Source organism: Ascaphus truei, chromosome 2 (genome assembly GCF_040206685.1).
Source record: "Ascaphus truei isolate aAscTru1 chromosome 2, aAscTru1.hap1, whole genome shotgun sequence".
Taxonomy (NCBI): Eukaryota; Metazoa; Chordata; class Amphibia; order Anura; family Ascaphidae; genus Ascaphus; species Ascaphus truei.
Genome location: NC_134484.1, coordinates 113992033 through 114269532, shown reverse-complemented (window position 1 = coordinate 114269532; position 277500 = coordinate 113992033). Strand labels below are relative to the sequence as shown.

At 43.4% G+C, this 277500-nt stretch overlaps 4 protein-coding genes and 1 long non-coding RNA gene across 12 annotated transcripts in view; 2 read left to right on the top strand and 3 right to left on the bottom strand.

Moving 5' to 3' along the window:
* Positions 1-14403, bottom strand: part of ATP6V1H (ATPase H+ transporting V1 subunit H) — a 106907-nt gene extending 92504 nt beyond the window's left edge. For 2 of the 5 annotated variants that reach the window (XM_075584362.1, XM_075584383.1), the window contains exons 1-3: positions 14250-14403; positions 11482-11579; positions 8558-8674 (exon numbers count right to left, since the gene is read on the bottom strand). In XM_075584362.1, coding sequence (XP_075440477.1) covers positions 8558-8661 — 104 coding nt within the window. In that variant the 5' untranslated portion in view covers positions 8662-8674; positions 11482-11579; positions 14250-14403. Of the gene's footprint in view, positions 1-8557; positions 8675-11481; positions 11580-13990; positions 14190-14249 lie in introns of those variants that run through there. The other 3 variants (XM_075584370.1, XM_075584375.1, XM_075584379.1) reach the window with 3 other exon arrangements.
* Positions 14404-62001: 47598 nt separating this feature from the next.
* RGS20 (regulator of G protein signaling 20) lies at positions 62002-227581 on the top strand. 3 transcript variants are annotated; one of them, XM_075584347.1, is made up of 6 exons: positions 138039-138117; positions 142217-142253; positions 188734-188882; positions 211970-212056; positions 219383-219617; positions 226622-227580. In XM_075584347.1, the coding sequence occupies exons 3-6, from the start codon at positions 188737-188739 to the stop codon at positions 226808-226810; spliced, it is 657 nt and encodes a 218-aa protein (XP_075440462.1). In that variant the 5' UTR covers positions 138039-138117; positions 142217-142253; positions 188734-188736; the 3' UTR covers positions 226811-227580. The 3 variants fall into 3 exon arrangements, with proteins under 3 accessions (XP_075440445.1, XP_075440452.1, XP_075440462.1); XM_075584330.1 differs by lacking the exons at positions 138039-138117; positions 142217-142253 and adding an exon at positions 62002-62356 and having other exon boundaries at positions 226622-227579; XM_075584337.1 differs by lacking the exon at positions 142217-142253 and having other exon boundaries at positions 137658-138117; positions 226622-227581.
* Positions 116596-138067, bottom strand: LOC142485308 (uncharacterized). The gene is made up of 3 exons (XR_012798372.1): positions 137800-138067; positions 125140-125257; positions 116596-120811 (listed from the first exon to the last, which is right to left on the bottom strand). It is a non-coding gene; the product is annotated as an uncharacterized LOC142485308 (long non-coding RNA).
* Positions 227582-241435: 13854 nt separating the features above from the next.
* Positions 241436-259857, bottom strand: TCEA1 (transcription elongation factor A1). 2 transcript variants are annotated; one of them, XM_075584320.1, is made up of 10 exons: positions 259536-259857; positions 258914-258976; positions 254187-254292; positions 253542-253629; positions 252326-252477; positions 247684-247740; positions 246689-246843; positions 243474-243620; positions 243035-243106; positions 241436-241698 (listed from the first exon to the last, which is right to left on the bottom strand). In XM_075584320.1, exons 1-10 carry the CDS (start codon positions 259602-259604, stop codon positions 241690-241692), a joined length of 918 nt encoding a protein of 305 aa, XP_075440435.1. In that variant the 5' UTR covers positions 259605-259857; the 3' UTR covers positions 241436-241689. The 2 variants fall into 2 exon arrangements, with proteins under 2 accessions (XP_075440435.1, XP_075440436.1); XM_075584321.1 differs by having other exon boundaries at positions 252326-252474.
* Positions 259858-270115: 10258 nt separating this feature from the next.
* Positions 270116-274203, top strand: LOC142485236 (uncharacterized). The gene is made up of 2 exons (XM_075584319.1): positions 270116-273258; positions 274173-274203. Exon 1 carries the CDS (start codon positions 270620-270622, stop codon positions 272552-272554), a length of 1935 nt encoding a protein of 644 aa, XP_075440434.1. The 5' UTR covers positions 270116-270619; the 3' UTR covers positions 272555-273258; positions 274173-274203.
* Positions 274204-277500: the final 3297 nt, after the last annotated feature.

The window sequence follows — 277500 nt, the reverse complement described above, 5'->3', positions numbered from 1 at the left end:
CGCACACACACACACACACACTGACTGCTGCACACACACCCACTGACTGCTGCACACACACACACTGACTGCTGCACACACACACACACACACACACACACACACACACACACACTGACACACACACACACACACACTGACACACACACACACACACACTGACACAAACAAACACACACACACACTGACTGACGCACGCGCGCACACCCCCACACCCACGCGCGCACACACACAGACTGACGCGCGCGCGCACACACACACAATGAATGGTACACACACACACATACACTGACACACACACACACTGACACTGACACACACACACACACACACACACACTGACACACACACACACTGACACACACACACTGACTGACACACACTGACTGACACACACACACACACTGACTGACACACACACACTTACTGACGCGCGCGCGCGCACACCCCCACACCCACACACTGACTGAATGACTGACTGACTGCCGCACGCACACACTGACTGACTGAGGCACACACACACGCACACACTGACTGTGTGTGTGTGTGCGTCAGTCAGTCTGTGTGTGTGTTTGTGTTTCTGCGTCAGACTCACTGACGCGCGCGCACACACACTGACTGACTGACGCACACACAATGACTGACGCACACACACTGCATGAAGCTGTAAAGGAGGGAGGGGGGGAACTGGATTGATGTGAATGGGGGACAAACAGAGAGAGGGGGAGGGGTGAGGAGAGAGAGAGGAGCGGGAACATTACATCCCGGGCAACGCCGGGTCTCTCAGCTAGTATAAAATAAACGTAAAGAGAGGGTGCATACCATTCAATGATGGATACAAAAAAAGGAACAACAGGACAGTCACTCTTATACTCCCAGAAAGTGAATATATATATCATTTACGTGAATCACTATCCGTATTTGAAGTGTGTGTGTATATAAATATATATATACATACAAATGAGCATACAGTAACATTTCCATTTGCTATTTGCCTTGCTATGGAGGGTTTTTGTCACTTTTTTACTCACATAACTTCACATATACATACATATATAATATATATAATATATATATATATATATATATAATATATATATATATATATATATATATATATATATATATATATATATATATATATATATATATATATATATATATATATATGCAGTGGAAGTGTATTGTGTGTATTTACCTACACACTCACTCCACATTTCAGTAACATACATATACATCTAAATAATATTCACATATACACGTTTGCTATAAATGGAATTATTACAATTTTACATTATATACACGTGCAATGAATGGAATAAACACTGTAATAAGTTTGAAATCGCCTATCCGAGCTGCTATGCATGGCTGATCCCTTTTCTCCAGCTTCCTTGAATGTACTACTGTATGAGGAAGATCATGTGACCAGATGCTAGTGCACGTTTAGAGAGAGGGAGGGCAGTGCTGACAAAGGGGTGTGCCTGGGTTTGTGACAGGCCATGAAGGGGCAGTGCCTTAGCAAATGCTTGTTAAAATAGAATACAAGAAAATTGGTCTTTCAAAGTTGTTTTTTTTAAAACCGAAAATGCTAAAAGTATTTTTTCTTACTACAGAACTGATTTATTAAAAAAAACACACATGCAGGATATAGACTGAACTGCAGCTTTAAAGTTTTCTTTAACACATATGTTTCTCAAAATAGAGTGGAGGTACTTTCTGAATAAATTTGTCCTGTATTTAATATGTGCATAGGAGTACAGCGAAGGAGTGGCTGACAATAACATTAAAATATGCAGCAAGCACTACATACATAACGAGACCTCAGTTGAAGTGGCAATGCACATGCGGCACCCCCAAAACAAAAGAAAATGTTTTCCACTGAGCGCGCGCAACGCGTTCAAGCGCACGATTTTTTAACAGACTTTGGAAATTGTTTTTGCCGCGCGACGGCCACATCACGTGAGCGGTTCCGCAAATGAGTGTGAACCGCTCACGTGACGTCACGACAACGCCTCCCTGTCGCCTCTCGGTGCCTGCAGTGCAGGTTTCGGGCACAACACGCGAGTGACGTCACGCGGTTGTGCGCGCGCACTGACGCTGCAACTATAAATGAGTACACAAAAAGTTGGAAGGCAAGAGCATATTAGTGCCTCCGTCTACCAACTAGAAGCTCATTATTCAAACGCACTCCTGGGCACCACTTCATAACTATAGTGAGCTGTATACTTTGTTTGTATTTAACTATAAATGAGGCCCAACACTCACAAGGATAAGAACCGTGTGTCACATAATACATTATTGCAGAATCTAGTCAATCAGCACTACTACTACATATATAAGCAAAAAAAGTGGTGCACGCAGGTATAAGGGTCTCCCTAAACCCTAGACAGATACCAAAATAAACGAGTACCTGCAGCACTCAAAAACAGCTGTGACACTAATAGAGGTCAAACACAAAGCAATTTAATGCAAAGAGAGCAAACAAGTCTCATAAATAGATCATATTACACAGGGCACTGTCAAGATGCAACTACCCAAAGAGGGGTAAACCCAGGATGAAGGGGGACAAGGAAGACAAACACTCTGATTTACACACTACAAATATCACAGTAAAGTGCAAAAAAAAGGGGCTACACACTGCCAAAAAGTCAACAATACAAAAGGGAAAAAAAGGAACACACCATTCAAAGATCAAGGGGGGGGGGCTACATCTTGGGCACTTCTTGGCTCATTCCCACAAAAGGCCTGGGACATAGTAGATAGGGCTGTGCTGAGCTTTAGCAGCTGCTTCCGCACGCGTGCGGAGGCTGAGAAATTCTGAGCAGACAGGCAAATTTAAAATTTACCGCTCAGGGAAGCGGAGGAGCGGTCACGTGACCGCTCACATCCAATGGGAGCGAGGGACTAGCCCCGCCTCGCCTCGGCTTTGCCCCGCCCCCAAAGCGTGCTCACTGCTTTGCCTGCCAGGACACAAAAAAGCTCCAGTTTGAGCAGGCGAGGCAGAGCAGGAGCGCGGATCAGCGCGGCCCGAGGCCTAAGAGTGGTACTTCCCTTCAGGAGGAAAAAAGGAGCCCCATAGCTGCAATGCAACCTGCGAATACTTCGCTTGTGGGAAGGTGATGTATGAAATATGTAAAGATCATCTTATCCACTGCTCTGCAATTCATCAATCTACCATCCAGCAAGCATGTTACATTCAAGGGACTCCTTTTTTTTACGCATTACTGTTTTATGTCTTGTTACAGAATTCGATCCGGGATTTCCTCTAGAGCTGAACACCAATATTTCTTGCTCCGGAGACTCCCGGGTTCCTGACCCAAATACAAGTATAGTTGCCAATGTTCCCACCTGCAGTTTTAAAGACGGCACCAGCAGTCATCCAATAGGCAGCAAATTTTGATTTCTTGTATCAGAGCTAAAACACCAGTAAGTATCTCGGGAACCGGGAAGATCAGTGGAGCTAGAAATAGCACCGTTCAGCTACAGAGGAGTGTATTGACACCAGTACATTAGTATAGTTCTATTTGTGCATGGTACTTGTGTCCTCCTGACAAACTCTTTGCATTATGATCGGTCATGTTTTATTGTTCCATTTCATTTCTACTTATTCTTCCTTTCCCCCTGCCCCCATCTCCTCCCCATTCCTCCTTTACCCTCCCATGCTCCCCCTCCCTCCCCCTCACTTTTCCATCCCTATTACACATGTACGTTTTTATTATGTTTAAGGGACCATATGTTGATCAATATCCTAGTTTCCTCTTCAAATTGTGCATTTTTATGGTACTAGATTAGTAATAATATTATCATGTTGCGGTTTTGCACGATTTAAAGTTATGTTGTTAATATGAAATCAGAGCCATATGCACTTATTTATGTATTTGTTTATATTTTAAGGTACAAGGATTGTTTCTGTTGTGCAGGGTTAGTTAGATTTGTCCCTTCACGTTTATTGCCAATAGAATCTTGCCACCGCTGTTCATTTAGGTAAATTAGATCACATGTAGTGTTTTTGCATTTGCTTTGCTCAATATAGGGTTGCACAACATCAGTAATCAGATACAGCTGATTTAGGGAGCTGACAAAGGCTTTAAAAGGTTTCAGGCTAGTCCGTTACCTTTTCCCCTGAAGAAGTCACGTGGAGTGATGAAACGCGTAGGGACCCGTATGCTGTGATGTTGCACGTCTTTCTGTAACCACCAGCAGGCTGTGTATCGAGCGACCTGCCTGCATCTATCCCTAATTGTGGTCAAACAGGTTACTTTATTACAGCAATAGTTGCGATCTCATTAGAATTGTTTTACTGGCATCCTGGAGGCTCATACATTTTATACATACATAGAATAGATCCGCTGGGGACTACAACCCCCAGCAGCCCCAGGGGCTACAGTCACGTGCTGCGCAATAGGTCTTTAGGATTTCCCTGCTGAGCAAAGGATACATTTGGCGCGCTCTGAGAGCACCGCCAGTCGGAGCTGGGACAAGGAAGAGGTAGGTTGTGTGTGCAGGTGTCTCTGGCACCTGCACTAGGCCAGAAACCCCTTGTTAGGCCCCGACTCCCCTTTCAGCTTGTGGTTGCTGCAGGGACAAGCTCAGTAGATAGAGACACTGTCCCTGTAGCACCAGTGATGGGGACCAAGCCAGGACGCGGCTGCATCCTGGACTCAAGTGGTCTGGGACCAGACACCTGCTACTACAGAGACGATTAAAAAGGTGCTACAATCCATGTGGGACCCACCCATCGAAGAGGCAGAGGCGTTGCGGTTCACCACTCTGGATCCGTGGATCCCATCCTACAGCGCGGCCGGGTGTGGAACCACCCGGCAGGTACCTCAACACAACAAGTGCACCAACGTACACCTCTGTTCTAGTGGGCAAGGCTGACCTACAAATTTTGTGTGGGACTACTTATTCGGGGACACCCGGGTGGGTGGTTGCCGAGGGCCCCTTAGGTGTGGGACTATGCATTGGGTGTGAGACATACGGTCGTGCGTGACCGGGTGGATATGTATGTATATAATAAGGCTGTGCATTAAAACTGTTATACTTTATAAAGTGTGTTTTGCTGCATGGAGTTCCTGTAACAGGGTCATTCCACATGGTAGAATCCCGCTACAGGTGGAGGCGCTACTGAACATCGACTCAGGTATACACCAGGTTCCCAGCAGCGGAGACTCATCTCCTGTGCGCCACAGGTATTGCACCACACATACACTGTAGTCACACATCTCCCAGGGGATGGGAGAAAGTGCGCTACATTAATATCAGGTCAAACGGGTTAAAAGGACTTTAGAAGACAGTGCGAGCGCAGAAACCTCATTAATGACTTTTGTGCAACAACACATGTTGCAAACTCTGCAAACATATGTCTAGATCCTATAGCCAGTCACAACCATGGAACACTCAATGTTAAAGGATCATACTTCTGCACATCCAGGAATGTGGTGTATATGATTCAATACAACAAATACATTGGGGAAACCAGCCAAAAACTTCAAAGCAGAATGAATATGCACAGACACTCTATACTTCACCACGAAGAAGGAAGATACTGCTCACCTATGGGACATTATTTCTCACTACCAGATAATTCCATAAATGATTTAAAAATCAAAATCCTCAATGGAATGTTTAAATGCACCCAAGAACGGAAAACATTTGAACTCAGAATGATAAGACCGACACCAAAACAAGAGGACTTAATGCGGATATGGGGTTTCTCACACACTATCACAATTGTTTGTAATTACCTACAGTACATCTGTTTTTTTCCCTGCTCTCCCAAACACTGTTTTAGCCATAAATTCCTTTGTTAATCAGTTTTGCTGACCTGAGGAAGAGAGAACTCTCGAAAGCTTGTCATATGACATAAATTGTTAGTCCAAATAAAAAAGGTATCACCTAATACTGAAGAACTCATTTATTGTGCACATTCACAAATATACACATACACGCAAGTGTATTGTGTGTGTGTGTGTGTGTGTGTGTGTGTGTGTGTGTGTGTGTGTGTGTGTGTGTGTGTGTGTGACGCCGGCTCATCGGAGAAGCGTGTGAGGTGGCAAGTCAGAGCGCTTAGGGAGACTGTGTCCGTGGTCAACACAGCACTCTGACATAGAATGTGTAATACTTTACCATAAGCAGTTTACATCTAGTAGTAGATAGATAATATATCAGATACAGTACTAGCAATTCAGAGTCAAGTATCTAGTACTATATATAGGGGTGCCTCTCCGCTTCATTATTATATTACCTCCATTGATGAGGCTTTAAAGTAGGATTTCATCAAAGAACCTACTGATGAGACACCTCTACTTAACCAAACAAATAATCAGCATACCTGTTTGCTGGTGGGAGGTTCAACTACTAAGAACCTACCCACTTCTGTGGTGTAATAAAGTTATATAGGAATTGGCACTAGCCAATTCAAACTCTGCCTCCTAACTCTGGTGGCTAATATGCAACTCCTGCAACCGATTTGGTGAGGGTCAAAATATCTGCTTCAGTAATACACACATCTCCACCACGAGACGCCTTTCTTCACTATGTGCAGATCCACTTGTAATTATTCTGATCCTTATTAAAGTATATATAAATAATATACATTACCTGTGGTGCACAATATATGTGTAAGCGTCCCACTCGCACACACTAACTCCATTTTTAATTGTTTTAATACAGTTAATTTTTTCTGCGTCGTCACTTTCAAGTTCCAAACATTAATATTTTCTTCATTAACCATTAAAGTATCATTTTTACTCTGCAAAGGGTGTTTCTCAGTGCAGCATAAAGGGACTATCTTTCCTCAGTTAACACGTGTGTGTATATGTGCGCACGCGCATATGTATGTGTGCGTATGTGTCTGAATATGTATGTACGCGTGCGCATATGTGCGAATATATATGTGCGAGTTTCAGACCTGAATATCGCTATTTCAGTTACTATTTGTGATCTGCTGTGTGAGAGTTTACACTGCATCATATGCTTTGTTGTTGCTTGATTGGATGGAAGACCCCTCTGCACTGGATCCATCCAGTTATATATTGGAGTCATTGCACTTTTGTATGTCTTATGCTCACATAAAGAAAACTAGAAACATGTATCAAGATCAAAATAACAGTGTTCTAAATAGACATTTTTGTTCTGTGATAGTACATTTAGACACCACTCGACTTTTGCTTTATCACAAATTACTGTAGAATATAATTAGATTTCTTTGACATCAGATACGAGAAAGTATCTAAAAAGTAATCTACTGTGTGGGGAGGGGGGGGGCAGGATCATTGTACTTGGTTTACATACAAATGGTTGAAAATTAATCAATTTTTTTTTTTTAATAAAACATGCACTATGATCTGCATGAATGTTAGAACACTAAGGTAAAAAAAAAAAAAAGCTAACTGCTAACACCTTTTTTTGCCGCCATTTGTCTGCGAAAATCGAGTGTCTCGACCTTTTTAGTAGTGCAACCAGAAAAAACGAGTACAGGCTCGAGGGGGACAAACGACCACAGAATTGTAAAAAAAGATACGCAGTATAATAACCAGAGCAAAAGCCGGGTTGGGAGGCTAGTTGGTGCAGCTTTAAAATATGCAAAAATAATTAAGAGCAGGAGGAGACATATAAAAGGGTTAAATTGATTAAGTACAAATGGAGTATATCACCTGAAGTGGACTAGTGAATGCCACACGTACAGCAAGTAAAACTCATAGACTAAAACCCTAAGTCCCCGGTGTGGACTAACCACTACTCACAAAAAAATCACCGTCCTGCATCTCCTGCTGCCGCTGTGAATATGAAGCGCAGCTAACTGCACAGATCCTCCAATGGTCCCCCAAAAAGATGTCTCTTCAAATCGATCAGGTAGAAAATGCAAAAATAATTTGAGGTGACTGCCGCTCCAAACCCAAAAAAATGGAGAAACTCATAAGCCAAAAAGGATTAAAAACTATTTATTAAACTACATTAAAAAAAATGTACAAAACACAGGAAACACTCCTTTGTTTGTACATGTTTTTTATGTAGTTTAATAAATTGTTTTTAATCCTTTTTGGCTGGTGAGTTTCCCCATTTTTTTGGTTTGGAGCGGCAGTCACCTCAACCTATTTTTCTCAACCTTTAAAGTTAGGGAACACACTGAATTTCAATAATTGGGGTGTTATAGTACATATTTTCACTGCTGTGTGTTCTTTTGTGTCTATCAGAATGCAGAGAACATTCAAACACTGTGGCGAATGTATTGCTGATAACTACATGTAATAGAACCATTTTCCCAACAGTAAGCATGTACTGTACAGTATATTAGAGCATGCGGAGTATTGAACATCAATGCTCTCTTAGCAATTAGCATGTGTCAAAGACCAAGTGCTGCCACAATGGTGTTTCCCAACACAACGAAACAAGAATAAACAAAACTCCCACCTATATCTCTGCTTAATACGGTCTTTTTCTGACAGAAGAAAGCTGCACAAAACATACTTGTCTGGAAAAAGTATATTTAAAGTACACGAGCAGATAAACCAAACCACGTGGAAATGACCCAGCAGGCACAATGTACACTTACTGCAGATATGACTGCCAGTTGACTTTGTTTGCACGCACTTCTGCAGCCTTGGCCGCAATGATGTTTGTTGGGACAGCAGCATCGACAGCACCTCGGATGTCCATCTTTTCTCCTCTGCTAAACAAAGCCATGAACAGCAAATGAGATCTACAGTTTTGCTGTAACATGTATCATTTGTTCACAGCGCATATAACGAAAACTGTCAAAGTGAAAAACAAAGCTGCAGCGTCAACTCGGATAGCGATTTTTGTTTTTTTATTACTTAAACTTTTATGGATCATTTTTCAAGAATAAGGGGAAAATTGGTACATATAATCTGGAAGTATCACATTTGGGGAGGGATTAGGAAAGAGGGGAGGGGAATAGCATTTGTACATATATAATATAGTGAGCATCAATTTAGATACCACATAAATCACAGCGTTCATAGTATTTTAGTCTAGATATGGGGATATACCTGCATGTCGGAACCAAGGGGCCCAAGGCTCTGAGAATTGCAAGGTGGCGCCATCCAGATAAGATGAAAGTTTTCCCATATAAACTATATGCCAGAGTTTATTATTTATTTGATTTAAAGATGGGGGGTAGATTGTTTCCAGTTCTTATCGATTGTGCACCTAGTGGCATTTAAAATTTGCGAGATAACTTTGGCTTTCTTTTTGTTTTGGTTGATATCATTGGTTTTCCCAGCAAAATAAATAAATACATTTTTTATTTGTTTAAATAAATGTTTGTTTGTCCGGCCATAGAAAACCACAGGTTTAACCCTAGAGCCACCAAACTTGGCATGCTATCTAATAGGATCAAAACCCCTAAAAATCAGGTTATGTACATGCACGGTGCGGTACCAAGCATTTTCATGTAGCAATTTGATTATTACTGGGTGTAGTGAAGCTCAAGCTGTCTCTCCCCACTGATTACCTAGCTACTGCAGTGCTAGCTGCCCAGACGTACATGTATGATTAGATAGATAGATAGATAGATAGATAGATAGATAGATAGATAGATAGATAGATAGGACACACGGAATTGCCCCCCAGGGGGGAGGGGGTGTCCAAAATAGGGAAAGTTCAAAATATTTTTTTTGCAATTTCTAACATCCCCATCAACTGTGTAACCCCTACATCTTTCCCATCCATGCCCTCCAAACCTGTCTGGACCCTGCTCATGGCCTCACGCTCCCACCCAAAAAAGCCACTCGCCCACCCCCCAAAAAAAAATCGTCCCTCTCTAATCCCCTTCATTTACCCGCTGGCGAGACTTACCAGTGGCGTGGTGCGGTGAAGTGGTGCAGCGTCTCCTGGCATTCTCCTTTTCCCCCCTTCAACTCCCGGCATTCTCCTGCAGCTTCCGTGAAAATGGGCGCGAGGCGTCAAATGACACCGCATTGCCATGATAACAGGTCGCTACGTGGTGTCACGACATCACGCGGGCGTCACGTGGCATCCCGTTATCATGACGCCACGCGCCCCTTTTCACATAAGCTGCAGGAGAATGCCAAGAGTTGCAGAGGGAGAAGAAAGAGAATGCCAGGAGACACAGCACCATGCTGCCGGTAAGTCTCAACAGTGAGTAAAATGCACTCGTCCCAGGCGAGGGGGTCAGTGCATTTGTAGAGCCCTGGATAAATATAATAATTCCACAAGTTTGTTTGTCCGGCCATAGAAAACCACACGTTTAATCCTAGAGCCACTAAACTTGGCGTGCAAACTAATAGTATCAAAAGGAAGAGTGTGGGGAGCGGAGTCACACACACACCAATGCCCACACCTACGCTCTTCCTTTTGATCCCATTAGATAGCATGCCAAGTTTGGTGGCTCTAGGCGTGTGGATTTGTATGGCCGAACAACTTTCTGAAAGGGAAAAAAAATAAATAATAATATATACAGTATATATATTTTTTTAATAATTTATTATATATATATATATATATATATATATATATATATATATATATATATATATATATATATATATATATACAGTGTTCGACAAACCTATACATTTGCTCGCCCCGGGCGAGTGGATTTAACATCGTGGCGAGCGCCTATTGGCCCAAGCAGCACACGTGTGGTACTAGGTGGTACTAGGTGGCGAGTAGATTTTTTTGTGTGGAGAGTAGATTTTTTGGTGATTTGTCGACCACTGTGTGTGTATGTGTATGTGTATGTATGTATATATATGTATATGTATATGTATATGTATATATATATATATATGTATGTATATATATATATATATATGTATATATATATATATATATATATATATATATTATATATATATATATATATATATATATATATATATATATATATATATATATATATATATATATATATATAATATCTTTCTAGCCACACACACGTGGATTTGTATAGCTGGACAAACAAACTGATAGATAGAATTTATGTTTTTTTTGTATTATTATTGATTAGCAGCAGAATGGTTAAATATTGATGGCCTAAGGCCGCGCTTATAGTCCTTGCTACGGCGACGCTAACGTCCACTGCGGTCGCTGAAAAATCAAATGTAATTGACTTCCAGCGATCAAGCCGTCGCTGCTTCGCGCCGCTCCTACTATAAGCGCACACGAATAATTCAATACATTTGTTGTGACGCAGCGTCGCCGCGACTTTAAGCACACGTTCTCATGGTATAGAAATACTTACTATTCCAGATGATCTAACAAGCATTTAAAAATCTGCTTCAAAATATGTCTCAGTCTGTGTGAATAAATTAGCATGACCTACAAAAACCTGCTTCCGGTTTCTTGTGTGTCCTTCACAAAGTCTTGTGGCCTGATCTGGAGCAACCTCTGATGACAAAACAACCCGTTTTTGTTTTCCCCTAAGCAGCCGATTGAAGGGTGGAGCCAGATTTAGCTACACACTGCCCAGTTCTCTCCAGCCCTCAGACTCACCTTGAACAGGTAGCAAGCAGGATCCTCTGGATTGTGTGAGGACAATGAAGGCAGGGGAAGAACTAGCAGCACAAATCAGAAGTAGAGAGAAGTCTACCCTGAAAGACATGACAAACAATAACATTCAGACAAAGGCACACACAGGGATGGGAGTGCTGGACCTTGTATTGTAGCATCAATAGAAATCCACATGGTTTGTTTGAATTTATTCCAGAGCCTTGGATACTATACTGCAGGAGTGGCCAACTCCAGTCCTCAAGGGCCACCAACAGGTCAGGTTTTCAGGATATCCCTGCTTCAGTACAGGTGGCTCCTGTGCTGAAGCAGGGATATCCTGAAAACATGACCTGCTGGTGGCCCTTGAGGACTGGAGTTGCCCCCCCCCCCCCCCACCGCTATACTGTAACAGTGCTCCACATATGGATTTAACCCCTTATAAATGTGACTAGTTGCATCTAGCAGATACTAAAGGGACAAGTGGCAAAACATTGAAGTGGCAGATAAATCATCCATGTTTGGCATGTTTAAAATGTGTTATGTTGAAGCAACATATATTGAATCTGTATTTATGCATATTAAACCTTACATTTTTAAAGTTAGTTTCATGATTCAGCATTTATTTAACAACTTTTAACATTTAGGCCCAAAACCTAAAAACCATTAAACCTTATAGCTGCTTTTATATGACGTACCTGGTACAGGCCTTTGTGCCGTATTAGCCTGCAGCCAAGTAAGGGTGACGGCGCGAGCGCCGAAATCAAAATACCAGAAGGCAATGCGCACGGCAGTAGTGCACGTTTGCAGGAGCGCGACGGCACAACCCATTTTTCACGAGACAAAATCCTTTGATTTTGTCCGCGACAGTCGGGTCACGTGCGCGGTTCAGCCAAAGAGGGCGAACCGCTTACGTGACGTCATGGACACGCCCCCAAACATTCAATTGAAACTGCTGTTGGTCGCGTCTCCTCCTCCAGACCACACAGATAGCCTATGCTGCAGGCACATGACGTCACGCGCGCCGTCGCCCACTGTGTACAAGCCCTTAGGTACATCATTGTTTAAATGCTGTCTAGGGGATGTTCGGGTTGGAGCTGGGAGGTCGATTAAAATCGAAGTGGAACCCCTTCTATTTTTGTCTTTTCGGGGTGGGGGGCGGCTGCAATTCTAATCGTTTTGGTAATGATCACACGGACGCGATCCCGATCGTCCAATGGATTTCGGGTGCTACCTCACTTCTAGCACCCTAAAGGCTTTTAACCTGTACAGTTTTTTTTTGAGCTGTCAAATCTCTTGTTTTGAAAATCTATTAAACATATGACTGCAATTTGTTCCTATCTGGGACTGCAGCATAAACTGCCACACACTCAGTTCTTCTGTGTGCAACTCTTGATCAGCAGATAGTAAGCAATCAAACCACACATCATACACTCATCATGCCTCTGGAAAAGGGAAGAAAGAGAAGGATATGAAATACGTTTGTACTGCCTGGCCAATTAGCACAGACAGGAGAAGGGCCATTACAAGAGATGTACAGAGCTACTTCCTAAGACACCTTCCGATGCGACCCCATTCAAGTGATTGGGCCATATTTACTAAGCAGTGTTACTCCATACGACACCTTACAGCCCAATCACTTGAATTTGAGGGGCCCTATTTACTAAGCCATACTGTAAGGCTGCGCTTATAGTGCCAGTGACAGCGACGTCGCGTCAAAACAAATGTATTGTGCTTACAGTAGGCGCGACGACTTGGTTGCGATCGCTGGAAGTCACTTCAATTTGATTTTTCCAGCAACCGCAGGGTGACGTCAGCGTCCCCCGGCACTATAAGCGCAGCCCAAGAGGTCTTGTAGCATAGCACTGCTTTATGGATATGGCCCATCATTGAGCTCTTATGACCTTGGGCCGATCCAGATTGATTTTTTACATAAGAAACGTACACAGAAGTTAGCCACCATCGGGTAATATCGCAGCTGTTAAACTCCAATATCACTTATACGTACTTTTTGAAAACTTGGTTAAAAAAATATATTTGGATGGAAACGTTCTGACTTAAAAATCCCTTTATTGAAATCTATGGGGTCTGTATCACGGCAATGCACTGAAACACAGCATTTTTATTTATTTGTAGCTGACCTTGCAGCTACATTAAAATGTTTTTTTTTTTTTTAATCTTGTTACGATTTGGGGAAAGACAAACATGCAGAATTATCCTAGTAGCTAAACTTCTTCCAAACGCCTCCTACTAACACTGGTCAAATCGCGGCGCAAAAGTACCTCAATACATAAGCACGGAGAAAAACAATTTGAGGTACCTCACAATGTTAATTTAACACCAAAATGATTTTGACAAACAGACCCCAATGATGCTAAAAAATAAAACAGACAGCGATCAAGTTCATTGAAATTAACCCATCACTAACAAGCAACATTTGCTAGCCCTGTCTCAGAGATGTAAACCCTTCAAAAACATCTCAGTGAGATTTGGGGGCAGAGCACAAAGAACATACCCGGTACATTTCAATGGGAAAGCACGGACTCTCACTAACGCTAATGCGTGTGGAAGATGACAGGTGTGCTGTAAACACCAGCACCACCGTTGGAATGCTGCCTGCAGGTCAGCGCTGTGCGTCTTCTACCCCCCATGTTCTGTAATACTCAGCAGGGCTGATCCACGAGCGCAAGAAGGCCAGAGCTCCGCACAAGAGGCCACCGTGTCATAGTGCGGCACCAACCGCGTTCCAAAGGGACAATGGGAGTGGAACTCACCGACGTCACTGTGTGATTCCCGGCACCAGGGACGGCTGGCTCACCCCGTGCTCCCGCTATAGCTTCCTATCGCCTCTCTCTCTCTGCGGCTGGCGGACAGCTGACAAGGGAGGCAGAGGCCAGAGTCATGTGACAAGGGAGCCTAGTCACGTGATTCAAAACCCCGGAAGTAGGCTGACAGTGGGAAGGAGAGCGGTGTGCACACACATACTGTACAGGCTGCACAGGGCTGTTTATATCGGTGCGTGGAACTGCTAAATGTATACATAATACGTTACTAGGCGTACGTTGTTGGGGTGTATGGACAGATGTTGAACTATTTGTATCTGTTTGTTTGTGCGCTTTACTTACGTTTACTAGTTTCCACGGAATTTATATTACTCCCGGCAGCTATACATTCATTTTTATGAATTCAAGCTTTGAGTTTACCAGTTGGACATTTGATTTAGTAACTATCAGTTTCTGATGCTTGGGATTATAAATCTAAAAGGAGGTTGGTAAGGCCACTTCACCCTCAGTACCTTTGAGGACAAGATCCACGTGCTATGCCGGCCACACAATCGTAGGTTTCAAGGATCAGTTGTAAAGATCAGGACTGTGATGCTGATGTATGTATAAGGACACAAGCTCACTACTACAAATCCTTTTACCCAGTGGTATTTTTGTAGTCAAAAATGTGCCACAGTCCTATGCAAAAGAAAAATAATTTATGCCTCAAGTACAATCAATAATTAAGCTTTAAATAAAGTAATGCAAAAGAAAATGCATTTATTCCTTCGCTTCACAGTATTTAATATCTACTTCTAATAATTTCATCACTGATAACTGGGCATTACCTTGCTTTTTACTGTATTGAACAGTGGCCTAGAAGCTATATTAACACAGCCAGCCACATGGATATACACATTTTAATTCTTAATTGAAAAAAAAATACTGTTAACACGTGTCCCTAATTATTTAATGTTTTCTATGGATAATGAATTAAGGGATCATAATGACCCATACAAGGGATAAAAAGTTCTCTTAGCTGTGGACGCTTTCGTGACACGCAAGGATACTTCCGGCTGGGAAATATTCGATTGTAAGCTCCTCGGAGCAGGGACTCCTCTTCCTTAATGTTACTTTTATGTCTGAAGCACTTATTCCCATGATCTGTTATTTATATTATCTGTTATTTATTTGATTACCACGTGTATTACTACTGTGAAGCGCTATGTACATTAATCTCGCTATATAAATAAAGACATACAATACAATCTGAGATGAGAAAACTTGCTGGTTTGTATTATACACCCTCTGCTGTGCCATTCTGTACAAATGCTGCACAAATTACTCATGTGATTTTGTCTAATTGGTATGCTAAATCCCATGCCTGTTTTTAATATCAATTTGGGGGCGCATGTGTGGCATGCACCTAAAATGGCCACTTGAGTGAGGAGCTCCTCCAATCCTGGTCACAGCACAGGCAAATAAAGGGCCGCGGAATAGAGCATAATCACTGCCACACACAGCCGGAACATCCAGCAGCATGAAGTCGAAGCAGGGGGGGAAAGTTCAGCCCAGGAGGTCTCGCAGTTCTTCCATCAACACGACCACAGGAGCAGGCAGAGCAAGAACATGGTGCTCCACAAGGCCTTTGTCAGATTCAGAGGATCGCTGTCAGGACACACGCTCTGCAGCCAACAACAACACGTCTCACACAGCCTATAAGAAGCCACATGTCTCTATTCAGGGCTTCACAACAGCTTTCCTGGCTGGAGTAGGTTGCTTTGCTCTCTTGCTGCATTACCGACTATTTATGCTACTCTTGGATATCCTGGTTCCTAATCTGGGCTTACTTCTACCTGCTTTTGCCCTGACCCTGGTCTGTCTGACATGTCCTGTGTTTGCCATCTACCCTGACCCCAGGGATTCGCCTGCTTGCTACTTGTCCTGTTTGGATCCCTGTCTTCAGATCTCTAGACTTCTTCCTGCCTGCTATCCTCTGGACTCTACAGACCTTCACTCTACAGATCTGGATTCCTGCTCCAGCATTCTGCTATAACCCCGGGATATTCTGCCCTTCTGACTCTCCCCATAGATTTCTCACACTGAGCCTGATAATCGCTCACTACAGTACCTACAACTAAAGGCGACTTACTGTAATATCAGGATGTATGGAACCGTCAGAGATAACATCTCACATTCAAAACGTATCTAAAACCTGTTGCTTTTTCCTACGCAATATTACAATGATACGCCCTTTCCTCTGTTGCTCGACTGCTAAAACTCTGACAGGCCCTTATTCTCTCCCGTCTCGATTACTGTAATCTGCTGGCCTCCCTGCCTCTCGCCTGTCTCCCTACAATCTATCCTAAACGCTGCTGCCAGAATCACTCTACTCTTTCCTAAATCTGTCTCAGCGTCTCCCCTGCTAAAATCCCTCTCCTGGCTTCCGATCAAATCCCGTATCACACACTCAATTCTCCTCCTCACTTTTAAAGCTTTACACTCTTTTGCTCCTCCTTACATCTCGGCCCTAATTTCTCGCTATGCTCCATCTCGACTCTTGCGTTCTGCTCAAGGATGTCTTCTCTCTACCCCCTTTGTATCTAAAGCCCTCTCCGCCTTAAACCTTTCTCACTGACTGCCACACACCTCTGGAATGCCCTTCCCCTCAATATCCAACTAGCACCCTCTCTATCCACCTTTAAGACCCACCTTTAAACACACATTCTTAACAAAGCATATGAGTAGCTCCATGGCTGATATTATACACGTCATACATAAACCTTGGCCCCTTGCAGACGCACTTACTAGAACACCCTCCTACTGTCTCGTTCTTCCTACCTACCAATTAGATTGAAAGCTCTTCGGAGCAGGGACTCCTTTTCTTAAATGTTACTTTTATGTCTGAAGCACTTCTTCCCTGTATGTGTTATCTGTATTATTTGTTATTTATGATTGTCACATGTATTACTGCTGTGAAGCACTGTGCATTAATGGCGCTATATACATACATACAGTGACAAACTGCTTATTCAGGGGGCTCCGTCGTCTGTCCGGATCTACACGTAAAGAAAAAAACAGCAACAGCTTGAGTATTTAATGAACCACGGTGAGGTGCTGACTGGATGGGGACGTAATTGTATACAGGAGAAAAGGAACCCAGTCTTCAAGCACTCTGTCACGACTAGATGTATAATTGTAATTGTAATGTTAAAATACTTTATTAGTTAACAATGAATACAAAAACACACTTTGGCATAATATGATAGGTTTGACTTACCGCATAGTATGCCAAAGTGTGTTTACGCACACACTACATAAAGTTTATCAATAAAGCGCGTTATACTACACGCCCTGATACATCTATATTAAGACATAACCTCTTCCGAGTGGGTTCACCATGGCTCCTTTCCTATATCTCTAGGTAGCTATATACATAGCACTAGATCCCGAATATCTATTAGGGATCTCCCTATTACTATCTACCCACCTAGCCATAGCTGGGTTACCAAAGATACAGTCACGTGCTGTTGAATCATACTATTTAATTTTATTTTAACCCCCTTTTTTTTATTCATTGTTAACTGATAAAGTATTTTAACATTACAATTATACATCTAGTCATGACAGAGTGCTTGAAGACTGGGTTCCTTTTCTCCTGTATACAGTCTGTCTGGATCCACAAGAACACAGTCTTTTAGGGTCTGTGTTGGTAAGTGTGTGTGTTGGTGTGTGTATGTGTAATGCATATGTGTGTTTCATGCATTATGTGCATGTTTATGTTGTATATTTAGTGAGTTTTTTTATATGTTAAATATAAATGTGTATTTGTATATGGTATGTGTGTGTTACACTAATGTTGCACGTTTGGTACAGTATGTGTGTATATGGTGTAGTGTTTGTGTGTGTGTGTATATATGGGAGTGGAGGGAGGAGAGAGGATGAGGAGGGGAGAAATGAGGAAGAGGAGGGGAAGAGATGAGGGGTATAGATGGGGAGAGGATGATGATGATGACGACGATGAGGGATAGGAAGATATGTGGGATGATGAGAGAGCAGGGGAGCGCAATAATTTTCTCCTGCTGTCCCCCTTTCCGCCCCACCCCCTCCTTACCTTGGTTCCGGCGTTCTGGGCGTCATGATGTCATGTTGCTATAGCGATGTGACGTCACATTGCCATGGCAACACGTCTCCAGAAGCCGTCTGAATCAAAGTAAGTGCAGCTTACAGAGGCCTTCGCTGCTTCCCTGGCATTTAATTTAAATGCTTTCGGGAAGCATGCAGGGCCTCTGTAAACCCCGTGCTCCCGGCAGATAATCTTGTGCACCCCCCAGTTTGCACACCCCTGAGATAGAGGATGGGAGGGAAGGAGAAAATATTCTAGTCAGTATTAATATTAATGGGGCCCTGAATTTTGTTTTGCCCGGGGGCCCGCGAATGTCTAGCTACGCCACAGGCCACACTGCTGCTCTGTGAACAAAAGGTTGATGAGCAACTAAAAGCAGACTGACTGGGGTTTATAACCACTAAGCCAGGATGGCTGCAGGCATCATGGGAGATTCTAGTTGCTACCTGCCCAGGATCTAAACTTGACTCCTCTGTGCACACCTACAGTGAAACCTGGAGATCAAGTTGTGGGCATGAACCCGAGTGATCGGTTCCCATGACCTTTCCTCTAGCCCGTAACCAGCCCAATCCACCAAATAATTGTATTTCCCCCTCCGATGCTTGGAATCCAGGATGTTCTGAACAACATACTCCAGACTAGAGTCTGAGACCTCCGGTTTAGGGGGGTTTATCTTTGGTTCTCTGTGGTTATCAACACGATTATTCAAATTCAATCTGCTTTCGCCTTGCTCTTCTAATTGAATATAATGTTCATTAGCATCAGAATCATTGTGCTTCGAAAACCGGCACTACCTTTGGAACAGCACAAGCCTTTTCCCAGCCACTATGACCTTGCCTAACTTGCCAAGGTCAGAGATTGACATTTTGCAAAACATCTACTGCATGGGGAAAAAAATATATTTTATTCAGACTCAGCTGGGCCAAAATATGTTTTCTTTCTGAATTACGTTCACCGTGAACAATAGATTAGTAAAAGTTAATCTTCGCTGTCTGAGCAGGAGCTCTTAGATCATCATCTGAAGCATCACTATTTTCATCCTCTGCATCTGCATCAATTTCGTCTTCTGAAATCAAAAGGTCCTAAAGTACTAAGCTTCCCAAGGTATTTCTCTTTCATATCGCTCTTTCGACTTTTGCCCTTCAATGTGACTCATACCACCTTCTGTGCATAAATTCTGGTGCAAGGGATATTAGCGCCGAGTTCTACAGCAATGTGGCAAGGAAGGGGCTGGGATTTGGCTCTCATTTGATTGAAAACGCCTATAAAAACTCGATATACATGTAGCCATATGCCCCTGGATATATATTCCTGGCCCTAGTATTATAAGTCCTGGTCAGAGCAGGCAGTGCTGGAGTTATGGAAACAAAAGAAAACAGCGCACAACGCCAAATAGTGAAGCAAATTCAACAATATATTATAGAATTAAAAAGGGGGTAATATATCTGCGTACATGAAAAAAGTTGGTAAAAGGCATGTAGTGTGTATCACACTGTTTACCACTCGGCAGCTGTTAACTGTAGAAACGGGTGCTTGCTTCCCTCTGCTGATGCAGCTCAGTTGATTCTGGGGCAGGACGTCAGTCTTTCACTCCCAAGGGGATTTCCCTTCATGCAGCCAGGTTCAGCAGCTGGTACTGGGGCTCGGAGTTAAACTCCTCTCACATGGGCCAGCATGTGAGAATCATTACTGGAATGTTATTTTGTTGCGGGTTCCAGGTGCTAGTCTGGAAAAATTTGGAGCATGTGCCAGGGGGGATGGGCTCACTCCAGTGGTATTGCCCAGTTACCAGGGCTTAAGAGTGGGACACACCCCTGGTATTAAAGATGGCTCCCTTTCAAATTTCGGAGTTCTCTCCCAGTGCAAAAGTCGAAAAAGACTCATTATTTTCTTACATCAGATCATTTGCCTTTGCAAACATATATACATGCCCATAATGTTCTAAATGTATCTCCATCGTGTTCTATTGAATAGTTTTCAGTGGCAGACATATGAGACAAGTATTGTAATGAGTATTTTCGGTTAATGTTTTCTGTTTGAATTAACTCAAAATAACTTTTTTTTCTTCTGTAATTTGATAACAATTAATATCATGTGGTTATCCATTACAAATGTCTGTATTTTGGTTCAGTTTAAATACAATAATGTTTTGTCAACGAGCTACAATATGTGCAGTTGAGGTAGCTGCAGTACGTTTTCTACGGCTGGCAACTATGTCAATTACCATTGATACTAAGTGAATACATAATTCCATATTTTAAAGTTATACTGTTGAATGAGAAATATGATAATTGTTTTCTATTAGTCTGACTCATTTAAGACCTTCAAGTCTATCCAATTACAACGGAACACACATATGGGTATATTCAGTTACTTTCAGCATTGAATTAACTATGTGATGCTTATGAAAATTGTATGGTTTATTCACCTTATATTTCTATACAATTATGTACACATAATAAGATATATAATTTGATTGTATCATATTAATTGACTACATTGCTGGCAATGAGATGCACGCATTACTGATTGATGCTACTATATGTTTAATCTACCTAAGTACTTTTAGGTGTGCTTGAGTTCTAAGGAGGGGCTATTTAAACCATCTATAATCCTGCCCCCACTATAGTCTTTGAGAAAGGGCTGCATAGCCTGAAACGCGTGGGAGATTTTTCCTGTCCTGTCTTTAGTGTTTTTTGTTTTTTTAACATGTAGTTTAATAAACATTTTTTATTTTTGTACTTACCTGGTGAGTTGATTGGTGCTTTCAACTGGAATTTGCTGTTTCAACCACTTCTTTTTCGACTTATACTTTCCGACGCATTGGAGTGACGCACAGCTGCAGCGCAGATTCATCATTCGGTATCCCTGCACAGCATCACCGGAGAACGCCAACATACTACGAGCACCTCCACGTGTAGCAGAGAGACCGGAGCAACCAACAGAGTGTTCCCGGACAAACTGAAGCCTCTTGGGCATCCTATCTAGCTTGGGCACTCGGGATCTCTACAGCTCCACAACAGAGGAGAAAGGCATTTTTTTTAAGTGCCTCCGATAGCATTGGGATACGTAAACGACGGACCGAGAACAACACTGTGGGTCAGGAATACAGAGGTAACTGTTTATTCTCTGCCATACATTCCCCTACCAGTTCTCTCCATAGTGTCCAACCTCCCTCACCCTGCTACTTAACATCTTATTACTTATGTGGATCCAGCATATTATAATTTCCTTTACCTGCCACAATACTGCAACTGATTGATCCAGATATTAGGATTCATGGACATTATACATGGGATTTCGTGAAATTTTCCTTGCTCCCATATGTGCTATTTTTTTGTAGCTATCAGTAGTTCAATTTTCTCTCCCAGTGTAGCCTGCTCCTTAGGGAGTAGGTGGTGTGTCTACCTTGTCCCATCAGGGTGTTAGGGAGTAAAGACTAGCCAGAGGCCTCAAGCTCCTGGGGGCCTAGTCAAGGGAAAATGGTCCAGCGAGCCTAGCTCTGACCACTGGAAGGCCTGCAAGTTGTGAGGAGCAAGAACTTGGATTGCTAAGGATTCAGGGAAGTACCCCTCTCTTGCAAGGGATGGATATTGTCAGGGTCTCCTAGACATCTTGCTGCCAGTCACAGTTCTGGCTCTGTCCACCGGGTGTGCTGCTGTTTTCTGTCTGCTCTGGGGTTCCTCTATCTGTCTACTCTTGTTGCTCCTGTCCTTATATTTTCCTGTTTCTGCCGTGCCTTTGTTTTGTGATCCTGACTCCTTCTGTTACTGAGACAGAAACACAAGGGGAGCACAGATCAGAATATGATAGTAATTATTTAAAAAATAAATAATAAAAGTGAATACAAAAGGCAGACTGGTTAGTATTTTAGCCAGACTTACCTGACTCTTTGAGGGGGTACAAGGGTACAATAAGACCTCAGTCAATGCACTCTTTTCAGTGTATTCTACGTAAATGCGGGATAGTGTAATAGGTATATTCAATATCTTCTCAGAGGTTTCTTGTCTTTTATCCTCCCAGAGAATGGTGTTACCCTTCTTCCACTCTCTATAAAGTCTTCTTGTCTTTCTTCTTAGAATTCTCCCCCGGTCTCGTTGAAATGCTGGGGGCAATTGAATGTAGGGGATGAGAGAATAAAACAATACAATCACAAAAGGAAAACTGGTTAGCAATGTAGCCAGACTTACCTTACACCATAAAAATGCACAAGGGTACAAATACCACAGTCAATGCACTCCTAGGTGTATACAGAGTTAAAAAGCTATAACAAACAAGCGTCAATTTGTAGAATTTTGTAAAAGGGGTAGAATTTTTTTTAAAGCAATTATAAGATAGAAGATATGCAAATATCAAAAGAAAAAGCAGAACTCTTCAATAAAAATGAGATTTTAAAATATCAAAGGATAAATGCCAGTTGATCAAAAATCTGAAAATGTTATGCAAAAAATTGTATTTGCCAGAGCACCTATTTTTAAGAGTAAATTAACACCGACCACAATAGAAATGGAAGGGAGCAAAAGAATGGTTGGGAGAAAAATTAGAGGGATTTTTTAGCTGTACTAAATGTAAAACATGGTATATAATATTAAACGTTTTATTTATTGCCACACTGATTTTACAGTATATTTATTGAATTGTCCCTGTAATATGGAATATATTGGTAGAACATCGGGGCCCATGCTTACTAGAATTTTAGAACACTTAGGTAATATTAGGATAGGCCTAGAAAGCAAGTCCCCCTACATTTTAAGTTAAAACATCATTCAGTCCCCTCTGCTCTGAGCTATACAGGGATAGAACACGTTAGACAAAATTGGAGTGAAGGGAATCGATTACAAATTTTATCACAGAGACATTTTGGATTTTTAAATTAGGGGCTCCCCAACCAATCAACTTAACGTTGAGAAAGACCTCAACTCCTTTATTAGATAGTTTGTTTTCCAGCTCTTTTATTGTCTCATGCTCAATAGAATTTTACACCTCCAATTTGGAGTTTCACTCTTGACTGAAGATAGGAAAGATTTCAAATTCTGAACAAGAGAGACGCCATATTGTCTGTATATACGATAACTGAGTAAGCTAGATGCTAGAACCTAAATAGTTAACAGAATTAGCAAAGAAATGCAGTTTTCTAGTTATCTAGAAGTAGCAAGGTGATTAATACAAATGGACCTTAGAGAAATACGGAGACAGTGAGAGAATTTAGGGAGTAGAAAGATTGAGGTATGTGTCCTTGGTATGTTTAAGGATGCAGAAAGGTGGTAGAGAACCCATGTAAGGGAATGGGACTAATGAGGTGTATTTGCTGTGAAATATAATGTATTTGAAATGACAGTTGCAATTGGGAAAAACAAGTACATAAATGGACTTGTCCGGATTTCCTGAAATCTGGTATAAGTGTGTGAGCCTGTGTGTATTGAATTCAGAATTACTTGGGACTTGGACTAATTCTCCATTCTTAACTTGTATATGTCTGTAAATTATGATTATGAGATGCTGTGATGCTGTGCTGTATATCTGTCTCTGAATAAATATTGGAACCAAAGCATTTGATCCATAGACTAAGATGACATCTTATCTTCAAGATAGGTCTTTCTCTATCTTCATTGACTATTATATTACAATGTTTTTTTAGTTTTGAAAATAATTTATATTTCTGCCATTTATGACTACTAACTGATATATATATATATATATATATATATATATATATATATATATATATATATATATATATATGTAGCCTGGAGCTCCCGCAGCTCCTTGAGACCCCCCTCCCCTTGGTGCGCTCGATCGCGGGTGCCGAAAGACCCGACGGCTGCTTCCAAGGGTGGGGGCTGGAGCAGGGAGCAGCGCGGCTTCCCCTGCCTGCGGCCGGTTGCCGGGGACGCGATCGGGCCGTTGCTAAGGCCGCGATCGCGTTTCTAAGGTCCCGGCGGCCGCAGAGCAGGGCGCCGCCATTGAGGACCGTCTCGCGCATGCGCAGTGGACGCGTAGGCGCAGGGAAAGCCCCAGAGCTAGGGATAGCTCGCGCGAGCATAGGGACAGCTCAGGGAGAAGAGAGAAAGCCCGGGAAAGATTGCACACGCGCAGTGGAGGGTAAGGAAAGCCCGCGAACCCTTAGCCTACCAGGGAAGGCTCTGAGCTGGGACTGCAAATCCCATGAGCCTCTGTATGCCCCATGTGACACCAGGGAGCCAATAGGGCTTAGGAAGGCCAGGCAGGCAAAGAGATACATTGTTTGCGCTGCAGCACGTTTTGTCAGTTGGAGCTGGGGAGCTGTGAGGGAAGGAAGGGTGCAGAGAGCATATGCAGCTCCTGCATCGAGTAAGGTCCCCACATCCCAAGTAAGGCCCCAACTCCCCACCAGGTTAGTGGGTAAGTGCTGAGGGACGGCCCAGATAGGGACGCTGCCCTTAGTGCGTGTCTGTGTGCTGTCTTGTCAGGATCACGGCTGGCAGTGCTGTGAGGCCTGACAAGAAGGCATAGTGCTAGTGTGCAGCAAGTTGCTGTACGCGTTCCAGAAGTTTGCAGTGCGTAGCTGTTAGTGTTAGTGTTAGGGTTCCAGGTTGCTGTGTGGAGTGTTGCATGTGACGCTGCCTGTACTGAGTGCAGTGTGTGTGCAGCGTGTGTTACTGTCTGCCGGCTGACTGAGAGCTGTGTGTCGGCTGCAGGCGCGTTAGGATAAGTGAGTTAGGAGCTAGTTGTTCAGTGTGTGTATATCACCAGTGCCAGTTGCACGTGGTGAGCTGCCAGAGTCTGGGATCCGACAGAAGTTACAGGGAGAGTTATTCTGCATGCAGGGACTAGGGTAGAGGTATACCCCAGGGCCCAGTTAGTCCCCTATGACACCAGAGGAAGCTGTATGATATAGGGTTGGCCTTAGGACAGGGACTCCTTCACCATATTTAGAGCAGCAAGAGGGATGCTGTCTGACGGCCTCTGACTGTCTGACAGCGTGTTCAGAGACTGTGTTAAAGGAGCATTCCGGCTGGAGATTCCTTTCCTGTGGATGCAGCGTGTGCACCCATTCCTGCAGAGAGCAGCGCAGCACGCCGTGGGATCACTGTGCGGTGCTGCTGAGTTCCAAGGATTTTCCTGACCAGGACTGGTCAGGGAGGTAGTATATATTAAGTGCACCACCGGGCCCCAACACAGGGAAGCGCTATCCCTCACACTCACACTGGTCTTTATTGTTGGGGACACTCAAGAGACTGCGGGGAATGTGATGATGGACATGTGGGTGGGGGGATGGTATGCATTCAGAGTGATGCACTGTTATTGATAGATTGTTTTGATGTTATGCAAAGAGGTGTTATTGGAGTTACAGTTTATGCTCAGTAAATACTGTTTATTCACACAGTGTGTATTTACTGTATGTGGGTTCTGGTGAGGGCACACTCTCACCCCGTTGGGATCCCTCATCAGTGGAGGCGCTGCACCGAGTGTAAGTACATACCCCAGGTTCCCCGTGGCGGAAGCTCAGCTCTCCTGGTTGCCAAACAGGTATAGCACCACACTGATAAGTAGTCAGACACACCTACCCACCTCAATCTCACTTAAGGGGGGGGAAAGAGGGCTACATTTGGAGGCGCTGCTGAGATCCAGACCTGGGGTGCTCTGTTCCATTTTTTTTCCCAATTGTCCCATTCCTATTTTTGTCGCCATGTTTGTGAAGTCCGAACACGAGGTCCTTGCCTGGGCTTTGAGGCAGTATATGGAGCCTGGCCAGGTAGTGGTAGTAGGAGGCCTTCCCGCAACTATGCCCGCGGTTGAGGTTCAGTCCTATATGCGTGAAATTCCAGGGTGGCCGCACGCATGTTTCTTAGAAGAAGAACACGATCCCACGGCCCTATGGAAAATGATACTTTTTGTGGCCATCCCCACTGCGGATATATGCCTGGCAGAGGCACCGTCCGCCCTGTGTATGCCCGGGGGCCCGTCTGAGGGGTACCCCCTAGTCTACGCAGACCCAGTAAAATGGCGTCTCCCGCCAAAGCAGGAGAACGCACGTGCTGCTGGCTGCAAGCCTGCACTAGATTGTGTTGAGGAAAACTGTCCGGGATTGGCGGGAAAACCAGAAGGCTACCCCCCTATCTATACAGAAGAGAGCCCTAGTGTAATTGCAGAGACTGTGATTAAAATGGAGTCTCTCTCTAGCAAAGAGTCACACCTAAGATGGCGGCTCCCGCCAAGTCGGGAGAGCACCAGGACTGTGCAAGAAATTGTTGCAGAGTATTGTCCGGGTTGGGCGCGAAAACCTGAACCCCGCCCCTGCACTGTGAGTGACTCAGCACAGAGCCAGAACCACTCCCTTGTAGAAAGTGCCCCTCCTTCAGAGTCCACCAGGGGGAGCAAGCACTGTGACTTTCAACCAAACGTGGATGAGACAGACTGTTCTAGGGAGGAGGAGCCTGACCTCTATATCACTCTGAGTTGTGCTGAAGTTAAGTCTGTCTTCAGGGAGAAATTACTTAGGGATTCCCGCTACCAACAACCGGTTGTGGAGGGCCCGTGTGCCCGAGTGAACATTTCAGATCCGGTTCCTGAGCGGGACGAGGTTGAAGTCCCATCGGTGGCGATGCGCCTACCGGCGAACCACCTCAGCGATTATACAGAGGAATCACAGGGTAAGGCGTATATACCCCCACCTTCTAGTGAATCCAGCGACCAGTCACTTGTGGTGATGCGCCTGCCGGCGGACCACTTTAGTGACAGCAATGAACACCCTATCTTGGCGGATGCAGAGCCTGCTGTGGGCCCGTGTGCCCTAGAGGAGGTGTATCCCGATGTTGCGGACCCTGCTGTGGGCCCGTGCGCCCTACAATGGTCAGTCCGACCTACTACCGAGGTACCATCGGTCCTAGAATGGGGACCAGTACCAAACGACGATGAGGGTGAGTCGACTGCCCCAGGGGTGTCGGGGGTGAGCCTCCAGGTGACCGCGGAGCACGATGGCTCCTTAAGTCTGGTTACCCGGGCGAAGGGCTCCCCTCTACATCGCGTCCTGGCGGAGTTGTCCTCCTTGGGAGAATCCATCCCAAGTCAGTGGAGTGGTAAGGAACTCCCTAACTCCCCACAATCTCCGATGGAGCTGGCCGTGAAGAAGGCCAGAGTTGCGGCTTCTGAACAGAGTATGAGCCCGTGCGCTCCGACACAAGTGGTCCCAGGACTGGGATCCAACGCTCCCGAGTTTTCAGCGCGTAAGTGGACTGCCCCAGAAGTACCGGGGACAGGTCCCAAGACGGCCGAGGTGGGAACTGACAGCATCCCCGAGGACCTGTTGGCCACCGTGAATCACCGCAGTGGTCGGGTGTCTACTCTTTACCCCCGGTCAGGTGAAACAGAGACATTGTCCAGTGCTCGCTTTTCAGTGAAAGCCTCGCAAGTCCGTAGGGACAAGGACTGTGTAAAGGAAGATCCAGGGAGACTGGCCTCCTGTAAGCCCAAAAAGGAGTGTGCCATTCGCCAAGTCGTGGACCGCGGAAAAGGTCCTGGCCTCCTGGTCTGCCGCATCCCTGCCGCGGATGACCGGGTAAGGGTCTGCTTCAGAGACACTGTGCTACTCCTTCCACCAGGGGGAGGAAGTAGCGAAGAGCCAGTAACTGTCGCTTTAGAGTGTGCTCTCCAAGAAATTTTTCTAGGGGAGGCTCACGGACGCAAAAGTGAGGTACCCCCACATGTTCAATTAGGGGCTCCCCACAAATGGTCTCAGCACGCTTCGGTTAATTGGTGGGAAGTGCAATGTAACCTGAAGGGTAAATTCGACACGTGTTGTATGTTCTGTGCCATGCATTTTAATTGTATAAACCTTATGTCAGGGTATGGCGTTCTCCAAGCGAGGACGTTGGATTTTCCACCAGGGGGAGAGTGTAGCCTGGAGCTCCCGCAGCTCCTTGAGACCCCCCTCCCCTTGGTGCGCTCGATCGCGGGTGCCGAAAGACCCGACGGCTGCTTCCAAGGGTGGGGGCTGGAGCAGGGAGCAGCGCGGCTTCCCCTGCCTGCGGCCGGTTGCCGGGGACGCGATCGGGCCGTTGCTAAGGCCGCGATCGCGTTTCTAAGGTCCCGGCGGCCGCAGAGCAGGGCGCCGCCATTGAGGACCGTCTCGCGCATGCGCAGTGGACGCGTAGGCGCAGGGAAAGCCCCAGAGCTAGGGATAGCTCGCGCGAGCATAGGGACAGCTCAGGGAGAAGAGAGAAAGCCCGGGAAAGATTGCACACGCGCAGTGGAGGGTAAGGAAAGCCCGCGAACCCTTAGCCTACCAGGGAAGGCTCTGAGCTGGGACTGCAAATCCCATGAGCCTCTGTATGCCCCATGTGACACCAGGGAGCCAATAGGGCTTAGGAAGGCCAGGCAGGCAAAGAGATACATTGTTTGCGCTGCAGCACGTTTTGTCAGTTGGAGCTGGGGAGCTGTGAGGGAAGGAAGGGTGCAGAGAGCATATGCAGCTCCTGCATCGAGTAAGGTCCCCACATCCCAAGTAAGGCCCCAACTCCCCACCAGGTTAGTGGGTAAGTGCTGAGGGACGGCCCAGATAGGGACGCTGCCCTTAGTGCGTGTCTGTGTGCTGTCTTGTCAGGATCACGGCTGGCAGTGCTGTGAGGCCTGACAAGAAGGCATAGTGCTAGTGTGCAGCAAGTTGCTGTACGCGTTCCAGAAGTTTGCAGTGCGTAGCTGTTAGTGTTAGTGTTAGGGTTCCAGGTTGCTGTGTGGAGTGTTGCATGTGACGCTGCCTGTACTGAGTGCAGTGTGTGTGCAGCGTGTGTTACTGTCTGCCGGCTGACTGAGAGCTGTGTGTCGGCTGCAGGCGCGTTAGGATAAGTGAGTTAGGAGCTAGTTGTTCAGTGTGTGTATATCACCAGTGCCAGTTGCACGTGGTGAGCTGCCAGAGTCTGGGATCCGACAGAAGTTACAGGGAGAGTTATTCTGCATGCAGGGACTAGGGTAGAGGTATACCCCAGGGCCCAGTTAGTCCCCTATGACACCAGAGGAAGCTGTATGATATAGGGTTGGCCTTAGGACAGGGACTCCTTCACCATATTTAGAGCAGCAAGAGGGATGCTGTCTGACGGCCTCTGACTGTCTGACAGCGTGTTCAGAGACTGTGTTAAAGGAGCATTCCGGCTGGAGATTCCTTTCCTGTGGATGCAGCGTGTGCACCCATTCCTGCAGAGAGCAGCGCAGCACGCCGTGGGATCACTGTGCGGTGCTGCTGAGTTCCAAGGATTTTCCTGACCAGGACTGGTCAGGGAGGTAGTATATATTAAGTGCACCACCGGGCCCCAACACAGGGAAGCGCTATCCCTCACACTCACACTGGTCTTTATTGTTGGGGACACTCAAGAGACTGCGGGGAATGTGATGATGGACATGTGGGTGGGGGGATGGTATGCATTCAGAGTGATGCACTGTTATTGATAGATTGTTTTGATGTTATGCAAAGAGGTGTTATTGGAGTTACAGTTTATGCTCAGTAAATACTGTTTATTCACACAGTGTATATTTACTGTATGTGGGTTCTGGTGAGGGCACACTCTCACCCCGTTGGGATCCCTCATCAGTGGAGGCGCTGCACCGAGTGTAAGTACATACCCCAGGTTCCCCGTGGCGGAAGCTCAGCTCTCCTGGTTGCCAAACAGGTATAGCACCACACTGATAAGTAGTCAGACACACCTACCCACCTCAATCTCACTTAAGGGGGGGGAAAGAGGGCTACATATATATATAAAATTACCCCTCCCCTACCCCCTCTTTTTTTTAAAACACTTCTAAAATATTTAAACACAGAAGTTAGGACCCAACTTCAACAATCACCACCTGGCTGGGCTTCCTCGATCGTTGCCGCCTCACCCGCTCTTCAGGTAGAGTCGCGGATGGAAGCCCATGGGGATCTAGTTCCTCCACTGAGTGGGAGTATTTACAGAAATACATTGTACCAATATTGGTCCACTTATAATAAAACAGCATGAATGACAACTTTTCAATTAAAATGTTTGCTGTGCACAGCTGGTTTAAAACACCCCCTGACTGAAGAATAACCTCAGTTTAATTAGCTGGACTGTGTCTGGAAATAAACATAGCCATATAAAAAAATAAAAAAAATACATCCAAATAATTATGCTAGAAAGACTGGAAATGGATGTGATTCTTGTCTAAATCAATGAATGTTAATTCATAACTCTGTCATGCTGAAAAGGAAAGATAACACAACAAGCACCAGATGCAACTTCAAGAAAAACATGTCACCAGACACTAATGTGTAAGTATTGTATAAGCTATAGCAGATGGGATCCTTAAAACGTCCATGGATGCACTTTGATTTGAGAATAACCAGCAAGATTTCACTGGTGTCATCCCTAGTGTGTCATTTGCAAGTTAATACCCCAAATCATTGTCTGCAACTTAACTACTTATGACGTGATGAGAATGGGGTTGAATGGAGCAGTTTTGGGGCCTGTGGAAGACATAGCTATGAGCTTTCGATTTTTACTATTCCTATGCATTTTTAGTAATTTTATTCTATTAGATGGCACAGAAAACATTTAACACATTTTCTGCATCTTCTGATTTGCCTTTCTTTTGATGGTTGGTAATAGGATTATTATAATTCTTCCCTAGAACCCAAGGAAAATGCTCAGGGGGGACTTTTATAGCTCCAATATCTTACCAACATGTAATAACTTTTTTTTTTCATATAGTGCATTTCTCCCAATAGGACTCAATGTACTTCACAGTTACAATATAGTGCGTGTTAGTATGCATCGTTATATATATAGCTTAACAGACACATTCTCTGCCCAGATGCACTTACATTCTATGCTTTGTCCGAGGCACAGGAAGATAAAGGGACTTGCCCAAGGTCACAAGGAGATGACACCAGGATTTGAACCAGGTTTCCCTGCTTCAAAATCAGTGTCTTTGTTTTCAGAGTTAGTGCCTTTACTCACGTATCTCCTCCTCCAGCCCAAAGTTGACCAGTCATTATGTGGGGCCTCTATATCAAGGGAACAGTATGGAAACAGATATATTTGTAGTCGGCAATGAGGAGGCACAATAAAGCACATTTTTGTTTTTATAAATGTTTATAAATGTTCCTGGCGCCCATCTTTTCCCTATCTGCTTATTCATGCCCAGGGTGCACCTACCCAGCACCCTACAAAGGCCTGAGAGACAGAGCATTGCCAATATGTATAGTTAATCTCATGTGACCTCCTTTTAGAACTGGGTAAGAAGGGTTATAAATGTATTTTCTGTGGAGATGCGTGTGATGTGTTTCCTATAAAAATGTGTGTGGTATTGTGTTTTCTATACAGATGTGCATGCCAATGGCAATGTGATATCGGTGCCACGTCACCAAGCCCTGCAGTTACAGCGGCCCCGCACTCCTCCCCACAACAATGACAGTGATTGCTGGGGGAGAGCGTTGGGCCTCTGTAAGGCCTCGGTCCCGCTGCGCTCGGCGGCGCGGGCGGCCACACGCGAGTTCCCCACCAGCAGGGTAATCCTGCGGAGCCGGTCCCGGTCCCCCCTGGCTGCACAGCTTACTACACGCTGTGGCGCGTCAGCCGCTATGGGATACAAGAGAATGGTGTTCCCTAGCGTTGACGCGTCACGTGGTGTGGCTGTGAGCCAATGGGGAGGGGAGGCTTCGGGAGCGGGGAGGAGTGTGGGGGGAAAGCAGCGTGCGTGCCTGTCTGTGTGTGTGTGTATGTGTGTGCCTGAGTGCGTGTGTGTGTGTGTGCCTGCCTATGTCAGTGTGTGTGTGTGTGTGTGTGTGTTGCTTTACTTACCCGAGCCGTGGAGGGAGGGGGGGAGAGTAGTGGTCTGTGTATGTCAGCGCCCCGCCTGTCTGCAGTGCGGGCGCGCTGACTCTGGGAGCGGGGCCTTAGCCTATCTCTCTTACCTTCTCCTTGGTGATGTCTTCCTGCAGAGTCCCTCAACATGGTGTCACGATGTCACATGGCATGACAACAGGGTGTCATGTTATGACAACGGGACGCCCTGTGGCACGGCGTTGCCGTGACAACGGGAATGCCGCACGATGCCACGTGATGTCCCATTGTCATGGCAACCCAACACCATTTGACATTGTGGTGCCATGATGAAGGACACTGCAGGAAGACACCGAGCCCCGCAATATTACCAGCTGGCCCTCTTGCATCGTATTGTGTGTTCTATACAGATGTGCGTGGTATTGTGTGTTCTATACAGATGTGCGTGGTATTGTGTGTTCTATACAGATGTGCGTGGTATTGTGTGTTCTATACAGATGTGCGTGGTATTGTGTGTTCTATACAGATTTGCTTGGTATTGTGTGTTCTATACAGATGTGCGTGGTATTGTGTGTTCTATACAGATGTGCGTGGTATTGTGTGTTCTATACATAGTTATATAGTTACATAGTAGATCAAGTTGAAAAAAGACGTACGTCCATCAAGTTCAACCTATGCTAAATTTAGACAACAGATACTTTATCCTATATCTATACTTACTTATTGATCCAGAGGAAGGCAAACAAAAAACCCCAGTGACATCATTGGATGATATGTCTCATAAGGAGAAAAATCAATTCCTTCCTGACTCCAAGAATTGGCAATCGGATTAATCCCTGGATCAACGTCCTTCTCATGTTTATTTTTTTGGTATATCCCGGTGTAGCACCTTTTCCCCCACCCTAAGTGAGATTATGTAGCTACCGGTGTATTCTGGTGCTGATACATACTTGTGAGGTAGAACAGAAGGCCTGAGATCTCCGCGGTGGTATAGGGAGACATCGGGACAGGCTATCAAGGATAGTTCGTCGGTCAGCGCAGCGCCTCCTGCCCAGGAGGATCCTGGGTCAGCCAGGATGAACCTCATAGGCAACTCTTCTTAGTGTTCACACTCCAGACATCACACCAGAGAGGGTATTATTGGGATTTATTGTGCACATCATAGATATTACAGGTTCCATTCCCTGAAGACAGTACCCCCGGCTTGAGGCCCAGAGCACCCCTCCTCAGCATACCTTACCCCCTAACAGGGCAAGGCCTCAGCCCACTCCTATCCAGGAGAGACTCACTGCTGTGTCCTCATAGCAGGGAGGTGAGCACAGAACTCACTCCCAGAGCCCATACTCTAACCTCTAGAGGGAAACCCCCTCCTTCCCAGGGGAGTAGCTTGTAAACCGGCCTCCTATCAGTCATAGACCCCCCTTGTAATACCAGGCTACTCCTAAACTTTATTAGGTAACACACATATGTAACGGGTATTCTCTGTGAATACAGACGCTACTACTGCTGTGTATACCTGTGTGTGGCTCTCAGGAGCCTAAGCCTCCGCTCGGGGAGCCTGGGGTACATACATATAATAACAATCTCGTGGTGCAATGCCTCCACCTGGGAAGGATCCCAACGGAGTGGGAGGAGGCCCTCACAGGAAACAATCACGATAAGCGAATGGTTGTAAAACAGGACAGGCTTTACTGCATATATGAGCGTAACGTATACCAATCACATTCAAGGTTAGCACTGCATTAGGATATAACGTAATCCCCACACCCACCACCGTGTACCCCCACACCGTGTCCACAATATAACCCCCCTTGTCCCGTGGTCAGCGCTGCCACTATATGAGAGTACTTGTGTGTGCACGTGCGTAACGTTAGCTGCCCAGTGCGACGGCACCTGGGCGTTAAAGATTCTTCGCAAAGGATCAGACGAGCTTTCTGGCGATGTCCGGTCCCTCCGGTGAGAAGATCTGTGAGGGCGGTCCACCTTTGTTACAGTTCCGCTCTCTCTGCAGAGCAGGCTTGATCCCAAGCCTCTGGATGGGGAGCGCAGCGTCCGCTGTGTCCCTAACTAGCACATGACAGTAAGGGGCAGGGTCCCTAACCTGGGGCCTGTCCCTGAAGCAACATAAACTATTAGATGGCTCAGGGATAACTGGGGCCTAGGGGGCTGCTGGCCTAATGCAGGGAGTCACTGACTCCTGCACCCTCACCTCCTTCCCCTAGCCTCTCCTGGCGCTGACTAACGTCCTTCTAAACCCCACGAAATGTATCTATCCCTCTGCAGGGAGATTCTACAGCCCTATTGGCTCCCTGGCGTCACGTGGGGTCCCCTAAGGCTCATGGGACTTGTAGTCCCTGCTTAGAGCCCTTGTCTCATTGGTGGCGTTCTCGCGCGCTTGTACTGCGCATGCGCGAGCTTCAGGGGCCTCCCTTCGCCTCGGTTCTTACTGCGCATGCGCAAAGCAATGAACAATGGCGGCGCCCTGCAACGGGAGCCTCGCAACGCGACTGCGGCCCTAGCAACCAGACGCATGCGTGTTCACATCCGCCCCCACTCCTGCAACCGGCCGACGGGTCCGCCATGGGGATCGGCGGCACCTGCGATCGCCAGCAAGGTGAGGGGGGCGACAGGCAGAGGGGGACCTGGCTACACATATAACAATACAACCAGGCCCTGCAGGATTTGCTCATAACACTGCCCACTCTTTACTGGGACTTACAGTGCTAGAGGGGCCAGAGAATTAGTAGCCCAGGGCTACTTGGCTACACCTGTATACCTTTCCTTTCTAAAAAGATGTCCAACCTTTTTTTAACAAATCTATTGTTATCTGCCATCACAGTCTCCATGGGTAATGAATTCCACAGATGTGCATGGTATTGTGTTTTCCATATAGATGTGCGTGGTATTGTGTTTTTATACAGATGTGCGTGGTATTGTGTTTTTATACAGATGTTCGTGATGTTTTGCCTCCCGATTTTGCAAGGAAACTGACTGCTCTTCTGTTTCATCAATCAACAATAATTTTATATTAATACTCTATATTGTAATCTGCCACAAGCAGGGACCTCATTATCTTTTGTATCGGTTTGTACTTGTTTTTCTTATTTGTTTATATAATTTATATCACTCAGTTCCCCCACGCTGCAGAATATGTTAACACAATACCAGGCACATCCGCATTGACAACACTATTCCACAAACATCTGTATAAAAAACACAACAGCAAACACATTATGTATAGAAAAAACATCACACACATCATGTATAGAACAAACACACGGAACAAATGTATAGAAAACACAGTATCACACACATCTGCAGGTATCACAAGATGAACTTCTCATGGTGTCTCTCTTACACCCAATTCATTCAGTTTAATAAAACAGGACCTCTTGGCCCAAATTCTTTCACAAAATGGCACAACAATCCTTTTTACTTTAGAATATAGTATTACTAGCATCATGATTCTTCTCCGTTTTATTTTAAATTGAATGGTGTAAATAATTGTATCACGAATGATGAAACTGATCAGTCTCATCTTTCTGCCTGGCTTTTTTCCAATATTCTGCTCACTTCTGCCACCTTGTGTCCTAATGTATATTTTCTGAAAACTCTAGTTTACAATGTCAGGAAGGATTGTAAGAATAATATATTTATTTCTATATTTACCTCCAAGAGTAGCGTACTACACAATGCTTCGCTGGCCCCACAGGCATCAAAGGAAAGACACATTGAGAAAGGTATTTTGTTTTCAAGTATGTCCTGAGAACCCTAGACACACACTTCTTTTTTTTTTTTTTTTTGTATTTCTATCTTAGTGCTGTAATAAAAGAAGTACCTGGTTCTCTAGTCACACTATATTGTACAGTATAATGCAATTGTAAATTAACAAAATGTTTAAATAAACCGGAAAAAATATTTAGAGGATGGGGTATTTTAAGAAATAGAAGGTGTGTTAAGAACTTGGGATGTTGAATATTTCATTGTGTAATGTTTTCTACTAAAAGTTGTGTAGCACTGTTTCCCCCACCCAATGGGAAATGTGGTGGCTACTGAGTGTGTGGTGCTTTACCTGTGGCTCACAGGAGGCCTGAACCTCTGCTGCTGGGAGCCCGGGGTGTACTTAATCCGTCTGGTGACAGCACATCCAGATGTGAGGGATCCTGAATGCGCCGGATAACCCCTTCACAGGACCCAATGCAATAAGATCCCACACTTGTATTTACTAACAGTTTACTGAACACAGGTACAACAAGATATATCATTAACCCACATACAATATAGGCCTCGCACGGCCATAGCCCCACCGTGCCCTCCAACCGTACTGTCCACCCCTGATGTGATTTCCCCAAAGTACTGAGGGGCCCCATCGCACCCAAACTCCCTGGTGTTCACAAGAGCCAATGTGTGAAACAGCACTGCCCACAGTAACTGAAAGTGTTATAGTTGGTGCACGTTGTGTGGTACCTGCCCAGGCAAGGTTAGGTTAGATTAGCCCCTGAGGAAGACTTTACAGTGGAAACACGTGTTGGGTGATATCAGTGACCACTAAAGGAGCCCTTGTTGATGACATCTGGAGTGGAGGACAACTTTAATCAGCCCAGTACCTGCTGTGACGGCCGTGGAGCGGATGCTGTTTGCTGTGAATATTTTGTCTGACCCTGTGACCCAGTGTGGTCTGAATGATCTCAAACAAAGGCACTTATGTAAGTGGAATACTTTGTGTTTTTAACATTAAAAACAGTACTATACTATTTTGCTTTTCCCCTCTTTTTGTATATGGAATTTCCCCCTCTCTATGTGGATCTGGAGTACCTGTCTGGAGACATAAGTTGGTAACTTTGAATAACCACAACGCTCTGATTTCACGTTAAACACATGAGTGCAAATTTTATAGAACTTCCAGCATTGAAGCTAATTTGCTGAAGTAGACAATATTGCACTATTTGGTGTTTTTACTCTCTCTTACATGTCCTGATGTGATTTGCGCACCTGTTTCTCCTTCGTTTGCTGTTTGAATTTGGTTTGAATTCTACGTCAGGAGCTGCATTCATTAAGGATAGTATATCATCTGTGTTACCTTTGATCTTTTGTGATATTATTTGCGCTTGATTTTTCCTTGCACAAGTAGATAATTACACAAGAATTCAATAGGTCACGAAAAACCTCGTTCATAAAGTCTTGGAAGACTGCAGGGGCAGTGCACAACCCAAACAACATCACCAGGTACTCATAATGACCACTGCGTGTGTTGAACGCGGTCTTCCATTCATCTCCTCTGCGGATGCGAATCAGGTTGTATGCTCCTCTTAGGTCAAGTTTGGAGAAAATGGTCGCGCCTTGCAGTCTATCGAAGAGCTCCGGAATAAGAGGCAAAGGATAACAAAGGATAACGATTTTTTATGGTTATCTTGTTCAAGCCAGGGAAATCGATGCAGGGGCGAAGCGTCCCATCCTTCTTCTTTACAAAAAAGAATCCTGCTCTAGATTTCCGAATGAAGCCCTTAGAAAGGTTTTCTGAGATATACAGGGACATGGCTTCAGTCTCAGGCAAAGATAACGGATAAGACCTGGCTTTGGGAAATGGAGCACCTGGAATTAAGTCTATCGGACAGTCGAAAGGGCGATGAGGGGGAAGCTCCTCGAATTTGGCCTTACTGAAGACATCAAGAAACTCCGAATAGACGTCCGGAAGGGAGACATCTTGTGGGGACGTGGTCTCCAGGACGGCCAATACCGCTGCGGATGGAGCAGACACTCCTACTTGAGAGGATCTCCATAGAACCGGAACCTCGGCCGTCCAATTGATGATGGGATTGTGTAATTGCAGCCAAGGCAAGCCCAGGATGATATTAACCGAAGGAGAGTGAATGACATCAAAAGAGATCATTTCCGAATGTCCATCATCCATAGAGAGTTCAAGAGGAAGTGTCTCCAAGGTAATAAAGGCTGGCTGCAGGGGTCGACCATCAATCGCCTCTAATCTGACCGGAAAGGCCTTCTCCCGGAGAGGAATGTCATGCTGAGTAGCAAACGGCTGGTTTATGAATTTTCCTCCGGAACCGGAATCAGGGAAGGCCTTAGCAGGGGTCTGGATATTCGTGTGCTTAAGGAGCACCGACAATAGGAGACGTTTAGGGAGATGCTGTGAGGGAAGAGAAGAAGCAGAGATGGTACCCAGTGAGACTCCCCCATACCTCACTGGGCGTTGGCATTTCCCGGCTTCGAAGGACAGCGTGGTAGGATATGCCCAGGAGAACCACAATAGAAGCACAGCCATTCATTTCTCCGACGTAATCGCTCCGTAGAAGGGAGGTGAAGTGTGCCCAGTTGCATGGGTTCCGGGGCTTCCAGTGCGGGTAGTGCAGGAAGAGGAGATCTGGAATTAAAGGACAGAGAAGTAGCAGTACGAGAACGTTGGCATTCAGCCCGCCTCTCCAGAAGTCTTTGATCCACCCGAACGCAGAGAGCGATCAGGGCCTCTAGGGAGGATGGCCTCTCACGAGCCACCAATTCATCCTTTAGGGTCTCCGAAAGCCCTTTCCAGAAGGCAGTGGAGAGAGCCGCATCGTTCCAGTCCGTCTCTGCTGCAATAGTCCGGAACTCCAGAGCGTAACGTGCCACTGAACTCCGACCCTGCGAAATATGGAACAAAGAAGATGCCGCCATATCACTGCGTCCAGGAGTGTCAAACACTAATCGGAATTCCCTTTTGAATAATTGTAAGTGAGTTCGGGTTTCAGTTCCCAGATAGGTGAGGCCCAGGCTAGGGCATCTATGGTGAGGAGGGAGTACACGTAGGCTACCTTAGTAAGATCCGTGGGGAAGCGAGAAGGTGACAGCTCAAATTGTATTCCGCACTGGTTCAAGAAACCGCTACATGCAAGCGGATCTCCCGCGTATTTACTGGGGGTAGGTATCCGCAAGTCAGAGGGACCTGATCCTTCACGGAATACACTGGTGGAAGACGTGGGGACACTATCCTGGGGAATCTGAAGAGATAGGGTATTAACTTGCTGGTTAAGAGTGGAGACTTGATTGTCCAAAAAATTAGTGTTTGGAAATGGTGGTTAAAGTATCTTCCACCTCAGGGGTGTCTGGGTCTGTTGGGCTCTGCATAATGTAACGCTCGGCCTGCCCACAAGCCAGACGAGACCCCGGGACTAAGGTGGAAAGGGTAAAACCACACACCTAGCATCAAACGGGGGCACGGCCGGAGTGTGGTAGTAGCGTAGGTGGTCCGGGTAACAAGAATGTAAATGATACCGTGCTATACAGCTCCGGCGTAGAAGGGTTAAGTTCGTATGCCAAGGGTCGTGGATTGGAGAGGGCAGCGTAATTGATTGTCCGTAAGCCTGGATCATGGAGTGGAGAGAGCAGCGTAGTAGATTGTCCGTGTGCCGTGTCCAAGGGTTGTAGAGGTCTGCAGCGTAGAAGTCCAAAGCAAGGTCCAAAGGGTTCCAGAGAGCAGCGTAGTAGAGTTGAAAGCAAGGGTCAAATCCAGGGAGGTCAGCAAGGATTCCAGGGACAGGAGCAGCACTGAAAAGACAAGAGAGGCCAGGCAACAGCAGACAGCACCAAGGTACAGAAGCTGTGCAGAGCAAAGAGGAAATGGAGAAGAGGGATTATATAGGAGGCTGGGACCAATCAGAGAAAGGGGAGTGACAGAGGAGCAGCCCGAAGAGGAACCTAATAGGAGAGCAGAGTGAGGAAGTTTGAAACCAATGGGAGTGAGGGGAGGAACGGAGGGACGGACAAGGGAAGGACAGAAAGGGAAGGAGGACCTGAGAGGCAAGGCAGATGGGGAAGGGGCGTGCCGGGCATGTGCGTGACTTCCGAGGAGGCAGAGCATGGGGTAGTCTCTATTTCAAGATCGTCACCCCCCACTTGCAGAATAGGCAAGAAATGCTTTCAGTGCAAGACCTTTACCCGGCCATCCGTGTCTCTTATATGGTAGACTGGAAGGCCCGGCATCTGCGATTCTACTTCAAATACTCCGTCTCGCAAACTGTCTGCCAGCTTGTGTTTGCCAGAGATCGCAATGTTGCGGAGGAGAACGGCATCTCCAGGACAAATCTCCTGCTGGCGGACCTTATGGTCGGAGCGCCGTTTGTTACAGGCGTTCAGATGAGCCAATAACTTCTCTGCTAGTTGCTAGGCTCGTTGCAGGCTTTCTTGGAGCCGCTTTGTGTTCTTAAAGTGTGTCCTGTTGGGTGCCCCATCGGTAGATACCCTCAGACATATATCTACTGGAAGCCGTGCTTCTCGCCCGGAAGTTAGAAAGTAGGGAGTGTATCCCTTAGACTCGTGGCGGGTGCAGTTATAGGCATGCACCAAGGACACCACGTGCTTACTTCATTCATTTTTCGGTGAACCTTTTAGGGTGCCGAGCATGTCGAGGAAGGTCCGATTGAACCTCTCCAGCAGAGCATCTCCCTCGGGATGTTAAGGGGTCGTTCGGGATTTAGTGATATTTTGCAATTTCAGCAACTCCCGGATGAGCTTACTTTCAAAGTCCCGGCCTTGATCTGAATGTAGGTGATTGGGTAGGCCGTGATGTATAAAGTACCGCTCCCACAGAATCTTTGCCATCGTGATGGCCTTCTTGTCTTTGGTGGGGAAGGCTTGGGCATAGCGAGTGCAATGATCTGTGATCACTAGTACGTTGCCGAAGCCGCGGGCATCTGGCTTGGTACATAGAAAGTTCATGCATACGAGGTCCAGGGGACCCGAGCTCTTCAGATGAGCCATTGAAGCGGCTCTGGTAGGGAATGTCTTGTGTTGGATGCACCGTATCGGCGGCAATGGTGTTCTACCGACTCTCTCATCCGAGGCCAGAAGAACCAGTCGCGTATTAAGCCAAAGGTCTTGTCCACTCCAAGATGTCCATGGTGATTGGTAAGCGATCGAAGAACCATTTGCTGTAGGTTCCTAGGTTCAACCAGTTGCCTTCTATCTGGGTGGTTATGGTATTGAACTGATAGAGTAAACCCTTGTCGATTTCGCATTTGTCCATTTCCCTCATTAGTATGGCAACTGTGTTGCTGGGAGCACGTTTCAACAGGGAGGGCTTGTTTTGCTGGATGGCCTGGCGGATAGCTCCAGCCATGGGATCCCGTATCTGGTACTGCACCAGATCTTTCAAGGTGATGATTTTGTCTGGGGTGATATTCATTCCCTCTGGGTGTCAATACGCGGCAGGGATAGCCTTGGATTGACATCCCAATGAATCTGCGACCCTCAGTTCTGAGAAGGCCACTTTATCTTCCACAATTGCTGCGCTCGAGCACATAACCCACATCCCTGGTCTTGGGATTTATTCCCAGATGTCATCATCTGGGGTGGTACTCGGTCCCGATCTTCTGGATAGAGCATTGGCTCCGATGTTCAGAGGCCCGGTAGTTCGAGAGAGCCGCCAGCCATCTGTGACTGGTTGTGTCCAATTTGGCGGACGTCAATATGTACGGCAACGGATCGTTTTCCATACGCACTGCGAAGGTGACTCCATACAGATAGCCATGTAGTTTGTCCACAATTGCCCAATTTAGAGCGAGGAATTCCAACTTGTGGACGGGATAATTCTGCTCGCTGGGTGTCAAGCTGCGATTGACATAAGCTATGGGCCGGAGGCCCGCAGGGTTCTTTTGGTGCAAGACCGCACCTAGGCCGCTGAAGCTCGCATCTACATAAAGAATGTAGGGAAGCTCGGGATCGGCACAAGCGAGAACAGGTGCCTCCGTTAAGCTTTTCTTTAGGCCGATGAATGCCTTTTCACAGGTGGCCATCCACTTGTTGTTGAACGGCAGTCGCACAGAGGTGGCTTTCCGCCCTGTATCCTCGGGGTAGAAGGTTGTTGAGGACCTTTGCTTTGCTCGAATATCCCTCCACAAAGCCGCAATTGTAACTGTAGAATCCTAAGGGGTGGAGCTCCATTAGGTTTTTGGATCTGTGCCAGTTCACCACACATTCAACTTTGGCGGGGTCGGTAGCTATCCCATTTGTGGACACTGTGTGTTCCACGTAGGTCACTGATGTGTGGCAGAACCGGGATTTATCCAAGAACAGCTTCAAGCCTTCCTTGCCCAGACAATCTATTACCTTCAGCAGCCGTTTTTCGTGTTCCTCCAGAGTTTTGCCGAACACGAGATGTCGTCCAGGTAGGCTAAGCACTCCCGTGGGTTCATGTCATCGATGGTCTTCTCCATCAAACGCTGGAACGTTGCCGGTGCACCACAAATGCCTTGAGGCATGCGGGTTAACTAGTAGAAGCCCATGGGACATACAAATGCTGTATTCTCTTGGTCTTCTGCGCTCATTGGTTCCTCTCAGGTCCAGTACACTGAAACACTGGCTTCCCAACAGCGGATTGAGAATTTCTTCAATCCTCGGAAGAGTGTACTGGCGAGGCATGGTGCGATTGTTCAGGGTCCGATAGTCGACACACAATCGGACCGACCCATTCTTCTGCACTACCCCGATCTGCGACGCGTATGGACTTCGGGATTCTGTCACAATGCCCGCTGTCTCCATTTCTTGTAAGACGTCTCTCACATCCTCCACATCTCTGGGAGCGATGTGACGGGAACGCTCCCGGAAGGGCATGGTATCACTTAGCTGGATGGTGTGCTGGGCGTTTGTGCTACACCCCACATCTATTTAGCTGGTGGAGAACACATCCCGGCGTTCTTCCAACTTGGCCATTAGCCGATCCCTCCACTTGGCGGACAGGGTTAATTCCCCGAAGTCGAATGCCAGCCCATCTGGTTGATCTTGCACTGCAGCAGTGTTCACTTGAGTGACCATCGTCTCGACAGGGATAACTGGATATATCCTACCCAACCGTTGTCCTTGGTCAATGGGCAAGGTGCAAGGAGAGATGTTTTGAATAAACATCTTGATCTTCCAAGGTAGCGAGGACTTCCATTCTCGTACTTCGGGAACAAGCTTATAGCCGCGGTTGGCATCTTCCTCTGCCGTACTCTCTAGAGAGAATATATAATCGGCCTCATTTCGTCCCGTATAGCAGCACACTGCGTACATGATCCTCACTCCCCCTGGTGGAATCTCGGTCAATCCTTGGGTGTGATTGAACAGGTCCCCATATCCATCTTGTGCCGATATTTTGCAGCACTCTTCCCTTAGTGCCAGATGAATTTGTAGGGCAGACAGGGGTAGTTCGCCAGGCTTTTGCAGGTACGCTTGGATCACCAACCGCACCATATCGGCATTGGTTCCCAATATGATCGGGGAGCTTTGGTGTTCTCAGGGCTCGGGGCATATCAGAGCCTCCTCATCCATGGTGTGTGTCTTGCCAGTGTTCAGCTGTGATATTTCCAGCCGAACCTTCACCACGCCGTCGATGGAGTAGTCCTCATTGCTGAGTCCCCACAACTTCATCTTGGCCGCCGACTGCAAGGGCAGGTGTTTAAGATGTTTGTCGTAGAAAGGGCGGTACACAATGGTCACTTAAAACCCAGTAAACAGCAAAACCAATGAATATATGCCGTCCACGAGGACATGTAGGATGGCTGCCGGCCCCACGCGACTGTAAGTGTCCGATGGAGGTGTTTCATTGGTTCCTGGCGCTGGTGTGCTCTCTGAGGACGTGGAAGATGTTGCTGCGGGTTGCACTGTGTAGGTCAGGCCTGCACAACACGCGGCCCGCGGGCCGCATGCGACCCGCCTGCACTCATTGTGCGGCCCGCGGTGGCTTTCCCCATCGTCCTCCCTCCCGAGCCTGCTTTCCCCGTCCTCCCTCCAGAGCCCGCTTTCCCCCCCACGAGCCCACTTTCCCCCCTACAAGCCCGCTTTCACCCCCACGAGCCCACTTTCACCGCGCCCGGGAACCCGCTCTCCCCCCCTCCTCCCCCCCGAGCCTGCTCCTGCTCCCCCTTGAGCCTGCTCCTCCTCTCAGGACTGCACGCTCTATGCGTGTGGCACTTCCTGTGCCCACGAGCGTGCTGTCCTGCCTGCTCTGCCGCCGCAAGTTGAGGTGGGGGGGAGGTGAGGTGCTGGGGAGGGGGGGTGAGGTGCTGGGGAGGGGGGGGGGCTAAGGTGCTGGGGAGGGGGGGAGGTGAGGTGCTGGGGAGGGGGGGAGGTGAGGTGCTGGGGAGGGGGGAGGTGAGGTGCTGGCGAGGGGGAGGTGAGGTGCTGGGGAGGGGGGGGAGGTGAGGGGGAAGGGGGGGAAAGTGTGGGGGATGGGGGGAGGTGAGGTGCTGGGAAGGGGGGGAAGTGAGGGGGAGGTGAGGGGGAAGGGGGAGGTGCTGAGGAGGGGGGAGGTGAGGTGCTGGGGAGGGTGAGGTGCTGGGGAGGGGGGGAGGTGAGGTGCTGGGGAGGGGGGAGGTGAGGTGCTGGGGAGGGGGGAGGTGAGGTTCTGGGGAGGGGGGGAGGTGAGGTGCTGGGGGGGAGGTGAGGTTCTGGGGAGGGGGGGAGGTGAGGTGCTGGGGAGGGGGGGAGGTGAGGTGCTGGGGGGGGAGGTGAGGTGCAGGGGAGGGGGGGAGGTGAGGTGCTGGGGAGGGGAGGGAGGAGAGGGGGGGAGGTAAGGTGCAGGGGGGTCATTGGATGTGCAGGGGGGATCATTGGAGGTGCAAGGGGGGGTCATTGGAGGTGCAAGGGGTGTCATTGGAGGTGCAGGGGCGGGTCATTGGATGTGCATGGGGGTCATTGGAGGTGCAAGGAGGGTCATTGGAGGTGCAAGGAGGGTCATTGGAGGTGCAGGGGAGGGTCATTGGATGTGCAGGGGGGTCATTGGAGGTGCAAGGGGGGTCATTGGAGGTGCAAGGAGGGTCATTGGAGGTGCAGGGGAGGGTCATTGGAGGTGCAGGGGGGTCATTGGAGGTGCAAGGGGGGTCATTGGATGTGCAGGGGATCATTGGAGGTGCAAGGGGGTCATTAGAGGTGCAGAGGAGGGTCATTGGTGGTGCAGGGGAGGGTCATTGGAGGTGCAGCGGAGGGTCATTAGAGGTGCAGCGGAGGGTCATTGGAGGTGCAGGGGAGGGTCATTGGAGGTGCAACGGGGTGATTTGAGGTGCATGGGGGTGATTTGAGGTGCAGGGGGAGAGTGATTTGAGGTGCAGGGGGGAGAGTGATGTGAGGTGCAGGGGGGAGAGATGTGAGGTGCAGGGGGGAGAGTGATTTGAGGTGCAGGCGGGAAAGTGATGTGAGGTGCAAGGGGGGTGATTTGAGGTGCATGGGGGTGATTTGAGGTGCAGGGGGAGATTGATTTGAGGTGCAGGGGGGAGAGTGATGTGATGTGCAGGGGGGGAGAGATGTGAGGTGCAAGGGGGTGATTTGAGGTGCATGGGGGGAGAGTGATGTGAGGTGCAGGGGGGGAGAATTATGTGAGGTGCAGGGGGAGAGGGATGGGAGGTGCAGGGGGGGTGGGATGTGTGTGGTGTGCAGGGAGTTATTGTGTGTTTGATGTGGATGGGGAGTATTATGTGTGTGGGTGAGGGGGAGAGATGGGGGTATGAGAGATAGATGGGGAGTATCGCAAAGGTTGATAGTGAGGGGTTCTGGGGGAGATAGGAGGATAATGATGGAGGGTGCTGGTGGAGATATGAGGATGAGGATGTGAGATGCTGGGGGAGATATATGAAGAGGAGGAGGATGATGATGATGATGATGATTTTACCTGTGCGGCCCAATTTTTTTCTCCTTGGAGCAGTTCGGCCCTTCTCACTTTACGAGTTGTGTAGGTCATGGATTGGATGTCCGGGCTTTTCTGGGCTCTGTACAGTTCCAAGAGAAGTGACCCTTCTGGCCACAGTTGTAGCAGACGACATTGTTCTTGCTCACTTCGGTTCTGTAGGTAGGCAATACTCTCTTGGGTGTCCTGGACGCGGCGTCATGTGCTTTGAGAGGCGGGTTGTCTTCGGCGCCTTCAACCTCCTTGGGCTTTGGGGCAGACGCCCCTTTTGACTCTTCCTTGTGGTGGTCTTTAGACTTCTTAGGAGAGTGCAGTGAGCATGCGCCTTGTGTACCTTCACTTGGTAGGCTATAGGGTGGTTCGGGCTTGACCCTCGCAGAAACTGCCTACAGCGGAATTCATCCACACCGGAGGCGGGGATGAGTTTGTGGGTGAGTAGCGGCCACAACACCAATTGTATATGGTGAAGGTACGCTGACGGCTCCTCACTATCTTTCTTGCGAAGGGCATAGTATTTGGCCCAGAGCTCACTCTCATCTTCCTCCAGACCATAGACCTCTGTTATGAAATCCACTAGCTTCATGGCTGTTTCGTCACCATTCTGTTCCCTATGCATGCCCACCATCGTAGAGGCTGGCGGTCTCAGGCATTCCATGACCCGCTGTCTCTTCACCACTTCGGTGCATATCCATTCCTCCACTACCTGGCGAGCATGTTCCTTCCATATTACGATTCCCTCTTCTCCAACGGGAGTGGGTGATATCCTGGAAAAGGCCTTCAAATGCTGTAGGGTTGTAACGGAGCCAACAGACCTATTTTCTCCGTCAGTTGTTTCAGAGCTTCCACGAATAGCTGAGCTTCCCCTGACCCGTGGGCACTATGTTGACTGAGTCTGGATCGTCAGCTGCCAGCTTCGATCCGGTTTGGGCTCCCTGGGGAAGAGATAGCTGCGACTGCCTGACACTCCTCTACGCTTGAAGCAGCTCTAGCGGCTTCTGTTCTGGTGCTCAGTCTAGGGTAGATAACTGGACTTCCACCAGGTGGGGCTTCAGGAAGCTGCAGGAACTGTGGGGCATTGTCCACTGGAATATTACAGCGACAATCAATCAGGAGAATACTCCACTGGAAATCTGTGTCCCATTAGCGTCCACAATACGTGCTTTTGTGAATCCTGGTATCTGTCTCAGTGGGGTTTGCAAACTGGGCAGGAACAAGGATACTGGGACTTGACTAATGGCGACCACGTGGTGGGGCGATGCATGGTGTCGTAGGGCCCACTCATGGATGCTCTGGCGGAACAGCAGACATGGTCTCTAATTTGGTCTAACTGCTTTTGAACTTAGATTGGACAACCCAGGTTTGAGATCTCAGCAGCGCCTCCAAATGTAGCACTGTTGCAGCTACTGAGTGTGTGGTGCTTTACCTGTGGGTCACAGGAGGCCTGAATCTCCGCTGCTGGGAGCCTGGGGTGTACCTGATCTGTCTGGTGACAGCGCCTCCACCTGTGAGGGATCCTGACAGCGCCGGGTAACCCCTTTACAGGTCTCAATGCAATAAGATCCCACACTTGTATTTAATAACAGTTTACTGGACACCGGTACAACTAGATATATCATTAACCCACATACAACATAGGCCTCGCATGACAGTAGCCCCACCGTGCCCTCCAACCGTAATATCCACCCCTAATGGGATTTCCCCAAAGTACTGAGGGGCCCCTTGGCACCCAACCTCCTTGGTGTCCACAAGAGCCAACCCACCCAATGTGTGAGACAGCGCTGCCCACAGTAACTGAAAGTGTTATAGTTGGTGCATGTTGTGAGGTACCTGCCCAGGTGCTCCAGCACCCGGGTATGGCCGAAAAGCAAAAGGGATCCACTGATCCAGCAACGTCGATGTCAGCGAAGCCTCCGCCTCTGCATGAGATGAACTCCGGTTGGAGGGTCTCACCTTTGATAGTCTATGACAGTGCGGTGGTTCTCTTGCCACAGACCACAGTCCTCAAATCGCTGTGCGGCATCTTGAAATGGCACTATACACTAACTGTATACAGCTACAGGGGAAATGTCCCTAGCTACGGGTTTCCCTGTAGCAGCCACAATCTGATTAGGTGAGTGGGGTCTATCATGGATCTAAAGGGTTAATCTGGCCTAGTCTGGATGCCACTGACACCCAGACCCTACCTTCCCTTTCTCTGTCCTGGCTCCAACTATCAGTCCCTCTAACTGCCAGAACCCCAACTGTCAGAATTCTAACTGCCATGCATCTCTCAGCCCTTTTGGTTGCCTGGCAACATGTGGTCTGCAGCCCCTGAGGCTGCTGGAACTTGTAGTTGTCCTGCTGTGCTATGCTCCTAATGGCCGCCGCTTGCACTTGCTACTGCGCATCCTCCCCGCACTCTCCCCAGCCTCCGCTGCCTATGAAAAGGTAAGGGGACAAAAAGGGGACCAGGGGGATCAAGGCTATACTTGTTTTTCTGCTGATAGTTCAATAGAGTATATCAGTGGTTTCCAACCTTTTTTTTTTTATGGAACTGTAGACGGACGTTCACAGAGGTACACAATTTGGAGACGTTTATAATGTGAAATTATAATAAGGCTTTATTGTGCCTTTTCCTTTTCATCAGGAAATCCATCCAAATACAGGGGGGGGGGGAACAAAGCTTCTATGCACTTGGGAGTATTTCTAGTGAAACACTATGCAATAATTCACATCTCCATTAGTCAAGCATTTTTCGCAGCCCCAAAACATATAGCATGAAATAAGCAGATATAAGCAGTCTCTTAAGAATAAAAGTCTTATCTGTTTCTTGGATGGAAAATCTTCTCACTTCCTGGTTCAGCTTCAGGTGTAGTAGTTTTCCCTGTGTCTTGAAATCAGCTCTGCTGTGCAGAGCTCAAGACTGGTCAGCTCCAAAGGTCAGCTCTCAGTCAGAGCTAAGGAGTCACTTCCTGTCTGAACAGACAGGTTTTTGTAAACAATTTAATCAGGCAGGTGGTGTTTAGTAATTAACTACCACACTGCTAGATTAAAGGCACATTACTGAACAGGGATAAGTCCCCTGTTACATACCTCCCCTGTTTGTGGGAAGCTCGGGCTTACTACGGACAAAGCTCATCCTTCCACTCTCATTCTAGATATCTCTGTGACTTGAATGAGAGTGGATGGAGGAAGAGAACCCTCTGTCCCGCTGGGATTGGAGCCCTTTCTCCAGTTTTTTTTGTCTCCTCCCGAAGATGCTTGAGATCAGCACTCAGTCGCTCGAGGAGGACTTTTTCCACGTAAAGTCTTTTTATCGCGTGCGCGGTCTTGAGATTTCTGTTGCGTCGGGCACTCCTCTTTTTGTAGACAAAGTGTATGGCAACAGTTGTAGAGCAGTTAGGACTAGCCCTTAGAGTTTTCTGCTCTTGAAGTGGTCTTTCTGCAGCTTCTCCACACCACGGAGTCGCCAGTTCAGCTTCTTCAGCTAAGGATTCTTCTGGCTTTGATTCTGCACTCCTACCTCTGTTTGTTGCCTGTTGGGCAGCTGTAGGTTTGGCTAGTGCTTTCTTTGGTGGCTCAAACTTCGTAATTTTGTTTTGAAGTTGCGTGGAGTCCCCAACTCTCACTGTACCCTTGTCCTTACGGGCATTAGTTAATGTCGGATACTGGTGCTTGGGCAGAGCCAATACCTTTTTCCGTATTGGAGGAATCTGTATGAGAGTCTCCTTCATATTCTGGAGCTCTGTAATTTTTGTCGTCAAGGTTGCCGCTGCGTCTGTTTTCTCCTTGGTGTACTGACTCAAGGGAATGGAACAGTCTCTCTGTCTCTCCAGCTCTTGCTCCAGTTTCTGAGCCTTCTCACGCTCCCTCTCATACAGAGTCACCTGGTATCGAAGCTCCGCTTCCAACGATGCTCTGAAGACCTGCAGCGTGGCCTTTAGCTCCTCATACTGCTCTGTGGGGACATACTGGGTATTCAGACGTTCCTGCAGCACTTGAATTTCTTTAGCAGCCTGCAGCTTTTCTTCCTGCAGCATTTGCTGCTTCTCCTCAGCATACTGGAGGTGTGTACGCAGACCTTGCAGTTGGTTCAGCAGTCGGTGCTCTGCTTCAAACTTTTCCTTGACTTCTTCTGTCAACTGAAAATTTTCTTCTTTCAGTTTTAAGTTTTCTCTTAATCTTGAATTTTCTCTTTTTTCAGTCTCTGTATTCTTCAGGGCTTCTTTGCAGTCCTCCTTCCATTTACGCACATCTGCTTTGAGAATGACAATCTCTTGGCGTGAGACTTCCTTCTCTAGGTTGAGGGTATAAAGCTCCTTCTGAGAGTCTTTGAGATCTGTATCAAGATTGACAGTAGTTTCTTTAGCAATGTCCAGCTCCTCAGTGAGACTGTGTAGTTCCTTTCTGGAAACTTCCAGGTCTGTGCGGCAGCTGTTGGTCTCATGATGTGAGGCATCAAGCTCTATATGAAGAGTGTGAACCTCTTGCTGGAAGACTGTCATCTGCTTCAGTGCCTTCTCATACTTCCGCTTTAGCGTAGCCACCATTTTATCCGATTGGCTCTGCTTTTCATCTATGGTGGAAATAGTAGCCTTTGCAGTATCTAGCTCAGTCTTGAGATCCTCCAATTCGGTCTTGGCCGCAGAGTAAATTGGAGCACAGTCTTCTGTAGCTCAGCATTATTTTTTCTCTCTCTTCCTAATTCTTCACAGAGCAGATCACAGTCATGCCTTGCAATTTTCAGGGCGTCTTCAGGGCTGGTCAAGGGATCGTCACTCACTGGTTCCGGCTCCGCTTCCCTGGGATGACTGGTTGAGGGTTCCTCACTGTTGGCACCGGACAGACACTTCTTTGGGGTACACGACTTCTGCCTTGGGCCCTCTGGATATTCGGTTAACCGAGGGACGAATTCTCCATTTTCTCTAGGCTGCAGGGCAACTCGGTCCCCCTTTTCCTCCTCAGGATCTGCGGACGTGTCTGTTCCTTCCACGGTAAGTGAAGAACTGCTTTTCTTTTTCTGCCTTTTTGATTTGGATGACACCGTCCCTTCAGGGATATTGGGGTCTCCATCTTCATTTGAAATTTTAGCAGCTTCATTATATACGCCAGGCTTTTCTTGCAGTTGCTTTAGCTGACAGAAATATTGGGTGATCTGCTGCTCCCGCTCTGTCTCCTGTTGATCATATTCGTCATCAAAGGGATCGGTCTTTTCTGTTCGTGCCGAGTTCAGGCACCCCCACCATTCTTGGGGTGTTTTGTGGGTGTGACTCGGTTCGGGTTCCCCGTAAGAGATGTCTTCCTCTTTATTGGACTGGAGGGGCCACTCTACCGTGGGGTAGGGTTCATTACAGGAACGCTGCATCTTATCCTCCATTTTTAGGCTATCAGGTTTAATTTTCTTCCTGACCTCAGGAGGCACTATTGCAGCTGTTGCCACTGTATTTGCTAGAACCCCAAATTGTGGTAGTCCAACAGATGGGCATATTTTGCTTGTAGAGGTCGTAGCTCTCACAGGCATCTCTGTAGACTTTTTCTTTCTTGGATAAGTTTTACAATATCAGCAGTACTGTGCATGCATTTTCTCTCATCAGGTATACAAGTTGTGCAGTTGCTAGGTAAAAAAGTCTATTTGCTTTACACCATTTTCTTGCAGGGTGCAATCTCCCCGCTTCAGCAACAGAATTTGGTTTTCTGCCTGAGTTCAGTAATTTTCAGTCTCATCTTTGGGTATTATGGCATTCACACTTCACACTTTGGGTGTCTGTTTTTGCTCCCAAGATATATATATGCATATTTTTTTACTTGCAGAAAAAAAACATTCTTTGCAGTGGACTATTTCTTTCATTCCCGGCACGGTGACTCAACATTCAGCAATTGGTTTTGAAAAACTTTTTACACAGTTCAGAAATCACTTTTTCCCCCTATAGGGCAATTTTACACTCAGCATTTGTTTGCTAAAAATTCCCTTGCTTCAGCACAGTCTTGTATCAATTTTCACACTTTTCTGCATATACTCCATTCACAGCTGGTAGTCCTATGCGGTGTGGCAACCTTTATTTTCAAAATCAGTACCACTCGTGGGTCACCATCTGTATTCACTGCTTCAGCGAAACTTTTGAAAACAACAAACACCTATCCCTTTTTAAGGGTTGACTCACTTCTTGAACCCTGACTATGGCTGAAAGGCAAAACCCCTATTTCAATGACCATATTACACTTTGTGATAGGCAAATTAAGGTTTAGCTACTTCAGCAGTCTCTTCTGGGTTTTTGTAAGTTTCAGTGCAGTGTGGTTTCAGTGGTGTGTATCCCTTTAATTTCGATCTCTGCTGCATGAGGTTTTTGTTTTTTTTTTCCTCAGACTGTTTGTAGGCAAAAAGCATAAAAAAAAATTTCACATAAAAATCTCCGGTCCTTTTTAACTACAAAGACACCTCTTGTCCCACCTCGGACACCATATGTAGACGGACGTTCACAGAGGTACACAATTTGGAGACGTTTATAATGTGAAATTATAATAAGGCTTTATTGTGCCTTTTCCTTTTCATCAGGAAATCCATCCAAACACAGGGGGGGGAACAAAGCTTCTATTCACTTGGGAGTATTTCTAGTGAAATACTATGCAATAATTCACATCTCCATTAGTCAAGCATTTCTCGCAGCCCCAAAACATATAGCATGAAATAAGCAGATATAAGCAGTCTCTTAAGAATAAAAGTCTTATCTGTTTCTTGGAGGGAAAATCTTCTCACTTCCTGGTTCAGCTTCAGGTGTAGTAGTTTTCCCTGTGTCTGGAAATCAGCTCTGCTGTGCAGAGCTCAAGACTGGTCAGCTCCAAAGGTCAGCTCTCAGTCAGAGCTAAGGAGTCACTTCCTGTCTGAACAGACAGGTTTTTGTAAACAATCTAATCTGGTGTTTAGTAATTAACTATCACACTGCTAGATTAAAGGCACATTACTGAACAGGGATAAGTCCCCTGTTACAGGAACCCTGGGTGAAATTTTAAGTAACTCAGCCCCTCTCTAATAGCATGTCTGAGATCAGATGCATTGTAAGGAACACCAACCCTCTCTAATAGTTTTATCTGAGATTTGATGCATTGTAAATTATTCTGTACAATTTTTAAATTACCTGAAAATTGCTGGGAACCCTTTACGGATGCCTCGGGGACCCAAGTGTTCCTAGGAACCCTGTTTGATAAACACTGGAGTATATTATCAAACTTACCCACATGAATATGGTTTAGAATGAAAACGCATGCTGAATAGGTATGTTCCAAAAATGAAAAATCGCCAAACAATTACCAAAAACAAATATCAAACTAAATTGACACACTAAAGCCACCTATAACATCTTTGTTATAAGACATCATCTTATGGTATAGAATACCAAAATTTAAATGTATTAGGTGCAATGGTAAGGGATGCACGTAGAAAAACAACGATTAATAAAGCAGTGTGTTTTAAACCCGTATTGGCCAGGATGGAAACACGATCTGCCGCTCAACGGTCCAGGTCAGCCAGGTAGTCAATGGATAGCCGCGGATGTCCACTCTGTACGGAGGTAGCTGTCCATGGTAGCCATGCAGCTATCCTTCTCAATGCTCAGTCCTCTATGGGGGTTGCTCGCACATTCTCCAAGGAGAATTTATTGCTCGCTCACACCCCGAGCGATGTAGCTGCTTTCCTGGGCAGGGTGAACCTCTAAGTCGTCGACGCGCCTCCTGTGACATCAGCGCCTCTGGACCAGCAAATTCAACAGTGCAAAATTCACAACGGTGGAGGAGACTAAAGCAAGCCTATTGCTGCACTGCACAAAGTCTCAAACCGCATCCAAACATCCAATGCATTTCGTGGCTTCATGCCCACTTCATCAGGGAATAAAAACTTAGTAGTTCTGTTGTGTTTAATATACGTCTTCATAGTCTCTCATTGGCTCAAGGCCAACTCATATATCAAATTGATTTAAAGTGACAGTGGCAGACTACATTAATGGGGATGGCAAAAACACATAGGACATAATAAAATACTTTATAAATATAGCCATGACTGGTCAAGACTATCTTTCTGTCTTCCTGTCACGTAAGTTCTGATATCAACAGACAGTGACAGGCTACCCTGTAGGGGGTTACCCCCTCCCTAACCCCCCACCCCCTTTCATGCAGCCTCCCTGAGTGGCAGGAGTGGACGTGCACTGGGTCTGTGTGCAGCCAATCATGGTGCAGACCTTGTGCCCTCCCCTTTCTGCATTAGGGAGGAAGCACTCTAAATTGTAGAGAGAGTCTTTCCCAGCCGGGGAAGAGAGAGGAATTCAGCTCTGCCCCTCCTGGGGTAGAGATAATACTACTATCCCTCCTGGGGCTGTTTGCAGCCAAAGATCTTAATAGAGCTTCAGGCCTCAAGATTATCAGAAGGCCAGTACCCTCCAGAGATCTGAGATCCATACTAAACTACAAGGCTTATGCTGTAATTACATCCTGCAGTGGCTGCCTGAATAAAGATCCCTTTTTATATACTCCTGCCTAAGTAACAATCTATTGGGTAGGAGTATGAGAGATATCTGTCATGGTGGGGACTGTCTCCAGGAACCCTGGATGCCTACTGCGACTGGAGGTGCTGATGACACCAAACTGAGACTCTGAGGATCACCAAAAGCCTGTCCGGCACTACAAAAAAAAATAAGACATCATTATACAAATATCTGTAAAAAGAGGGAGGGAATAATTGAAAGGCAGAACAATTACATATATGTCATTATGAGTTGCTTATATGAGGTGCTTAAAGATTAACATCTAGTGTTCATGAACATCTAAAACCAAAAGAACCTTGTATATCCATATTGGGATTCGTGCAAGTTTCAGAGAAGGGCATTGCAAATCATTGTAAAATTAGTAAAAAATCACTGGGTTTTCTTTAAACAACTTTTAACATCATCCTCTTTTAATATCACTAATTCATGTGGGATCAACACCCTTTTTAGAGTTCCTCTTCTGCGTGCCACAATTATCTATAAACAAAATAACTCGGACACAGCATAAAACCATTAACTTTGAGGGAAAACTTCTAGTTATCATTTAGTAAGTGTGGAGACTTTGCAGGAGCTTTGAATAGCAGCAGCACACACTGTCAGTTTGTATCCAACACAAGGAAACACGTTTCCAAACCATGTTAATGGCAGGTAACTTTAGATCAGGGTGCGATATACTGCATCGGTGCTTAGTAAATCAAGGTCATTCAGTGGAGAATGCAAAGGTCTTTAATTTACCAGGTAATTTCTTTTTGAGTTTGACGTGTGTGCTTGTGTGCTTAGTGTCTTATTAACCAAGCAATAAAGCAATCAGATATACAGTAAATGTGTGCATTTTATTGAACCAACATTTAAACAAAGTACAGGCATGCTATTGGTGGTACTAATTAAAGACATCTTGCTCGGTGGAATCTGTTGCGTTGATACCGTTGGACTTTATAGCATAACACTACTAATAGTTGTGGTTGCAGTGTCAGGGTTTTCTCCTTCTGTATGCAGTAGTTGATGAAGCATCCCATGTGTTCTCATAGAGGGCCTCAGATGACGCTATGTTCCTGTAGGGTCTATAGAAACATCACTGAAATCTGCTATAATGGTATTTTTGAACCCCAGCCAACTCCGATTTTAAGAATTATCAATTACTTAATTTTGCTGAGACTGCAGTCACTTTACAGATTATTTGGGGTTGGTTGGCTATCTTTGGCTAAAAAAAACTGTAAAACAGAGCAACGGCATGCTGGTACTTCTTTTTCTGTAGGAAGGAATAAAGAACATTTGGGAGATTTTATATTTTGTTTTTTTTGGGGTCGCTTCAGGCCGGTGCAAGAGTATTAGGTACCCTAGGTGAGCCTTCAGCCTTGCTTTCAAACCCCCCCCCCCCCCCCTCAATTCACTTAAAAAAAATAATATTGTGTATTAAATTACAGATGTGTTTTACATGTTGTAATATGATATTGATTGTACATTCTCATCGTACTGGAGGGTTGTGGGGTATAGTTATGTGCCCTGGGGTTGGTAGCTATGTGCCCTGGGGGTGGGAATGGTAGTTATGTGCCCTGGGCAGGGGGTAGCTATGTGCCTGGGTGGGGAAAGGAGGAGAATGAAATCTGGACATGGGGTAAATTCATGGGTCTGGGGGCGAGGAAGTCCATGACAGATGGAGGGGGAGCAGGGTAGTGCTTACTTGCAGCCTTGGAAGATGGAGCTAGCCTGCTAGAGCCCTGCCAGAGGGGGCCCAAACTGCAGAGGAGCCTCTCAGTGGGCCTGTCAGAGGGGCCTACCAGAGGGGTGTCCACAGATGTGCCTGTCAGAGGGTGTTCCACTGGCCTCCAGCAGGCCACTTCTGAGAGGTACCCTTGCAGAACTGGCACATTAGGGTCACCGGCAGTGTAACCGGGCCCACTGACTCACCAGCAGAGTAGCCGCAGCTGTCCCTCCCTTTCGGTGGCCCCTGCTGCTACGTGCAATCCTCAGTTTTTGGCCGTTGCAAAAAGTTTGCTGCTCTAGACAACTGCCTAGTTTGCTTAGTGGTTAAACTGGTCTTAGGTTGCTTTAGGACTTCTGTGATGTAAATTATTGAATTCACTGAACTAATTCTGTTTCTATTACCTTTGGGTCATATATAAAATAAAAAAAATTAAGAAAGCACAACTGTCTTTTCTTCTATAGAGAAACAATATCGCTACATAATTAACTTTTTTTTTTAAAAGAGTAATTGAGTAGATACAGGTAACAGGCATTTATTAAAAAAATATCATGTTTTGAAGTGAAACTTCTATGCTGGCACCTACCAAATGAAAATTTCCCTTGGAGTAAATGGCCTTGATGGTAATAGAAGTGCAGTCCCGGAAGTGACGTCCCTGCTGTCAGAAGAGGACGTTAAGGCAGCTGGCACGTATGCGCAGTAGGCGCTGGATGGGTGCGCCTGCGCAGTAGGCACCAGATGGGGGTGCTTGCACAGTAGGCACCGGCTGGACGTGCCTGCACAGTAGGCGCTGGCTGGGCATGCCTGCACATGCTTTCGCAGTAGGCACCGGGGCTGCGCGCACGCTCAGATGCAGATCAGCCACACACCCACAGAAAACACACACAGAAACACAGACACACACACACACACAGATGCACACACACAGAGAGACACACACACAGAGACTGTGAAGGTTGGAGGCAGCTGGCCTTCCTTAATAAAGGTGAAGCCCAGCCAGCTGCCTCTAGATGTGGGTAATGGGCCAAGAGGGTTAGCTCTTGGTTCCAGTAAGGTAAATCATGTATTTTCTGTAACTCTGTTCCCCTTATACTGTCCTCCATAGGGTTATAACCTAGGAAATGTGTGTGTGGGTTAACTATATACGCCAGGGGCCAGGTATCATTGCATGTAAAAGTTAAAGTGACCCCTGCCTTTTCACTTTCATGATCCCTTTGTCCCAGAGTCCTGAAACTTCAGGAGTGTAAGTTTTAGGTGGGAAATTTGGACGAAAATGTATTTGTTTTGTTTGCAAGGGTTCGGGGAACACAGTTACTGGAGGTCCAGTAGTTCTCCCCAATGTACAGGCATGATTTGTGGATACGCGAGAAGAATTACACTGGGGTTATACAGTGTCCCCCAGACTCCAAGTTTTCAAGCCCAGGTATCCCTTATGCAGGTCCCACATATATGTAAGGTTCCCCAAGGTATATACTGTATTAAGGTATGGTTTATTGGGTTTTATACATTATGTATTCATGTCCATACAGCCAGATGTGGATTCGCATTTCAATGGGATTCCCTGTGTTAATTGAAAAGACATGCAGGTTTGTGGCACATGGTGAGGGGGAAGGGCTGTGGACTTGCTATCTTCATATAAAGTCTTTGGTCCAGCTAGACATTGAAGAACCTACCCAGCAGGAGGTATGGGGCTAGACAGGAAAATGGTTGCTGGGTTTCAAACCCATAGGCACAATTTTCCTTGGCAAGTTTTTGAATTTTCCTCTCATTGAATGCACAACCACAATCCATGCTCTAATTGGCTGCCAGCCCTTCCAATGTTAGAGTTAGGCAGCAAGCTCTATATAAGGGAGTGCAGTGTAGCAGATAGTTCTCTTTTTTGATTTGAAGAGACAAGGAGCTGCTGGCGGTCTTCTCAAAGTTGCTTCTGGGTGAAAGAGCTATACACACCAGCTGAGAAGCATGGAGAAGCCCAGCCAGCAGGCTGGAACCATCCCGAGTGGACAGGGTAACACCTTTTGCTGAAGCAGGCATCTGGCAACTAGGAAAGTCTAGTTTTCAACCCCCAGACCCTTGTAAGTGTGTATATTTTCTGTATTTTGGTTTGTGTGTTTCCGAGGTCTACATCCGAATAAACCTCATTTTATTTCATTGCCTTGTTTTGCCTATTGACTGGTCCCTTAAATATAAATGTGTTAAAAGGCCTTGTCTACCATGACAGAGACACACACAGACACACACACAGACACACACATAACAAATACGAACCAGTGCCTTTAAAATGTCCAGTGAATTTCCAAATGAACCAGTGGATAATATTAAGAACCTTGTATGAAAATTAATCAAACAGAGAAAAATCATAGTGTATACTGTTAACATCCATAAACAAACAAAGACACAAACATATAACACTGACAACAGTACAAACAAAGATGAACAGCACACAAATAACAAAAAAACAATAAAAAGCGACTGAATAATGGTTAAGCTAATTGATTTATTTAAAAAGTATATTATAAAAAATATGTTAAAAGGACAATAAAGTTCCACAAAAGAGTAATGTGATGCTGCTTGTCTGGTGGTAAAATTAAAATCCTACTAGCACCAATACAGATATAATCAGGCAAGTCCAACTGTGGCTAACACTGCTGCTCACTCCTCCAAGGCAAGGGAATGTCTGCAGGAACGATCCGATGCTGCCAGCACACTCCGCGATCACGCTTAGATGCACTCGTGGATGCCAGGGGAGTCACCTGCTCCGTTGTTACAAATATACGCAATGCCTGAAACACTCTGCTCACATCTCCTTTGATTAGCCTTGACCTCTAACCCTACGCGTTTCGTGTGCGTCACTTCAACAGAGACACACAGAGACACACACAGAGACACACGCGCACACGAGGAATTCACAGTTACTATACATATAGAAGTGCCAATAGGTAAAACGAGTGTGTGTCTCTGTGTAAGTCAAACTTCTTTGTGTTTTGGCACTAAAATTGTGTTTTCATTTTTTAATTAAAAACATCACCATCACAAATACAATTTCTGTGAAAAAACAGTGACAAACACAAAGAACTTTCACTTAAAATGCGCGTGTTCGGCACACACACACTTTTTTTTTTAGATGTGACACTGCCATGAATATCCAGACCACTGACAGAGAGAATTTCCTTTTGAGGAAGATCTCATACAATTCACTGACCAAGAGGTTAATGCAGAATTTACTACCTTGGCAAAGCCTAGTTGAATTGTTGGGTTAAAACTAGTTCTTGGACAGGGAGGGAGGTTCCTATAGTACATATTCTTTACATTGGGAGTCTATTGTTATCCAATCCAACATAGCTTGTTTATCTAGATTATGTTTAGGTTGGTTACTAGTCAATTCTGATTGCTCACAGTGGCACATTTTCAGAAAAAGCAATATAAATCATTATCCACTGATTTCCACACATCAAACACAAGCATATGATTAATGTATCACACAAGAATGGATATAAACATATCAATGTAAATATCCAGCACTGTATGTGGCATATTCGTTGGCCACAAATTGAATAATGTAGCTGCATTTTCCTGGAAGGGATGATTATCGATAATTCTGTTTTGAGCATCCATGCATTAACAGTGATAAATAATGAATTTATAGTAATCCCCACCACCACTTTGTATAGATATGCGCTGCATGTCCCGTCAGACTGTCTGTGGGGTTTAACATAATGATTCCATTGAGTTTTTAAAAATGCTCACAACAATAGGGATTTTTAATGGGGAAATGGGTATAACAGGGGATAAAAGCTCTACTATAGGCGCAGGTAACATCTACATCATCATACTCGACTGCATGAATATTATTAACCAAGTAGCCAAGAAAGCTCTGAATAGGAAATGTGCTTTTTAAAATGCCAGTAATCCCAGTGACTAATGCCTTTGTCTGCTAATTCATTCAAGTGGGCTTTTCTTTCAGAGATACTCCTCTCTGTTTTCCTGCTTTTCAATTAACTGTATTCGTATGTACTTTCTAGAGCTATATGTATGTACAAAATGTACAATAAATGCACAGAACACTCCAATCCAAGTGTTATACAATTTTGTTGTACTACTGTAATTAAGAAACTGCCTCCGCAGCTACTGGCTAAAGTGGCCTGAATTACTGTCATTTCTCACTTATTCCCGTTTTTGTACCTATTTAGTTCCTATAGAAGTTGGTGCCAAATGGTGAAAGGCTGTCTCAGGTTAAAGGATGTGGTTTCATTTCCCACCCAGCAAATCACCTTATTGGCCATATTTACTAAACGGTGCTATGCCATAACATACCACCTGGCGCCAGACGACAACTAACTGCACTTAATGCCAACAGATCCTAAACCTTTTTCTAACTGAAAGAAAACGTTGATAATGTTAACACCACTTCCATTTTTGTGTTTTATTGTCTCATTGGTCAGACAGATTCATTCATTTTAAATATTTTCTTTGCATAGTCAGGAGAATTTTAGCAAGAAATCAGATACATTTATTCTAAATAATAGGGACTCTAAAGCTTTGCTTTAGGGATGGGAAGTAAACCTTCGCATTCCCTTCCTGTGTTCCCAGGCTCTTCCATATTTAGCAATTTGTCGGGAAGGATTATATTAAAACAACACACTCAAAAATTGTAATCCACCTATACTCATTTGGATAATTCTCCAGTGCAACTGGGAGGGGGGGGCTAAAAGGTTTTACATGCTTTCAAATAATCTCTCCATCAGTGCTGGTTGTGTGACATGAAATCTAAAACGAATGATCAGTGAATAGTTATTCATAAAGTGTTCACAGTTTGGAAATTAAACTTTTCTAGCACCACGATATGTGGCCATAGCCTGTACTGTATTTCTGTAATGGGAGCAGCTAGCGGTGGCACCCCCCATGTGAGACAACATTAACAGGTTGAAAGCAGGTGATTATGCCTTTTTTTTTTTTAAAGTACTTTACACTACAACCTGAAGTTGAGGGTGTGTTCTGCTGTTCTGTCTTGTATACTACCTGTATATTTTGTAATTTGACATGCAGGGTGTGTGCATACATCTGATTTGTTCTATTATCTTGGGTGGAGCAAAATCACCGTATTTAGGACCCCTATGTGGGACACCACATTTAATATGAAGCTCCAGCTGTCAAAAACATAAACAAAATAAATGTACTTTTGTAAAACATCATTTAGTAGAACAATTTGTATGTTCCTGCTGAGAAATATTGCAGAAATAACTCAAGTAAAAAAGTATGCAGTATGATGTTTATCTTTTGTATTTTTTATTCATAAATACAAAAATTATTTTTATATTCCTGTTGTAAAGACTCTTTGTCATTACTAACCACAGCATGACAGCTATCATGTAGCAAAACAAAATGCAATCCACAGTATAGTCTTATGACTCACATGAAAGACTCTCTGATGAATAGGTGTTTTATTCATCATACCCCTTTTCAATGAACATAAATAGAAATGTTACGATCTCAATATATCGTTGCAAACTAAACATTGGGGATAGGGATAAATATTTTGTGCTAGTGTGATAGGACACTACATTATAAACAATGCTTTTTTAAGTGTACATCATGTTCATCTGAAGTTTTATTTGCTGACTAACCCTGAGCTAATTCAACGAAAATCTTATTTTCATTGAGGCTAAAAGGATTACAATGTAGAATGGGCCATCTGTCTAAGTGGGAAACACATTATTGAGAAATTATGTTTGGTTAAGAGTGACAATCCCCTCCTCACTTTAGAAAGCAGTATGACTTTTATTTTAGAAAGTTCTTGTAAAACCTTTTCCCTATGACCAAGACAATTGTTTTGCACATGACAGTATGGGAAAATTGTATGTGTGGCCTATAATGTCCTTTTTTGAAGGACTCTTACTATGCAGTCTTTCCTTTGTCGCCAGCCTCAGTAGACCAAAGCATTCAATGTAATAGCTTTAATCTGTAAGCCGGAACATGTACTAATGCTCCCAGGGTAAGTAAGGCACTGGTACATAGACGAAAAGATAATCCCTCATGCATTCATCATGACTGTAAAGACAGCTACAAAAGAGCTGGCAAAATGTGAGCATCCCTTTTAACAACGATGCATTAGTAGAAGATTACCCACCGCAAGGGTTCTTGATGTTTGATTTTGACTTCAGCACTCGCACTAAAGAAGAAATATACAACATTTCTATTCGTTACTGAAGAAGGGCCTAGTGTTTACCAAGCCATATTACAAATGTGGAGGCTTCTGTTTCCACTTCGAGCACGGAGATATGCTGGTGGGTTCCGTGGGGCCAAAAATCAGAAGTGTGGCAATGAAGAAGAAAAACGGGAGGTTCTCCTTCTTTTCAAGGTAAAACATGTGATGATACTTCTCCAAAGTCTTGATGCATGTACTCTTTTTAAATGAACTGAAAAACAACAGAGATGAGTTTATCACTCTAGCTCATAAACAAATGTCTCCATTATATCATATGTATGTATAGTATCATATTATTTTAGGAATCTGTCTTTCTTTATTAAGAGGAGAAGAGGTAGAAAGATAGATTTTATCACATTCGAGGGGCATGAGGTTTGTTGATTCTTTGTTATTAAATATAGCTGTCCAGTCTATAAAAAGAATGTATTGATGATACTGCATAAAATATTAGGCTACTTTGTTTCTTCATAGACACGTACAGTACCTTAACCATAAATTAGTTTTTTTTTTTATAGAAAATAATGAAATATTTACCAGGGATCAATTAACTATTCATTTGGAATATGTTGCATAAATACACATCCTGATGAGAAGCAAGATAAACACAGTGTTACAAATGTTTTATTTATTTTTCCAATGTAATATTTTCAGTGCGGGTAGCTTGCAATTTATTTCTACATAACATTGTATGTTACATGTTTATCTGCTATTGAAAGGATAAAATAGACCATTTATTATTTATTCTGTTCACTTTCAAATTCTCCAGATGAAGTGCACAGTATTTCACATTCAGTAAGTAGGGTGCATTTCAGAACTGCCAAAAATGTAGTTTTGTATTAATTCCACTGATATTGATGTCCTTTTAATGGCTTACAAATTGTCAAACAAATGATCAAATCATACTAGTAACTTATAAACGTATCCCTTGTCCATAAAGCTTACAGCCTAGCGTAGTGATATATTGCATTAATGATTTAAGTCCGGATTTTGTGTATTTTGCACCTCTTTTTGTTCAAATGAAACATATTAAGAAGGCTACTGTAGCGCACTTTCAACCACCCCCTGGGAGATATGGCGGCTACTGTGTGTGTGCATTACCTGTGGCTCACAGGAGGCCTGAACCTCTGCTGCTGGGAGCCTGGGGTGTACCAGATCCATCTGGTGACAGCTCCTCCACCTGCGTGGGATCCTGTGAGGAATCCACTCCTGGCTTTTCTCGTAGCCTTGCAGGGTGCTGTTGTTCTCACTAAATTCCCTCTTTGCAATCAACAGCAGTTGTGCGGGCTATCACTGCAACCTAGCCTTGTACTCAGTCATTGGAGCAGTGCCCTCACACCCTCCTCCTGAGATTGGCCCGCTGGCCTTTAAGTACTGCATTCCCACAATCCCTCTCTGCTGAGTATAATCCTTCTCTGGACGTTAATGTCTCTGCCACAAGCCGTCTGGGTTGTCTCCTTGTGTACTAACCTCTCTACTCTCGTTAGTAGTTCCTGAGTTCCTGAGGCCTGCTGCTACTTTCCATGCAGAGGCCTGAGTATCCTGTGGCCTGCTGCTATCTCCATGCAAAGGCCTGAATATCCTGAGGTCTGCTGCTAATCTCCATGCAGAGGCCTGTGTTTCCTGAGTATCCTGAGGTCTGCTGCTACTCTCCACACAGAGGCCTGATACTGACTCCTATGCTGAAGCGTTATTTAGCCAGCACTGGTTCCTGGTACCTGCTGCATTCTCCCCTAGCAGAGGTTACCCTTCGTTTCCTGAGGTCTGCTGCTATTTTCCACGCAGAGGCCTGCTTTGGACTTCTGTGCTGAAGTTGCTTTTCCCCGACGCTGCCCCGCAGTGTTCTTCGGCCAGCCTGCTGTCTCCCCCTGCTGAGACAGGCGTCATGGGCTGAGCCCGCTCCTCGCGCAGAGGCCACTCCCGCGCTCACGCTCCTAAGCTGAAGCGGGGAACTTCTGACTACCTGTTGCCGAACTCCTGCTTGAATAACGATGATGCTGCCTTCTCCAATCCTGACCCTGCTATGTACGACTATGAACTGCGCACTCCGGATCAGTCTGCGCAGACTAAGGTTGGTGATTATATAACCCCACCTCAGCCCCGCGGTCCGGTCTCGGTTTGTGGCGAGCACAAGCGTAACAGATCCTAACAGTGTTGGATAACCCCGTTATGCATTATTGTGTAATTAATACACACTGGTCTGGTATAACAAGTTTACTGAACGCATAAGAAGAGTAATAACAGAACTACTCAGGGCTCACAGGGCCGTACCCCCACACCGTGCACCCCAACACCGTGTTCACACTCTGGTGGGATTACCCCAAAGTACTGAGGTGCCCCTGGGCATCCAACAACCCTGGTGTCCACAGAGTCAACCCACCCAAAGTGTGTGTGGCAGCGCTGCCCACACCCACGTGTTACTGTTGGTGCACTTGTAGATGGGGATACCTGCCAGGTGCTCCGGCAACCGGTAACACTGACAGAAGAGAACCATCAGTCCCACAGCATCATTGTCAGCTAAGGCGTCAGCCTCCACGTGGGGTGGTATCCGGCCGGAGTGTCCTGTGAAGATAGTCTCTGTGCCTTGCGGTGGTGGTCGGGTCCCAGACCACAGGTGCAACTGCTTTGCGGCATTCTGCTGTGTCCCTTACACTAATGATGCTAAGCAGGGCAGTGTCCCTGTCTAAGGGGCCTGTCTCCATAGCAGCCACAAGCTATGTGGGAGTCAGGGCCTATCTGGGGCCTAACATGGGGTCTCTGGCCTAGAGCAGGGGCCTACTGACACCCTGCACCTACATCCTTACCCTCTGACGTCCCAGCTCCGACTGGCGTGGTCTCCAGCGCGTAAATTGTATCCTTTCTGGAGCAGGGGGATCCTCGCAACCCTATTGGCCTATCTGTGGCACCTGATCCCCTGCCCCTGTGCATTATGGAGGTTGTAGTCCCCGCGGAGCCCTCTCTAGTTAATGGCTGCCCTGCCTCTGCTCTTTGCACATGCGCGACTGCACTGCGCATGCGCGGCTGCGTGCAAGATGGCGCGCCCTGCAATGGGAGCCGCCGGGAAGCTCCACGATGTTGTTGCTGCTCCACACTTCCCTGCAATGCCTGCAAGTTCCCCCGCGGTAGCGGAGGTAAGCAGGACCTAGGGGGGACCCAGCTATACTCTCCCCCTGGTGAAAAACCCAACATCCCCGCTTGGGCACAGTGTAACACATAACAATATAACCAGACAGAGCGTTAAATAATAAAAAATGCAGTGGTACAACTTAACACATGAATTGGCTTTACATCAAGTTGTACATCTCGGTAAACATAACTACTTGATCTTACTGCGAGACCACTGCTGAGCCTCATAGTGGGGTGCCCCAATTGTATCGTAGGTTACTCAGTTTGGAGGGTACCTAGCATGCTGTCTTCTGTGAAGCCCTTCTTCAACTCCCTCTGGGGAGTAATTTCCATATTCCTGAGGCTCAGCCTCTCCCATTGGGGGTACTAGTGTCTCTGTAAAGTCTCTTTGGGGTATGAAGCAAGGTTTTCTGGGGTTCAGAAGGGGGCTCATTGGAGCCACCAGAGTAGGTGGTTGGCTGGGCCCATTACCCGTAGCTCCTTAAGGAGGTGTACCTTGACTTCTGGGTACCCTTTGAGAGGGTCCCTCCATAGGATCCTCTACGGTTTCGTTGACTGTTTCTTCAACTTCTTCCGCACCTTCCTACCATCCAGTTGTGTGCCTTCTATTTCTGGCTCTTTCATCCCCCACTTGTGGGATACAGTAGGTAGGAGATAATTCCAGTGCAAGACCCTTACCCTTATCCGTGTTTTTTATATGGCAGACCGGGAGGCCCGGCCTCTACGACGCAACCTCGAACACTCCGTCTCGCCAATGGTCGGCCAATTTGTGTTTCCCGGGGATTCCGAGGTTACGGAGGAGCACGGTGTCTCCAGGATGAATCTCCAGATATCTGAACTTATGGTCATAGCGCCTTTTGTTGTTGGCATTCAGCTGGGAAGAATACTTTTCTGCCAGTTGATAGGCATGCTGCAAGGGTTTCTTGGAGCCATTGCACATATCAGAAGTGCGTTGTATTGTATACCCCATCGGTTGATACCCTCAGAGGCACGTCAACTGGCTTTTCGACCGAACATGAGGAAGTATGGAGAGAACCCTGTGGATTCATTGCGGATACAATTATATGCATGTACTAACTTTTCCAGATGCTTGCTCCATTCACTTTTCTGAGCACCTTTCAGAGTACCGAGCATATCAAGGAGGGTTCTGTTAAACCTCTCTGGCACAGCGTCTCCCTCTGGATGGCACGGGTCATTCGGGAGCTTGAGTAATTCCCTGATGAGTTTATACTCAAAGCCCCACCCTTGATCTGAATGTAAGCGGTTAGATAGGCCATAGTGCACAAAATATCACTCCCACAGGATCTTCGCCACTGTGATGGCCTTCTAGTGTTTGGTGGGGAAGGCTTGGGCATAGCGTTTGTAATGATTCGTGATGACTAGCACATTACCGATGCCTCGATTTCAATGCACAGGAAATCCATGCACACCAGGTCCATGGGACCCGAGCTCTTCAGATGAGCCATTGGTGCGGCTTTGGTGAGGAAGGTTTCGTGCTGGATGCACCGTGAGCACTGGTGGCAGTGTCGTTCTACTGATTCTCGCATCCGTGGCCAGAAGAACCAGTCTCGTATCAACCCAAAGGTCTTAGCTATGCCGAGATGGCCATGGTCATCATGCAGTGATCTCAGGACCATTTGTAGCAAGTTCCTGGGCAGGACCAGTTGACTTCTATCCGAGTGGTTATGGTACTGCACCACCCGATAGAGTAGACTATTTTAAATTTCAAATTTGTCCACTTCTCGCATGAGTTTTGTATCCATGTCGCTGGGGGCACGTTTCAGAATTTCAGGCTTGTTTTGCTGGATGGCTTGGCGGATGATACCAGCCACAGGATCCCGTATTTGATATTGCACCATATCCTTCCATGCGATGATCTTATCTGGGGTGATGTTCACCCCTCTGGGTCAGAGTAGGCGGCGGGGATAGCCTTGGATTGGCATCCTAAGGGATCCGTGACCCTTAGTTCTGAGAAGGCCACTTTATCTTCTACGATAGCCGCCGTGTTGCACATAGCTCACATCCCTGGTCCAGGGATCTCCTCCCAGAGGTCATCGTCCAGGGTGGTACTCAGTCCCGGTCTTCTGGATAGAGCATCAGCTCCAATGTTCAGGGGCCCGGATTGTGCTTCAGAGAGAAACAGTAGTTTGACAGGGCCGCCAGCCATCTGTGGCCGGTGGCGTCCAGTTTGGCCAATGTCAGTATGTACGTCAACGGGTTGTTATCCCTCCGCACTTCGAAGGCAACACCGTATAGGTAATCATGGAGTTTGTCCACGATTGCCCACTTGAGAGCGAGGAACTCCAACTTGTGGACAGGATAATTCTGTTTGCTGGGAGTCAAACTGTGGCTGACGTAGGCTACCATTGAAGCTTGCATCTATATGAAGAATGTAGGGCTGCTCGGGGTCGACATACGCCAGAACGGGCGCCTCCTTTAAGCTCCTTTTCAGGCCGTTGAATGCTGTTTCACAGGCGGCAATCCATTTACCGCCAAACGGTGTCCGCGCAGAGGTGGCTTTTCTCCGGGTATCCTTGGGTTATATTTTGAGGAGGTTGTTAAGGACCATTGCTCGGCTGGAATACCCTTCCACAAAGCGGCGATAGTAGCCGCAGAAGCCTAGGAATGAGTGTAGTTGCACAACATTCTCTGGTCTGCGCCAGTTCCCTACAGCTTCTTTTTTGGCGGCACAGGTGGCGATTCCATCCGCGGATACTATGTGTCCCACATAGGTCCTGGACATGCAACAGAATTGGCATTTATCTAAGGACAGCTTCAGGCCTTCCTGGCCCAGCTGATCCAGTACCTTCAGCAGGCATTCCTCATGCTCCTCCAGGGTCTTTCCGAAGACAATGATATCGTCCAGGTAGACCAAACATTCCTGTGGATTCATGTCCCCAAACGTTGCTGGAGCTCTACAAATTTTGGGGGCATACGGGTAAATTAGTAGAAGCCAAGAGGACACACAAACGCTGTCTTCTCCTGGTATTCTGCACTCATTGGTACCTGGTAGTACCCAGATCTTAGGTCCAGTACATTGGCTCCCCGACAGCGTGTTAAGAAGTTTTCAATCCTTGGAAGAGTATATTGGTCAGGTACGGTGCGATTATTCAGTGTTCGATAATCCACACACAGGCAGACCAACCCGTTCTTTTTTTCTCACCACCTCGATTGGTGACACGTATGGTCTGCGGGACTCTGTCACAATCCCCGCTGTCTCCTATGGCGGCAACATTTGGGGGCAGCAAAAATGTCCGCCCCATATACATTTGCCATGCTCTCAGGCTTATCGGTCCTGAGGGGAAGGCACTTAGCTGCATTACTCGGCAGCGTGACACCATGCGATGTCACGTTGGTGACGTCCACGGCGTCATTTGATGCTGCGGTTCAGAAGGAGCAGGAAGGAGGTAGCAAGGAGGCGGCCGCCACAGCTAAGTGACTAGCGGTGGCTGATTTTCAAATCCCCTGACATCTAAGTTGTAGTCTGCAGGATCTCACCGCCATGATGCCCCGACACCTACACAAGCTCCTTAGGTTTGACGCCGCTTTTATTTTCCAGGGTAATTACAATTGAAAATCAATTGTCATAAAAAATGTATTCGATGGTTGTTATTAATTGAACTGCAAGTGTTTGCCTAGCAAAATCACCCAAAAACAGAATACAATTTGCATGCACATGTATTCTGTCTCTGCAGAAATATTGCTACAAGAAATATATCTCATTTGTATGTACTTTTTGCATAAAATCTGTCCTATTTGATGTGATATGTCTTTAACATTCCACAGAGAGACAGAGAGGCGGTGTCTTTATCTCTCTGAGAGAATGAGAGACTGCTTCTATGTCTCTCTAAGGCCTCGGCCACAGTGGAGTGCACGCGCGTTGGCGTGGCACACGCTCGCCTGCAGCAGGAGAGATTTCCTGTCCTGCAGACAGAGGCGACAGGGAGGCTTGTCGAGGGCACGTCGGGAGGCACGGCCGTGATGTCACAGAGCTGGTTCGCCCTCATTGTGCGAACCGCTCTCGTGACCCGACCGTCACGCGGGGAATTCAAACTTGACCCATCGCGCTTGTGCATGCACTCGCACAATACACAAACACATTGGCGTCCTGGTGTTTGTTTTCGGTGCTCGCACAGTCGCTCAGGCCGTCTCCTGCACTATGAACGCAGCCTAAGAGACAGAGATTGCAAAAATGTAAAAAGCTCAAATCTGGAAAGCATCATTCAAAATGAAATGAAAAAAAATATTATGACAATCTGTGTCATGTTGCAAACAACGCACACGAATAACAATATTCAGCTAGCTTGCCTAACTTTGAATGATAACAAATGATAACAATAATACGTACAGTAATGTGGAGTTCAGACAGTTACAAAAATATGCCCTTGGGAATTGACACATAGGGGCCGATGCAGTAACTTGCGAGAAGGCTGAATTTGGCTGTTTTATTGCGAGATTGGCATGTAGTATGCAGTTGATGGCGGTATGTGTGCGAGTTAACTGAAAAACGGCATATGCAATTGTTACCGGATATCAAGCGCCGGCGGGGTGGCGAGAATGGCTATTTCGCCATATTAAGCAGCACGCAGAATGCAGTAGATGCCGAGTAAGATCTCGGGGCTGCGCGGGAGAAACTCCTTGCGAGAAAAGCGCCAAAAAGCTGCGGCACCAACAAGCAGGCGAGAGCCGAACATTTCTGCTGCTAGTGACATTGTTGTGTCATTGTACTGTTGCTGCTGGCAGCGCAGCTTCAATTGTGTTACATGTCATTCAGAACCTGTTACATGTGTTGTTTATAATAAAATACATTATTAATGTTAGCCAAAGGTGTCTGTCTTGTGAATGACAAGAAGCAGGTATGTTCCTAAAACTATCTATTGAGGGACAGCGCTGTGAAAGCCTTGCTAATGTCACTAGCAGCAAGAAACACACTGCTGTGAGTAACAGAATGTAAGGTCAAACTATCCTGAGGTGATTTTTTCATGTTCAAAAGTTGCCGCCAAATTCTCCTTCAATACAGATACATGAAGTGATTCCCCACTTGCTGCATGCACGGGTTACAGTACACACAGCAACTCACTGACATGTACTGTAAGCTTTGCAACAGAGTCCAACACACAGACACAAATGTACATGAAATGTCACAAGTCACATGCACACATGTATCACCTCTTCACGTGTCAAAGAACAGAAGACACAACTGTAGCACTGCACCAGCTATGTTTCCAAAAGTATCTAATGAGGGACAGCAGTAAAAGGTTTGCTAATGTCAGTAACAGCAAGACCGTCACTACCGTGAGTAACTGAAAGCTATAAGCAAGAAGGAGGTTTTTTTTTATTTATGTGCAGAGGTTGACGCCACATTCAAGTGAAATACGGATACATGCAGTCATCCGCCACTGACTGCAGGAACTCGCAACATGTGCAACTCACCATTGTATCTCACAATCGCTATTTACTGCATTTAGCGGCAAATTCCCGCCAAACACAGGAGATTTAAGCGCGCTGCCGACACACACATATCGCAAGTTACTGCATCGGCCCCATAAGTTCTTCCTTGTCCTATATTAAATTTAAAAAAAGTGTGTACTGTAATATAGTTTTTAAGATAATACTGAATCATTCAGGGAGAATATGCAAAAAGTATTTAACTAATCCAATACAATGAGGGCTACGTTTTGAAAACTGATGACGATAAAATAATGAAATGTAAAGAATCAGTTCTTAAATCCAATGTTTCACCCCTTAAGAATTGAAAGGGCATTTTAATATTGCAGTCGTCAACTTACATTTCAGATGCATCATGTCACCACTAGACAAATACATTTATTCATCTTAAAAGTTTGTCCAATGCTTTACTATGTGGTACTATGCCACAGGGCACCTTGTGTCACTTGAAGACTCCTTACAGCACATTCACTTTTCTTGTGGCATAGCACCGCTTACTAAATATGAGCTTATATCTAAGAGAAGGAAAAAGAAAACAGGACTCCTAGGAGAACCTAACCAGTTTCTGTACAATTAGTATTAAAGCTGCAGTTCAGTCTTTTTTTTTTTTTTTTTAATTCAATAGTTTCATGGGTGCAATCTCTAATTACCTAAAGAACTGTATAGCTGCCAGTCAATTCGTTCTCCATGTATTGATCAGCGAAATTTGGCAACATCTTTAGATATGGGATATGTTTTTCCTCTACTTCTGTCACTCAGTGGAAGCTCATGAATATTCAGGAGCACTCCTGCACTGACATGTGTAAGAGGGAGGGCAGGGCTGACAAAGGGGTGTGCCAGGGCTTGTGACAGGACATGAAGGGGCAGTGCCTTTGTAAATGGTTGTTAAAATAGAATACAAGAAAATTGGTCTTTCAAAGTTGTTTTATTAAAAACAGAAAATGCTAAAAGTATTTTTTCTTACTACAGAACTGATTTATTAAAAAAAAAAACACATGCAGGATATTGACTAAACTGCAGCTTTAAGGGAAATAAGAAAAAAAATATTTGAAAAATATATTACCTAAACCTAACAGTTCATATCCCTGTTTCCCTAAAATCACTTAAGGAAACACATTCTCATTGAAGCCAATATGATTTTCTTGATTGATAAATTTGATGTAGAGTTTTTCTGCCAATTACTGTATGTCCTGGTTTTGAAACCTGGAGACGTTGATCATTAATCCCCAAAGTATCAACACCTGCTATATACAAAATGAGTTGCATAGTTACATAGTAGGCGAGGTTGAAAAAAGGCATACGTCCATCAAGTTCAACCTATGCTAAATTTAGACAACAGATACTTTATCACATACATGACACTGGGTCATCTTTTAAAATTAGAGGAAAGGAGATTTCACCAGCAACAAAGGAAAGGGTTCTTTACAGTAAGGGTCATTAAAATGTGGAATTCATAACTCGTGGAAACTGTGATGGCAGATACAAGAGATATATCTTTTTAGAAAGGAAAGGTACACAGGGATATACCAACTATGTAAACATGGGTAGGATGTTGATCCAGGGAGTAATCTGATTATGGTTATTGGAGTCAGGAAAGAATTTATTTTCCTATTATGAGACATAATTGGATAATGTTTCGCTGGAATGTTTTTTGTTTGCCTGCCTCTGGATCAATGTACTGTAAATACAAATATAGGATAAGTATCTGTAGTGTAAATTTAACATTGGTTGCACTCGGTGGACAGGTCTTTTTAAAACTTCATCTACTAGGAAACAGATGTAGGGTGATTTGTACGGTCCAATGCAATTGACTAATGGTGTTTCCATACCGTTTAACCTCTAAATTGGAAATATGTGGGGCTTACGCAGTTTTTTCTAATATGTTATTCAGAATTTACATTAGTGAGATTCTGACAGACATTTTCCTTAGTGCTTAATGGAGCAATCCATGCTGGTGATTTTTTGTGTTTTTTTTTAGAGAGAGAATTGAAGCAGGGGGTCTCCGGGGCTGAACCCCATTACTTTCAGCTCCAGTGACCCCTTGCTTTTGGAGATACTTTCCTCCAAGGTAGGTGCTGGTATCTGCACTGGCTGATCAAGAAGGGTTTTAAAGTTTAAAGCTTCCACGTTATATGGGACAATAGGAAGCGACGTTGATGATGTTTCGGCTTTCTATGGGTCTGCAGCACATTACATCTTTGAGCAGCGGCCATATTGTACACCCTGATAGTCGAGGAGAGCGGCTAGCGGAACCTACTTCAGAGGCAAGTATCTCCCGATATAACTATTTAAAATAATAAAGTATCCTGGAAGTAAAAATGAAGCTCTCCCCAGAGCCCATTGCAGTATAAAGGTTACCTAACCTCAGGTGATAGAGATCAAGAAAATCATGTTTTTTTAGCAATGGAATTTATTTATTTATTTTGAAGAGTAGGATATGCTCAGGGGGGCAAAATACTAACATGATATGAGTTAAACTGTCGGGTTTGCTTCTGTACCACACACACACACATACAACATCAAACATACAGTAGGAGTCATTAAGTAGCAAAAACTATTTTTACAATGTAGTCAATTCATTATATATTTAAAATGCACAAATAAGTGCCAAGAATTCCAAGGCTGTGGTCAGATGATTTCCTCCCAGTGGCTCCTGCAGGAGAATGGGGGGGGGGGGGGGGGGGGGAACTCTCCTGCTTCTTTTCTCACATCAGAGTCTTCCAAGCACATGGTAATGAGATCAGCTGTTCCCGGCTGGTTGCCTTTTCTGCAGCCCTTATAAGGATACTTCATAAGGCAGAGCATTCTTTCAGGCAACACCACACTTTCACACTAACATTTTTCCTATCGCCACGTTTAATACCACGCCACCAACCTGCTAGCACCACATTTTTTTAATGGTTTTTTTGTTGTTGGTAATCTGCTGCTGTTTATTTGCAGTAGCCTTGCCTACATTTTACTCCAAGAGTCTGTGGTAAATAACTCCCATAGATATTTGTTTCTTTTGATGCTGACCGGACATTAAAGCAGCAGTCCTAGCAGATCGCTACTTTTACCATTTTATTTACAAAGAGCTCTGTTCTTTTCCAACACTGTTTTTATTTATTTATTTTTAATCTGTGGCTTTGCTTGGGAGAGAGATGTGTTCTATATTAAGTGTCTGGGAGGTTAATGGGAACATCTCCCCAGTGCCCATTGCCATCAAAATGTTACCCTGGTAACTTCAGGAGCTAGAATTTATGTTTTTTTTAACACTAGAAAAGCATTTTAGAAGAAGAGCAAGACATGCTCATGTGCAAGATACTAACATTATATAAATTCAACTCATACAGGCTTCTGGGGGCGTGACTGCTTTAATGTAAAGTAGCAGATTACATTTTATAGCAAACCAACTCTATCTTCAATATGTTGGATACCTGCCTAAGCCTGTGAGATATGTGTTGGATTTATGTATTCCTGACATTTGGTCAGACATTGTTAATAAAAGAAACATGTTGGAACACTATTTCTGCAGGAGAACTTAGCAGGTCTGGAGAATTAAATTTACCAGTAGTGGTACTGTAGGTTTAAGCTGATTACCTGTCAACAGTTTGTTGCTTATCTACTAACTAGTAGATAAATATAGAGACAGGATAAAACTTTCCTAGAATGTCAGCTATTATTCCCTATATAGCCCAGTGTAATTCCTTCACAGTGAAATCTTATTGGGGAAAATAAGGTATTTTTATGTAAGCAAAACTGGGTTAGAACGACTGCCACAGAAAATCATAACACATGCTCATATTAAATATGCACATTGAAAGTCATTCTTTTGTTTACTGGTGTATAATCATGTCAAGAGTGTGCTTTATATTTGAAAGAGCAACATTTTTCATTTTCAGCCTGGGTTACAATCATTTTTATCCTGCAACAAATGTATTTTTTTGTGATAATGTATTCAAGTGTTGGCTCAAATAGCACAACATTGTCATATACATGCCCAGCGTGTGCACATTACAAGTGATAAAAGGTCTTTCTTTCTAGAATGTGGAGGACATAAGCATATTTGGAAGATATGGAGCTAAAGGTACATACTCACATAGCCAGTCCAAAACTCGACTTATAAATGTCATTGGTCTCATTAAAAACAATCAACCGCCCTTAAAGGAACTGTTATACTTATTTGCAGCCTGTTGCAAATGAAATGAATATCCCATACAAGCACATCAGTTCCTTATGTTTATCTGTTGAACTAACGAGGCTTCAAAATTACTACACAAACAATGGACAAAACCAAAATAACAATTTGTTTCTAGTTATGAAAACTGACAAACAGTATTATCACCAAAAGGCATTATATACAGATTGTAAACCCTCTAACCCCTTCGTTTTCCATAAACAGTTAAGTTTAAGGAAATATTAAAAAAATACTTCTACTTGTCAGATTTTCTATTTTTTTTAATGTATCAATCAGTTTAATTGAACCTAATAAACAAAGCATCTAATAAAACAAACCACTATCCTTCGTTCGCTGTCACAATATCTTGTTAATTTTCTTGGTAGATGGTAAATTATATCACGGCTCTCTTTGACATGTTACTGAAATTGAGTGGAAACTAATTTCCACCTTTTGGGGGGAAATAGGTTTGTAATTTACTTGAAGGGAAACCTTCCAGATTTCCAGTACTGAATATTGCCTCTCACAATTTCCATGGAAATCAGTTAAAAACTCACTCTAAATTGTTCCTCAAACCTTTTTCCATTTCACATAGAAACTAATGTACAACAACGTTTAGGTAGTAGACTGACTTCTTGAGTGCCCATGGGGTCTAAATGTTAAAATAACTGTTGATGCCACTGAAGGTGCAAATGTTATGGATCTACTGCAGTGTTTTTCAACAAGGGTTCTCCGGGCATCCGTAAAGGGTCACCGCAATTGTCAGGTTATTTGAAAATTGCACCAAAAAACAGATCTGATCTCAGACGCGCTATTAGAGAGGGTTGGGGTCCCTTACAATGCATCTGATCTCAGACATGCTATTAGAGAGGGTTGGGGTTCCTTACAATGCATCTGATCTCAGGCACGCTATTAGAGAGGTTTGGGGTTCCTTAGAATGCATCTGATCTCAGACACGCTATTAGAGAGGGTTGGGGTTCCTTACAATGCATCTGATCTCAGACGCACTATTAGAGAGGGTTGAAGTTCCTTACAATGCATCTGATCTCAGGCGCGCTATTAGAGAGGGTTGGGGTTCCTTACAATGCATCTGATCTCAGGCACGCTATTAGAGAGGGTTGGGGTTCCTTAGAATGCATCTGATCTCAGACACGCTATTAGAGAGGGTTGAGGTCCCTTACAATGCATCTGATCTCAGACGCGCTATTAGAGAGGGTTGGGGTTCCTTACAATGCATCTGATCTCAGACGTGCTATTAGAGAGGGTTGGGGTTCCTTACAATGCATCTGATCTCAGGCACGCTATTAGAGAGGGTTGGGGTTTCTTAGAATGCATCTGATCTCAGACACGCTATTAGAGAAGGTTGGGGTCCCTCACAATACATCTGATCTCAGACGCGCTATTTGAGAGGGTTGGGGTCCCTTACAATGCATCTGATCTCAGACGCGCTATTAGAGAGGGTTGGGGTTCCTTACAATGCATCTGATCTCAGGCACGCTATTAGAGAGGGTTGGGGTTCCTTATAATGCATCTGATCTCAGATGTGCAAATTAGAGAGGGTTGGGGTTCTTTACAATGCATCTGATATAAGAGAGGGTTGGGGTTCCACACAATTTCACAATATAATTATAGGGTTCCATAACCACAAAAAGGTTTAAAACCACTGATCTACTAATATGGCAGCTAAGTGGGAGTTTCTAGCCAGGCTGAAAACTTCAGTAATCTAGTTTAGCAGCAGGAGAAGCAAGAAGTGTTAGTATAGGCTGTAACAGTTGTTTAAGTTTAGAAGGAGCGTGTTTTATTGCTAAGGTGAAGAATGTTGATTTTTTTTTTGACTGTCCCAAATCTGTAATGACTCCTATTAATGATGACTCAGTAAGGGCCGATTGTGTAAACTAAATAAGATATAAATCATTTCAGAAACTACGTTTTAAAATGCACTGAAATATATACATTACATATACATTTTTTTCAGCGTGGTTTGCATTATCAATATTATCCCCCAGAGTAATTTCCCCTGTCAGTCATTGACAATGAAAAGGTCATCATTGATTCCTTTATGTCAATAACTGTCAGGGAGAGAAGGCTGTGTACTGAGTAATAATGCTTAAACATACATCTTGTGAAATTGGCTACTTGAGAAATGAAGTAATGGATAACTAAACACTTTGAATAGAAATGAACTACCGTATTTCCTCGATTGTAAGACGCCATTGATTCTAAGACGCACCCTAGATTTAATAAAAAAAAATTGGGGGGAAAAACCCCCACTATATTAAATGTGCAGAATTTTTTTTTTAACTAGCAGACAATAGCATACATTTATCTACACTACACTACTCTACACGAGACTGCACTACAACTTTATGCTGTGGCCATGCTGCCGCTGAGCGCACTTGGCGAGAACACTTCAGTGATTCCCAATAAGTACGGTCACGCTCACATGGCGCTCGCTCGTGCACGTATGCTCTCAGCGCTTGAAGAGACATGGAAATTTGATTTTCAAACGCTCAGCAGGGTCACATGACCCTTCAATAACCACTGGAGAGAGAGAGACAGACAGCATGGGGAGACAGAGATAGACACAGAATGGGGAGAGAGGGACAGACACAGAATGGGGAGACAGAGATTGACACAGAATGGGGAGAGAGGGACAGACACAGAATGGGGAGAGAGTGACTGGAGGGTTAAGATTTCTAAAAGGTATGATAAATATTGAATGTATGTAATTGTATTTTTTCAGGTTTTTTCATTATATTTATTTATTTTTATATTTGTGATTGCCCATTGACTGATAATGTATTAATCTGTGCCCCATTCTATTTCTGTTTATTGTTTAGATTAAATTGTTTTGAATTTGGATGGCTTGTTTTTAGTACATTTTAGGATTGGTTAGCGTTTTAAATTAATTATTTGTTTTGTTGGCTAGTGGTTTTATTTCTTTAATTGGTTGGCTAGTGGTTTTATTTTTTTAATTGATTGGTTGGATAGGTGTTTATTTATTTGTATTCTTATGTTTTGGAATAACATAATTTTAATTATGTTGCTGTTTTACTGATAGATTAATGTAATTGATGTGTAGTTGAGGCTTTTTAGTTCTTTTATTGTTGGGGTGTTTAGGTGCTTGTGTATTTCTTTTATTATTGTGTATTTTTAGCCTTACTTATTTTTATTAGGTTGACCTTTGACTGCTATAGTGGCTTATCATGCTCATATTATATGGGTATGATATACCACTGTGCCAATCAATGGGAAGAGGGTGGGTATAGTGGTCCCAGGGTAGGGGTTTAGGCCTCGCTGGTGGGTAGCAGGGGACGGTGGGTTAACCCCTTAATTACTATAGCAGTTATTAACCGCTAAGGTGATTAAAGGGTTAGAGATCATTTGATTGTATTTTTTCATGTACTCTTGCTGGCAACGGAGGATATGGACCTGAGTACGCTGAGGAGGATGCCCTTCATGATGGCAGGGGTAAGTTGAAAGTTTTATTGACTTTATTAATGCTGGCTGGCTAATGTTGGATTTTATAATGGGCAAATGCACTATAATCCATATGTGGATAATAGTAATTTTGCCCATTACTGTACTGTATGTATTGTGGGGGGTTGTTGGAGATAGAGGATGTGGGTAGTAGGGCTGTTGTGTGTATTTTTGTTTACTGTGGGTAGAGGGATTGTGTAAAGGGTGAAGGGTGAAAGGGGTAGTAGCCCCAAGGATGGATGTTTAGGCCTACCGGATGGTAGCGGAAGGGGTTAACACCTTCATTACCTTAGCGGTATTAACCGCTAAGGTAATGAAGGAGTTAACTCGACCCGCAACCCCCCCATGCAAGGCCTAAACACCCACCAAGGGCCAAATACCACCTTCACTCACCCCCACTACCCACAATAAACATGGCACTGGTAGTTAACCCCATCATTGCCTTATCGGTCAGCCTCTAAGGTAATGAAGTTGCCTGTAAATGCATTTTTATTGCATGGGATTCATGCTAGGGGTCTCTGGTGCCTATATTGATGGGTATCAGCTCGAGAGACTCCAGGCATCAATCTGATGCAAGAAAAATGCATTTTTTTTACTAAGTCCTCTCTCGCCGCCTTCTCAGCAGGTTCTCCCCAGTTTCACGCCAACTTTTCCTGGCGTGAGAATTTTGAGTAGCGATTAGCCTCGATACACTAATCAAGGCTACTAGAATTGCACGAGTTTCAGAACCTGACGAAAAGTGGCTTATCGCCGCTCACCCTGCGATCTGTTTTGGACGGATGAAAAAATGGGCGATTTATGCCTTTATCGCCAACTTATCGAGGCTTACACAATAGCAGTAGGCATTTTGGGTCAAAAGGCCTCGATAAGTGGGTTATGAATGAGGCCTCGATAAGTGGGTTATGACGGCTTATAGAATAGGCCCCTAAGTCATTTAAATATATATTGTTTTGGAGAACAATATAATCAGAAATAAAAGTCACAAATTAACAAATTCTATGTGAATATACTTACATTCACAAATATATATATACATATTATGATGCAATGTACCATATACTTGTATGCATTTTCTCAAAGGGGCTATTTAAGAACAATACTGAAAGAGAAGTCTGTGCAGGAGATCACATGCCAACCAAAAGAGTGTTGCGTTATACAGTAGGTGCGCACCTAAAGAAATTATAACATAACTTTTAATGAGTAAAATGAGTATATTAAAATGAGATGGCAAAAAATTGACGCAGTGTTTTAAATGTGCAAATAACAGTGCAAGTGGTCAAAAAAGTTAAAAAAACAGGAAGGGAGCGAATGTTTGTATAGTTGCCTGTTAAGGCTATGAGGAGGCTTGTAGAGCTCTAGTAATTAGTAGCACACGGGTTAATAACCCTAATATTGCTAAATAGTAGTTTAACAGGGACACAGCCAACAGTGGGACACACTCTTTTTGGACATCAACTGTAGTATTTCAGATAATTAACAGAGATCAATAGCATTGGAGATTGTCCCTGGTGTCTGTGTGACGAACGGAGATGTGTGATTTGTGTGCCGTGATGAAGATTTGCACTCCTTGTCTCATGATGAGAAATGTGTGGTTCGTAGACCCAAAATGGAGGAGTTTATATGATGCCGGGACATCAGTTGAGATCACCAACGTAGCCCCATTGTGTGATCTTGGTTTGTAAACTTGTCAATTCACTGACCACAGAGTAATAGGAGTTAAGGTGTGATCCTCATACAGTATGTTTATTAACAAACAGACATCAAGAACACTAATAGTCCCATTTTGGTATCTATGTTATTATCGTAATCATGAGATCTATGAATAGTTACGAAGGAACATAATCTCTGTCCTAGTATTATATATATATATACATCACATTTATATGCTATTTAATAGTACCACTGGTAATAAATGCTAATGTTTGGGATGGTTTAATTAAATTGCTGAATCAGCTAATTTATTATTATACCTGCTTTGGTTCATCTGAGTTTTATCAGCAGTTGTAACCTGCAGTGATGTTTATTATTTCATTGTATGCCGTAGTAGAAGTGCTATTGGTCATCTCGAACCCTGTGACCATAACTATGACAACCAGATGCTATTTAAAGCACACTCCCCTTGTTATATAGTAGGCGCTAGTGCTTGCGTGGGCGTGTGCGTTTAGTTGGTAGGCTGCAAGCGGTGACGAGCACGGTTAGGTGGCGTGACTCTTATGTCACAGCGTTAGGCCGTGCTGTGATTGGTTCGCGGTGTGGCAGCAGCGCAAAAAAACAATGTGATTGCATTTTCCCTGGTTTGCCGCGCCCCACTCACGGCGCGTCCCTAGTATAGAAATGTCTGGCTAACACAGCCAATTCTAATTGACGTGCACGCGCACGTAGCGCACGCGCGCACTATATTACACCCAATCTGTTGCTCTGTCCCTGATGAAGCTCTGTTAGTGAGCGAAATGCGTAGGGCGTGATGACGTCATAACCAGGAAGTTCTGCACAGTCTAGGCAGAGGCAGCAAAATATTGCTGTAATTACTGATCTACAGATTAGCAACTAAGTAACTCTACTTCCATTATAATGTTGCTGTGCTGAGTGGCAAGAGCAACCATTTGAGGCACTGTTATTAGAGATAAAATGATACATAGATTCCACTGGGACTGTGTTAGCTTGTTAAATGAGCCTTACTCTATACAGTGCCTTACTCTATCTACAGGCTATCCACTCTTATTTGGCTATTGCTATAGGGTGCTCATTTTACCCATTCTCTCATACCTAGCCTAGATGTTATATACACAGTTTTAAGATCCAAGTCCTTCTCTGTTTACTAATGTGCAGGATGAAGGTAACCTGTGTAGTTCGATATCCCATTAGGGTGTGTCCCTGTTAAGCTACCATTTGGCAATATGGGGGTTATTAACCTGTGGGCTACTAATTACTAGAGCTCTACAAGCCTCCTCATACTCTTAACAGGTCCCTATACGAACATCCTGTTCCTTCCTATTTTTTTTTACTTTTTTGTCCACTTGCACAGTTATTTGCACATTTATACACTGTGCCGATTGTTCTTTGCCATCTAATTTTAATATACTCATTAAAAGCTATGTTATAATTTCTTTATGGGTGCACCAACAACCCAACTCTTTTGGTTGGTGTGTGATCTCTTGCACAGAACTCCCTTTCAGTATTGCTATTACTTTTCCTAACATTATTCTGTCAATCAATTAGGCAACATATATATCTTATGATAAGAAACAATACTGCACTGAGCAGTGCAGCCTCTTTTTGTGTGGGCTATTTAAGAAAGTGAAAATTGAATTTAATCCTTGAAAGCTCACGCAAAATCCCAGATTAATTTGTGTGTCTGCCGGTTGTAATTTTTCAAGATTAACCTAATGTCTTGGCTTTGCATGCTTTGTGTCACAACATCAACATCAAGCTATTTAGTTTTTTTTTAAAAGGGGTGTGTGTTTAGGGGCGTGTGTACAGTCTTACCCATCCGCAACAATAACAAACCTCACTTAGTAAGGGGTTACATACTTTATTAATGTTCACACCTATTATTTGCTGGTGTTTTCCACCGCCACCTCTGAGATGGTGGCAATGTCTCATTATTCTCATAGGAATGGGATTAGCCCTTGTTATATTTAAATACCTGTATTTTCAAGCAGTGAATATTCATTTTAGAAGCAGCTTCAAATGAACGGTCTTAGTTCAATATCAATAAAGATAATAGAGTAATTTTTACCAACAAAATACACACATATACAGTAGTAAAAATTACTCTGAAATATTTTTTGACATTGAACTAAGACTTTCATCTGAAGCTGCTCCTAAAATGAATAGTTACTGAAAATACAGGATTTTTTTATAAAGTTATGGTGAGTAAAAAAAAGTGACAAAAACCCTCCACAGCAAAGCATATAGCAAATGGAAATAAAACTGTATGCTCATTTGCATGTCTTAGGCAGGTCTACAACCCCGCCTTTCACCATTATCACCCAGCACACAGCACTTCCACTGCAGCAAGGGATTCTGGGAAATGACATGCAAATGAGCACTCAGTGCCACTTTTTGCTTCAAAAACCATTTTTAACATGGTTCGCTATAGCAAAAAGTGGCAATGTGTGCTCATTTGCATGTTGTATTTCCATTTGCTATATATATATATATAATGTTTTATAGTAATATATCGTAATAGTCTTCAATATAACTATTACTATTCCCTTACCATTTGTGGTATTATTACTAAATGAGTAAGTTATATACATGCTTATATAATATATAAAATGTTAATATATACATATGTACATATATACATTCTTTTTGAGTTGTTAACATTCACAACACAGCCTACTTAATAATATGCCTTGTGCACTCACTACATTTACTAGTCTATTTGTAAATGTGATACAAGCGCAGGCATTGACCTATCCACTACAAACCCCGCCTCAGGATGTAGGTGCTACCGCTTATCACCCTCTAAGTAAAAAGCCCCCCAAAGCATTTAGAAGATAATTAATAATATTGGTAATTATGCAATAAATATTCATTTGTGATGTCGTTTGCCCTTTTCTAAGCAAATAATTATAGTGCTACTGATCACAATTAGGGAGAGGAAGACTACAATATCTCCCCCCCCTAGAATGATAGTAAACATAATGATTCTTATTCAGGGGAGCTCAGCTCCAGTCCTCAAGACCGTCCCAACAGGTTACATTTTAAGGATATCCCTGCTTCAGCACAGGTGGCTCAATCAGTGGGTCAGTCTTTGACTAAGCCACTGATTGAGCCACCTGTGCTGAAGCAGGGATATCCTTGAAGCCTGACCTGTTAGGGGGTCTTGAGGACTGGAGTTCAGCACCTCTGGTATCCACTATACAGTGCTGTGCATAGCACATTTCAAGCTCAGCGAGTCTGTACTCCGAAGAGCGGATATTCTAACTTTTGCTGCCCGAGAGAGATAAAGTGAGACTCGTCTAAAGTGTCAGAGGCTATTGCATATCAGCTCCACTTGCAGTAGTGTTTCTACTAAGCTATTACTACATGAATGAATGTTCCTAATTCTGACTTAGACCTTCTAGCAATGGTGGAAAGAAACTGTTCACATTATTTCAGTAAAGCATAGTTAAAGTAATGAAAACATAAGTCATGAGTTACTTTAATAATCATTTACTATCAAGCAGGGCCAGAAGCAAACACAACATTGGGTCCTACGCTATAAGCCCCAATTAAAAAAAAAGTGTGTGTGTGCCGAGCACGCACATTTTAAGTTAGACTTCTTTGTCTTTTGTCACTGTTTTGTCACATAAATTGTATTTGTAATGGTTAATTAAAAATAAAAACACAATGAAATTTGACTTAGAACATGTGTTTTAGCTATTTGCACTTCTATATTTATAATAACTGTGAATTCCTTTTGTGTGTGTGTGTCAGTATGTGTGTGTGTGTCAGTGTCAGTCAGTCAGTGTGTGTGTGTTAGTGTGTGTCTGTCAGTTACTCAGTGTGTGTGTCAGTGTGTGTGTTTCAGTTAGTGTGTGCATGTGTCAGTGTGTGTGTCTGTCAGTCAGTCAGTTTGTGTCAGTGTGTGCGTGCGTGTCAGTGTGTGTCAGTCAGTCAGTCAGCGTGTGTGTCAGAGTGTGTCTGTCAGTCAGTCAGTGTGTGTGTGTGTCTGTGTGTCTGTGTGGTGTGTGTGTGTTATTCTTAGGGCCCTGCCCCCCCCTCTCTTCTTACTCTCTTCACTCCTCCCCCACCCCCGCAGAGCTGCAGACATGGCCATGTGTGCTGGTGCCATCTGCCGGAGCAGCCCCCCCCAGCCCACCCCCTCCCCCCCTCTCCCCCACGGTGGAGGTACGGAGACATGGGGTGGGGGTTGTCTGAGTGCCCCGGAGCAGCCCCCACTCTCTCCCATGGTGGAGCGGTTAGCTGCTCGGCGGAGGTACAGGGACACAGGGATGATCAGCGGCTGACTGGGCGGGTTGCTCGGTGGTGCACTGGGGTGGCTGCGGTGACTTGGTGCTGCGGGGGATGCGGAGCTGTGGGGGAAGCGGGGCTGTGGGGGACGTGGGGCTGCAGGGGATGCGGCGTGCTCAACCCACATCCCTCCCCATTATCGTACCGGACCAGCCCCCTCCCTCTCTACTCCCCCCGGCAGAGCAACCGTGCCCGGATCTCGTGGAGAGGTGTGTGTGTGCGTCTGCGTGTCCGTCCAGTGGTGACTCCTCCTGGTGGAATCTGGCAACACCGACGGCATCTTCTGCCAGGAGTGATGTCACTTCTGTCACCACTTCCACCTCGATCAATTGCATTCACGCCGCTAAAGAAGTTTCACTTCAAAAATTTGCTGTCCCGTGTACACCGCCAGTTTTGACAGCATTATTATCACGGTATTCAGAGAGCCCCGAATACCTGTGATGGCAAAATGTGCAAAACTGGCGAGTAGCCGGCGATGTGAAGATCGCCTCTCAGAAAAGGCCTTACCCGGCGATTCTTTCAGCTGCAGAGAGAGACGCCCCTCCCTGCACAAATCTCACCAGCGATCAAAACTTTTTAATATACATTTTAATACTAGTGTAGATGAGCAGGGGGTCTCCGGAGAAGAACCTTGGTGATTTGATGTCCGGGGACCCGTGATACAGGCCCCGTTATGGGGTGCCGGTATCTCCTATGGATTTAAATCACACGGTCACGTAACGCGAGAAATTTAAATGCATAGGAGATACCGGCACCCCATAACGGGCCCTGTATCTCGGGAAGCAGGGAGTCCCCGGACCTCAAATCAACAAGGTTCTGCTCCGGAGACTCCCTGCTACATTACAGTAGTATTAACATTAAAATAACAAAAACAACTTCTTACCGTAGAGGCTATCCACTATGGTAATGAAGCTGCTTTAATTAAATTTTTACTAATAATGTTCAGGAGCAGGGGGTCTCCTGAGATGAACCGCATTGATTTCAGCCTCAGGGACCCCCTGCTTCCCGAGTTTCAGGCCCTGGTATTTAAATCCCCTGGTCATGTGACGTGGACGATTTAAAAATGGGGACCAGATGCCCCACACCAGGGCCTGTAACACGGGACACAGGGGGTCCCTGAGGTTCAAATCAAAGTGGTTCAGCTCAGGAGACCCCCTGCTCCCGCACACTATTACTTAAAATTACACAAAAGCAATCCGCTAAGGCAATGAAGGGGTTAAGGCACAATAACAGCTTTATTGTGGGCAGAGGGAGTGAGTGAAGGGGATACATGGCCCAGGGTGGGTTATTAGGACTACCGAGAAGGTTGCGGGAGGAGTTAACCCCTTCATTACCATTGTGAAAACCGCTATGGTACTGAAGGAGTTAACCCCCATGCAAACCAGCCGATAGGCCTAATAACCCATCCTGGGCCAAGTACCACCTTCACCCAATACCTCTATCCCCGATAAACATTACAATACCTGCCAAAACACATCCCACCCACCCCCTGCACCCCCACATAAAAGCATTTTTTATGCACAGGATTGATACCAGAGGCCGGTGGGGCTTCCAGAGTGATCCCATGGGTGTCTGGGGGTCCTTGGGTAGTCCCTGCTGTTGTCTGGGGGCCCTCCAGGTGGTCCCCGTGGGTGTCTGGGGGTCCCCGCTGGCTTGCCGTACAAATCCTGTGCATAAAAAAATTAAAAAAAAAAAAATTCAGGTTTTTTTATTGTATTTTTTTTCTTTTTATGTTTTTACTTGCCCATTGAGTTATAATGTATTAATCTGTACCCATTTAGGGTACAGATAAATACAGTGACAGCCAATGCATTTTTTGGCAAATGCTTTTTTTTCTATTGATTGTTGTTTTTTCTTTTTCTGTTTATTGTTTGGCTTAAATTGTTTGTAATTTGGATGGCTTGTTTTTATTTCATTTTCTGAGTGCTTAGCGTTTTGAATTAGTTATTTCTTTTGTTGGCTATTGGTTTTAATTGATGTGTTGGCAAGTGGTTTAAATTAATTAATTGATTTATTGGCTAGTGCTTTAATGTATTGAATTGCTTGTTTGGCTAGTGGTTTTATTTCTTGAAGAGTTACCCTGGCTAGGTGTTTATTGAATTGTATTCTTATGTTTTGGAATAACAAATTTTTTGTGATGTTTTGGAGATAGATAAATATTATTGAGGTGGCTTACTATTAGGCTTTTTAGTTATTTTATTGTTGGGGTGTTTAGGTGCTTGTGTATATATTTTATTATTATCTATATTATTGTCTACTGATATAGTGGCTTATGCCTATATTATATGGGCATGATATTCCATTCAATGGGTACAGAGTGGGTGGTTAGATCTCCCTGGTGGGTATTGGGAGAGGGTGGGTTAACCCCTTAATTAATTAAGCGGTTAATAACTGCTAAGTTGGTTAAGAGGTTAGGGGCCATTAGATTGTATTTTTTATTGTATTGTTTCTGGCAACGAAGGACATGGATGGTGATGAGGACGCCCTTCATGCTGGCAGGGGTAAGGGCAAGTTTTATTTACTTTATGCTGTTGGTTGATGTTTTATTTTAAATGGGCAAATGCACTATTATCCATATGTGGATAATGTAATGCTGTCCATGACTGTACTGTATGCATGGGGGGGAGGTTATTTATATCCATGTATTGTACTTTTCATTTTTTAGGGACAGGATTGGTAGCACAGACTAGACACCCACGGGGACCACCCGCGGGGACCACCCGCGGACCAACAGACACCCACGCGGACCACCCGGGGACAGCCGTGGGGCCCCCAGACACCGAGACCACCTGGAGGCCCACGGACACTCACGGGGACCACCCGAGAACCCCCATATACCCGTGGGGACCACCCAAGGACCCGCGCCGGCCTCTGGTATCAATTCTGTGCATAAAAATTATCAAATGCTTTTATGTGGGGGTACAGGGAGTGGTTGGGTATTGGTGGTTAGTACATATTGTAATGTTTATTGGGGGCAGAGATAGTGAGTGAAGGGCCAAGTACCCCCTTCACTCACCCCTCTGCCCACAATAAACCTGCTGTTGTTCCTTAACCCCTTCATTGCCTTAGTGGTTAACCGCTAAGGTAATGAAGTTGCCTGTAAATGATATTTTTTGCATCTGATTCCTTTCGGGGGCCTCCGGTGCTGGTATTAATGTGTATCCGCTCCGGAGAATCCCCGCATAAATCCGAAGCAGGAAAAAAGCATTTTTTTTTTCTAAGTCCTCTCTCGCCGCTTCTCGGCAGCTTCTCACCACCCTCATGCCAACTTTTCCTGGCGGGAGGATTTTTAGAGGAAATCGCCATTCTAGAGTCGTGATTAGCCTCAATAAGCTAATCATGGCTACTAGAATTGCACAGATTTGAAAACCGGCCGATAAGTTAAATAACTCATGACACGGTGTAATATGTCATGTGCTGTTGTTCATCTGAAGTTGTATTTAGCTAATTTTTAGACTTGCTAAGGAACAAATGATTGTTATTATGTCTGATTTGTAAAACCATAGAATTCAAAGAGGGTGTACTTTCTTTTTCACACGACAGTATATACAGTAATCCATTTCTTCATCTGTATTAATAATACTTATTTGCAGAAATTAACCTACTGCCACATGACTGACTGCAGATGAATTACCATTAAAATAAGTTAGATGAGAAAGTACTTTATAAATTGCTGGCTAAACCTTCTTTCATTTAATGTGGTCACGCGATTATGGTGGTCGTGGCAGTGGAGGAATAACACTGCAGGGAATCCCATTAGGAAGCATGGAACCCCCACAGCACAATCACAGCAGACCATGTCACTGGTACAGCAGACTTGTGCTTCTTCAACTGTGGCACCCGAGACAGTGAGTTTTGCTACATCTGTATTACCCCAATTGGTCATCCTAATGTCTTCTTGGCAACCCATTTTCTGACACAAATATTACAGGTAAGTGAAAACCTTAAAAGAAGGTTATAAAATCATTAGAGTTTGGATATGTCACCAAAGTCATAACATACAATCTCCTGCTTATTGTTGTATGTTTTATTAGGGATCTTTCAAGACAAAATAAAAGCAAGAGAAATAGAAGCTGATATTATTTGTATGTATTTATTTATAAAATGTTTTGCCAGGAAATAATACATTGAGAGTTACTTCTCGTTTGCAAGTATATCCTTGGCACAGAGTTATAATGACAATACATCATTACATTAAATGAACAGAGGTTATACATTCAATTTACAGACATTTCATGCACAGTTAGTATATGATACAGTAAATGATTCTGGGCTTATGTAACAGTTCCTGACAAGATTAAAATGTGAGACAGCTGAAGTCAAGAAATGACATAAACTGGTGACGGTTTTGAGAGTCTCTGGTAGGTTGTGCCATTTGTGGTGTGCATGGTAACAGAAGGATGAGTGGCTGGATTCCTTGTTTAACCTATATATAACTTGGGTTTAATGGGGTGACAAACAAATTGAAAAGTGCAACATTGATTTAAATAAATAGAACGTAAAAATTGTAAACCTATGGATGAAATATATTACAAGATTGGTGTTAGTTTGTTTCTTTGGTTGCATTATGTGCAACATCAATCTCTCTGTTTTTTTCTGTTTCGGAATGAACAACTGCTTTGTTGATTACCCACAGAGTTGGTACATCTGCATCATGAGTGGGATGTTGGGTCCAAAAGCCCTTTTTGGCATAAAACCGCCACTTATAAAAAAGATTAATGTAAAGCAACCAATTTGTTACCTCTGTTGCAATATGGTGATTGGTAGAAATGATGGATGAGTTACATGATGTACATGTTACATTTGAATGTTGCAAATTCTGCATCTGTGTTTGTTTCCTTTTTTTATTTTTGTGGTTGTCATACAATCTCTTCCAAGTCTGACTTGGCATAAACTACACTGCTGTAGGCCATTTGAATTTTACATTTGGTACCTTTGGGGGCAGGGAGGGACATTCTGTTAATACAAAGCAGAATTACAGACTTGTATCCTATTTAATCTGAAAAGCTTTGTGACTGTAGACATTTTACACTGAAAATTCTAAATTGAAAGTCATTAAAGTGAAGACAGGCCTCTTGAATAGGTTATAAAGTGTGCTTTTTCTTCTTCTATTGAATACAGAAAAGAGAATATTCATAATATTAAAAAATACTGATGACCTGTTCTTTTAATCTTTGATAGTGGATTTGTCTGGGTTTTGATTTAAGCTATATCACAGCTGGTTGTGATCTTACTGTACATAGTACTAAGACCCTAAGTCTAGAGACAATTCAATGTATAAGAAGCCTAGTGGCAGACAGATTACATCCTGTTACATTCCGTTATTTCTCTAAACAAAAATAAATTTGGATCACAAATGGATTTGTCTCTGTTGAGTGCATGTAAGCCACTTTATTTTTACTTATCTTACAGTTTGTAACATGACTATAAACTAGGGAACAATAACAAAGATTTATAATGTATTGCAATCTCCAAAACACAAGCAGTACTGTATGGCATGAAAACCTAATGAGACAGTTCAAGGTGGCAATATCAAATGCATAGAACAATTTGTGTGTGCAGCGTCTCTTCCGTTTTGTTATATTCATTATATTGATAGGCTAAGTGGTATGACTATCTGGATACAGTAGTACCTTTACGAACTCTATACATGTATATATTTAATATTTTCTGAACCCTCCTTTTATTATATTAATTTGTTGTAACTGCGTGCATTATTAATACATTTACCTACCCTTTATAAAATCACTTTTACAATACAGTACAACACAATTACAATTTGATATGAAATCAATGTGACAAGTAGGTAGAGGTTTAATTAAAAAAAATTAATACCATCTGGGGATTTATTATTTTCCAGCCCAGAAGAGATACACAAAGAACATGTAAATTGCACTGAACCTTTGCACAGCAAAATACTGTAAATGAATATTATTAGATTTCTGAATAAACATGAGATCATGTAGATTTGTCATAATCTCTGATACATTTGAATTGACCAACATGAGAGTTACTCACAAAATAAAATATAGCGTACAGAGCTTTTAAACCTTAGGTGTCTTCCATTAACCTTAACCTTAGGTGTCTTCCATTCTGGTGCTGTCGAAAAGCATGATCCCTTCCTCACATGGACTATAAAGGAGATTAAGCAAATAGTTTATCTTGATGACAGTTGTTGACAATACTAGAAGAAACATAAATATCCAGAGTATTTTAAACTTTTACAATTACAATCATTACTGCTCATTAACACTTAAATCCCTTCCCCTCTCTCTCTCTCTTGTCCCCCTCTCCTCACCCCCTGTACTTGTATTTATGCTATAACCATGGACAGGGAGATGTGTTTTCTAAAAAGATTCACTTTTTTATACAAGGAAAGTAAAACTATGGGGTATATTCTATAAACTCTGAGATCGCCAATTCGTGCAATCTGACACGAATACCCCATTGACTTCAATGGGGTCTCCGAGCCAGACGACAAATAGAACCTCACCGTTAGTGTGTTAATAAAATAGCAGTGGTACAGTGAGTCTATAAATAAGAAAGTGGTGGTACTCTTTAACCCCTTGTGCCATCACACTTCAAACAGTATTAATAACCCAAAAAGACATTGTAAAATCTGTGGCAACAAGTATATTCCCTGACACTTAACACAATTTGTCAAATTCAGCATGGTTCATAATCCAGTGGTGGATTCACACATACCTTGCATGCTGCATATTCTATGCAGTATTAGATGAAATGACTAACTCCTGTTTAACTATTGACCTGTCTCCCTCCTGCCTTTTGCTTCTAAACTCCTTGAACGTCTTGTCTTCTCTCGCTTGCTCTACTTTCTCAACACCTATTCTCTCCTAGACCCTCTACAATCTGTCTTCCGCACTGATCACTCAAATGAAACAGCCCTCACTAAAATAACTAGTGACCTCCATGCTGCCAAAGATAGAGGTCATTACACACTGCTGATATTACTTGACTTCTCTGCAGTATTTGACACCGTGGACCACCCTCTTCTCTTTGACAATCTCCATACTCTTGGTATTCGTAACAAAGCTCTACCCTGGATCTCCTCTTACCTCTTCCATCATACTTTCAGTGGCTCTTTTTCTAACACCTCCTCCTCTATTGATCTCTCTGTGGGGGTACCCCAGGGCTCTATCCTGGGATCTCATCTCTTTTCTCTGTACACACTTTCTCTAGGTGACCTAATCACATCTCTTGGGTTTAAATATCACCTCTATGCTGACGACACACAAATTTAGTCTTCAAACCCTGACCTTACACCAGCTGTACAGACTACATTTTCGGAATGTCTCTCTACGATATCATCCTGGATGGCCCTCCGCCAACTTAAACTTAACATGGCAAAAACAGAGCTCCTCATACTTCCTCCCAAACCTAGCTCTACTACCTCCATCCACATTACTGTTGGAAGTACTATCATTCACCCAGTGGCCCAAGCACGCTGCCTATTGGTCACACTCGACTCCTCTCACATTCTCCTCTCACATTCAAAACGTATCTAAAAGCTGTCACTTTTTTCCTCTGCAATATAACAAAGATATGCCCTTTCCTCTGTTGCTCGACTGCTAAAACTCTGACTCAGGCCCTCATTCTCTCCCGTCTCGATTACTGTAACCTCCTGCTGTCCGGCCATCCTTCCTCTCACCTGTCTCCCCTACAATCTTTCCTAAATGCTGCTGCCAGAATCACTCTACTCTTTCCTAAATCTGTCTCAGCGTCTCCCCTGCTGAAATCCCTCTCCTGGCTTCCTATGAAATCCCACATCTTGCACTCAATTCTCCTCCTCACTTTTAAAGCTTCACAGTCTTCTGCCCCTCCTTACATCTCAGCCCTAATTTCTCGCTATGCACCATCCCGACTCTTGCGTTCTGCTCAAGGATGTCTTCTCTCTACCCTCTTTATATCTAAAGCTTTCTCCCACCATAAACATTTCTCACTGACTGCCCCACACCTCTGGAATGCCCTTCCCCACAATACGCGACTAGCACCCTCTCTAGCCACCTATAAGACCCACCTTAAGACACACTTGCTTAAAGAAGCATATGGGTAGGACTGTGGCTAATACTATACACATGTAACGGGTCTTCCCCCACCCAATCTCACATTGGCCCGTGTGGTCTAACCAGTCTCCATTACATGTTCGTGTCTGGTGGTGCACCTGTAGGCAACAGGGCTCCTGAGTCTCCCGCTTGATGTATTAGGGGATGTCATCCAGACAGGCAGCTGAGGTAGTGTGTGCGAGTCCAACTTACATCATGTGCAGCGCCTCCACCTCATCAGGATCTATGCTTCCACAGGGAGATGGTCCTGGTGAGGAACTCCTTCTCGGTGGTGACTGCCACTGCTGAGTAATCTCACACTCACACAGTGGGGTTTTCATTAACAAGGTCATCTTTATTGTAGATTGGGATGTAGCAGACTGCCCCATGCAGCTGCCGGCTCTAGCCACACATCTCTTCGTGCTGTCCCTTTGCCAGGTACGCCCTCCCGTATTGAAGTGGGATTCCCTCATCTCTTTGAGAGATCACCCCTGAGCCAGGTCCCTGGACACAGAGTGGGTTAGACAGACTTGATTGGTCAACCTGGACCGCTAGTTACGGCACTAGGGTCACAAAAGTGTTCCTACAATCCCTTATGCAGGAGCATACACTCTACCAACTACTTCTCACTAACTAACTGACAGTGTTGTGCCTTATATACTTCAGGAGGCAGGCGCATCTCTGATGTCACTGTCCAGGGACTCAGATCATACAGCCACTCCCCTCCATACATAGGGCACCTCACCAGGGTGTGAGGGAAAACCTCCATAACTACTGCTGGCATACCTGTACTTATCAGGACTTACTGCCAACAGAGAGGAAAGTAGTATACCATTATTATGCATGGCTATATACTCCCCCTGGTGAATCCCCACCGTCCCGGCTGGGGCCTAAATTTGGTGTACCTTGCGCCAGGAAACACTGCAAAAGTACACACAAATAACATGTCCAACATTATCACAGTTTCATAATGCAAAAACATTTCACTCACTGACCAGCAGGGAGCGCTAAAGAAAAGGCAGACCACTCTATGTCGGGACCTAATAGTAGTGTCGAGGGTCTGGTTTCTTCACCTCCCGTCCCGCTGCATCGGTGACTGTCACACTATACTCCCGAGGCAGACCTCGTTCACTACAGTACACCACTTTGTGCATGTAAATACTGCGCCCGATTTTCCAAACCCTCATCAGTTGGGAAACCCTTTGCTCAGCCTGAATTCCCTTAATGGCCCCTCCCTTATTGACAATGTAGTACTCTATGTCAGTACGGAGCCACCTCTCTCGATTATCCTCTATCTCTCTCATCAGAGGTTCGGGGACATAAGGGTACTCAAGCCCGTGAGACCGCTTATACTTCGCTGTAATGGCTCGCTCAGCGCGACAGGCCCGGGTCAATTTAGTTTGCCCCGCCCTCCCCGGCAACACCCATGACAGGGGCTCATCTACCTCCACTGGGTCCTCTAATCCTTCAGAACCTTTGGGTCTAATAAACCCCCCTTTAATTCGGTTCCACCTCACTCTCAACTCTTGGAGGTACGCCTCATCACTGAACTCCCCGGGAGCCCACCAATGGTCAACTATCCCATCCCTTTCTAAAATGAAACGGGTGCGATCTATCCATGTGACATATCCCTCGTATAGGGGCGCCCACCATCTAGTTTCCCGTATCTCCTCTGAGTTGGATTCTAGTGGCTCTTCCTCTTCAGGCACACCCGATGATACCCCCGAAGTACCCTCAGATGGCGTAACCTTTCCCCGATGCTGTAATCTATTCCCACCTGTAATGCTTAACATACTAGGACAATCACTGGGTACCGACCCCTGTCAAGAAATCCTCCCTCCACCCTCCGATCCATCATCCGAAGTTCCCCAGTCCAGGCTTTCAGTCCGATCCTCGGCCGGGCCCCGGGAATCCAGTGACATCCCCAGACTAGAAGTGGACCCGAATGAACAAGTGACAGGGACAGGGGATTTAACTAGGGCCTTGGGACTAACTCTGGGAGTGGACGGGGTTGGTGGACGGGGCCGGACTGTAGGCATTGGCAGGGTTACGACCTGCTCCCCGGCAATACCTGACTCGATTCCGCCACAAAGTCCCTTCGTTTCTCCGGTAGCTGGGCTTCTCGCTCTCCGGCTCGAGCGCCCATTCCGTCTGACAGTAGGGGATCGACTTCCGCTGCTCGACCGCAAAGGCACGATCATCTCCCACTCGATGCCGCTCTGGTCGTCCGGAACTTCCTCTGGGCACGGACGTGTTTCGACGCCATCTTGGGTTGGGTCCCCAATCGAGACCTCTTCCTCCACGAGGACATCTGGCAACGCCCGTCTGCTACGCGGTCCAGTCTGGCCCTAGACCCGCTCTTCTTTCACCTCCAACCCCTGGGTCTGCGACGAGCACTGTGCTGGCCTACTACTTCGCAGTGTCGGGGTGGATCGACCTCCTTCCGACCCGCAAGTCACCACGGCAGTGGGACTCCCGCGATCGGGTTGTCGCGGTACTGGAGACACTCGAATCCGTGTCTCCACCCCACGGGGAATAGCATCTTGCCAAGGGGTACCAATTGTATGGTGCCCTGACAATAAGTCTTGCGCATCAGAAAATCTTGCACACTCCTCGTCCGAGGACTCCAACTTACAGTTCGGGCGGGGCATTCCAGTAGGGGACCGCCGATGGGCTCCTTTTCGGTCACACCTCCGATGGCTGGTTTTCTCCGTTTGGAGAACCAGACCCGATTCCTGCTCCGCGGGACCTGCACTCTCACTCCATAGTGCACCCGGAAGCTCCGCTGCGGCCATCGGGACATTTCCTTTCGCTCCCACAGCTTGTACTGGCACAAACGTCGTCATGGGCCACATATACTGCAGTCCACAGTGAGGGCATCGAGCCTCGCTGCCCACGGCTCCGCCCGGCAGTCTGCACTGCAGGCAAAGACATACCACTGTTTCCACACCCTCTACACGGATAATCAGGAAGCCTCCTGGAGCCGAATAGGGATGTGTAGAGATCAAGGGATTTTGTTCCACTTTCTCAGAACTTTCAGCCATAGTCACCAACGGAGGCACTCGTCTTAGAGGTCTGTATCGATCAATGGCTCTTCGCAACTGAAAGGCAGGGGCTGGTTGGGCAACCCCTCCTCCTACTTTCTCCATCGGCATCCGGCGGAACTGCAAACCACTCCCCCTGGTTGAAACTAGGGGGATGTATCGTAGACTTGTAGGCTGATCCAGCACAGGTGCAGAGTGAGTCATAGTCCATGAGGGCGCGGCTCCAGCTTTCGCGCCACTCTCCCCAACAGGGTGGGGTTTTCTCGTTGGTGCCAATCCTGGCCAACAATTAGCAAACTGCAAAGTTGCAAGACTTTCTGCAGCTGGCCCACGCGGTGTCCCGGGGACACGGGAACCGCCACCTTGGTTTTGGTTTGTATTGTCTTTCTTCATATTTGAGGTAGCGTCTGGCTGTTTGTTTATTGGTGTATAACAGAGTCCATTTCGTTCCTCCCATCTAGCAACACTGTCGTCCTCACTAGTCTCGAGGGTACTTTCCCGAGAACATACACAGGACAAACACGGCGCAGCCACGGCTTTCACGCCATTCCACAACAAGCTCACAAAAGTCTCTTCTGTAGCTTGTTCTTCTTCCATGCACAGATCATATGCGTGTCCTTCCTCGGTCCGCCATCCTGGACCCTCTGGTCTTTGCAGATCCTCCATTCTGACGGTTGTTTCTCGATCACTGTATACTGAATTATTGTACATGGAGCTCCGCTCTGCGGGGAAGCTACCACATCAGTACAATAAACATGCCTTGTGCACCACCTCGTGTACCTAATGTAGATCTGACTCGTGTTTGCACTACCTCAGGCTAGGCTCACTCTTTCTGTGTCTACTGTAACTCCTTCCTCCCAGTCTGTGCTCCCTTCGGTAAGTGATCTGGAATGGACTAGAGTACTCTGTTCTTTGCATGCAGTACTTGGGCGTCTACCTACTGTTGGCTAGCCTAGTGCAGATCCTCTCCAGAATTCCTGACCTCGTTAACAGGCTATCCCTTCAGGCATCCTACCCCTAGCACTACCTCAAGGTGACTCAGACAGCTATAGCCCCTCTCCAGACCCACTAACCCCTAGCAGGATCCCAAGGCGTCTGTGCGGCCTGCAGCTCCAGCAGCTCCCCGACTACCCCTGGTTCCGTCCCACGTAGCACAAAGTGGCAGCAGACACTCTCCCTGTTTCCTAGCGTGTGCCTAGCCTGTCCTGTTAACAGGTCTATCTCAGCAGCGCCTCCAATTGTAACGGGTCTTCCCCCACCCAATTTCACATTGGCCCGTGTGGTCTAACCAGTCCCCATTACATGTTCGTGTCTGGTGGTGCACCTGTAGACAACAGGGCTCCTGAGTCTCCCGCTTGATGTATTAGGGGATGTCATCCAGACAGGCAGCTGAGGTAGTGTGTGCGAGTCCAACTTACATCATGTGCAGCGCCTCCACCTCATCAGGATCTATGCTTCCGCAGGGAGATGGTCCTGGTGAGGAACTCCTTCTCGGTGGTGACTGCCACTGCTGAGTAATCTCACACTCACACAGTGGGGTTTTCATTAACAAGGTCATCTTTTATTGTAGATTGGGATGTAGCAGACTGCCCCATGCAGCCTGCCGGCTCTAGCCGCACATCTCTTCGTGCTGTCCCTTTGCCAGGTACGCCCTCCCGTATTGAAGTGGGATTCCCTCTTCGCTTTGAGAGATCACCCCTGTGCCAGGTCCCAGGACACAGAGTGGCTTAGACAGACTTGATTGGTCAACCTGGACCGCTAGTTACGGCACTAGGGTCACAAAAGTGTTCCTACAATCCCTTATGCAGGAGCATACACTCTACCAACTACTTCTCACTAACTAACTGACAGTGTTGTGCCTTATATACTTCAGTAGGCAGTCGCATCTCTGATGTCACTGTCCAGGGACTCAGATCATACAGCCACTCCCCTCCATACATAGGGCACATCACCAGGGTGTGAGGGAAAACCTCCATAACTACTGCTGGCATACCTGTACTTATCAGGACTTACTGCCAACAGAGAGGAAAGTAGTATACCATTATTATGCATGGCTATACACATGATATATAAAACTTGGCCCCCTGCAGACGTACTTACCAGAATGCCCTCCTACTGTCTCTGTATGTTCCTCCTACGTACCAATAAAATTGTATTCTTTTCGGAGCAGGGACTCCTCTTCCGAAAATTTACTTTTATGTCTGAAGCACTTATTCCCATGATCTGTTATTTGTTATTTATATGATTGTCACATGTATTACTTCCGTGAAGCGCTATGTACATTAATGGTGCTATATAAATAAAAACATACATACATACAAATACATATTAAAGAATTTATAAACTGCAATACAATTTATGTCATTTATCTTTTGAGTTGCTCATATGGTTTACAATACATCGATCGCACCAAAAGGAGCCTGAAGGAATGCTTTATTGAACATAGGAGAAATATCATTAAAGGTTTTTTAGGCCATTGTGTACCTAGGCACTTTTTTAATGCCCACAACAAAAACCATAATGATCTCTCTATAGTAGGTATTGAACATATGAAAATAGATGATAGAAGAGGTGACATATTGTTGAGGCTAAGAAAACAAGAAACACACTGGATCTTTAGATTACAAACATTGCAACCAGGGGTCCTTAATGAAGATTTAGATGTTTTAGCTTTTCAATAAATTTTACCAGATTGTTTATTTTACTATTAATTGGTTTTCTTTTTACTCATTTAAGAATGACCTGATTTATAATATTTGGATGTTTTTTCTTAATTGACAGTTATCATTTTCTGTTTTATATGTATATTAATTATTTGTTATTCAAACTCTTTGAACTCCAGGTGTTCTCTTTATTAATTTAATTGAGGGGAAAATAAAATGCAAAATGTATTATTTATTATTTATTCATTTATTGTATAATTTTTGCTACTAATTGTCTTGCATCATTTTTAATGTTTTTAAAATTTCTGTCTGAAGTTCTTAATTAATATATATTAATCTATAATGTATATTCATTTATTGTATATTTAATGGTTTTCCAGTTTATGTAACATGAACCAAGTACTGGGTGTGGATCCCAGGGTGTTTACACTTTAATTTAAGTAATTTAAGTTAATTACTATTTTAATGACTTTATTATTAATTTTCAATTAATAAAATAGGGTATAAATCTCCTTGAGTATCCACCTCCAGTATCCCTGACAAAGCCATTGTCATTGGCGAAACGCGTAGAAGGAAGAGTTTCCAGTGGGTTACGTTTGATTTGGGAGAATATGCACTAATCTTGTGTGCCCCCTGAAATGTAGCAGCCTGACTACAAGCTTGAATTACTAGGACGCATGCCGGATCCTGTTGTCTTCATCCTTGTGCAGTATCATGCTCCAGCGTCATACCGGTTGAGACGCAGGAGACCGGTAGCCTGACGTCATTTCCCGTGAGCCCTGAGAGGAGACACCCAGCACCAGCCAGCCACAGGAGCAACCAGAGTGCAAGCAAGGGAGCAAGCCGACTGAGGCATACACCCCAGGAGACGCTCCCCGGCCAAGAATCAGTAGCGACCCGGCATCCATTCGGCAAGCTGAGATCCATCTCCTTTCCTCTTTAAGATCACAGGCTCACTCGGAAGACTTTTTCAGACTACACTACTACACCTGGCACATCGGCAAGAGTCCTTCACTAAGCAGGCAAAACGTTCGATGTTTATTACAGTTCACCCATCCATACATTGTTTTATTTGTACTGTGTTATTTTTATTTTTCCTTTTTTTGCAATACCATATAAATAACTATTCTTTTGCATAACCATTGCGCCTTTTTCCCCCCTTTTTTTTTCTATTTTGATACATACAAATAACAAGTGCTACACTTTATCATAATAAAATCAAAAGGCCTGTTGTGAACAAACATTGCAATCTATTGGAACAATACTATTGCTTCCAGCCTTGTGTAACTTGCAATAACTGCAATGGTAATAGCTTCATTTTATCATTCACGGGCAAAATACAGTTCTTCTTATTTGCCCATTTGTTTATACTGATTGACACTTTACTGATCTAGAGGTTTCTTTGTTTGTGTGTTTGACATCAATTTTTCTCAAAATCTGTTTTGTAGGCACTCTCAAAAATGGCTGCAATTCTAAGATATTGCCGTATAACTTTTCACTCATCATTGTAACTTTGTATTCCTAATTTAAGTAACCCTATCTACTGTATCACCTATCTAGCAGAAGCACTATGTATGGCATTGTTGCAGGAACAACGCTACGGCACGTGGGTGTTCTGAGTATAGGCTTTTTATTTCACCCAAAAAGGGGACGCAAAACAGAGCTTATCTTCAGCATATAATGGGTTAACAAAAACATAAGTCCTTGATAAGGGCTCCACCCTTTTCCCCGCAAGGGTTTCTCAAGTCCATGATACAGAACTGCAAGAGCACCAACATAAACAGACCTTATTGCAGTCTTTCTCCCTTCAGCGCTTCCGCATGTCTCTCTCTGGTTCAGTCAGGAAGAGCATGTTAGGGATGCTTAGGCTCTGGTCTCATTAAGAGACACAGACATATATATATGCTGTTCTCAGGGGAAATGCCTCAATGCATAGTCAACTATCACCAGAATAAACTTGTGTCCCTACGCAGAGGGCTCTAGAGGTCCTACCAAGTCTACCCCAATCCCCTCAAAGGGAACTTAAACCAAGGGTAGAGGAACCAAAGTGACTAGTTTTTGCTTCTTCTGACTGGTTAGCTGGCATTCAGGACATGCCGCACATAATTTTGCAACATCATGCATCCCTGGCCAATAAAAACGGGATGAAATTTGGTCCATGGTTTTATCTCTACCGAGGTGACCACCCCACAGGTTAGTATTGGCTAGGGTGAAGACAGCTTTAATAAACACCTTAGGGACCAAGATTTGTCTGGTGACCTCCCCTGTTTGTGTATGCTTGACCCGATACAGAATATCATTTGACAATTCAAAATGAGGGAACACCATTACCCTTGTTCATTCAATACATTGTCATCAATTTTTACCACATTCTCATACTGTCTGGCAAGGACAATGTCCTCCCTCTGCCGAAAATCAGGAAGAGACAGAGCCTGGAGCCATCCCCAGTCATTACCTGTGATTTAGGTATCTTTGTCTTGTCCCATTTAGTCCCAGATTTTTGTAACCAGTCCTGTTTATCACAGCGTCTTTGCTTCCGAGATTTCAGAACCCTATGTCTACTGGGGAATAGATCAGAAGAGATGGGGAACAGTTGTCCGGGCTTTTCTTGTATCAGAGAAGGAGCATCCTCCTGGGAGGGAACCAGTAAAGTAGAGAAAAAGGACCAGTCCCGGCTGAGCAAAACGGTGGCAGGGAACCAACCAAGGAACGACTCCTACTTCTAGCCTTGCCTCCCGACCCTTTACCTGTAGCAGGACGTTGGCCGTTGGGTCCCATTTGATATCACTATGCATACATTCTATGCTCCATGGGGAGTCATAGGAAAGCACTTCAGATTGTAAAAGTTCCTTGAAAACAAGGGTTTTCCCAGAGCCCGAATCCACAAAGGCCTGGGCGGATTTACCCCCAATCAGGACTGGAAGTAGCCAAGGTTCGCAGATTTCTCTGGGGAAGGTTGAGGTAACAGTCCTGATAAAGTTACAATCCATCTGTGGGCCCTCCATATGCCGGTGATCCTGTTCTCTGCTGGCAGAACACAGAGAGGGCTCTCTCTCAGGGGGTTGACGTGGATACTTCTCAGGTGACATGGATAGTGGAGACCAGGAGTTGGGTAGGTCCTGTGTGCAATCTCCTCTGAAGTTTTCCTCTTCTGGCAATTATCCGCCATCAGACAGAAGATGAGGCTCTTGGCGGAGGCCGGCATCCAGACTTCCACATCATTGGAAAGGCTGATCCATTCATGAGGCTTGGCAGTCACAGATAGATGGGTTGTAGTTTATCCACTGGACCAGCCTCCCTCTTCGGGTATCAGCCGGAGCTGGTGGAGCCTGTGCTGGTGTTCCCAGGACCCTCTCCTGGTCCTCGGGCCCAAGAAAGTTTTCCACGAGTTGAACAGCCACAGTTAAGGTTTTGGTAGCATGGCGATTTACCCAGGAGCATGCAGGAGGGGTTATCACCTATAGGAATTGCTCCAAAACAAATTGTTCAAGAATCGCCTCCTTAGTGCGCTGCTTGGGCTGTATCCACCGAGTACACAAGTCGAGTAAGTGCTGAGATATGACCCATGGTCTCACCTTAGAGGTAAATTTCAAGTTACGGAACTGCTGCTGGTAGGCCTCTGGGGTCAGGCCTTAGCGATCCTGTATGGAGGCTTTTACCTGCTTATAGTCCATAGCCTGATCTGCAGGTAGACCCTGACATAAGGCCTGGGCTTCTCCTATGAGAAGTGGGGCCAAATCAGCAATCTATGGACCAGCCCTGGGTCTCTGCAAGCCTTTCAAAGCTTAACAGGAAAGTTTCTGGGTCCTCAGCTGGACTCATTTCTTCAGGTGAACCGAGGGGGTTGTTCGGACATTCTGATCAAGCAGCAGAAGGGGACCGAACCAATAGTTCGGCCTCTTCGCAAAGAAACTCTTTTTTGTGTGTGGCCCTTCAATTGCAGGGGCTGCTCAGCATCCCACTTCAAACACCATATATTGCAGGGACAATGCAACGACATGTGGGTGTTCTGAGAATAGGCTTTTTATTTCACCCAAAAAGGGGACACAAAACAGATCTTATCTTCAGCATATAGAGGGTTAACAGAAATATAAGTCCTTGATAAGGGCTTCGCCCTTTCCCCCGCAAGGATTTCTCAAGTCCGTGAAACAGAAGAGCAAGAGTTCCAATATAAACAGACCTTATTGCAGTCTTTCTCCCTTCAAAGCTTCAGCATGTCTCTGTCAGGTTCAGTCAAGAAGATCTTGTGTAGTTTTCCAATTGGGAGGAGCGCTGTGAAGTTGTTTTTGCATATCCTTAGCTTTGAGGATAGCCATTAAATTGAGGAAAACTAAAGGACGTTATGTAACGTCACGCTAGTATGCAAAATGTAACGGAGCTTTGAGTATCTACCCTTTAGTTTGGGAGCTTCTTCTTGCAGTCCTCACTGCTAAGCAAACTCATTCCAAAGAGAAATGGTAAAGATGCAATCCTACTTCACCGAATATAAGAGACAACAAACTGAAACCTCTCTGCTATGTGACACCTCTGTCCTCACATTCAAATTCGATCATTTTAACATTTCAGTCTTAACTGAAAAATATCATTTGAAACATCATCAAATATGCCGGTGACAGGGTGAATACATTATGCCTGGGAGATCTATATATAGGTCTGCAGTCCAGCAGTGAGCCGGTTAAACACAGCTTTGAAAAGACTGGGTTAATTAACCAGGACCCAGCTTCGTCGTTAAAGGGTTTGAAAAACATAGACACTTGACTTGTTCCATGCTCTTCTTGACTGAAACACACAAAGTGAAAACCGGGCGCTTCTAAACTACAATATTAAAGTAAAATAGTATATGCAATATAAGTGATAAAGATATATCGTGCAAATAATATCACAATGTGATAGGTGACCTTCACCAACAAAACGTGAAATATATAATATAATGTGAAATACACTTGAATAAAATAAAGCAGCTCTACACCCTTTATGAGGACTGTCCAGGTCCAAATAGATCTTGCGTAGTTTTCCAATTGGGAGGAGCGCTGTGATACTCGTGAGAATATGAAAAAAAGAAACAATATAATAGTGCAGATGGTAATAAAAAAATAAGTGATCAAAAAACAGTCTCTGCAATGGTTGTAACTGATGAGTTGAAGGCTACTCGCAGCTCAAAACAGAGTTTACAGAAAGGAATATGAAAATAAATAATCAGTGGGACTGCTGAGGTAAGCCGCGAGGGAATTCCAAAGCGTGGGTGTGGAAGGAATGGAAGTAGATGGGGGAGACGCTGTAAGCTGCGTGTGTGTAGGAGGAGTCCCAATGGGAAACGCTACCTGAGATCCTGGGATGTAGAAGGCCTGGGTCAGTGCCCCTACGGATCCCTCGTGTAGCCCTTCTCCAACGCAGTCTTCTCCGCAGAGGGGACGCCGCCGTCCTAGATGTCCTCTGTGCAGTCTCCCTTCTGTGGCGTGAAGATCCCGAGTGCCGGAAACACGTGATAGTGCATCCGGTCCGTCCGGGAAAATCTTCCTCTCCTAGTGGACACGTGATGACACGGAGGAGAATAGACCGCCGCCAGCACCCACGCTACCTCCGATCCTCAGCGCGTCACTCCAATCGGGCAGTGGCAGGAAGCAAAGTAGGTTCTGGTCCAACCAGAGATTTGGTGCGAACCTAGTCTCCTGGAAGCGGTTCATAGATGATATCCTGTTCATATGGAGAGGCAGTATAGAAGAGCTTGAGGCTTTTTTCACATATATGGGAGATAATACTCTTAATCTTAGATTTACAACAAACTGGAGCAAGGAAGAACTAGAGTTCCTGGATCTATCGATTTATGTTGAAAATAATGTAGTAAAAACCAAAACCTTCTTTAAGAAGGTAGATAGCAACAATTTCATAATGGAAAGTAGCTGCCACAATCCAGAATGGATTCGAAACATCCCATATGGACAGTTAAGACGATTCAAAAGAAATTGCACAGATGAACAGGTATACTGTGAACAATCAGAAGTCCTTTTAAATAAATTTAAAGAAAGAAAATATAACCCGACCACTATTAATAAAGCTGTTAAGAGAGCTGATGATGTACTGTAGACCGAAAAGACATACTAAGTATAAAGGATAGAAATGTAAAACAAAACATTAATTTTAATATGGCTTTCCTCACACAATATAACAGAGAAGCATCACAAATTAAAAATATAATAGGAAAACACTGGCATATTTTACAAAATGACATAGTTTTAAAAGAACATTTACCAAATAAACCTGTTGTTATTTTTAGAAAAGCGCCCAATCTCAAAAGTAGGCTGGCACCAACCACGTTTTTTAAGAAGAAATCTGAAGATACCACTACATGGCTGGACAAACCTAAAGGTTTTTTTGGTTGCTATAGATGCAAAGCATGTATACAAAAAGATTAAGAGAAATTCAGTTTTAAATCCAATACAACTGGTGAAATTTTTAAAATAGAGGGGTATATTAATTGTACGACAGAATTTGTCATCTATGTTTTGGAGTGCCCCTGTGGTCTCCAATACATAGGACGTACCTCTAGGCCTTTAAAAGTACGGATTTTAGAGCATCTTTTAAACATTAGAAAGGGTATTTTAACGCACAATGTCTCTAAGCATTTTAGTATATGTCATCATTCTGATCCTAAGTCTCTAACCTTCAAAGGTATAGAACATGTCCCGGTACATTGGAGGGGGGGCAATAGATTAAATAATTTAGCTAGAAGGGAGACTTTTTGGATCCACAAAATGCAGACCCTCACTCCAAAGGGTCTTGATGTTGATATAGACATTGGTGCTTTTTTAACATAGTTTTTAACACAGTTTGAAGTACATATGTATTTAGATGTATTCATGTATGTATCTAATTATGTCTATCTTCCTCATCCCTTTAGAAATCTACCTCTTTTTTGCGTCGTTTTTTGCGTCGTTATTTACGTTTTTATTTATGTTATTTTTATATATATTTTTTTTTTATTAATAAATTGTATTTAGATTAGGGCAATTAAATTGTTTTATTATTAGCACATATAGCTTGTATCTGTTTATTCTTGTAAAGAGTATCATTACTTGTATAACATCTCCTTTGCGATTGCCATATAAGCTGCATATTGATTGGTATTTGCCGTGTTAGGCCCCCGATTGGTCATTTGTATTTATACATGGACTATATATAAGGGAGGCCTTTGGGGTTCAGTATTCCGATCCTGAAGAAGCCACAGCGAAACGCGTTGAATCGAATCAGCTGTTGGAGGTGACAGAGCTGGGGAGAATGCCGGAGGAAGGTGTTGACAAACCACGGAGACTGACACGCAAGGCAGCCTCTTCCGCCCTTACCTGAGACGTCACTGGATGTGACGCGGGCACACGTGACGCATGTGGAAGTAATCCGTCGTCTGGAGACACCAGCACCATCCGTTTGACTACAGCTGTCCTCTCCCACGAATATATCTGTTGTGTAAAATGTGAGTGCAATATCCATAATATTACTGTTGTGCAATACAATTTTAGATCGTACTCTACTATTGTGCGTTCTCTCTTTTCTCTCTCTATATTCCTTGGGAGATACTCTAAGTATCTATACAATCTACATACATCACAAGCTTCCAGAACTACAACTATTACATTTTCCTAAGAGGGCATCTACTAAAGGGCTCTTATCAGGGGGAGATGGGTCTCTGATACGTCTATCTTATCTTACCATTTGTGAGTAGAACAATTGCAGAGACTGTTTTTTGATCATTTATTTTTTTATTACCATCTGCCCTATTATATTGTTTTTTTTTTTCATATTCTCACGAGTATCCCAGCGCTCCTCCCAATTGGAAAACTACGCAAGATCTATTTGGACCTGGACAGTCCTCATAAAGGGTGTAGAGCTGCTTTATTTTATTCAAGTGTATATCACATTTTATTATATATTTCACATTTTGTTGGTGAAGGTCACCTATCACATTGTGATATTATTTGCACTATATATCTTTATCACTTATATTGCATATACTATTTTACTTTAATATTGTAGTTTAGAAGCGCCCGGTTTTCACTTTGTGTGTTTCAGTCAAGAAGAGCATGGAACAAGTCAAGTGTCTATGTTTTTCAAACCCTTTAACGACGAAGCTGGGTCCTTGTTAATTTACCCAGTCTTTTCAAAGCTGTGTTTAACCGGCTCACTGCTGGACTGCAGACCTATACATAGGTCTCCCAGGCATACTGTATTCACCCTGTCACCGGCATATTTGATGATGTTTCAAATGATATTTTTCAGTTAAGACTGAAATGTTAAAATGATCGAATTTGAATTTGAGGACAGAGGTGTCACATAGCAGAGAGGTTTCAGTTTGTTGTCTCTTATATTTGGTGAAGTATGATTGCATCTTTACCATTTCTCTTTGGAATGAGTTTGCTTAGCAGTGAGGACTGCAAGAAGAAGCTCCCAAACTAAAGGGTAGATACTCAAAGCTCCGTTACATTTTGCATACTAGCGTGACGTTACATAACGTCCTTTAGTTTTCCTCAATTTAATGGCTATCCTCAAAGCTAAGGATATGCAAAAACAACTTCTGGTCGCCAAACTAGCATCGTTACGTTAGCTGTATGAATGGGGATTATCATTATGCTGTGATCCGTTAAACAATACACTGCTCATGTGTATTTGGAAAAATATAACGTGCATTCCAAATAATGCACATGCGCGCCACTGTTTGTTATCTAACATAATGCCCATGAGCACGTTGCAAATTCAAATAAATACACATTATATACTGGATTACTCAGCCATATCAGCTAGACAGTTGAACTGTTGACAGGGCTGAGCAGTTATCCACCTCTGCTGCTGGGACTGGTGCTCCAGCTTCTGATGCCTTTAGATTACAAAGTCTCAATTTCACTGAGAAAGATCTTGAGATTCTCATTAATTAAGTGGTGGACAACCACACAAAATTGTCTGTTGCTTTGTGCTTACATACTTGCACTGCCAAAAAAACAGAGGATTTGGGGCTGGATCCTCAACAGTATCAATGTCCTTAAAAACCCAGTCTTAAAAGCACAGTGAAATGTGGTGCCCCGAGGAAAGGATATTTTAAATATCTCCAACTGAGTCCCTTTGCCCACTCCGGTTTCTCCCGGTTCATGCTATTCTATTACCTACTACAAGTTTATATTAAAATCTTTCCCTTTCAGTGGAAGACTGATATATATTTTGTATCAATGTATTACACCATATAACGCTGAACCAAAATTGCTCTTATTGGGCAATGGGGAAACAGACAATGGGGAAAGTTTGGGGGTTGGTGAGTGGGACAAGATCTGGGAGGAAATAGATACATTCTCGATCAATTATTTTGGTAAATGAAAATAGGTACAAGGTACCTTGACCTAACCTGACTAAATAAAAAATATAAAAATTCTTATTTGCTATGTTTTAGAGGTTGCAGCATATCTGCCACTATATACCACACTTGATGGGAATACTAGAGGGTGTCCTCAATATGGAGGCAAACTTTCAATCTCATATATAAAATTATTTGTCTCTCCCGCTCCCCAAATCCCTCAATAGACTGCCAGGAAGCAGACCCTAGAAATTTCATAAGGTCATTAAGCATATAAGCTTGGCTACTAGATCTTATATCTCTGGGAATTAGAGATAAAGGACCCTAACAATCTTTAAGGTAGAAAGCTGTATCTATCGCACTTTATTCATGGAAAAACTTACCGCCTTTTTAAATGACAAGGTGTCAGAGTTTAGATGGATTTGGGAGCCTTGGTGGGAGAAAATAGGTCAATCGATTCTAGATGCAACCTTGCAGGGTCGCCATCAGCTTCCCTGAGGCAACGGAGTTTAGTCTCTATGGGGCCCAGGGTTATTGAACTGGGGGATGTGTTCACTCCTTCCCTGTAATGGCCCTGCGAGTCCCCCCTCTCTCACACACTCACTTTCTATACTGTATATTTTTCACACACTGCTGCCCCATCTCTCTCCCTTTCACTCACTTCCCTTCCTCTCCCCTGTTTCTGTTTCCCCCACCTCTCACTTTAACTCCTCTCTCACTTTCCCAGAATCTTTCTCACCCTCTCATTCCCTCACCCCCTTTCTCATTCACTCCGTCTCTTCGCCCACTCTCACTATCTGCCTCTCTCACTCTCCTCTTCTTGCACTCCTCTCTTCTATCACCCTTCCTCACTCTCTCTCCTTCTCCCCCACCTCTCTCTCTCCCCACCTCTCCCACTCTCTCCCCACCTCTCTCACTCTCTCCCCCTCTCTCTCACTCTCTCCCCCCTCTTTCTCACTCTCTCCCCCCTCTCTCTCACTCTCTGCCCCCTCTCTTTCACTCTCTCACCCCTCTCTCACTTCCCTCCCCCCCCAATCAGGTCTTACCTATGGAGCGAGTATGTGGGGCCTATCCAAGCCCTACCGTCCCGGCGGCTGAAAACAGAACTTTGGCCTAACTTCCAGGTTTGGACTGCCAGGGTGGGACCCGCTCTGCCTCTGAGCCCGTTAAAAATGTTTAAAACCAGAGACAGAACATGAAACACAGACAGAGCCCAGTACTACATCCAATGACACAAATACACGGTACAGTGCCTAAATATATATATATATCTTTTGAATATTGAATATTTGGGGGTTCAATATGAGCTTACAGGGGTCCTGTAGGTTTCCCGGTAGAAATGTCCCTGCACTCCATCCTATCTCCGGGCCTGCAACCTCACTTACTAGCTCATAACATGGGTTAAAAATAACAGAGATAAAAGATAACACATCACTAATTTTCTATTGACTCAGTTATTTCCAAAACGTGGAATTGCTCCAGGATAAAGGTGTCCTAGAACTACGCCCTCCCTACCCCTCCCTTTGTTTTTGTTTAGACGGTATTCCTGAATGTGGTATTTGTTTTCATCTGACTTGTACACAAACCCCATTCCGTTTTCTTCTTTCTGTGTTCCTGAAATGAAAAAGAAATAAAAGTTAAAAACAATTACATTTGGAAAACATTGTGCTATGCTAAAATTGGCCTCTGGGTGGCAATATTTTGCAGTCATCAATTTTGGAGGCTAGCTCAGGAACTGAGCTTTAGGTAATACTTGTTTAACCAGGAGTGGCCAACTTCAATCCTCTAGGGCAGGGGTCGTCAAAATACGGCCCGGGGCCACATCAGGCCCCCCACAAGATTTTATCTGTCCCGCAGCAACTTGAAATATATATATTTTTGCTCATTATATATCATTTCCCAGTATAAGCCCGGCATCCTTTCTTTGTAATTGTCACATTTCTCTTTTGTTCTGAATCCTATCATGCTGATTATCCCAAAAATATCAAAATAAAACTTATTCATTCATTTATAAAATATATAAATATATAAAAAGATTTTTTTTTCTTTGGCCCGCGAAAATGTGTAGAATATACGATGTGTCCCTCATACTGAAAAGTTTGGGGACGACTGCTCTAGGGCAACCAGCAGGTCAGGTTTTTAGGATATCCCTGCTTCAGCACAGGTGGCTCAATCACTTCTTGAACCCTGACTATGGCTGGAAGGCAAAGCCCCTTTTTCAACAACCATATTACACATTATTGTGATAGCAAATAAGGTTTACCTGCTTCAGCAGTCTCTCTCTCTCTCCTCTTGGGATTGGGGAAAAGAGTCCATCTGTGGTTTTGTGGCTTTCTTCAGTGCATTGTAGATTTCCTGCCTGGATGTGTTTCCCTTTAATTCTGGTCTCTGCTGCATGTGATTCTTTGCTTTGTTGCTCAGGCTGTTTGCAGGAACTATGCAGGCAAAAGCACAAAAAAAATCACAGGCAATCTCCGGGGCCCTTTTGAACTTCAAGGGCCACCTCTCATCCCACTTCGAACACCATATGTAAGAGACGTGTGCAGAGTCATTTGAGGAGCATGCACGACGGCCTCAGAGATGGCAGCATAGTCTGAAAGCTCCACTAAACCCCGGTGCAATTTGTACAATAAACGCACTATAATACCCACGATTTCACTGCAAAAGCACACGCTCAGACAGCAGAAGTGGCGGAGATGCCAACAACGCGTGCAGTTTCTCAAAAATCAAAGAGGAAATCAATTGATTTGCGCTCTTACTTCTGGAGCTCTGATCCGGCAAAGAGCAGAGAGGAGGCTGCAATGTCGCCAGGTGGGAGCTCAGATACAGACTCCACACAGGATAGAGGGGAGCAGGCAGAAGATGCTGAACTACAGCCTGTGCTAAGGAAGGACATGAAACAATTTCGAATAGATATTAAAGAATTCTTCCGCACTGAGATGGAGGGGCTGAGAAAAGACCTCCAAAATATTGGGGAACGTACACACGAGTTGGAGCAACGCATGGATGCATCAGTGGAATGTCACAAACACACGGAGCAGGAAATCATACAAATTAAAAAATGATTGACTGAACTGGAGGATAAACAAGAAGATGGGGAGAATAGAGACAGGAGAAATAACCTGCGTATAAGGGGCATACCTGAGGAGGTCCTGGATGTGGAGGATTTCGTGGGCAGATGGATGGAATCCCTGCTTCCAGATAAAACACCTGCGGAGCTCCAACTAGATCGCTGCCATCGTGCCCTGCGGTCCAAGCCTCTGCCAAACAATCCCCCGAGAGATGTGGTCTTGCGGATGCATTATTTCAAAATTAAAGAGGAACTCTGTAAAATCACGCGGGCTTCCCCCACTGTTCAGTTTGACGGCATCCGCATGTCAGTGTTTCAAGACATTTCCCCCACCACACTGAATAACAGAAGATCCCTCCATCCTCTGACTAAAATACTGCGGGACAAAGGCATAAAATATCGCTGGATCTTCCCGTTTGGTCTCCTGGTAGTTAGGGAGGGAAGGGCTCACACACTGAGACACATGGATGAAGGAGCTGAGTTCCTGAGGAAATTGGGAGTAAAAGAAACTCTGGCTTACCAGGCGGAGAAGCGTCCAGCCCTGGAAATTAACTGGAAGAAAGCGACCAGCGCAGCTGAAAGAGAAAAGACAAATGTGTCAGCTGCTCTCCGGGAGAGGTAACGTAGGGAGGAGAGGTGGAGCAACGAGGAGGGAGGAGGGCGGAGGGGAGCCAGCCTACCCACATCTCTGCCGGAGGAAAGTGACATCACACAGGCGACCAGGCGCCGGATGATGACGCGACCGGAAGGACAGCGGCAAAACCGGAAGTGCGGGTCTGTAGGCAGCAGGGAAGCTTGGCGGGGGTACGCAAACTCCGCCGCCGAGAGCCCTGATGAACTGAGGAGGGAGAGGAAGGAGGGAGGGAGACAGAACTGGCACGCCGCAGAAGGAGGCGGACATTGTGGGATGGAAGGGGGGGTAGGGGTGGGTTGGAAGGGGGGGGTTAGGGGTGGGTTGGAAGGGGGGGTAGGGGTGTGTTGGAAGGGGGGGGGTAGGGGTGTGTTGGAAGGGGGGGTAGGGGTGTGATGGAAGGAGAGTAGGGGTGGGAGGAGGTAAGGGGGTAGATAGAAGATGGGGTAAGGAGAGGTAGAAGTGGGAAGGGTTAGCTCAGAAGGCAAGAGGTCCAGAATTGGGGTAGAGGGATAGATTAAGACAAATATTTCTCTGCACACTTACACAGGGCAGTATCAGCAGACTTTGAGGCAAGGGAATGGGATGGGGGGTGTTAACGAAGTTAGATAGTTATTACAAAGAGATAAGTGGGTGTTACACAAAAAGATGAATGTTATAAAGTACAAGTTTTACATTGCAGTTAGGACAATAGAAGCTAGCACCGGAGGTTAGGTAGCGGTCACGCCACCCTGGCAGTAGGCATGTTCCTTGGCCCCACAAGGGTAGTTACATCAGGGCCAGTGGGGGAAGTCCCAGGGGAGAAGAGACTCCAGAAGAGTCGACACCTTCAGGCCAGAGTGGGAGGATGCGGGGAGGAGGTTTGCTGCCCCTGGGCACAAGAGCATGGGTCCAACAGGATCAGTTATTGCTCACAGCAGAGATTTTTGCATTTGTTCGGTATGTTGTATATTGTCTTGTGTCCCCTGTTTGTCCCTGTGAGTGTCCCCCTTCCCGTCTCCCCGAACCCCCTCCTCTACTACGCCCGGGACCGTTATGGCAAGAATAGGTTTGCGGAAAGCCGGCTGCAGTCCCTTGAAGTACTCCTGACAAGACATCAGATTTGGGTAAGCACCTTCGCACACGTAACACTATGGCTGTAACTTGGGTATCACATAATGTTAAAGGCTTGAATAGTCCCCAGAAAAGGATAATCGCATTCAAAGAATATAAAAGGACAAAAACAGACGTGTTATTTTTACAGGAGACCCACTTTAATGCTAGGAATAACCCTCGGTTTCTGGATGCCAACTTCCGCCAGTTCTATCTAGCATCCGCTCTTGGGGAAAAAAAAGGAGTGGCGATACTGTTTCACAATAGTTTTCCATTTAAGGTGGATAAGGTTAAAAGGGACACAGAAGGAAGATACCTTATTTTGACGGGGACAGTACATAACAGTCGCTTAACTCTGGCTTCAGTTTACGCCCCCTGTGAAAATGACCCACAGTTCTTTAGGGCGTTTTTTGCACTACTGGATAGGGTGGCGGAGAGGAATCTAGTGATTGCAGGAGACTTTTATAAAAGATTAGACCCGACGTTAGATAGAGCACAACAGAGGACCAAGGACAGAACTGCAGGGGTGACGGCACTTCGACAGGGTCTCAGGGACAAACAGTTAGTCGACATTTGGAGAGAGCAGCACCCTAGTGACAGAGGCTTCATATTCTACTCGCACCCGCATGACAGCTACAGCAGAATCGATTACTTCTTCATATCAAATAGACTGGTTCCGCAGATCTCCTACTCAGGAATCCATGATATTTCATGGTCAGATCATGCACCGATTGAGCTGAGGTGCTCTCAAATTAAATTGGCCAGCCCAGGAGCAAATTGGAAAATAAATGAATCTTTAATTAAGATCCCCGAAGTAGCACAAAACATAAAGGACGAGATTTCGCAATTCTTTAAGACAAACATAGGCAGTGTGGAGTCCCATGTCACCTTATGTGAGGCTCAAAAAGCCACAATGACAGGGGTCCTGATTAATATAGCATCAGGAAGGAAAAAAGCAAGGGAGGCCAAAATGACTTGGCTGCGAGAGAAGCTCCATGAACTCTCTATACTGCATAACCGAACGGGTAGAGAGGAGACATTAAAGGAGTTGAAGGATGTAAGATTAGAACTTAACCTACTCCTTACTTCCCAGGCTGAAAAGTCACTGAGTTGGACAAAGAGGAAATTTTTCGAAAAATCGAACAAGCCAGATACCATGCTAGCTAGGAAAATTGGCAACAAACCACAAAACTACACCATCCACTCAATTAAAACTAGAACGGGAGACTTAACTTCTAATCCCAAACACATAGTTGAGGAGTTTAGAGCATATTATGAAAGATTATACGACGGGCAAAAGGTGAGGCATAACGATAAAACGAGGAAAGCTTTGGAAAAATTCTTAGCGGACTCGGGTTTGCCGAAAATAACAAGGTTGGAGCGAGAGTTTCTAGGAAAGGAGTTCACCACGGAGGAACTGTTAGAAGTAGTTACAAACCTTAAACCTGCAAAAGCTCCGGGCCCAGACGGTGTTTCGTATCTATATTATAAAAAATATATAGGGATTCTGTCCCCGCACTTATTACGGATGTTTAACCATATCCTAGCAGGGGGGTCCTTTTCAGACATGATGCTGCAGGCGTCCATCTCGGTGATTCATAAACAGGGCAAAGATCCCACCAATTGTCCAAGCTACATGCCGATCTCATTAATTAACTCAGATATCAAAATTTATTCCAAATGAATGGCCAATAGATTGAGTTCAATTCTTCCTAGGCTGATTCACCCAGATCAAGTTGGTTTTATCACAGGTAGGCAAGCGGCCGATAACACCAGAAGAATAGTAGATACCATTGACTATATTAATGCCAATAAAATCCCGGGCATCATATTAAGCCTTCATGCTGAAAAAGCCTTTGATAGAATTGACTGGCCCTACCTGGATGCCACACTTGCAGCGTTTGGAATGGGGGACACGGTATCTTGGGCAATCAAAGCGCTATACACGAACCTGACAGCGCAGGTAATCCATCAGGGGTTCCCATCAGGCGCGCTGAAAATTAAAAGTGGTACGAGACAGGGTTGCCCACTCTCGCCCTTGTTGTTCGCCCTATGCATGGAACCACTTGCAGCTCACATTCGGAGTAATAAAGATATCACAGAAATCCAAATCCACTCTCAGGAGTACAAGACCGCATTATATGCGGATGATGTTATATTGACACTCTCTAGGCCCCTGGTCTCTCTACCCAACCTCTTTGACCTCCTGGAAAAGTTTAATACGATCTCAGGGTTTAAAATCAACCAAACAAAATCGGAAGCGCTAAACCTAAACCTCCCAAAAGACACAGAAAAACTAATAGAGATTAACTTCAATTTGAATTGGCAACCCAAAATGATCAAATACCTACTGTAGGAGTTAATCTCACAAAGGAGGTTAAGTTGTTATATAAGGTAAACAACCCTAAACTCTTGCAATCTTTGAGAAAGGAGCTGAAGGAATGGGTGACGTATGGTATCTCCTGGATTGGAAGAATTTATAGCGTAAAGATGAACCTTCTCCCCAGACTATTATATCTTTTTCAGACACTCCCCATACCTTTAGAGAGGGCAGACTTCAAGAACATGCAGGCCCAGATTTTTAAGTTTATCTGGAAAAATAAAAAAGCTAGGATACCAGCAAAAACATTAGTGAGGCCCAAAACCGCAGGCGGACTGGCGGTACCTTGCTTTTTCTCATACTACAGAGCGGCACAATTGACCCAAATTATTTACTGGCACACGGACCCGAAACTACGTAGGTGGGTGGAGCTGGAGAGGGATATCTGTGCCCCACTAGAAATTCAGAATCTGATTTGGTACCCAAAACTTAGATTAAAGCAGATCTCGAGACCGCTGTCCTCAATGATCAACCCATTTGCAGTCTGGGAAGCCACCAAATTTAAATGCGCCCTGACCACGAGGAGCTCACTGATGACCCCATTATTTGGAAACCCGGACTTTGCTCCAGGGATGGACGAGGGACACTTTTTACTCTGGAAACAGAGTGGGTACGGGAGGCTGAAGGATCTGGAGGGCAGAATCACTATTCAGACATTTACACAGATTCAGTCAGATAAGGGCATTCCTAACACAGAATTCTTCAGATACCTCCAGATCCGGGCATTTTATACCAAACACACTAACCGTCCTAAAGTGACTAATTTTGAAACGCTCTGTGCACGTGGGCACGCATCACGGGGACTTATCTCTAGATTGTATAAGGAAGTGATCGATCCGGGAGAGGGCAGCAGACAGAGACTTGACTACATGACACAATGGGAGAGGGATCTGGGAGATACATTAGAGGATGAGGACTGGTTAAACATTTTTGAAGCGGCAGCAAGAACCTCGATCTGCACGACATTGAAGGAGAACTCATATAAAGTTCTAATGAGGTGGTTCCTCACCCCAGTTAGGTTATCTAAATTTGTACCAGGTTACTCCCCCTTGTGCCCTAGACTATGTGGAGAGCCTGGGGACTTGTTGCACATGCTGTGGTCTTGCCGTCGATTACGCCTGATCTGGGAGCAAATACAGGATTGGCTAAAGAGGATTTTGGGCCTCGAAATTCCTCTGGATCCCTGGTTATTGCTATTAAATAAACCACTGGAGGGCCTGTCGAGAGCAGGAAATAAACTAGTCGCCCATTTTGCGACAGCAATGAGGTGCAAGACCGCGGCATTGTGGAAACAAAACACGACTCCATCGATAGATAAGATTCGGAACAGAATTTGGTTCATCTGCCAGATGGAGAAATTGACAAGTTTGGTCAATGACACTGACTCAAATTTTCTAAAAGTCTGGTTTCCGTGGCTGGCGCAAACCGACATCACGGGGGTGAGCAATGCCACCATTTGGCTGTGATAGCGCGAGGTGAGTCTCCTTCAACGCATGGCAGTAGTCGCACCAAAAGGACGGACATGACTGTTAGAGACAATTGCAGCCTCAGCCTAAGTGGTTAGCTGGGAAGTGCGAGGTGTTAGAGAGGTCTGGAAAAACGGCGGCTCACGGCAGAACCGGTGGCGGTGGCAGCGGGGGTCCCCATTTCCCCATCTCCCCCCTTCCCCATCCCCCCCTCCCCTGGTGTGTCCCCCCCCCTCCCCTGGTGTGTCCCCCCCCCTCCCCTGAGTCTTTGTGTAAGTGTGTTTATGTGTGAATAGAAGTGGTAGTAAACACAGCAAAGAAGTTGACACATGTTACACTATGCTTTATAACTGCTGTATCTGAAAACGGAATAAAACATAAAGTTGAAGAAAAAAAAAGAGACGTGTGCAGAGGTACACACTAGAGACTGGTTTTAAGGTGAAATTAAATAAGGCATTTATTGCGCCTGCTTCTTTAACACAAGAAAATCATCAAACGTATGCAAATAAGGGGTCAAACAAAGCTTCTGTTCCACTTGGGAGTATTTCTAGTTAAACATATGCCGTCCACAACTCCCTTTAGATAGCATGTTTCCCAGCCCCAAACATATATTTTGATATGTGCAGATATACAACAGTCTAAGAAAGTAAAGTCTTATCTGTCTCTCTGGTAGCTGTAGAGGGGAATCCTTCTCTGCTCTCCTGGTGTAGCCTTTTTATCCTAAGGCACTTTCAGCTTTCAGGTTTTAGAAGTGTTACTCCCCTTGTTGTCTTGTTGTCTGGCTGTCAGTATACAGCTGCTCAAGACCTCTCTGTCCCTTCCTGTTTCAGCCCACATGTGAGCTCAGGAGTCTCCCCTTCCTGTCTCAGGAGGAGCCTTTTCTCTAACAAACCTCCAATCAGCCAGGTGCTGGTCAATTAACCAGCACACTGCTGGATTAGAGGCAAGTTTTCTGAACAGGGATAAGTCCCCTGTTACAGAGCATTAAACCTATTCCTGACATAGCACAGCGATAAAAAGCACCTTATCATTGCTTTATCACTGGGCTTATGGTTTTCGTGAATAGAGCCATAAATAAAATTGCCAATTTCTCGGCGTTTAGAGAATCTAGTCCAAAGAAAGCCAGGTATTGCAGAGAGCTCCAGTAAGGCGAGCGCAAACAAAAAAGAAACAAAAAACAAAATCAGTAAACCAATAAACTTAAATGGTGTGTGGAAATTGTGTGGGTGGAAGGGAAAATGGGCGAATGTAGATAGCAAAATCATAAAATCACTCACACGGCCACGTGTGAGTGTGATCACATCACATAGTAGGCTTTAGCCTGGAACTTGCTTCATAAATCGCTAATCCAGGAGATGATCTCAGAAGGAATGAAGGGGAAACAACAATAGGTGTGTGTCACTAATAAGTAACAATGCTATGAAGAAATATATAAAAAAAAACACTCACATGGCCATATGTGAGTGTGGACACTCAGAGAAAATCCAAGCCTCGCTTGTTGAACTCAATCCTCCTTGGTCACTCATACATAAAATGTAACATGGATGTAAAACCAGATACTTTTAATCAAAAAACAAGTTAAAATGTCCAAAAATAGAAAGTGATTACTGTCCAAGAACTCACAGCAGCTCTCCTGTATAGCACGATCGACGTCCGTGTCCGGAAGGTCTGGCGGCGAACGGCTGTTCAGGTCTGCCTCCGGTGGCTCGTGATGTCCAAAATCCTCCTCAGAACAACGCGTTTCGCTTGTAAGCTTTGTCAAGTTCTGAAGGAGGAGTCTCTGTGTCTTATTTACATAGTGGCTTGATTATGAAGATGTACTACAGCTGTGATAGCACAGAGTACTTGCGCAATAGCTATGACTCTGAAATGGCTGCCCAGATACATGTCTGTCTGAATTATATATTACTTGGCATCTGAATAGCTGGTGATTGTTAAAAAGGATTCCATATGGACAAATAGACTAATACAAAGTGGTACAGGTATCTACTAATAAACAATAAGTACTAATAAAACATAACAGTGGTGAATAATGTGCAATTGTTATGACGCTAAAATAGCTGTCCAAATACATGCCTATCCAAATGGTAAATTGCTTGGCACCTACATGAATCCATATGGACAAATAAACTAGTACAGAGTGGTACAAGTGACTGCTAATAGACAGTTAGTACTAACATAACAGTGATAGATGATGCAAATTGCACAAACCTAATACCTATTCTATGAATATAAATAATTTACACAGATACAATCCAATATGGTATAGCAGTTAATACAGCACATGCTAACTTTGACTCCATAAATATCTAATTGGGACAAGTAATAAACAGAAATATACATAATAATTGCGTCGATCGGGGAAAGTTGGAACTAGAGATCAAATGAGAAAATTGATGAAAAGAAATGTAAGTAAATAATACATGTGAAGACATAAATATAATAACAACATGAAGGCACATCTTTTGAAAAGTTAAATAAAAGCTCCCAGATCTATGTCAATGTTAAGACCTTGAGGGGCTAGGGTTTTCATCCTGTGTATCCATTTTGTTTCTTTACGAGCTAATGCTTGCACATGGTCCCCTCCCCGCCAATTTATTTGGACATGTTCTAGGCCTCTATAGATAAGGCCACCTGGATTACTGTTGTATTTCAATAAAAAGTGCTTTGATACACTATGTGTGACCAGACCCCTAGAGATGTTACCGATCTGTTCTAATATCCGTACGCTTAAAGGCCTGCTCGTGCGGCCCACATACTGCAGGCCGCATGGGCACTGAAGTAAATACACTACGTAAGTAGTTCTACAGTTTATAAAAGTATCAGTCTTGAATTGTTCTCCTGTTACTGTTGACTTAAAAGTGACTTTCTCTCCGTCTCCATTTTTACAAGCTTTGCAGCTTGAACATTTATAAAAACCATGGTTCTGTGTTAACCAATTACTCTGTTTCAATACATTTTTTGTTCTAAAAGTACTTGGAGCTAACCTAGTTTTAAGATTGTTGGCCTTTTTAAAAATGATTCTCGGATTTTCAGGTAAAACACCTTTAAAAATAGGATCTTGGTGCAGAAGATGCCAGTGGTTTTTAATCACTCCGGTAATCCTTCTATGATCCCTATTGAACTGGGTGATGAAAGGTACCTCAAATTCACCAAATGGTCTTTTTTCTTTAGGTTTTAAAAGTTCAGTTCTGTCTAATTGCCCGATATTTGTGATTGCCTTATCCAATTCTGTTTCATCGTATTTCCGTTCAAAACAGTGATTTTTTTAAATGGTTGCCTGTTCATTAAATATGGTTTCTTCTGTACAGTTACATCATATGCATCTAAACTGACCTGGGGGGATGTTATCCAGCCATTTATTGTGGTGGCAGCTGTTTCTCATTAAAAAATTGTTACTATCTACTTTTTTTTAAAATGTCTTTGTTTTGAGTACATTGTTCTCAATATAAATGGTTAAATCTAAAAAGTCCAATGACGAACTACTAATTTGTGACGTAAATGCTAAATTGAGATTATTGTCGTTAATGTGTAATAAAAATTTCTCCAAGTCAATTGTACTGCCTCGCCAAATGAAAAGGATATCATCTATGTAACGGTGCCAGAGGACTAGGTTTGCGCCAAATGGTTTGTTGGTCCAGATCCTATCTAGTTCCCACATACCCATAAAAATGTTCGCGTAACTTGGCGCAAACCTAGTCCCCATAGCAGTGCCGCACCGCTGTAGAAAATATTGTCCGTTAAAATTAAAAACATTGTGTTTGAGAATGAATAAAATGCTGTCTAATATAAAAGTCTTCTGCTCATCTATTAAATCATCATCGGTATCTAAAACTCTTCCCACTGCCTCATGGCCCTGTGTATGGTCAATGCTCGTATAAAGTGACGTAACGTCACTGGTTACCATAATAAAGTCCTTCTTCCACTCTACCTTTGACAGAACCTCCAGCACCTCCATAGTATCTCTGAGATAGGATCTCCTCCCCTGTGCATACTGCTGGAGAAAAAAATCTATATATTCTGATAAATTAGAGGTTACAGATCCTATCCCAGAGATTATAGGTCTTCCGGGAGGCGCTGTGAGGTTCTTATGGATATTCGGCAGAAAATAAAACACAGCCTTCATTGGATCTTTAGTATTCAGATAATCGAACTCTTTATCACTAAGGATCCCTCATTCCTTCCCCTTCATTAGTAATTGTAATAATTCATCCTTGAATATATTAGTGGGGTCTGTTTTTAAACAATCATAGGTAGTTGTGTCTGTTAAAATTCTACTAGCTTCCGCTAGATAGTAGGTTCTGTCCATAAGGACAATTCCTCCCCCCTTATCTGCCTGTTTGCAAATGATATCGTTGTCATCCATTACATTTCTTAAAGCACTTCTCTCTTGTTTACTTAGATTGTCTCTATATTTTGTATTTTTTTTTTGTAATTTCCTCTAAATCTTCCAGTATTGCTTGACTAAACACTTCTAGATGGTTTCCCTTGTGACCACTGAGATAGAATTTCGATCTATTTTTAAGTGTTGAGTGTTTATAGAGATCTTCTTGGAGAGCAGGTAATACAGGATGTTCAGCGCTCGTGCTACAGTTGATTGGTAATAGAAAATCCCTTTGCTGCACGTGTGTGGAGCGTCTCCCTAAGCAGCTCCCACCTCAAGGTTGTCCCCCTTAAAAAGGGGGGAAGACACCCTGAAAAACAAAAAAAGAGAATGCACACAATGCGCACCAGGGATTAAGTAATTGCCATTTAATAATAAAAATACACAAATAATACTGAGGGGATCCAACCCCACCTCAGTAACAGTTGTTACACAGCTAGGTTACAGTGACCATACATATGAACCCTGAGATACCTATGTCCCTAAACAGTGTAACACGTAAAATACAATAAAAAGCAAAAGTAATCAGTTAATATAAAACAATAATCCAAGATGGTTTAGGGAAAAACCGCCATAGAGGACTATCAATAGCTGACAGGGGGAGACGGTAACTCACACTGAACCAGAAATGCGGGTCCACGGTGACCGTATGAAGATCACGGCACCGCAGAGATGGAAACACTGCATGTGCTTCTTGCAGGCACCGTCTCAGCCCGTCAGCAAACACGCGCAAGATGACCTGTCGTGACCTCTACGCGTTTCGCACTACGTGCTTCGTCAGGTGGTGCCTGTTTCTGTGTGGTGGTGGTGGTGTATATCTCCTAGCTCTATTATCCTCATTGTCATATGATCTAAAGTTGCTGTGAAAATCTGATGTGGGTTTATTTGTTGTCCAGTCTCTGTTCTGATGTTGATCGTCCTTATGTGGATATGAGTGATGATACTCTCTAGGGGGACTTATCTCCTTTCTACATGTATCAGTTTGAAACTGTACGGTCTTGGTCTCTTGTGCAGAGTCTTTATTCTTTATTCTTCAGACTATCATCACGTATAAAATTCGGTCTATATGTAGAATTCACATTCCCTGATGTTGCTTTGTCAAATTTCTTGAATTTGTGATTCCTAGGTGTCTCCACTGTGGTTGGCACTAATTTCTTCCATTTAATGTTGGTACCCTCTAGATAATCCTCTTCATCTCTTTTAAATTTAATGTTTTTCTGCTCTACCACCTTATTCTCTAAAGTATCAATTTCTGTAACTAGTGTCTTGTTCCTTCTTATATAAACTTCATGTTTTGTGAATGGAATGAGTTTCTTTTTGATTATGTCAACTTCATTATCAATATCTGTTAACGTTTGTTTATGATGCTTAATAATTAAATTAATTAAAGCATAAGAACATTCATCTAGTGTATTCTCCCAGGCCACATTGTATTCAATATCAGCCAGGTCAAAAGAAGCTTTTTTAGACAAACGTAGACCCCTCGGTATACGTTTGACATCTAGATATTTTTCAAAAAATAGTAAATCTAGCCATTTCTTGGTATCACGTCTAAGTAATTTATCCAGTTTATCAAACTCATTGTTAATCAAATCTGCTTCACTTTTTCATCAGGGTAGAGAGAACTCTCTCACCCTCCCAACCCCCCCTCCCTTCTCTCTACCCTGATGAAAAAGTGTGTAAAACTTTGAGCTGTCTTTTTTCACTGTGGCCCTTCTCTCTCTCCTTTGCCTTGCATATAATACACGCCGTGGAGCCGCAAGCAGAGTGACGCGCCCGAGGACATTTCACCCTTTTTTCTACTTAAATCCACACAGAGGTTGGTGAATAACCTCTGAAAGACTCAGGCAGCGAAATCACTCTGTGGAAAGGACTGGAACCACAAATTGAACAGTAGGCAAAATTCTTTTATTGGCGCAAACTTTCCCCCTTTTTTCCCTAAAATCTGCTTCACAAATTGCCGCGTCATCGGCTCTTTTTATTCTGAGATCTAAATCATTACTTCTTTTGAGGCGTCTTGAAAAGATATCCTCAATGACCTCAATAGTTTCTTCTTGTACTTCAATAGTGTCTTCAATAGTTTCAATATTCTCCATTATAGTAAAAGTATGCTGCCACCAGTGAATAGGGAAAGATACACTAATAAATAGGAAACTGGGGCACTCCTACCAATTAATTACAATAATACCCAAAGCCTTTTGGGAATCTAAAATCACACATGGCCGTGTGAGTGATTTTATGATTTTGCTATCTACATTCACCCATTTTCCCTTCCACCCACACAATTTCCACACACCATTTAAGTTTATTGGTTTACTGATTTTGTTTTTTGTTTCTTTTTTGGTTCTGCTCGCCTTACTGTGTTTTCCTACTGTGTGAGGATCCTGGGAGATCCGTTGCCGGTTGAGAAGCAGCAAAGACTTGTGGCCAGTATTGCACTATTATTTTATATTGTGTATTATCGCCGCCTACAGACGTCTATTTTAGATTCCCACAAGGCTTTGGGTATTATTGTAATTAATTGGTAGGAGCGCCCCAGTTTTCCTATTTATCAATGCAGAGAGCTCCAATAGACAAATAAACTGATTAGAGATATTTTTTACGTAAATTAGCGAACCAGTCGAAATTTACTGGGGTTTTTTACATAAAATTTAGCAAACGCAGCAAACTTCACAAAACATTCACTAAGGTATAAAAGACAATGTAAATTGCAAATTCCAACGCAGAAGTAAATGCCATAATGTCACATGGAACTTTATATGCTGCCATTTTGCAGTAATCTGAAGAAAATATCACATTTCACCAGATTTGTGCGCATTCCCAAATAATGTGAACTTTTGCAAAAATGTTGAGACTAATGTAAAATGAAGGTGAAAAGCATGAAAAATGTTGCACAGCAAATTTCAAGGCATTCACATCACTGTAAAACTGAATGTAGGGCAGTGTATGGTAAATTACTTATAGAAATGATGCATCAAAATACCATACAGTGCTCATTAAATGAAACCTACACCTCAATCCCTACAAACTGAATATGGATGTCGTATTACAACTTACTTTACACCTAAGTAGAGTCTCAACAAATGTATTAACGTCAAACTAAAGAATGGTAGAATTCATTATTAGATGTACTGTTCATCTGAGCCAATATGACAGGTATACTCCTACAAATGAACATATATACCCCTAAATGTAAAGAGCAGTACATCTTTATTGATCTTGGTTGTTTAACTTGATGAAGAATTTTATAGCCAAGTAACCCATTATCTGAAATCAATTTTAAGTAAAATTTGTATTACTAGCATCTTAGTAAATCACTATACAGTATGTATTAACAGAAAAAAAACGACAAGGGAGAATAGAGAATATAATTGACCTACTATTGATTTCAGAAAAGTTGGCATCAGTTTTTAGTATAGAAAATTAAAAGCAGAATGATGCTACCGTGAGAATATTTTTATTACTATTCTGCTAAATATATTCAATGATCAATATAGTAACATTTTGCTTCCACAAAGGGATGCTGGCAGACTGAAAACAGTGACATTTACATTACAGGTAAGTCGCAGGAAATACATTTTAGAACATTTATGTTTTCAAGAACTACATTATATAGATGGATCCCTTTTTCCAGCTTGTGTTTAACTGTGGATCTTGCACATATTTATTCATATCTGATAGATGCCTGCAATGCTTGAGTGTATTTGTGAGTTTGTACAGTATGTTTGGCCAACACTGATTATTTGAATACCATTAGTGTACTGCCCCCTAAAATGTACTACTTCCACTTATTTTTCTAATCTTTTTCATTAATCCAATTATACTGATGAGTGGTAAAAAAAACAGCTACTGTACTCTTAAAAGGGAGGAACAGTGACTGTGTTTTACATCTTCAATTCTGTCTCTTAACTAGAGTTGGGCGAATCTCTTTAAATTTGCACATTTTGCATTATGGTGACATTTTCATGAAAATGCATATTGCTCAGGAATGGAAAATAGATCTGGGTGCTACCTTTGTGATAGTTCACTGGGAAATGTTGCAGCTTTCACTAGAATTTCGCGAAAATGGTATGCGCAGTAAAAAGGCCATGTGACCTGATGGCATTTGCTTTTGTCTTGATTATTTTTTTTAATTTTTAAGGACTGGTGGAATTATTTGCCTGATTCACGAAATTCTGCGAAACAATCTCACATCTGTACTCCTAATAGCAGACATACTTTCATACAGGGTCCTCATTTGCTGGAACACACAGCACTGTTTTGCCCAATCCCAGGCTCCTCTTAAATACATTTATACCAAACAAAATGCCATAATCATTTGCTCTCCAAACTGTCCAAGATTTGCAGTTTAATTACCCTAGAATCTATGTGTGTAGAGTAGCCCCAATTACTCTCACTTAACTTTTAAGATATTGGTTGGTTCTATTAAGGTATAAACCAATTTTTGAAAAAATCAATCTATTTTAAATACAAATAAATTGGGCAGTTACATAGTTACATAGTAGTTACATAGTAGTTACATAGTTACATAGTAGTTTCATGGTTACATAGTAGATGAAGTTGAAAAAGACACACGTCCATCAAGTTCAACCTATGCTAAATGTAGACGAATATACTTTATCCTATATTTGTACTTACTGTTTATTGATCCAGAGGAAGACAAACAAAGAACCCCAGTGACAATCATCCAATAATATATTATAAGGGGAAAAATAAATTCCTTCCTGGCTCCAAATAATGGCAAACACGTTTCTCCCTGTGATGTTAAAGAACAAAAATAGCATTGCTTTATTTATTTAGTCCATATCTTTTGTACTACTTTTTGAACCAATGTTATAGTTAGCAGATCTTGATAAACAGCACCTAATATTTTCTAACGAATCCATACACATCTTTGAATAATGAATAGTGTAAAAATGTCTACCTTCAAGTAACTGAACTAATTGTTTTTTTTTATTAATATCATATTATTGCTGATACATTTGTATCACACATCTTCATATGATAAGTAGTTTTTCATTAAAAAAAATATCAGAAAATTGTGATCAAAGTGAATGGGTGTTGATTAATAAAACATATTGCACTATTCTTTCTAAATTAATTTAACTGGTAGGATGACAGTGGCATCTGCCTGACAACTGCAGTACTACACCGGTGAAAGTCCAGTTATATGTTTTAGCTGGACCGCTTATATAAAAGGACTTAAATTATTGTTCACAAGTTCTACAACGTACTAGTCATATTTTAAAAACATGAATCCAAATTGAAACATGTCACACTGTAACTTTTTTATTTTAAAAGCAGAATGTCATTTATGTGGTGTGTTTTACTGTATAATCCATCCTGTGGGATATCTCAGTGTGTTCAACCTTACATTGGACCCTAAGGTCATAATTTGAACCTTTTGGCTCACACAGAAAATGATAAACATATGATAAATGATGACAACTTGGGCTTTAGAAATGATTTTTTTTTGTAACAATATATTTCAAGGTTTTATGGGTGAGGGAGAAATAATACAAAATGAAGAATGTCCATGGGAGAACAAACTCAGACTCTCGCTCAGCCAGAATCAGAAGTGTAGGTGCTAACAGGGGTAATATACCAAACTGAGCAGGGGAGAGAGGAAAGAAAACCCTGTAAATGATACGCACTAATAAGCAATAGAGAAAACATAGTATGGACAATGTGCAGATACTTAAAAAGTAAACTTTAATAACAATGCTTAATAAAAGAGGGCGGTATAACACATGTACACATACTGTATAACATAGACATAGTGTGCTGTAACAATATCAAATGTGAAGAGATATAATAGTCTTAATGAAACATAATTAGTGAGATCCCATTTAGCAGGGACAGCCTTGATAAATATTACAGAAGCTAATATGGTTAAAAGAAACAACTGATTAAAAAATAAACAGAATAACAAAACTAATGTTTAGGGTGCACCCAGTCTGGCTGACTTCTAGCTTTGTGCTGCAGTTTGTGAAATGCTGCAGCTAGTATGTAACATTATATAATAGACAGTCTGCTGTTTGGAACAAAGCAACAGATCTGTTTGTGATACTTTGTTGCCAAAGGGCAGAGCTCAAAAAGGTGTGTCAGAGTATTCTTCAAAAGAGAAAGTGGATATGACTTTCTAAACGTTTGCTGTAGCAACCAAAGGATGCTCCGCACATTTTTTTTTTTTAAATCATTAAAAATGGTATTGGGAGTTTTGAAAAAAATGCAGACTATTATCTAATATTACAAAACTGATTTATGTAAAAAACCACATGTACATTAGGATTGTTCACGTTTTGCTGCTTTAAATCCATCGGAACACTTTGAATACACACTTTGAATAATTCTTTGAACTCAAACCTTTAAAGTAATTTTAATGTTTCGGATTAGATTACAATAGTTTAATATAGGTTAAACTTTATGGACATATGTCTTTTTTTAATCTCGTCAACTATGTACAGTAACTACGGTATGTAACACATTTACGAGCTACGAAGGAAAAGCTCCTATTTCTCATTTAAAGAACATGCATGTAGCACATTGTATCTGATACCTGTGGACATAATACAGTGACATCAATTTACATTGTACTTCTTATATAGTGTTAATCTACATAACAGACCTACAATTGTGCAAATGTTCATGGGGATTGAGTGACAAATATATGATAGGATAAAAAGCGAAAGGGGTCTCTTTGGCATAACTAGGTGTTTTTGCACCCGGAGAAAGTTCCTTTAACTGTGCCCCCACATAGCAAAGTGACAGACACTTACACACAGCACACTGACAGACACTGACACACAGCACAGCACACTGACAAACAGCATACTTACACACATTGACATACAGCAGCACACTGACATAAAGAAAGGCACAGTACACTGACACACAGCAGCACAGAGCACACTTACAGCATTCTTACACACACTGACAAGCAGTGCACTTACACACACTGCCATTCAACATACTTATACACTGCAGCACACAGCACACAATACTTATTTTATGAAGTGCCGTAGTTGCAATCTGAAGACTTTGTATTTACAAAATAGCTTTTATTTATTAGTATACAGCATACTTATACAAATCAGCACACAGTACACAGCACACAGACACTCCTCGCCCCTCCCCATGACACTGAAGTCATGGAGAACAAGGGAGTCCTACAGCTTTCCGACTTTCTCCTGTTCCCAGCCTCTGCTGCCCGCTCTCTTCTCCTCCACTCCCTAACCGGCGCTGCACTGACATGCATGTTAGTCAGCGCTGCAGCCAGTCACAGCTCTTGATCCTGATGGATGTCACAGTAGGGAAGCAGAATCTGGTGGTGGGATTTTCTGCAGCACTGATTCACAGGTGTAGGCTGGATCCATGGTGACCGTGCGCATGACATCACCCGCTTTTAGCTGCAGGGATTTGTGGCCAGGGTAGACACGACGGGGAGGCATGTCGGGGGCGTGTCGGGGGGCGTGGCCGTGACATCACAGAGATGGTTCACCCTCATTGGGTGGACCGCTCACATGACCTGGCCATTGCGACGTGGAATAAAATTTAACTGATTCCTCATGCACCCTTGCACTGTCACACGCACCGTCTATAGCAGCGATCATTGGCTTAAGGCATTGTGATTGCGCCGTGTGCGCAAGCCTCCGCACCGTCTCCCCAACCATGGCAGCGGCCTAAGTCACCAACCAACACAGGCACCAGGGGGGATTTCTGTGCCCCCTACCAGGCTGCGACCGGGGCAGTTGCCTCACTTATGTTCCACCCCCGTTCCATATCTGTATAGACATATATATATATAGATATATAAAGTGTCAGTGCCACCCCCTCCCCCCACCGTCAGCGGCCTTGCAAGCCCTCCCCTTCCACACCTGTATTTGTCTCCCCCCTCTGTTTCTTATGCATCCCCCATCTCTTCCTCACACTCTCCCCCCTCCCTCTCTTATACCCCCTCTTTCCTCTCACTGCCCCCCCCCTCCACTATAACTCAATTACCCCCTCTCACTCTATCCCCCCTTCCTCACTCATTTCCCACTCCTCCCCTGGCAACACACACGATCCCCCCCAATACCCATAAAAACCCTGCTGCACACACAATAATTACCCCTACACAATAATTACCCCCACAATACAAAACATCCCTACCCCCCAGATTCATGCACCACTACGCACCCCCATATGCAAACACCACTACTCCCTCAGATACAAACACCACTACTCCCCCCAGATAAAATTACCACTACTCCTCAAATATAATTGCCACCCCCACCCCAAAATACAATTACCACCACGACCACAAATACAATTACCACAACCCGCACTCAGATACAAATAGCCCCCCCCAAATACAATTATCACCACCAACACAAATATAATGACTCCTACCACCCCTCAAATATAATTACCCACCCCCATATACAATTCCCCCAAATACAATGACCACCTCCCCAAAATACAATTACCCCCAATACAATTAACACCACACCTCCAATACAATTACCCCCCCCAAATACAATTACCACCAGCCCCCAAATACAATTACCCGCCCAAATACAATTACCCCCAATATGAAATTACCACTTACCTCTGGCCACAACTGCCACCGCCGGGCTCCAGCTCTCCCGAGCTGCACTGCCTGTCTCTTCCCACATTGTTCTCTCTCTCCCGCCGGTGCATACCACTGAAAGAGAGAGGCCGGCTGGGCAGCCAGAGCAGCTGAGAAGAGAGAAGGGAGCGGGGGCCCGGCAGTGGCAACAAGAGGTCCCCCACAGCCTCTGGGCCCGGGACACTTGTCCTGGCTCTCTCCCCCTGTTGGCGGCCCTATCACCAGGCATGCACCCCAGAGCCAGTTTTATGGTAGATCGATAGGCACAGTCCTTCAGCGTGCCCCAAATTGATTGGTGCCCTGATCGACCACGCCTATAGTTCTATCCTAAGGCTGAGGTTCCTCTGGAGGCTGCTGCACGCATGTCTGGTGTTCTGGCAGCACGTGCACAGCTGACAACCGCAATCTGCGGTCTGTTAGCAGCGATGGAGGCACGGGACGTGGCCTAAACGGGGCGGGTGGGCACAGCCATGAACTTGCTAGGCTGCCATTGATTCTAGGATTTGTAGGCAAAGATTATTTATTATTCCACCGTGGCAAAGCTAATTTCACTTTTTGTACTATTAAATGAGAGGAATTAAGAATTCAAACTATATATTAAATAAACAGGATACAGTGAAGAGCTTTCTTATGTTGAACTATCTGCTACTCTGAAAGGGGGTGACCCTGACAGGATGTGGAGCTGATCTGAATGGGTCTACCGAGGGTGGATTTATAGTGGTTGAGACAAAGCACATTCACCCACATGTATTTAAGTACAGTATGCAGTAGCAGCGCACGGACAGGGGGCTCATAGTGTAATTAAGCCCTTCACTGTCCGAGGGGAGAGGAAATAGTTAACAAGAGGAAAGCAACCAGGTCTATTTCAGCAACAGAAGAGCCGCTTGAAGTAAAAATGAATGTAATGAAAATATAGCATAGAGAAAGGGATTTGGCTCTGGCAATCTCCCATCTTGATTGGCTCACAGCGCACCATGTGACACGTTGCCACATGGGAACACAATCTTGTTGTATCCCCTGCTGGCTGACGCGCCACAGTGCGAAGAGGGACGACAAGCAAGGAGACACCGGGGCCAGGTAGATAGGAGGTGAGGGGCGCGCACACCACCGTGCGCACCGCCGTCAGCAGCAGGGACCTAGCCTTAAGCATCACACCTGGCTTCATACATATGATGCATAATTTGATGTTTGAAATTAATTATGACACATGACATCATGTCAAATACCTTATTAATACAATTGAAAAAAAAAAAACAGAATGATGTGTATTTTTATATTTTAGTAAATATAAATGATCAGTGTAATGTTATTTATAATAGCCATACGCTGAAATAATACATTATGTTAACCTATATAATGAAATATCTACTGTAGTAACTTATTCTATACAAACGCTATTAAAAGACTTTTTAGGGTGCAAGCCAAGTTTCAAATTTTTTGCCACACAGTTTATTATTTTTTAGTACATACCATTAATATCTGTACCACTAGCTCAGTCCATTTTTATTGGTCAAAATAATGCAACAACTCCTTTTTGTCACATATTGAGAAAGTTTAGGTTAGTACATTTAAATGCAAACCATGCACAATTTAAAGTGGGATTTCTGTGCACCAATTTTGCACAAAAAAGCAATTTCTGACATTTAGTACATAGGCCCCTACATATATTTAAACCCTGAACCAAAAACAACAGTGAATATGTCCACTTTTAGTTTCAACTTTCCCCTAGGCTCCCTTAACAAGGGTTTCTCTAGGTGTTGTGTTAGTATTTCACAGTAATAATCTGGTCTGTTATATTGTTACTTTATCATTCACTGATAATACAATGGTGCAGAACATGCTGGTAACTTATAAATGGTGATGATGGTAATGACGATAATAATACCATTATTGTAGTTCCATTAGTGGCCAGCAGGAGGGACCATGAAATATACTGAGGATGTGATGAAAAAGAATGAATTCAATCTTCCTCCATCGTTCTTTTTGCACCAGTTTTTCACCAGGGAATCTTTGTTAAATGTCTCTATAAGTGACTATCAACATTAAAATTTTCACTGCGACTACTTAGCTGAGCACTTAAAGAGAGCCTGAAACTGGACCCCAGAGCTGAAGAGATGCCTATGCCCTTATACAAAAGTAGTGCAAAATTGAGTAAAAAGAACAGCATTACTTTTCCTTGTGGCAAAAGTCATGCAAAATGTTTTTTTCCTTCATAAATCTGGTGGTGGTGGTGGGTGTTGTTGCCCCTATACGTCACAAGGGAGACCTTAAAGCAGCAATACTACTTCCCCTTTGTTTTGTTTTCTTTTTCTTATTTTTATATGTGAAGCATGTGTCAACATATAATTCTAAATGCTTACCTAAACTGGCAATCGTTTGGTGCTTCTGTTATAAATCTGTAAATATCCTGATTCTGTGCCTAACATAATGGCCGCCTTTCAGTTTCAATTAATCCTCCAGTCAGTGTAACACAGCAGTAACCATGCATCCTTATACTACTAAGGTAACATTATCTATTGTTACAGTTTACACTGGGAACATTGGCAACAAATTATCAATCATTAATGGTGACCAACCGCTCAACCTAATACTCCAAGGCCACGTACATCGTGAGCGCGTCTGCGCTTGCGACGGTGTGGGCGGCACAATCAAAATGGTGTGCCTATATGAGGTCGACCATAAAGCACGGGACTGCGCGCATGATGTAGAGCGCCAGCGCTCGCAATGCGCGAAGGAAACAAATAAATTTGTTTCTGTCGCGCAACAGCCGGCTCACATGAGAGGTTCGCCCAATGAGGGCGAAACAGCTCGGTGACGTCATGGCTACGCCCCTGACATGCCCCCGACACACCCCCTCATTGCATCCACCTAGAGGGCACAAATCGCTCCAGCTAGGGGTGGCGTGAAGCCATGCGCACGGTTGCGCACGCACCCACCATGGACGCGGCCTAACAGTAGAAAGATACATGTATTGGTACTCTAATCAGGGTGCAAGTAGGAAAATAAGTCCATATATACAAATAAGACCCCAGAAGGTTTCAGAAAAGGTCCTACTAATAGCACTCACTGTGGAAAAATACCATATGAGTCAAAGAGATATCAATATCTCTACCACAAATAGTGGATATACACTGGCGACACACTTTATTCGAGCTCGGCTAGTCCCACGAATTCGGGTATACCCGGGTGTATTGAGGTTTGTGACTGTTTTCTGCCCGAGTGCATTGAGTTATTTTCCAGGCAGGGATTGAAGCATTTTATTCCCGCTGGCTGCAATACTGCACAGTATATATATATATACTGCATTACAATTCATGAATTTATGCCATCTGGTAGACACGCGAAGCATTGCAGCCTATTAAATCCTAATCATTATCATTTAACAGATCAGCCGCCCATCAGCCAGGCATGAACCCAGGCTGGGAAGGCAAATGCAACGGGGCTTGTCAGAGGTGAGGAGCGGCGCATTCCAGGTATCTGCCAGGTACATACCGGGTATTTGCTCGAATAAAGTGTGTCGGTGCAGTAGCCTGGAATAAATTACTGACTTAAGAAACCTCCTAAAATGGGTGCCATCTTTGGATCTCCACTATATGGCCAATATCGCGGTTTACATGGGCATTCAGAGCCCACTTACTGTACATATCAATATGTCTATATTTAGTCTGTGTTTTGCTATTATACAGGGAGATTTTCAGGCTGAGATACTATAAGAGCATTTATGGTTCGCTTATATTACCATTGCTGCACGCTACTAATGATATGGCATCTGTCTATTGTAACGGATACAGGCAACATTCTTATGTAAGTGTGTATGTATGTGATCAGTTACAATGAGATATAGCGCTTCATTGCTATCTTAGTACTTAGGAAGGTATTTTCAGGAACCCTACATAGAGAGACTGTTCCCTTATTTATACCTATAGATATCATGTGATTATAGACCATCCATCAGAAAAACAAATATAGGCATCTCGATATAGCATATTCCTCTAAACAGTGAGTTGGTTCCATATACGGAAAATACATTTCTATCATAGGACTACCTATCCTGTATATAGATTATACACCCACCTGTCTCATATTTTGCAACTAGCACATCTGATCCAACACACAGCTCTGGGCTGCCCCCCCTCCCCCCCCACCCCCCAATGGTAGATTTTTTTATATCACTTTCACTGTGTATAGTTCACTTGCATTGTTATTTTTTTTTTGATGTGATCAAAATGTTATTGTATTCATTTTATGGTCCGCAGTTGATCTTCTTAGGAGGTTTCTTGAGACAGTAATTTAATCCAGACTGTATCCACGATTTAGTGGCAGAGATATCAATGTCTGGACTCACATGGTATTTTTCCAGATTTTCCAAAGCGAGCTCAATTATTAGAACCTTTTCTGACCCTTCTGGGGTCTTATTTGTATATATCAACAAATTGTCACAAAGGAAAGTGTTGCAAATATCTTGCACTGCTTGGAGGTGGGCTAAAACCTGCTATAGAAATCAACAGATGCTTTAAAACTAATTAAACATATCATTAAGAGTTGAATACAAATGTAAAAAAAACATTTTTTTTCAAACAGTCACTATTATCTAATACTACTAAATGTATTATTATTATAATTGTTAAAACATAAGTTTTGACATGTGTTGCTGCTTTCGTATTTCAAGGTGCTCCCAATGCTGAACCTTGCAAAGTAGTGCTTCAATAGGGATCCTCTTTGAAAAATCTACTACTATCTCTTTTGCTTGTATTACTTCAGCATACTTCCATAACACCCAACATGTTTTGGGGATTATTATTCATCTCCGCATTAATGGGCAGTTACGTTATTTAACGCTTTGGCTGCCAGAGAGGCTAGCAACGCGTTGCAGAGCCTTTCTTGCAGCCAAGAGGTTTAGCAGGTCTACAGAACATACTAAAGATCCTTCCCCCATTTCTTCTGTGAATTAAAACGATCCTACTGTAGCTAGATACTGCTCTAAATAAAACTGCACCGAATGTATTCACTTATGGAAGGCAAACGGTTAATGTACAAAGGAAGAATGAGCTTTCAGTTATGTAGGTGCAAGTTGTTTATCATTTATTCATGCCATCTAATTGACTCTTTCGCATGGAGTGTCCAATGAGCCCCTTCGAACAGATCCTTGGTAATTATCTGTTCAGGTTATTGGCCAACAACCACAAGGCACTTCGGAAAATGTGGACATTCACATACTGTAGTTCTAGAGAGAAAAAAGGAAAATATTCAAGTAATCAGGGCAAACGATGCACATGGGAAACGTGAGTGGTTTGAGGCATGATCTGCAATTTGTTTTCAGATCCATTAGTGGAGAGGTACCTAAATATAACAACCTACAGCTCTTGTGTTGTATAGACAGTCATAGAAGCTGAGATGTATGTACAATGTTTAGCGTATTTACTGCCAGAGGTTCCAGTAACGCATTCTATCTGTAGCTGTATCTGCAATGCGTTGCTGGAGCCTATAGCAGTGAAAGGGTTTAACTGTGTTGTACAGCGTAGGTACTGCAAAGTCCCACATTACTGTTAATTCCCAAATGTGTTTAATGATATGGGAGTATTTTTTAAATCCCACCAAACTGTTACAGAATTCCTAGTTTCTACATCTAAAAAAATATCTTAAAATCCTACAAATCACCTTTGCTACAGAAGGAGTAACGTTAAACTGAGCCTGTGTTGTTTATTTTCTGATAAGAAGGGTGGCAGCTGATGCCTACAAATGAGTAACCCTGTGTACAGTAGAAAATGTGTTGGTATAGAACAAAAAGAGAAAGAGGCTCTTCTGCAGATACACCCCCGGGCAAATGATAAGTACTGTAAGTTTCTTACAAGCTGTGTCACATTGCAAGTCAGTTTTTAATTCTGCTAAACTTTCCCCAATCATTTGGCATAAACTAGAGAAAGGAAAGTTAAAAAGCTTTGCTGCTAAGCAACAACCCGGTTACTGTTCACACTTACCTATCATTCCTTAAATCAAACCTATAATTACAATACAGTACGTCTATGACGGTCAATAAATAACTACTAAGTGACCAAACAGTTAAGTATTTTAAAATCATTGTGAATTCAGTGTTTCCTTCTATACAAAGGCATGCATAGAGTCTATAATGTAATATTGTATTTTTTTAACTGTCAACGTTGTATATTCATTGTAACACATGCAGTACTAACATATTAACTAATCACTTCTAGGTTACTCATTTTATTATTTTTTTCAGTAACTGTTCCTACATTCCGCAAAAAAAAGATCTGGGAATTTATCAAGAGGCCATACTGTATGTCATGCTTAAGGTGTAGCTCAAGTCAGGACACATGTACAGTACCTTGTATTTCAAGGACACATTCAGTGTTAATAGTGCTGTAAACTGACCATGCAGACAGATGTTGTTATTGTAGTAAGTTTGAAACAAATACATACACGGAAGTTGAAAGCCTATCCTGTAATCACAAGAGCGAATGATAATGATTGTGTGCAAAGCACTTAATAAAACACAGTTTTAGTCCAACCCGAATTGTGCTGTGTTGTGACCTCAGATGGACCATGACTATGTGCCTCTGTATTACTGTGCATCATTCAGGACCAGCCAAAACGTTCCTGCGCTCTCCATGGTGCTGAACTTCAGCCTGAATAGAGAACTCACATTGACTTGCACATTGTACTTTGATAAAGCACACTAATAGAGTTACTTATGTAATAATTATGAACTGTAGTCATGTTATCTTAACATTTCTGCTATAGACAGAGTATCAATGATCAGACAACACCAAAACAGAGATTAATTTTAATTATGAGTACATTATACATCCAGCTTTTCCTTTATCTTGTGCAAAAAAAAATGAGGCATTCCAAAATACCCACCCAGATTAAAAAAAGGAAAGGAGCTCTTTATTTAGTTATGCAGTGGAAGACAAAAAAACAAAAAGACGGACACTAATAATAATAATATTAATAATAATAATAATAATAATAATAATAATAATAATGGCACATGTTTTATATGTGTGTGCTTGTCTTTGTATCATTCCCCTACTATGACCTACAGCTTCACGGACTAAAAACGAAAGACACAATTCTCCTATGCTTCTTTTTGACTATACTCCAGGAACATGGGACACTATTGCAAAATTAAACAGCTATGTTTAAACAGTATGTTGTGGATCATATCTAAATAAAAGGGAAACTACACACACTGTATATGGGATACTTTTCATTGCGAAATCAAGAAACACTTTCTTAAATCAAGTCAGATTGTTTTCCATGACCCTTAAATGTGACTGGCTGCAGAATGATCGTAATATGTTTAGAAAATACGTCCAAAATGTAAGAGAAGAACAGCTGAGAAAAGAGGGATATCTTCAGTCAGTTGTTCACTATATCTAAGTGGATCTTGTTTATAACCTAGTGGAAACGTAGGTATATACTATTTATGAAGCTGCAGCTATCCAGAGTACAATGAAGGTAATATTTGTACAAATTAGAACCATGCAAAAAAAAACACATTCAATTAGATTTATTTTCTCTTATTAATCTGGTGCTTGCAGTGGGGTTTTTTTTTTATATAGCTGGAAGACTATAATAAAGAAAATCCTCTGCTTCCTCTCCTTCCTCTGCATGTATTGGTCTCTTTAGGTTGTATGAGAAGTGACATCTAATGGCTCATTTAGTACTAGTGGGGTCTGAAAACATTAAGGGCCCTTGCTTTGCATGCCTCCTGTTAACAGAAAGGGTTAACTGGACCATGTTCCTGTTTTGCTTTATCTCAGTAACCAGGGAACCCTGCTTCCAGCTCCGGTGAGAATGAAGGAAGTGACGTGATTGTTATTTATGTATCAGGTCGTTTTTTGCTGCTGTGAAATCCTCGTCATGGTCTCCTCCTTTTGTCTGCAGATAGCTGGAGGAAACACAGCTATCTGCAGACTCAGTCCCCAAAGTGCGCTTGTGGACCATGTGTGAAAGTGCAAATGACTGATACCTGCACAGATGGTCCCAGCGGAAATCACAACACATGTATTTGTTAAATCTGTCACACATTTGCTTAACCTGGGAAACTCGAAATTGTCAACTATGGTGCTCTGAGGTTAACCCATGCAGTGCTAGTGAGCAGTCACCGACTTACAAATGTACAGTATTGTTGTATTGTATATGGCTAGTATTATTAATCTGTATCCCCCTGAATGTCTAAGGCACACAGTCTCTTTATCAATGTATTTTAAATACATTCACTGCATGGTGCACCCTTTTTTGTTGGGTTGCAACTCCTGGGAAATATAAAACATGAATTCCAATATGGTACCTAAGTTTTACCTTTATGTATAACCTAGTGGCATCAATTAGACAGGTCAAAGGGGGCATTTGGTTTAAGAAAGAAAAATGAGCCTCTTTTCCTCTTTCTCCAATAAGCCTCTGGTTTTTAAGCTTTTTAACAAGTATTAGGTGCATATGCATTGTTTAACTCAGTATGAATGAGACACACACACACACACACACACACACACACACAATGTACACCTTGCCAGGATACACAGACTGCTGTGAGCTGAGGGTAATGTCAAGGGATTCACTGTGAAAGGAAAGCTGTTGCCTGCATCTCTCCGAGAGGAGCCTTTTAATCGGTCTCTCTGGCATTCACGGTTCATTTCTCATTTTACTCCAATATAATCACTTACGTCCCTGTCCTGGGCTCCTTGCAACCACACTGCTCGGCGTCCTCCAAACCAACCATCTTTTACAGAAGTCTTCCAAGTGAGCAGGAATCAAACATGTGCAATCACACCATTTAGGGGATATGGCTTTGCAAGGCAGCTGAGATACCGTGGAATACTAATAATTATTGTTATCGTCCTCCTCATAATAATACTAATAAAACAAGCCCCCGACGCATGCGCATGGATGATGAGCAGCCGGCCCTGGGTGAGGGACCCAGCTTTAACGGATGTGATCAAGGCAAAGATTTACAGCTATCTCCCGGAATTGATGGTGAAATTGTAAGTATTCACAGCACTGACACAACGCGCTGATTGCGCGCTGATTGCAGGCGAATGAACCTGTTGTGTCCAGTCTGGTTATGAAGGCTGTGGGTCTTTGTTACATTTCCCTTGCAGAAGGTGTGCGCTATGTGTGTGTGTGAGTCTTTACTGTACCAGCTTCTTGCCTTGTAAATCACACATTGCCAGTGAAGCATTTCCCACCCATCAGTGGGATCGGATTCCATTTTTATGGTTTGCTTTTTTGGGGGGGTTGTTTCTGTTTCTGGCCACACAGACGATGTAATCTTTTTTTCTCTCACAATCATGTTTGATGTCACAATCGTTTCCCATTTACGTTGGGAAATGATAACCAGGTATATACAGTATGCCAAAGAGGGTCGTGTTAGACCGCTCATGTTTTCCCCTCCAACTGAATGTGCAGGAGGAGTGTGTGGGATTCCGAGAGCACCTTTCATGTTTTTCCCTCACCAGCGTTGCATTGGCTGCAGATTTGCTGCATGTCACGTTTCACTACAGGTTGCACAATTTCTCATTGGAAAAAAAATCCCAAACCAATAAATGCTTGGAGAAATAGGGTTATATTTACTGGCTAACATGGCATTGTGGATGCATGATTTTGCTAGCTCTCGCTTGGCTTCTTTAAGCATGTCTGATACAAGTATCCAGTGCTCTTAGATTCATAGGTCTCCATCTGAGCAAGTAGGGTGGGCAATGTATGTTCCTTCTTCAGGTATGCTGGCTACAAGCATTCAGGAGCTCTGATTCCCTTCTACAAGTATGCCAAACACAAGCATCCAGAGCTCTTCTATCCATTCCTCAGAGATGCCTATACAGTAAGCATCCTAGAACGGTCCTGTCCCACGTCTTCAGGTATACCTGACATGAGCATTCAGGAGCTTACAGGTCCTTTCTTCAGTTTGTTATTCAGGACCCTAGCTCCCTTCCTCGGATCCTGCAAGCATTAAAACCCCTGCAAACTTGCACATTCAGATATCAGATACCCAATACTGGTGTTCGCTATTCACAAATAGGTTTCTGAATTTCTTCTTTCCTATCCAACTTTTACAAGGCTAGAGAGAAAATGTGTGTTTTATCATCTGTTGCAAAGGAATTGCTGTTGTGCGCTGTGTATAGTTACCTCTTTGCTGTAGAACCACAGGAATAATGTTATACTAACGATTCATCACACCCCAGTATATAGCTAGATTTAGTAGATTGTGCTGTACTGTAAAGAAAAGTAATCATATTCACTGCCAAGGTATCGCATTTGAACCTTTGATTGTAATGTTGTGTTTTGAATTTAGCACCGAGTGAAAAAAGGGTCGGAATGTGAATTTAAAAAATGCAATATATCATATTGTTTATTAGTAATATACAAAGAGTCCACAGCTTCGTACCAATTGGTCCTGTGCAGTAATGTACGTGTTCCTCTTTGTGATTCCGTTTGTGCCGATGTATTTCTGGAAGTTGCTGTTACTACTTTATAAAGGGAAACCTTTGGATGTAGATTTAACTCTTACAACCTCAGATTGGAGTTGCAAGGCCTATCTAGAACTGACTCGTTTTTGTCATTGTAATGTTGTTGAATAATAATCTATTTGATCAAATTTCCCAAATAGAAATGTGTTATTTCTGACATACAGTTAGAAACGCAACCTAAAATAATACAGTGATACAGTAATGATTAGAAGTAGATCAATAACAAAATATTTGTAATCAGGACATTCTTAAATATACTTTCCATCCTTAACAATAAGAATCTTCGAAACTGTAAAACAGCGTAGAAATAAGAAGTGGCGATGATTGTAACTTTAGAGCAAATATACCTACAGTAAAACGAGACATTTAACATCGATTGGATACACTTGAATGGCTGGATAAGGTTTGTGTTCTCGATGATAAACCTACTACAAGCATCATCCCAATTACTTCCTACAATACTGTATGCATGCTGTCTCACTGTAACTGTAATACCTATGAAACTATGAGGAGACATTCAAACGTGTTGCTACTGGCTAGTGATTGATCTGAGCCACACAATAATCCCAGGGAACCCTAGTGACACGCTGTTACTGTTACAGTAAGTGACCCATACAGTACTCTATGTCTGTTCCTATATTCCAGAGCAGGGAATGAATTATATCCCACTCCTCTTCCATCCAGCATCTCCAGCTCACCATTCAGTCCGTTTAATTAGCAGAAATATAGAGACACATGCAATATCTATCGTTTGTCATATCAAACAAAGATACAACTAAAAGACATGCAAGTTGGGGGCATTTAATGCTAAATATGTTGAGATGAGATTTATAATTTGGAGTATTAGTGATGGTATTTGTTATGATGCAGAAACTCATTCTGCCATACCCGCATTTTACATGAGACTGCCTTTAACTGTACATTATACCAAGAAGTTAAATATGTTTAATGGAGCCAAACAGTATGGCCACAAGTCAACACTGTCATTTTACATGGTTCAGAATGTGTTTACAATTAGTTTAATCTTTTTGCATGTTATAATACTAAAGGTTGCAAAAATATAATCGCTCATTTAGGAATCCAGGAAGAATTTAGTGATCAATATACAGCACATATTGGAATTGCAATTAAATTAACTCTTTCGTTCACCCTACTCATTTTCTGTAGAATTTTTAAAGATTACATTATAATTTGGAGAACAGTTAGTTTTACAAATACAAGCCCATAGCTGCATATAGTACAGTAGAAGATGGAGGAAATAAAATACATGCTACTTTTTTTACAGGCCAGTAGCATGCTCATATTTTACAAATGGTGGGATACAGCAAAGGCAAAAGTTGCAGCGATCACATCTGAGTTCTCAATCAGTTTTTTTTTCTTTTTTAGAAAATCAAGGGGAAAAAAGTTATGAAAAATACATGTAGAACGTTTTACAAAATACCGTAGAAAAATAATGGAGAGTTGCTAAAGGAGTTGCTCATTTGTTATCTGACTGCCTTTGAAGTGAGTGCAAGTGTTTCAAATCCAAGTGGTAGCTCTCCTTGTGACCTTGAACAAGTCACTCAATCTCCCTCTGCCACAAACTTTAAAATTAGATTGTAAACTCAACAGGACAAGGGCTCATTGTGCCTGCAAAATTGGTATGCTGCTATGTACACAGTCAGCGATACATACAATCAATAGTATTATAGACTTTAGTGCTATATTCAGTAGGGGTTAATTAAAGTATGCAAAGTAAACAAATAATTAGGCCCCCAATGCAATGATCTTGGTTATTGTGTTTGTATTCAATGAAGTGAAAACACAACCCTATTTTTATTATTCCATCCACTGATGGATTGCAGAATATTGGATTGCTTGCTCATCAGCTACTGAAGAGGTTATTCAATGGCTCTACTGTGCATTTCTGGTACTTTTAAAGGAGCAATCCATGCAATACCGTGTGTGTGTGTGTGTGTGTGTGTGTGTGTGTGTGTGTGTGTGTGTGTGTGTGTGTGTGTGTGTGTGTGTGTGTGTGTGTGTGTGTGTGTGTGTGTGTGTGTGTTTTTAATAAATCAGTTCTGTAGTATTAGATATACTTACTACTTTTTTTAAATTTAACTCTTAATACCACTTTTAATGAGTTTTAATATAATGTGTATCATTTGATTTCAATAGCGGGTTTTAACACACTTCCACAGCAGTGCAAGATTTTTGCAACAATTTCCTGTTTGTGATTATTTGTTGCCAATATTCCCAGCAGTTTGAGCAGAAAACTGTAACAATAGATAATGTTACCTTAGGAATATAAGAATACATTTTAGCTGCTGAGTTACACTGACTGAACGATTGATTGAAACTGAAAGGCAGCCATTTAGTGAACCCTGGGAAGCAGGATCTTTGCTGGTCGATGACAGGAGAACGAGATAATCGGCTGCTTAAGTAATTAGTTTTCAATAAAGGTAATCAAAGGTTGCATATATTAAAACAAAAAAAAGTTTTGTTTTTTTTAATGTGCCGTGCGGACTGCACCTATAAATAGCCACAAAAAATGAAAAATACTTGTTTCATTGCATCGCTATATTTTGTTTACACAATTTTACTGACATCCTCTTTATTTATATTTTGTTTATTTTAGACTGCTACTCAAGAGAAAATTAAGAAATCGTGTATAAGTAGGTACAAAATTGTGTTCACGTGACACATTTTAAAAAAATGTTTTTGAATCCTGGTTAAATGTTAAGCACATCTGCACCACATTGAAGAGGTATGTGGTCCATTTTGCCACATATGTCACCCTAATTTAAAACAAGAATGACACAAGGCACTTCGGATTTTCTAATGCTGAATTTAATAAGCCAAAAAGACGACGTTTCTTGGTCTTTTTCAAGTGATAAATGTAGCCATTTATCACTTGAAAAAGACCATTTTAGGTCGAAACATCGTCTTTTTGGCTCATTAAATTCAGCATTAGATAATCCGAAGTGCCTTGTGTCATTCTTGTTTTCAGATACTCTTTGGGTCTCCAGCAGTCTACCCCTCAGTACAAGAGCACCAGTAATTATGCAAGTCTTTTGACCATATGGTGTGCAGCAGTTAAACCCTTTCTTTTCACCCTACTTTAAAAAAAAACCAGTTCTTTTAAATATGGCTCAACACAAAAGTAGCTTGTAAATACCAACAAATGAAACATAGAAACAGAAACCGCCCTATTTATTGAGTTCCAGGATCCAGGAAAAGATGCAATCTTTTGCATTTAGGTGGCTACGGATCAAGTCTGATTTTGCCATAAAACTACAGCTTCCATGGAAATTTGGAACATAGCCTCCAGGCATCAAGCTATTTGCTCCTAGCTCCAGACCACAGATCGTGGTGAAGTGCCGTGCATGCGCCACCAGGATGCAAGGCGGGGGGGCGCAGGCGTGTGCAGTGGGGCTTTAGCCTTAGGAGTGTGAGATATTCATTGGGGTTTATGGAGCAACACGAGGTGTTTGGGAGGTGTTAGAGGACACATGCAATACAATGAGATATATCATATTCCTTGTCTACATCTCATGTACTCCTCCCTTTCTCTTGTGGCAAAAACTCTGCAAAGCCTGAGGTGACATAAACCTTTGTGGTTAACAATCTGCATCACATGTAATAATAACTTAATTAGCTGATGAAATTTGACATAGTTGCAAGTAACAAAAATATGCAGATTGGTGGCTGTTTAGAAGCATTTTTCAGGAGCTTTATTCATAACCCACTCAAGATTCTATTATATACAATAGCCTAGTAAAAGGTATCAATCTCGTAACAACCTGAAGCTAGGCCAAATATGTTTTTCAGCTACGTAAATGAATAAAAAAGGCATATGTGGGAAAATTGTATGTCCTCAGTATTATTATAGTGAAATTACAGTAAAAGACACCTGGCGGGAGTCATGAAGGCGTGATGCGGGACATCGTGCCCGGTCTGAAGGTAACTGCCACACCCGGCTTATGAGCAGTAAAATGAAAGCTTGTGTCATACTAGTCCTTTGACTAGTACTATACATCCCATATGCACTTATATGACCCCTTGTATACTCACCTACTAGAACACCCTCCTACTGTCTCTGTACATTCTCCCTACTTACCACTTAGATTGTAAGCTCTTCAGGGATGTAAACTCCTCTTCCTGATGTCTACTTTTATGTCTGTATCGCTGATTTCCATTATGCATAGTTACATAGTAGATGAGGTTGAAAAAAGGCATACAGTACGTCCATCAAGTTCAACCTATGCTAAATTTAGATGACAGATACTTATCCTATATATCCGTACTTACAGTATATTGATCCAGAGGAAGGCAAAAAAAGAACCCCAGTGAAATATAATCTAAGGACATCTCAAAAGGGGAAATATAAATTCCTTCCTGACACCAAGAATTGGCAATCAGATTACTCCCTGGATCAACATCCTTCCCATGTTTACTTATTTGGTATATCCCTGTATAGGTGCGTGGTATGTGGTGTATGTCGACTTTGATGATGTCACCATAGCGTGACCTCTGTACATAGCTCGGACCATGAAACGAGTTTCCTCCTGAAGCCAATATATATTATTAATTAGATATTAATCTAACAAATATATTATAGCAGGGATATCTATTGAAGATCCCTAGGGAGATTGAGCTACACTGTAACTATGCACTACATTGTGCAGAATCGTTCTGAGCATGCATTGTAGCTATGCTCTGCTGGATGCCATACAGAAATAATAGGCGACAGTAAGAATAATAACTACGGTCACATAAAGCTTTGTTGCTTGTAAGCATCAACCACAAAGGTTTTTTCCAACATTGGAACTACCATTTGGGGTGTCATCATTACACAAAGAACTCCTAAACCTTTATCCAGGGAAACGAGACTGCAGCATTTAAAACCCACAGTGCTTTGTTTTACTCACTAAAACCAAAACTGTGGCTATGCATAACAGCCCTTCCTATACCTCCTGATACAATAAGGGGTTAAAAGGGATGAAATATTCTATCCTGGAATTACTCCAATATTAGGAGTAGCTGTCAGTGTTCTCTACCCACTCCAATATTAGGAGAAGTGTCATTACGGCCATTATGCCATATACAATTCAATTTTAATATAGGGATGATTAACCTATTCTGCTACACAGTACTAAGTCTTAGTTTGCAACTATCCATCAGCATATTATTCATAGCTAGCAGGCGGGTCTGTCAATATAGGGTATAGAGCTTTTTCCACTATCCTCCCATCCTGCCTGTTAAAGTGGAGCGTTAGCAAACCCCTTATACTATTATGCTAGTACCAATATACACTATCACTTATTCACTGGTTCAGTAATTCATGCTCTGAAACAGGTGTAAGGTGGCAGATACGGTCTGCATCTATCTAATAGCAGACTGCCTGATACTAAAATGTAGGTTTACTAATATAGGCAATGCATTTTTGCCAGGTATAATCTGACCTTACCCATTATAGGTTAAATCCAACAACCAATATCCTATATATAGGTCTCAACACAGTGGTTGCTGGTTTTCCCTATTATTAATTGTGTTTGTTCGCTCTGTAACTACATGTCTGTATGTTTAGTTTTGTCCCATTTATTTTAACTATATACCCTTAAAGGTTACATTTTAATTCAGCCACGATCCTATGAATAGAGTGCTAGTTTAAGAGGGTTCTCTTCTTGTATCGGCAAGATTTTGTTTGCTAAAAAGATGTCCAACCTTTTTAAAAAAAAAAAAGATATCTATTGTATCTGTCATCACAGTCTCCATGGGTAATGAATTCCACATTGTAACTGCCCTTACTGTAAAGAACCCTTTCCTTTGTTGCTGGTGAAATCTTCTTTCCTCCAACTTTAAGGGATGACCCTGTCTCCTTTGTACTGCACTTGGGATGAATAGTTCATTTAAAAGCTCCTTGTATTGTCCCCGAATATATTTGTATATAGTTATCATATTCCTTCTCAGAGACCTCTTTTCTAATGTAAACAAATCTAATGTAGCTAGCCTCTCCTCATAAATCAGATTATCAATCCCCAGTTTTAATTTGGTGGCTCTTCTCTGCACTCTCTCTAGTTCCATAATGTCTTTTTTATGGAGTGGTGCCCAAAACTGTACTCTATATTCAAGGTGTGGTCTTACTAATGCTTTATAGAGGGGCATAATTATGTTTACTTCCCTTCCATCCATTCCCAGTTTAATGCAAGATAAGATCTTGTTTTCCTTTGCAGCTACTGCATGACTTTGGGCTTATTGCTAAACCTGCTGTCTACAAGCACTCCTAGATACGTCTCCATCACGGATTCCCCTAATTTATCCGCATTTAATTTGTAAATTGCCTGTTTATTCTTGTTTCCCAAATGCATAACCATACATGTATCTGTATTAAACCTCATCTGCCATTTACCTGTACACGTTTCCAGTCTATCCATATCTCTCTGGACAGAAATTACATCCTGCTCTGATTCTACACTACACAATTTAGTGTCATCAGCAAAGATGGAGACTTTGCTCTCTATGCCAACCTCAAGGTCATTAATAAACAAGTTAAAATGCAGGGGTTCCAGTACTGACCCCTGAGGTACTCGACTCACAACTTTAGCCCAACCTCCAAAAAATTTCAATTTACAACAACTCTCTGTCTATCCTTCAACCATATTTCAATCCAGGTACACATATTTTTACCTAGTCCAATTTGCTTTATTTTGTACACCAACCTCTTGTGTGGAACCATACAGTTTGAAAGGCCTTTACAAAATCTAAGTAGACCACATCAACTGCATTAACCTGGTCTAAATTCCTATTTACCTCTTCAACGAAACTAATAAGGTTAGTCTGGCAAGACCTATCCTTCATAAATCCATGGGGAATATTACTTCTAATTTTGTTTTCCATGATGTATTCCGGAATATTATCCCATACTAAGCATTCAAGTAGCAACTCCCCACTATTGATGTTGGGCTTACAGGTCTGTAATTCCCACAGTTGTGACCTAGCTCCCTTTATAAATATAGGCACCATGTCTGCTTTACGCCAATCGTCTGGTACTGAATCTGTGGAAATGGAGTCCTTGAATATTAAATGTAATGGTTTGGCTATTACTGATCTTAGCTCCTTAAGAACTATTGGATGTATGCCATCGGGGCCAAGTGCCTTATTTCCTTTAATTTTATCAAGTCGCTTGTGAAATTTTTCCTCCCTTAACTAATTGTTTGTTAATATGGAGGTTATAGCTTCTTCCTTCTGCACTATTGTTGCAATTGATTCTTCCCTGGTAAATACAGAGGCAAAGATTTTGTTTAATACCTCTACTTTTTCTTATCTCCAAGAATTTGCCTGCCCATCTCACACTATAAGGGACCTATATTTTCTTTTTTTGTTATTAAGGTACTTAAAGTACTTTTTAGGGTTGATCTTACTTTATATTGCAATCCTTTTTTCATTTTCAATTTTTGCTTATTTAATTGCACTTTTACCATTTGTGTTGCATTCCTTATAATTTGAGATATGATGCCTCCGTCCCTTCGGACTGCCTGCCTCTTCTTTTCCATTTCCTCTCCTGCCTGTTTACTTAGCCATGTTGGTTTAGACTTGTTTTTTTTATATATTTATTACCCAAGGGTATACACTGATAAGTGTGCTTTTCTAACAATGTTTTAAAGACTGTCCATTTATCTTCCACATTTTCCCTGCAAAATCATCATCCCAATTTATTCTTGTAGATTATTCCTCAGTTTATTAAAATCTGCCTTTCTAAAATGTAAAGTTTTTGTTGAGCCCATGTAATATGGTTTATGATAATTTATTTAAAATTAGACCATGTTATGATCACTGTTTCCCAAATGTTCTTGGACTTGAATATTTGTTATTACTTCTATGTTGTTTGACATTACCATATTAGGTCATGTAATGGTCTTTAAGCACCAACAAAAACCTGCTTCCTTTCGTTGTAATGCACAATATGCAAAGATAACCTAGTTTTGTTTTAATGCCTTCTCCGTTTGCAAAAGTATTTTGGCTTTCTCTATCTCACAGATATTTGGTGGTTTATAGCATATCCCACAAACATTTTCTTTATACTTTTACCTCCACTGATAATTTCTATCCACAAAGTCTCTACATTTTCATAATTCCCTTTATAAACACCTTCCCTTATAATAGGGTTTAGATCCAATTTAACATATAAACATACTCCACCTCCTCTTCTACTGTATTTGCTTGATGCGTCCGTAAAAGGGAATAACCCTCTAAATTAATTGCCCAGTCATGAGTTTCATCCTACCATGTTTCAGTAATGCCTATGATATCATACTGTGCCCTGGAAGCTATTAATTCAAGCTCCCCATTTTATCTGTCAGGCTTCTTGCATTACCAAGGATGCTTTTAATGATTTTTCCAGTCTGTACTATTATCTTATCTGCTCTTGCCTTTCTACTCCAATTTGATTTAGTCTTTAGAAGTTTTCTAGTATTATCTGCATTTAATATGCGTGTCTCTCTGCTTGCCAAACACCCACTTGCCCCCATTGTCCCTCCATGACCCTTTGCTATTTCCCCATCCCCATCTATTCTATTTATTTCATTATCTGCTGCCTGTCCCTTATGTCTCCTATTATTTTGAAAATGTGTATTACTAATGTGAAACGTTATGTACAAGGATGAAGTTAGCATGTGCATTTAAAAGCATATTTCCCCACTCCTCACTGCACCATTATTTAGACACCTCTCTCCCAACAACTTCTTTACCCCTCAATAAAAAGCACCCACACAAATCCTCTATTCACACCCTTTATCTACTCCTTCCTGCTGCTGGGGATCTACCCTAAGCCTGAACCCAGACATACACACCTGAACTCACCCATACAGCCTGCCATCACTTCCCCTGTAAATGGTGTTAACCTTCTGATTTAATACTGACTAAACTTAAAACTCACCCCACAAGTTAAGCATCCCAACAGCCTGTACTCATGGTTACTGTCCCACACTCAGCCACTCCTACCACCTATTGTGGCCAAGCACTGCCATTGACAGCACTTATTCCCTCACCTGCTGTCTCTGTAAGTCTCCCATCATACCTCTTAGATTGTAAGCTCTTCGGGGCAGGGATTTCCTATTGTCTGTTTTTGCTGCACTTATTGTATAATTTTTATTCCCTGTACTGTACTTTTTGTGAAGCATTGAGAACACTTTTGGCGCTAAATAAATAAAGACATACAATACAATCTTTTGCACAATGCATTACAAGGATGGTAAATAAACTGCAGTAAAACGCAACACAAATACTGATATTTCTGTAAGCACTTTTTATAATTAGTCACTTCATTTTACATTCTGCTCCCTAAATACACGATACATGATCAAATTAAGACACCCTTTATTAATGCTGATGTGTTCTGCAAATGCCAAAGAATGTACAGTACAGTAGTTTGTAAGAAAACGGTGCATTCAGAAGGTGCCTCTGTGAGTCAGTTCCTGCTACATTAGCAGTTGAGTCAGTCCCTGTGATGCAAAACTGTTTTAACATCACTACAATGTCAGTTAGAGTTTCATAAATGTAATATGAATCAGAGCAGAATTTTAGGAAGTTACTATGAAGTAAAATTATTGCATGAGTCATTACCAATGTAGCACTCTGTGACTCAGTATCCAATATTCAAAACATTGTGCTCCTCAAACTTACAGTCAATACAGCATGAGTCAGATTCTAGTACAGTAGTACTGGCTTTTAGTCCATTCATAAAAAAGATAGAATGACAAATTCGAATGGTATTATGGGACTCCTAAAGCAAGATTATTTCCTGGAGTTTGTGCTGGGTTTTGTACAATGTATTCCATCCATGTTATAGTAATGTTACAATGCAAGTGATCTGTGTCCTTTTGTATGGATAAGGAAAAATTATCAGGGACAGATTTACGTTACCCCCTTTGGGACTACTATTTCACTTAATGAGTTAACTGTGTGGGCTCACTCAGGTTTCTTCCATCCTCATCAGGTGATGCAGGATGACTATGCAGAAGGGATTACCACTTCTGTGTGTGTGTCTTGTGACCAGTGATGTCACTATGGGGAGATAGAAGGGTGTATATATACTGTAGCTCCCCCCAATGTTCTAGAAACAGGTTCTTTTGAGCTCAGATGGGGGTCCACACAGTGAGTCCTGTAAATAGATGTGTATAGCTAAGTATATTAAGATGGGTCCTGCCTCCGTTAGTTCTTTTGTTAGGAATGTGCCCTTTAACTAGGCGCCAGTAGTAAGGATCCAAGATTGTTCTCACCATTGAAAAGGAGGAAGCATGCTTTTGATAGGAGTTTTCAGCATAGTAACTCCGGAGTATGTTTGGATTGGCCCAACCGGAAGGTCCCTAGTGCAATCCTGGTCACATAGCTAAGAAGCCCATTCGATATGGGGCATTACCGACTTAATGCAAGATACTGCCAATTGATCCCTTATAAGAGTAACATTTATAATTACTTCCCCATGGTTGCAGTGAGAGCTACCAGGGGGGTGAAGTCCAGAGTATTATGTTTTGCCCCGAGTTGCCAAGTGAAATGTATGTCAATACCTGTGGAGCCATATTGAAGGATGTCAAATAAAGCACCTTTTATGTTTTACAAAAGTTCCTAGTGCCCATCCTTTTTTCATCTGCTTATTCACACCCAGCCTGCACCTACCCAGCACTCTGAAAAGATATGAGAGACTGAGAATTGCCACTGTATATGGTAGAAATGGTGCGACCTTTCCTTTGGAGTCTGGTAAGGAGGGCTACACATGCCCGGGCCCGCTGACAAATTTCCTGGTGCCCAGGACAGCTGCTCTTGTGGGCGCCTACGTACTAACCTTTTTTCAATTTACCTTAAGGGTCAAAATATTTTTTTGTTAAATATATTGGTGCAAACAAAAGGGATGCGCATGTTGTACAGATGTAAACAATATGTGCTCCAATTTGTACTAAAAAATAATTGTTGTATCTGAGTTAAAAACATTGAATTTTGTAAAAACCCTACGAAGTCTGTTTTTATTGTAGGTTCAGAAATAGAAGTGCTTTAAGTTGCTTTATATCACAAAAAAATGTTTGAAATGCAGCACGGATGTTTCATCATATTCATCTGTTTTAATTTAAATTGTATTAGTCAGGTATGCAACACGACGCAATGCGTCAAAAGTCATTTTAGCCAACGAAATATGGGGTAGATGTATTGACATAAAGACATATCAATGGCATTTTTAAACAATATAGAATAAGGCCCTAAGTGTCCGAGAGGTCAAAATGGATGTCTCCCTAGAGCCCATGGTAATGTAAAACGCTAGAGATTAAGGAAACAATTATTTTTACCACTAAAAAAAGACTAGGACATGCTTGGGGGGAAGATGCTGGCATTATAAGAGTTAAACACATATAGGCTTCTGAGGGGGGTTGCTACTTTAAGGTCTTAAACTCTAAATGCATTGCAAAACCTGTACAATGAAATGGTAAATTATATAGATATAATGTATATATTATATTGCTAATATTTTTTAATAACATTTACTAATAATAATAGTAATCATAATTAGATTTCTATTCTCAGTCAGGACTAATACAATACTTAACACTGGAATACTGCAGACATAAATAAATGTAACTTGTGAGAGAAAACTCTCCCCAGGGCTGCTTAAAATCCAAGTGGCAATGAATGACGAATGTTTGGGATATACAGTAGACACAGGGAAGCTACATGGGAGAAACAGAAGTAGTGATTAATGGACTTAGACTTGGTAGAGGCTATAATTTTGTAGTAATATGCACACCAGGAATTGTGAGTAATTATCTTATTGCTACAGGGTTAGCCCCCAATGAGATAGATGGTGGGGGCTTTCATTTGCTTCCCACTACCTGTCTTCAGGGGGCGTTTACCCATAATTGTTGTAATATGCTTTATTATTCACACATTTATTAATTCTATGTTATTTTCCTCGGATGGTGTTTTTTGGTCTTATTGAACTTTATACCTGACATTTGACTGCTCTTGAACTCTTACCTATCTATGATTTTGTAGTATGGAAAGTGGGCAGACTAGGTGGGGCAAATGATGATACTTAGCTTCATATTACGGGGTGTACATGGGGAAGAAGCCATAGAATTATGACAAAGTGGCTATCATTAGGGATATTGAAAGTCCTCTTTGAGTACAAAGTAAACACCACAGAAAACACACAAAGAAGGCTCATGCATATGAGCTCTTTCCTGGAGGCACGTAAACCCGATGGAGAGTCCTTTCTTGTGTCAATTACTGGAATTTCAGGCATCTGCCTTGGTAAGAATGACTATCCAGGTCTATACCAGATGTATTTGTAAATCGTTGGAAGTATGGTATTTAACTTGTTTTCCATTAAATCGCTTTCTCAAACAGTGTATCAGTATCCCACTAGCCCACTATGTTTTGAAATAGCATTGGCTATTGATATTAAACAGGTAAATCCTGCCGTACACGAAATCTGTATTTGTAAATATTTAATAAAAAATAAAATGCCTAATCCCACCCCCAAATGATTTTACATATAATGATGCAGCAGAGGAAAGTTGGCCATGGTTAGTCCAATACTGTGGGTCCATCAGTAATGGAGGGAACTAATTTATATGACATAAATCATGCTAACCCAGATACTCGAACTATGAGCTTCAGATAACGTGACTGGATAGGGTAGGAAGATCAGTAAGACCAAATTACTTTAAACCATCCCTTGTTTCAGATTGTCCATAGCACTGACTAGCTTGAGTCTCAATCTATTTTGAGTCATCCAAAACCCCAACTGGTAAAAACAAGTTAACCCTTAACTTCTCATTTAAGAAACTTTATGTAGAGCAAATTTTTATGGAGATCTCTCTTATGGCACAGGGAAAGATGTCACACCCTGAAAAATGACTTTGTAAGATATAAGCCAAGTTTTGTAGTAACTCTTAATCAGGAAGTGAAGACGTTGGTATTGATGTAAGAGAGCCTTGACATTCTACATAGTCAAATGCACAACAGCAGATAACCAGCTGTTTCAAGTGAAACTGAATGATGCAACATGGTTTTACACAAAGCCCTGGGGAGTAAACATCCGTGTTACAAAAAGAACCTTTACTACAGCTTGCACCAAGCAATTATATATAATTAACACATGAGAAATGGAAATATCCAGCTCTCTACAAACAAAATCATACATGCAAGATCGGCTACAGACAGTTCAATTTTTAACACCAAGTGCAGTGTGATTGACATCTGTCTATATTCCGAATACAGTATGGGCTGAAACCAGGACAACTAAACCATGATTTCCAAAATCTACTGGCTTACTAGTGGAAGACAAAGATTTATTTCTAAACAGCAATCAGTCAGGCATAAACCCAATAATATAAGCAGGGGATCATGTTGATACTTTGAGCACAAATGAGCTAGATTAAAAATGAAAACTTGAGTAACTACAATAAATATAATTATGCTCAGAGTGCACATATTCATTGGTTTTCTATATGGTCATGTCTATTTCCATAAAAATGGGGCCACACATCTTAATATTTATAATATATATTACTTCATGAAACTGTGTGATAAGAATGTTAAAGGTCTTTCGCTATCAGAACAAAAGTTTGAAAATTAAGATTTGTGTTCCGATCAGTTTGCTACAAAGTTCTTGGTGCACAAATGATCCCCATTAATGTTAAAGATGCATAATTTACCAGCATTGTAACTTCCTACATAGAGCATAATTTAAGAAGGCCACTAAAAACTTATTGTAAAACTCTAATGCACAGACTTGATTTTCAGGTTATATTTCTCAAAAATGGTTACATTGCACATAGCAACATGTTTTTGGTAATTACATTTTATGTCTGTGGAATATATCTATAAATTGTAAATGATCTTCTTTGGTGTAAATAAGTGCCTGTTATATCTTACATGTAGAGAAATGATTGCCTCCCAACAGACAGTTGCAGGAGTATGCTGCTACTGATTGTAGAATAATCATAGTAATTACTATAATGTCTGTTCCATGTATATAGTCTAGTTGTATCAGCAGGATTTTGCTTCAGAAGATTGCAATCCTGTTGAAACGGATTTCATGCACACTGTACCTTTTTCTTTTATTTTGTGTGGGTGATATGAATTTGTTCATTTTTGCTTTGAAATGTAAAACATGTATTTTAATCTTTATGGATTAGTAGAGCTATTCATTGCTACTCACGCTGAGTTAGATGGAAAACTATAAAACCTATCCGTCACCAATGCACATTCTTTTAAGCTCTTCCATTTTAACACATACAAGATTTGGAATAGAAATGATCATGTTATGTAATGTATCATGTTTTCTGTTCCGTCCAAGGTGAAACAGATGTCCATATCCCTTTCAATAAACTTGCACGTTAGCTATCCCCAGCATTAAACTTATACGTGTTAAATTACCGCTTTCTTTCAAATTAAACAATGTTTCCACAATTCTAGGTGTAGATATCAAGAGATCCCAATCAATTAGCAAACTCTGATATGTACAGAACTATAGATATGTATTGTGAAACAATATATAACCCATGAGTCTACTGGGAAAAAATGATTTTATTTAGGAATAACATTATTAGCTTGAAGGGGAGTCAGAATGGTTTTTTTACTGGCCTACCAGAACACAGGGGAAATACAAATAATCCCTGGAAATTGAGCTCCTAACATTATAAATACACATGACCCGGTAATGCATTTTCAATTGTGTCTCTAACTAATTTCTTCTGACTTTCAATAACACAGTGTGTGACGTTTCTGTAGTGTTAGTACTATGATAGTTTTACATGTTAATTACACCAAATTATATATACTGTAGCTGCCTCATGACACTTGAACAATGAGAAATAAATGTAATTAAAAAAGGTTTCCAAGGAGGAGTAAATCATTGAGAGTAAATCATTTGTCAAGGAAACACCTGTGATAAAATAGTACCTACATTTGACTAAAAAACAATTATATTTTATTTTTCTTTGCATTGTAAACTCTGTTTTTTACTTTCCTAATCTGTCTCACATCTTCTTGTCCTCCTGTGTTTAAAGTTAATTGGATGGTCGAGCTATATATTTTCCTCTCAATGAACAACTAGAAACCTTTGTTATAATTTTAACCTCTTCAGTACAGGCTAAATTACTTCTTAGCATCTTACTGTCTCATAAAGTCCTTGTTATAGATTACTACTCATTGATTGACATGCTCCAATAAAGTAGATCAACTTCTGTTCATCTGTCATTGTGTACTAGTTTAATATTTCAAATGAGTTTTGTAGTATGAAAATTCAACAGTGCAGTAACACCATGTGAGGTAAATAATGCAAGCAATGGCAAAATAAAATGTTTATGTGCACCTTCAAGGCAAACCTGAGAACTGACCTCTTAAATAAACCACCCCAATAGCCTGGACTCATGGCTATTGTCCCACAGTCACTCCTGCCAAGCACTGCCATCTACTGCACTTATTAACTCACCTGCTGTCTCTGTAAATTTCCCAACATACCACGGAAATTGTAAGCTTTCCGAGAGAGGGATTTCCTTTCCTATTGTCTGACTTTGCTGCACTTATTGTATTATAATTCCCTGTCTTTGTAAAGCACTGAGAACACTATGGATGATATATAAATAAATACATACATACGTACATTCCTAAAGTTTGTACTAGCCACTAAATATTTTTATGATTGTGTTAAGGAATTCACCTGAATATGCTTGAGTTAAGCAGTGGGTCTTTCCTTCATGCTGATTAGTACTTTTCAAAAAAGACGGTCCGTTTAGTACAGGAGGGGGGAAAAGGTACTGTAGGTACGTTATATGCTTGTAAGCTTTCACAAGCAAGGCCCTCGTTACGTTTTATATCTGTTTGTGCTCGTCTATTCTTCTTTGGTATGTCATTGTGTTTATGTCATTTATGTCATTCTGTTCCCTCATTGGACCACCCTGCAGAATATGATGGCCCTTTATAAATAGGAGATAAGAATAATGAGAAAGGCAGAATGAGGAGTAGTTATTAAGACAAAAGATTGAAGAGGAGGGTCATGGTTGGGTACATTCGAAGTAGGGGGCGGGGGCCACTGGATTTCCTCAAGGATCAATACTGGGATTGGTGATTTCTTACATCAGTATTAGTGACGTTAGAGATGGCTTGTTAGGTAGGCAAAGTATGCCTTTTTGCAGATGCCACAAAGATCTACAACAGGGTTAACTTTCCAGAAGAAAATAGTGCATGGTTTACATCTTAAAACTTATCAGGAAAGACAAAAGGACATCAACATGTACAGCTTGGAGGAGGGAAGAAAGAGGGGGGTATGACTGAAGCTTTCAAATATATAAAGGGTTTCAACAGGCTACAGGAGGGAAGCATATTTTAGAGCAGGGGTGCTCAACTCCAGTATTGAAGGCCCCCCCCCCCCCCCCCAACAGGTCAGGTTTTCGGGATAGCTCTGCTTCAGCACAGGTGGCTCAATCAGTCCCTACTACAGCACAGGTGGCTGAACAGACATGGCTCAGTCGAAGACTGTGCCTCTGATTGAGCCCCCTGTGCTGAAGCTGGGATATCCAGAAAACCTGACCTGATAGGGGGGGGTGGGGGCTGGAGGACTGGAGTTGATCACCCTTGTTTTAGAGAATGAGAAGTATGAGAACAAACGGTCATGCTCTAAAGCTGGAGGGTGGCAGGTTTAGGGAAAATTTGAGGATGAACCACTTCACAAGGGTGTTGGATTTGTTGAATAGCCTCACATAAGAGGTGGAAAAGGCTAATGAAGTAAGTGAATTAAAAAAAGCTAGAGATAGACATAAAGCTTCTATAAATATGAAAGAAAAACAAGAATCAAATAGGCTTGAAGTTCTACAACAGAAAGAATATAGGAAGACTAGGGGGGCCAAATGGTTCTTATCGGCCAGACAAAATATATAGGTTTCTATGTTTCTAGGAGACATTATTTGTACATGTTGGAATGCACAAATAAGCTAAATACACAACATGTGAAATGTGTGAAAATGTAAATGGGTGTGATGCTTTTTCCCTTAAACACATCTGCTTATTGACTACTTCTTGTCTGCTAACTTATCATTGAAAACTTGAGTTAAACCTTTTTTTTAAAGTATAACTATTTTAAAAAAGTGCAAGAAACATACCAAGCCCCGACGTCCAGATTGGATGACAGTGTGTGTTTGTGTCTATTCAATTGTAAACTCAAATCTTTCTTTCAACAATTATTGCCATTGATCAGTAACATCCCTTTGACTTCCATGGCCAAGTTCTTCCCACCAGAGTTGGGCAAATTTAGACGAGATTCACATTAACTATGAATTGGCCAGTTCCTTTCAGCTGTGGATTTTCACGGATCAGTCTCAAAAAGGCACATTTGCTTGGTACTGTCTGTGTCTATTGTCTACTATATTATAGCAGTATATTAATAGTAATAATAATAACAACGACAATAATACTGCATCCATTCATTTCAAGGAGGGTTAAACTTATACACATTTAGTTTCTGCATCCAGTGTGCCAGTGCCAGCCAGGCCACTGTGGCCAGCCACTGCCAGAGTATCTTGCAGTGCATCTGTGACCCCTGCACTAGGCCAGAGACCCCCTTTAGGCCCTGACACCCCTCAGTTTGTGGTTGCTGCAAGGACCGGACCATCAGTCAGGGACATGGCCCCTGTAGGGCCAGAGAGAGGGACACAGCCAGGACGCGGCGGCAAATTGGCGATCCTGTGGTCTGGGATCAGACCACCATACAGAGAAACTATCAAGGTGGGACACTCCTGATGGACACAACCCAACGTGGAGGCGGACTCGTCGCTGACGATGATGGCGTGGGACCGGACGGCTCGTTATCTACTGTCGGTGCTACCGGGTGCTGGAGTACCGGCAGGTATCATCAAGTGCACCAACTTACACACGTTAGTTGTGGGCAACGCTGTCTCACACACTTGGGTGTGTGGCTACTTGTGGACACTAGGGTGGTTGGGTGCCCAAGAGCCCCTCAGTACTTGAGGGGGATATTCCATCCAGGGTGGACATTGTGTTGGGGGAAACTGTGAGGGTATGGCCGTGCATGGCCTAGTTGGTGTGGACTAGTTATCATTGTTATTCTTATGCATGCAGTAAAACTGTTTCTCTTACAAGTGTGTGTATTAGTGCATGGGGTCCTGTAACGGGGTTATCCCACATAGTAGGATCCCATACAGGTGGAGGCGCTGTCACCCGACAGATCAGGCACACCCCAGGCTCCCAGCAGCGGAGGCCCGGGCCTCCTGTGAGCTGCAGGTAACGCACCACATACACAGTAGCTATCATAACTCCCAGGGGTAGGGGAAAGTGCACTACATATATACAGATGCAGCCACCAGTATTAGAACACTTACCTGGGAAATTCTGGGAGATTCTGGGGCAGTCTCACAGTAAATACCTCAACATTACCTCAACATTTCTGTGAGATTCTTAAAAGCCCATCGTATTAACACAGCAGGGGTCCCTGCCGTCCCATTCAAACTGAATGTGACTGCAGGGACCCCTGCTGTGTTAATCCGATGGGCCATTAAGAATCTCACAGCAATGTTGCAGCAATGTTGAGGCATTAACTGTGAGACTGCCCCAGAATTTCCCAGACAAGAGTTCTAATACTCGTGGCTGCATCTGTATATATATAGCAGCTATATTGGTATATACACGTAAGTTACTATATAGATAGAGACTGAGTATGAGATTTTCTGACTGTGATATACCACAGTTTACTAGTAACTATAGTTTGCTATTGTCAATACTGTTAAATAACTGTCTGTTACAAATACACCACCGTACAGTGTCCAGTTCACACACACACCAGTTCGCCACCCCACCAGTTAATATTATCACAGTAGTGTATATAACTACTACTACTAACTATACCACAGCAGCAGTAGTATAATTTATAATAAAATTAAGTGAATAACATTAACAAGTTGTATTGTGTAACTGTTGTTCATTTAATTACTACTTTACACCATCTACATTAGATTACTACTTTAATAATAATAACAATTTTATTTCATATAGCGCTTTTCTCCCAATGGGACTCAAAGTGCTTCACAATTACAGTATAGAGCGCGGTGCACAGTACATAGGCTTTTTACAGACACAGTCCCTGCCCAGATGAGCTTACAATCTATGTTTTTGGTGCCTGAGGAAAAGGAGGTAAAGTGATTTGCCCAAGGTCACAAGGAGCTGACACCAGGATCGGAACCAGGTTCAACGTCATTGAACCAGTGTCATTATTTACAGTCAGTCTTGTTACTCACAAAGCCAGTGTCTTTACTCACTGAGCCACTCCTTCTACTAGTAGTATATATAGTACATCTGATACTAATGAATGCAGTGGTTGGTAGCAGTGGTGGGCAGCGGCTGGGGGAGGTGCTACTAGAGGTCTAAAGTCTGTACTGGTGTCTGTGCTGAGCTGACAGAGTGGAGTGGTTTGATCTGTATGTCTGTAGCAAATGTATCTGATCTGAGTCTAATCATTTGTGTCTGTCCAATGTCCACATTGAGTTACCGACCTTCTACCTGTGTGCGTCTCTGCTCTGGGGCCCGGCCTGGCTGTCACATCAGCAGCTGCCGGGCTCTACTGTGTACTGTCTATGTTGTCTACTATATTTATGCAGCATATTATAATAACAACACAGTCAATTCAGTTCCAGAGCCAGGGGGGGAGGGGTTAAACATTTATATTATATAGTTTTTGCTCCCAATATACCAGTTCCACTAGTATATGCAACAGCACACCCAGAAAGTCAGGAGGACACTGTGCAAAAGCAAAACAGCCAGAGTGACATATATAATTCACCTCACTTTTCTCTCTCACTCGAGTCTCTGTCTCCCATATCTTGTCACGCTCCGTCTCTATCCCTCTTTCTCTCTCCCCACCTCTCTCTCTCTCCCACTCTCTCTCTCCCCCTTCACTCTTTTCAGCAAACCACAAACTGAATCCATCTAGATTGTAGTCACTGGCGGATTTGAATGGATCCTCTCGTATTTTTAAGTATGCAATCCGCATGCGGATTTCAGTGTGCGGAACGGATTTTGTCACATTGATCTGCGGGAACTCCGGGAAACAGATTCTGACAGTTTCGCCTGTGACGGGCAAGGGTAACCAGGCTATACAATAAAGGTTAAGCCCTCTGGTTGCCCTTGGGTCCCATGCTATCTGGTAGCTACCTATCACTATAAGCCAGGGGCCAGGTATATGTACATGTGAAGTTAAAGTGACCCCTGCTTTTCCACTTTCCATGTTCCCTTTACCCCAGACTCATGAAACTTTCTGTGTGTACGTTTTAGGTGGGATATTTGGGTAATAATGCAATTGTTTCGTTTGCAGGAGTTCAGGGACCGGAGCTACCGGTAGTACCTTAATTCTACCCAGCGAGCAGGCATGATATGCCGGTACGCAAGTGGAATTACACCGGGGCTCTCCTGTGTCCCCCAGATTCCTGGTTTTCGAGCCCCGATATCTCAGTCCTATATACGGAAAAGTCATGAGTCTCCCCAAGGTCCCCCATGTATTAAAATATGTTTTGTTTACTTTATACATTTATTAAAAGGCTCTATGCAGTCCACCACGGCATCTGCTTAAGGCCAGACCAGCAAGTCTGCATAGAGTCCATAGTTCAAAGAGGAGATGGGATGTTGAGAGGTGTCGGGGTGGTAAGTGGATGGAGCAGGTGGGAGTACTGAGTCCAGAGAACAGAGTCCCTCTGCGGGGAGGACCCTCTGGTCTGCCAGACTTAGGGGAGCCTGCCCAGTGGGTGGCAATGGGTTGGCCATGGGAAGCAGCAGAATGTTGGCACGTTTCCCAATGGTCAATTCATATGTCCTGCCCACGGGGCATTCCGAATCGGCTTGACACATCCCCTCCTCTGGCGACTGCCAAGAGATGGGCCTCTGTTTCTATTGGCTAGTGGGATAATTTTCCCATGCTTTGATTGGTCGCTCCTCCTACCTCCATGCTAAGGATAGCTTAGCGGAGTGTGTGTAAGGAGATTGGCCAAGGCCCTGTATGTAAGGAGAGAAACAGACCATCCAGATCATCTAGTGACTTGTGTCGATGAAGCTAAGGCGGGCTTTTCAAAGTTGCTCTGTTCGAAATAGCAGAGCAACCAGCTTCGTTTTGAAGCTAGGAAAGTCTGCCTCACAGAGACAAAGTCAGACACGAGGACCAAGTTCTCAGAATTGAACATAGCGGTCGCGGCTGGGAACTGAAGTCGAAAAGAGGACCAGGAGAACCGGGTGTATATCCCAGTCAGGGTCAGCTCATCCATGCGCGATGTTTCCCCCAGACCCCTAGTAACTTTATTTTTAACTGTTTCTTGTGTAATTCTTCTTGTTGTACGTGGGTTTACCAAAATAAACACAATTCATTTTTACTACCTTGTTTTGCCTAATGTATGATCCCGGTGATATATAAATGGTGTTAAAAGTACCTGGTCTCCCATGACATCGCCCATCCCTAATAATAGGGACTGTTGTTCTATCTGAACGAGCTCCTCACCCCAACCACATGCCGCACTTATCATCTGAGATCTGACTCCAAAAGACTGTTCATGGTCCCAAGGTTCAACAAAGTATCCGGCCGTTCCTCCTTCTCTTACCGTGCACCCCAAAACTGGAACAACCTACCGGAGACTCTCACATCCACCACCAGTTTAAGTTCTTTCAAAACTAAAGCTGTCTCACATTTTAATCTGGTATGTAACTGTTACATACGCCTATAACATATATTATCTCTAACTGTGCATGCAATGTCTTGTGTATAATGTATAACCATGCTCACTTAATGTAACTATGTATTTGTCACCATAACTCTGTGTCAAGGGCTTGAAAAAGAGAGGTAACTCTCAATGTATTAATTCCTTGTAAAACATTTGTATAAATAAGGTATGCCATTAGAGAGAGCACTGGACACAGATGAACGTCATGCAGGTTTATTCACTATAACATGGCTGCCTGAGCCCACTCCCAGCAAATTATGAAATGCTCAAAGAGCATTGTTTATTTGTATTTACCAGAAGTCTGGGTCAAGCATGTTTCACATACAGAAGTATCAAAAATGGAGAAAAAGACTCTTCCTGGAATGCACTCAGGCCACATGACACATCAAATTTAAAAAACAAATAGCCTTTAATATTATTTAGGGATATAATGAAACATTAACTCAAAGGGAAGACTGCTTTAGAATGCTTTAGCAATACAATCAGTGAAAAGTTTGAATCACAAGCTCAGTAATAAGGACTAAATATGCAATCTAATTAATTGCAACAGTTGCTCTTTATAAATATGCACTTCTAAGTTGATGTAGCAATTGTCTGGCAATGTGCAAAGTAGCCGTACTGTAATAGTAGCCATGTAATTTACACAGAGCTAATTGCCATGTTGTAGCAGCAATCACAGCTTCTGCTAAGGCAGGGGAGCGCAATCTTTTTTCCCTGTGCACCCCTGCCGGCTGTTCCCCTCTCTGCGCGCCCCTCCCCCGCCTCTTACCTAGCCTCCGGCATTGGCATCATGACATCCGTTGCCATGGCAACGCGACGTCACATGACCTTGCGGCGCGTCTACAGCAGCAAGGTAAGTGCAGTTTACAGAGGCCTTCGCGGCTTCCCCGGCACTTAATTTAAGTGGCTTCGGGAAGCGCGCGGGGCCTCTGTAAACCTTGCGCCCCCTGCAGTTTGCGCACCGCTGTGCTAAGGCGTGATCCCAATGTAAAGGTGATAATATGAACTCTGTTCTAAGCAGAAGGAGCGATAGATGGAAGAAGAGGTAAGTATTGAAAGTGACTTGCCCTCTGTTAATTATTGATAATTGACACTAGGAGTTGAGATTTAAAAAAAAAACATCTTAAGCAGTTGAAGTTCATGTAGTACAACATCTAAGATTATTTTAATTTTTCCCCAATAAATAAGTATTACAACCTATAAAGAATCTTGTTAATTAAATTGCCTTAAATAATGTAAACTTTCCAATTCGTATATTAAGAATGTTTGTCTTTTCGTTTTTTTTGTTCCCCCAGATGAAAAGAAATGTACTGTGCAGGGATTAATAACTACCATAAATGTTATAACTGATTAAATCAAACAGCAGTAAGCTGCTTTTAACCAGGAAAATAACTTGTATCCCTGATCTTTTCTCTCTATAAATTTAAAGATAGAATTCCATAATCTGCATGTTATAAAGATTGAGACCAAGGTAATTCTTTAGCATTACATTCAGGGTACAGATTAGATATATTGTAGACATTCTGTCCAGTACTCTTCGTGTGCTTGTGAAATAATATATGCACTCAGAATATACACTTCTATTGCAACTGAATTGTGTAATAATATCTCAGCCTGTGAAGTACTGAAATTTGCATTAAGACTGCCCAAATTTTCCTTTAAATTGGGATTAGATTGGGACGGTTGTTAATCTCTTGGTCTCATAATTACTTCACAAACTAATAACAGAGGAGTGAACTGAAACTTGGTGCTTGGTGCTCGGCGTGGTCAGCTCGATCAATTTAAATCTGTCCGGCCATGCTCACGTGGCGCGCTTGCCCGTGAGCATGCACACACACACGTGTGGGCGCTTGCCGAGACAGATTAAATTGACTTCAAGGTGCGCTGAGGGGGTCACATGACTTCCTCAGTCAATCAGCACCAGTCACTGTTTAGGCCACGCCCCCCGCTCACGCTTACCGGAAAAGTTGCAGGACAGTCCAACGCTCATGCTTGGAGAGTTGGTGACGTCACCACTCGCAAGCATGAGCGTGGTCCGCGGCACGGGGGACGCAGCCTAAGAGGCCTATTTTTGATATTGTGAGATTATCTATGCAAATTTGGCCACAAATGGAAGACGTAATTTTATGTACTAATAAAAATTGATAGTTATCCCCCTATTCAAGAAGAATTATATATGCAAAAACATTGCAACTAAAAAACGTGTTTGCTTGCACTTTTTGCAAATAAAAATACCACTTGTGAGCACATTCACATGTATCAGACAGGTCTGCAACCCTGCTTTTCCCCATTATCCCCTAGCATGCAATGCTTCAACTGGAGCTAGTAGGGATTCTGGGAAATGGCATACACTATTTGTAACAAAGGTGGTGTTACTGACGTGATTTGTCTTTGTTCTGGGATTCACCACAAGTAGAATAGGTAAGACAGTGTTATAAAAGTAACCGAGATTGTTGTTATTTTGCACTCTCCTCCCCGCTTCTGTCTTTCTTCAACAGCACTGACTAACCTATTGTGCTTGAGCATATCTCTATTTATCCCCATAGAGTCTGTGAGTTATCAGTCTTGCCAGCTGGGTGTAGGGGGGGTGGAGAAATCACTTGTCAATCTCTCTCGCACTTTATTGAGCAGGATGTAAATACTTAATTCGGTGAGATTTTCTCATTTGTATACCAAATTCACACAGGATGCCAAAGACTAAAATCACTATCCGAATTACACTTTTCTCCGGGTTTTCACTTGCGAGTACTCTTTAATGATATGTGGCAAGGTTACTTTTCTGGTGATTATTAGCATTTACCACCGGAAAAGTAAATTCTCACACTCTAATGACTAGTTCTGTAAAACTAACCATTCTTATCATGAAAGAGAGTAGGTAAAGATTGTAAACATATTCCAAAGCATTTAGTGACTATGGAATCTGAAATGTTTTAACAATTATTATAGGTTAAAGCTGGTAAATTCAGGGCATTATTGAAATCCCTGCTCTCTGATTGGTTAAAATTCCAGGCATTATCCAAACAGTAATGGCCTGGAAGTTTTGGCAGCTTGCCAAGTTTTTTAGCCAATCAGCTTTCAGCTCTCATTCACAAAGAGTGAATTTTGCTCTTAGACAGGGCAGGTGATTGAACAGAAGGCAGCAGCCAGGCACTGACTCCTCCCCCACCCTGCCTACAGAGAGCTCTGCACAGGAGAGTGAGGGGAAAGGTTTGTTTGTGTGTCTGTGTGTGTTATGTGGGTGTAAAGGGGCCAGCAGAGTGTTCTATTAGTGTGTGTCTTATGTTGGTGGGTGTAGAGGGGGCAGCAGAGTCTTGTTGGTGTGTGTCTGCTGTGTGTGTTTTGTTGGTGTAGAGGGGGAGCTGCAGTGTGTGTGTCTTCAGTGTGTGTTTTGTGGGTGGAGGAGGGGTGCAGAGTGTTTTGTTTGTGTGTGTGTCTGCAGTGTGTGGGTTTACAGGGGGCTGCAGTGGGTGTAGGGAGGGGGCTGCTGGTGTGTGTTTTGTGGATGTAGAGGTGGCAGTCTGTTTTGTTGATTTGTTTGTGTCTCTGCAGTGTGTTTTTTGTAGGTGCAGAGGTGGGGGGCTGCAGTGTGTGTTTTGTGGGTGGAGGAGGGGTGCAGAGTGTTGTGTGTGTGTGTGTGTGTGTGCAGTTTGTGGGTTTACATGGGGGCAGCAGTGGGTGTAGAGGGTGACTGCTGGTGTGTGTTTTATGGATGTAAAGGGGACAGCAGTTTGTTTTGTTGGTGTGTGTGTTTTGTGGGTGTAGAGGGGGGCTGCAGTGTGTGTGTGTGTGTGTGTGTGTGTGTGTGTGTGTGTGTGTGTGTGTGTGTGTGTGTGTGTGTGTGTGTGTCAGTGGGTGTAGATGGTGGAGGAGGGCTGCAGAGTGTGTCTGTGTTTTGTGTGTTTGTGGGTGTAGAGGGTGGAGGAAGGCTGCAGTGTGTTTTGTGTGTGTAGAGGGGGGGCTGCTGTGTGTGTTTTGTGAGTGTAGAGAGTGGAGGAAGGCTGCAATGTGTTTTGTGGGTGTAGAGGAGGGGGCTGCACAGTGTGTAGGGGTGACTGCAGAGTGTGTTTGTGTATATAGAGGGGGGTTGCAGAGTGTGTGTGTGTGTGTGTGTGTGTGTGTGTGTGTGTGTGTGTGTGTGTGTGTATAGAGGGGCTGTGTGTATGTACAATTTCCTTTTAATAAACTTGCAGTAAAAGCATAAGAATGTAGACAATCTTGCTGATAAAAAACAATATGACTACAAAAATGTATCTTTTTAATGAAAAATAATTAAAAATAAAAATAAGCCTATATTTAGCCTATAATAGTAATAATCCCTGAAGAACAGGGCATTACTGGCCAATAATGCCCTGGCTGGGTTAAAGTTCCTCGGCTTCGCCTCGGGCCTTCAACTCTTCCAGCCAGGGCATTATTGGCCAGTAATGCCCTGTTCCTCTGGGAATATTACTTAATTACAATATACTTATACTTGTGTGTCACCTACATTTAACCTACTAAACATTACACTGCCTTTAATTCTTTGTATTTTGTAAATGTATTTATATAAAAGGAATTTATGTTTTGTTATGAAACAATACTATTTCTGTACTCCGTAATAACTACAACAAAGGGCCCAGCAGGCAAAAAATGTTGGATCAAAAGATAGAGGGGTTCTAGAAAGATGTTTGTGACAACCTCACCTCTTCACACAGAAATACAGAAGTATCAAATTGGTTAACTAATAATGTCATTGTAAAAGATATGTGTACTTATTGAGCTCTTTTGCTAACATTTCAATGCCATGATGGCGTCTCCAATGAATGTTTATGACAGAAAGCCACAACAAGCACAAAGTTATCTTTGCCATAATATTAGGAATCAATCCTTATTTTTTTTTTAAATACAATAGTGTACCTCGAGCTGCTGTATTTCCCTGCGGAAATACAAACTATAGCTGTGCAGTGGGGGAAAAAAAACAATGCTCCCTAGGGAATATGATCAAAACAAGACAGGATCCTGGTAGCCTCTGAGGGTGCAATTTTCCAATGGGCTTCTCGTATTCTGCCTTTAATAAATAGTGCTCTGTAAACAAATGCTAACGAGATGCAGGAGCTCATTACAAAAATCATCAGAAAACCCACTGGACAATGATTCTAATAATATCGGCATGCTGCAGCAGATAGAGCCGTTAGTAATTGAAACAGGTGTGGAACAATAATACCTTGTGTCGTTTTTCTTCCACGTACTCAATAAAATATTTGATTAAAAAAATGAACAAATGTTACATAAAGCGTTGAGATGTAGGGCTATTTAAAATGCTCGTTATTGTTTTTTTGTTGTTTTTTTATCGGTGATGTTTTTCTCCTTCCCTATAATATTTATATACCTATCCCCAATTAAATAAACTCGGTGTGGCTTATTCACAGATCTTTAGATCTCAGCAACACTGGTGCTATCAATAAATAACCTCAGATTCCTTGTAGAATACTTTTTATATAAATCTAAAGCTTTATCACGTTAAGTTTCTTATTGACACTGATTTTTTTTTCTACACACCACTATTCTCCTGTTAATGTGATTACTCTTCACATACACTAAAAATAAGCGATTCTTCACTTACTTGGCTGGTTGAGAGCGCCAAGAGTTAAATGAACCCTTTCTGTGCTCTTATGAAGTATCTGGTACATTACACAGGCACAGGCACTGGCACAGACTGGTTGGTCCCATTGAAATGCAAATGCAGTCTCTTCCATTTTAGTTTCCATCAGCCGGAGGATAGTAGTGGTCATGTGATCGCTGCCGAAGTGAACATGTCATGATAACATCATGACGTATTACGTTTTCTAACCAATATGGCACAGAGGTTAAAAATGGTTACAAATGGTCTAAAAAATACATTAACTGTTTTATTGCAGGACAAACCGCTGTCCATACGTAGTTTTATGTGCTGATCTGAGGATAAAGGATATCTGGTTTTGCAAGTGGGGGGGGGGGAGATTGAAATATGGATGTCCCAACACTAGAATAATCTGCCCCCTTTTAAATGTACCATGAAAGAGATTCCTGAAGGGGATCTGCAAATACCAGAGGGTGGGGCTAAGAAGGTATTCCAAAAAGTGAACATTTATTAAATGGGGAAAATCCTGGGCCTCACAGCATCTCACAGAAATAACAAATAGATATTTGTCACCATTGTGATTACATGAATCAAATGATACCAACAAAATAGGGTTTTGTATGTATAATCTAAGACATCTGTTTCTCATACAATAATAGACGTTATATAGTCATATTTGATATCCAGGTGTGTATGTTGAATGCACAAACGCAACAGTTCAGAAGACGTGTGTCTATGTCTTATAGAAACAAAGTTATGAAGTCTTTTATAGATTGAGGCAAACTACAAACGTCAAAAGAACAGTTTTTTCTCTCTTTTAAGTCATAAACATGTAAAGATTGATGGAAGGGATAGGTTGAGAACACAGAAAGGTGGGCTTATGTTGTTCTCAATTAAGGGAATTTAGAATATAAAGCTACTTTTTAATTATGAGTTTGCTTTCAACTAAAGGAGTGTGTCCATGCTGGAATGTAAATTTCCACTCAAGACCCTTTCGGAAAAGATCTAATCAATGTTAGACAATAACGTAAGTTAGATTCTTTGTTTATCCTTATTGTTTTTATTAAATTGCCTGCATTTATTATAACTGTATGTTCTTGTAATAATCTTTTTTTCTGTAACCTAAGCACTGTATTTTTGTATATTAAAGAGTAAATGAGTACTTCAGCATTAGGTGATACCTTTTTTCTTTGGACTAACAATTGATACTATAAGACAAGCTTTCAAGGGTTCTCCTCTCTTCCTCAGGTCAGCAATACTGATTTACAACGTTTCCATGAGTTTTACACAGATGTAAAAAGATAGCCATCTAAGGCAGATGATGCAGAGAAGAAATAAAGAGACAGGGCAATACATGGATGAAAGGGACAGTAAGACACAGGACCACACATCCATCAGAAGTGTGCAGGGGAGTGGGGATGCAGAGGGGTGATAAGGGGATTCATTGTAGAATTAACAGAGAGGCAGGGAGAAACATTACAGAAAATTATGGTATTGGGTTAAAAACCCCAAATCAGCTGATATGGAGTTTTTAACCCACTATGATAATTTTTTGTAATGTTTCTACCTGCCTCTAAGTGTTACTTCTACAATCAATCCCTCTCCCCCCTGCACACTGCTACTTAATTCATGTTTATTAAAGCTAACGTTTAATAAGTAATACTTATTGAACTGTTGAATGCTTTTAGAGAGTAATTAAAAATTTTGGACACAGTTTGCTACAACAGATTTTTGTGCATAGTTTTTCTTTAGTAAACAGGAACCCTGGCAAATAAAGCAAAACTTTTTATTTGGTGGTGACAGCGAGATAAATGAAACATTGCCCTCCGTCATCCCTACAGATTACTTGTGCTTTCCGTTGTTTTATACTATCCAGTGTGTTTCTTTCCTCCCTTCCCCACCCCATACCTCTCACTGCCAACCATTGTGTCATTTTGTATATACACATTGTCTAGTGTTGTTTGCAATGCACAAGCTGTGAGGCATCTCTCTCTTTTTGATATACAATATATTTCTTTATTCTTTGGCATAAACCCGTTGTTGTACTGTCGTTTATTTTGAGTGCTGGGAATCTCCCCCCCCCCCCCCCCTTTCCTAGATTATTGTGTAGGAGGGTTAGGATCCCTCCATTATTTCCTCGCACAAATAGAACGTTTGACGAGTCATATCTTGCTTTTGAGTGCTGCCTATACAGCATACTTTTTGTTCATTTAAAGGTCCATTCCTGGAGAAAGATGAATCAGCTAGATAGCTGTGTGTATTAACGCTTGTCCCATATACAGGTCACGTGCTTACAGGTGTGCCATATGTAACAGATCACATGGCCGCAAATGTTGGAGGTCCGGTGGCACTCCGGCACTGAAAACATTTTTAAGAATTCCCAAAGGGCTTCTACCCTTGCATGTCTTAAACTTTGTATTATATCGTAACTCTGCAAGTCGAAGGGTATTGGTGGCATTGGTCACTTTACAGTGGTACTTAGCAGGTGGCCTTCATATAGCAGGTTGTTGATGTAATTTCTCAGGGGATAATGGTAAAGTAACTACAGGTTTTTGGGCAGGGGGCGAGTGGAGGCGAATGAAAATGTGTCTGTTTCTACTAATTAGGGACTTGGCGTATTTTTTACTATGGGATGTAAGCTACTCCCTTTCCTTTGCTAAGCTAGCTAGAGGGAGATGCAAGAATGAATAGCTTAACCCCTAAGTATCCTTAGTACTCAATATAGGGGGTTAAGTTACATACAGTACTGTATGCCTATATGCAGACATATGAATAAATAATTAGCGAACAAAGGGCTGACTCAATTAATTAGGGACAAACAGGGCTGACTCAACAAACACTTTTAAGTATTCAATCCCTTAGTCTGACAAAGCTGTCAGTGTGTATGGCATGTCCTGTATGAGAATGATTGCTAACAAACTACAAATAAAAGGGACCAGTAAACATTTTGAAAGTCCAGTGCGTTTTTGACAAACAATTATACACACACAGGAGCTGAAGGAGCGGCTAAGAATTGAATGTGGGAAAACACCATTGAAATCCTAGTGCCTGCTAGATTGTAAGCTATTTGGGTCACAGGCTCATTTTGGAGAGAGAGAAATATGCAAGAAATCTGTGGACCAAAGGAACGGGTGGATCCAAATGCACAAACATTTTTTGCCCATCTCTACTCCCAGATAAAGCACACAATCACTAAATGCAGCAGACACGTATGGCTTTTTGGCCAATAAATTGACTCTAGAGTCAAAGTGACAATGGTCTCCCAGAATGTCTCAAGCTATGTGAGGGAGCACATTACCAAGAGAGGGTAGAATCTACAACTAACATTGCAAGCTGGACTAGAAATTTTGGATTTGTAACATTCCATAACCCACTCTCTGAAATAGATTGGATTAAATGCATTTTGGTTTTAGAAATTACTTTAACTATATAACTAAATTCTCCACAGCTACTTGTCAACAGAAATATAGATAGAGGAGCATTCACGATACTGTCAGAAACCACCCTTGGTGCTTGGTAAGCCAAGTGTCTGGTACTATTTACGTCAGATATAGTTTACAACTTGGCATTCACATTTGGTCTTTTTCGTGAAGGGAGGTCCAGACTCTGACAACCTGGTCAGGAACTACAACTCTGCCTTATCCTCCTCTCTTGATCTACATGCCACACTTTCTCTCTGCCATCCTCGCCCTTCTAACCACAGACTCTGGCTAAATTCCGACACGCGCATGCTGCGTTCCTCCACTCGTTCCTCTGAACGCCTCTGGAGGAAATCTCACACTCTCGCAGACTTCCTTCACTACAAGTTTATCCTATCCTGTTTCAACTCTGCACTCTCTCAGGCTAAGCAAACCTACTTTTCTTCACTAATCAACATGCACAAATCTAACCAATGCCGACTCTTCTCTGCCTTTGACTCTCTACTCAGACAACCCTCAGCTGCCTCTTCTCCTTCCTCCATCTCACCTCAGGACTTTGCTGACTATTTTAGGTAAAAGGTGGAATCCATACGTCAGACCATCACCTCTGTTTCCTCCTCCCATCCTACACTGCTTCCTAACTCTCCTCCTGCCTTCATTGTCTCTTTTTCCGCTGTCCCAGAGGATGTCACTACTGATCTCCTCTTCTCCCTCTACCACTTGCTCTCTTGACCCAATTCCCTCCCATCTCCTAAAACCTCTTGCTCCTACTATAATCCCTACGCTCACACACATTTTTAACTCCTCCCTCTACTCTGGTACCGTTCCCTCCTCCAAACATGCAACAGTTATACCATTACTCAAAAACAGCAAGTTTGACCCTACCTATCTTTCTAACTATCGGCCTGTCTCCCTCCTGCCTTTTGCCTCTAAACTCATTGGATGTCTTGTCTTCTCTCGCTTGCTGCACCTTTCTCAACTCCTATTTTCTCCTAGACCTCCTGCCTTCGTTGTCTTTTTACCCGCTGTCTCCGAGGATGTCACTACTGATCTCCTCTTCTCCCTCTACCACTTGCTCTCTTGACCCCATTCCCTCCCATCTCCTAAAACCTCTTGCTCCTACTATAATCCCTACGCTCACACACATTTTTAACTCCTCCCTCTACTCTGGTACCGTTCCCTCCTCCAAACATGCAACAGTTATACCATTACTCAAAAACAGCAAGTTTGACCCTACCTATCTTTCTAACTATCGACCTGTCTCCCTCCTGCCTTTTGCCTCTAAACTCCTTGGACGTCTTGTCTTCACTCGCTTGCTGCACTTTCTCAACACCTATTTTCTCACTTGACTGAAACAGCCCTCACTAAAATAACTAATGACCTCCATGCTGCCAAAGACAGAGGCCATTCCACTCTGCTCATACTACTCAACCTCTTGGCAGCATTTGACACCGTGGACCACCCTTTTCTCTTTCACATTCTCCATACTCTTGGTATTCGTAACAAAGCTCTATCCTGGATCTCCTCTTACCTCTCCCATCGTACTTTCAGTATCTCTTCTGTTAACGCCTCCTCCTCTATCGATCTCTCTGTAGGGGTACCCCAGGGCTCTGTCCTGGGACCTCTTCTCTTTTCTCTGTACACACTTTCTCTGGTGACCTAATCACATCTCTTGGATTTAAATATCACCTCTATGCTGATGACACACAAATTTACTTTTCAACCCCTGATCTTACACCTGCTGTACAGACCAAAGTTTCAGAATGTCTCTCTGCGATATCATCATGGATGGCCCTCCGCCGACTTAAACTTAACATGGCAAAAACAGAGCTCCTCATACTTCCTCCCAAACTTGGCCCTACTACCTCCCTCCACATTACTGTTGGAAGTACTATCATTCACCTAGTAGCCCAAGCACACTGCCTAGGGGGTCACACTCGACTTATCTCTCACTTTCTTCTCTAACATTCAAAACGTTTTTAAATCTGTCGCTTTTTCCTCCACAATATTACAAAGATATGCCCTATTCTCTGTTGCTCGACTGCTAAAACTCTGATTCAGGCCCTCATTTTTCCCGTCTCGATTACTGCAACCTCCTGCTGTCCAGCCTTCCTGCCTCTCACCTGTCCCGACTACAATCTACAGTATCCTAAACGCTGCTGCCAGAATCCCTCTACTCTTTCCTAAATCTGTATCAGTGTCTCCCCTGCTGAAATCATTCTCTTGGCTTCCTATCAAATCCCGCATCTCACACTCAATTCTCCTCCTCACCTTTAAAGCTTTATACTCTTCTGCCCCTCCTTACATCTCAGCCCTAATTTCTCGCTATGCACCATCCCGACTCTTGCATTCTGCTCAAGGATGTCTTCTCTCTACCCCCTTTGTATCTAAAGCCTTCTCCCGCCTTAAACCTTTCTCACAGACTGCCCCACACCTCTGGAATGCCCTTCCCCTCAATACCCGACTAGCACGTTCTCTATCCACCTTTAAAACACACCTTAAGACACACTTACTTAAAGAAGCATATGAGTAGCACCGTGGTTAATACTATTCACATGATACATAAAGCTTGGCCCCCTGCAAATGCACTTAGCCGAATGCCCTCCTACTGTCTCTGTACGTTCTTCCTACCTACCAATTAGATTGTATGCTCTTCGGAGCAGGGACTCCTCTTCCGAAGTGTTACTTTTACGTCTGAAGCACTTATTCCCATGACCTGTTATTTGTATTATTTGTTATTTATATGACTGTCACATGTATTACTACTGTGAAGCGCTATGTATATTAATGGCGCTATATAAAGAATGGTAGATGCTGCATTCCAAAAAAGAGAGTCAATATTGTATAATTACCGGTGCTCCTGCGTCTGGATAGAAGCCTGCAGCAGATCCAACAGTGCAAGAAGAGAGAATATGCAAAGCACAACGGATTTGAGAATATCTAATTTATTGAGCAAAAAAGAAACACAACGTTTCGACCTAATGGTCTTTTTCAAGTGAGGTATAATGGCATAGTGAAAAAGTCAATAGTGATTCCTTAAATACCCTGCACCAACCCACAACACCCTGCGTTCATAATCCTAGATGTAAAACAGCTGTGCTGGGGCGTTCCCTCTGTTGCTTCATCAAGATGTGTGTCCTCCAATCCTCCTGTCCTCACGTAATTTACATACTCAAGTGCAAGGTGGAGAGAGGGGGCGGGGACGCCTGGGAGGAGGTGTGTCCTGGTTGTCCAATCCGATCTTCTGTTTAGCCCACGAGTCACCTAGCGATGGAGCCTAATTCTTGCTGCCTTGTCATCCAATGTAAGGAGGTCTTTACGAATTGATCGTGTGTTTTTTTACGTTTCCTGTATGAGTCATCGCAGACTCATACTAAGTGGTGGTGAGGCTGTGTCCTCGCTCCGTCATCAACAACTGGGTACCAGTCAGTGTAGACCAAGACGGAAATACTCCTGTCACATCTGTGACTCCTCCCACATCTCTGTCACGGACTGGTATGTCTATGAAGCTCCTCTCACATCTCCGTCACAGACTGGTTTGTCTCTGAGGCAACTCCCACATCTCCGTCACAGACTGATTGTCCTCAAACCAGTATCTCCCAAGGTACATGAGGGCAACAAAGAATAGAGCCAGATCAGCATATAGGATAATGACAGTCCCAATTGTGAACAAACAACTTAACTGTTAAATGTGAAATTTAAATAAACAATGGTAACTATCTGAGAAAGGAATGAGCATACTAATGTCATGAAATTCCACATAAAGTGAGGTAAACTGAGCTAGAAACCAACCTTAGAAATTGAAAATTGTAGGCAGTGGCAGCAACCTAGGAAAACTACAAGATGCAACAAATTAACGTTCTTCTAGAAAACAGTTTAAGGATAAAAAAATAAAAATTTCATCTGTTAAAATGCACAGTGTCCAAGGTGTGGATCCAATAGCACTCTCTTTGGAGAAGTTAAAGATCTTTATCCACTCCTGGTGTGGAAGAGCGTAAATGCTCAATTCCCATAAGTTTTAAGGGTGACACTGCATGATTGAATTCGGAACAATGTTTAATAAGTACTGTCTCTTCATCAGCCACAGCAATGAAGAGACAGTACTTATTAAACATTGTTCCAAATTTAATAGATTGCAAAGGAGTAAGTTGTGACGCAGGAAGACCTGTTGGCATTATGTTGCAATAATCCAGATGGGAGAGCATAAGGGCATACATTAGAATTTTATGAGTAGATTGACTGAGGAAAGGCTGGCTCTTGACAATATTATGGAGAAAGAAGAGACACATTTTTAGCCATACTGTGATTGAAGATGAAAGGGAGGAGTCAAATGTCATTCCGAGGCAATGTGCTTTAGTGACAGGATAGATGGAAAAAAGAGATATAATACTGGGTTTATGGGCAAATATGACGAACTCAGTTTTAGACATGTAGCCCCCTTTCCCTACAACTAAGGGAACTACGTGGACAACTACGCATGCTGCTGTACCTATTTGCTCACAGGAGACCTAAGCCTCCGCCTCTTGGAGCCTGGGGTGAGCTCTTTCTTATTGCAGTGCAGCGCCTCCACCTATTAGGGATCCCAGCTTTGGCGGGATAACCCCTCACAGGAACCGATATACAGTATTAAGTAGCACACCACACCATGTATATAACTAAGGTTTATGGTACACACATACTAACACAGATAACATACAATAACTGTACCCACAGTATACAACCAGTGACCGATAACATGGTGGTTCCCCCAAAGTACTGAGGGTGCCGTGGTCACAATACCCCTGTTGTCCTGTCCCAGCAATTCCCACCCAAATGTGATGTAGCGCTACCCCCTGTAGATGTAGGTGCACGTTGGGTACCTGCCTGGGTACTCCAGTACCCAGGTGCTGCTTGGCGTAGTGAGTTGGAGCGGGTTTCACTTAGCGGGGCCTCCAACACAAATCCCCTCTCTCCTAAAGGGTCCTGATCCTCCTCGCAGTGTGAGCTCCAGTCGGAGGGTCTCACACAATGTCTCTGAATCCTGTGACCAGGTCCCAGGCCGCAGTGTAACGTGTGGCTGTCTGGTCACCGGTGCAGGAATAACAATAAGGGGAAGTGTCCCTATCTGGGGCCTTCCCTACAACACTCCTCTACTAGGGCTCAGGGCCTAACTGGGGCCTGGGGTAAGATCTAGGCCTAGGCCAGGAAGCACTCCCTGGAACTACCTTCTTCTTTGCCTCCTCCGTCCGGACTGCCTCACAGGCTTTCCGCGCAGGGAGAATATCCTGTTCCTCGCAGTGCTCGCATCCCATTGGCTGGTACAGTCCCATGTGCTGCAGTCCCTCCCTCTAAGGATTCTGGGACTTGTAGTCCCACGGCTGCATCTGCAGAGCTGTCCTAAGATGACTGCCGCACTCCTCACACTGCGCATGAATGCCTCGCCACATTGCGCATGCGCGATTACCAAAATGGCCGTCCCCACACTCCCGATCGCGCAGGGAGCTCCAGCCAACTACTTGACAGCTCCCTCGCGCTGGAGGCAGGGTAGGGGGACTCGGCTACAGACATATTAAGTTTAGGGCGGTGGAGCACCATCCACGAGGGTATAGCCAGGAAGCAATCAGAGACTTGGGACTGGATTGCAGGTATGAGGGTAGGGGTAAATAGATATATCTGGGTATCATCTGCATAGAGATGATACTCAAGATCAGGGGTCTGCAACCTCTTCAGGAAGATGAGACATCTTATAAAATAATGTCTTTCTCCAAAATATTCTGCGAGCTGCAAAACATGCATGAATATTACACCCCCACAAACACATACATATACTGTACACACACTAATAGGTATATACTGTATAAGCATTAACATACAACAAAGGAGAGGAAGAGTGGGAAGGAGAGAAAGAGGGGGGAAGGAGAGAGAGAGGGGGGAAGGAGAGAGAGAGAGGGGGGAAGGAGAGAGGTAAGAGGGGGAAGGAGAGAAAGAGGTGGGGAGGAGAGAGAGAGGGAAGAAGAGAGAGAGGGGGGAAGGAGAGAGAGGGGGGAAAGGAGAGAGGGGGAGGGAGAGAGAGGGGGGAAGGAAAGGGTGGAAGGAAAGAGGGGGGAAGGAAAGGGGGGGGAAGGAAAGAGAGGGGGAAGGAGAGAGAGATGGGAAGGAGAGAGTGGGGTGTCATGCCTGTATGCCCGCAGACCTGGCAAGACCCCAGTACTGAGGTGGGAAGGGTATTACCACACACCCACAGTAGTGGGAGCGAGCCCGGAGTATGGTATGGCGTTGCTGGGCTTGTTGAAAGATAGTTAGTGATACTTGCAATGCTTTGGTGGTATAACGTAAGAATAGTGGTGTCCATGCGCCAGAGTCCAGGGATCAAGAAGTCAGAGTAGTCGAGTTCGTAAGCCAAGTCCAGGGGTTACAGAGGTCAGCAAGGTAGAGTTCATAAGCAAGGTTCAAGGGCAACAGAGAGCAGGGTAGTCCAGGACCAGCAGAGGTCAAACCAGGGAAATCCAGAGATAAACAGGAGCAGGAACAAGCTGGAACACAGAGAGAGCAAAGCATAGGACTGCACACACAGGGATAACAGGAACTATGCAGAGCAATGATAGAGAGGACAGACAGGGGTTATAAAGGAGGGAACACCAATAGGAGAGAGAGGAGGAGCTGAGGGTGAAGTGGGAGACAGCAGGGATAGGTGAGGAGGAGAAGAGGAGGAGACAGGGGAACCAGTAAGAGAGATCGCCTGCAGGGCATGGGAGGAGGAGTCAGGAGACTGGAAACCCCTAGAAGAGGAGCGTGTGCGTGCGCCCTCTGTAATCTGAGAGTGCGCGCGCACAGGCTGCGTCACGAGGCATGCGGAGCACCGCGCCGTGGGGGCACCTGCAGAGGGAAATGGAGGAACGGAAGGAATGGCCACCGGAGGTAAGGACATGGGAACAGATACCGAGGGGGCCAGAGAGTGGGGAGCACCGCAGCAGGGGCTCGGGGACCGCACGGGTGCGCGAGTCTTGTGGGGCGCGCGCCGTGGTAATGGAACTGCGTCAGAGGCTGCCGGAGAGGGACAGATGTGGGTAAAAGAAGGGAGGCTGGCAGAGGAAGGGACAGAGAGGAAAGGTGAGCGTGTGACATCAGGGGCACATGAAGGGGAAGGAATCCCCTGAACCGTCACATGGGGGAAGGAAAGAGAGGGGAAAGGAGAGAGAGCTGGAAGGAAAGAGAGAGGGAAAAGAAAAGGGAGATGGGGAAGAAAAGAGAGAGGGGAAGAAAAGAGAGGAGGAAGAAAAGAGAGGGGAAGGAAAGAGTGAAAGCGAAGGAAAGAGAGAGGGGGAAGGAAAGAGAGAGGGGGAAGGAAAGAGAGGGGGAAAGAAAGAGAGAGGGGTGCAAAGAGAGGGGGAAGAGAGAGGGGGGAGGAGAGAGAGGGGGAAGGAGAAAGAGAGGGGGAAAGGAGAAGGAAGGGGGAAGGAGAGAGGGGGAAGGAAAGAAAGGTGGACAGAGAGAGAGATGGGAAGGAGAGAGAGAGGGGGAAGGAGAGAGAGAGCTGGAAGGTAAGAGAGAAGGAGAAGAAAAGGGAGAGGGGGAGAAAAGATAGGGGGAAGAAAAGAGAGAGGGGTGGAAAGCGAGAGGGGGAAAGAGAGGGAATGAGAGAAAGAGGGGAGAGAAAGGGGGAAGCTGAGAAAGAGGGGGGAGGAGAGAGGGAGAAGTAGAAGGTGAGAGAGGTGAAATGGAGAGAGAGGGGGGAAGGAGGAAGGGGGAAGAAAAGAGGGGGAAGGAAAGAGAGAGGGGGAAGTAGGTAGAGAGAGATAGAGAGAGAGGGAGAGAGAGAGAGAGAGACAAAGAGACAGAGAGACAGAGATATTGGAAGAGAGGAGAGGATCTGAGTGTGCTGTCCCTACCGGCTGCCATGGAGGATTGAGGGGGCCTGTCAGAGGCCTGTGGAGGGGCCCTGCCGAGCTGATTGTTGAAAGGTGGCTACGGAGGTTCATGTCAGGGTAACCTCCCTTCTAAAACATACAGGACACCTACAAGCTCATATTGAACACTCTGTCTGTGTTTCATGTTCTGTCTCTGGTTTTAAATAACCTCCCTTCTACCAGTTTACAGCAAGATGCCTGGACAGGCAACCCCATGGACACCTTCCTGCAGGGCACCTCTGCGGATCAGGGCGATTAGGTTTTCCAGAAGGATAGTGAGGGAGAGAGGCAGCAGCTGGGGGTCGGCAACCTGCAGAGAGCTGCAAGTAGCAGCGGAAAGAGCCGCATGCGGCTCGGGAGCTGAAGGTTGCCAACCCCAGCCCAAGACAAAAAGAGTTGATGAGGTCCCCAAGTGATAGTGTGTAGGGAAAGGAAAGGAGAGGTCCCAAAACAGAGCCCTGAGGTACACCAGCAGACAGATCAACAGAGAACGAAGACATGTTAGCAACAGAGACTGAACATGTGTGATGTACCACTTTCAATATAGTTTCTAAATGAAAAATGTCTGTGTGAATGTTATATATTTTACCTAACCAAGATCCCCATACACCCTGCATCAAAAAGACATACAGCAAAAACTTCCCCTGATCCATGAAAGAGAAATATTTTTGCTGCGACTCAGGGAAGTCATTGCTGTAAGGTAAAAAAATAAAACAGGCTGAGAAAACAGAAGAGCGCTCAAAAGACGTCAATATCAATAATACAAATGAAAATTCATTTATTAATTAATTCTTAAATAACAAAAATTCAAGGTTGCATCTCCAGACAAAAGCCTTTCCATCAAGTGATTGTTGTCAGACATCTACACAAACAATACAAATATAAACTGCATGTTTGAAAATAACAAACATATATATATATATATATATACAGTGGTCGACAAATCACCAAAAAATCTACTCGCCGAACAAAAAAATCTACTCGCCGAACAAAAAAATCTACTCGCCACCTAGTACCACACGTGTGCTGCTTGGGCCAATAGGAGCTCGCCACGATGTTAAATCCACTCGCCCGGGGCGTGCAAATGTATAGGTTTGTCGAACACTGTATATATATATGTATATATATATATATATATATATATATATATATATATACTGTAAATATTACTGTATGCTCATTTGCATGTCTTAGACATGTCTGCAACCCTGTCTTTCCCCATTATCACCCAGCACACAGTGTTTCCACTGCAGCAAGGGATTCTGGGAAATAACATGCAAATGAGCACACAGTGCCACCTTTTGTCTCAAGCTCGTGTTACACAAGCAAATCCTCAAGCCAATGCATACTGTTTTAAACACAGCTTTTAGACAGAGGCTGAGATGAGATGCAAAGCTAGTAAACCCACTCACAGACATATTTCAACCTTGATGGGTATCATCAGTGTGAGGTTGGTTGTGCTGGCTAAGCTGGTTTGAGACTAGACTAGGTATTCACCACAATTATTAAGGTTATGGTGGGTAAAAAAAAGTGACAAAAACCCTCCACAGTAAAGCATATAGCAACTGTAAATATTACTGTATGCTCATTTGCATGTCTTAGACATGTCTGCAACCCTGTCTTTAATAAATTTATTTATATAGCGCCATAAATATACATTGCGCTTCACAGTAGTAATAGATGTTGTAATCATATAAATAACAACTAATATATATAACAGGACATGGGAATAAGTGCTTCAGAAATAAGAGTAACATTAAGGAAGAGGAGTTCCTGCTCCGAGGAGCTTACAATCTAATTGGTAGGTAGGAGAACGTATAGAGACAGTAGGAGGGAATTCTAGTATGTGCGTCTGCAGGGGCCCAAGCTTTATGTATCATGTGTCCAGGATTATCCACAGTGCTATTCATATGCTTCTTTAAGCAAATGTGTCTTAAGGTGGGTCTTAAAGGGGGATAGAGAGGGTGCTAGTCGGATATTGAGGGGAAGGGCATTCCAGAGGTGTGCGGTAGTCAGTGAGAAAGGTTTAAGGTGGGAGAAGGCTTTAGATACAAAGGGGGTAGAAAGAAGACATCCTTGAGAAGACCGCAAGAGTCGGCATGGTGCATAGCGAGAAATTAAGGCTGAGATGTAAGGAGGGGCAGAGGAGTGTAAAGCTTTAAAAGTGAGGAGGAGAATTGAGTGTGAGATGCGGGATTTGATAGGAAGCCAGGAGAGGGATTTCAGGAGGGGAGACGTGGAGACAGATTTAGGAAAGAGTAGAGTGATTCCGGCAGCAGCGTTTAGTATAGATTGTAGGGGGGACAGGTGAGAGGCAGGAACGCTGGACAGCAGGAGGTTGCAGTAATCGAGACGGGAGAGAATGAGGGCCTGAGTCAGAGTTTTAGCAGACGAGTAACAGAGGAAAGGGCGTATCTTTGTGATATTGCGGAGGAAAAAGCAACAAGTTTTAGAAACGTTTGAATGTGAGAGGAGAATGTGAGAGAGGAGTCGAGTGTGACCCCTAGGCAGCGTGCTTGGGCTACTGGGTGAATGATCGTATTTCCAACAGTAATGTGGAAGGAGGTAGTAGGGCCAGGTTTGGAAGGAAGTATAAGCAGCTCTGTTGGATGTTATCCATTGCAAAGTACTCCACATATTCTGTCTTGTTACATCCACATCATGGCACCTTTTAGAAGATACACTGTGTCTGTTTGGCCTCTTAGAGCTGAGTGATCTCCCGAGTTGAGGTTGCTTTCACTGTTAGTTTCTCACTGCAGACAGCTTACTTGCTTCCATGGGAGTATTGCATAGATACTTGCATCAAAACGAGGCTTTCCCAGACAAACGGGTTCCATATGGAGTGGGCCTCTGTTTTTCTTCTTTGTAATTGACGCCACACATGCACTGAAGTTTTCAATAATTCACTTTCATAGTTGTACTTGCTGCTTACACGGATATCAGACTTCCACTGAGATTACTCAGAAAGTCTTGTGTGTCACAAAACACCAATGCACGTTTCATCGCCACTGCCCATAGGATGCAGGGCTTCTTCCGGGTAATAAATTGTAGGCATCATATCCTGTTTTTATAGTGCTCAGTGTACCGGAACCGAGTCAGTGCAAACTTCCTAATGCGCATTTACAATACAAGCATAATCTGCATGTATACATTAAAGATATTGACAGATCTATTACACAAACATTAAAATCTATTATAACCTATAAATCTTAAATCATGAGTTATGAATCTTGGTTCCTGTGGCCTCTCGATAGATCCTAGAAACATACCCTTATTATAGAAAACAACCATATTAAGGGCCTCATGCAGAGAGCAGCGCTATTTGAAATTGGAGAGGGGAATAAAAAGTCACTGTAATGGAGAGTTTTTTTCTCCATATGCAGAAAGGGCATAAAACTTCATTTAGAAGCCTTTCTGCATATGGAGAGTTTCAACCAGCGCTATGAGCGCTGTTGAAACTAGTGGGGAAAAAATCGGGGTTTTTTTTTTTTCTCTCCCACCGGCCGCGGAGCGCCAGCTTCTTGCTGGCGAAGGAAAATGTTGAAAATCGCGCCATTTTTTTTGCCGCGAACAGCCACTAGATGGCGTTCGCTGCTCTCTGCATACGGCCGTTTTCAACACTGGAGAGATTTCTGTTCTCTCCAGCCGCGCGTCGAGTTTCAGAGAAAAAAAAAATGGCGCTTTTTTTAAAACTCGCCATTATCTGCCTTTCTAAAGGCACATTTCGCCAATACATGCCGCTTTCCCTGTTAGCGCTGCTCTCTGCATGAGGCCCTTAATCTCTTCATTCATACCCCACGGTGCAACTGTTAAGGGTATCAATCCAATGAGCTTCTTTTTGTTGGTGGATCCTATCTAGGCCTCCGCCACAAAATCTCAGATGGACCCTCTCAACAACAAAAACCTGAAAACCGGCAATTAACCCACCATGTACTGAATTAAAGTGTCTAACTACACTGTTTGTTATCGTGTTTTTTAAAATATGTTTTTGTTTTCATGAACTCACCTTCAAAGTTCTCAGATCGTTTTCCCTACATAGATTAGTGGACCTGAACATTTCATGATATAAATCATCCCTTTACTTCTATATTTCAAAGACTGCTTTTTTTCATATTCAGGTTTTTCTGGAATGGGACCTCATTTTTTTACCTCCATAAACCTATAGGCTTGACAGTTGCCATATTTCTAACTTCCAGTAAATTCCAGAAATTTTATTCAACCACGTTGATGGATCACCTTTTCCCTCATAAAAGATATTCACCAAATTGTCTTTCAAATTCTGTAAATGTTTCGCTGCCATTTGTGGATGATCTCCTATGACCTTTTTGAGGTAATTATCCTGTGTTAATATATGCCAGTATTCTTTGAGTGAATGTGTTAATAATTTCCAATGCGATCCATATTGACTAATGAATATTATAATTCTTTGGCTGTTCCATTTTGGTTTACCATAGAGGTAATCTCTATCCATATGTTTGGCTCTGAAGTAACCTTTTCTAATGCATTCTGTAGAGTAACCTCTTTCAAGGAATCTAGCAAACAGATTCTTTGCTTGAAGTTCAACAATGTCCAGGGTGGAGCAGTTCTTTTGTAGACTATGTTATACTGATGATATTCGTATACAAAGGAACTGCCCCACCGGGATGCCCCTCTTGAGGACTGGAATACTGTATGTTATCTACCTGCTTTTAATAAGCTGTAAGTAGCTACAGGGCTGTTTTAAGACCTTCGTAGGCCCTAGGCACTTTTATTTCTAGAGGCCTGTGTGTCCGATATTTTTACTCATTTTTATGCTAATTTCCTCGTTTGCTTGTTTCTTTCGATACTAGCAATATTTGGCATCAATACTTTTGTTTCGCTATTTAAAGGTATCGATACTTCGAAGGCATTTTAAATTAACATTTGCTGTTTTCTCTTATTTTGTGATTTTTTTTTATTTAGGTATTTTTTCAAGTGAAATATTGTAGGCCCTAAAAGGTTCGTAGGCCCTGGGCACTGTGCCTAGTCGGCCTAATGTATAAAGCGGCCCTGAGTAGCTACAGTTTTACGAAAGTCACAATCACATTGTCACATATCTTGATGGAAAGATCCCAAAAGACTATCTTTTCCTTACAGGTGTTACAAGTACTTTTTAAAGCAAGATTAATCTTGTTGGAAAGACTTACAAAAGAAGTCAACTCATCGGTAGTCCCTCACAGCATTTATAGAGAGCAGTTTGCCAGGGAAGGTGGACCGCAGTAAATGGCGTTCATTTGCACCGCTTATGCTCTGATCAAGGATGGCTGCTGTCCACCCCTCTTATGCCTAGATCTCTCACTCGCCTAAAACCTCTCAGTTACTGCCTCACACCTCTGCAATCCCCTTCCCCTCAATATCCACCAACTCATTCTACGTCCACCTTCAAGGCCAATCTCACAATGTATATATTTAATGAAGCGTTTCAGTAACTCCAAATTAGTTGCAGACATACTTACCATAACACCCTCCTACTGTCTCAGTATGTTCTCCCCACTTACCATAACACCCTCCTACTGTCTCAGTATGTTCTCCCCACTTACCACTTGGCATGTACGCACATTGGCGCATGAACTCCTTTTCCTAATGTTACCACTTAGCATGTACGCACATTGGCGCATGAACTCCTTTTCCTAATGTTACCACTTAGCATGTACGCACATTGGCGCATGAACTCCTTTTCCTAATGTTTGCTTTTTATATTATTATTTATATATTATTATATTATTTTTTGCTTTAATAGGTACAGGACATAAAAAAACAGGTACATTAACTGCTAAATAGGTACAGTTGTGTGTATACCAGAGCATCTCAATAAACGTGTCTCTAATTATAATATATATATATATATATATATATATATATATATATATATATATATATATATATATATATATATATATATATATATATATATATATATATATATATATATATATTGTACATACAATGCAAATCAGGCTAAATCTGTACATAATGACTGAGAACATGACGTCCTGATGTTAAGTGCTTGAAAAAATAACAAATGTATCACAGAAAGAGTAATTCTTTTCACATTTTTCCTGACTTGTTTTGTACAAGTGTTTCATCAGTTTTGCACCAAGTCATGGTACAGGATTGCCAATATAACTTAAATTACTCCAGCACTAACAAGGGCAGCAAAAGCAGCTTGAAGGAAGACCTAGAGCTATTTTCTAAACATGTCCTATGCCCTTGTCTGATTTAGATCCAGAATGATCTGTTGCTGTTTGTAATCTCCAGAAGGGCATTTACTGTAACTCAGTCATCTACGGTATATCTCTCTAACAGTTTCTGATGTGTTGTGTGGCTTGGGCTTTGAGCTTAAAAGCACTGCACGTGGGTTTCTGCAATGATCTAGTAAAAACTGGCTACAGTATGGATTGGTTCCATTATGCTGCAGTGTGTTTCCTAGGGTAGAAAAGGTGTGGGTGAAATCCTATGTGAACTTTTTAACTGAAAGAAAGTCAACAAGATCCCAGAAATAGAGTAAGTGGTGGCTGTTCTTTATAGTCCTCCCCCTGTTGCGTTGTCAATTTATTTTAAAAAAAAATTAAACCTCACTAAATGTCACTATGTTATTAGAATAACTAAATTGCTATATCTCAGTGCATCTGTGGCATTATAAGCACACAGTAAGCAAATATTTGACTGAAGAGATAATCAGAGAAATCAAGTTTTGGAAAAAATTATTCCAATTAATTTTTTGTCATTGCTGTTGTGAGGAAATTATTATCTTTATTTAAAAATATTACGTTTTGGTTGAAATGTACTGTAAATGTATAAATTCCAGTAATTTGTGAGGTTATATAAATATATATTAATGTTAACCATGATAATGCCAGATACATGGGATGTCAGCCGCACACCATTTCCAAGTGTTTTAAGGTATGAATAACCATGCTTTAGTATTATGTTATATTTTTATTTACTGTGGATATTTATAGACTTAAGGGACTTGTGTCTCAGAGGTCTGTATTAACTTTGGCTATATTCAGAGTGTGCACCTGGTTGCACATGTAGCCAAGTCCCCCTACCCTGCCTCCGGTGTGGGGGAGCTGTCAAGTAGTTGGCCAGAGCTCCGTGCAATCGGGAGTGTGGGGTTGGCCATTTTGGTAATCGCGCATGTGCAGTGAGGCGAGGTGCACATGCGCAGTGTGTAGAGTGCGGCGGCCATCTTAGGACGGCTCTGCAGATGCTGCTGCGGGACTACAAGTCCCAGAATCCTCAGGTGGGAGGGAAATACCCCATGGGACTGTCCCAGCCAATGGGACTGTGGCAGAGGAGGAACAGGATATCCTCCGCGGGCGGAGAGCCCACAAAGTCAGTCTAGCAGGAGAACGGATGCGTCCAGGGTGCCAGTAGCACCTGGACTAGGCCATAACTCTGCCCCTAGGCCCCAGTTAGGCCCTGAGACACCCGAAGAGCTGTATTGTAGAGAAGGCCCCAGATAGGGACTCTTTCCCTTATTAGTATTGTTGCGCCAGTGGCGGACAGCCACACGGCGACCTGCGGCCTGGGACCAGGCAACAGGACCCTTTGACATTCAGGTGTGACACTCGAGCTGGAGCTCACCCCACGAGGTGGATCAGGACCCTTAGGAGAGAGGGGATTTGTGTTGGAGGTCCCGCTACTTGGGACACGCTCCAACTCATCACGACAAGCAGCACCTGGGTATTGGAGTACCCAGGCAGGTACCCAATGTGCACCTATATCCACGGGGGTAGTGCTGTCTCACACTTGGGTGTGGACTTGCTGGAACAGGACACCAGGGGTATGGCACCCTCAGTACTTTGGGGGAACCGCCAAGTGTTGGGTCATTGGGGATATCTGTGGGTACAGTTATTGTGTGGCATATGTGTGTAGTATTATACATAGTAAAGCTTAGTTATATACTTGGTGTGGTGTATTACTATTTCTGTGTGTTGCTTCCTGTGAGGGGATATCCCGCCAATGCTAGGATCCCTCATAGGTGGAGGCACTGCACGTAAAGAGAAAGAGCTCACCCCAGGCTCCCAGCGGTGGAGGCTTAGGCCCCCTGTGAGCAAACTTGTATAGCAGCACACGTAGTTTCCTTTAGGCATAGGGAAAGGGGGCTACACAAGTATAGAAATAATTTTGGCTTATGGATAAACAATTGTGTAAAGCAGCGTGTCAATAACGGTTCCATTTCCTAACACTGTTGTTATTCAATCGTATTATAATTTTTTTTGCAAACAAAGTATATTCTGTGGGTTTGGGAGAAGCTCTGACACACACAAAAATAAAGCAAAAGAAAAAGCATTTGCTTAAATGTGTGGTTCGGTTTATGAAGATTTGTATTTATTTATTTATTTATCAAATGTTTTACCAGGAAGTAATACATTGGGAGTTACCTCTCGTTTTCAAGTATATCCTGGGCATAGAGTTAAGACAAATAATACATGGTTACAAATACAGTTACATAAATGAACAGGGTATACATTATATACAAGACATTGCATGCACAGTTAAAGAAAATATATATTATGGGCGTATGAAACAGTTACAGACCAGATTAAAATGTGAGACAGCCTTAGTTTTGAAAGAACTTAAACTGGTGGTGGATGTGAGAGTAGGTTGTTCCAGTTTTGGAGTGCACGGTAAGAGAAGGAGGAACGGCCGGATACTTTGTTGAGCCTTGGGACCATGAACAGTCTTTTGGAGTCTGATCTCAGATGATAAGTGCTGCATGTGGTAGGGGTGAGGAGCTCGTTCAGGTAGATAGGTAGCTTGCCCAGAAAGTATTTGAAGGCAAGGCAGGAAAAGTGAACTTTGCGCCTAGACTCGAGTGATGACCAAGTTAGTTCTTTGAGCATTTCGCAGTGATGTGTGTTGTAGTTGCATTGGAGAACAAAATGACAAATTGAATTGTAGAGGGTGTCAAGTTTGCTAAGGTGGGTTTGGGGTGCTGAGCCATATACTATGTCTCCATAGTCGAAAATTGGCATTAGCATCTGCTGTGCGATACGCTTTCTGACCATTCCTGTAAAATACACCTAGTTTGGCATAGGTCTTGGCTGTCAGGGTATAAATGTGCATCCCGAATGCCGAAGATTTCTCCTGAACTGTTGAAAGGCTACAGTATTTCTGTTTCAATATTCTTTGGTTCATTTCAGGGAGGGTTTTAATGCCTTTAGTGTGGGAGAGGCCAATAACACAATGCATACCGTAACTGGAAGGGTTGAGTTTCTCAGTCTAATGTATATTGATTTTTAGTTTATTGCTGCAGCTGAACTCAACATAACTAGATTACGTACTCATCGGTGATGCCTCCTTTGAAAGTAATCTCACCTATTTAGACCAGAATTTTTTTTTGTTTTATTTAAAAACCGCTCTTCTTTCATCTTAAATACTTAACTTAGCGCAAACACACAGGAATAACCAAAATCACTCAAATGTGGTTGAGGTTTTGTGCTCGCATTGAATTTTGATTATGGCACTTTGATAAAAGGTTGGTGGCCTGTATGCCTCTTGGTCCTTAACTCTGGATCATACATGGTGCTACAAAGACCTGCTACATAATATACAATGTTATGAATAAAGTGCGTTGGCCCTTTTCTCCCACTAACTCGTTTTGTCTGCTTTAAAATGAGAGACATGGCACTATGGCAGCAACGGAAATCCTTACATTAAAGAGTGTGGCAGTGATATGGAATAATAAAGTTAGTGTGTTAAATAGTCAGAAATAATTGTAGTAATAGAACTGGAATAATAATGGTTACAGCAATTTTATTCAGATTGAAATCTCTTTATTTTGAAAGTACATACCCCAAATAACACAATTTTTGCTTTAATACAATAGTTGCAATTTTATGCTATTATAGATCCCGCGGAGTTACCTTGTGCCCAGGAGCAGAAAGCAAGTGTAAAAAAATTGGCAACAGCTACAGCACATTTTAGATTTCATAAGAAAAAGCCTTTGCAAACTTAAAAACATCCAGGCTATGGCTTTTATGGCACTTTTTATATTTTTGTATATTTTTTACTTGATACAAGCAATTCAATTTTTTCTTGTCCATATTTTGCACTCCCACAAAAAATGTAATAAATTGCACATTACACATTCTTCCGAATAACCTTTAATTGTTTCAAAAGTCTGCTGAGGGTTTAGTGCGTTAATCATTTTGTAGTACAGGTAAAGTCATGTTTATAGAAAGACAACAGTGCATACAGTACAAGCAGCTATTTCACAAGTCAAAAGACGGTGGTTTCTTCACTGTTCATGTACGAAAAATGATGTGTTCCCAGCAAAACAGAAGCCCAGTGGGTGGTTTGTCCTTTCATGTTAGTTGTTGTAATGCATTGCAGGGTTTGGGAACGTTTAGTGGTTAACTGCACTTTGTGCAATGACATTTTTGTTTTAAGAATGTATCTGGTTGAAACTGATTTTCCTCTGTTCATTTCTCTTATGCAATTCTTCTTTTTGGTTTCAGCCCATGGGATCAGAGCGGATGGAGATGCGCAAGCGGCAGATGTCAGTGCATCAGGAGACCGTGATCTCGACCCAGGCACAGCAGGGGGTTGGGAATAGAGGATCCAATGCCTGTTGCTTCTGTTGGTGCTGCTGCTGTAGCTGCTCATGGTATGCCAAAGTGCAGGGCTAATGCTTTGATCCCTGTAAATTGTCAGCATGTTTTAGCATTTGCCATTAGTACCATACCCACTAGCTTCCCAGGCAATAGAGCACCCAGGTGTTGGACTATCATTTTTAACATCATCGTCAGTGTTTTGTAACAGAGGCTCAAACAATCTATATATTGCTATAGTATCAACAATATAATAGTAACAGAGTGCAAAACGTGGACAAAACCCAAATAAATTCTTTAAAAATTGTTTTATAATTACCCTTCATTCTAAAATGTATATAAAATATTGGCATGTGGAACTCCTACTTTAACATTAGAGAATTTATTTCTGTATGCACCATCTACTTTATATATTTTTAAATACATTTCTTATTGTTGTGGAGCAACCCCCAAAACCCTCAGTGTTTACAACCTACCTTAACCACGAACAAGCAGTTAATGAAGCTGTTAATTTCCTGTGCAGCTATGAGCACACAGAAATACTTCCATGATAAACTAGAGTGAGCAGAGCTGCTAATTAGAGATGGGGTTAGGAGGGAAATAAAGAAACAGCAAAACATGTGTAGTCCCCCTACCCTGCCTCCGGTGTGGCGGAGCTTCCCGGCTATTGCCTTGATCTCCGCGCGATTGGGAGTGTGGGGGCGGCCATTTTGCGAGTCGCACATGCGCAGTAGAGGAGACAGCAGCCATCTTAGAATGGCTCCGCATAGAGAATAGAGGAACTACATGTCCCAAAATTCCTAGAGGGAGGGACTGCCCACGTGGGTCCATCCCAGCCAATTGGATTCGGCAGGCAGGCGGAAGAGGATACCCTCCGCGAGGCACTCCTGATAGAGGAGGCAAAGGAGAAGGTAGTGTACAGGGAGCAGTGCTTCCTGGGCTAGGCCTAGATCTTGCCCCTAGGCCCCAGTTAGGCCTTGAGCCATGTAGTGGAGTGTTGTAGGAAGGCCCCAGATAGGGATTTTTCCCCTTATTGTTATTTCTGCGCCAGTGACCGGAAGGTCACGCGGCGCCCTGCTGCCTCGGACCAGGTCACAGGATCCACAGACATTGTGTGAGACCCTCCGGCTGGAGCTCACCCGAGGCTCCCAGAGGCGGAGGCTTAGGCTTCCTGTGAGCAAACAGGTACAGCAGCACACGTAGTTGCCCGCGTAGTTCCCTTAGGCACAGGGAAAGGGGGCTACACATGTTTTACCGATTAGCACAGGACACAAAAAGATCTATGGATTAACACAAAGAAAGGTGTGTTTTGACATTATTTATAATGTCTTCAGGCTGTAAAACCAGGGCAAAATCAATCAAAAAAGTGTTTTGCTTGGGCTGGAAGAGAGAGTAGGCGGGACATTGTTTGGGCCAGGTGGGGGAGTGGGAGAGGCATGTTGATTGGTAGGAAGGGAGAGTGGGAGGGATGTTGTTTGGGCCGGGATGGAGAGTAGGTGGGACATTGTTTGGGCCAGGAGTGGGAGTGGGCGGAACATTGGTTGGGCCGGGAGGGAGAGTGGGAGAGGGATGTTGATTGGCTGGAAGGGAGAGTATGAGGGAGGTTGTTTGGGCCAAGAGGGAGAGTAGGCAGGACATTGTTGGGGCCGGGATGGAGAGAAGGCGGGACATTGCTTGGAAACAAAAGAAAACAGCGCCACGATGCCGCTCCGTCACTGTCTACACAGCAGTGGTGGATTCAATAGGGAAGTTTGAACAGTCTTACAAAGTCTCTCACAAGTGTCCAAAACAGCACACAGGATGAAATAAAAACAGGACAGGCCAATACATAGACAAAGGCCAATGTGAGCAGATATAAGGCAATAGAATGTTACATCCAACTAGTTTCGTAGAATTAACTACTTCTTCGGGGAAAGTGGCATCATGGCACGCTGAGGGCACCCCAGCAAGCTGCGTTTTAACCTCTGTGCAGAGGTTACACCTGCCGAGGTACAGGAGCAGCTTCATATCGGCCAGGAAACAGGAGCGATTTCACCGAGCCCCAGTACCAGCTGCTGAACCTGGCTGCATGAAGGGAAATCCCCTTGGGAGTGAAAAGACTGACGTCCTGCCCCAGAATCAACTGAGCTGCAGCAGCAGAGGGAAGCAAGCACCAGAATCTACAGCTAACAGCTGCCGAGTGGTAAACAGTGTGATACACACTACATGCCTTTTACCAACTTTTTTCATGTACGCAGATATATTACCCCCTTTTTAATTCTATAATATATTGTTGAATTTGCTTCACTATTTGGCGTTGTGCGCTGTTTTCTTTTGTTTCCATTCTCTTAGTGTGTGTGGGGTGCTGAGCCACCCCTGCGTTTACAGCTGCAGACGCTATTATCCCCAACACGGTTATGTGGCACTTATTATTTAATGTATAATTATCTCACTGTGGGAGTTGTGGTTTAATTTTTTATTAATTTTTTATCACTAAATTGATGGTATAGTCACTGCACTGTATATATTTATACATTTAAACTTTATAGGTAGTTAGGTAGTAGCGCACAGTTTTGTTTTTTGTGGGACATTGCTTGGGCTGGGAGGGATATTAGACGGGACATTGTTTGGACCACACAGGATGTTGTATATGGGCGGGCAGCGGCAGTCAGCCTTTGCACAGGGCAGCAAAATGTGTCATGCAAGTCCTGCTGGTAACTCCTCTAACTCCATCTCCTATCGCAAGCACGTATGGTAAAGTTGGAGCAAAGTACCTTGATAAATTGGCTTCATAGCATATTGAGTATGGGCCATATACAATAGAATATGGGTCTTAAGAAAAGACAAAAAGGTCATTAAAGAGTCCTGTTCATCAATTTATAATAGTCATGGTCTTCCAGTCCATTAGTTTTACACTGTCGTCAAGTCATTTAAGGTCAAAGATTTCTAAGTAAGGAGAAGCAAAAATAATCAAAGTTAATGGTAAAATAGTATAAACTACTTATATCACATGGGGAATTTTCTTCTCATTAGATCATTAACCAGTTTTACACTAAGAAACTATTTTCTCATTACTTAATGAGTATCTAATATGCTCGTACCATAATCATCTTTGAGTAGACAATTTGCACTCTTTACCAACATCAGTAGCATTCAGCATGCAACATACTAATTGTGAATGTCAAATATTTTCATCATTCTAATTGATTTTTTTTCATTGTTACACAATTGATCACGGAAATCCCATGTATAGTAAAAGTTCACTTGAGCAACGTATGTTGGAGTCACAATAAAGTGAAAGCACTGAGCTGTGTAACTCCATTTCAAACATATGTAGCACCTTCCCCCCCCCCCCCTCCCCTAAGTGAGATCATATAGCTACCAGTGTATTCTGGTGCTGGTGCATACCTGTTAGGTAGAACAGAAGGCCTGAGATCTACACGATGGTATAGGGAGGCACCAGGACAGGCTATCAAGGATGGTTCGTTTGTCAGCGCAGCACCTACTGCCCAGGAGGATCCTGGTGCAGCCAGGATGAACCTCATAGGCAACTCTTCTTAGTGTTCACGCTCCAGACATCACACCTGAGAGGGTATAACTGGAGTTTATTAGGTTCAGTACATCATTGCAGGTTCCATTCCCTCCTGAAGGCAGTACTCCAGACTTGTGGACCTGAGCACCCCTCCTCAGCATACCTTACCCCCTAACAGGGCTAGGGCTCAGCCCACTCCTGTCCAGGAGAGACTTACTGCTGTGTCCTCATAGCAGGGAGGTGAGCACAGAACCAACTCCCAGAACCCTTGTCCTAACCTCTAGAGGGAAACCCCCTCCTTCCCAGGGGAGTGGCTTGTAAGCCGGCCTCCTATCAGTCAGAGGCCCCCATTGTAATACCAGGCTACTCCTAAACTTTATTAGGTAACACACATATAACAATACAACCAGGCCCTGCAGGATTTGTTCCCAACACTGCCCACTCTTTACTGGGACTTTCAGTGCTAGAGGGGTCATAGAATTATTAGCCCAAGGGGACTTGGCTACATCCTCCCTCTGGTTTTGAAATCCCTCATGACTTCGCATGAGCACATAACATCCCACCACATTTTTATATAATAAAAACACAACATGGTAATAACATTATAACAAAACTGATTCCACCCTGGTAATGTGTCCACCCCTTCAGATATTTTACATTTGGGGTAACCGTCACACGGGAAGTGGCCACAGTCATTGCCGGGGACACAGGTTGAGGGGACCAGGGCCTGTATCTGGTGTCACAGTCAGATCCTCGGGAACTAGGTTCAGGACTGTGGGAATGGTTGGAACGGGGCGATGGGGCAGAACAGGGCAAGTCCAGCACTTCAAAGTCTCGTTCCGCGGGGTATTTAGAGTTCCGTACCCCAACATGAGCGGCACCTGGAGAGGTCGTCCATATTATGGCCTGCAACTGTCCGCACCCAGAAGTTGGAACAACTGCAGCCGGAGGCTTAGCAAGGCTTCCCATGCCCAGGATAGCAGAGGGGCTACTTTGCTTGTCCTGCCCCTGCTTCCGAGCCCTGCACTGCTGCAAGAAAATGTACTCCATAGAGGTACTCACCAACGCAGCAGAGGCAGTAGCAGGATCTGAAAGAGAAGCAGTACCGGCCGATAACGCTAGCGGAGATCCCTCCGCGCTGATCACCTCGTCCTGGCGCTCAGTGTAGGCAGCAGCCACATAGGCCATGGCTCAATTCTGGGCCTCGTAGATGGCTTTACAGTCCAACCGGAGCTGAGACATTCCTCCAGGGACATCGGTCCAGCGATGATCGAAATCCTGGATCGACACCCCCTGGTAGAAGTTGGGGCTCGAGATGGACAAAGGAGTCATTACCTTGGGAGCGTTGGATGCCTCATCCGACACCTCATCGATGGACGCACCCTCACTTTCCTACCGGAAGCTTGCAGATCCAGTGGTGGATGGTTCCTCCTGTGTGGAGCAGGGCACCAAGGGCGTGGTGGTCTCGCTCGGCCTTGCCTGTCCAGGCACCAGCTCGCCTCCTCTAAGGCGCAGATCGTAGCGGGAACTGACTGGATTGCAGAAAGGGACTCACGCTGTCGCACACCGGCCGCTGGTAAGATTTCTTCCGCAGGGCTGGAGAGACTGCTGATGTCAGTTCCCATGGCTCCCAGCGAGCCTGCTCCAGAGTCCATACTTTGTGAACTGGAGTCTTCATACCGGATTTTGGAACCGACCAGGTGCTGAAGCAATGTTCAGAAATCGGTTTGATGGGTCTTGGATGGCTGTCCAGCCATATCCATCACTCCTTGGAGAAACCCGTTGATATCGGGAAATTCCCTAGTGTGCAGCAGGGTCTTGGAAGTCTCCACTCCAGGGCCTTCGAGGCGGAGGTACGGTGCGTGGCATTCAGAGCACCGGGAAGCGGATCCCAGTGTAGGTCCCGCCTGTTCGCACAACGGGCAGACAAAACAGAGCGAGTTCTCCCCATCATGGGGAAGTAATAGCAGACCTCCTAGTTATTTTTTTCTGTGAGATTTAATTGAAGAGTATGAGACACTGATGTTACAAATCATTGAGAAAGACTCCAGATCAGAGAGACTCACAGAAGATTAGTGGGAGGTCACATATCTGAAATACTCTGATTGCATCTTTCTTTGTTCTGTCTTATTTCCATCATCAATCATTTCTGGTCTTGTTGCTGTACATTCATATAAATAAATGTAACCCCTGTTTATGTCCTTAGATATATTAATATGTGTATACTAGGGCGGGGGCCTGGGTCATCCTCCCCTGTACCTGAGAGATTATATTCGTCTGGTGGGTAACCAGGCAGGGGTCAGACAACGCAACGAGACATGCATCTTATAAGTAACAGTGCATTATAAGTAGAGAACACAGAAATCACACACAGTGTGCTTCAGAAATGGAGGCCCATGAACAATACTTATGGCAATAACACAGAAAGAGTATTAATAGCAAGTGTGGTAACTAATGGGACAGTGTTGATTGTGGCACAGCGTTGAAGCTCTTGTAAAGGTGTATGTGTGTTAATACTTCCCAAAGAATGACAGTAGAAATGTACGTTGAAAAGGATACTGATAGGTTGTAGGGGTGATCCCTTGGATGTGTTTCCACGTGATTTTCTCACAGCTTCGGAAACCCTGGTCTCCTCCTGAACCATATCAATTATCTCCGGTACATGCTGCCCTGCCAGACTAGCCAGGCTCTGCCACCAAACTGCATCACTCACCAGGGTCCTCAGGACAGGTCCTCTCTCTCTCTGCGGGTCTCTTCCTGCTCAAGTTCTCCTCTCTACCTATATCTCTCTTCACTTCTTCTTCCATGATGTCATCCTTCTTGATATCCTATGATCTCAGTCCTTTCCTTAGTTCACTGCCTTTGGCCGGAAGGCACGTCCATCAATATACTTATGCATGTTCATAGGGGTGTTATATAAATAAGGCAAGTAAAGAGAGCACAAAAGAATAGAGATTAAATTTATTGATGGTAAAGTGAAAACCTGCTTTGTCACTGAGGGTAATTTAAAAAATAAAAACAAATCTATTCTGCACTGTGTCTTATGTTGAACACAAATATATGTATTACCAAAAACAGAAAGGTCTAGCGCAACATACAAAGTGACACAACATATAGTACAATACTTCAGTGCTAATCTGCTCATGGGAAAGGGTCATTTAGTTAAACCCTTTGGCCAAAGCGTTAAGCCTGCAGCCAACATCAAGGTATGACCAATCTGCAGGTCCTAACACTACCTGGTAAAATTCTCATGTACCTCTTTTCTTTGCTGGAGGGAGATAGACCATACCGGGTCTGTCATACACAGGAACATGATAAAAACAGCTAATTGGAAAGTGGGGCGGGTTGAGCTTAAACCCTGGGTGGAGGGGGCACACCTCCAAACAACAACATTTGCAATAACCCAGCAAGCTCAAGAACCCTAAAACCCACCCTCACATCATATATACAGCATATAAATGTGTGTCTAAAAGCAGTGCTACTGAGCGTGGCCAAATGTACAAACAAAAACAGAAATGCCCAGCGCAACAGCCAAAGTGACACAACATATAGTACAAAATATGTATTATTCAATGTGCTAATTTGCATGCCATTGCCCAGAATCCCTGGCTGCAATGGAGGCAGAGGTAGCATTGTATGCTAAGAGATAGAGGCAAGTTTGCAGAACTATCTAAGACATGTAATTGTGCTCATAAATGTTATTTGTATTTGTTCTTCCCTTTAAAACACATCAACTCATCCCAGAAATGCAGTGCTGATAACTCTGGCAGGGAGGGGGTGAAGTGTCTGTAATTTGCACACTTGTACATGTAATAGCTGCTGTTAAATGGGCGGTCGCTCCCACTTCATTGCTGCTCTAAGTCTACAAATTGACCTAAATTCACTAAACTTCATTAAACTAGTGTTAGCATGTCAGCAGTATCACTGTATTCACTAAGAATTATTCATTTATATATGTGTAGCCATGGCTGGGCCAGCTACCTTCCTGCCTTCTCTGTCACGTAAGTTCTAGTCAGATTCAGACAGTGACAGGCTATCCTGTGGGGTTTGCCCAAATCCTGCACCACCTTGACAAAGGTCTCTCTGGCGGACCGAAACGTTGGTTCTGTGTCTTTGTTTCACAATATACTCTTTTTTGACCTTACAACTGAGTGCTGCCCGTGTGATTTCGTCTCAACAACAGTATCGTATTTCATTCATATATATATATATATATATATATATATATATATATATATATATATATATATATATATATTGTGACAGAAACCAGGGGATGGTAATAAATTCCGTATATAGGGCTCCCAGGATACTAGACAGTTTCTATCCTGTTTGGCCTGGGAGTGCAGCCTTATAATACATACACTCCATCCCACAGTTTGGCAAGCGCTGGAACTGAGGGATGAGAGATCCAGACCAGAGTTTGTCTGCTGCCTGATTTCTGTCACCTGTCATGCTAATTAGGAATCAGGTATGAAAGACTGATTTCCTGTTTGCTCTGGTCTCCCCACAAGAGCCAGGAGGCTGGAAGGCTGCTGAACTACAGAGGGGAGAAGCCTCTTCCCCAAACAGGTTCAATCTTTCTGTTCATTTGTGTAAGACTGCAAAAGTACCGTGTTTTGATGTTGGAAGTGGAAAAGCCACTTCCAACCCTGAGTCAGGGATATCTAAGTTAAGTTATCGCTCAGGTGAGCAGCTTTTGTTTTGATCTGTTTTCTGTTGTATGCACTGTGGCAGTCTCAGTGCCTGGGACTGAATAAACCAGGCATAGCCTGTTTAAAGGAACAGTACGTGACGCCTCATCATTTAACCTACCCTAAAAGACCGTGTTCTAAACAGTCCCGGACAAACGACGGAGCCCCGGAGTAAGCCGTTTGTCACATATGGTGGAGAATGCGGGCAGAGCACTAGGGGGTCTGCGGGTTGAAGAACTTTGAAAAAAAAAAAAAATAAAAAAAAAAAGTTTTTTCATCCTCTGCAAACAAGATGGAAGACGTGGTGGGTGCGCTGGTACGCAATGTCGCTGCCCAGAAAGACGCGAATGAAACCCAGCAACAGCTGTTAATAGCCCAGCAAGAAACTAATGCAAACCAGCAGCAGACGAATGCAGCCCAGCAACAGCTGCTAATAGCCCAGCAAGAGATTAATGCCAACCAGCAACAGGCGAATGCCAACCAGCAACAGGCGAATGCAAACCAGCAACAGAAGAATGAAGCCCTGCAAAACGCGAATGCAAACCAGCAAGAGACAAACCGCTTGCTGAGAGAGGAGCAACAGCGGTTCGCTCAGGGCTTACAGCAGGAACTCGAGATCCTGAGGGGGACTATCAGTAACCTTCCACTGGCAGCGGCAGCCCCAGTTCCGAAAATGACCAGGGCAAGCCACTACCTTCAGAAGATGGGACCCTCGGATGATGTGGAAGCCTATCTTCTCACGTTTGAACGCACGGCACAGAGAGAGGGATGGCCATAAGCTGAGTGGGCTGGTCTAATCGCACCCTTCCTAAGCGGCGAACCCCAGAAGGCTTACTTTGATCTAGAGCCAGCTGAAGCTAACGTCTATGCAAAATTGAAGTTCGAGATCCTCGCCCGCCTCGGCGTAACCACGGCTGTTCGCGCCCAAAGGTTTCACGCATGGTCCTTCACGATGGATAAAGCCACCCGAAGCCAGATGTATGACCTCATCCACCTCGCCCGGAAGTGGCTACAACCCGAGATCAACTCAGCCAGCCACATCGTGGAACGGTTGGTCATGGACCAGTTCTTGAGGAAACTTCCCTCTGCCTTACGCCGTTGGGTCAGTCGGAGTGACCCCCACAATGCGGATGAGCTTGTGGCCCTCGTAGAAAGGTACAATGCAGCAGAAGAGCACCCGCAACCCACAGTCGTGGAGCAACCCCACTACCCGAGGTTCCAGGACTCTTCCAGAGACGGTAAAAGGGTACCGGGGTTAAGGGGCGCTGAAGAGCGGCGACCACCTTCACGCAGCACCAGCAACAGTGGTTCGCACACTAAGGGCAATAGCCAACATGGGGAGCCGGGAAAAGGCTCTAAGTGGGACACAGACTATGTACCTAAATGTGTAAATTGTCATGAGAGGGGCCACACAGCAAAAATCTGCCCACTAAATGATGAGCCCATGCAATGCAACAGCGTGGAACCTTATTCGCTGTTGTCCCAATGTATGGGCCCTAGCCCAGAGGACCCCTTGAATAACCATCTGTGGGCATTTGTAAAGGTTAATGGTAAGAGGGTTCGGGCACTTCTTGACTCTGGGAGCATGGTCACACTAGTGTCCGAATACCTCTTGCCCATTAAGAAGAAACAGGGAAACAGTTCACAAAGAGTGGCAATTTGTTGTATACATGGGGATAATCATGAATATTCCACTGTTGATGTTTTTTTTGAAACAGAGTTTGGTTCTTTAGATTTCAAGGTGGGTATTGTACCCAAACTGGCACATAATGTGTTAATAGGGACCGACTTTCCCCATTTTCTAAAAATGTGGTCCCCCGCTCAGAATAGCGCCCAGAGTTCAATAGCGGACCATAACGAAGTATTAGAAGAAACAAATCCTTTCCCTTTTTCAGAAATGGAGGTTGACGAGGGCCCAAATAAGAAGGGGGAAAAGGAGGAGTGCTGTAAAATTCCCTTCCCCATCACTACTTTGGTAGGGAATACCCCAAATCAAGATGTTGAGCAGACACTTACCACCCCAGAACCGAAAAAGACCCTCGCTGACCTAGAGGTCAGTCCTGGGAGTTTTAAGAAGGCCCAGTGGGAGGACCCCACATTAGCGGTAGCAAGGGGAAATATACGGGACCAGAATAGTGCTCCTGGCCAACCAGATAGGTCACTTGCTTACCCCTACTTCGAGGTAGAGAACGACCTAGTATATCGGGTTGATAAAAGGAAATCAGTTACAACTAAACAATTGTTGGTACCACGGACATTCCGTAACGTAGTATTACACCTCGCACATAGTCATCCATTGGGGGGACACCTAGGGGTGGAAAAGACAAAAGAAAAGGTTCTCTGAAGCTTCTATTGGCCTGGGGTTCTGGCAGAAATTACGAATTATTGTTCCTCATGCCCAGAATGTCAGATCACCGCCCCGTTCAAGGCATACCGCAGCCCATTGGTACCCCTTCCCATAATAGAGGTACCATTTGACCGGATTGCTATGGATCTAGTAGGACCCCTAATAAAGTCTGCTAGGGGACATCAGCATATATTGGTAATATTAGATTATGCCACCCGATATCCGGAGGCAGTTCCCCTACGTAGCACCTCAGCTAAAACATAGCAAAAGAGTTAGTAGTTCTGTTTTCCCGGGTCGGGATTCCTAAAGAGATTCTATCTGACCAGGGAACACCATTTATGTCCCAAGTAACGAAAGAGCTATGTAAACTCCTAAAAATCAAGCATCTCAGAACCTCAGTCTATCATCCACAAACAGATGGTTTAGTGGAAAGGTTCAATAAAACCTTAAAGAGCATGTTACGGCGGGCGGTTGATAAAGATGGGAAAAACTGGGATTGTTTGTTACCGTACCTGTTATTTGCCATTAGGGAAGTTCCCCAATCATCCACAGGCTTCACCCCGTTTGAACTATTGTATGGCCGACACCCAAGGGGCTTACTGGATATAGCCAAAGAGACTTGGGAACACGAGGTTACCCCTTACAGAAGTGTAATAGAGCATGTTGCCCAGATGCAGGACCGCATTGCTGCAGTCCTACCCATAGTGAGGGAACACATGGAGAAAGCTCAAGAAGCACAGAGGAATACATATAATAAGGGTGCTAGGGTCAGAATTTTTTCTCCAGGTGATAGGGTACTAGTTCTGGTTCCCACCGTGGAGAGTAAATTCCTTGCTAAATGGCATGGGCCATATGAGGTCTTGGAAAGAGTGGGAGAAGTAAATTATAAGGTAAGACAGCCAGGTAGGAGGAAACCTGAGCAAATTTACCATATAAACCTACTCAAGCCCTGGAAAGATAGAGAAGTCTTGTTAACCCTAGTACCCCCAGGTCCGTCAGAGAATCAAGAAACTGACCCAGAGGTTAGCATAGCTGAAACCCTGTCTGTTCATCAGAAACGAGAGGTTCAGAATTTAGTGAAAAGAAACAAAGAAATCTTCTCTATACGGCCAGGTAGAACTAGCGTAATTGAACATGACTTAGTCTCTGAACCGGGGGTCCGAGTTAACCTTAAACCGTACCAAATCCCAGAGGCCAAAAGAAAGGCTATAAGTTTAGAGGTTACAAAAATGCTAAAACTAGGTGTAATTGAGGAATCCCAAAGTGGGTGGAACAGCCCTATAGTCTTAGTCCCAAAGCCAGATGGTACAACAAGGTTTTGTAATGACTACCGGAAACTAAACGCGGTGTCAAAATTTGATACTTATCCTATGCCCAGGGTAGATGAACTTGTAGAGAGACTGGGCAAAGCCCGATATCTCACAACCCTAGACCTAACAAAAGGGTACTGGCAGGTTCCCCTCACAGAAAGGGCAAAAGAAAAGACAGCCTTCTCAACCCCAGACGGCCTCTTTCAGTATAAGGTGTTGCCTTTTGGCTTACATGGAGCTCCCGCCACATTCCAAAGAATGATGGATAAAATTTTAAAACCACATGCTCGGTATGCTGCCGCCTACCTGGATGATGTGGTAATCCATAGTGAAGATTGGCAATCCCACCTTCCAAAGGTCCAAGCTGTGCTTGACGCAGTCCGGTCTGCTGGACTAACTGCTAACCCCGCTAAATGCACTGTTGGTCTGGAGGAGGCCAAGTATCTGGGATATTCTATTGGCAGAGGTTTACTCAAACCCCAAACACTCAAAGTGGAGGCGATACAAAATTGGCCAAGGCCAGTTACAAAAAAACAAGTAAGGACCTTTTTGGGCTTAATTGGGTACTATAGAAGGTTTATTCCCAATTTTGCAACTAAGGCAACCCCACTAACTGACCTCACAAAAGCAAGAGGACCGCTAATGGTAAAGTGGTCCCCCGAAACCGAACAGGCCTTTAGAAGCCTGAAAGAAGCTCTCTGTGCCCAACCAGTGTTGGTCACACCTGACTTCTCCAAAGAGTTCGTAGTCCAAACCGACGCATCTGAGGTAGGGCTGGGGGCGGTACTCTCCCAGGAGTCTCAAGGTGAGGAGCACCCCATCCTTTATTTAAGTAGGAAACTAAATCCCCAGGAGAAAAATTACTCCATAGTAGAGAAAGAGTGTCTCGCAATAAAGTGGGCTGTAGAGACGCTCAAATACTACCTGTTGGGGAGAAAATTCCGGTTGGTCACAGATCATGCACCCCTTACCTGGATGTGTCAAAACAGGGAAAAGAATGCTAGAGTGACCAGGTGGTTCCTAAGCCTACAACCCTTTAAATTTTCTGTGGAACACAGGTCAGGGCACAAACATGGCAATGCTGACGGGTTGTCAAGGATGCACTCCCTAATATCCATGGTCGCTCATCCCTCGAGGTCTGAGCTGGGGGGGAGGATATGTGACAGAAACCAGGGGATGGTAATAAATTCCGTATATAGGGCTCCCAGGATACTAGACAGTTTCTATCCTGTTTGGCCTGGGAGTGCAGCCTTATAATACATACACTCCATCCCACAGTTTGGCAAGCGCTGGAACTGAGGGATGAGAGATCCAGACCAGAGTTTGTCTGCTGCCTGATTTCTGTCACCTGTCATGCTAATTAGGAATCAGGTATGAAAGACTGATTTCCTGTTTGTTTTGGTCTCCCCACAAGAGCCAGGAGGCTGGAAGGCTGCTGAACTACAGAGGGGAGAAGCCTCTTCCCCAAACAGGTTCAATCTTTCTGTTCATTTGTGTAAGACTGCAAAAGTACCGTGTTTTGATGTTGGAAGTGGAAAAGCCACATCTGTTTTCAGTTGTATGCACTGTGGCAGTCTCAGTGCCTGGGACTGAATAAACCAGGCATAGCCTGTTTAAAGGAACAGTACGTGACGCCTCATCATTTAACCTACCCTAAAAGACCGTGTTCTAAACAGTCCCGGACAAACGACGGAGCCCCGGAGTAAGCCGTTTGTCACAATATATATATATATATATATATCAAATGGAAATATTACTGTTTGCTCATTTGAATGTCTTAGGCAGGTCTGCAACCCCACCTTTCACCATTATCACCCAGCACTTCCACTGCAGCAAGGGATTCTGGGAAATGACATGCAAATAAGCACACAGTGTCACCTTTTGCTTCAAAACCATTTTTAACATGGTTCCCTATAGGCTTAAGCTTGCTGCATGGTTACAGCTTTGAGCGCAGCCAGGGTTAAGATGCATAGCCAGTAAACCCACCCACAGACAGCCGTTTCGACCTTAATGGGTCTCATCAGTGTGGGGTTGGTTATACTGGCTATGCAAAAATGAAGCAATGGTAGATTATGGCTATGCGACTGCTTGGTGTAGTGCTGGTTACCTGCGTGGTACAGGAGAGATGAGTTTCCCGCGATGGTGCGGGGGTACAGGGAAGACCTTTAGGGATCCCTCTGGTTCTTTCCTTCTTGGTGACAGCGCCTCCAGAGATAGGGGGCTTCAGCAAGGCTGAAGGGGGTCCCCGCTATGACAGTCCTTACTCTCATTTACCTCCCTCCATAAAGACTGCAGCGGAGCCAGAAGTATAAATGAGGATGATCTTTATTTACAGCAGCCACTGCTGGTGTTGTTGCAGCGTATGCTCCAATTGATAGGGTAGATCCCTGGCTTCTGGATGGTACAGGCCTGCGGGTAATGATGAGGCCTCACTGGATTAGTTGATACGTTCAGCCCATGAGGGGCTGAGCACATCTCCAACACATCCTACCTACCCCATGCAGGGGCAGGCTGGAACCCACTCCAAACACTAACTAATTCAAAACTGAAGGACTCACCCCTAAGGGGCTAAACTTCAATCTATAATTTAGCAACTTCCTTCCTGAGCTCAAAGAGGGAGGGCCCAGTATCTATACCACCATTGGCTATCACAGATCCCTGGGTCAACTCCACTCCTGCCACTCAGGAATTCTGCGTGAGGAGGGGGAAACCCCCATAGGATAGCCAGTCACCATCTACATCTTATTAGAACTTACATGACAAGGGAAGGTAGAGAGATAACTGGACCAGCCACCACTATATGAAGTCCAAAATGCACACATATGTCCGAAGTTTGGGTCCCCCTGGGGATCGAAACGTCGGGCATATGTGTGCGTTTTGGACCCAATGAACCACTTGTATGTGATTATCTCTTGTGCTGTGCCGGTATATTGGATCTCTAAGGATCCTCACAGACTTAACTATTTACCCTTTACCATGCACCACACTTGCCTCCGTTGAGGCTTTTTTTCAGTGTGTGCTACCGCTACTATCTCTCTCCCTCCTCCCCTTCCTCCCCCTCCTCCCGCTCCTCCCCCTATTCTCTCTCTCCCCCAGCCTGGGGTTGGTGATACAAATTGGAATCAATGTTGGCCAATAGCCAGATAGCTACAGATATCAGAATTTAGTGAATAGCATCTTAGTGCTCCTAATAATCAATTAGCCATTAAATCCTCATTCGCCTGCTCTTTGTATTAATAGCACAGCCAAAATAGTGCTGCAGTAAAATGAACGTTATTACTGCTTTACCTCATGCAATATGGCTTTATTGAACAGCCCAATAGAAAAAAAAAAACACTAGTGCCAATTTTTCCATTTATCAGAGCTTAGTAAATGTAGGTCAGTGTACTAGGGAGGACACGTGCTTTACTCTTCCCACTGCCGGAGGCCGTCTGATAGCGAATGCTAAAATGCAGACAAGTGCATCATTTTGTACAAAATTCATTTTTCTTTATCTTTCCAGCATGGTAACAAAATTGTCCTTATTGTTAATGTCCATCCAATACAATTGTAACACCTCTACCCCCGGCCAATAGAAGAGGGGCCCCACCAAAGTGTGTCACTGTCTCCTAAAGGGATATTGCGGATGTGTAGGTGATGCTCAGCAGTCTTTTACCTTGTCTCTCAGGGTGCTGGACTTTGTGCAGGGCTGGCATGGTGAGCAATAATAGGACAGGGTGCCAGGAACTTTTCTGTAACTTTATTATAACAGGAACACATATACATTTCTTGCTTAGGGAGGCTCAAGTAACAGTCCCCAAAGAGGCACGGTCTTCCACTTTGTGTTGCACAGAAGCAGTGTCTTTAAGTACAGCAATTCCTTCCTCACTGGAATCTTCACAAAGGGTACACTCTACATAAGGCTGAGTCCCCGCTGGCGCTGAGCACACTCATGCTTGGAGAGCACTCCAAGCATGAGCGCTGGGTGTCCTGCATATACACACGCGTGCACGGGAGCAGGGGGGCATTGCGGGTAGTTGAGCGCACGTGAAAGTATAGGTTTTTTGTTTACTTAAGCGCCGAGCACGGGTGAGCGGGCACTTACATATAGCTATATATGTAAGTAACTGCCGCAAGCGCCGCAAGCACCGCCCGCTCAGCGCTAGCGGGACGCAGCCTAAGGGCTTTCACCCCATCACCCGTGACAGAACCAAGGAGTCTTTTACCCCCTAGTAATGCTAAGGTAATACTCCCAGGCCCTAGCTTACATAACCTTCTCAGGAGTACCTGTCCATTCCCTTTTGTGGCTGGAACTTGCCCAGAGCCATATAGAGGGGCCCTATTGTTAAGAGTACACTTCCCTAGCTAGAAAACAACAAAGTGATCCTAACACTAACACATGGAGTTACAGACTACCATGGCATACTTTATATTTACAAGTGAGATCCCCTCTGGTTCCTCCTGGGATCTGAAGGTGGTGCCCAAGTCCCTTTATATTTATAGATTTCCCCCCTACCCCTGTAGCTGGGCAGAATAAAGCAAAGCTCAAGCTATGCTGAATCACCCTCCATCAGGTTTGCCCTTCCCGCACTTTCTGGAAACCAGGGACTGGCCGATCACCTGTCTATGTGACTTGCAACATGAAATTAGTTACATGAAACCTGCAACATTATACTAGGGCCTGTAAAAGGATTTAACCCCTTAACTCCCTGTAGGAACCAGGAACCCACTAAGATCATTTAGAATACCCCAAAAGTGCTACATTCTCCCCTCAGTGGAAATCCTCATCATCTCCGTACAAGGTAGACATGTAATAATTTACAAAATACATACAATATATGAACCTAGCACATATACAGTACATGCTAAATGAACAAGGTCCAAGTACTACTCTGTGTCTGTATATGTATTATATTGCTTTCCTAGACAGTGTGAATTAACTAAAACCCCACCCCTTAGGAATGTAATGAGTGTAAGGAGTGCAATGGCTGGTCCAGCTATCTCTCTACCTTCCCTGTCATGTAAGTTCTAGTAAGATATAGACAGTGACAGGCTATCCTATGGGGTTTTCCCCATCCTCATGCTGACTTCCTGAGTGACAGGAGTGGAGATGACACAGGGATCTGTGATAGCCAATGGTGGTACAAATACTGGGCCCTCCCTCTTTGAGATTCAGGAAGGAAGTGCCTAAATTATAGAATGAAGTTCAGCCCCTTGAGGGTGAGTCCTTCAGTAGTGAGTTGGATTCCAGTCTATCCCTTCATGGGGTAGGAGCTTTTCTCGTCTCCTCCCGGCTGGGAGTGAGACATGTGCTCAGCCCCTCATGAGCTGAGTGCATAATCTAATCCACCGAGGCCTCACCATTGCCCGCAGGACAGTACCATCCAGAAGCCAGGGATCTACCTTATAAACTGGAGCATTCGCTGCAACAACACCAGCAGTGGCTGCTGTAATAAAGATCATCCTCATTTATATTTCTGGCTCCGCTGCAATCTGTATGGAGAGAGGTATTGAGAGTAAGGACTGTCATAGCGGGGACCCCTTCAGCCTTACTGAAGCCCCTTATGTCTGGAGGCGCTGTCACCAAGAAGGAAAGAACCAGAGGAATCCTCAAAAGTCTGCCCTGTACCCCCATACCATCGCGGGCATCTCATCTCTCCTGTACATCACAGGTAATCAGCACTACAACTAGCAGGAGCATAGCCATGATCTCCCAGAGGGGGGTGGGGGGACATGCGCTACAATTGTAATACAGTAATAGCAGCATACCCACTACATACAATCTAGAATTATACTAACAGTATACCCATACATGTGGATAATTATTTCCTGTGAATAGTAACACAGAAAATTAACACTTATACATATCCTATTGTATGTGTGTAATTACACAGAATTATATGCAATAACAAACTTTAATACGCACAGAATAATGAACATCAGTTAAAAAGGGACTTATGTCCCATGGCTCAGGAACCAGAAGGTTGTCCTTATACCTTTTGAAGCTTGTGAGCGGTGACCTGACCATGGGGAGACAGGCTAAGGCCCCAGTGTCGGCTGCGGCACGCAGGCTAGCGGCGCGTGCATCTGTGATCTCCGGTCTGTGGCTGAGCTGCAGGAGATAGCGACGGGGGGAGGTCATGGTGGGGGCGTGGCCATGACATCACCCAGCTGGTTCACCCTCATTGGCTGAACCGATGGGGGCGTGGCCAGCGCTCCATCGCCAGCTCTGAAGACAATTTTCTTGTCTTCAGAAAAATCTTCTCGAGCAATGCGGCGGGGCGGCCAAGGCAGCTAGTGGGCCGGCCCCATTGAGGGGCGGCTCTTGCTCTTGCAGCTCACGTCATAGCGCGTGCTGCAGCATGTACCGGGGACCTAGCCTAATTGTCCCCCGCAGCAGGGTCTCGGACAACAATCCTCTCATTCCTCACAAATTACACTGCAGCACTGTATACATGGATCCTGCTTTGAAGCTCCCAGAATGCAGTCACAGTAGGTTTGAGACTGGTCCCAGTCTCAATCTTTCCTCCTGTGAGCACTTCACAGTTTTGGGTGCGGTGGTAGCTTCCTTTGCCCACATGTGACAGTTGACTAAAACTCTCAGCTCCTACCCTCAGGGAAACTGATAAGGCCAATACAGTCCAGGAGAAGGTAGGACCACAGCTTCCATTCCACAATAACAGTAATTCTGCAAACTTCTGTGCATTGCATGCTTGCTCCAACCCCGGTTTTGGCAGGAATTGTCCGCAGCATATACAGTCTCTGCAGCAGCACAATTACAAAGTAAATCGAACCCACAGTCCAGCAATACTACAGTGTTTCCACAGTGGGAATCTGACACCGCCATGCATATTCTCAGACCTGAAGACCTCCATTTTTACAGTCCATAGAATTGAACTTTGCCAAAACATATTTTGTGCTCCAAAAGTTCCAAACACGAAGCAGATACATAACATTTTCTCTGCTCGCCCAGCTCCACATTGGGCACCAAATGTCACACATCTACGCCAAGCCAATAAAAGAGGGGCCACACCAAAGTGTATCACTGTCTCTTTAAGTAATATTGTTTGTGTGTAGGTGATGCTCAGTGGGCTTTTGTTACCTTAGTTCTCAGGGTCTGGACTTTGTGCAGGACTGGTATGGTGAGCAATAACCAAATAGAGGGTGACAGGAACTTTTCTTAAGTTTATTTGAACAGTCCAATAATCCAGCTTCTTCTTTAGGGGTGCTCATGCAGCATTCCCCAAAGAGGCACAATTCTTTCCCTTGTTGTCACTTTAAGCCAATGCACTTGCCTTTGTGAATGTGGCCGCGCTCAACCCATTGAGGGACCCGTTGGCAGGGTGCCTCATGGTTGAGGAAGCACACCCTGTCCCCCTGACATAGCTTCTGATCCCCTCTTTTGAGGACAGCTGGGAACCTATCCCTTCTGGCAGCTATGGGGTGATACTCTAAGGATCCTATCACTGGGGAACCTATGATGGAGTACCATCCCTTCTTGTGGGTAGGACACACCTAAGGGCCCTATTGGAGGACCCTGTAATTGATAGTAATTGATTCCCTTATTGGAAAATAACAAAGGGGTTCTTTCCTAGTTACCTACTATAAATATATTTAAAGGTGAGATCCGCTCCTCTGGTTCTCCTGGCATCTGAACATGGAGAACCAAGTCCCGTCTATTTATAGATTTTCCCCCATACCCCTGTAGCTGAGCAGAATAAGGGAAGGGCTTAGCCCAGCCGCGTCATCCTCTATAGGGTAACCCTTCCAGCACATTCTGGAAACTAGGGAGTGGCCAATCCCCGGTCTATGTGACTTGCGGCATGAAATAAGTTAAATGAAACATTCAACATTATACTAGGGCTCTAAACGCATGTAAACCCTTAACTCCCTGAAGGAACCAGGAACCCAGTAAGATAACTTAGCATACCTCAAGGGTGCCACACAATGAAGCAACAAAAAGTTAAAAATCAGCAATATCCTAATGTTCATTCCAAGAAATAGAGCCTATAGTTTCAAATGTCTTACAGCACAGCATCTGACCTAAAAACCACATATCACTCAACGATGAATAAATCAATTGTTTCAAAATGCGGCATTAATCCCAAAGCGCTTAAGGTCTGTATCTGTGAGAACATGTGGAAGGAGAGTATGCCCCTGCGGTGGTATGTTCATATAGATTAGGGATAAATGCTATCACAGCAGAAAGTCACTTTGCAAACTAAATACTGAACATAGTTTATTTGTAATTCATTTTTTTTTTTTTTTTTTTTTAAAGGATCATTCCAGGTTGCATGTTTTAAAATATATACAGCATTTGATTACCTTTAAGGAAAAGTAATTACCTAAGCTGCTAATCGATCCCTTCTCCTGTGATCGATCAGAAAACATCCTGGTTCCTGGGTTCACATTATGGCTGACTATGAATCTATCCTGCAGTCAGTGTAACGCAACAACTACAATATAACCTTATATTACTAAGGGCAACAAATAGTGGCTGCGCTGAAAGCTGTAACAATAGACAGATCTCCTGCTAGGAACACTGCAGAGATCTGTTAGTAATCATTGGTTGCCAAAGCTCTTGTCCTGCTGAGGAGAGGGCAGGGCTCAAAAAGAGGTGTGCCAGAGCCTGCTAAGGAAACCAAAGGATGCTCAGTACATGACAGCTAATTAAAAATGGCATTTAGAGTTGGAAAACGATTTCTTTTTAAACAACCACTGGAGTTCTGACAAAGATCTCTGCGGTGCCGCAGACTTTAGCGTGTTGGTCCACTGCACCGATTACAGTCAGTCTTACTACATCTGTACATCTTGCTTTCCGTGGAGGAGAGTGGCGCGGCGAGGTACTGTGGGCGGAGAGGGCAGGAAGCGGGACTGGTGCAGAGTAGTGCAGGGGAGTCGCGTGCTGAGCACAAAACGATGGGAGTCAGGTTTTTCTGACCCACACAGATTTTTAAAAGGCGCCGCGTGGAGGCGGGACCGGCGGGACCGGCGGGGCCAGTACTGTGGTGGGGGGGAGCTCCGGCGCTGGAACCGGTGGGGAAGAGAGACTGTTTGGAGAGAAGGACCGAGACAGGATAGGCAGAGATACGACAGGAAGCCAGGGGCCAGGTATATGTACATGTGAAGTTAAAGTGTCCCCTGCTTTTCCACTTTCCATGTTCCCTTTACCCTAGACTCATGAAACTTGCTGTGTGTAAGTTTTAAGTGGGATATTTGGGTAAGAATGCAATTATTTTGTTTGCAGGAGTTCAGGGACCAGAGCTACCGGTGGTACCTTAATTCTACCCGGCGAGCAGGCATGATATGCTGGTACGCGAGTAGAATTACACCGGGGCTGCCCCGTGTCCCCCAGTCTCCTACTTTTCGAGTCCCGATATCCCAGTCCTATTACCAGTGCAGTCATGAGTCCCCCCAAAGTCCCCCATGTATTAAAAGGTATTATATATGTTTGTCACAATTATTATAAGGCTCTCTGCCCAGGCATCCCGTTAAGGTGCCAGCAAGTCTGCAGAGGGTCCATAGTTCAAAGGGGAGAGGATGTCCAGAGGTATGAAATCGTTTGGTGGGCGAGGGAAGGGCGAATGGCCAGGTCCGGACTACAAAAGACACCCTGTGGGGACACCTTTTGTAGTTTCCAGACTAGGAGGAGCCGGCCCCGCAGGTGGCAATGAGTTAGCCAGAGAGGATGCAGCCATAGAGTCTGCTCCTCTTGGCTAAAATCATATTTCTTGCTCACCCGGCTTTTTGAGCCTGCTGGGCTTGCCTACTCCTCTGACGTCAACCGAGGGTCGAGCCCTTCTTTCTATTGGCTGGCGGTGAGGGATTCCCATGCTCTCATTGGCTGCTCCTTCCCTCTCCATTATGGGGATAGCCCAGCGGAGTGCATGTAAGGTGCTGACCAAGAGAGTTGCGCAACCAATCAGTGAGTCGATGAGGCTAGGGCGGGCTTTTCAAAGTAGTTCTGTTCGAAATAACAGAGCGACCGGCTTCGTGTGGAAGCCTGAAAAGTTTGCCTTGCAGAGGCTGAGTCCTGTTTTTTGCGCCCAAGTTCTGGGAATTGAACTAGTGGTCGCGGCTGGGGATTGAAGCCAAAAAAAGGACCAGGAGAACTCCAACTCATCCAATTGGGCGCCCTGCACCTAGGAAAGCTTAGCTTTCCCCCCCAGACTCCCAGTAAGTGTATTTGTAACTGTTCCTTGTGTATCTCTTCTTGTTGTACGTGGGTTTACCATAATAAACGCAATTTGTTTTTACTATCTTGTTTTGCCTAATGAATGCTCCCGGTAATATATTAATGGTGTAAAAATGACCTGGTCTCCCATGACACCCAGCTTCAGCACAGGTGGCTCAATTAGAGGCTCAGTCGATGACCTGTGGTGAAGCAGGGACTGATTAATTCATCTGTGCTGAAGCAGGGACTTATTGAGCCACCTGTGCTGAAGCAGGGATATCCTGAAAACCTGATGTGCACTGCAAAGCCTCTACTGCAACTGATTCTTCTAGCTAGTGAAGATAACGTAAATTACAAATCCTGGCCAGGTGAAATTATCTTTGCTTTTAGCAAACCCACATGCAAGTGAGGTTTCAAATAAGAATTGTTAATTGTCATGTGTATGAATATAATATATGTATAATGGGAAATACAGTTGGCACTTTCAGTAAATATTAATGCATAGTGCTGTTAAAGTGTGAATTTGATCGTATGGTTGTAGGTTTAACAATTCATAATAATCATAATAATAAAATAATTTTATACCTCTAAAACACATGGTTTATGTGGTTATGTAGTGTTTCAGAGATACTAACACATGTAAGTTATTGTACTGCCTAGTGGTTTAATTATTTATTTATGACATTTTGCATTCCCTGCCTCTTAATTTGTTTTCAATAATTGACCCCTTTTTTCCCCTAAATATTGTGCTATCAAATGGGTTGGGGAGGGGTGTTCCCGTAACCTTGACCCAGAATGACATGGTATATTGTCTTAAAGAAAATAACCAAAAGCAAAACATTTATCAAAAAAGAAATATCATAGGAGGAAAAAGAGCAAATAAAACCTAACAAAGTAAGCTAAGGACAAAATAGGCAAATTCCCATATTTCTATGTCCCTATTCCTATTAAGAGCACAGGGATCTTAATGGAGAGCTTCATTTTTTCTGTGTATTGTAAGTAAAAAAAGACATAATGACAATAAAGGCAATGAAGACATTTGTGCGCTGAGAAGCACCAGCGTGACACATACAGTATTATATTTTGTATGCGGGTTGTAGTATAATAAGTACCTTTGTTGTCTTACAGTCTCACTGTTCGGAATCAGGAAGACGAGAGAACAAGGAGGACTTCTAATGAAATCAGAGGTGAAGGCATACCAAACTGTGAAGAAAGGTAAATATGAAATAAATAGACATGGACCATGCCACAACTAGTGTGTGTGTGTGTGTGTGTGTGCGTGTGCGTGTGCGTGTGGTAACCCCCTTGATAGGATACAGCCGTGGTGCACAAACTGGCCAACACAGGCACGAACATAGCATCTTTCATTTAATTTGTGCTTGGTTGCTCTTTGTTCCGCCATTGCTTGAGGGCCCGGGGGCGGTGCTACTAATTGCATGGAGGAAAAAGTTTGTGCACTCCTGGGATACAGCTATGTATCTGTACCCCAATCGCAGATAGAGTACATGTGAGGGGGAACCTATATGTTACCAGGTGTGGTGCGTATACCTGCAGGTTCACAGGAGGCCTGAGCCTCCGCTGATGGGAACCTGGGGTGCTTCTCTGGAACGTTCTCTCGTCGGTCAGCGCCTCCACCTATGTAGGATTCTAGGAGTGTAGAATGTACCCCACACAGGAACCCACCCAGAAACCACATACACCAAGGTTATGGCTAAAAGGTTTACTGAACGAGCAACACAACACAGAGTATCATACTATAACAGTGCAACATCATCAGCATACACAACCATATATATGCCACCCTCTGCCACTAGCTGGCAGCAATAACCTTGCCTCTACTGGGCTATACCCTTACACCCCCTTCCCAACCCCGTATCCAGATAGTCCAAGCCCACCCAAGTGTGTGAACAGGCCTGTCACATGTGAGTAGCAAGGTAAAGTTGATGCACGTGTGGAAGGTTGTAAATACCTGCCCAGGTGCTCCGGCACCTGGGTGTCTTCGCAAAGGATCTACCGGCACCGCTTGGTCCAGCGCTGATCTGTACCTCCACGTGGGATGGGGTCCCGCCGGACGTCCCACCGCAAGGACAGTCTGGATCAGCAACACAGCACACAGGAACATGCAGCATACACTATACTGGGTCCCTATACTAAAGAACTGCACAGAGTCTCTTCCTCTCCATGCACTAAGGAACTGCACAGGGTCTGTCACTAGGTCCCTGTCTAGCACACAGCTGAAGGGGCACAGGGTCCTTACCTAAGGGCCTGTCCCTATGAACACCCACCCTCACTAGTGGGGAGTCAGGACCTCAGCTCTAGCCTGGGAATTTCTGGCCTAGGGCAGAAGCTCGCAGCTCTCTGCCCCCCTTCCTTCCCCCACTGTCTCCTTAGCCTGACTAACTCATGTGCTTCACAGTCTGCTTCCTGACTCTGCACACAACAATGTATCCTTCTCCAGCAGGAGAAGTTGCAAGCTCTATTGGCTGTCTGGCTGCCTGTGACCAAGGTGAAAGGGCAGTCCCCAGAGGCTGCTGGGAATTGTAGTCCTTTATGGCCCTCTTTAACATTGGGGCCGCGTGCGCGCACTATAATGGCCGCCGCTACTCTCCATGGAGCCTGTGCAAACCTGTAATGGCCGCCGCATCACCCTAACTGCGCATGCGTGACTTCTAGGGGTCCCTGCACTATGGAGCGCCTCTTGTGCCAGTTCTCCCACACTAAAATGGCCGCCGCGTCGTGTCTGCGCATGCGCGCGCCTCCGCGCCCATGCGGACATAACAAAGATGGTGGCGCCCTGCCTCCGACACCACCGGGAGACGCGCTCGCCCCCGCAACTGCCTTTTCACTGGTGAAGGTAAGGGGGAGAGGAACGGGGAACCAGGGAGCCAAAGGGGACCTGGCTACATATCCATGCAGTGTTCCTTTCTGGTGTGAGCCAATGACAGAGCAGCAGCAGAAGCTTCTGCTTCTTTGATAGGAACACATGACATTACAGGCAATCAGTGTACAGGATCAGAGGCCAGTGCATCCAGGGAAGGAAGGGGGTGGAGTTAAGTGACGGGAGAGGGAGGAGAGCAGAGCTACAGAGACCCTTGAGAGAGGATCCTCTGTCTCAGTAAGCTGGTGCAGCCCCTGTCTCTGCAAGCTGCTGCTGCCCCTGTCTAAGTGAGCTGCTGGAACCTGAGGGACTTCAGTACTGACCAGTGGTGACCAGGAGCCAGTCAACAATCTGCATGATTAAGCGGACGCTGGCTAAATGGAACCTTGGAGGTCGATCACAAGAACAGAAGCCAAGCGGAGCAGACATCTGTGTAACACCAGAAGACAGGCAGTACAATCAAGGGGATCCTCAACAAAGGTCAAGTAAAATTGTATTGAAGCATTTGCAAAGTACAGGCCCTCCTGCACAAATACTATTTAAGAGCTCCAACGGAATACCGGCACCATTATATAGGCCTTAATACCCAGGATTGGGTGGCCTAAGCAGCAGATACTGACATACACCCACACAGCGTTTAATGGGGAGTGTTATGTTATATTAATGCATGCGATGATCCCTTCTGTAAGGATATTCAGGTATCAGAGTGTCCATTGCTACTTACTTTATAAATAGTGTTATACTAGAAACATTACTGCAGTCTGCTTCCCTTTGTCTGACCTATGGCCACCTGTGAGGTAACATATATTGAAGGACGCAAAGAGTAAAACAGTGTGATACTGATAAACAAAAGTTTGCACGGTGGTACAAATAAACTCACATGATAACTGCAAACATGAGCAGGAACTGGAAACCGCCCAGCACGTTCTTTCTCTGCAGTCGTGGACAGCTTGCCGATGGTACCTTAGTGCCAAAGCCATGTGTGAGGTTCTCTCCTCAGTGTTTATCCGTCTCATCCAGTGATGTCAGCAGGAAGCGACTGATCCGGGCGGCTTGTCAGCTCTGTGTGTAGTGAGAGAACCAGGCAGTCCAGGAAATTAAATCTAAAATTTGTTTTAGTTGGTTCTCCCCACAAAACCAGTGACAAAAAACTATAGATCTATTAAAAGTAATAAGCAATTGTGCAAAATATATATATCAACAGTGTATGTAATAACAGTGAAATTCTATTTAGCAAACCATATATAGTGACATATTAATGAAGTGTGACAATGGTGAAATATATATAATCTAAAGTGTTATTTAGTGCACACAAACAAAATAAAGGGTACTCAGACTCAAGCCCAGCGAGTATAGGAACCGTCTCCTAGAATGGGAGCATGGTGTACCGGAAATGTAAACAAAAATACAAAATCATTTTGAAGGAATAAGGGTAACATCCCAACTAGGGCAAATCCACATTGAAAATCATCTGATGGGTGATGTGATCCTCAAGGAGAAAGAGACATAAAAAGTGCTGAAACGTACAGACCCAAACGCCTTTATATCAATAAAACCAATAAAATATGCACAACCTTTAAAGCATATAAAAGGCAACAAATGCCAATGATACAAGTCTCCCGAGTTAGAAAACCCGCCAGGTTCTTTTATTTTTACATTTCACCTTTTGCTTTGCCAACTCTTTTTCAGACTGAGGATGTTAATGTTTTAATTGGAAACCACACTAAGGCTAAGGTCCCGCTGCCTCAGACCAAGCGCCTGCACTGCAGAGAGGCGGCGCGTGGAGAGGCACTTGACCGCGATATGCGGTCTGTAGGGAGCCGGGGCAAGAGGGGGGGGGCATGGTAAAACTTTGCCAGGTCTGAGATCGTGGTGCCGTGGTGTCGTCCACCCCCCCCCCACCACCCCACACACAACACACACATACACACATACACATACATACACACATACATATACACTCACACACTTTCCCCCCGCAGCTCCTTCCCTGCTCCCCTCCCAAGCCACCTCCCATCCGTAGCTCCTTCCCTCCCCTCCTTCCCTCATTGGCTGACTGCCGCACCACGTGACGCGTCAGAGCTGCAAATCACTAGGAGCTTGCAGCATCGGTCGGCTGACGCATCACAGCACGCAGTCAGCCAAGTCGGAAGGAGCCAGCGGGGACCTCCACACTGGAGTAAAGGGGCTGGTGGTCCGCTGCCGCGCGGCCGCATGCACCGCCGGACGCAGCGGGACCAAAGCCTTAGATACAGGTCCAGACACTGCTCAAGGGACAGACAATCCTGCTTTTAGTCACCTTGAAGTGCACTGAAGAAATACTTCTCCCACTCTGCTTCTCCAATCCCAACCCAAAGAGGCCCTAATACCCTGTAACTGAATAAATAGAGGCTAGAAAATCTGTGATTAGCTACTGGACAAAGAAGTCATATCTGCCAGAGTTTCTTCTTGTGGTGTTTCTTCAGTGCGTATCAAGGTGATTAAAAAAAGGATTGTTATATATTTCTGGTACTCCATGCTCCCGTTCTTCTGAGAAAATGTCCAGGAAATTAACCTACACGTTTCGCGGGATAGCTTCTTCAGGGGTGATGTCACTATCCTCTATCCCTACCCTTAACATAGCCTGAGCAATTAAGCCTAATAAACAGTTAATCAGGGTAAATGGATAAGCCTGGTTAGTTGATACATAATAATAAAGTTTAATTCTAGTGAACAATGTTATATAATTAAGTAATAATCCCTGAAGACCAGGGCATTACTGACCAATAATGCCCTGGCTGGAAGAGTTGAAGTCCCGAGGCGAAGCCAAGGGACTTTAACCCAGCCAGGGCATTATTGGCCAGTAATGCCCTGTTCTTCTGGGATTATTACTATTATAGGCTAAATGTAGACTTTTTTCATAAATAATAGATACTTTTGTATAGTTATATAGATTTTTTTATTAAAATAAAATGGAAAATACATGAATCCACCTCTTTATACTCTTACACTGCAGATATCTATATCCACACACTGCCGCCTCCTCTGTACACACACAAAACACACACACACAACACAGCACAGCAGATCTACACACACACACAAACTGCTGCTACACACACACAGCACACACACAACACAGCACCTCTACACACACAGTAGCTTTACACACACAAGCACACCACACACACACACACACACACACACACACACACACACACACACACACACACACACGAGCTCTACACACACAACACAGCACTTCTACACTCACAACACAGCACCTCTACACACACAACACAGCAGCTCTACACACACACACACACACAACACAACACCGCAGCTCTACACACACACAACACAGCAGCTCTACACACACACACCACAGCAGCTCTACACACACACACACAACACAGCAGCTCTACACACACACACACACACACACAACACAGCAGCTCTACACACACACACAACACAGCAGCTCTACATACACAAACGCTGCTGCTACACACACATACAATAGCACAACACAACACACACACACACACACACTACTGCTGCTATACCCATAGACACAGCTACTGACACACACACACTACAGCAGCTCTACACACACACACACACACACACACACCACAGCAGCTCTACACACACACACACACACACACACCCCACAGCAGCTCTACACACACACACACACACACGTACACGCCACAGCAGCACTACACACACACACAAACACACCACAGCAGCTCTAAACACACACACACACACACACACACACACACAACACAGCAGCTCTACACACACACACAACACAGCAGCTCTACACACACACACACACCGCAGCTCTACACACACACACAACACATCAGCTCTACACACACAAACTCTGCTGCTACACATACATGCTACACCCATAAACACTACTGCTGACACTGACACACACACACACACACATGCACACTGGTGCTCTATACACAAACATCAGCTCTACACACACAGCACAGGCGTTCAACACACAACACACACACAAACTGCTGCTACACACACATACAACGGCACAACACACACACACTGCTGCTGCTATACCCATGAACACTGCTACTGACACACACACACACACACACACACACACTGCAAACACAATAAAAAAATGCAGCCACTTACTAAACTTTGCAGACTCCCCCCCCCCCCCTAATTCAACTGAATCTGCTCAGAAAATCTCAGTCAGCTCAGGAGGGGGAGGAGTCAACCCGTGGCTGATACTTCCTGACCAATCCCCTGCCCTGTCTCAGAGCTGTTACTTCATTCTGACCAATCCCCTGCCTTGTCTCAGCTGTTGTGAAAGCTGCTTGGCTGGAAATAAACAGATTGAAAATTACACTTTGCAAGCTGCTAAAATTCCGGGCATTACTGATTGGTTAAAATTCCGCAAAGAAAGACCGCGCTTCCAGTTCGTGCTCATGTTTGCAGGTTATCTTGTGAGTTTGTTTGCATCACGACCACCAACTGAGTTTGTTCTTAGCTGCTCATGCTTGCATCCACCCCCTACCCTGACTGGTACGCACTGCATGGTTTAAATTACAAGTGGAAGACATGTGAGTGTGCAGTTTATAGTTTAGTGATCATTCAACTTTTACCCAGACCATCTATGTTGTTTTTCTCTCCCTTATTTTGTGCGCTTAGGTTTATTATTTGAACATCATCATTTGAAAGGATACAGTGTGAATCCCTTGGACTTTAGCAGCATATATACAGTATAGGGACAGTATTAATTTCACTTAATCTAGATTTATATATTTTTATCAATTTGTTGATTGTTGTGTTGTGCGCTATCATGTTATTTTCTTCTATATATATCTATACATGTATGTATGTATGTATGTATGTATATTAGTTCCTCAAACCATAGTCATACAGGGTATCTTGTAATGTTACAGTGTTGCAACCTTTAGAAGCTCCGTCATACAAATGGTTTCATGCAGTGGCGGATTTCCGATTAGGCCTAGGCCCGGGGCAGCAAAAATGTCCATCCCCATATACATTTGCCGCGCTCTCTGGCCTAACGGGCCTGATTGGGAGTCACTTAGCTGTTGCAGCCGCCTCCTTACCTGCTTACCTGCCGTCCTCCTTCTCCTTCTTAACCACAGCGTCAAATGACGTCATGATGTTGCGTTACCATGGCAACGCCGTGCGACGTCACGTTGACAACGTCCGCGGCGTAATTTGACTCTGCAGTTCAGAAGGAGGAGGGGGCGGCAGCATGGAGGCGGCGCAACAGCTAAGTGTCATGAGGTTTCATGTTATTTATAGTCTTGCTTGGTCGCAGCCCCTTCCTTGTCTTGAGTCTTTATAATCCCAGACATATCTAGAACTTGTGAACTTGCTCCATCATTAGTCCTAATTCACATTTACAGCCCCGTCTGAGAAGTAAGACTTGGCCATTGGATTTATGTGACTTCACACAAGAAATGCAGCAATACATCTGGTTGATATAGCCATAATGAGGGATAGTTTTAGAGAAATCATGTATATAGATTTTTCACTTCTTTACCCATGTCACTCCCAGGCATGGCAGTGCATCAATGTGTTGCTTGCCTCCACTGGCACAAAAAAGGGTCAACCTCAAATACATTTAAGATATACAGTTGTATAACCTCTGATTTCTTTTCCTCCAATAGTCCAGACCCTACTCTTGAAGATGTGAACGCATGGGGACAATCATTTGACAACATCATGACTACTCCTTGTGGAAGAAATGCTTTCCGGGAATTCCTCCGAACAGAATTCAGCGAGGAGAACATGCTTTTCTGGATGGCGTGTGAAGATCTCAAGCAGGAAGCCAATAAAAATGTCATAGAGGAAAAAGCCAGGCTAATATATGAAGACTACATCTCTATTTTGTCTCCCAAAGAGGTAATACAACATTAAGGTCCCTTGAGAAAGGTTACAGATAAGTAAGAACTACTCAGTAGCCACTAGCCACAGTGTCCAAATGACCCTATTTATCATGGATAGAGCTTTGTTAAGTTCTGCCGGCTCATTTGGAAAATATTTATGTACAGCATTGATACGTCTGTACAATAGTGAAAAGTTCAGGGAATATTTTTTTCCATTAAGGTTTACTTCCCATTTTCCTTTTTTTTTTATCATAAATTTCCGCTGAATTATCAAATTGGATCCGGAATTACAGCAAAAATCACTGTGAGTTCTCATTTGCATGTCATTACCCAGAATCCCTTGCTGCAGTGGAAGCACTGTTTGCTAAGCGATAGTGGGGAAGAAAAGGGTTGCAGACCTGTCTGGGAAATGCCAAACCACACTGGGCATTTAACAAAGTCTCCTAGCTGCAATAATAGGACATAACTGAAGCCCCAAAACTGCATTCTCGTTCCTTTCAAAGGAAATATGTTTCTTTGATAAATCTAGGCTTTGTTAAATGCCCAGTGTGGTTTGGTGATTTTTGGCCAAGCTTGACATGTTTACACCTTTTCAAAAGTCACTAGTTTTGCATTTGTGTGCTAATGTTTAACTAATCTGTAATGAGGAAGACTCCCTGATTACTTAACAAAAACATTTATTTATTTAACAACTGTCTCCCTGATAAAATGACCCTATTCTCAATGCAAGTCCATTGACAATTAAAATATCTCCCTCATTTTCCTCCCAAATCTCTGATGGGAGTTTTAACATTTTCCTAAAAGCAGATTTCAGTTAAAATTGGTCAATCTTGCCAAAAATATACTGATATGATATATCTTCCCTCTGCATTTAAAAACACCACATTCACTTTTGGAAGCATTAATGTGTAATGCATTTCTCCAATTCCAAATGCCTATTAATAATGCCAGATATGTAATACGTGTTCAAAAAAGCAAAACAATAGCACATTGAGCAACAACAATGAATATGCTCAGCTTTTTCTAAGGCCTTGGTCTCACTGCGGCGGGCGGCGCGCACGGCCGCGGGCCACCAGCTGCTTGCCTCCGTTCTGGAGGTCCCCGCTGGCTCGTTCCGGCGTGGCTGACTACGTGCTGTGACGCGTCAGCCAGCCAGAGCTACAAGGAGCTTGTGGTTTTGGCGAGTGTCGCATCACGTGACATCCCAGCAGCCAATCCGATTCCCCCCTCTGCTCGATCCCCCCCCGTTCCGATTTCCCCCTTCAGCTCCGATCCCCCTTCCGATTCCCCCCTTGCTCCGATCCCCCCCCCATTCCGATTACCCCCCCCTGTGTGTATTTGCCTGTGTGTGTATGAGTGCCTGTGTGTGTGTGTGTGTGTGTGTGAGTGCCTGTCTGTGTCCTTCCCTCTGTGCCTGGCTTCAGAGTGCGAGGGGCTCCGGGAGTGCGAGAGGGATCGATTGGGGGTATGACAGCACGAGAGCCCCCCGCTCAAACCACGCCCCCCCCTCCCCACTCAAACCACGCCCCCCCGCTCCGGCTCCAGCTCCGGCTCCAGCTCCGGCTCCCGCTCCCTACAGACCGCAGGTAGCGGTCAATTGCCTGTCAGCGCGCTGCCTGCATGCAGTGTGGGCGCGCTGACTGAGGGAGCGGGGCCTTAGCCTTAGTTGTTTATGTCAAGAGGCTCAATCTCTTTTACTTCATTGTTTTATTTTTTTTTATATGTCTATGCCCGGTTTGTAAATGAATTCGCTGATTGGAAGGGTTGTATGCCGTAGCAGTTAGTAAGACATTGCATGACAAAGCCTTAATAGCCTCTATGGCAGTGATTTCCCACTGTGGTTCCGTGGCCATCCCTAAAGGGTTCCGTGGCCATCCCTAAAGGGTTCCACGGGCATCCCTAAAGGGTTCCACGGGCATCCCTAAAGGGTTCCACGGGCATCCCTAAAGGATTCTGTCGCCATCCCTAAAGGGTTCCACGGGCATCTCTAAAGGGTTCCGTGGCCATCCCTAACGGGTTTCGCTGGCATCCCTAGAGGGTTCCGTGGCCATCCCTAAAGGGTTCCGCGGGCATCCCTAAAGGGTTCTGTGGCCATCCCTAATGGGTATCATGGCCATCCCTAAAGAGTTCCAGGGGCATCCCTAAAGGGTTCCACGGGCACCCCTAAAGGGTTCCACGGGCACCCCTAAAGGGTTCCACGGGCACCCCTAAAGGGTTCCGCTGCAATCCCTAAAGGGTTCCGTGGCCAACAGGGGTGGAGAGCTGGTACAGGTCCCCAGCTGTGGCCCAGCCTGCACTGCAATCAAGATTTATCACATCAGAGAAGGAAGACACTTTGATAATAGCTAGAGATGTGCAAGATGTACAGTGTGCTAAGGTTCGTCAACCGGGTAATATTAGCATTTTATTTTCAAGAAAAATTACAAACTTCGCAAAAATGTTTTGCCAGCCGTCAAAGTCAGCGTGCAGGTCACTTTACCCCTTAGATACTGCCATTTTGAGTATACTAACCATTTGTGAAAAATTTGCCAAAAGCTACATTTTAGAGAAATTTGCAAACAAATTTGACAAAGCACATGTGAAAACATTAACACAGGGGTGCGCAAAGTTTTTGGCATGCGCCCCCCTCCCCCCCCTGCCTGGGAACCCCAGCGTTCCCCCCCCCCCTCGGTTAGAACGCGTGTAGTCATGGCAATGCATCACGTCACATGACCGCACGGCGTCATTTGACGCCACGTTGTCATGGCGACGCATCACCGAAGACCCGGCTGGCAGCAGGTACAGGACGTTACAGAGGCCTCACGCCTCCTCTGGCATTTAACTTAAATGCCTTGGGGAAGGGCGCGGGGCCACTGTAACCGCCGCGCCCCCCTAGCAAATCTCGCACACCCCTGCATTAACACATCTCCTCTAGTAATGCCCAGTAATATATTTGCAGCTGTTGATCTGATGACAAAATAATGACCAGATTTATCAATAAAATATTTATTTGCCCCAACTTTTCTTACAGTAGACTAGATAAATAACTCTAGATAAAGACAGAGGTAACCCGGGCCACCACCATGTTAATACTACAACGCTCCATGTTTTTAATTACGGTTTTGGATCATAGTGCAATAATGCTCTTTATTCTTTGAAATGTCCTCCACAAGTGCACATATAACCCATATCTGTACTTCTACCCAGACCAGCTAGACCCTAATGATTAGTCTTATTCAATAGGTAGTTTTCTTCAGAGTCCTGTTTTTTTTTTTTTTAGTTTACATTTATTTCACTTCTGTAATACATACATGGTTGTAGAACCATCCTCGACTGAGCCACTGATTGAGCCACACGTGCTGAATCAGGGATATCCTGACAACCTTACCTGTTGGTGGCCCTTTCGGACTGGAGTTGCCCACCCATGGCGTAGAAGCAGTAGCAATGCTTGTTTGAGAATGTATCACAAAGTTGCATAAACGTTTTACCATCCAAGTGTGCCACAGGCAAATGGGAAGTATGGTGTTAGGATACTTATTGCACTATGCATTACACATAGTACATTATCACTGCAATCCTCTCATTCATTGTAATAAGTAAGGGACTGAATGCAGGAGGACGAGGATACCCTGAAGATGACATTTGAGCAGTGGGAATGGGACATGGACAGAACAGCAATATTTAATATTGGAACAACTACAACATGTGGTGTGTGTGGGTAAAGAAAGAAGATGGGAAATGAGAAGCGTGAGGTATGGGCATTTAAGATGAGAAAATGAGTGACTACATACATGGGCGACCGCAGACATTTTTTAGGGGGGGCGGGCATAATTTTAACGGCCAGTGCCCGGCGTAAAAGTGGTGGTGAGTGCACTGTGGCGAGCGAGCCCAACCAGCATAAGGGGGGTTCCCCACCCCCGAGAAAATTTTGAAAAAAAGAGTGGGCAAATGGTGCATTTTCAAGCAAATTTAAGAAAGCTTGAAGTTTAATAAAGCAATTGTGAAAGTGTAGTTATGACATCAAAAAAGAGCAGCTACTCAGGGTTGTAGGATCTGGTGGGTGCCTGGAGAACTTGCTATGTCACTCTGTCGCTTAAGTGCAGAGATTCCAGCTGTACTACTACTTTTTAAGGCTGCTTCTCTGCGCAGGATCCTCCGACATGATGAAAAAGAAAAAGAAATTGGGATCATTAAATACTCTGCTCATCACCGGGCTGGCGTTATTGAATAAACTGTGGGTTGTAGATGAGCTGCAGGGAGTTGAAAAATCCCTTTAAAGTTCTCCTGCTAAGAGATCCAAGCTTTCCTTGCATAATGTATAGTTATATTCAGTGGTTGACAAATTAGCAAAAAATCTACTCGCCACCTAGTACCAAACGTGTGCTGCCTGGGCCAATATTTACTCGCCTGGGGGTTAAATCTACTCGCCCGGGGCGAGCAAATGTATAGGTTTGTCGAACACTGGTTATATTGGTAAGATGAGATTTGTGAACTTCAAATAACTCACCTACAATGCACTATTTATTGAATACAGCCCTGTATGCAGTAATAGAAACTTGAAAAAGGAAAAGTGTATGTGTGTGGCACACAGTGTGGGAGGGTGGGTATATATACTTCTAATCAAAAAAAGACCCTTCAGTACTGCAAAACAACTATTTTTCAAAAAAGCAAGGAAAACATAATGTTTTCTTTATATAACCCTCACCCAATAGGGTTTCCCCTTGGTGGCATGCTTCATCATTGGGTCCATCCCGTTCCGCTGCGGAACGGGGCGTGCTGCAACCTATGACCGATGTGAGGGCACTTATTATTATGACTGTACACACACACAATATATATATACTGCAGTACCAGATTTCACTTGCCACAGCACTAGATTGCACCCACAGAAGCAGATTGCACCCAAAACACTTGCCACACAGCACCAGTTATTACCCCACAGCACTTGCCTTAGCATTGAATGGCATCCACATCATTCACCAGATATAATCCCACATCTTCCGCTCCCCCGTTTTTCTGAGTGCTTGCTTACTTTCCCTCGTTTTTCACTGTCTGTTTTTTCAACAACACACAAGACACAGGGCAGGGTTTTTTCTATCATGTGCTCCCTCTCTCTCCCCATCCTTCTTTTTCCATCCATAGTAGCATCATGCTCCTTTGTCTCTCTTTTGCTGTATCTATTTTACTTTTACTCTCGCTCGCTGCTCTCTCACTGTCACCATGCCCCTGTCTTGCTTTTTCCATAATATTTCTCCATTCTCTCAGAATCTTTCTCACACTCTATTCAGCTCAGCTTAATAAATAGACACCATGATGCATGTGGTGGCACTGGCACCCAGCGAAACGTCGTGTTGTCTTTGTACCCTAATTTTCAAATTGTTGCCAATTCCAAATGCTACCTCCTGCCTCCTGAGGCAGCAAAACTGCTGTGGTCTGTGGATTATTGGATTCAGATTTCAGAACTAATTGCAGTCTACTCTGCAGAGTCCCGGGGCCTATTGCGCAGAGAGAGTGCTGCTGCCTGCATCTTCACTCTTCAGCAGACTCTCTGAACTGTGAGCCTGCGCAAATTGATGATGAGTCAGAGGAGACGGGAGCATGATGGGCGGGAGGCCGCGTGATGAGTGTGGAGGTCAGAGTCGGACCATGATTGGTACGACTCAGGGACTGGGTCATCAAGGGACGGCGGCGGCTCTCTCATTGGTAGCGCTCAGCTACCAATGATGAGTGGACTTGTTGGCACCGGGGCCACCGCAGCGCAATGGCGGGCCGGCCTCGGCACAGATTGGTCCCGACTTGGGAGTGAGGCGGCTCTCATTGGTAGGTAGTGCTACCAATGAGAGCCACCTCACTCCCGAGTGCTACCAATGACAGTGCGCTGCGCTTCCTCCTGTGTAGCAGTGTAGGCTAGCCTATCACTAGCTGCCTGCCGCGGCGCCAGGGGGACCCACCCACCCACCTCCGTCCCGGTCCTCCCGGAGTCTGTTTTTGGTGTTTATAGCGCCGTTAACGTACTGTACGGCGCCATAAATGCCAAAAACAGTCCGGGACTGCGAGTGATCCAGGGGGGGGGGGCAAGCACCCCCCCTTGCCCCCTCCTGCGGACGCCCATGACTACATATAGAGCTGTGCAACGATTCGTGGACATCCAAGCATATCATCTGTATACATCTAAATAGTAACCCAGAGGAGCATATCAGAGAGAATGTATACAGTACGGTGGAGGTTAGGGGGCTACTATACTGTACCTACTGCAATTTGAGGGAGAAGGATCTGCCAGACAAAGGATGCAATGAGGGAAATATAAGGGCTGTGCAGAACTTTAAGGTACATAGGGTATGGCTTGTCTTGCTTGTAATGTGATCACTCATGGGGAACATTATTTGCCTTTTTGAAAAGTGACCTTGTGACATTAGCTACGGTTTGGTTGTATTTTGCAAGGGACGTGTAAGCAAGCCACAGCTTAGCCAACACTTGTGATAACATCAATCATAAAACATCTTCACAATCACTGATGGGACTTACTTTTTGAGCGCTTTTAAAACTAGATAACACTTTTTAATGAGTAAAATATTTCAGTAGCTACAGTACAACACATTTTCACGTGTAAGAAATGTGAAGATGTGTAGGGGACAAAACACTTATTTATAGATAGACAGAGGAAAGACATTTAGGAGGGACACCAAGTGAGATGCCCCAAGGGGCCTGGTGTGCCTGATAATAATTATTCTTGAAACAGTTTTGACCTTTCCAAGCAAGTATTCTGTTCTTGAAGAGTACACCATTACATCATTAATACCATGCCAGATTATAAGAGCAAGAAGCAAAACTGCCAATCACTAGATCTGTTTACCTTTAATAGTTTTTTTTATAAGTGTACACGGACATCTCTTCTTGTTATAGCACAGCAGGCAGAAATACTGCCATGTTCACAGTTGGGGGTATCAATTAGTGGTGCACATTCTCTGTTTGTTTATGGCGAGAGTAGAAAGGTTGCAATAACAATGGATATGGGTCTGAATATTTGTGCTTGACTTGTAGGTCAGCCTGGACTCCAGAGTGCGGGAAGTAATCAACAGGAATATGCTGGAGCCATCACAACGCACTTTCGATGATGCACAACTTCAGATCTACACCTTAATGCACAGAGACTCCTATCCACGTTTTATGAACTCTGTACTCTACAAGAACCTTCTTCAGTCCTTATCGGAGAACACCGCTGAGTCTTAGTTTTGTTCTGTTTTGTGTTTTTGTTTTATTTATTTTTTAATCATTATTATTGTTACTTTTATTTATTTGAAACAAGTGAAAATATGGGTACTACCCTTGGCAGGGAGTGTAGAGCTACCAAGATCTTCACCTGCAAGTTCTACTCAGGCATATTTTAATATGGACTATTAACATTTTCTTCTGCAGAGAGCTCTTCACTGCCATGCCCGTTGCAGCTAGCGATCAACTTTAGTGATATTTTCCAAAAAAAGTTAGAAAACATTTTTAAAGGATATATTAAACATAGTAGTTGTATTTTTACAACAGTAATTAGCATGTACTCAAAGACGAGCGTTACCCCGGTGGAAGTGCCTTGATGTTTCGAGATGATTTCCTAGGTAAACTAGGTAAAGCTTCACATGTGTTAATGACAATATTAATGTGCTTAGCAACTACAGTACTTGTTTAATAGGGAAGGTACTTCCACTTGTCTTAGAGTATATATGTGTACAATAAACAATAACCAATGCTGATCAACCTCAAATTTATCAAAGCCAATGTTGTGGGAAAACTGCCTATAAAATGCTTTTTTGTTAAAAACAAGTACAAACAAGAATCAATTATTTTAATATCAAAATTTGCTTAAAGACATTTTTTTAAGTTATTAACGTGTGAATGTTTATAAAGGTTAGTTTTAAATATTTCACTATATTTCTTTCACAAAGGAAGAAATAAAAAAAAAACAACTTAATGTGGTTATATACATTCTTTAGCAAAAAAAAAAGAAAGAAAATAAAGCACAATAGTTTTATCTCAATAGTTGTTTTTATTTCATATTGTGATCTATTTACACTTCTTAGAAACACAGAATGTTATGGAAAGAGAAGAGAACAGGAGTAGGGCTTTTTAAAACCCATACAGCATTGATTTGGAAGCACTATAGTGGTATGTGTCATAGTTACATAGTAGATGAGGTTGAAAAGACGTACATCCATTAAGTTCAACCTATGCTAAATTTAGACGACAGATACTTTATCCTACATTTGTACTTACAGTATATTGATCCAGAAGAAGACAAACAAAAAACCCCAGTGACATATCATCTAATTATATTTCATAAGGGGGAAAATAAATTCCTTCCTGACTCCAAATATTGGCAATCAGATTATTCCCTGGATCAACATTCTTCCCATGATTACATAGTTGGTATATCCCTGTATACCTTTCCTTTCTAAAAAGATGTCCAACCTTTTTTTTGAAGATGTCTATTGTATCTGCCATCACAGTCTCCATGGGTAATGAATTCCCCATTGTAACTGCCCTTACTGTAAAGAACCCTTTCCTTTGTTGCTGGTGCAATTTTCTTTTCCTCCAACCCTAAGGCTCCGGCCCCGGTGTCGGCGCTTCACACGCGCCTGGCAGGCTGGCGGTGCGTGCAGCTGTAATCATCGGTCTGTGGCTAAGCTGCAGGAGATTGCGACGGGGGGTGCGTGGCGGGGGCGCGGCCATGACGTCACCCGGTAGGTTTGCCCTCGTTGGCTGAATCGCCATGGGGGTCGTGGCCAGAGCTCCGTCGCCAGTTCTGAAGACAATTTTACTGTCTTCAGAAAAATCTGGTCGTGCAACGTGGCGGCCAAGGCAGCTAGTGGGCCCGGCCCCATTGAGGGGTGGTTCTTGTTACTGCAGCACACGTCATAGCGCGCGCTGCAGCATGTACTGGGGACCTAGCCTTAGGGATAAACCCGTGTCCTTTGTACTGCCCGTGGAGTGAATAGTGCTTTTGAAAGATCCTTGTATTGCCCCCGAATATATTTGTATAGAGTTATCATATCCCCTCTTAGATGTCCCTTTTCGAATGTAAACAAACACTGTATAATTTAGCTAGCCTCTCCTCATAAATCAGATTATCCATCCCCTTTATTAATTTGGTGGCTCTTCTCTGCACTCTCTCTAGTTCCATAATGTCTTTTTTATGGAGAGGTGCCCAAAAGTGTACTCCATATTCAAGGTGTGGTCTTACTAATGCTTTGTAAAGGGGCATAATTATATTTACTTCCCTTCCATCCATTGCCCGTTTAATGCAAGATAAGATCTTGTTTGCCTTTGCAACTACTGCATGACTTTGGGTGATCCCCAGTTGCTTCGGTAATGTCAGAACCCGTGTTGCTGCCGCCGTGCGGCTCTGCGCTCCGGTCACCTGCCTCCAGCTGATCTGCTTCTCAGGGTGATCTCACGGCTCTCTGCTGTTTATGCTAAGCCAGGAGACACAGGATCAGCTGTTCTGCTCTGTGTGCCTCTCTGCCTGCTGCCGTTTCTCGTCGATCCGTCGGCTCGCTTCAATGCTGTGGGGAAATGCACCTAGATACCGTGACCTGCTCCGTCCAATTAACCCTGTGACGTCACCCTGAGAAACAGATCAGCTGGAGGCAGGAGACCGCAGAGCAGAGCCGCACGGCAGCATCAACACAGGTTCTGACATTACCGAAGCAAGTGGGGATCACTGTAGCAGTGACAGCAATTTGCTTTATTTTGTACACTACCCTCTTGTGTGAAACCGTATCAAAAGCCTTTGCAAAATCTAATTAGACCATATCAACTGCATTACCATGGTCTAATTCCTATTTACCTCCTCAAAGAAGCTAATAAGGTTAGTTTGGCACAACGTATCGTTCATAAATCCATGGTGAATATTACTAATAATTTTGTTTTCTATTAGGTATTCCTGAATATTATCCTGTACTAAACCTTCAAGTACTGTAGCTTCACCACTATTGATGTCAGGCTTACAGGTCTGTAATTCCCTGGTTGTAATCTAGCTCCCTTTTAAATATAGGTCTGCTTTACGCCAGTCTTGTGATACTGAGCCTGTCGAAATGGAGTCTCTGAATATTAAATGTACAGGCAGTCCTCGGTTATCCGACACAATGCGTTACTCAAAATGGCGTTGGATAGCAAAACATTGTAAAGCAAAACACGTTTTCCCATAGGAACACTGTTTAAATGAAAGATTCCGTTCCTGAAGGCATTTTTAATGCTAAAATACACAAAATATTTTACGCAGACAATAAGATATGCAGCACACACATAAATTATATAGTGCATATACTGTATTATATATATAGTATAACATAATATATAATTTAATATAATATATTATATAGTATAATATATATTATATACACATAAACAACTTTGCAAAGCGTCGTAAGAGCGTTGGATAAGCCGTTTTGGCGTTGTAAAAATGAACATAGGTATGCATTGCATAGTGTTGGATAAGCCATTCGTTGTAAAACGAAGCATTGTAAAACGAGGACTGCCTGTAATGGTTTGACTTTTACTGATCTTAGCTCCTTAAGAACTCTTGGATGTATGCCGTCTGGGCCAGGTGCCTTATTTACTTTAATTTTATCAATCCGCCTATTAACTTCTTCCTCAGTTAAGCAATTGTTCATTAATATGGAGGTTGTGGCTTCCTCCTGCGGCACTACTATTGCAATTGATTCTTCCCTGGTAAACACAGAAGCAAAGGATTTGTTTAATACCTCTGCTTTTTCCTTATCTCCAATAATTTGCCTGCCCATCTCACACTGAAAGGGTCCTATATTTTCTTTTTGAATTTTTTTGTTATTAAGGTACTTAAAGAACTTTTTAGGGTTGACCTTACTTTCTATTGCAATCATTCATTATCCATTTTTGCTCATTTGATTGCCCTTTTGCAACTTTTGTTATATTCCTTGAAATTCTGATATGATGACTCCGTCCCTTCTGAATTTAAGGGGCCTATTCTATAAGCCCCAATAAGCCACTTATCGTGGCCTTTTAGGCCAAAATGCTTACTGCTATTCAGTAAGTCTCGATAAGTGAGCGATAAACACATCAATCGCGAAAAAAAAAAATTCAGCCGTCTAAAACACATCGCCGGGTGAGCGGCGATAAGCCACTTATCGGCAGGTTCTGAAACTCGTGCAATTCTAGTCGCCCGATTAGTTTATCAAGGCTAACCGCGGCTCTAGAATTGCGAGTTTCTCCAAAAATCCTCATGCCAGAAAAAGTTGGTGTGAAGCTGGGGAGAACCTGCTGAGAAGGCGGCGAGAGAGGACTTAGAATTTTTTTTATTTTTCCTGCATCGGATTGATGCCGGGAGTCTCCGGAGCTGATACCCATTAAGATCTGCACCGGTGGACCCCGGCATGAATCCCATGCAATAAAAATGCATTTACATACAACTTCATTACATTAGCGGCTGACCGCTAAGGCAATGAAGGGGTAACTACCAATGCCATTTTCATTGTTGGTAGCGGTGGTGGGTGAAGGTGGTATTTGTCCCTTGGTAGGTGTTTAGGCCGTGCGGGGGGTGGGGGGGTTGCATGTTTAGTTAACCCCTCCATTACCTTTGCAGTTAATACCGCTAAGATATAGGTATAAACACCCACGAAGGGCCAAATGCCACCTTCACCCACCCCCCCTACCCACCCACTGGTGGTTAATCCCTTCATCGCCTTAGCGGCTAGCCGCTAAAGTAAAGAAGCTGTTTTAATCATTTTATTTAATACAGTAGGGCCCCGCTTCTCTGCGTTTCGCTTCTCGGTGATTCGCCAATACGGTGTTACCGAGAAGAGGGCCACCATGTCTGGGCATGCGCAGAAGGGGGACGGCCGAATTCACGCATGCACAGAGGGAGGAACAGCCGAGTTCGCGCGGGACTGCAAGTCTGCGCATGCGCAGAAGGGTTGGAGACGCCAAAAATCGCCAGTTCACTTTTCTACGATTTTCGCTTTGCAGCGATGCCATGGAATGGAACCCGTTGTATGAGCGGGGCCCTACTGTGCTAGTGTACGTGAGCAGCAGGTCTCCAGAGCAGAACCGCGTTGATTTGAGGTCTGAGGACCCCCTGCATCCCGAGATACAGGCCCGTTATGGGGTGCCGGTATCTCCTATGCATTTAAAGATCTCGCGTCACATGACCCCATGACGGGGCCTGTATCTCAGGAATCAGGGGGTCCCCGAACCTGAAATCAACGCGGTTCTGCTCCAGAGACCCCCTGCTCATCTACACTAGTATTAAAATTTATATTAAAATCTTTTGATCGCTGACGAGATTTTTGCAGGGAGAGGCGGCTCTCTGTGCAGCTCTCTCTGCAGCTGGAACAAATCGTCGGGTGAGCACTTTTGAGAGAGGCGATCATCACGTCGCCGGCTAATTGCCCGGTTTGGGAATTTTTCTATCACAGGTAATCGAGGCTTTCTGAATACCCTGATAGCAACGCTCCAAAAAAAATTGGCGTTATCGGCCCAGCAATTTTTTTATGAAGCCTTATAGATTAGGCCCCTAAGAATCTAAATGCCTGCCTCTTCTTTTCCATTTCCTCCCCTACCTGTTTATTTAGACACATTGGTTTAGACTTGTATGTATGTATGTCTTTATTTATATAGCGCCATTAATGTACATAGTGCTTCACAGCAGTAATACACGTGACAATCATATAAATAACAAATAATACAAATAACAGATCATGGGAATAAGTGCTTCAGGCATAAAAGTAACATTTAGGTAAAGGAGTCCCTGCTCCGAAGAGCTTATAATCTAATTGGTAGGAGAAACATACTGATACAGTAGGAGGGCAAACTGGTAAGTGCAAGTATTATGTATCAGGTGTATAGTGTTAGCTACAGAGCTACTCATATGCTTCGTTAAGCAGGTGTGTTTTAAGGTGGGTCTTAATGGTGGATAGAGATGGTGCTAGTCGGGTATTGAGGAGGTATTCCAGAGGTGCGGGGCAGTCAGTGAGAAAGGTTTAAGGTGGGAGAGGGCTTTAGATGCAAAGGGGGTAGAGGGAAGACATCCTTGAGCGGAACACAAGAGTCGGGATGGTGCATAGCGAGAAATTAGGGCTGAGTTGTAAGAAGGGGCAGAATAGTGTAAAGCTTTAAAAGTGAGGAGGAGAATTGAATGTGAGATGCGGGATTTAATAGGAAGCCAGGAGAGGGATTTCAGCAGGGGAGACGCTGAGACAGATTTAGGAAAGATTAGGGTGATTCTGGTAGCAGCGTTTAGGATAGATTGTAGGGGAGACAGGTGAGAGGCAGGAAAGCCGGACAGCAGGAGGTTATAGTAATTGAGACGGGAGAGAATGAGGGTATGTGTCAGAGTTTTAGCAGTCAAGCAACAGAGGAAAGGGCGTATCTTTGTGATATTGCAGAGAAAAATGCGACAGGTTTTAGATACGTTTTGAATGTGAGAGGAGAAAGTGAGAGAGGAGTCGAGTGTGACCCCTAGGCACTTGTTTCTTTTATATTTATTACCCAAGGGTATATGTAAGTGTGCTTTGACTACGCTTTTATCTTCTACATTGTTCCCTGCAAAAACATCATCCAAATTTATTCCTTGTGGATTAGTCCTCAGTTTATTCAAATCTGCCTTTTTAAAGTACTGTAATATGGTTTTTGATCATTTATTTCAAATGACACCATGTTATCATCACTGTTACCCAAATGTTCCCGGACTTGAATATTTGTTATTACTTCTACATTGTTCGAATTTGAGTGCCAAATTATTAGATGTCGTAATTGGATCGCTCTATAATATAATATTTTTCTAGGTTTGGGAGAGCACGGCCCCCATCTAATTTGGAACTATAGAGGATACTTCTGAGGACTCTGGGAAGCCTGTTATGCCAGATACATTTGGATACTTTATTTTGTAAGGTGTCTATCAGTCTGGTGGATTATGACTAGGAAGGATCTGAAAAAGATAGAGAAATCTGGGTTGCGGCTATTCTCCCAAACCATGAGACTGTATATGGATTCCTAGAGGTCAAATCTTGTATCTTTTATGTGAAAAGGGGCCTAACATTTGTGGCATACTGCATAGTGTGGAATAGTCCTTAGTTATTTGGATTCCTAAATCTTTTATATGGTTTGGGCTCCATTTAAAATAGAAATTTACTTGAAGGAGTTTTACTACTTCTTTAGGGAGATTTATACTAAGGGCCAGTGATTTGGTGTTATTCACATTGGCACTTTTTAATGGGTCAGTTGCAGCAATAGTAATCTAAATACATACATCAGTCAGCACAAATCCTCATGACTTAATCTGGTCGTCTGTCACTGTGTTTTATTGAGTTCAGTTAAAGCATCATTTATATACAGTAATCAGGATGTGTATTTTCCCTGTTTATTAGATATCTTAGATCAAACAACATGCCCCACAGGAGACACACAGATAAAGCACATACATGAGACTATGTAAGCAAAACCTTGTACCATTGCCCTTTGGACCACGTTTACTAAGTGGTGCTATGCCATATAACACCTTTTGTAGTACTATGGTGTCTTCCATTGTCAGAAGATGTCTTACTGCATAGCTTAATAAATATGGCCTTTGTATCATTTTGCCATTCAACGTTCATTAATGGAGTTTCTAAAGAGCCTGCTAAATATATAAAAAAATGCCTCTTATCCATTATAATGAGAAATGGGTTTAAACACAGTGATCAATGCGGTCGCTTGCATTCACTTGAACAAACATTGATGCATCATTAATGTAAATTACCCCTCTTCTTGATATATTGAATAGGGGCCAAGGACTTCACATTTTGTTTCCATCGCCATGTTTTAATTTCTGCTCTATATTTTAACTGCAGCTGGGACGTCTGCACGTGGTGGTAAAATTGATCAAAAAGGAGCAGATTCATTCAAAGAAAAAATGTTGAAAGCTATTGATTTGATAAACTATGGTGCTGTTTATTTTGCACCAGTTGTGTCCCAGTCTCCCAGTAACTTCCACAGACTGGAATGTGCAGAGCAATGTTTGTTTCATAATGTCATATGTTTGTTATACATTAAAACATTAGAAATATATCCCAAGGCTGTAAAATGACCCAATATTTAACAAACAAAAACATTTAATTGTTGCTACTAGTTTAATAACAGTAACAAAAATAATAAGAATGGCAGAGGATGACAGGAGGGGACATTTAAAAAAAAATCTACCACTGCTGATGGTTCCACTGAAGGGCATATGCTACTGTACCTCCCTCTGCCATGTGATTCACAATTTCATATAGGATGTTTGATTACATACAGCACACCAGTTTAATTTAACTTGTGTAGTGAGCAGATCACCCGAGTACCAGTGCTAATTAATTTACATACATCACACATTGAGTATTAATAGAGCAAACTAAACAGTGACAAGTATAAGCCACTTTGTACACACTCACTTATTAAAAAAACACAATCCAGCAGTGATAATCTTTCCCCGCAGAGCTTAACCCTCATGGTTCCAGCTACAGGAACCCCCCAGATATCGATAAAATTAACTTTTACTTGTCTGAAGTTTCTGTCCACAAAATATGACTGCCGGGGTCACCGATAGAAAGATATAATGCCATCTTCCGATGATGTCATGGCTTTCTATTGGCTGCTGGAGTCTCCCAGTGGCCATATTGTTTTTCCAGGCATTTGTTCTTGCCCGGGGAAATAAAATGTTCAAGTCTACTGGCAACCGGTGAGTCCCAAACACCGGCAGTACCGCAGTTGAACTCCGCAGGGCTCCCCTGGAGCCAATATGATAATAAACACATAATCGGCCCCCAAAAAATTGAGCAGTATGGACTGCTGCTTGCCTTTAAAGTAACAATTTAGCTTATTTGCTTCCTGTTACAATTATTTATAACTTTTTTCTCCCTTGTATAGCGCTGACATAGATTTTTTTTTTGCATGCACAAGTCCCTGCCCAGATGAGCTTATAATTTTATTTTTCAGTGCCTGAGGAAGATAAGGTGACGCCCCCGGGAGATAAGGTGACTTGCCCAAGGTCACAAGAACCTGACATTGGGATTTGAAACGGGATCCCCTGCCTGAAACTCAGTCAGTGTTGTTACTCCCTGAGCCCTCCTTTACTATGCTTCCCTTTACTTCTAGTACTCTGAATACAAGAACATTAGCTACTTATCTGTTTGACTAATGATGGCTTCATACCAACTATACAAACAAGACAACTCCTGTCCAGTTCTGAAGACAAACAGGCTTATCATCAAAACGTTTCTCTGAAATGGATACATTAAAAAAATATATTGTAAACTACTTCTACTTTTTCGTTTTGTCTTAAGGTGTCAATCCGCTACATTTGTCCTATTTAATATGCTACTGTCCTTAGTTTACTTTTCTTCTAGGTGGGATAGCCACTCTAAGGCTGCGGGCATGGTCAGAGCTTAGCCACTGACCCGCGCTCACGCTTGCCAGTGAGCCCCTGCAGCTGCAATGAGGGCGGCTTTAGCAGGGGCTCGCGCACGCTTCCGCAGGCGTGCAGAAGCGTAGCACTTAAAAAAAAATTCGTTTGCGTGCTGAGGGCCGGTCACGTGAGCGGTTCACAAAATGAGGGTAAACCAGCTCCATGACGTCACTGGCCCGCCCCCACACACACCCCCGGACGGCACGCGTAGTAAGGCCAGGGAAAGCACCCGCTTTCCCTCAGCCTACGCGCGCCTCCGCACGGCTGGAGTCTCTATGGACACAGCCTAACTTGCACCACCAGGAAGTTTGTCTGCTCTAGAGTCAGCTTGCAGTTTAGATATTGTATTTCCATGTGTAGCATATCCTCCGGCCGCTACTTATTTTACTGGACCATACCAGTGTAAGTCCTGTTAGGTGCAGGCAGTGGATGAGTTAATTCCTTCAGAAAGGCTTGTGTGCTTTTGCAGCCTAAGGCTGCGCTTATAGTGCCGGCGCCGGCGATGTTGCATCGAAACAAATGCACTGCCGCTGTAGCATGCGCTTATAGTAAGCTCGACGCGATGGAGCGACGGCTTGGTCGCGATCGCTGGAAGTCATCAATTTTATTTTTCCAGCGACTGTAACCTGCCGTCGCCGGCACTATAAGCGTAGCCTTAGATACATTTGATGTATCCAAGGGCGGGCCTAGCAGCAGCCAGAAAGTGTCAGCCTGATGGGGTGGATACTGGTTGGGTCACATGCTGGATATGATGGCCTGTCAGTATTCAGACCTGCTCTGTTATGGGGCAGGGTTACAAGCACAACCCAAGGATATAAATAGTGGCACTCTCCCAAAAGTGGGTGTCTCTTTCCTCCCTCTGTGGAGTGAACAACCACTTCCCTGGTCTCACAAGGAGAGTCAGGAGGAGCACCATGCAGGAGGAAACTTGGATGGGTCTCAAGCCTTGAAGTGACCTTCTTAGGTGGAAGCAAGGAAAGTGATGTACCTGATGTAAGATCCTGAACATGCAATAAATACCATGGAAACATCCATCAGTGATTCACTGTCTTGGGCTAAAGAAAGGTGTCAGTCTGGGCCATCCCTCTATCCAGAGGATCTATGCTGACTGCAGGTTCTGCAACCACGAATAAGGTACCCTGTAAACCCTGTCCTGTTCTTCCCACACCAACGCAGAGCACTCAGCCCTCCTGTTACCTCACAGGTACGCACCACACTGCAGTAAATATGGAGTAGCAGACCAAATCTCACTTAGGGTGGGGGTAAAGGAAATGGAGACTGCTTTCAGCAGAAAAACAAAACGATCCATGTAGGAGGCACGTATCATAGTATTACATCACAGGGTTAAATAGCTGGTTGTGCTGCCGTTTCCATGCATTCTTTAATTGCATGGAGTGGAGAAGCTGTGCTGCATAGATGTGCTGGACTCCAACACAGCATCAAAACTCTGCTACATAGACAATTTAGGCAGCAAAAGCGTTAATTGCGCAGTGAGACAGGTCTTCTCTGGCAGTGCAGGAGTTAAGATATTGTAATCCTGCAGTAGCATATCATCATCTCCCTGTGCCCCATCTGACACACAAACAGTAAAAGCAGAACCATTTACATCAGGGAAAAGTGTGCACCCGCTAATTTATGTGATTGTTCAGTAGCATGAAGAGGGCATGTTCTCTATGCCTTAAAGCACATTGATCCAAAAGAAAAGAAAAAAATGAACCAATTAGCGGTGACAAAAAGCCATACCAAGGGACAGAGGCTGTTACCACATAGGTTGTCTGCAACACCTGTGACCAAAGAGTTGGCAATACAGACTGTTAGAAACAAGCTTCCGTATGAACATGCTCACCGCTGCTCTAACCCAGAATAGCTGTCATTTTAAGCTTGCTGAAATTGGAAAGGTGCATTATTGTGTATTGAAGTGCCAAAGCAGCGACAGCTTCAAAAATGATAATGTTTTGGGGTCTAACTCAGATGGCAAGGTGAAAACAAACACAGCTTCTTAAATAAAGTTAAAGCAAAAACTAAGAAGCCCTGATGGGATCAAGGTCTTCCACAGGTCCTGCAACCTGCTCCACACACCCATTGTAATGTCATACGGCGGTTAAGCTGCAGACAAAAAAAAACACACACACACACACACATCCAGATGGCTGTTTCAAACATGCAAACTACAATTGTATGCCGATGGTTCTTTTAAAGGATTCGATGTTAGTCAATGCTCATAAATCACAGCAACAACGATCTTTAGAAACGTTTTAATAAATTCTATTATCCTTGACAGGTATTTATATTTGAATACATAATAACAAGCCATGAACACAGCAAGCAGTACATATGAATTGACCCTTTCTGAGCACAAGGAAAATTGCACTGTACATTGTTTTTTGCCAGGACTGCATAGGTAGCAAAGGAAGAATAAATTACTGCAATTTGCTACGCCTCCCCCAAAAGTTGAGGAAAATACCAGAAAGTATTTTTTTTTAATATTCAGCACACTATTTAAGAGTAAAAATATTTTCATATCTCACATAAATGCATTAAATTATTAAGTAGTATTACCATTATTTGTCTGAAAATAGAAGCCATTTTGCTTTGTACACGTCGGTATTTCTGGCATGCTGTACTTTACAAAATACTAGGGGTCCCTATACTGAATATAAAGATATTTTGTCCGACACTAAATTATTTTTCCCAAATAGAATGATAGTACATTTACTGTAGATTGCTTCCAAATTCTCTTTCACCTTCCTTTTAGTACCCTAGTGATATTCAGTGTCACAAGAGCTGTCCCGATCCCGCTCATGGGACCAGCAAGGTAGGTTGGAGCGTTTACGTGCTAAATGCAATCTTCCAGTCTATTGAATAGCACATGAATATCTAATTGTACTATTTTCTTCATTTGCAAACAAAATTTGAATAAAGCGCAGAATTGCCCAGGCAGAACCAAATTGTAACATAAAATGCAGTTTAAACGTGGTTTGGACACCCAAAAAATTATTATTGAATACAGTGAGATGCATGTCCCTGCTAAATTGTGAATTTTTCCTTGGAAACACCATTCCTGCAGTTTAATGAATCGGACCTTAGAGATAAATTATGATAACTACGCCCCTTTTCAAAGATTGATAAAGGACATCACATAGTCTACTTTGGAAATTAATTGGGGAAAATCAATACCTAGGTCATTGAATAGCTTCTCTGGCACATACTGCTATTTCTAAATTTATCAACATCATACATAGAACAAATATAGCCTGATCTTGGAGACTGTCCATTCGTAAAATCTTCTGTCGGCAATAAAGGAGTGAAGATAGTCTAATTACACACAGGACAAAGGGGCCTATTCTAGGACCAACGTGTCTTACCACACCTTGGTTGGTTGATAGCTACCATTGACTTGAATGCCAGTTTTTCAGTTTATCATGGCACGATTCGTTTCTTTGGACTTTAAAACACGGGATTAATTTTTCTATTATGTGAACATCTTGTGCATTCTCAAAATGTAGAATTAGAACAGGAAGTATATTTAATGGTGGAGATCTGTAATGTACAACTGCAAACACCTTGGACCACTGTCAAATTTGTGTGCAATCTTACTGTAAATCCCACTTTAAACCTGCCAGGTAACAATACTTGCAAAGGAGAACAATATGGCCGCCAGGGCCAGCCAATGGAGAGCTACTGTGTCACCGATAGATGATGTGGCTTTCTATTGGTGATCCAGATGGCCACGTTTTAAGCTTTTGTTTAAACATTAAATTTACTGGCAATAAAGGAATCTTCGGTGCTGGGAGAAATACTTTAGGCTCCACAAAAAACCCCAGATCTATTAGGAAAAACATAAATGAATTAAGATCTAAAGGTGGGGGGCGAGGTTGCTGCTTTTAGTCCAATTTACTATTTACCAGGTTTAGTCCCAAATGCACTGTTAAGACTACCAAAAAAAATGCCAATACTCGGTCTGACCAAATAGTCCACCAAGCCCTCTATCCTCTCACACAGTGCTGAGTATTTTACATCCCTGCGTGAGCAGCGTAACATCACCCACTCCCTGCCATCAGATCCTGCCAGTAGCCATTTATGGACTTCCACTCGTTAGCCATTAAAATGGTATCACTTCTACCTGACTTTTGCACAATGGTATCAGGTCTTTTCTCCAGGCTAAACAGACAAGATTTTTTTGCCTTTCCTCAGAGGGTTTAATTATTCTTGTCACCCTTCTTTGTACTTTCTCCAGCTCCATTGTGCCCTTTATTAGCAGAGGTCACCAGAACTGTATGCAGAAAATGTGGGGACGCCAGAGTTTTATACAATGGCATTAAGCTTTGTTTTATTTTCAAAGAGATCATTTTAGGGATATTATTTCAATTAGAGTTGCTGTGCATCGAGCTGATGCCAGCACTGAATTAACTACGATTCCAAGATCGCTTTCATGAGTTGGACACAATTCAGACTCGTGTATTTTTATATTTTAGAGTTGTGTGTCCAATTTGCACTACTTTACAATTAGTCATATTGAATGTCATTAGCCATTTAACTGTCCAGTCTGGAAAGATCTCTACTATCCCGATTTTGACAATTACTTTGTGCAATTGCATCATCTCTAAATATTGCTACCTTGCAATTTGCACCTTCCTCTAGATCACGTGAGTATATTAACGAGTACGGTGTACTTTGTTCAAGCATGTTGAATCTCTCTATACTGCATTATGAGTTTGGAGGATGTGACCTCTGCCCTCCTCTCTCTGCTCATTGCCATCTAATTCTTGGGAGTAGATAACCTCCACCAATTATATAATAAAACAAACACAGATTACAAGATTTAAAAAAAAAAAAAAGGAACACAATACAAATTAAACCTCAGCCCATTCCAACAATAAAAACGTGTTAGGCCTGACCAGTGAATGTTTACATGGTATGGGTGTTCAGATTATTCATATTTTTGACAACTTACATAGTTACATAGTAGATGAGGTTGAAAAAAGACGTACGTCCATCAAGTTCAACCTATGCTAAATTTAGACAATATAGCAATTTAGACAATAAAACTTCAATATAGCAAGTAGAATACAAATATAGAAAGAGTTGGAGTAGTACATTACTGTGCCGATTTGGGGCTGCTCAGAATAAGATTTTGGAGATTACCAAGGGCCCAATTTATACAATAGTTAGAAATGAGAGAGAAGATGCTACATGTCTATATTTCTTTCACATTGTCACAATGTTGCAGTATGGGACTGCACAATAGGCCCTTTACTGCAAACTCATCTGGCACTGAAGGTCATAAATAGCTCACCATGCGTGTCTGCTGTTGGTGATTTCCATTAATAATAATAATAATAATTAAAAAAAAAAATTTAAAAAAAAGATTTTGTGTTTAACCCCAGACAAAAGAAACAATGTGCCACAACTGTATTGATAAAAGTTTAATGTTTACTCAGTTATAAAAAAAGGAAAATAAATTTTAACGTGCACCATAAAAATCGGGCATCCTCTTCCCACTGAGACTGAGAAAGGCATTTCATAAAGTGATTGTGACGTAAAAACAAAGGATTCCTTGGGTTGAATTCGGTTTGAAAATCCTCTTTGTAGAAAACTACTTGCTTGGCCCAATTACAAAATCTTCTCTTCCACGCAGTTCCAGGTGTCCCAGAAAATCCTCCATTTAGCAGAACTGGAGGGGGAAAAAAAATGGCGTGAGCATATAAAAACAGACAAAAATATATAGCCCACTGTGTTAAAGTTTGGAGAAGTTAAGTGCATCATGATTTCTTCTTCACTAGATTTCTCAAAGTCTTCAGGCTAAACAAACATTTGAATCTCTTTCTCTGCTAAAATGCAACATTTTGCTTAAAGATCACAAACAGTTTATAGTTTCCTGCAGTCTCTCCATTTAATGAAAACAAAATGGCATTCATAATTACTTCACTGAATAAATTATAAACACTCTTTGATGACATCCCTAACAGAGACCAATAGTCATTTATTTTAAGTTACAAAAGGCCATTAAAAAGTCTGTTTCATTTACTCGTAATCGGCTGCATTTAGTTTTCCTTTTAGTCTGATCACCTTTCCTTAAGACATCATTAAAATTGTTCTATTTTGAAAGAATCAATGCAAAAATGATCATTGAGAACGCTGTACTTTCAATTCAGCAAGTTTGAAGTTAGTACCACCTATAAAAGCAGTGTATATCATATTTATAACACGTTGTTTCATTTAGTCTAAATTTGGAAAGCCATCAGTCATTTAGCACCGCTTCAATTTTAAATGTGTCAATTTTAAATGTTTGAGTGCTCCAACTTTATAGCAGCTCTCCAGTGACATTGCTAAAAACGAGAATAAAAAAAAAAAGCCCTGATACAGTGAGCCAGGGTTATGTTACATCGGGCCTCTGTGTGGTTCTGATTCTGGGTTTATGGTAGTTGCTTTGGGAACACTAATTAGGGAAATAATAAAACCCTAGACCAGAAAATTAACACCAACTGCAGCCTCTAACCATTTAAATACACTTGTATTATTTCGCCTGAAAAGGCTGTCAAGAGTTAAACACTGAATGAGAGCCGGCACCCACACAGCCCTTAGACTTCTTACATTCAGGTCAAGAATCACTGGAGCCAAACTAGGTGTCCATTTATGCCACAGACCTTGGCAATGAAATTGTCAACTGGTCTCTTGAAGACTTCATCTTAAAGTTGAGCCAGCAGGCCTAAATGCCCTGATGCAGAGATGCTCATCAAGAGAACAAAACAAGTGGTTGGTGAGAAATGGCACCTTTATTGACCGATATCTTTTATAAATACCCCTCAAGTGTAATTGAAGTCATATTGTTGGCACACTGATACACTAATTCAAGACAAAATGAGATGTGTGACATAGGGACATGTGGGTTGCGGACGTGACTGGGAAAAAAAAAAAAGCTGTGTATATGTTTCACTGCATATAAACAGTAGTATTGTTATGATAATTATAATGAATTCACTTATTGATGGTAAAGCTTCAATTCTTACCTTCCACCTGTTTCCACAACTATTACAGAAAACAAACGTCGTCATAGGTTCATCAGCGCTGCGGGTCTGAACCTAACGAATCGTAAAAAAAAAAAGTATATAATTGCAATTAGCAGAAATATGAACCTTAACGCAATCATTTTTGTTAAATTTCCATGAATCTAAACAGCCACACAAAATAAATAAATAAATGTGAAGCAAAAAGACTAATCAGATTTGACAAGATGATGCCAACAAAATGCATAATTTGGACCAGAATATTGGGCGTCCACATCTCAATAGTCATGTTGATACTAACCATATACATTTGGAAATAGAAAGAAATGGTCTGGTGGCAATTCCACTGGATTTGAAACAGGTAAGCCCAGTTGCAGTTACAGTGCGAGTTCCTTGCCATATTTTAAGCACATGTGCCCGCCCACTGTGCTAGAAAACTTGCCTGTGTGTAGGTGCAACACTTCTTTTTGCATTTGCCACAGCTGAAGAGGTCAGTCTCCGTGCCTCCAGTCTTGGCCATCTGATGCTCGCGGATGGCCTCCTTGGTCAAATTTTTGCGCATCTCCTTTAGTTCATCACTTGCCATATCCTAGACATAAGTAACAAAAGCAAAAATGTAACACACACCACTAGTTTTCATGCAAGTCCAATAATTGGAATGTGTAAACCGTAACTTAGTTGGCCCAAAAGGCCCATGAAAATCAAAGCGTTATGCTTTCCAATAAATGTGCTGCAGCACATAATACTTACGGACTGAGAAGTGCTGCAAAATAAGGCAGCAAACACAGCATCCATGAATGTGTCTGCATATCTCCAACAGGTGCCCAAACCGGCTACATTCCGGAAGTATAGAATTAGAGGACCTACTTGAGAGCCATTTTTTTTTACTTTTGTAATCGGTGCGAACTTGGTCGCGGATTCTGCAATGTGAAGCTGGTTATGCTTCAGATTCTGTACTTTGTCGTAGGCTTAGCTATAGAAGCAGTGTCATACAGCAGGTCAAAGCTCTGTGGAATTCATATAAAAAGTGGAATAGGATAGGAAGTTAAGTGACATACCTACCGGGTGCTCTTTTGCATTTCACGAACAAGAATTCTTGTCCGCAGCTTAACCACTGTATGACAGTGGAGTAAATGAAGTAGGTTTGGGGACCTGTGGAACACAGATACACTGCATATTTGCTGTACTTTGCATGGAGGAGGGGTTTTTTTTATAGCACATTTTACCCACCATAACCTTATGGTGTCTGGTTCAAACTAATAAAAACAAACAATAAATTCCCAGTCTCAAGAACTATTCTGCCCAGATTGGCTTTCCCTTTTCACATATTCAGGGAGAAAAAAAAAAGGGCTAGGGGTAACAGCACAAGGTTTAAATCTTGTGCCAGTGACAGACACAAGGCGCACACATTAGCCCCCAGATTGCTCAAGATGTGTTACGGTTTAACGTACCGGAAAAGGCTTTAACCCAAAAGGGAATTAATTCAGTTGTGTGTGTGTTAGACCATAATGAAGCTTGATAACTCTTGGGGTATCATTCAATCACTGAACACTAGATTGTATTGTGTTTCTGGAGCACAACTCTGTGCACATACATCCCTATATCCTTTTTACATGCAGTCACTGTATAAAGGGGAGAGTTCCATGCACCCAGTGACAAGCTCAACCAGCCCAGGGCTATATTTCCCCATGCTACACATTTTCCTTCAGGACACTGCATTAACCCAAAAAGCTATTCTCTGGGATCTCTAATCACACCAGGCTTAAAGCAGCAACCTTCTCTCCTGCCCCACACCAGGCTTAAAGCAGCAACCTTCTCTCCTGCCCCACACCACCACCCGAATCAGGGTTTTTTTTTTAACCAGGCGGTCTCCTGCAGCTGCACCTCAGTGATCATTTTAAGGTTTTACTTTTGCCAGTAATTGCAAGAAAATACAAAGATTGCAACTTCTCATTGCAGCAGTCATCTCATGGGGAGCGAGGATGACCCAAAATGGCCATAGAATTTCTCCCGGACACGACTTCCTACATTAAATATCAGTAACACGGGCGTTCCTTTAAGCTTGGAGTGCAACGGTTCAGCTCTGAAGAACATCTAGTTTTAAATAAAGGGAAAGAGGAGGGGGGCGCAACCCTACATTTACAAATAATGAGAACATCAGGAACGTGCATGTTACTTTGTGATCGCAAAAACCATAAGCATCGAGAATGAGTAATGCTTCTTTAAAAATATATATATATATGTTATTCTATTAAATGAGGATCGCATAAGAGCTTTCTAGCAGTAAGGGATTGATTTCAGGAAGCCCTGGTTATAGGATACACAGGACAATATAGATTGTATTGTATATCTTTATTTATTTAGCTCCATTAATGTACATAGCGCTTCACAGCAGTAATATACTTGACAATCACATAAATAACAAATAATATAAATAACACGTGACGGGGAGAAGCGCTTCAGACATAAAAGTAACATTTAGGAAAAGGAGTCCCTGTTCTGAAGAGCTTACAATCTAATTGATGCAGCGAAATCTGTCAGAGATGTTGTGCGCATATTGCTGTGTGTTACCACACTGCAATTAATGCTTTTTACGTCATTGGCACATTTCCTTCTGGTCCCTGCTGGAAACTAGGCAGAAATCAGAGAGCCCTGGGGAAGAGATTATTCTGTGCGCTACAAATGCTTTGGGAGCATAATAAGTGACATCAGCTTAGATTGATTTAATAAACGATTGGAGATGGGAAGCATATCGTGGTTTCCCTTCTCTACCAGTTGTTGCAAGAAGCGGTGGGCATTTCTTTAAACGCCGATACTGCCCATGCAAATTCGCCACAATAAAATGATTGCATTTTCACCGTATTTAAGAACTATGTACACAACCTCAGTTTCGCATATCGTTTGCATGCACTTTTCACTGCAATAACGTCCGGAAACGGACGTTCAGAAGAGTCGCTTTCCTGAGGTAGGCAAAAAGAGCGCTTTTGTGGGAGAGGGAGAGAGGTCCGTTTACTTCTACACCTCCTGAGAGATTACATTTACGCCAACAACACACACCAAAGAAATAAGCAAATACAACACGTCAAATTATTTATGTGAATATTTCCCAGGAATCTGGACTCTCATGGGGGTGAGATTTCTGACAGTGACTTTGCGGGCGATATACAAACACGCCGTTTCATGAACGCGCCATGAATATGTAATTGAGAGTTTAATTTGCATCACTCAGAAAATTGCATGGCGGGAACCAAACGGTGCCAAAATAAGCCTTTTTGCCCGTGTAATAAGGTCCAAGGCCTCGCTTATAGTGCCAGCAACAGGACGTCGCCCAAAAACAAATGCATTACCACCGCGTGCGCTTATAGTAAGCGCGACAGAGCGAAAACTGGTAGCCGGCAATATTTGATTTTTCAAGGGCTGTCGCCTCATGTGACAGCCCCATCCATAACCAATCAAATGCCAGGAAACCCGCGACACACAGTGAAATATAACTTAGGCCTGTGGCGACGGGTGACGTTACCCGTCGTGTCGCCATCGACGGCACTATAAGCGCGGCCTTAGACTACAGCAATGTGAAAACAGTCGTTTTCACCCAGAAAGGCACTTTTCGCAGTTTAACAAATGACACAATTCAATGTTAAGGGGTTAGGTACGCACCTCTGCTGACATTCTGGCAAACACATCGGGACCAATGTTGCCACAAAGGACATTCCTTCGCAGGTTGGGGTTTTTTGTATCCTTCAGGTTTGCGATCCTGCTCCGCACTCTGTTTTTGTATTTTGCATCTGTGTTTTTAAATTCTTGAAATACTGGTGCAAAGGACTTAAGGAAAAAAAATATGTCACAAGCAGTCACCTCCATAGTTGGGATCCCAGAGTGAGACAGTGCGAGTTACAGGAAGAGGCAACAAGTTTATTTTACTGCATCAATATATTCCACTATGTGCAATACTTATTCTAAATCTTTCTTTGGGCAATTAAACCAGAACAGGGGGGGCAACAGAAGCAAGAAGAGATAGTCCTGTGTGTTTCTTTTACATCGTCCATCCTGTTACTGTGTCAACACCCTGTACCCCAAGTAATATTCCATTTTAATGGGATTATGACACCTATTTACTAAGTGATGCTATCCCTTGAGACACCGTAGGAATTAACAAACAGGTCCAGATCTTTGCAGCAGAAATATAACTGTAGATAGCTTGAAAAGGCTCGTTGAAACTCTACATTGACAAAATAAGTTTATTTTTAAAAATTGTGTAGAATCTGCTATGGGAAACTACAAAACATAACTATTTAAATAACAGAGGTGCGATTTCTTAAGATTTTTGCATTTATAAATGCCAAAAAACAAAAAAGCGAACAGACCCATTTCATCTGAATAAAAGTGTCTGGCCTAAATTATTATGTTCTAATAAAAACAAAATGTTGCAGACATTTGGACTCAGATCAATTTAGCCTTAATGTCACCCAAGTATTAATCTTATATTAAGGTATGGGTGCATATCTACCTTTGGTCCAATGGCTTTCATTTGAACAAATGACAAGCCCGAGTTGGCAAGTGTACTTGAACAAAGCTAGAGAAAATTGATAGCCAAGCAATGACCCCATGTTGGTCCAATATGATTCAAACTGTTGTAAACCACAAAAGGATATCTTCCTCAATCTGAGCACCCAGCTCTTCATCGTCAGCACCAATGGTAATGTAGTCATCTGCAAGAAACAAAATAACACATCACTGCAGCAGCACAACACATGTACAAGGCTAAACATGCAGTCAGATTGTAAGGTTGTGTGTGTATATGCATATATACATCTTCTGTATACTGTACAATAGGGTCTCAATTCACCAATTTACCTCTAGTTTTTTTTCCCTTTGAAAAGGAGGGGGGGGGGGTGTTCCCCCTTAGATTTTTTTTTTTTTTTTTTAACAGTGTATTTTATGCCTAAAATTGGAGTCCAGGTCCTACTTGAATGTCTCATAAGCCCTGATTACTTTGTGGCGTTGGAATAGATCAACAAAGTTTACCCGAGAAGATTAAAGGGAGTTTGCATGGAAAAGAGCCCCCTTGCTGCCTAGTGAGGTGCAGAACCTGCCTGAGCCTGCACTACATAGGAAAAGTGGGGCTTCATTTCCCACAGTTACTCGCAATATGCATCTCCCCAAATACTGTACAGAAGACTTCTTCTTTGGTAGTAAAAGCAAAATGCACCACTCAGCATTTTGTTTTCAGATTCAGAACTACACATTACATACACTGATGGACAACTGGGCCTCCCACTCTTGACACACAAGTCTGCATTGAAGCAGGTATTCTGTATAAATCAGATGCAATGCAGAGGTTTGTTAACATGTATTTATTTTACAACAAGCGTGCTCAGGACATTATACTGTCTGGGATCGGTCACACAGTTTTGTAATCAATAGTCTGATGACTTGGCAATAAGATGAATAAGGAATGGAACAAATATTTTCTAGCAAGGGTGTACCATGTAAAAAAGGTTGGGAGCCACTGCTAGACAACTGGTGCCAGCTGAAGGTATCCGGCAACTTTTATAAACAGTATTGCATGTTGCATTTAACAATAGTTTCCAATCTTCTAAAGAGACAAGAATCCTTTAATACAGTAACATACTAACAGAGACAGACACAGAAATCTCCTTATTCTAACGTCCCTTTATATTCCCCCAGCCACTCTACACTTCAACCCATTCTCTCCATCTGCGGGTGGATTGGTCCCTTGGGAAAGCTCTGCGCACTGTCGTCAGTGAGCTGAGGGCCTAAACAGCCGCCCTCTTTCCAATCCATGCTTCTGCTTTGCACAAGATCGGTGTCGGAAAAAAGGGAGAACGATGATGGCTCTGAGCCATCACTAGACTCTATGGCAGCACTGAAGGGGCGCACCGAGAAATGATAAGCATCCCTAAAGGACGCATCCATCCGCAGCCAAGATTTTTTAGCAGTATTACTGTGCCGCGGAATCTCATGGGGGTAAGCCAACACCATGAGAACACATGTACCTAATGCTACATTAATTCTGTGGAGCTGAATGTGACAGGGAGGGGGTAACCACACTTTATAATAAAAGGTTAAGCCCACTTGGTTGCCCCTGAACTGTGTTTTGGGGGTCCTAGAGCATCAGCTCTTGGACCCATGTATTGTGCATGTATTACTGCGACTGTGTGCAAATTATGCAACAAGAAATATTCTTCTGTGTTTTGCTTTTCCTTGGGTGCTGGGACCAGGAGATTTCTAGGCTGTGAGTTTCAGGGTAGGTTTGATGGAGATAACAAGAGACAGGGGGTGCCCAATGCTGCATCCAATTGACAAAACATATAAAGTAAAATACTTCAATAATAATAATTGGTTATTTAGTTAACCCTTTGGTCAAAGGCGTCATAAGCCTGCATACCAACGTCAAGGTATAACCAAAATAATGCAGGTCCTACACTACACTGTGAAACCTTTCCTTTTACCTCTGTGAGAGGGGAAAAAACCATAATGGGTCTTGTTCCTGCAGCAAGTGAAATGACCTTCCAAGTTAAAAGGGTGAAGGAGGAGGAGTGAGCTCTGGGGGGAGGTGCCACAGCCTCCAAAGAGACATAGGTTAACACAGATACCCAGCAAGCTCAAACTCCCCCACCCACCACAAAGTGAATATATATTTATGTCAACCAGAGAGCTACTGAGCGTGGCAATTGTATATAACAAGAGACAGGGGGTGCCCAATGCTGCATCCAATTGACAAAACATATAAAGTAAAATACTTCAATAATAATAATTGGTTATTTAGTTAACCCTTTGGCCAAAGGCGTCATAAGCCTGCATACCAACGTCAAGGTATAACCAAAATATGTTTTGTGGTGGGTGGGGGAGTTTGAGCTTGCTGGGTATCTGTGTTAACCTATGTCTCTTTGGAGGCTGTGGCACCTCCCCCCAGAGCTCACTCCTCCTCCTTCACCCTTTTAACTTGGAAGGTCATTTCACTTGCTGCAGGAACAAGACCCATTATGGTTTTTTCCCCTCTCACAGAGGTAAAAGGAAAGGTTTCACAGTGCAGTGTAGGACCTGCATTATTTTGGTTATACCTTGACGTTGGTATGCAGGCTTATGACGCCTTTGGCCAAAGGGTTAACTAAATAACCAATTATTATTATTGAAGTATTTTACTTTATATGTTTTGTCAATTGGATGCAGCATTGGGCACCCCCTGTCTCTTGTTATATACAATTGCCACGCTCAGTAGCTCTCTGGTTGACATAAATATATATTCACTTTGTGGTGGGTGGGGGAGTTTGAGCTTGCTGGGTATCTGTGTTAACCTAGGTTTGATGGAGAAACTTCTTTCAGATTGCGTCTATTTAGCGGGGTTCCAAAGTTACTGGAGACCCCCAAAATGTACCCCGGATTCAGGTTAGATTCCCAGCTACATTGAAGCTCAGTGCTCCGGTAAAAAACCCTACCATGAAAAGCGTTCTTGCGACTCACCACTAGGAGGTCCTGCTTCAGCACAGACCAGAAAAGGTAAAATGAGGCACAGGGAGGAAAAGGGTAGCTGAAACAGTCAAGGGGTCCCTAATATAAACAGGAGGGGCTGCCCAGTTCTTACCAAGGTCACCCTCACTCGGGGATAAGGAGTTGAGGGTTTACTCCAGCCCAAAAATAAAAAACGGAGAGGGTTTTATTAAAATAAGAAGTTTATTTATTGAGTGTCAGAAATAAGGCTAATGGGAGAAAAACAGTTACAGTTTCCACTCTCCCACATCAAATAAACTTAGCACATTTTAATAAAGAAGAATAGAAAAGTATAGGTTATTAAAGCTGGCATGTTTTAAAATGTTATATACTGTGTCCATGAAAAAGCAGGGTCTTTCCTCTCCTAGCCCCCTGGGCGTTGGTGCCGGTGAGTCTAACACTTGATCCTGGAGGTGTGAACCCTTTGTTAGCCCTCCTTGCTAAGTGGAGCACCCACATCCTCAGCTCAAAGGGTCCATGTGGCCTAGCCGGGCTGGAGCCTCGCACCGTGGGGGGCCAAGGGACAGAGAAGAATATTTTACCTGTCCCATGGAACACTCAGGTGTTTAAGAAACCCCGTCTAGTGGTCTCAGATTGGTTGCTAGGGAAGTTGCTAAGGTTTTTTGATTGGGCTGCAGGGTTTCTGGGAATGAATACCAAAGGTTTTAAAAACTCTGACATAGCTCTGATTTGGCAGATTCATAAGAGAGTTTTTTTCCCCAGTGATTCCAATGGATTCAATATTCGTGCCAAGATTTCCAAGTTCTCAAGATCCGAAGTCCTAGGAGTTGTAAGCGTCTCCAAGCCCATAGAAGCCTTGCGGAGACAGCTACAGGACTTTACGCAGAAAAGCTTCTAAGTCACACGTTCAGTACCATTTGGATTGGAAAGTGTGGGAGCTGCTGGAGGATCATGCCGATTTGGGCTCCAGAACCTTTTGGGCTAAGTCCCAGTCAACCAACGGACTATTTAAAGACTTTATTTCAACTAGGAAAGTCAGTTTGTCAACCCCAGACTCCCAGTAAGTATCTTTTTATGTCTATTGTAATTCAATGTGTGTTTGCCTGTTTCTATGGAATAAATTACCATTTATTTTACTTATTGGCTTTGCTTAATGATATGATCCTGGTTTTAAATGTGTAGATACCTGTCCCCCGTGACACTGAACTACGAGAAATATGTTTTTTTCAGTACTGCTGCCTCATGTAAAAGTACATCTGCCTTTTTCAGAATTTGTTTTGGATGAACTACACCACACAGAAAATGTTTGACCTATGCTGTTTGATATCCCCTTTATTTATTTATAATATGTTTTACCAGGAAGCAATACATTGAGTTACCTCACGTTTTCAAGTATGTCCTGGGCATTGAGTTATGATGACAAATAATACATGGTTACAAATACATAGTTACATAAGTGAACATTATATACAAGACATTGCATGCACAGTTAAAGATAATATAGATTATAGGCGTATGTAACAGTTACTGACCAGATTGAGACACTCTGTTGGCAGAAGAATAAATAATGTTTAACCCCTTCGGTAAGTGGGGCCAACATTGCATTGAAAAGCAGAAGGCTGCAGATAAGAAGCATCATAAGACATGTACCCTCTTCTGCAACTACACAAAGGGATTCAAGAATCCCAGGTCACGCAAATGCCAATGGGCAACACAGTATGCTACGTTCCTCAGATAACAAGATCAATAGTAATTTAACAATACATCCTGTGCAGAGCATGCCAGATCAAGAAGAAAATAAATAATTGGACTGTAACTTACCTCCTGTTTTGAGAGCTACAGCCAGGAGCTCTCTACATTTCACTCTTATCGAATCGGATGTGTGGGGCGCTCGGGATACAGAGGTAATTAAGTGATCAGCGGGGGCTGGAAACTCCTCCTTTCGACTGCTGGAGTTGCTACTGGAACTGCTGCTAAAAAGAATGACACAGAACACATTAGCAGTGGCCGTCCCCACTCAGATAACTGAACTAATGGCACGGCCCAGTTAATAACTTCAATATAGCAGAGATCATTATTTTCGTCTGAATATTTTTTAAGTAATCTTTTTCAATTTTTAGGTGTTTTTATGATCTTTACCTAATCTCTTTTTTTTTTTTTTTTTTGGAGACTAAACATATGAACGTTTTTAATCTACACTTTTTACCTTTGTGTAACCCAAATTGAGCTGCTATTAACCAGAGGTAAAAAGGGACAACAATAAATACTAGACAATGTACTGTACGGGTCATTTAAAACTTTCCAAGGAAGCCAATAACATTGATAAGTTCTAGAAAACACTTTTCCAGGTCTGTGAAACTGCTACAAGATCCCCAAACACAAACTTTAAGAATAACACACGCAAAAAAAAAAAAAAAAAAAGGAAGCTATTACTGCATTAAAGACACAGGACCACACTGATAATTAAATCTGTAATAAAACAGCAATGTTCCCCAAGAAGACCAATTAAAAACCCATTTGAAAGGAAGTATTTAAATACCTTGGCAACCTGTGCATTAGGAGCTACGAAATGGTACATTCATACAAGAAGAGAGTCCCTGCCGATGTCTACATTAAAATGTAGCACTATGTACTCTGTAATGGGTCCGAATATGGACACTAGACATGCGCTCTGTTTTAAATTTGTTAATCTAATCTTTTAGCAAACCTATTTATTCTTAATTTTCCATTTTTACGTTGTAGCATTATAAACTTATTTAGGGTTTACAATAAGGCACAGAATTGTACGACTGTGTATGCTAATGGATAGATCTATTACTGGTTTCCCAAAATAAATGTATATATTACTGAACCTTTAAAGATACAAAGCATAGACAGATGCACAGGAGTTCATTTCCTCTGACAATATTTGTGGTTCCAAATCCTAACAACTCTGCTGGAAATGTTGCCTAGTACACAAAGTAGAAATGTATAACAATGCAACACAAATCAACAAGTAAAACTACCCAGATAAGTATCGCGTTTGGCAGGAAATTACCTCTCTTCTTTTGCTTCAGGACTGCTCTGTGATGGAGGTGCCTGTTCTTTTTTCTTCTCCTCTGAATCTTTATCAGAAGAAGGACCATCTAAAAAAAATAAAATAAAAACCAAGTGACAATGTTTACTTTTCCCCTTAAAAATGGAAGCCAAAAGTAAGATGTTCACAAAGCTGTCCCTTTGTCCCTTATAAATCAGACCGTACCCATTTAAAATACACTTCAAAATGTTCACACACTAATTCATTATCGGTTTATTTAAATAGATCTTAAAAACCACCTCAGTGACCAATATCCCTTACTGGACTCTCTTGCGCAAAAATAAGAACAGCTCCTTCTATCATTTAGGAAACACATTATGAAATCACTGATACCATCACTTGTGTGATCACTGATTATAATGCCATAATCACATAACTGAGGCTCCTAAACATACGGCACATAAGCAGCCGTCTACGAGTCCTTAAGCAACAGTGCCACCTAGTTGCCCATTTTTAGTTAAGTGACTAAGTAAATTGCCCTACAGGAGAGAAGGACATAAGCCCAAATGGTAGATCACTGATTTACAACACCGGTGTATTACGCAAAATAGTTAGTTGATGCAAGAAGGGAAACCATCCTTGGCCACATTTCTCCACCTCCTTTACCTAGCAGCTTTTTCCAGGATTTGATGAGCGACTTTGCTAGAGAAGTCACGTCTTCGTCTCCGCTTTGTTTGCGGATGGCGTTCACGGACATTCCAATCCTGGTAGACTGCAAATTCAAAGCACAAACAGCAAGGTCAACAGGAGTGTAGGTGGCCTATCGGTCTGCTCGCCACGTAAGCGGGTTTAATATTTTGTAAGAGTGTGTGCTAGTTAAGAGCTGCTAATAAATGCGACACTTGTTTGTAAATAATGCTGAAGATAAAGTTCTTCAACCTTGTTTGTTTGCTCCGAACATGCTATGGGGAAGAAAAACAAAAAAAAACACAACACATACATTTCATACAGAAGTAAACACAGATTTTATCCAGTACATATGAAAACTAAAGTAAAGCTATACTCAGGGCCATCTTAACAACATTAGGGGCCCCCGGGCAAAGCAGTGCATGGGGCCCTGCCTACACTGTCGCTCCCAGCCTCCCACGCGCTCACTAGCAGCAGCAGGCACCGGAAGTGTTGCACTGCTAGGCTGCGAGCAGTTGTGACGCGAGTCGGGGTGATGGGCGGGCGGAGAGCAAGCGGAGCCGAGGTGCCAGGCGAGCATTGGTGGGCACGCATGGGCCAGGCGCGTGTGGCCCCCCCTATGCTGTGGGGCCCCCGGGCAACTGCCCAGCGTGCCCATACGTTAAGACGGCCCTGGCTATACTAAGTAACCAGTGAAATTAGCAAATACAAACAAATAGACCAAAATGAGCAGTCCCTCTGAAATACCAAAATAAATATTTAGCACAATTCGTGAGGGTTAAATTACTTTTACAAATAGCTACTTGTGTTTTAAAATATGTTTGTAATAATAGCTTTGAACAATGCCTGGCTGACGCTTGGGAGTGATTATCTGGCTACACCATTTTACCATTTTGTCATTGTGTGATGAGCCAAAACGGCCATTGCCTTCCATTAGGGAAGTGTCCTACTCTGCAATGATCCCTTCTGCGTGTTCCTAGTACAGGCAGGCAGCTGGTTAGATGTGGAAGATACTGTCTTTAATACTACACAACTAATTTATTTAAAAACAGAACATAGGATTTTTTTTAATGAAATGCTGCTTGAAAGCGAGACTTAAATTCAAGGTGAAACTCCACATACTTAACAGCTGAGACATAAGGGCTGCCTGCCCCTTCCATTTCATTGGGAAAAAAATATTTCACCTGCTGCAAAACTCTCAGGATGTAAGTGTTTTTATGTGTAGGACAGTTATAATGCTTTGCTATAAACCAGGGGTGGCAAACGGCTTAAACACAGGCGGTTCAGTCTGTTATTGACTGAGTCACCTGTGCTGAAGCAGGGATATCCTGAAAAATGTACCTGTTGGTGGCCCTTAAGAACTGGAGTTGGCCATCCTTGTTATACACCAATGATGCTGCTTTAAGCTTATTGTGAATGTTATTTACATGGGCAGCTAGCTACAGGTGGTTTTGTGAATACTGGATTTCCTCGTTAAGTATTTTTAAATCTGCTAGTTGGACAATGTTACATTGTGGAGCAGAAACAGCTCCTCCAGCACTGACGGGGTAATTATAATGTCAAAGATATTCCCCATACGTGGTGTACTAGAGCGTTTATTATAAAAAAAAAAAAAAAAAAAACAGTGTTCAAGAGAATAGTACAGCAGTTTCCCAGGATACCAAATAAAATCAAAACATATATTTATTTGGGTTGAACATTTGACATTACTGGTTTACGTAGTTAAACATCAGCATGTTACAGCTGTTTAATGAGATGTTTATTGAGATGTGTGCTACTGGCATCTACAAATCCAAACAAAAGTGCATCTATTCGAGCAGCCTGTATGTTAACTAAAGAGAATTATTATTACAATCATGGGTTAATTCACATAAACACGCCAGTACCAACACACAGCATAATAAAGGGTTACCCAGAGGGTTGTCCCGAATAAGGCTGCGTTTATAGTACTGGCTACAGCGACGCCACCCGTGATTTCACACGTTGCCGATGTAGCACAAGTTGCACATAGGTGTGCGATTTAGCTGGCTGCTGCCAGTCACGTGGTGTGGCTGTTTCTGTATGGCTGCGCATATAGTGCCGACGACAGCAATGCTGCGTCAAAAGAAATGCATTGCCGTCATCGTGTGCACGACGATGGAAGTCATCTCAATTTGATTTTTCCAGCGACCAGAGCCTGACGTCACCGTTGCCAGCACCAAGCGTTGCCTAAATCTCAAATTCTTTTGACAATAACGATTTTTTTAGCTGTGACATCACACTTCGCCGTCGTGCCCACTATGGGCGGTTGCTACTGACTACATTGAGTTGCTTTGCGGCTGCAAGCCGTCGCTGTAGCCGGTACTAAGATGCTACCTAAGGCCGTTGCGATAGTTGTAATGCAAGTTTAGGCGACGTCGCTGGCTACAAGGCCAGTGACATCAGAAAGGGGGGGGTGAGGGGGAGGGCAGAGGGACGGAGAAGCTCTCTGATTGGCCACAAGGGGAGACCGTCGCTGAGAAAAAAAAAAAATCAAATAACAGTGACTACCAGATGTTTGGTAACTCTGTCGCTTGGCCGCGTGCACTATAAGCGCTGACGACAGCGACAATGCATTTGTTTTGATGCGACGTCGCCGGCACTATAAGCGCAGCGTAAGCCTTTGCTACATCACTGCCACCTAGACCTGCAAGACTGCAGAGCCCTGCGGTACATGACCATGTGCAATAGGTAATTTTGCCTTCAATTAGGTGAAGCAGACAGTAGAGGAATGCAGTGAGACTCGTGTACAATAAGGGAGGTGGAAATCTAAGGCCAAACATGACAAATTAAGCGGTCCATCATTCACTGTATGCACTTTTTTAATGTATCTACAACGTACTCTACACACGAATGAGCAGCATCCAGGCACAAGTGTTTCCTCTTCCCTTATCCCAGCCTGTTCTCCTTACAGAGCCGGTAAGGATAGGAAGTGACCGACTGTGCAAAGACTTGTTTAACAGGCTGACAGGAGACATAAATAGGCAGAGGAAATTGAACCGCTCCACAGTCTCCGCTCACCAAGTTAAAAAAAAGAATGTAAACATAATTATAGGTGTTGCCGTTTTAGAAATCAAAATAAAGCGGCCCGAGCTGTTTGGAAAATAAGGTATCATTCATATTTAACCCATTAAAACATGTCACTGCGATTAATACTTTGGTCTTACAAGAGATTGTCCCTTTGAAAAAAGTAACAAGTGAAGGCCTCTTTCCCCCTAAAAGCCACACAAGTTATCGCCTCAAACACAGAATCCCACGAACGCAAATCTAAACTATTTTCAGAATGGTGTTCACAATGCATCTTTTACAACAAGCTCCTTCTCCTGACCTAATCATTCATCAGATTAAATGACAGTAACACCTGTTATTCTAAAGCACACATTTGGCCCACAACACTTGTACATTATGCACAGCTGTCTCATGCACACAGCTGTCACATGCACACAGCTGTCACGGATATCCTGGACAAACACAAAGTAATTTATAAAGCCCTCAGTAGTTCTGCATGCTTGTTTTCTTTATGTTTTATGCACATTGATAAAGCTTATTTATTATGGCTTTAATGCGATTAAAACAGCACCCTTTTTTTTTTCCCCCAACACTTATTGGTTATGTTTCCGGGTTTCGTTTTCCCTCAAAATGGAAACATAAAGGCCACAAAACCGCAGGCCAATAGGAATCTGCAAGCGCATTGGTTGTGGCTTTCTATTGGGCATCCATTTAAATCCCCCCCCCCCCCAACATCAGGAAGTATTACCAGTAACTTCACCGGTAAGCATCTCGGAAACGGGGAAGTTACCAGAGCGGAAAATAGCCCAATTCCACTCTATCCCCCCATTTCAAAAATGCAAGAAACAAGGGGGGCTGTAAAGGGGATCGCGGATTCAACACGTTATTGCCATTAATGACTCATGATGTCAGTGTATTCTATACACAAATAAAAGAAAATTCTAATTATGTAAATATGACATTCTCTGCCACTCCCAGTACAGAAACATGTTGTCCAAATAAAGCTCTAATCTCTAGTAATAGTATTGGACATGGAGAACTGCAAATGGGTTGTAAATTGCGATACCTTTTAATGGACCAACATGAGAAATCTTCATATAGTAACCATTAGTGCACAAAACTTTGATACCTCACGAGTCTCTTCTTCATGCGTCACTGCGCTGTCTGATTTATGGCTGGAAGAGACTCTCTAATCCCAAAGGAAGGTGATCATTGGACCCAAAGCATTACCTACAACTAATGCCTGGTGGATACTTCCACCCAGAACATTCCTCAATGTGGCCTAAAAATAATGACAGACAAGACATATTAAGGCTTCACATGAAAATACACAAGGTCCCCCCCCCCGTCCCCCCAAGCGCTCAGCATTCATTGAAGAACAAATGACCATATAGCAAAGTAATGGTTATATGGTATTGGAGTTGTTTCGTCACCATAAAGCCCCAGTACTTAGCACACGGTAACCATACCTCTGCTGTGCCCAATACCTCAATGCAGACTGTGCCCCTTCTTTGCTCTAGAATCAGCTCATACAAACTTTTGCTAGTGTTTCCTATTGTTGTGGTGAAGGTAAGAGGAACGATTCCCCCAGTCAGAAAAGGGCCATAGGTATGTGTGCAGCTTACTACAGGGGTTCCAATGTTGTTTTAGTGAAGCAGAGGAGCAATTTATACACATACCTGCAGCAGCTCCAGGGTCATAGGAAGATTTTTAAGTTCCATCAATAAATCTAGAGCTCCAGTCTGAAAAACAATTGTAAAGTCAGTTTCAAATTTGCAATGCATGTATAAACACTATGCATCCTGGTGCCCATGGTCAGGTTACGGTGCATCCTGGTGCTCCTGTCACTCCACACTGCGTGCTAATCCTATGGAATGTAAGCAGCGGGAGCGCGGCCTCACGTGACCACGCATGTGACGCGCACAGAGGAGGAGGGGGGAGCGGGAGAGAAGCACACTTCCCTGGCCCCAATAACACACACCCCTAACCTGTGCCAGGGAAGCCCGCAGACTCCTTCAATTGAGACACAACCGTTTAAGAAGGAACAGGGCGTTTTATAAAACAGCACCACAGACACACGCTGCTTTGCAAACCCCATTATTAACGAAACATAACGTATTAAACTTTCAGTGCAGCGGGGAGGCTAGCACTGCAGAGGTAAACAATGAGCGGCTCTCCCCCCCCCCCCCTATCTGAGCTGTTAGGTGCGCGTGCCGGCCATTCCCAAGCTGCGCGTAACGGCCATTCCGATAAAACCGCCCGCTCAACGGCTGCCATCCCACCCGGGGCCCCCGCTCTCACCGCGCTCTTCTTCTGCACCATCCGGTCCATCTTCTTGGCGATGCGGATGATCTCCTCCCCCGTGCTCATCCTTCACTCGCGTCCCGGCGCCCACTTCCCGAGGCAACGTCTACACTCACACTCTCTTCTCTTCTCTTGGCGTGCTTCCCCCTCTCTCCTTGCTTGGTGCAGAGAGGAAGCCGTGAGCTGGATGGAGGTATCCGGAGGCCGCCGAATAACAAAACCCAGCGGAGGGAAGCGCAGGCAGAAACAGACGATTTCCCGCCTGCGTGATCCGACCGAACTAATCGATCCCTGCGCGATCTAACCGGAAGCTCCGTGCGACAGTCGCACTCGTCTGTCATTACACACGTGGGCTGTAAACAGAGTCGCCTGGTATTCTGCGTCACTCTTGCAGCTGTTCAGTATAATGGCTCTGAGAAGTGACAAGTCTTCACTGATTCTGAGCCAGTCTCATTGATACTTAGGTCTTACTGGCTGTGCACTTCTTTAACACAGACTGTGTTTAAAAGCTGTGTATAGCCCTTGTTCCCCCCGTAACTAAAGGAGCTACTGGTACACCGTACTGCTGTTACCTGCTGGCTCACAGAAGGCCTGGGCTTCCGCCACTGGGAGCCTGGGGTGATAATGTGTTCGCTTCAGTGCAGCACCTCCACCTGAGAGGGACCCCGACTTAACAGGATAAGGTTGATGTTCCCTCGTAGGAACAATATAAACAATAATACCCACACACATAGATAATAACAACCTTTACTGAACATATATCACAATACTCTGTAATACACACAACAAATATATAAATATATATAACATGATGGCATACAGTACACCAATGGAGTGTCCCCAAAGTACCACGTGGAGCTCTGCATGGAGATTTGTGGCTGTGGGCTTTGGGGGAGAGGACGACTTGGCTATTAGCTAAGGCGCTGTATTGTCAAATTGAACAGGCATAATATACAAACTGGCAGCGTGAAGATCCCAATACCCACTTTAACACATTCACATCCAGCAAAGTGACACTATGCTAATTGCAAACATCTAATATTGATCTCTCGCAGCTAATTTTCATTTGAACTCTCCACGTAGAAGCACAGAGACATTGTGATCTATTTCCAACTCTCCATTCTCTCATAGCAAATGTGTTAATGTCTTGTCTGGCACAAGGTTGCAAGTGGTTCAAACATTTGATATATTGTATCTAATCCAATTATTTACAAAGGTGATAGTCATATTAACCCTCTATTGACAGATCTACTTTAACATTGCCTTATTTCTAGATTGCGCCGGGTGCAACTGATATCATTGATATTTTTTGTGTTAAAACCTGCATTGGGGCTACAATGTTTAGAGATTTTCTTTTACCAAAGTTTTTGCGCACCTGATATTTACTAGTGTATATATATATACACACACATAGAGTGCTTGACAAATCACCAAAAAATCTACTCGCCACCTAGCCCCGCCCCAATGTTTAAAAAATGGAATAAATTCCTAATAAGAATTGAGTGGGTGACTGACAAACTGGGTGGGTGACTGACTGGCAGGTTGGGTAGGTGACTGATTGCCTGGGTGGGTGACTGATTGCCTTGGTGGGTGACTGACTGGCGCTGCCCCCGGTCCCCGTGGATGCTGCCCGGGGCAGGAGGTAGGCACGGGGGGAACAAGGTTGACACAGGACCGGGGGGGGAGCAAAGAAGGGGGCCGGAGATGGGGAAGGAGGGTGCCCGCCAGACGCCACTCATCTCACCCCTGCAGGCCGGACACCCTGCTTCCCTGCACATGCACGCCGAGACCTCTGCACATGCGCACCGGTATCTCCAGCCGGAGTATTTCTTTGCGCATGCTTCAAGCCCGAGGACCGATTGCTCCGCCGCCGCAGCAGTACCTCGCCAACGGCCAAAATCCTGTCGCCCGTGGCGACTGAGCGAACGGATTTGTGGAGCACTGTATATAATATATATCTATATATATATATATTTCTCAAACCGTTGTATGCATGTCTGTTTGTCCTGTGTCTCCCTGTGTCTAGGGGCAATCACATTGGACCTTTGGCTCCCTTGGCCCACCCGCCCCCGCACACCTCTCATTGGCCAGTGTGGTCTAACAGTATATACACACATATGATTCACCCCTCCGGATTGCTTGCCCCCCCACGGCTCTCATTGGCCGGTGCGCTCTAACCCCTGGCCACACTGCTGCTGCTGCTGCCTGAGGTGAGGAATTGCTACTGCTGGAGGGGGGGGGGGTGTTTGACCCCCCCAGCTCCGTTTTTGACCCCCCCCCCCAGCTCCGTTTTTGACCCCCCACCCCAGCTCCGTTTTTGACCCGCCCCCAGCTCCGTTTTTGACCCCCCAGCTCTGTTTTTGAGCCCCCCCAGCTCCGTTTTTGACCCCCCCCAGCTCCATTTTTGACCCCTCCCCCAGCTCTGTGTTTGACCCCTCCCCAGCTCCGTTTTGGACCCCTCCCCAGCTCCGTTTTGGACCCCCCCAGCTCCGTTTTTGACCCCCCCAGCTCCGTTTTTGACCCCCCACCCGGTCAATTTTTGACCCCTCCCCAGCTCCGTTTTTGACCCCTCCCCAGCTCCGTTTTTGACCCCTCCCCAGCTCCGTTTTTGACCCCCCCAGCTCCGCTTTTGACCCCCCCCAGCTCCGTTTTTGACCCCTCCCCCAGCTCCGTTTTTGACCCCTCCCCCAGCTCCGTTTTTGACCCCTCCCCAGCTCCGTTTTGGACCATCCCCAGCTCCGTTTTTGACCCCCCTCAGCTCCGCTTTTGACCCCCCCCAGCTCCGTTTTTGACCCCTCCCCCAGCTCCGTTTTTGACCCCTCCCCCAGCTCCGTTTTTGACCCCTCCCCCAGCTCCGTTTTTGACCCCTCCCCAGCTCCGTTTTGGACCATCCCCAGCTCCGTTTTTGACCCCCCCCAGCTCCGCTTTTGACCCCTCCCCAGCTCCGTTTTTGACCCCTCCCCAGCTCCGTTTTTGACCCCTCCCCAGCTCCGTTTTTGACCCCTCCCCAGCTCCGTTTTTGACCCCTCCCCAGCTCCGTTTTGGACCATCCCCAGCTCCGTTTTTGACCCCCCCAGCTCCATTTTTGACCCCTCCCCAGCTCCGTTTTTGACCCCTCGCCAGCTCCGTTTTGGACCCCCCCAGCACCGTTTTTGACCCCTCCCCAGCTCCGTTTTTGACCCCTCCCCAGCTCCGTTTTTTGACCCCTCCCCAAAAATGTTTAATGTGAAAAACGGTTAATGTAGATAAATGTGGCAAGACATACACCAATTGGCTTCAAACTTGGCACAGAACATGCTTTGCACTGCCCCAAACTATTCATAAAATTTCATGTTTTTTGATAACATGCATCGCAAATTATGTACATTAACCACTTTCCGAAAGTGGAAAATGCTCATATAAACGCGTTTATTGTGAATCCAGGAGTCAAAACATAAAGTGATTAATTTAAAACTTGCCACATGAGGTGCTGTATACTGCCCACAACTATCCTGAAAATTACAAAGTGTTTGCTAGCACACACTGCAAATTGTTTACATTATGCACTATAAGAAGGGCCCAGTATCTCCTATGGAAATGCGTAACTTTAATTAATGTGCCAAAACATAATCCAATTACATTCAAATTTGGTAGAACACATACTTTACACGGCCCGCAACTATCCTGAAATTTACATGGCTTTTGCTGACATACACTGCAAAGTATTAACATTAACAAGTTGCTGAAGGACAACAGTCTAAAACGATTAATGTCAAAAACCATTAATGAAAGAGCTATTTCAATTCCAATAGACATCAGAGAAGGTAATTATGATCATAATTCTTGTGCACTTGTAAATCTGTATATATCTGTGTTTTATATTAATGTATGTTTAGATAGGAGGAACTGTATTATATTGTTAGGCCTGTAATAAGTACAAACCATATAAGGAAGTATAATAATACAACCGTGGAATAGTTACATTTTGTTGCTGTTATAATTAAATACTGTTTATATAATTGAAGCTCTCTATATCGTTTAGTAAACGCTCATAACCAGGGTGTGCATGTATGAATGTTATTCCTATTGGAACTCATATCTATAAATTCATTTCTTTAAATAATATTTTTGCCAATATTATTATATTAATTCTTTTAAGCCAGTAATACTTGTATCTTTTGTGAAAAAATCTTAATGTGGATTAATGTGCCAACACATACAACAATTGCCTTCAAATTTGGCACAGTACATGCTTTGCACTCCTTCAAACTGTCCTGCAAATTTCATGGCTTTTGAGAACATGCACTGAAAATTATTCACATTAACCAGTTTCTGGAAGTGGAAAATGGATACCAAACGTGCTTAATTTTAATTAAAGTGTCAAAACTTAAACCGATTAGCTTCCAATTTAGCACATGATGTACTGTATACTGCCTACAACTATCCTGAAAATTTCATCGTGTTTGCTCACACACACTGCAAATTATTTACATTAATTTTGATGCAGGAATCATAAACGATCTTTTGAACTTGATACTGTGTCTGCACCAGAATACAAATTCCACTGAGGATGCAAGAACTGAAAAATTACCAAACAAAAGGTTTATTTACTTCACACCCTGATAATATTACTTTGTTTAGAACAGGCAGTCCTCATTTTACAATGCTTCGCTTTACAACGAATGGCTTATCCAACGCAAGGCAATGCATACCTATATTCATTTTTAAAATGCCAAACCGGCTTATCCAACGCTCTTACGATGCTTTCCAAAGTTGTTAATGTTTGTGTATATAATATATTATATAATATTAGATTATACTATATAATATATTATAATATTATATAATATATTATAATATATAATATATTATAATATTATCTTATATATTATATTATGATATATATATATATATATATATATATATATATATATATATATATATATATATATATATATATATATATATATATATATATATATATATATATATATATATATATTACAGCTCCGGCTTGAGGCGAGGATGATTCACAGACTGGATTCTATGGCCCCCAAAGGCCTGAATGAGGACATGAACTTGGGTTGTTTTTTGTAATTTTTTGTAATTATTACTGTTCAACATCAACTGTATGTATACATGGATCAGCGTAGTTCAAAATGATTAGTTTAAAAGGCATTTATTATACAGTATATTTTACTACAGCTTGTATATTCTTGTCGTTCAGCTTCTTCCATTGATTTTATTTTCCCCTCCCGGTTCTCTTCACTTTACCCTCACTGTGTATTGGGTGTTCTTTATTCCACATTTTTGCAGGTCCGTATATTGTATATTTATGTAGTTCTACAGACAGCATGTTCCTTTATTTGATCGCACTTTGTGCCTTTAGCAGTACTGGTATACTAGGGGTTAACTAGCAACCTATGTATATCCATGCAGCATGTGACGCCGACAGGTTTATTATGGGTTACCCGACTGGGATCACAGCGGGTTCCATCTGTCATAGGATTCTACTGATATACGCATGCCAGTATCTGTTATTCTTAGGTGCTGTTTAGAAGTAAATTCATCACTGCTACAGCACATACACATTTGCAGTGGTGTATCTGTACACGTGCAGTACACATGACAACCACTGCTGTCTGCTGCCTTTAAAGAGTTGAGCACACATGTTGTTGCCTTGAAAACCGGGCCTGCTGATGCAGCATCAGTTTGTTTACATGCAATGACACTGATAGCTTGGGTTTGATCATGTGACTTGGATTCCCCAATAGGAGTACAGACATGGAGTTGGAGCATGATCTAATTAAATTGTATTATGCACAGCTGTTTTGTCGCCCGATGATGATGCTTTCTGATGATGTGGAGATGTTTATGTCACTTGGGTGTTGGGGTATATAAGTCACTCACTGTCCTGTGTCTGTTGCACCAGCCTGAGGAAGATCCCCCTGTGGGATCGAAACGTTGGAGTTATGTGCTGTATTTAATACATTTATTTTCATTCACCTGAGTGCTGTCTCCCTTTTTGCTGCTATGCGGTAATGTATACTTTTATATATAATACAGCATATACTATATGATTTACGTGTGTGCTGCATATCTTATTGCCTGCGTAAAATATTTGGTGTGTTTTAGTGTTAAAAATGCCTTCAGGAACGGAACCTTTCATTCAAACAGTGTTCCTATGGGAAAACGTGTTTCGCTTTATGACGTTTCGCTATCCAACACCATTTCGAGTAACGCATTGTGTCGGAGAACCGAGGACTGCCTGTATCAGAGACTTCTAAACAAATTGTGGTTCATGAAATAACATTTAGATCCCAATACATATTCCTCACAGAGATCAAAATAGGGGAATTTCTGACCTATCCACCATTTATGATAGATCAGATACATTTCTAGGTAATCCCATCAATTTAATAGCAACACGCATAATTTAGTTTAAGCATACACTGCAAATAATTTACTTTAAGCTTGTTACCAAGGACAATTGATTACAAGAATGCTTTTGATGCAGGAATCATAAACTATCTTTTGATACTGTGTCTGCACCAGAATACAAATTCCACTGAGGATGCAAGAACTGAGAAATTAACAAACAAACGGTTTATTTACTTCACACCCTGATAACATTACTTTGTTTAGTATCAGAGACTTGTAAACAAATTGTGGTTCATTAAATAACATTTAGACACCAATACATATTCCTCACAGAGATCAAAATAGGGGAATTTCTGACCTATCCACCATTTATGATAGATCAGATATATTTCTTGGTAATCCCATCAATTTAATAGCAACACACATAATTTAGTTTGAGCATTCTTAGTCAACCAATCAAAACCTCCTAGATGTTATTTTATGGGTTTAGGAAACACATTTATACCACATACACAGTATTAGTTATTTAACAAGAGAGGAGAGAGAAGGAGATTTTGGAGAAAGAGCTATTTCAATTCCAATAGACATCAGAGAAGGTAATTATGATCATAATTCTTGTGCACTTGTAAATCTGTATATATCTGTGTTTTATATTAATGTATGTTTAGATAGGAGGAACTGTATTATATTGTTAGGCCTGTAATAAGTACAAACCATATAAGGAAGTATAATAATACAACCGTGGAATAGTTACATTTTGTTGCTGTTATAATTAAATACTGTTTATATAATTGAAGCTCTCTATATCGTTTAGTAAACTCTCATAACCAGGGTGTGCATGTATGAATGTTATTCCTATTGGAACCCATATCTATAAATTCATTTCTTTAAATAATATTTTTGCCAATATTATTATATTAATTCTTTTAAGCCAGTAATACTTGTATCTTTTGTGAAAAATTCTTAATGTGGATTAATGTGCCAACACATACAACATTTGCCTTCAAATTTGGCACAGTATATGCTTTGCACCCCCCCAAGCTGTCCTGCAAATGTCATGGCTTTTGATAACATGCACTGCAAATTATTCTAATTAACCCGTTTCTGTAGGACAACTGTCTAAAACGCTTAATTTGAAAAATTCTTAATGTGGATTAATGTGCCAACACATACAAAAATTGCCTTCAAATTTGGCACAGTATATGCTTTGCACTCCCCCAAGCTGTCCTGCAAATGTCATGGCTTTTGATAACATGCACTGCAAATTATTCACATTAACCAGTTTCTGTAGGACAACTGTTTAAAACGCTTAATGTGAAAAATTCTTAATGTGGATTAATGTGCCAACACATACACCAATTGCCTTCAAATTTGGCACAGTATATGCTTTGCACCCCCCCCCCCCCCCAAGCTGTCCTGCAAATGTCATGGCTTTTGATAACATGTACTGCAAATTATTCATGTTAACCAGTTTCTGTAGGACAACTGTCTAAAACGCTTAATGTGAAAAATTCTTAATGTGGATTAATGTGCCAACACATACAAAAATTGCCTTCAAATTTGGCACAGTATACGCTTTGCACTCCCCCAAGCTGTCCTGCAAATGTCATGGCTTTTGATAACATGCACTGCAAATTATTCACATTAACCAGTTTCTGTAGGACAACTGTCTAAAACGCTTAATGTGAAAAATTCTTAATGTGGATTAATGTGCCAACACATACACCAATTGCCTTCAAATTTGGCACAGTATACGCTTTGCACTCCCCCAAGCTGTCCTGCAAATGTCATGGCTTTTGATAACATGTACTGCAAATTATTCATGTTAACCAGTTTCTGTAGGACAACTGTCTAAAACGCTTAATTTGAAAAATTCTTAATGTGGATTAATGTGCCAACACATACAAAAATTGCCTTCAAATTTGGCACAGTATATGCTTTGCACTCCCCCAAGCTGTCCTGCAAATGTCATGGCTTTTGATAACATGTACTGCAAATTATTCATGTTAACCAGTTTCTGTAGGACAACTGTCTAAAACGTTTTATGTGAAAAATTCTTAATGTGGATTAATGTGCCAACACATACAACAATTGCCTTCAAATTTGGCACAGTATATGCTTTGCACTCCCCCAAGCTGTCCTGCAAATGTCATGGCTTTTGATAACATGCACTGCAAATTATTCACATTAACCAGTTTCTGTAAGACAACTGTCTAAAACGCTTAATGTGAAAAATTCTTAATGTGGATTAATGTGCCAACACATACAACAATTGCCTTCAAATTTGGCACAGTATATGCTTTGCACTCCCCCAAGCTGTCCTGCAAATGTCATGGTTTTTGATAACATGCACTGCAAATTATTCACATTAACCAGTTTCTGTAGGACAACTGTCGAAAACGCTTAATGTGAAAAATTCTTAATGTGGATTAATGTGCCAACACATACAACAATTGCCTTCAAATTTGGCACAGTATATGCTTTGCACTCCCCCAAGCTGTCCTGCAAATGTCATGGCTTTTGATAACGCACTGAAAATTATTCACGTAAAGCAGTTTCTGAAGGACAGCCGTAGTCTCCCTTTACTTTATGGAGTCTCCATGATTGTCGTTAATCTCATTGATACTGATATTGACCCAAAAAGTTGTATAACATTACTCCAGATCTACCTGTAAAAGGATAACAATAACCTGATTATTCCTGAAATAGATTAAATTACCCCAAATCTCCATAACATTGCTAAAGTAAGAATGAGAACTGTTATTTGGGAAGAATACATTATGTAGAGTAGGTACTAACACGTTTATCTATGAAATACATTTTCCAAACTTTGGCTTTATGAGAGAACAAGTCGCTTTTAATTTCATCCTTGTACCCAGGGCCGCCAACAGGGGGGGGACAAAGGGTAGTTGCGTCCCGGGCCCCGTGAGTCAGGGGGCCAGGGCCCCCTGCGCGGATGTGCCCCTCGATAAATCCTGTCACCCTGTCAACCACGGGTGACAGGATTTTGCGCGCTCGCTATCTGCCAGGCAGCGCGCGCTTCTCTGCAAATGTAAAAAAAATAAGCCTCCCCCCCTCCTAATTGCCTGGCGCGTGCTGGCACGCTGCCAGGATTTTTTTTGGCCCATAACACGCTATACACGAGCTTCCAAAGCGAGGCCGCCTTTTCCTGCATGGAGCAAGTGGTATGTACTGCTGCTGCATGCCACCCGGCTCCGATTTCCCCCACCCTGCTCCGATTCCCTCCTCCATCTCCGATTTATCCCCTCCCCCCTTGCTCCGATGGCCCCCGTGTGTGTGTGTGTGAGTCTGAGCGAGGAGTGTCTGTGTTTGAGAGAGGAGGGTCTGTGTCTTGAGAGAGGGTCTGAGTGTGTGTGAGTGTCTTCTCTGAGAGAGGGTCTGAGAGAGGGTCTGAGTGTGTGTATGAGAGTGTCTGTGTGTCTGTGAGAATGTGTGAGTGTGAGTGTAAATACAGACACCAACCCAGTCAGTCATAGTCAAAAAGTGTCAGTCACCCCACCCGTCAGTCAATCACCCAAGTGGTACCCACCCACCCAAGTGTCAGTCAGTTAGTCACCCACCCACTCACCCACCCAAGAGTCAGTCACCTACCCAAGAGTCAGTCACCCACTCCCCACACCCACTCTCTCTCTCTTTCACCCACACTCTCTCTGTCTTATCTTAACTGCCCTATACCTAGACCGAAATAACCTATACTGCTTTCTTCCAGATCTGACTCAAGCTTCACACAGGAGACATCGGAATCCCCATTAACCCAGAAGACAGGTAGGGTACACCACAGGCCCATACTGAATCCCCCCAGGGCTTTTGTCACATAGGATGTAGCATTGGGTATCTGTGTCTTTTGTAGAAAATATTAAAATAAACAGATTGCATTGTATTTTTTTTTACCATATTAACAATAACAAGAAAACAGTAAAAGTTGCGCACTAAAAAATTTTTTGTGTTAAGTGCGCTATGGGTTGGGGGGGGGGGGGCCTGCTCCTTTCATTTGTCCTGGGCCCCAGGATTTCTGTTGGCGGCCCTACTTGTACGCTCTGTGTCCCTCCTCCCTCCACCCCTTGCACAGACCCCACACGCCCCCATAACAGAAAGTCAAACAGGTGGTTGCAGAGCAAAGGAGAGCAGTGGAGGGACAAATGGAAATGTTTGCAGGAGTTTAGGTTTACAGGTTTCATTTTTTATATTCCACAGGCAATCAGTGTTCACTAGTTACAAGATGCCTAATTTCTGGGAAAGAAATGCTGAATACAAACTTGTAGAAGTGGAAGCAGTGCTGGAAAACATTGCTGAATATGAACAATATGTTTCTTCTGATCCACCAATACAACCGAAGGCAAACCAAGTCTATATCTACAAGGCCCGATCCTTTGATCAGGCAAATATGGATTTTCGCTTTGACCAATATACCTGGAGACAAAAAGGGTATAATTTACAGAATATTAAAAGGTATGGAGGTAACGTGTTGAAAAGATATTATCACATTCGAACAAAAGACTTTCCAAAAGGCTCTCCGGAATTTTGCAGAAATGTATACTGCCTGATTAACAGCAAAAAAAAACACCCCAGCAGAGTACTACTTGATACATTACCTGGGAGATGAAACTTTGTTTGTTGGCACTAAACATGGTAATTCCAAATCTGACAAGATTTATCTGCCATCTAAAAAAGCAGTCTTTAATGATATCTACAGCAATGACATGGGTCAAACGCCAATCAATGTTTATAAAACACTACTGAGTCGGAAGGGAAGTGAAGGAAACCATGATCGCATGGCAGTAGATCACCCTCGCAATGCAAAACAAGTGAAGAATACCATATACACAAAAAGGAGGAATGAAAAAATCTCCAGGGATGAGATATTCAGTTTACACGAGCTAGCCTTGCAACTTGATGCATTTATATGGAACATAACCACATATCCAGACATTATGGTGTTTGTTGGACTGCCAGATATCATAAGGTTATCTTGTTCTCTGCTGGAAACTTCCTTAAAACAAAAGCATCCACAGTTGTTAAGTTATGATACCACATTCCAGCTTGGAGACTTCTACCTATCTGTATTAGTTCAAAGGAATACAATACTAGAAAATGACCCAATCTACCCTGTAGGCTTCATGTTGCATGAACGGAAATGCACGATATATCATGAGCGATTTCTGCAGGAGGTTTTGGGTAGATTAGGAATGAATTCAAACAAATATAAAAATATTCCAATTATTGTTGACAGAGAAAAAGCCATTGTAAAAGCTTTGAAGAAAAACTTCTCACATCTGAGTATTGCTTTCTGCCAAGTTCATATGTTGAGGGATGTTGAATTTTGGATCAGGAAACAAAAGGGAGGCAATGATGATGTGAAGGTTTTAAAAGACCATGTAGAGCAACTTATTGATTCACCAAGTCCAGCTGAATTCAATAACCGTCATGAAAATTTCAGTAAAGCATTGTCTGAAAGTTTCAAACATTATTTTGAGATACATTTGAAACATGATATCCAGTGTCATTTAGTCTCATATATCACTCAAAAATTTCCTGCATTTGAGGGCAAATCTGCCACAAACAACATCAGTGAAAGTATGAACAAAATGATCAGAAATCAGACCGAATGGAAAGAACTCCCTCTTGATGCAATGGTACTCTCTCTCTACTACATGCAAACATACTTCATTAATGAATTTGAAAGGGCTAAGTGTGGCTTGGGTAACTATAACCCAAAGACAAGTTATTATGTACCTCAAAAGGGGTGTAAAATACCAGTGGCACCATTCTATCCTCTTGAAGACATTATCAAAAGAGTGAAAAGCAACATGGATGTAACCCCCTGCACGGTTGAAAAAAGGACAAGTCTTCAAATGAGCCAGAAATCCCTGGCACACTGCGTTGTAGAAATGGATTTTGTTAGCTTTCATCCACATTTGAAAGTGTTCTTAGTGAAAAGTCCCAGAAATGATAATGTGTACACAGTAAAATTCACGTCTAAGGGGCCGGTGTGTGTTTTCCCAAGCACAGGCAAATGTTATCATATTCTGGCAGTTGAAATGACAACTAATATATTTCTTCCCACCAAGACAACATACAGCCTTTCTCAGATGAGGAAGAATGCAAGAGGACGAGAAAAAAAATCTGGAAGGAAACAACCAAGGGCAAAAGATTATAATTATTCCCTTGATGCTGCTCCTGATTCTTTGTTATCTTTAATGGAAGAGCCCAGTAACCTGCAAGATACTATGACTGCACATCACAGCTCTAGCTACATTACAGAGGATGAAGAATTGTCACAAAAAAACACTGCTGAATTGACACATCATGTTACATCGACACCAACTTCCAAAACAGCAAATCATTCTCTTTGGCTAACAATTGATATGTGCATCCCAGATTGGTCGACTGTGTCAGACCAATATAAAAGCCTGTCTCCCACAATGTGGCTAGAAGATGTGGTCATAGATCAGGCTTTATTAGCGTTCATCAACATATCCAAAAGGGCGCACTCAGTGGCAGCTTTTCCTACCTATATTTTCCAGTTTGCTACAAATAATGTGTTTGCTCCTGTCTTACGATTCAGTGCAGCGAACAAAGTCTTGAATTGTGATGTATTTCTTATTCCTTTCAATACAGATGTTGTAGGCTCCTGAACTCACTGGATTCTTGCCGTAGGTGACATTCGTGAGAAACAATTAATAATTTTTAATTCTATGTACACAAAAGAAGCTGCCGACAGTGCTGCTCCAGCACTAATAAAAATCGTTGATTGCATGTACACAGCGGCAGAAGAAGTGCTTCAGTGGGAAGACTGGAAGGTAACTGCCGTGCATGATGTTCCTCAACAAAGCAACAATCATGACTGTGGTGTCTATGTTATTCTTTACGCATGTGCGATTGTGGGCAACTATCCCCTTTGCACTGTTAATAGCATACAATCAAGAGCATGGATATATTCCATCCTACTTGAATATAAACAAGTAAGAGGGAAAAGATCTGCAATGAAAAAGGAAACTCTTCAGACGTATGTTGAGAGACTTTCCCATTACAAAAAAGATTTTACAAAGTACAAATTATGTGTGAATGAAAATAATTCGGATGAAGTTATGCAAAACCTAGAAGCTTCGTTGACACAAGAACAAAATAATTGGACAGTATGCTGTGCACCTAAATGTGTTGGCGATCCTGGGCACATCTTCACCCAAGTTCTGTGTGTAGTCTGTAAGAAAATGGTTTCATCAGCTATGTGTAAAGTCCACCGGTACTGCTGGCACATTACCACCATTATATTACAAATGCAAAAACAGCAAGCTCAAATACTCGAAGGACCACCAAAAGGATTTTTCCTAACAAAAAGGTAGATATATTTATTTTCTGTTATATAAAATGTTTCTATTCCAGAGGTCTGTGCATTGAGACTTATTCAGTTCCTGCATCCTTCAGCTTCAGAGCTACGTAACTAACGGCTTAATGCTGTGCTTGCTTGCCTCTTGAAGGTCATAGGGAGTGTTGTTTTATCTCCACTTTACGCCATTGTAGACGTCTTTCTGTCTAGATTCCACACATTTGGTGGGAGGAAATGGGGTTTGTTTGTCATATATAATTTTCTCACTTTGTCATGTTATGGGAATGTGTAATGCGCACAAATGCGAACTTAAATCGCATTGAGGCGCAACTGAAGCGTAACTTACTGAGGAGGTGTGTTGTATGGGGTTCTCAATGTTAGTTGAAGAGGGCGGTTTTGACGGCATCCTAAAGAGGAGGTGGTCTTGGATGTTGCGTGTGGATTGTGCAAGAGCATTCTACAGGATTGCTCCTTGGTAGGATATTCTGCAGGCTCGTTAAAAGTGAGCTTTATTCTAGGGTTTTTGAGTAGGAGCATATTGGCTGAGCTCAGATCTCTACTTGGGGTGAGTTTGACAAATAGGTCTTGTAGGTATGTTGGGCCCAGACAGTGGTAAGCTCTGTGCACTATGCATGGTGTCTTGAATATGATTCTCTCGCATACTGGGAGCCAGAGCACGGCTCTTCTGGTGTCTGTCACATGGTCGTCGTGGTTTTTGAGGCATACAAGGGCTGTTCCCTGGAAGTCCGTCGCCTTGTTTGATGACTGATACTACTATATTTTAAGTTTATACTGTGGATGCACCGCCAATGTTTTTAATTGAACAAAAAAAAAGTTGAATGTTTCTAATTGTTTCATTGCTTAATGCTTTTACTGCTTGTTATACTGTACTAATTTATCTCTATTTCTGTTTTGCATGTCTGGAGCTAGGCGAAGACAACGTGCAGAACCCCCGCCCCCCACCAGTACAGTACAGGAAGGGGGTAGGGGGGTGTGTGCAAACTTATTGAACTGTGTGGCATAGTCTACTAATAGTCAATCATTTTTCGTACTACCCCCTCTCTCAATGACAAAAGAACTACAGTACAGCACGGAATGCAATGCAGCCTGCAAGAGAATGAGTGTCCAAAAACAGTAAGTGATTTTAAGAATATAAAAACTCATAAAATATTAATAACATGCATCATATAATTGTTTCTTAAAAATCACTCATTTAGTAAGGCCTTGTTGAGGGGGAAAAAAAATATCCATTTTTTTTTGGTTTCAGACTTGAAATTCAAATTTGCCAAATCTTAATGTTAACCTCTAGTTCTAATGTAAAGTGCTGTACCCCACTGTATAATAATGGACAGTAGTGGCGTCATGGTATAATAATGCATGGCATGTCTTCCCCAAAAAACCTAATGTAAACTTCTAGCAAAAACGAAGGGCCCGCTCACTCTCCCTGCTTCGCGACGTGCGCGCGCGCGTACGTCACACATTGCCGGCGGCCAATGGTAGTGTCCAGTTTTGAAACTACCATTGGCGTCAAAGCTCGGCATCCACGCTGCTGCGGTCGGCGGTTTCTTTCACAGCTGTGATCTCCGGCTGCAGCAGCGTGACGTCAGTTTCAGCAGCCAATCAATGCCGGACATTTTCTATTGATTGGCTGGTGAAATTGTGTGGGTGGGGGGAGGCGGGGGGAGGCGGGGGGAGGCGGAAGGGGGGGGGGGCAGACGGGACGGGAAATAAATAAATAAAAACTTGCCTGGTTTTGGGAGGGAAGCAGGCTACTAGGCAATTCTCGCCCGCTCCCCCGCTCCCTCTGCCTGCTCCCCCTCTTCCCCTGGCCGCATAATTCCGTCTGCTGGGGATGTTCACACGTGTGCGCCCTAGGGCCGCGCCTAAAGTGGCGTCGACTGGGGACGGCGACACGACGGCTGATGTCACTCGCCACCGCAAGTTGTATTTCGCCGTGTGGCAGCGTCTTGGGTTTCCCGTCATTAGATTGGTTCAGGGACTGTCACGTGAGGCGACAGCCCTTGAAAAAACTAATATTCGCGGCTACCAGTTTTCACGACGTTGCTACGTTGCATTGTCGCTGTGGCGCTTACTATAAGTGAACAAGACGGCGGCAATGCATTTGTTTTCGGGCGACGTCGCGTCGCCGGCACTATAGCCTTATGCTTATTGTTAGCATGTATCATTTTGTTGGATACAATTTGATTAGTGCTCCTTTTAGCCGAGGATACAGAGTAAAAATTTTCCCAATAGAATGTAACATTGTTGTGGCAATACTAACTTAAAGCTGCAGTTCAAGCTGGGTTTTTTTTTTTTTTTTTTACACTTCAATAGTTTCATGTGGCCAATCTCTAGTTACCCAAAGAACTGCATAGCTGCCTGTCAATTCGTTCTCCGTCTATTGATCAGCGAAGTTTGGCGACATCTTTATATCTGGGGGATGTATTTCCTCTGTTTCTGTCAATCAGTGGAAGCTCATGAATATTCATGTGACCAGGAACAAACTAGACACTCCTGCTCATGCATATTTAGAAAGAGGGAGGGCAAGGCTCACAACAAAGGGGTGTGCCAGGGCTTGTGGCAGGACTTAAATTAAATGGATGGAATTTAATGGATTAATGGAATTAAATGGCCATCTCAAGGCATCCCCTCCGGAAGGGACCCTCTTCACTCAGGTTTTAATTCACTTGGTTTATGTATTGACACTTAAGCCACGTTAAGCACTTTCACATTATGCATTTACCTCTTCCAAAAAGTGCTTAACATAAATAATTTGCAGTGTGTTAGCAAACACCTTGACATTTTCAGGATAGTTGTGGGCAGTATACAGCACATCATATGCCAAGTTTTACGTTTATCGGTTTATGTTTTGACACTTTAATTAACATTAAGCACTTTTACACTAAGCACTTTCTGGAAGTGGAAAGTGCTTAATGTACATAATTTGCAGTGCATGTTATTAAAAGCCATGAAATTTGCAGGACAGTTTGGGGGAGTGCAAAGCATGTACTGTGCCAAGTTTAAAGGCAATTGGTGTATGTGTTGGCACATTAATCCACATTAATGGTTTTTGACATTAATCGTTTTAGACTGTTGTCCTTCAGCAACTGATTAACGTTAATAATTTGCAGTGTATGTCAGCAAAAGCCATGTAAATTTCAGGATAGTTGCGGGCCGTGTAAAGTATGTGTTCTACCAAATTTTAATGTAATTGGATTATGTTTTGGCACATTAATTAAAGTTACGCATTTCCATAGGAGATACTGGGCCCTTCTTATAGTGCATAATGTAAACAATTTGCAGTGTGTGCTAGCAAACACTTTGTAATTTTCAGGATAGTTGTGGGCAGTATACAGCACCTCATGTGGCAAGTTTTAAATGAATCACTTCATGTTTTGACACCTGGATTCACAATAAACGCGTTTATATGAGCATTTTCCACTTTCGGGAAGTGGTTAATGTACATAATTTGTTTTGCATGTTATCAAAAAACATGAAATTTTATGGATAGTTTGGGGCAGTGCAAAGCATGTTCTGTGCCAAGTTTGAAGCCAATTGGTGTATGTCTTGCCACGTTTATCTACATTTACCGTTTTTCACATTAAACATTTTAGTCTATCCCATTTTTGACCCCTCCCCAGCTCCATTTTGGACCCTCCCCAGCTCCATTTTTGACCCCCCCCAGCTCCGTTTTGGACCCCCCCAGCACCGTTTTTGAGCCCCCCCCAGCTCCATTTTTGACCCCTCCCCAGCTCCGTTTTTGACCCCTCCACCAGCTCTGTTTTTGACCCCTCCCCCAGCTCCGTTTTTGATCACCCCCCTCCCCACCCCCCCGACATACACAGTAACTGACACACACGGGGACTGGCACACACGGGGACAGACACACTGACACACACGGGGACAGACACACTGACACACACAGGGACAGGGACACTGAAACACACAGGGACAGACACACTGACACACACGGGGACAGACACACTGACACACACGGGGACTGGCACACACGGGGACAGACACACTGACACACACGGGGACAGACACACTGACACACACAGGGACAGGGACACTGAAACACACAGGGACAGACACACTGACACACACGGGGACAGACACACTGACACACACAGGGACAGGGACAGGGACACTGACACACACTGGGACAGACACTGGGACAGACACACTGACACACACAGGGACAGACACACAGGGACAGACACACTGACACACACAGGGACAGACACACTGACA

Excerpts from the sequence above, each read along its gene's own strand:
- RGS20 (XM_075584330.1), top strand. The coding sequence starts at position 62,240 with ATGTGGAGGCTTCTGTTTCCACTTCGAGCACGGAGATATGCTGGTGGG. Across the intron at positions 62,357-188,733 it reads AGGTTCTCCTTCTTTTCAAG|CCCATGGGATCAGAGCGGAT; the intron begins GTAAAACATGTG and ends TTTTGGTTTCAG. Across the intron at positions 219,618-226,621 it reads CTATTTTGTCTCCCAAAGAG|GTCAGCCTGGACTCCAGAGT; the intron begins GTAATACAACAT and ends CTTGACTTGTAG.
- TCEA1 (XM_075584320.1), bottom strand. The coding sequence starts at position 259,604 with ATGAGCACGGGGGAGGAGATCATCCGCATCGCCAAGAAGATGGACCGG. Across the intron at positions 252,478-253,541 it reads CCTGAAGCAAAAGAAGAGAG|CAGCAGTTCCAGTAGCAACT; the intron begins GTAATTTCCTGC and ends CATTCTTTTTAG. Across the intron at positions 243,107-243,473 it reads AGTGTTGCACCTACACACAG|GTTCAGACCCGCAGCGCTGA; the intron begins GCAAGTTTTCTA and ends ACGATTCGTTAG.
- LOC142485236 (XM_075584319.1), top strand. The coding sequence starts at position 270,620 with ATGGGTCAAACGCCAATCAATGTTTATAAAACACTACTGAGTCGGAAG.